The sequence below is a fragment of the Bufo bufo genome, chromosome 3, assembly GCF_905171765.1.
Source record: "Bufo bufo chromosome 3, aBufBuf1.1, whole genome shotgun sequence".
Taxonomy (NCBI): domain Eukaryota; kingdom Metazoa; phylum Chordata; class Amphibia; order Anura; family Bufonidae; genus Bufo; species Bufo bufo.
This window is the reverse complement of record NC_053391.1, coordinates 615,057,700-615,304,551: the sequence shown is the minus strand read 5'-3', so window position 1 is coordinate 615,304,551 and position 246,852 is coordinate 615,057,700. Positions and strand designations below refer to the sequence as shown.

Sequence of the window (246,852 nt, the reverse complement as noted above, 5' to 3'; positions counted from 1 at the left end):
CAACAACCATGTTCTCAATGAACCCAAAAAACTCATTAATATCAAAGCTGAATATTTTTGGAAGTAGTTTTTAGTTTGTTTTTAGTTTTAGCTATTTTAAGGGGATATCTGTGTGTGCAGGTGACTATTACTGTGCATAATTATTAGGCAACTTAACAAAAAACAAATATATACCCATTTCAATTATTTATTTTTACCAGTGAAACCAATATAACATCTCAACATTCACAAATATACATTTCTGACATTCAAAAACAAAACAAAAACAAATCAGTGACCAATATAGCCACCTTTCTTTGCAAGGACACTCAAAAGCCTGCCATCCATGGATTCTGTCAGTGTTTTGATCTGTTCACCATCAACATTGCGTGCAGCAGCAACCACAGCCTCCCAGACACTGTTCAGAGAGGTGTACTGTTTTCCCTCCTTGTAAATCTCACATTTGATGATGGACCACAGGTTCTCAATGGGGTTCAGATCAGGTGAACAAGGAGGCCGTGTCATTAGATTTTCTTCTTTTATACCCTTTCTTGCCAGCCACGCTGTGGAGTACTTGGACGCGTGTGATGGAGCATTGTCCTGCATGAAAATCATGTTTTTCTTGAAGGATGCAGACTTCTTCCTGTACCACTGCTTGAAGAAGGTGTCTTCCAGAAACTGGCAGTAGGACTGGGAGTTGAGCTTGACTCCATCCTCAACCCGAAAAGGCCCCACAAGCTCATCTTTGATGATACCAGCCCAAACCAGTACTCCACCTCCACCTTGCTGGCGTCTGAGTCGGACTGGAGCTCTCTGCCCTTTACCAATCCAGCCACGGGCCCATCCATCTGGCCCATCAAGACTCACTCTCATTTCATCAGTCCATAAAACCTTAGAAAAATCAGTCTTGAGATATTTCTTGGCCTAGTCTTGACGTTTCAGCTTGTGTGTCTTGTTCAGTGGTGGTTGTCTTTTAGCCATTCTTACCTTGGCCATGTCTCTGAGTATTGCACACCTTGTGCTTTTGGGCACTCCAGTGATGTTGGCAAGTGGCATCTTGGCAGCTGCACGCTTGACTTTTCTCAGTTCATGGGCAGTTATTTTGCGCCTTGGTTTTTCCACACGATTGTTTGATGATCACGCTTCAGAAGCTTTTCAATTTTAAGAGTGCTGCATCCCTCTGCAAGATATCTCACTATTTTTGACTTTTCTGAGCCTGTCAAGTCCTTCTTTTGACCCATTTTCCCAAAGGAAAGGAAGTTGCCTAATAATTATGCACACCTAATATAGGGTGTTGATGTCATTAGACCACACCCCTTCTCATTACAGAGATGCACATCACCTAATATGCTTAATTGGTAGTAGGCTTTCGAGCCTATACAGCTTGGAGTAAGACAACATGCATAAAGAGGATGATGTGGTCAAAATACTCATTTGCCTAATAATTCTGCACTCCCTGTATGTCTGATGACAAGGTTGTGGACCATTCAAATGATGATCAGCAGAATTATGAATGCAGCTCTGGGGTTTTATATAGGCTATAATTCAGTATACGATAAGTAATGCAACATACTAGAAATAAATGGCAAACTGTGTTAGTAGATTAAATGCAATATGAGTTGTAAAATGGTTCTCAAGGTGAACACGGCCTTTAACTTGTTTGTGCAAATGGGCTTACATGTATGCCCAGCAGTTCAGTTGGACCTTCATAGGGGACCTATATTCCTAAACCAAGTGGGCTGGACCTCTGAATACTGAAAATATTACATATCCCCTAGCACTTCCTGAGGTTCTGTTATCACCCCTGGTATCACAGTCATTAGGGTCAATCTCCTTTCAGTGGATTACAAGGAGGAAACAATGGCAAAAGGAAACTTGCCCTGTCCTTAGGACACATGCAAATTTACTGAAACCCAAACAGAGAATTTGCCCGTTCCAGATTGAGCGTCTCTGCCTTTTTACACACTTCAAGTATCGGGTCACAAAATATGAGAACATACGATAACAACAACAAAAACAAGGAACTAATATAAAGATGTCATACTGGAATAAAGTTAGTAGTGAACTAGACAGCAAGCTGTGCAGCTGCATAGGGGCCCTCGAAGCTGCTCACTACTACCTTAAAAAAATGAACTGTCTTATAGATATAAGCGGCTAGGACCATTCCCGTCCACCCAAGATTTCATTGAGAATCAGGAGAAAGGGTTCGTTTACAGGAGTTGATAGATCAAGCAAAAACTAAAGCGAACCAATGTTAATTTCCGGTCATTGGCCGCTCGTAAGGGATGCAGTGATTGAGGTTGTATGGGGATGAAGATTGTTACTACAACTTGATTGTCGGCAGCACATTCCTGGTCACACAGAGCAATGTGCTGCGGACAAAGATTTTAGGTGCAGCATGAACAATGCAATCACTCAACAAACAAGCCCTCTGCCATATTGCACAAATTGTTCAGGAATGGTTTAAAGAACATGAAAAGCAGTTTAAGATTTTAAAAAAGCAAGTATGGGGGGGCACACTCAAAAGGGAACCACAAAGCGGCTATGAACTCGTATGACGTAGATATTGAGCGACTCCTACACCCCTTCCTCACTGGCCACTGAGGAAGGGGTGTAGGACCCCGAAACGCGTCTGGCGGTTTAGAGTGAGCGTGGATTCATCTAAAGAAAGAAAAAGAAAGCCGGCAACATAAAAAGTGAAGCGAATAAAGCAGCTCGTACGGATTTGAAATATCTACGTCATACGAGCGCATATCCGGTCCCCTAGGCAACCAGGTCACGTGGGACGCCACGTACAGGCCGAGCACACCACGTGAGACGCTGTTTGGTGTGCAGCCGCCTGGATCTACGCTGCGGAGGAGGCAGTGAAGACGGGTAAGACCGGGCTCAATTTTGAGCACTGCTAATTTTGTGGAGGCAAGTGAGATTTAACCCACCATTGTGGGCGTTACACTATAAGTGTTTTGGACAGAGAACTGGGCCCTTGCTTTACTACACTATATCAGTGCACTGGACAGTGAAGTGGGATATTGGATTATCACATCTAAGCATTACATCATTGCTGGCTTATCTGTCCACTGATAGTCTATCACAGGACTGGTGATAGAATCCTACTATAACAATATTTCCCTGAGTGGGATTTTTACCGCACGCGGTTCCATTGCGATTATTTGACGTTATTTGAGTGTTGGTCATACGCTTATTTGTACATGTGGTATATGTATTTTATATAGATATTTTAGGGGTATGTTCTTAATATTTTAATATAATAAAGTGCACTATCACTGTTACCGCTTTGTGGTTCCCTTTTGAGTGTGCCCCCCCATACTTGCTATTTCACATTTTCCTACCGGTCCTGAGGGTGGGACCTGGGGGTGAGCACCTTTCCCATATAGAGAGAGGGTGAGCCGCTGTAACTCTTTTTTACTTCCAGTTTAAGATTTTGACTTGGCTCCAAATTCTCCAGATCTCAATCCAATTGGGCATCTGTGGAATGTGCTGGAAAAACTGCCAGATCCAGATCCAGGGAGGCCCAACCTCAAGACTAAAAGGGGTTTCCTATTAACACAGGATGAGTGATAACTGCATGATTGTAGAGGCCTCCAACCACTGGGATTCTGACCCACTTATCACCAGAACGGGTCCTCCAGTCCTTTGTGTTAATGAAGTGGCAGAGCACGTGTGTGGCCATCAGTTTATTCACTTCAGTGAAACAGACAGCCAAGTGCTGTACTCAGCAGTCATACGGAATTAAATGGAGTGGTCTTTACACATGCGCCCCACCTCTACATTCACACAAGGAACTCAGGGATCCTCATAATTGGTGGGGTCCAAGCAGTTGTAGACTGTATACATTGCATGTATACATGCATGTTGGATTGCATACATATGCACATACATGAAAAGGCCTCAATATGGTATTGGTGGAGGTCCGACATCGTGCACTCCCACCGATGAGCTGTTCTGCAGTAGTTTTAGTGCCAGAAGCCTCGTCGGTACTGCACAGATCCGCCCGTTGTGTAGTGGATGGAGCTGGTAACTACAGTGCTGCTCCCATTGAAGTGAATGGGAGCAGCACTGCAGCAAGCAATTACTTCCACTGCACAACAGACATAGCAGTGTAGTTATGGAGCCAACTTCCCTGAAACAGCTTATCAGCAGGGGAGAGGGATGTCCGACCTCTGCTAATCGGATACAAACACTGCTTAAACATTCGATGCAATGGATCAGTGAAAAACAAACCACACATGAATGGCATCCATGTGCTGCCTGTGGTTTTCACAGGTCCAATGAATAGAATGGCTGCTTTTTGTCCAAAAACAGACTAAAGGACATACACAAAATACACATTTAGAATTCAAAGAATGCAAATCACTAATGTGTGTGAATAAGCCCTTAGTACCATTCAGTTGTTACAAAGCTCTGTGTCATTATGACCATGCTGCTCTAGTGCCTACAGAAATTACTAGCATCTCTTCTCTGTGCACTTGTGGAGATAATTGATAGATGTGGTCTTTAGAACCACCTAGCTGGCAGCAACCATCCCTGTGTTTAGCACTGTTTCATTTCATACTCACCCTTTGAGCACCTTCTCTTCCTTCTTTTGGCTTTTTTGAGCTGTGCGATTTTGGAGAGTGATTATCTAATTTCTTTAGGTGGCCATAACCCTAGATGTATGGCCAAAAAATGTTGCCCATCACCATGGTTTTCTGTATGGATATTGCCTCTGTGTTTTTTAAAAGGTGAAACACATTAAAACCATACTAAACCTGAAACTGTGAAGTTGAAAATCTGCTTTGGAAAACTGGTGAGTTTACGCAGAAGATTTTGTTCAGTGATGAGGCAAACTTTTATGTGAATGGTGAAGTTAACAAACAAAACCACCGCTATTGGTCTGACACTAACCCACATTGGATAGATCCCTCCAAGACTGTTGGAACAAAAATATTGATGGTATGGTGTGGTATATGGGGTACAAAGATAGTGGGGCCATTCTTCATCAATGGAAACCTCAAGGCCACTGGATATGCAAAATTGCTACATGATGATGTGTTTCCCTCTTTATGTACTGAAGCTGGCACGTTCCCTGAGTTTTTCCAGCAAGATGGTGCACCACCACATTATGGGTGTCAGGTCCGAGCATTCCTAGATGAACAGTTTCCTGGAAAGTGGATTGGTCGTTGTGGGCCAGTTGAATGGCCCCCAAGGTCTCCCGATCTGACCCCCTTAGACTTTTATCTTTGGGGTCATCTGAAGGCAATTGTCTATGCTGTGAAGATACGAGATGTGCAGCACCTGAAACTACGGATACTGGAAGCCTGTGCTAGCATTTCTCCTGCGGTGTTGCTATCAGTGTGTGAAGAGTGGGAGAAGAGGGTTGCATTGACAATCCAACACAATGGGCAGCACATTGAACACATTTTATAAGTGGTCAGAAACTTGTAAATAACTCATGAAAGAATAAAGTTACGTTAAAACTAAGCACACCATTGTTTTTCTCGTGAAATTCCCAATAAGTTTGATGTGTCACATGTGTCACATGACCCTCTTCCTATTGAAAAAACAAAAGTTGGATTCAAAATTGCCGACTTCAAAATGGCCACCATGGTCACCACCCATCTTGAAAAGTTTCCCCCCTCACATATACTAATGTGCCACAAACAGGAAGTTAATATCACCAACCATTCCCATTTTATTAAGGTGTATCCATATAAATGGCCCACCCTGTATATTATTTGTATTTGTCATTACAGACTATTGGACAATATCAGGATACATTCCCAGCAATTCTTTTGTCCTTTATGAATCTACTCAACCAACATCAGGACAATCACAGCTTATTCGGAGGCTGTATGACGCTGTTTATCTGGATGCTGTATACACTATAGATATGAATGCTATAGGAGTAAAACACAGAGATGCTCCTGTAACATCTAACTCCAGCAGAGGGCACCTGATCCTTGGTCAAGATGGCCAGGGAAGGAGATTCAGCCTGGGGCAAGGGGCAAAACTGCTCCTGTGTGTGCACGTGTGTGCAGAGACCAGATATGTAGCTCATTCAGCTTGGGTACCAAAGCATACAGAGCCTCGAGATGACATTAGGGCCTGGTGATCTCTGCAAAGTATCAGCAGCAGAGTGAAAGAACTAGCTGGCAGCAAGCATAGCTTAAAGGGGCCCCAGGACTGTACAAGCCACAGAGCTTCGGGACAACATAGGCAAGTCATATACCTGGGACAGACTTCTCCAGAAAAGGGAACTTGTGCATGCGGTGGCCAAGCAGGATATTGTTGTCATCAGCTCCATCAAGAGTGGTTGCCTAGTTTCAGGGACCATTCAAGCATTATATTATCCTGATTGATGTTGTTATATCTTACTAATATCTTACTAATCACTGTTTAATTATGCATAAAGTGGGTGCATGTCATGTACAATATTTTCTACTGCCTGAATAAAGACGAGGATTTTAGCTACCAAGAAAACGTGAGTGCTGGAACTTTGTTTTACCATTAATCACTGTTTAAATCTGTTTAGCGCATTCTCTTCATTAAAGAGGTGTAAATCACAACCCTCTCTCTCTGTCTACTGCCCATCAGCTTCCACCTTACACATGCGCTATTTATCTGGACAATGGATTATCTGGGCACTGTATGTAGAACTGTAACTTGGATATTGTATGCACTAGGGATCGACCGATATTGATTTTTTAGGGCCGATACCGATACCGATAATTTGTGAACTTTCAGGCCGATAGCCGATAATTTATACCGATATTCTGGGAATTTTCATTTTTGAGAAAATCAAAAAAATTCCTACACAAATCTGCTGAAAATTAATATGTTTATTGTTAATGTGTATTTTTTTTGTTTATTGTTAATGTGTATTTTTTTTTATAAATCTTTTTCATTTATACTTAATATTTTTGTGTTTTTTTTTTTTACTAACTTTTAACCCCCTTAGGGACTAGAACCTTTGTCCTATTCACCCTGATAGATCTCTATCAGGGTGAATAGGATCTCACACTGTCCCTGCTGCTCTGTGCTCTGTGCACACAGCAGCAGGGAGCTGAACACGGCAGCCAGGGCTTCAATAGCGTCCTGGCTGCCATGGTAACCGATCGGAGCCCCAGGCTTACACAGCTGGGGCTCCGATCGGAGGAGCAGGGGAGAGGGGATCCTGTGGCCACTGCCACCAATGATTAATACTGGGTGGGGGGGGGGGCGGGCGCACTGCGCCACCAATGATTAATACTGGGGGGCTTGGGGGGGGCGCACTGCGCCACCAATGAAGATAAGTCTCTCGATCATTCATATACAGGAGGCGGGAGCTGGCTGCAGAATCACATAGCCGGCTCCCGACCTCTATCAGCGGTAGCTGCGATCCGCGGCACCTGAGGAGTTAACTACCGCGGACCGCAGCTATTGCTCATAGAGGTCGGGAGCTGGCTATGTGATTCTGCAGCCAGCTCCCGCCTCCTGTGTATATGAATGAATGAAAGGCTTATCTTCATTGGTGGCGCAGCGACCACAGCCCCTCCCCTCCTCTTATGTTCTATCCCCTCATTGGCGGCAGCGGCAGCAGCAGCACAGGGGGAGGAGACACTGCTTCCTTCTCCCCTGTGCTGCGGAGGGAACACAGAGAGCGCTGTCAGCAGCGCGTTCTGTGTTCCCCATACGTTATCGGTATATCGGCAAAATTGATGCCGATACCGATAACGTTCAAAATCCTCAATATCGGCCGATAATATCGGCCAAACCGATAATCGGTCGATCCCTAGTATGCACTATTTATCTGCATGCTGTATAGCGCTATGTATATCAGTTACAGTATTACCATACATTTCTGGACACTGTATGCACATTTTATCTGAATGACACGTTAGGCTGAGTTCACACTTCAGTTATTTGGTCAGTTATTTCCATCAGTTATTGTGAGCCAAAACTAAGTGCGGGTTAAAAACACAGAACAGGAGCAGATCTTTCCCTTACACCTGATCTCTGAGTAGGCTTCACTATGGGTTTTGGCTCACAATAACTGATGGAAATAACATAAGTGTGAACTCGGCCTTAGGCCTCATGCACACGGCCGTTATTTTGGTCCGCATCCAAGCCGCAGTTTTGGCGGCTCGGATGCGGACCCATTCACTTCAATGGGGCCGCAAAAGATGCGGACAGCACTCCATGTGCTGTCCGCATCCGTTGCTCTGTTCCATGGTACCGCAAAAAAAATATATAACCTGTCCTATTCTTGGCCGCGCTTTGCGGACAAGAATATGCAGTTATATTAAAGGCTGTCCGTGCCGTTCCGCAAATTTTGGAAAGCACACGGACGCCATCCATGTTTTGCGGATCTGCGATTTGCGGACCGCAAAACACACAACGGTCGTGTGCATGTAGCCTTATCTGGCTGTTTTGTGAACTACATAATCCATGGTGACTATTACAGCAATAGTCAAAAGAGAGTGCACCAGCTTGTTAAAGCAAGGATATTGCTGTGTTCACCTATGCGGCACAAACTCCGGTATTCCAGCAGAGGAAAAGAGTACTGGAGTTTACCGTATCCAGCATAGCCAGATACTACTGCTTACTACCATATCCCCATTGACTATAATGGGATCCATCGGCGATCCAGACACTTTCCGGTATAAATGCTGGCTTTCGCCAGACAAAAATACTGCAGTCCGGAAGCCAGCATTTATATCGGATACAGCGCCGGCCTGCTCCTCTGCTGGAACAGCATGGAGTTCATGTCACATTTGTGAACCTAGGCTTATTAGGGTGTCTTCACACTTAGCCGAAAAAATCCTATGGGGTTGCAAAGCGTCAATCCCTGCCCTGTGTTCCACTGTGGAATGACATTCTGCTGTGTATATAAGGATGTGTCATGGCCTTTGTAAAGCAGAATGTCTCTTCAAATGTAATCTGCATAGAAATCCGCTGCAAAATCCATACCTTTGTAAGGCTACTTTCACACCTGCGTTCGGGTGTCCGCTCGTGAGCTCCGTTTGAAGGGGCTCACACGCCGGCCCCGAACGCAACCGTCTAGCCCTAATGCATTCTCAGTGGACGCAGATCCGCTGAGAGTGCATCAGTCTGGGGGCGTTCAGCCTCCGCTCCGCTCAGCGAGCGGACACCTGAACGCTGCTTGCAGCGTTCGGGTGTCCGCCTGGCCGTGTGGAGGCAAACGGATCCGTCCAGACTTACAATGGAAGTCAATGGGGACGGATCCACTTGAAGATGACACCATATGGCTCAATCTTCAAACGGATCCGTCCCCCATTGACTTTCAATGTAAAGTCTGGACGGATCCGTCTGAACAACTTTCAGACTTAGTTTTTTTTTCAAACTATAATGCAGACGGATCCGTTCTGAACGGATACAAACGTCTGCATTATAGGAGCGGATCCGTCTGAGCAGACAGACGGACCCGCTCTGAACGCTAGTGTGAAAGTAGCCTAAAAATCCGCACCTACATATTTTCTGCCAAATTTTTCCACCACGTGTGAACCCACCTTTAGCATTTATTGTACATGATGGAGCAGAGAAGAGTGTCTGAGCATATACACATAGAAGAGCAAATGTAATCCTTAAAGGAGTTGTCTAGGATAGGCCATCAATATCTGTTGGACCCCTACTGATTGGATATTGATGGCCTATATGCAACGTGCCGGTCCGCAGGGGAGAACGCGTGAGGTTCACGGTGGGCCGACAGATGCAACAGTTCATTGGGTACTCACAGTGAGCAGATGCCTCACTGGGCCAGCAGTGCAGTGAAGGGGAGAACAGCACTGGATTCTCCGTGGCATGCTCTATTACAGGGGACACCGGCCAGGTGGTGATCGAGGTGCCCTTGATGGTGATTGGGTTTCTGAGTCCTTGTGTGGCTGGGCCCCTGACTTAAGTAATGTCGTGACGCCAGCACCTTGATGGTGCAAAATGATGAGAGTAGTGGTAGTATGGAGATAGAAGAATGAGGCAGGTTTGAATCCAACTGAGAACTTTACTGTAACCAGGTTCTTGATAACAGTTTACATTCAGCTATAAAACAGTCTCTTATGAAGATGCAGGTTGGATGTGATGAATCCCAGTAACAGGCTGTACATGTAGTTATGTCTCAGGCTATAGTAGGTAGTTATGTACTCACTGATATTCAGCTCTTTGCCTTGCTTCAGTCTCAGCAGAGGTAGTTCAAGTCTTCATCTTTTACACACAAGTGATGCAACAGATATCTTATCTGTCCTGAAAATAACGGTGAGGCTGCCGGTGGCTAATAAATCCTTCACCTTAATACAAAGGAGCCTAGAGCCTAGAATAATGGCTTTGTCCTTCCTTTGTCTTTCGACAATAAACTTAGCAAAATCCACTTGATACTCCAGAAGAGTAGATGGTAGAACACAGACTTCACCTCTGCCTATTTTCCTGGCTTGACACTGAGATATAAATTGGCTCCTCTGGGCCGTGGAGCCCAAGAGAGAGCTGAGAGGAGAAGGGTCCTCTCCTTCCCCCTTGCTCCTCACTCCATCTCCTTCTTCCTCCAAACTCCAACTCCTACATCTTCTCAACTGACTAACTAGGCCTGAACTGTAGTATATATACTGTGGTGCTATCCCCATCTAGTGGTGGAATGTGTGTAGTGCACCTTACAGCCTGGTAACAGGGATTTCACATAAGAATAAAATATAGCATGATACAACATATGACAAAGCAAGCTTTTGCAGTGCCCACGTACACTAGTCGGACGCTGCATATACGGAGGATAGGTCATGAGTAGTAAAATCCTGGAAACACCTTTAATAATCATGACCTTTCCATTTCCATGTTCTGCTGATGTTGGATAGGGCCCCAAACCAGGGTATGCACTGATTCCTTGTTACTTCCTTGATCTTGACCATACAGATACTCACTACAACAGAATGCAATCACTATCTTGTATCATGCATAATGTCCTGCCATGGCAGCAGTAAACCTCTCATTCACAACTATGTGATAAATGATATCAGGAAATGTCATGATGTAATGTATAAAATTCCTTGGAAGACTGTATCTGGAAGGTTTACTCTTCCGGGTCTAGATTCTCTGTAATAGAAAACATGTGGACGCATACTGATGCAATCTGGCTGTTATTACCACACAAATATGTAGCAAGCGTTGCTGTTTTTATACATTTTTGCCATTTCCTATGGGCTGAAGCTCCAGGATCTTACACAAGGTAAGTGCATTAATGGGCTCTTGTTTTATACTGATTTGTTGAACGGTTTTGGGTGAATCCTCTTATTACAGCTTCTTACTTACAGACTTGTAAAAATGCATGAACCAGTCCACAGTTCTCCTCTTTTACGGGGAGTGTAAATCCCTGTGGGAAATCCAGGAATCTGGATTGTCTTCACACAACTTACAAAGTTTCGAACATTTCATCCTATAGTCAGAATTTACCCAATTTCAATGTACTTTCCCCGTGTTGGTCTTGTTTTAGTTTTATCTTTAAAGGATGCAACAATGCGGCACTCACCAAAAAATCAAATCTTTATTCATAAATCCATAAAATACATAGGCTTTAAAGTGCAAGATGCCAAACAGAGGCAACGGCCGTTTCGCACTGACTGCGCTTCCGCAGGCCTCCTGCGCTGTTTGGCATCTTGCACGTCAAGTGCTGCATTGTTTCATCTTTTGAAGATTGGACTGTAAAGTACAGTATTTGATGCAGAGCACCACTTATCCACTGCTTGCCATCCCTGGAGAAGCTCCATAGAGTTCTATGGTATTGCAGTGATTGGAGCAGAGGAGGGTAGTGCCAACATTCACTTTATTGCTTTAGTTTTATGTTCGCTGGTATCAATAGGCTTATAATGGGATCAGTCATGCTCAATATCTCGCAATATCAGAAAATCTCTCCATTGTAGCACAGCAGTTGTCCCCAATGAACAGCATATAAGCATCTTCCTGCTAAGAAAATGAAGGAAGGCTATTTGGGAGCAATGAATCCCCATCTTGGAATCCCAATTACAGTCTATATACAGGATAGCAATAAAACAATTTGCGGATTAACTTTGTAAATGCAATGGGGCAGATTTACTAATCCCGTCTAAATGTAGACAGTGTATACCTATGGGGTAATGTATCAGGATGTGACTTTTTGAACAGACGTATTTTGAAGTCTTTTTAACCCCTTCCTGCCCATTGCATGTAAAAAGACATGTGTGGGTGTGTAGTGGGCTCACAGGCTCAGCCCATTCCAGATACTGCAGGTGCCAGGTGGGTAATCCAGCAATGACTGAGATCAGAGATAATTATTAGGGATGAGTGAATCGACTTCGGATGAAACATCCAAAGTCGATTTGCATAAAACTTTGTTAGAATACGAGCCCTCCGTACAGTATTAGAATGTATTGGCTCCTATGAGCCGAAGTTATTACTTCGCGAAGTCTCGCAAGACTTTGGGTAATAACTTCAGAAATTAATTTCTACTTTTAAAAACCTTTTAGCGAACTCTGGTTCAGTTCGCTCCGTACAGTATTCTAACGAAGTTTTATGCGAATAAAACATTCAAAGTCGATTCGATCATCCCTAATAATTATAATCCCAGTTATTTAAACCCTTAGATGCCACAGTCAAAAATGATCAGTTTCTATATAGAAACTGCCACAGAGTGCAGTAGTATGCTATTGCAGTCTATGATATAAGCAATTGCAGCGTACTCAAGTTGTGTGTAATAGAGTTTCTGGGTGTAGTAGTGCAATGACACTAACCTGAGACGGCTGACTCTCTGCATAGGCAGGTGATGATAGAAATTGTTCGTGACGCCAGTGCCAATTAAACGGTGGCACGCCGTTTGCGGATGCAGGAATAAATTGAAGAACACGTGGTATTAAAACAGAACTCCAACTTTAGTAGTTTTCATGCAGAGACAATATTGGAATCGCAGTTCCTTGGCATACAGTCGATTTTGCAATACGGTTGATGCAGGCAATTACAGATTTGGCAAGGTGATTACAGAGTGTTGAACACAGGACTTGCAGTACAGGAGCTTGCACTCTATTTCTGTCTGATCCTGGAATATAGCAATTCTTCACCAAGGCCCAATAACCTAGTTCTGGCTTTATATCCTTGGCTATAGCTTTAGAAAGTACCTCCTCTGTTATTTTTAGTACCTCTTGCTTCTCTGCAGTTTGCCTCGGTCTCTCTCTGCTTCTTCCCCAGGCTCTTTAGCTAAGATATTCCTGTTTCTGCATATGGGAATTCAGGAGGGAATCTTCTCCTGGACAGCAGGCTTCTGGCCTGGACTTGTCTCTGACATTGTCTAATCTCCAACTGTAGATTACAGACACTAGACTCCGTCTGCCTTCTACTTCCCTGACTGGGCCTTATATAAACTAGGGCTCCCTAGCTCCCTCTAATGACTAGAAGCTGGAATGACACCCCTAGCAGGCCTGTACATGCAAGTGTCACAGCAACAGGGAAACACATAGCATTGCATTACATGACATTCTATAAAACTGACATATACCAACTTCTCCATAACTAAGGAGGGACGACAGCACACCAAGTGACACTTTGGTAGTGACGGGTATTACAGTCCCCGTACACTACATACCCCACTGCTTTAAGCTGAGTACGACCTCGTACTCCATCATGGGTCGCCCAACTGGAATCTCTACCTGAAATAGAAAATAGAGACATGCAGGCATACATACATGTAATTCATCTGCATTTACATTTACATCAGGTCCAATTAGCAAAGGTGAAGGGTAGTGACAAGGGGCGTCGTTCTCTTCTCTCAGGATAATGAATGGAACGGGGGCGCTGACCTGGCACAGCGTAACATTATAACCAGGATAGTCCATGACAATGAATAAGTCCATGATAGAACAGCAAAATAGATAAAACAGTATAAAAGTTCTTGGAGGCTCAAAGAACAAACATGAGTCCGTACCCAGGTTATTTCTTTTTAAATCACAGAGGCTCTCATGCGGTGGAGTCCATCTCTGGGCACAATACTTTTAAAAGAGCAAAAATCTCAGAGGCTCAGGTTCTTTTGAGTCTGTCTCCGGGCACGGTTCCTTAGTATGAAGTTGCACAATAAAAGGACATCAAAGACAAGTGCTGTAATACCCCTGATCAACCTGAAAAGGGGGTGAAGGGTAAAAGGTGCAACTAAAGGAACAGGCACAACTTGGTGTGGGGTACCAAAAGCAGGCAGGAGATCCTGGAAACAAACGTGGCCTTGCTGACTTTGTGATTTCAGTGGTCAACACCTACCACTGAGCCGTGGACAAACTGGCAGCCGCAACAAAGGACCAGAAACGTAGGACTCCTGTCCTGGAAGGGTTAACATCAAACTTCTGCAGTGAAATAAATCAAAGGCCTAGCAGGCTGATTTACAGTGGCATATCATAACCACTCGGCTCCGCTGGCAAGTATCGTCTGTAGTATTCTTCTACAGGCGGGTGTGCCCACATAACAGTGTCAGGGGGAAGCTGTAGAGTAAAGGGGCCCCTAATAGGTATTGCCCCATAGGCCTAGGGGTGAACCCTCTGGTGGACCTTGCCGATCCTGACATGATCACTGCAGGGTGTAACGCGCTTGGCACCGCCGCAGCAAGCGGTCCGGTGCTCTGGGTGCAGCAGTTTACGGCAATCGCGGGTCCGGTCTGGGGCACTGACGGAGCGGTGGCAACAGAAGGTGGTCTACGGGTGGTGACAGGCACCCTTACCTCATCCTTCCTTGGCGGTGTCCGGATCCTGGCGGTGTGTATCTTGCGTAACTCCCGCAACTTCTCCTCCAGCCGGACGATCTGCTCACCGATGCTCTCTGTGTCGGAGTCGCTGTCCTCTGCTGGCGCCGCCGGCGCAGGTACAGTCACCGATGGCGCGGACTCGGCCTCTGCAGGTTCAGGCGATGCGTCTGGTCTCCGACCCATCCGGATGTTCTTAAAGGTAGCACTAAGTCCTTTTAACTGTTCCAGCTCTGATATGGTCCTCTCCCGACGAGGCAGCTCGGGGGAAGGATAGGGGCTCACCCATTTCTCCAACACGGTTGGCTGCCAGAAGACATTAGGCCCAATGAAGGAGCTCCGCTCCTGGAAGGCGTGATGGGCCGGCTCTGGAGAGCGTTCAGGTTCCCGCTCGCAGCCAGAGTAGTCTTCTCCTTCTTCTGCCTCCCAGTCCTCAGGTGCTCGCTTGGGACGGGTCACAGCAGTCGCATAAGGGCCTCGCAGGCTCTCGGCAGGGGTGTACTCCACTTCCTCTCCCTCGCGGAGGCTGTGCTGGTACGAAGGGAGGTAGTCTCTTTTGACAGACCTTCGATTCACATAGAGGTCTCTGCCAGTTAGATAGTCCTGGATAAACCCGTAGCCACGGGATTTGTCAAATGACAGCACCACTCCCTTTCTCCTTTCCAGGCGGGGTTGGGTGTGCGTATGCTTCTCATGTATTGTCTTAGTTAGTTCCTCATAGATGATTTTGGTCTTTGTATTCCGCTTTATAGCGGCCTCTCGGATCTCCGCCATCAGGGAGGACCATTTGAAAGATGGTTGGAAAAAGTCCCTCCACGAGCCATAGCAGGGCTCGGGTTCTTTCTCCCTTGGGCGGCAGGCGGGTTGCTCCGGTCCCGGAGAGTAGGCCGGTGGAGCCTCTTCTGGCTCTACACCGATATCAGTCATCTTTGCAATTTCAGGTGCGGACGCTGCAGTAACACTCTGCTCACTATCCAACATGCTCGATCCTTCTGAGGAGAGCGATAGGGTCGCGTCAATCAGAGTAGCCAGCTCCTCCCACTGCACTGGGAGGCCGCCCCACAGGTATTCCAGTATATGGAAGGCGGTGTCCATGCTGGCAGACATGCAAATGTCCAGATAGGCAGTGGCGCCTGACCTTGAACTCTTTCCCGCTCTTTTCTCGGAAAGGCGCCAATTTTTCCCGCCTTTTCGGGATGAAGATGACGCAGCAGTAAATTCAGCAAGCCCAGCAGCCATCTTTGGGTATAAACGCTGTCTATTCACTGACAGCAAGCAGGAATTTAAAAAGTCCACAAAACCACACTCCAATGTGGCGATTTTCTTCCTCTTGGTAGCGCAACACTGCACAGCGCTTTTTAGAAGTTTTGGGTACACTTTGGGTACGATTTTCAGTCCACAAAGTCCACTTTCAATAAACAGGTAATTTGTCACTTTGGTCACAGGGCAACTGTATAAGGCACAAAGTTCACGCTTCTTGCACTGGAAAGCGTGCGTATCCTGTTCGTGACGCCAAAAGAGAGGTGCAGCGTACTCAAGTTGTGTGTAATAGAGTTTCTGGGTGTAGTAGTGCAATGACACTAACCTGAGACGGCTGACTCTCTGCATAGGCAGGTGATGATAGAAATTGTTCGTGACGCCAGTGCCAATTAAACGGTGGCACGCCGTTTGCGGATAGCAGGAATAAATTGAAGAACACGTGGTATTAAAACAGAACTCCAACTTTAGTAGTTTTCATGCAGAGACAATATTGGAATCGCAGTTCCTTGGCATACAGTCGATTTTGCAATACGGTTGATGCAGGCAATTACAGATTTGGCAAGGTGATTACAGAGTGTTGAACACAGGACTTGCAGTACAGGAGCTTGCACTCTATTTCTGTCTGATCCTGGAATATAGCATATCTTCACCAAGGCCCAATAACCTAGTTCTGGCTTTATATCCTTGGCTATAGCTTTAGAAAGTACCTCCTCTGTTATTTTTAGTACCTCTTGCTTCTCTGCAGTTTGCCTCGGTCTCTCTCTGCTTCTTCCCCAGGCTCTTTAGCTAAGATATTCCTGTTTCTGCATATGGGAATTCAGGAGGGAATCTTCTCCTGGACAGCAGGCTTTTGGCCTGGACTTGTCTCTGACATTGTCTAATCTCCAACTGTAGATTACAGACACTAGACTCCGTCTGCCTTCTACTTCCCTGACTGGGCCTTATATAAACTAGGGCTCCCTAGCTCCCTCTAATGACTAGAAGCTGGAATGACACCCCTAGCAGGCCTGTACATGCAAGTGTCACAGCAACAGGGAAACACATAGCATTGCATTACATGACATTCTATAAAACTGACATATACCAACTTCTCCATAACTAAGGAGGGACGACAGCACACCAAGTGACACTTTGGTAGTGACGGGTATTACAGTCTCCGTACACTACACAATGAAATCATGGCATGTTGAAGTCCCCTAGAAAGACAAAAAAAAACATACATATAACATTACAATGTACAGTACAGACCAAAAGTTTGGACACACCTTCTCATTCAAAGAGTTTTCTTTATTTTCATGACTATGAAGGCATCAAAACAATGAATTAACACATATGGAATTATATACATAACAAACAAGTGTGAAACAACTGAAAATATGTCATATTCTAGGTTCTTCAAAGTAGCCACCTTTTGCTTTGATTACTGCTTTGCACACTCTTGGCATTCTCTTGATGAGCTTCAAGAGGTAGTCCCCTGAAATGGTCTTCCAACAGTCTTGAAGGAGTTCCCAGAGATGCTTAGCACTTGCTGGCCCTTTTGCCTTCACTCTGCGGTCCAGCTCACCCCAAACCATCTCGATTGGGTTCAGGTCCGGTGACTGTGGAGGCCAGGTCATCTGGCGCAGCACCCCATCACTCTCCTTCATGGTCAAATAGCCCTTATTTTCAAAGTTTTCCCAATTTTTCAGCTGACTGACTGACCTTCATTTCTGAAAGTCACTCATTTTTCTTTACTTAGCTGCTTTTTTCTTGCCATAATACAAATTCTAACAGTCTATTCAGTAGGACTATCAGCTGTGTATCCCCCTGACTTCTCCTCAACGAAACTGATGGTCCCAACCCCATTTATAAGGCAAGAAATCCCACTTATTAAACCTGACAGGGCACACCTGTGAAGTGAAAACCATTTCAGGGGACTACCTCTTGAAGCTCATCAAGAGAATGCCAAGAGTGTGCAAAGCAGTAATCAAAGCAAAAGGTGGCTACTTTGAAGAACCTAGAATATGACATATTTTCAGTTGTTTCACACTTGTTTGTTATGTACAGTACAGACCAAAAGTTTGGACACACCTTCTAATTCAAAGAGTTTTCTTTATTTTCATGACTATGAAAATTGTAGATTCACACTGAAGGCATTAAAAACTATGAATTAACACATGTGGAATTATATACATAACAAACAAGTGTGAAACAACTGAAAATATGTCATATTCTAGGTTCTTCAAAGTAGCCACCTTTTGCTTTGATTACTGCTTTGCACACTCTTGGCATTCTCTTGATGAGCTTCAAGAGGTAGTCCCCTGAAATGGTTTTCACTTCACAGGTGTGCCCTGTCAGGTTTAATAAGTGGGATTTCTTGCCTTATAAATGGAGTTGGGACCATCAGTGGCGTTGAGGAGAAGTCAGGTGGATACACAGCTGATAGTCCTACTGAATAGACTGTTAGAATTTGTATTATGGCAAGAAAAAAGCAGCTAAGTAAAGAAAAACGAGTGGCCATCATTACTTTAAGAAATGAAGGTCAGTCAGTCAGCCGAAAAATTGGGAAAACTTTGAAAGTAAGGGCTATTTGACCATGAAGGAGAGTGATGGGGTGCTGCGCCAGATGACCTGGCCTCCACAGTCACCGGACCTGAACCCAATCGAGATGGTTTGGGGTGAGCTGGACCGCAGAGTGAAGGCAAAAGGGCCAACAAGTGCTAAGCATCTCTGGGAACTCCTTCAAGACTGTTGGAAGACCATTTCAGGGGACTACCTCTTGAAGCTCATCAAGGGAATGCCGAGAGTGTGCAAAGCAGTAATCAAAGCAAAAGGTGGCTACTTTGAAGAACCTAGAATATGACATATTTTCATTTGTTTCACACTTGTTTGTTATGTATATAATTCCACATGTGTTAATTCATAGTTTTGATGCCTTCATAGTCATGAAAATAAAGAAAAATCTTTGAATGAGAAGGTGTGTCCAAACTTTTGGTCTGTACTGTATATAATTCCACATGTGTTAATTCATAGTTTTGATGCCTTCAGTGTGAATCTACAATTTTCATAGTCATGAAAATAAAGAAATCTCTTTGAATGAGAAGGTGTGTCCAAACTTTTGGTCTGTACTGTACATATAAAAATAAACAATATAAAATACACATACCGGTAATTGTGTATTTTTGTGGATGCACATCCAAAGATTTTGGAACTATTAAAATATAAAAGTTTTTTATACAGTATGCTGAACACCGTAAGAAGAAAAATTTAAATGCCAGAATCACTGTTAGTCACTTCTTCCCCTGAATAAAAAAATTATGAAAAAGTTGTATGTACCCCAAAATTGTACTAATAATAACTAAAGCTTACCCTGCAAAAAAAGAGCCCTTTAGATAGCTCTGTAGATGGAAATATAAAAAGTTATATGTGTCAGAATAAAATGATGCAAAAAAAATCTTTTCCTTTTTCAATAAAAACTATATAGGTTTGGTATTGCTATAATTGTATTGACCCACAGAGTAAAGTCATCATTAGGGATGAGCAAATAGAAGCTGAAGTTTGCCATATTTTACTGGCGAAATACAAATATATTCGCCTTTCATGGTTGTACTTATCTGTTGAAAAGCCTTTTGTGTAAAAATAGAAATAAATTATGGCCTAATTGCCGTTGAGCAGTGCAGATGTTTTAAAACCCTGTTTGCTGTGTATTAGTGGCGAAATAAAAAATATGTGATCTAACATTTGGTTATTTGATCTAACAGTATGTCAGGCAGAGAAGTGCCATGCCCTGCACAGGGGAGTGGCAGAGGCCTACATGTTTCTGGCGCAGGCAGAGATCGCAGCAGTGTAAGGGGCCGTGGCAGCAGGGGTCACTTCCAGAGGCATGAGCTCCCAGTGTCAGCTAGCGGTTGTGTCGTGACCAGCAACCCAGCGGTTCTTGAATGGTTGACTCGATCTTCGACTTCGTCGCAAGTGACATCAGACACCCCCAGCCAAGAGTCAGTGGGTTTGTTATACACAACCCTTAGTTGGCATGGCCCGGGAGCAGGCCCTGTGCCCTCACCTGTCCTCAACCTGCCTCTGTCCTTTTCTGTTCCCACACCGCGAGAAGTATTATATGCTGTAGGCTCAGTCAGCTCCACTTTTCAGCGAGGAAGAGCTACTAGAGGACAGTCAGCAGCTACTGAACAGCCAAGATGTGGAGGAGACATCCGCGGCTTCCTCCTCTAGGCGGTCAAGTAGTGCTGAGGAGAGTGGCGTGGGAGCTGGTGTTGAGAGCGGTCAGGCTCCTGACCCAGAGACGGTTGAGAAGGACATCAGTGACGTGCAGACACTACTCGATGATGATGATGTAGCTGATCGCACTTGGGAGCCGGGTGACGAAGGGGCTTCATCATCATAGGGAGAAGAGGGTGGCAGCTTGCCCGTGAGCCAGCAAGTCACTAGCGTGGCCAGGAGTCAGTAGGGTGGCAGCAGTGGGAGGTCGGGAGCCAAACGCGCCTGGGGTAGACCCCCCGCTTCGCGGGAGCCTACCTGCCCGGGAAGTAGTGGTGTATGGGCTTCAGGAGGCAGCAGTGGTAGCAGTCAGTGCGTAGTGTTGGGGCTAAAATCACCTACTCGGCGGTGTGGCAGTTTTTTGTTAAGCCGCCGGAGGAGGTAAACATGGCCGTATGTAGAATCTGTAGGCAGAGGGTGAAGAGTGGCCAGGGTGCCAATGTTGGCACTACGGCACTTCGTCAACATATGCAGCGTCGCCATAAAGTGGCCTGGGAGAACCGTGGCTCCGATGTGGTGGTCCAGCCTGCTGCAGCAACCACTGCATCACCCACTGGCACGCACCTGGTTTCAGGCAGTCAAGGCTCCACCACCTCAGCCGAAGGGAGCTGTCTGTCCTTCTCATCATCTGCTGGTCCTGATGCTCCTGCTCCTCCTCCTCCTACTCCTCGTCACGCATTCCGTCAGCAATCGATCACCGAAGCGATTGCCAAGAGACAACAGTATGCTTGCACTCATCCAACGGTGCAGAAGCTGAATGTGCTCCTGTCCAAGTTGCTGGTGCTGAAATCCCACCCTTTCCAAGAGGTGGACTCTGCACCTTTCGGAGAACTGATGGTTTGTGCCGAGCCGAGGTGTAGAGTCCCAAACCATAATTTCTTTGCAAAAAAGGCAATACCATCCCTGCACAGACATGTAGAACAGAAGGTGGGCCTGTCTTTGAGCCTGTCGGTGTCTGCCAAAGTGCACGGCAGCGCCAACGTGTGGAGCTGTAACTACGGTCAGGGACAATACATGTCCTTTACGGCCCACTGGGTGAATGTGGTTCCTGCACAGCCACACCAGCAACTTGTCCAGGTCACGCCGCTTCCGCCTCCACGTTGCCACGCCATTGGTCCTGCGACAATGTCCGCCTCTGCCTCTTCATCCTCCACCGTGTCCTCAGCCTCCACAGGGACAATGCACAGTGCCCCTCCAGAATACCACATGTGCAGGGCACGGTGGTGTCACGCTGTTCTGCACCTCGTTTGCCTGGGTGAACGGAGTCATACATCTCACGGCCACATGAGCCCTGTGGTGGCTGAACTGGAGGAGGATATTGGAGCACAAGCAAGGTCTAGCGAAATGGATGGTTTTTGCTACACAGGTGACATGAGAGGAGGAGCAGGAGCAGCCAGAGGAGCTACAAGCAATGAGGAAGATGAGGCAGAGGACTCAGACACACCGTGGAAGTATGCAGTGGAGATGGAGGCAGGGGTCCCTCCGAGTCACTTGCGCAAATGGCCCACTGCATGCTCACTTGCTTGGGTAGTGACAGTGCAGCGCGCCATGGGTGAGACGTCAGCCGGTGGGTCCCTTTAAGATGTTATCAGTGCTTAAAAGCTTTTGTTGTGACGCCAGTTGCATTTCAGCAACGAGGGACTAAGTAGTTGGCACTGGTGGTACCCAGGTGTAGGAATGCCAGAGTGGTGTAAGGATTGCCTATAGTGTCCCTTTAGGTGTAGCTTTTGCACTTGTCACGGTGCTCCTACCTGGATATCCGGAACCCCAGGCGTAGTCGTCCTCAGCGGTGCAACTGAAATGGTTAGGTGGTACGGATGAGGGTGAAATAACTTGAGTCCAGACTTGCATTAACGTTGAAAACAGCTTTACTTGGCATAAAGTTTCATCAAGGAACAATCTTCTAAACTTTATCTTGGTTACCAGCAGCTTTTGGCATAAGTTTTGGCAGGCAAAGACATTCGGCTCTGCTACATCTGAACTCTTCAGCTCTCCTATGCTGGCTGGATTAAATAGGAACTTTTTCTCTTGCTTTCTGCTGCAACTTCTCTTATTGTAGTCTGACTGTCTTTATCTTTATCTTAGGCTTATCCAGGGAATCTTTCCTCTTGGTTCTGAAGCTCTTTACTCCTCTTTCTTTGGGCCTAGCCGAGCAGAAGGTGCTCTGCTGGCTGGCACACAGCCTTCCCCATTCAGGGGCTGCTCTAAACTCAACATGTCCCCAAGGAGGGGAAGGCTAGAGTCGACCTCTCCCTTAGAAGGGTAGATTAGACTGACCTTCACTGACTAAACTCCTCCCTCTCTAGAGAGGACTGGCCTGGAATAGAAGGCTCCACTCCAGGGTAACTAGCTCTGCCAAGATTGCCGCCATCTGCTGTTAGACCAGGCACATTACACTTTAACAGCTATTTGCAAGGAAATATACATACACATTATGCAGGATATGGTGATAAATATGCAAGATGATATTAGATCACACAAAGGATATAGTGGGGGTGCAAAAAGAGTGGTAATGCCCCTCTGGGGTATTAAATTCCCCAGCACTTAAGAACCAAGCCACCTTCGGCTTGTGCTTAGGGTACACATAACTACCAATGTAAAACAAAACCAAATAAAGTACAAAATTGCATAATAATTGCAAGTGCTATACTTATAAATTAGAGATGCTTGGCAAATCATTTTGTACAAAATTATTTGAGCCCGTCTGCCGCACGTCAAGGCGATCTCTGTAAGACGGGTTCCTAACACTAAATTCTACCTGTTATGTGCCATGACGGCTACCATACAATTCAGGGAGTGTAGGTTCCACATGCATGATGGGCCTGCTTTAATTTCTGTCATTTTTGGTGCCAAATTGGCCTCCTTTAGTGTTAGGAACCCGTCTTACAGAGATCACCTTGACGTGCGGCAGACGGGCTCAAATAATTTTGTACAACATGATTTGCCAAGCATCTCTAATTTTTAAGTATAGCACTAGCAATTATTATGCAATTTTGTACTTTATTTGGTTTGCAGAGAGCTGTTGCATTGCATGTTTAGTTTAACTGTCTTGTTCTCAGCCACAGCAACGTGCTCCTGCGCATTGGGATGTGCTGACTGACCCCCTTTTTCTTTGCAGTTTGTACTGGAGGTGTGGCTGACACCTCAGTCGTGCACTCCTGACCAGCTCGTCTGCCCCATAGGCTGATTTTAATTAGTGTGAGTATATAGCTTGGCCTGCTCACCAGGAGAGATATAGTTGTGGACTCTCATTACAGTCTTTGGTGGCCATTTGGCATCAGGAGTGGTGTGGAGTGGGCGCGGCATGCATGTTGGTACCTGCATTCCTTGGATATAATGGAGGCTAATTTGGCACCAAAAATGACAGAAATTAAAGCAGGCCCAGCATGCATGTGGAACCAGGGCCGTCTTTAATATTGATTGGACCCTGGGCAAGAATTTACTTGGGCCCCCTGGACCCCGCCTTCACACACCCTAGCATGCAATCACGCCCTCCACCACAACACACACAAAAAATAATAATTTAATGGCAGTTACACTTTAAGCTCTTCCAAGCCACGGTCGTCCTGAGGATCGGTGATAAACGCCTGTAGCTGGGAAACATTATAAACCTACCCATTCCCTAGTCTAGATCAATAGGCATGATGGTGGCCAGTATATAGCAAGTGAACACAGTATGGAGACAGTAATATGTGGGTATTACATAGCAGCGTGTACCTACTATGTGGCAGTATTATGTAATGTTGGTGTTATATTATTATTAGGTGAACACTGTATGGGGTTATTGGTTATATGTGCACATTGAGCAGCAGTAGTGTATGGTTGCTAATAGGGATCGGGCGATTATCGGTTTGACCGATATTATCGGCCGATATTCAGGATTTTGAACGTTATCGGTATCGGCATCTATTTTGCCGATATACCGATAACGTATTGGGAACACAGAAGGCACTGCTCTCAGCGCTCTCTGTGTTCCCTCCGCAGCACAGGGGAGAAGGAAGCAGTGTCTCCCTCCCCCTATGCTGATGCTGCTGCCGCTGCCGCCGATGAGGGGAGAGACGATAAGAGGAGGGGAGGGGCTGTGACCACTGCGCCACCAATGAAGATAAGCCTTTCATTAATTCATATACAGGAGGCGGGAGCTGGTTGCAGAATCACATAGCCGGCTCCCGACCTCTATGAGCGGTAGCTGCGGTCCGCGGTAGTTAACCTCTTAGGTGCCGTGGATCGCAGCTACCGCTCATAGAGGTCGGGAGCCGGCTATGTGATTCTGCAGCCAGCTCCCGCCTCCTGTATATGAATGATTGAGAGACTTATCTTCATTGGTGGAGCAGTGCGCCCCCCCCTAAGCCCCCCAGTATTAATCATTGGTGGCGCAGTGCGCCCCCCACCCCCATCCCAATAGTAAAAACATTGGTGGCGCAGTGCACCCCCCCCAAGCCCCCCAGTATTAATCATTGGTGGCGCAGTGCGCCCCCCACCCCCATCCCAATCCCAATAGTAAAAACATTGGTGGCGCAGTGCGCCCCCCCCCCCCCCCAGTATTAATCATTGGTGGCAGTGGCCACAGGATCCCCTCTCCCCTGCTCCTCCGATCGGAGCCCCAGCTGTGTAAGCCTGGGGCTCTGATCAGTTACCATGGCAGCCAGGACGCTATTGAAGCCCTGGCTGCCATGTTCAGCTCCATGCTGCTGTGTGCATAAATCACAGAGCAGCAGGGACAGTGTGAGCTCCTATTCACCCTGATAGAGATCTATCAGGGTGAATGGGACAAGGGTTCTAGTCCCTAAGGGGGCTAAAAGTTAGTAAAAAAAGAAAAAACAACAAAAAAAACAACAAAAATATTAAGTATAAATGAAAAAGATTTACAAAAAAATACACATTAACAATAAACATATTAATTTTCAGCAGATTTGTGTAGGAATTTTTTTTTTTCTCAAAAATGGAAATTCCCAGAATATCGGTATAAATTATCGGCTATCGGCCTGAAAGTTCACAAATTATCGGTATCGGCCCTAAAAAATCAATATCGGTCGATCCCTAGTTGCTAATCACTGCAGTATTATTTATTTAGGGACTGTAAGGCCTCATGCACACGACTGTGCCGTTTTTTGCGGTCCGCAAACCGCAGGTCCGCAAAAAACGGAAGCCGTCCGTGTGCCTTCCGCAATTTGCGGAACGGAACGGGCGGCCCATTCTAGACATTGTCCGCAAAACGGACAAGAATAGGACATGTTTTTTTTGCGGGGCCTCGGAATGGAGCAACGGATGTGGACATCCGAGCCGCTTGGATGCGGACCCAAACAACGGCCGTGTGCTTGAGGCCTAAGCACATGCAGTCTCAGGAGTTGTCCACACCACACCCTGCCTTGCAGCCTCACAGGAGTACAGGACCAGTCTCTGTACACGTAGGTATGGCATAATTGGGATGCACATCACACATGACATGACACAGGTCTTTACCAGGCTGCAGGCCAGCAGACACATTATTATTGCCACATGTGTCACATGCCACTACTAACTGTACAGCCGTTCAGAGTTCAGACAGTTCACAGTTCCACTTCCTTCAGAAGAGCGAGCCTGCCATGCACTCCAGCGACTTACAGATAGAGGCAGTGGCGTTGCTATGGCTGGTGTCAACCTTTGCTCAGGGAGGCCCTCATGGTGTGGTGTGGAGTAGTAATTTTTACTAAGGAATATAGTTTAACCATTTATGTGCAAAAGAGAAAATAAGAAGTCAGCTCCAATCAGATATCTGCACATAGACCAAGAGTCCCACTAATGGGGTTATTTAAATTACTGGTGGATTATTAAAGAGACATAAGGGATTCTCTCTGTCTGCTGCTGAACTGTGGCCTGGATGCTGGGGCCAACACCGGCCACCTTTACTAATCTTTGCTCAGGGGGGCCCTCATGGTGTGGTGTGGACTGGTCATTTTTACAAAGGAATATAGTTTAACCGTTTATGTCCAAAAGAGAAAAAAAGAAGTCACTAAGTCAGCTCCAATCAGATATCTGCACATAGACCAAGCCCCTTGGTCTATGTGCAGATATATGATTGGAGCTGACTTCTGATTTTCTCTTTTGCACATAAATGGTTAAACTATATTCCTTAGTAAAAATGACCAGTCCACACCACACCATGTAGGTCTATATTTATGAGGGCCCTCCTGAGCAAAGATTAGTAAATGTGGCCGGGTGGCCCCAGGCCCCAGTTCAGCAGACAGAGAGAACCCAACCCCTTATGTCTCCCGTCTCTATAATAATCTCCCACTAATGGGGTTATTTAAATTACTGGTGGAGAGAAGAGAGACTGGCCGGGTGGCCCCAGGCCACAGTTCAGCAGCAGACAGAGAGAACCCAACCCCTTATGTCTCCTGGGGCCGTCTCTATAATAATCCCCCACTAATTTATGAATGGGGTTAATTAATAATTCGGTGACCGACTGACCGGTCTAAATTTCTAATATTAAATAAAGTCAATATGCGTGCTCTACCTACCTCCTCCTCCTGGCGCATCAGTGGCAGGTCTGGCTGTGTAAGGTGAGTGAGTCACTGGTGGTCACGTGAGTCCGTGACCACCACCCAATTCCATTAGCTCCGGAGGCGGAGACTTAGTCCCTGCTGGCTGCTCCGCTGCGGCGCCACTCACCAGGCTGCGGTGAGTCACACCCCCTTTACCACGTGACGGCGCCAACTTGCTTGCTTGTAAGTTGTTCTGAAGACTGCATGGGAAAAAGTGACTTTTAAAATTTACCTTTATTAAATATTAAAGTGCTCATCTCCGTGTGACTGTCCGACGCTGCCCCCACGAAAATATAGTTAGTTGCGGGCCAGCACAGGGGGGCCCCTAAGGACTCGGGGGCCTGGGGGCAATTGCCCCTTTTGCCTTAATGGAAGCGCCGACCCTGCACAGGGCCCTTCCAAGGTGTTATAACTCACGCCCCAGGTTAAGAATGCCAGAGTGGTGTAGTGGCCTATAATGTCTCTGTATGGTGGTGATAATGGTGTCAACGGTGTCTCCTACCTGGGTACGTCTGGACTCCTGGCAATAAATTGAGTGTAGTAATAGTAGGAGTAATAGAGGAATTTTGCAGCAGAAATTGATGTCCAGACCTTTAGGTGAACTTCACACTTTCCTTTACTGAAGATAACTTCCATCCAAGCAAAATACAGCTTTGGTCTCTGGTCTCAGCAGGTTGTGGCAATGGTTGGCAGGAATAAATCTTCTGCACTATAAATCAGGAGCTTGCAGTAAAAGACGTCTGCATGTTAGCTCTATAACTGTAGCAGGAATTTAGCTTCTGCGCTTCTCTCTATCTTCTGCTTTGTGGGGACTGACTAGCTGAGGAGGACTATGGCTTCTCCTAGGTCTCTGGACTTTACTCACAGATAGGCTCACTGGGAATGCTTTTGTCCTGGAATTCTGGAAATTGTCTGCAGGGCTCAGACTGGGGATGTGATCAATGTCTCAGCCGAGACAAGATTCTGGCTTTCTTTCCTATACAGGGGAACGGAACTCTATCACACAGCCTTCCCCAACAGGGGTGGCTGGCACACTCACTATAACTTCCTTCTCCACCCAAGTGCAGGATGTGGGAACAGTCCACACCTCCACAGAGGGGGAGCTAAGCTGGAATGAACCATTCCAGCCTAGATAAACTAAACTGAAGCTAATTCCTTACCAATCCATTGCTGCCACCTGCTGGTGAACATGGAAAATTACAAGGAAATTTACATTTAACATAGTTTAAAATGCACATTTGTGAAGACATGAGCAAAATCATATCAGATGACAGTGTGAAGGCTCTTAGAAGATAGTAGCGGGGTAGAGGCGTGTAGTAACACAACTCTGGGGTGTTACACCCCCAACCCCTAATGCCCCCCAAAATGCCCGGGGGAGGGGGGAGTAGGAGGAAAGCACACTGTCCTCTATGAATCCCCCCCCCACAAGTCCTCAATGAGCCCCCAACCCCTAATGCCCCTCAAAATGCCCAGGGGGGGAGGAGTAGAAGGAAAGCACACTGTCCTGAGCATTTTGGGGGGGCATTAGGGTTGGAGGGGCTCATAGAGGACTCGGGGGAAGTGGGGGGAGGCTCATAGAGGACAGTGTGCTTTCCTCCTACCTCCCCTTGGGGATTTAAGAGAGTAAGGGTGACACTCATCCAAAAAGTGCACTATTTACTCCTCACTATATCATCCTGAAGCATTTTTTGTTGTATTTCTAGGGACCGGATAGCACTAGGTTCGGGAACAGGGAACCTCCACCATCAGGGGGTCGCCCTGGGCACAGCAAGACCTCTAGGGCTTCTAGGGGAAGCTGGTTCCTGTCTCTAACCCTGCAATTTATCGGGTTAGAATCGTTACCCCGTACCCATCAATTCGAGTGTTTATCCTGTCACCATGTTTGTTTTTCTTTTTGGGGGTCACTACTCCCCCACTGAGTAATTTCAGTAAGTGTAGTTTGTTTCACTGTTGATATATACATACCTATACCCACTTTAATATTTAATAAAGGTAAATTTTAAAAGTCACTTTTTCCCATATATGCTTTTGACATTCAGAACTATTGTGACAAAACATCTCCTCAGAAAACTTTTAATGCTGATGGTAATGTAGTTCTGAAGACTGCATAGTGAATGGGAGTTGGGAAACGGAGCTCCCTTGGGCCCCCAGGAGCAACTGGGCCTGGGGCAGCTGCCCCTTTTGTTCTGCGGCAAAGACGGCCCTGTGTGGAACCTACACTCCCTGAATTATATGGTAGCTGTCATGGCACATAACAGGTAGAATTTAGTGTTAGGAACCAGTCTTACTGAGATCGCCTTGACGTGCGGCAGACGGGCTCAAATAATTTTGTACAAAATGATTTGCCAAGCATCTCTAACTTATAAGTATAGCACTAGCAATTATTATGCAATTTTGTACTTTATTTGGTTTGCAGAGAGCTGTTGCATTGCATGTTTTGTTTTACAGTCTTGTTCTCAGCCATAGCAACGTGCCCTTGCGCTTTGGGATGTGCTGACTGACCCCCTTTTTCTTAACAAACTACCAATATATGCTCTCAGGGTACCTGAAAATTGTAGATAAAGTGGTGCATGGAAATACATACATTGACTGACATAGAAGACGGCTACCACAAGGTCTCTCTGCCCGTATGAGTAGGGTGTCCATTCACCGTTTTCCCTTTCGGTATAAACCAGAGAACCAAAAGGTGTGCAAAAAGCGCTCATGACTGGCTTTCTTTTGAATATCGTGGCTACTATTACCAAAGAAAGCATGGGGGTCTTCACTCCATACTCCCACCATAATGCAATGAAACTCCCGCAAATAGAAGGGTAGCCTAATCCTGTACTCCCCTTCCAACAACAAGGTCTAATTATGCTTTACGCTTCGTCACCTTGATGAGTAAGGCTACTTTAACACTTGTGTTTGTTGCGGACCCGTCATGGATCTGCACAGACGGATCCGTTTAGATAATACAACCGTCTGCATCCGTTCAGAATGGATCCGTTTGTATTATCTTTAACATAGCCAAGATGGATCCGTCTTGAACACCATTTAAAGTCAATGGAGGACGGATCCGTTTTCTATTTTGCCAGATTGTGTCTTAGAAAACTGATCCGTCCCTATTGACTTACATTGTGTGTCAGGATGGATCCGTTTGGCTCAGTTTCGTCAGACGGACACCAAAATGCTGCAAGCAGCGTTTTGGTGTCCGCCTCCAAAGCGGAATGGAGACTGATCGGAGGCAAACTGATGCATTCTCAGCGGATCCTTTTTCATTCAGAATGCATTAGGGCAAAACTGATCCATTTTGGACCGCTTGTGAGAGCCCTGAACGGATCTCACAAACGGAAAGCCAAAACATCAGTGCAGGGCCGTACATAGAAATCACTGGGCCCCATAGCAAGAATCTGAATTGGGCCCCCTAACCCCGCCCACTACCCACCCCTGGCCATCCCACATCCTGTCCTGGCCCCTCCCCTGCCACACCCCCATTTGCCAATAAAGAAATGTATACATACGTTCGTACGTATTCGTACTGACCCAGAGAATGGAGGGCACAGGTCAGATTTGTGGCAAAGGGAATGCCGTAGGAACAAAGCCCTGTGGTATCTGGATCTATGGACTCCTGTGGATATTCCATAAAAGTTTTAGCTGCAGTCCTATGTAACATTGCAAATAACACAGTGATAACTCTCTGAGTACAGATAATGCAGTAGATGTCACCTGTAGTCTTATGTAACACCACAAATAACACAGTGATAGCTCTCTGATTACCGAAAATGTAGTAGTGTTTCCTGCAGTCCTATGTAAAACCACAGATAACACTAGTGTTGATAATGTGGTAGTGTTACCTGCAGTCCTATGTAAAAACCACAGATAGCACTAGTGCTGATGTGGTAGTGTTACCTGCAGTCCTATGTAAAACCACAGATAACACTAGTGTTGATAATGTGGTAGTGTTACCTGTGTCCTTAGTGTGCCTCCCTGTGCCTCTCCCACGGACTTCATGCTGGCGGTGCTGCCTCCTCTTCCTTTTTCTTTCTCTTGCCCCGCACAGAACGTCCTGATGCAGCTGGTGGGCATGGAACACTGGAACACTGTGGGCATGGTGATGGTGACACAAACACAGACACAGGGACAGACACACATACATACATACATACAATAAATATGATTACATCTCTAATTACTGCTCCTGCCTGTCTGCTTTGGTAAATCCGGGCATAGATGGGCTATGTCAGGTTTTAGCAGAGTGGGCACAGGACAGTGGACACAGGGCGTGATATGTATTCGAACACAGCTGAACGAGTGCAGGGCAGGAGCCCGCATACACATTGCTCCTCCTGCATGTGTCCACTGTGCTAAAGCCAGATGTAGGCCATCCCCCACATCTTAACCTCTTTGCTACCAGCGCCATTTTGTGATCACTTTTCTTACCCCAAACCCCTTTAACTCCTTGCTGCTGATGCTGAGTGTGCACATAGTCACCAATCATACCCCCCCTAAAGGTGACTGATGTGTTGGGGGATGAGTGGCTTGGGGGAATATGATTGGTGGTTATGTGTACAATCAGCATCAGCAGCAAGGAGTTAGAGGGGTTATCCAACCCCTAATGCCCCCAAATGCCCGGGGGGGGGGGGGGGGTAGGAGGAAAGCACACTGTCCTCTATGAGCCTCCCCCCACTTCCCCCGAGTCCTCTATGAGCCTCTATGAGCCCCTCCAACCCTAATGCCCCCCCAAAATGCTCAGGCCAGTGTGCTTTCCTTCTACTCATCCCCCCCTAGGCATTTTGAGGGGCATTAGGGGTTGGGGGCTCATTGAGGACTTGGGGGGGGGGGGGGGATTCATAGAGGACAGTGTGCTTTCCTCCTACTCCCCCCCCCCTGGGCATTTTGGGGGGCATTAGGGGTTGGGGGTGTAACACCCCAGAGTTGTGTTACTACACGCCTCTACCCCGCTACTATCTTCTAAGAGCCTTCACACTGTCATCTGATATGATTTTGCTCATGTCTTCACAAATGTGCATTTTAAACTATGTTAAATGTAAATTTCCTTGTAATTTTCCATGTTCACCAGCAGGTGGCAGCAATGGATTGGTAAGGAATTAGCTTCAGTTTAGTTTATCTAGGCTGGAATGGTTCATTCCAGCTTAGCTCCCCCTCTGTGGAGGTGTGGACTGTTCCCACATCCTGCACTTGGGTGGAGAAGGAAGTTATAGTGAGTGTGCCAGCCACCCCTGTTGGGGAAGGCTGTGTGATAGAGTTCCGTTACCCTGTATAGGAAAGCCAGAATCTTGTATCGGCTGAGACATTGATCACATCCCCAGTCTGAGCCCTGCAGACAATCTCCAGAATTCCAGGACAAAAGCATTCCCAGTGAGCCTATCTGTGAGTAAAGTCCAGAGACCTAGGAGAAGCCATAGTCCTCCTCAGCTAGTCAGTCCCCACAAAGCAGAAGATAGAGAGAAGCGCAGAAGCTAAATTCCTGCTACAGTTATAGAGCTAACATGCAGACGTCTTTTACTGCAAGCTCCTGATTTATAGTGCAGAAGATTTATTCCTGCCAACCATTGCCACAACCTGCTGGGACCAGAGACCAAAGCTGTATTTTGCTTGGATGGAAGTTATCTTCAGTAAAGGCACAAGGCCGGCAGCCTATCAGAGGCTGGTGCAGGAAGCACGATGACGTCATCGCGCCGCCTGAGCCGTACAGCGCGGGACACAGGCCGGAAGAGGCTTGCATCGCTGACATGGAGGTAAGTATAAGTGTTTTTTTTTTGTGAAATTGTGTACAATACTGGTGGCTACTGGCACATGATGGGGGGGCTCTGGCTACTGGCACATGTTCATGGGGGGGCTCAGGCTACTGGCACATGATCGGGTGGGTATGGCTACTGGTACATGATAGGGGGGCCTATGGCTACTGGCACATGATAGGGGGGGCTCTGGCTACTGGCACATGATAGGGGGGGCTCTGGCTACTGGCACATGATAGGGGGTGCTCTGGCTACTGGCACATGATAGGGGGGCTCTGGCTACTGGCACATGATAGGGGGGGCTCTGGCTACTGGCACATGATAGGGGGGCTCTGGCTACTGGCACATGATATGGGGGGCCTCTGGCTACTGGCACATGATAGGGGGGCTCTGGCTACTGGCACATGATATGGATGGGGCCTCTGGCTACTGGCACATGATGGGGGGCTCTGGCTACTGGCACATGATATGGGGGGCCTCTGGCTACTGGCACATGATGGGGGGGCTCTGGCTACTGGCACATGATATGGATGGGGCCTCTGGCTACTGGCGCATAATGGGGGGGCTCTGGCTACTGGCACATGGGGCTCTGGCTACTGGCACATGATGGGGGGTTCTGGCTACTGGCACATGATAGGGGGGCCTCTGGCTACTGGCACATGATATGGGTGGGGCCTCTGGCTACTGGCACATGATGGGGGGGCCCACTGTCTACTGGCACATGGGGCTCTGGCTTGTGGCACATGATGGGGGGGCTCTGGCTACTGGCACATGATAGGGGAGGCCTCTGGCTACTGGCACATGATAGGGGGGGCCTCTGGCTACTGGCACATGATATGGGGGCCTCTGAATACTGGCACATAATAGGGGGGGCTCTGGCTACTGGCACATGATATGGGGGGCCTCTGGCTACTGGCACATGATATGGGGGGCCTCTGGCTACTGGCACATGATATGGGGGGCCTCTGGCTACTGGCACATGATAGGGGGGCTCTGGCTACTGGCACATGATATGGGGGGGCCTCTGGCTACTGGAACATGATATGGGGGGGCCTCTGGCTACTGGAACATGATATGGGGGGCTACTGGCACATGATAGGGGGGCCTCTGGCTACTGGCACATGATGGGGGGGCCCTCTGTCTACTGGCACATGGGGCTCTGGCTACTGGCACATGATGGGGGGGGGGGGGCTCTGGCTACTGGCACATGATAGGGGGGCCTCTGGCTACTGGCACATGATGAGGGGGCCTCTGGCTACTGGCACATGATAGGGGGGGGCTCTGGCTACTGGCACATGATATGGGGGGCCTCTGGCTACTGGCACATGATAGGGGGGCTCTGGCTACTGGCACATGATAGGGGGGGCTCTGGCTACTGGCACATGATATGGGTGGGGCCTCTGGCTACTGGCACATTATGGCATTATGGTCATTATGGTGGGCTTTATTACTCCCCCATGGTATGAGCCCCCTAGTAGCAGCACCAGCCTCTCCCTGCTCTGCTATCCCTCTGCTCCTTCTCCAAATCCTTATTATGAAATCTTTCTCATTAGGATAAAACACATCAGCTCCACCGAGCCCCCGGCCAAAGTGTTGAAGTGGTGTCCGAGATCCCCAAGGGTCAAGCCAAGTAACTGTAAGTTTTCATATGAAATATGTTTATGTTATACACATATAGCATACACTGTGCCCCACAATATACAGTTTCTTCTGTAAAAGTCATCAAGTGTCATGGGGGGGGGCCTTATTGTTTTTCGCCCGAGGGCCCCATTTCACCTAGAACCGGCCCTGGCCCTGTGATAGTACCCTGCGCACGCTGCAATTGGCATCATGAACAAAACTATAAACTATTATCTACCCATATCCTGACCCACTGGATAAGTGGCGTCAGCGTACCACGTTCCTGGTCACTGCAGGGGGAACTCATAGAGGCTCATAGAGGACTCAGGATGGGGGAGGCAGATAGAGGACAGAATAGGAGGAAAGCACACTGTCCTCTATGAGGAACTCCATAATAACTAAGCAATACATAAGGTGCCAACTATCTAGTGAACTGAAATAAGTGCAAACATCATAATCCATACAAATAGTGCATATGAAATATCACATTGTTGTGCCTGAAAGAGAATACACACAATTGGCATAATACTTGAACGTTGCAGAAAATTCAAAAAGTTGCAAATTTTAATGCGAATACATAAGGCAAATATATAAGGCACATTTTTAATGCAATCAAGTAGTGCAATAAGAAAATCACTTGAGTCTCTTTAGAGTCCATTCCTCAATTCTTGAGGGTAAAGTGCACCAAACTGGAACTTTAAATGCAATAAAAGTCCTTTGTAATCCATGGGAATAGCAATGTCATTATTTTTAATCCAAATGAGGTAATATAGTCATTTGTAATCCACACGGGTAGGAAAGTAATTTGTAATCCAAATGGGTAATAGTAACATGGCAGCATAGGTCATGAGAACCGTTAGCAAAGGGCTCCGAAATAACCTGAAAAAGGGGAAAAAAGAAAGGAAAATTGGCGCAATCCCTGCACAGCTGGGATATGGATGCAAATGATGGGGGGAGTCCTTACTAAACATGACCATCTGGGTGAGGGCAGAACGGAGGGGCAACCTGAAACATAAAAACATGTTAAAATGCCCAACATGCCAACAGGCCTTCACCCTTCATGAGTAGTCCACACCGTGGCTCCCAGAGTAATTGTTCTTGTTTAAGTAAAGATAGTCCAGCTCCTTAGAGGAGGGACTGGGCATCCTCTTCACTACCGGAGCTGCTGAACTGGATAAGAGGTTTGTCCTCCCTCTGGAAATCCATCTGAGCACAGGTAGTAGAACGCCACTGCTCTCCTGTAGTGAAAGCCGGGAGTGGCTGGGTGGTCACACTTTTCATCTGCGCAGCCATCTTCTGTTTGTTTGGGGCAGCTGCTCCTGTCATTTCAAAGGGATTCAGGACCTCTGGCTGGAGGGGTGCTGGTAGATAAACCTTCACTTGGGTCGGTCGGATCGATAACTCCAGATGCTCCCTTCTGCCTAACTGCAGCTGGGATTTCCAAGGTAACTGGTAGGGCACAATAGTTGGACTGTACACCAAGGTTGTCTGGTCGATACGTCCCATCTGCCGTCCCATGATTGGAGGTGTAAGCAGTCCTGTTAGACCAGGCACATTACACTTTAACAGCTATTTGCCAGGAAACATACATACACATTATGCAGGATATGGCGATAAATATGCAAGATAATATTAGATCACACGAAGGAAATAGTGGGAGTCACTGGCGTACCTATAGGGGTTGCAGCGGTCGCAGTTGCGACCGGGCTTTAAGCCAGTGGTGGTGATGTATATTTCCCTTTATAAGATGCACTGCATCTTATAAAGGGAATACTAGTGAGCGCTTCCATAACCAAAGCTCTCACTAGTCTGCAGGAGGAGGGGGAGAGAAGCGCTGTGAGCGCTGTACAGTACTTACCCCTCCTCCTGCTCGCTCTTCCCAGGGCCGGTGCTGCTGTGTCCTGGCTGCCTGCATCATCAGGACGTACATAGCGCACACTGACCTGACGCTGCAGGAAGGTGACTGCAACGCGAGACCTGAGAAAAGATGAGAGCCCAGGAGACAGCCTGACCCGAAGAGGAGCGGCACAGCAGGAGAGGTAAGTTTGTTCATTTATTTTATAGTCTGATCTGAGGTCTGATATGGGGGTCTGAAGTCTGATTGGGGGTCTGATTAGGGGTCTGAAGGGTCTGATTGGGGGTCTGAATGATCTGATTGGGGGTCTAAAGGGTCTGATTGGGGGTCTGATTAGGGGTCTGAAGGGTCTGATTAGGAGCCTAAAGGGTCTAATTGGGGGTCTGAAGGGTCTGATTGGGGGTCTAAAGGGTCTGATTGGGGGTCTGAAGAGTCTGATTGGGGGTCTAGAGAAGTCTAATGGGGGTCTGGAGGTCTAATGGGGGTCTGATTGGGGGTCTAGAGGTCTAATGGGGTCCTATTGGGGGGTCTGGTGGTCTAATGGGGGTCTGAAAGGTTGTCTGGAAGTCTAATGGGGGTCTGATTGGGGTTCTAGAGGTCTAATAGGGGTCAGATATCGGAGTTTGGAGGTCAAATGGGAATCTGGAGGTCTAATAGGGGTCTGATTGTGGGTCTGGAGGTCTAATGGGGGTCCGATTGGGGGTCTGAAGGTCTAATGGGGGTCTGATTGGGGGTCTAGAGGTCTAATAGGGGTCAGATATGGGAGTTTGGAGGTGAAATGGGGTTCTGGAGGTCTGTTCTGATGTCTAATGGGGGTCTGGAGGTCTAATGAGGGTCTTATATGGGGGTCTGGAGGTCTAATGGGGGTCTTATCTTAGTTCTAATATTGGGGCGGGGTCTGACATTGAGGTCAAATGGGGGTCTGATATGGGGTCTGATAAAGGTCTAAAGGGGGTCTGGTCTGAGATAGGGGGGTCTCATCTGGGGTTTGATATGGGGGTCTTATCTGAAAGGTAAGGGGGTATTTCTTTGTATTGGTAAACTATCTGTGTGGTACCAGTATTTTCAGGGGGACTGTTTCTACAGTATAGTATAGGGGATTGGGGGGGGGGGCAGAATGGGGTGTTGAAAAGGTGAGGAGGAGGATGGAAAAGTAGGAAAGTAAGATTTCTGTTTATTAAACTCTGTAGAGATGAGACGCAGCTGAAAAAAGTCACCATGGCAGTCTGGTCTGAAGGAGAAGATGAGGAAAGAGAATATCTATATCAGAGGAGACATCACTGGATGGAAGAGGTACATATGTGGGGCTGTATTACCCTGTATGTTCTGTAGCGCTGTACAGTATGTAATGTTTTCCAAGTATGTCTTTAAAGGGGTTGTCCACTTTATTTTTCATACGAGCGCTGCCTTCTCTGCTCTGTTTACCTGCTCACCACTGCAATTGCTGCGGTGAGCAGGTGAACAGAGCTGATAAAGCAGCTCTCATATCAGCACTGCCCTCTCTTCAAACAGCTTATCTCCTGGCACCCCTGCCAGTCTGATATTAATGACCTATCTTTAGGATAGGTCGTCAGTAGTAAAAAGAGGACAACCCCTTTAACAGTAGGACTGGAGGGAATGGGTTAGGGTGAGAATTTTGCATGAGGGGAATCGTTAAAATTTTTGCCTCAGGCACCAGAAAGGCTAGGTGCACCCCTGCTCCTTGCCATAAAGCACCGAGGGAAGGTGGGGGTGGGGGCCTAAGCTGAACTCCAGCACCAGGGCCCATGAGCAAAAAGAGTGGTAATGCCCCTCTGGGGTATTACAACAGCCGAATTGTCACAATTCGGCAGAGGGATGACTTCTGGCTCTCCACCTTGTTGGACCCTCCCTACCGGTCCAAAATGGGGGCCTTTTTTACACCCGCTGAGAGGAAGGAAAAACTGAACTACTATAGAGACATCCTATGTAATCAGTTGGCCACTGCCTATCTGCGCCATCGTCCATCCTATCACAGGTCTGAACTGGGGGGGTGGGACCTCTGCGCTCACGTTCCACTGCCATGGCTGCTGGGGAGGGGTGGGGTGGCAGGAGCAGTACCAGCACCGTCGACAGTCGCTGATGAGCAGCTTTCTTCACCCGCATAGTAAAGAAACTACTCACCAGCAGCTAGACGTAGAGCAAAACCTGAATCAGCAGGTGGTGGCAAACTTGGAGTGCACCCTGCCAGCCGACCTTGAAGATCCGCTGGACTACTGGGCAGCCAAACTGGATTTGTGGCCGCAATTGGCCGAGTTTGCCCTGGAAAAGCTGTCCTGCCAGGCCAGTAGTGTGGCATCAGAGCGGGTGTTTAGAGCGGCGGGGACCATAGTTACCCCAAGAAGAACTCGCCTGTCCACCCAAAATGTGGAGAGACTGACCTTTGTCAGACTAGATCATCCATGGTGCCACACCAACACTTTGACAAAAGTTTCTTCTGGCTACCTGCCTCAGCTACTATTCTGATGCTGCCACCCGCCTGATGCCACACATCTGATGCCAAGTGCTCCTTCTTTCACCCACCATCTTCAGCGGGTACTGGTATTGCCACCCACCTCCACACTATGTCACCTTGCCACTCTGTGGCCTCCTGATGCTGGTGCCACCTCCACACTATGTCACCTTGCCACTCTGTGGTCTCCTCATGCTGCTGCCACCTTCACACTATGTCACCTAGCCACTCTGTGGCCTCCTGATGCTGCCGTGACCTCCAAACGATGTCACCTTGCCACTCTGTGGCATCCTGATGCTGCCAACACCTCCACACTATGTTACCTTGCCACTCTGTGGCCTTCTGATGCTGCCGCCACCTCCACGCTATGTCATTGTGCCACTTTGTGGCCTCCTGAGGCTGCCACCACCAACAGACTCTGTGATTGGGCCACTCTGTGGTCTCCTCATGCTGCTTCCACCTCACCACTATGTTACCTTGCCACTCTGTGGTCTCCTCATGCTGCTGCCACCTCCACATTATGTCACCTTGCCACTCTATGGCCTCCTGATGCTGCCGCAACCTGAAGACTCTGTGATTGGGCCACTCTGTGGTCTCCTCGTGCTGCTTTTACCTCACCACTATGTCACCTTGCCATTCTGTGGTCTCCTTATGCTGCTTCCACCTCCACATAATTTCACCTTGCCACTCTGTGGCCTCCTGATGCTGCCGCCACCTCCACACTATGTCAACTTGCCCCTCTATGGTCTCCTCATGCTGCTTTCACCTCACCACTATGTAATAAGGCCACTCTGTGGACTTCTCTTGCTGTTCCCACCCTCTCTACTTCATGACTGGGCCACTATTTAGCCTTTTTGGCTTGGCTGACATAATCATTTATTTGACCCTTCCTCTGATCTGTCAGAAGGAAGGTAAAATGAGACGCACAACTGATCCGGTCTGTGTAGCAGCTGTAAGGCCTGTATGTCCCATCAGAATTGGCTTGTGATTTGGTAGCCAAAAGCAGGAGTGGGTACAAAATACAGAAGACTTGCAAATATTCCGTTCACGTGTCATCTCTGTTTTGGATCCACTCCTGTTTTTTTTGGGCATTAGCAATACTGATGGATTACTGACCAAATGCTGACCGAGTGAAGGCGGATGCTCCACAGACAGGATCCGTTTTTTGTGGGTTATTGTTATGATGGATCAGAGGAAGGGCAAAATAATATATGACGTCCACACAAACTTACTGCTGACACCCTCTCCGCTAGTCGGGGCGCTCTACTTGTATAAGCTTTTAATAGAACAGGTTCTGTAGACATCTATGTGGAATCAGCTGACGACGGTGTAAAAGGAGTGCGCTTCTTCTTGGCTCTAACATCGACCTGTAAGACTGAGTTCATACTTGAGTTATTTGTTCAGTTTTGGCCCCGTAACTGCCCAAATAAGTGAAGTGTGCAGTGATCCTAAGTGCGACGCCTGTCATCTGCATGTCATACGGACTCTCAGTATTATTTCACTACCAAAGCAGACTCCCTATGCGTGTTACTGCAAGACACAGTGTTCTACACCACTATAAAGGCTCTCTGCACCCAGGAAATAGCAGTTTTTCAACGTAATTCGCAGCAAATTTATTTGGATCGAACCAAATTTTTCCCCAAAAAAAGTTGGCGAATCGGCAAATCGAATTTTTGAAAAATTCGCTCATCTCTAGTTGTCATATAATTTTTAAACATTGGCCATTTTTTAACACACAATATGGTAAATTGAATTGTGTTATCAAAAGACACAACTTGGTGGTCTATGCCGGCCTTTGATATCCCCGGCGCCACCAGAGGATCTGCCTAATTTTTGACGAGGTGCAGGCCTCATCATAAATTATGTGCATGAGCCATTTTTGTGACAAATTTACAAAATGTCACGCCATTTGCTAAATTTGTTGCATGAATTACTTAGTGACTTTCACAGTCTAAAGTCTAATTGTATTTATTATAAAGGTTTGTACAGCACAAGGGAACTGGAGTACACTTGACTTTTTGGGGACTTTTTTTTTAAAGTTGCAAATGATAATTCCTGATACAACTGTGGCTCCACTCAACCCTGTTAATAACTACAAACTGCTGGGCGCAGTCCACATAAAAAATGGTGCAAACACTTCATGAATTTTTCTCAGTGCCTACTCCACTGACAAAACAGCCACTCCACTTTTCTCGTTCAACAGATTAAAAAAATTACCCTCTTAGATAATCTAAAGATGCACCACATTTATCACAGTGGCTGATGCTGGATGATAAGTTAACATGGCTAGACACTTTTCTCTAACTCTATATTCCTGATTAGCTGGCTTACTTTGCATCAAAATTTTGTGTCAGATTATCTCATAGATTTGCCTGCAGTGGGATGCCTTATTGTCAAGGACCCTTCAAACAAAAAGGGATTGTCCAAAGCCAAGAACCCTTTAAAAGGGATTTTCCAGTTTGGATCAACCTCCTTTAAATTAATCAGCTGTAATTTTTAATGTATTTCTTTTCCTTTTATTGCTCCTGTCTAACATTTTGGGCTGTGGTCACATGACCATGTCCATGCAGATCTTTCTTATTTTCTGTGATATCATGTCCATGGGTGTGTCAGTGATAGGGCAGTGTCTATGTAACCAGCTGGGTGGAAGGAGCAATAAACTAGCAACAGGAAGTTCTACATACAAGATGTAAACCAGAGTGATTTGTTTGCATGGTGAAAACGGGTCAGAAAAGTCCAGATATAAAAAGAAAAAGCATGCATAAGATGTACTGTACATGAGGTAAGTAACTACATGAGCATATCTGTTAATAATTATAGTAATTCCAGAAAAACGCTTTAAAGGCTATGTAGATCTTAAGAGTCAATTTTTGTTTATAATTGCATTTCACTCATTTTTGGCTAAAAATCATATTTAAATTGGCCTTTATTAACAATACTGAGCCGATCTGTCACAAAGGTTTAACTGTTTTTCTAACTATATGACTGGTACTTTCACTTTCAGTGTGCCAGTCATTTAATAACCCTTAACTGTAATTTACTAAGAGGTCATAAACACTTATTTAAGCCACATTCTTATTAGTAAGATAAGAACTGAGCTATAATGAGCGTTTATAATGTCAGAGAGCTGAGATAAGGAGCCTGTCAGCTCCCAAAATGACGGAAAAGACAGAAAATCCACAGGCAGCTAGTAGAGCATGTCAGCTCTGTACAGAAAAAAGGAATCCATATTTTTAATAAAGACTAATTAATAAAATTATTTTTAGCTCAAAATAAGTACAATGCACAGTACAAAGTACAAAGTAAAAAAAATTGCCCCCAAAGGTGTACATAGCCTTTAAGCTTTTCAAGAATGGTGGTCGCAGGATCAACCATTAACCTATACCTAACTCTACATGCAGTTCTCCTCAACTGAATAATAAATAAAAAATAACAAAAAATAATGCACTAATACAATAGATGCAAACACTATATATGGACTAAGCCTTTACTATGACAAAATCCAAAACCTCAGCCAATATATCTCGATCAAAACACATCTGTGCCCGCCTACCAGCGCCAAGGTGGTCTCAGTCAGGCAGGTCCTACTCTAAACCTTTTTTCAGTGATTTTTGAATAATAAATTACTCTAACATTGTCCTTTAACAGTAACCACACAAAACCTACAGTTTTTTCTTGATAGGAATGACGTCGACAATGTGGATGATTTTGGCTTTCCTTCTCCCACGCTATGGCCTGTCTGCACCAAGGCTCAGTGTAAGTGGAATTTACAATTCTTCATTGTTTGCTGCACCTACAATTCATCCTCTAAAACACACCCTTGTTTGTTGTTGTTCTCTTTTTTGATAATCTATCAATCTGATCCTTCAGTAAACCATGGCGCAAGCTCCCTTTCCTGATGGACATAGGTTAATACTGTGTTAATCAATGGTTACATTATTGCACACTATAATAAGACATGCCTCGGCAAACAACAAGAGGCCTCTTACATTTTATTGGCTTGTTCACCTATGACCATGTTTGCCAAGAGGAGAGGAATTAATCTAGCAAAATCCAGACAATGACCTTGATTCTTAAGCAATACGTGCGGTGGACAAACATTTGAAGATCAGAAGTGACAAACAGAAGCCGTAATGAAATATATAATAATGCGTTTTTCTTCATCTTTGGACTAGAGGTGCTGAAATCGTTGAGTATATACAGTGGATATAAAAAGTCTACACACCCCTGTTAAAATGTCAGGTTTCTATGCTGTAAAAAAATGAGACAAAGATAAATCATTTCAGAAATTTTTCCACCTTTAATGTGACCTATAAACTGTACCACTCAATTCAAAAACAAACTGAAATCTTTTAGGTAGAGGGAAGAAAAATAAAAAATAAAATAATGTGGCTGCATAAGTGTGCACACCCTCTTATAACTGGGGATGTAGCTGTGTTCAGAATTAAGCAATCACATTCAAAATCATGTTAAATAGGAGTCAGCATACACCTGCCATCATATAAAGTGCCTCAGATTAACCCCAAATAAAGTTCAGCCGCTCTAGTTGGTCTTTCCTGAAATTTTCTTAGTCGCATCCCACAGCAAAAGCCATGGTCCACAGAGAGCTTCCAAAGCATCAGAGGGATCTCATTGTTAAAAGGTATCAGTCAGGAGAAGGGTACAAAAGAATTTTCAAGGCATTAGATATGCCATGGCACACAGTGAAGACCGTCATCATCAAGTGGGGAAAATATGGCACAACAGGGACATTACCAAGAGCTGGACGTCCTTCCAAAATTGATGAAAAGACGAGAAGAAAACTGGTCTGGGAGGCCACCAAGAGGCCTACAGCAACATTAAAGGAGCTGCAGGAACATCTGGCAAGTACTGGCTGTGTGGTACATGTGACAACAATCTCCTGTATTCTTCATATGTCTGGGCTATGGGGTAGAGTGGCAAGACGAAAGCCTTTTCTCATGAAGAAAAACATCCAAGCCAGGCTACATTTTTCAAAAACACATCTGAAGTCTCCCAAAAGCATGTGGGAAAAGGTGTTATGGTCTGATGAAACCAAGGTTGAACTTTTTGGCTATAATTCCAAAAGATATGTTTGGCACAAAAACAACACTGCACATCACCAAAAGAACACCATACCCACAGTGAAGCATGGTGGTGGCAGCATCATGCCAAGGGGCTGTTTTTCTTCAGCTGGAACTGGGGCCTTAGTTAAGCAAGAGGGAATTATGAACAGTTCCAAATACCAGTCAATATTGGCACAAAACCTTCAGGTTTCTGCTAGAAAGCTGAACATGAAGAGGAACTTCATCTTTCAGCAGGACAACGACCCAAAGCATACATCCAAATCAACAAAGGAATGGCTTCACCAGAAGAAGATTAAAGTCCAGACCTGAATCCGATTGAGAATCTGTGGGGTGATCTAAAGAGGGCTGTGCACAGGAGATGCCCTCACAATCTGACAGATTTGGAGTGTTTTTGCAAAGAAGAGTGGGCAAATCTTGGCAAGTCAAAATGTGCCATGCTGATAGACTCATACCCAAAAAGACTGAGTGCTGTAATAAAATCAAAAGGTTCTTCAACAAAGTATTAGTTTAACCCCTTAAGGACTTAGGACGTACCGGTACGCCATGTTTGCCAAGTCCTTAAGGACCCATGACGTACCGGTATGTCCTAACTTTAAAACTACATTGCGGCGCGGCAGGGGGTTAATCGGAACAGGATGTCCGTTGAAATCATTCAGCGGGCATCCTGTCACAACGCCGGGGGGGTCATGTGACCCCCCGCATCGGCGATCGCAGCAAACCGCAGGACAATTCAGACCTGCAGTTTGCGGCTTTACCTGAGGTTTACGGCGGCGATCGGCGGTGCCATTGGGTCCCCATGCGGCTGTAGGGGGGACCCGATGACATGGAAGGCAGCGCAATGCCTTCCTTAGGCATCAGCGCTGCCTTCCGGTGACGAGCCTGTGAGATCCAGCCCCCTGGATCTCACAGGCCGGAAGCTGTATGAGTAATACACACACAGTATTACGCATACAGCCAATGCATTCCAATACAGAAGTATTGGAATGCATTGTAAAGGGGAGTAGACCCGCAAAAGTTCAAGTCCCAAAGTGGGACAAAAAATAAAGTGAAAAAAAAGTTGAAAAAATTAAGTTTTCCCCCCAAAAAATTAAAAGTTTCAAGTAAAAATAAACAAAAAACGCAATTTTCCCCAAATAAAGTAAAAAAAAAATTGGTAAAAAATAGGGGAAAAAGTATACATATTAGGTATCGTCGTGTCCGTATCGACCTGCTCTATAAACATATCACATGACCTAACCCCTCAGATAAACACCGTAAAAAATAAAAACTGTGCTAAATAAAGCATTTTTTGTCACCTTACATCACAAAAAGTACAATTGCAAGCGATCAAAAAGGCGCTTGCCCACCAAAATAGTACCAATCTAACCGTCACCTCATCCCGCAAAAAATTAGCCCCTACCTGAGACAATCATCCAAAAAATAAAAAAACTATGGCTCAGAATATGGAGACACTAAAACATAATTTTTTTTGTTTCAAAAATGATATTATTGTGTAAAACTTACATAAATAAAAAAAAGTATACATATTAGGTATCGCCGCGTCCGTATCGACCAGCTCTATAAAAATATCACATGACATAACCCCTCAGATGAACACCGTAAAAAATAAAAAAATAAAAACTGTGCTAAATAAACCATTTTTTGTCACCTTACATCTCAGACTATGGAAACACTAAAACGTTTTTTTTGCTTCAAAAATGAAATCATTGTGTAAAACTTGCATAAATAAAAAGAAAGTATACATATTAGGTATCGCAGCGTCCGTAATAACTTGCTCTATAAAAATATCACATGACTAACCCCTCAGATGAACACCGTAAAAAATAAAAAAATAAAAACTGTGCTAAATAAACAATTTTTTGTCACCTTACATCACAAAAAGTGTAATAGCAAGCGATCAAAAAGTCACACGCACCCCAAAATAGTGTCAATAAAACTGTCATCTCATCCCGCAAAAATCTTACCCTACCCAAGGTAATCGCCCAAAAACTGAAAAAATGATGGCTCTCAGACTATGGAAACACTAAAACATTATTTTTTTTGCTTCAAAAATGAAATCATTGTGTAAAACTTACATAAATAAAAACAAAAGCATACATATTAGGTATCGCAGCATCTGTGACAACCTGGTCTATAAAAATATCACTATGTGATGTGTAACGGAACGCCTAGCACCCCGACCGGGTACCTCCGTCGATAGATGCTCCTAGTGCTTCCACAGGACTCCAAGCACTCCAATTGACACCGTCAGCACTGCAGACCCCACGAACCGCCGAAGCTTGGTGGAGGTCTCGCCGTCTCCTACCCACCCTGGAACTACGACAAGGCTCCAGGCTCCAGTGGGTGAACCTCTCCTAAATCCAGAGACAGGAACCAGGAGCAAGCTCTTACAAGAGCTTATACTCAGGGGAGTATTGTGATATAGCAATCCCCAAGAGTGTAGTTATTCCATCCCCCAAACATGAGCCAAGACTTCATGAAGGTATAAAACAGGAACTCTCTTTATTTTAACACACAAGCATTTTATACACATCTTCCAACAAGGTTACCACCCACAGGGTTTTGTAAAAACAGCCAATAACCACGTACAATACACTCAGACACTCCCACACAAAATCCTCCCCTCTGCCCGCGATAGAATTACCTCACACTGGGTTGATGCAATCATCACAGGCAGGCGAATACACAATATCCTCTGTCCTGGAGACAACCGAGAAGTAATTCAATTATCTCTCAGGACAAAGGACATCGCCAGTACACACAGAGAGACAATGGAACAGACCTCCCTACTCAACGTATACAATGTCCCACCCTTTTCAATACACATAGACATTTAACATCCCAAAATGGCATGAATTAGACCAGGGTTCAAGTTAGTCCAAGTCCTTTGTGAACAAATGAGGCCTGGCTGGTGAGAGGGCCCATAATCCTGGGGCAAGAGGCTAGTAGTGTCACTACCAGAGCTTTGAGACGTTCTCACAGCTCTGTTTCTCCACCCCTGTGATGATGTCACTACTAGAGCTTGGAGGAGTTCTCACTGCTCTGTTTCTCCGCCCCTGTGATGAGGTTTTTACTTTCTGTTTCCTTCCTCCCAGCTGTTCCTCCTGCGTTTGATTTCCCTGCCTTTAAATCACCCCTCCTCCTCTTGTAGGGTGTGGATTATATTTATCATTTGAGTTGTAGCTCTTGCTTGAGTATCTTCACTTGTAAGCTATCATTTCACTGGACCTGTGTTCTGCTGCAGCAAGTACTCCGGATATTGCCTGCTGTCTTTGGATCCGTCTTCTCTGCTGCTGCAGCTCCTTCAGCTAAGTGTGCAGACATTGTAGTGTATCTGTTTATTTTCTGACTGGATCTGAGGCGACCACGGTTCCCTCCATATACTGAGCAGGGCACCGGTGGCCGTGCCCCTTCCACTATTGTAGGGGTTACAGTGGTCATCAGTCTTAGGTACGCGGGCATGCCTCGTTCCACCATTTGTATTCGGGCATGTGCTTTAACAGCATAGGGAGAGCTTTGAGGGTCTGACAGGGGTCACCCTTTATCCTCCCTAGTTTGGGTCCGGTCAGTAGCTCTATTTACTGTGTATGCTCTTGTTGCTCACATACAGCCGTGACAAGTAGCCAGGCCCCTCCAAAACCCAGTGGCGAGGTTGGTTTCGCCACACATCTCCCCTTCCCAGGGAAGACTAACCAGATACCTGACCTCAAGGTCAGTACCTGAGTTAGTCTGGCAGTCCAACCACAACCCCATACTGGACCTGTTGAATTTTGGGGCCTGGCTCTGTTCTGTATGTCCCCAGCTGTTGAGTGGGCATCTGCGACTCCTTGCTTCCTTGTGGTTCTCTAGCTTGGAGCTGTAGGTACTTGGTGGGCAGAGGCCGACTGCGCTCTGCCCAGATGCCAGCTCTTCCGCTGGGGTAGCCTGTGGGAAGTCTGACTCTGAAGAAGGGGATAGGGGAGGGCAGAGGCCAGCGGCGCTCTGCACTGATGCCAGCACTTCAGCTGGGGTGCATGGTGCCAACTCCTGCTGGGAAGTAAATGCACGGTTAGGGCAGAGGCCAGTGGCGCTCTGCTCTGATGCCAGCTCTTCTGCTGGAGAGGGGTCAGTGGGGTTTAAAGCCTTACCCACTACCCTCAGTATTGGGCTGGGAGAGAGCTGTGGAGGGGGGCTATCACTTACCCCCTCCTCTGGATACCCCATCTGCCGCTGGGGAGAGAGACCAACTGTCTCCTCTCCCTGTAGAGTATACTGCCGCTGGGTAGTGAGACCGGCTGTCTCCACTACCAGTGATTATGGTTGTTGCAGAGATGAGGGACTGACAATCTCCTCTCCCTGTACTCCCAGTGGCAGTTGGGGATCTGGGCCGCCTGCCCAGCCACCCTGTTGGGACGGTGGAGTGACTACGGTCCCATCTCCACCTGCCGACTGGGGTTCCTCCCAGTACCAGTCTATGAAGTCCCCTACCGCCACAGTTGGTGAGGAAGTAGGGGATACCTCAGCTGTGACTTGCCAGGGGTAGGGCTGCAGGTCTGGGCCTGGTATCCAACTGTCTTGTATCTTGCGCTGGGCTTGAATGGAGCGAAACAACTGTTGATAATCTTGCTCCAGTTTCCACTCCCTTTGGACCAGAAAGGTCAGATCTGCCCTCACCCCACTATTTGTAGGCCAATTGTGCAAGTCCCACCTGTAGTCAGTAATGTCCCAAAATCTAGACTCTTCTGTGCTCCCAAAGTCAATGTCTTCAAAAGACTCCCACAATAAACCAGGGCAATTATATTCCTCACCTTCGGGCTTGGCGTACTCCTCCATCCATGAAGACTGTCGTACTGTATCCCACCATAGTGCTTGGTAAGCGTCATCCAGCCAGGTTTCCTGCCATACCAGTGTCTCAAGCTCTGACACCCACTCCATCAATGGTTGCTCTCCCAGTAGAGGTAGTCGCAGCACCAATCGCATTCGCAATCTCTGCTCCTCACTGGGAAGACTCTCACCCCTCCGACGCTGCACGTCCTCCAGGGCCTGGTGCCATACGCCTTTCCGCTCGGCATCCCTGTAATCCGGGTGATCTTCCTCATGGAATGCTGTGCAGGAACCAATGGCATCCATATTGCTGTAGCCAGGGGCGCTGTACGGATACTATCGTTGCCCTCAATATACTCCAAGAACGGTGTCTCCGAGCTGCTTCTCCTCACACTAGGACGCCATCCCACTGATTGCCACCAATGTAACGGAACGCCTAGCACCCCGACCGGGTACCTCCGTCGATAGATGCTCCTAGTGCTTCCAGAGGACTCCAAGCACTCCACTTGACACCGTCAGCACTGCAGACCCCACGAACCGCCGAAGCTTGGTGGAGGTCTCGCCGTCTCCTACCCACCCTGGACCTACGACAAGGCTCCAGGCTCCAGTGGGTGAACCTCTCCTAAATCCAGAGACAGGAACCAGGAGCAAGCTCTTACAAGAGCTTATACTCAGGGGAGTATTGTGATATAGCAATCCCCAAGAGTGTAGTTATTCCATCCCCCAAACATGAGCCAAGACTTCATGAAGGTATAAAACAGGAACTCTCTTTATTTTAACACACAAGCATTCTATACACATCTTCCAACAAGGTTACCACCCACAGGGTTTTGTAAAAACAGCCAATAACCACGTACAATACACTCAGACACTCCCACACAAAATCCTCCCCTCTGCCCGCGATAGAATTACCTCACACTGGGTTGATGCAATCATCACAGGCAGGCGAATACACAATATCCTCTGTCCTGGAGACAACCGAGAAGTAATTCAATTATCTCTCAGGACAAAGGACATCGCCAGTACACACAGAGAGACAATGGAACAGACCTCCCTACTCAACGTAAACAATGTCCCACCCTTTTCAATACACATAGACATTTAACATCCCAAAATGGCACGAATTAGACCAGGGTTCAAGTTAGTCCAAGTCCTTTGTGAACAAATGAGGCCTGGCTGATGAGAGGGCCCATAATCCTGGGGCAAGAGGCTAGTAGCCAGGCCCCTCCAAAACCCAGTGGCGAGGTTGGTTTCGCCACACATGATGGGTCTAACCTGTCAGACGAATTTTGTAAATAACAAAAAATAAAAACGGTGCCAAAACAGCAATTTCTTGTTGCCTTGCCTCACAAAAAGTGTAATATAGAGCAACCAAAAATCATATGTACCCTAAACTAGTACCAACAATACTGCCACCCTATCCCGTAGTTTCTAAAATGGGGTCACTTATTTGGAGTTTCTACTCTAGGGGTGCATCAGGGGGGCTTCAAATGGGACATGGTGTGAAAAAAACCAGTCCAGCAAAACCTGCCTTCCAAAAACCATATGGCATTCCTTTCCTTCTGCGCCCTGCCGTGTGCCCGTACAGCGGTTTACGACTACATATGGGGTGTTTCTGTAAACTACAGAATCAGGGCCATAAATATTGAATTTGGTTTGGCTGTTAACCCTTGCTTTGCAACTGGAAAAAAATTATTAAAATGGGAAATCTGCCAAAAAAGTGAAATTTTGAAATTGTATCTCTATTTTCCATTAATTCTTGTGGAACACCTAAAGGGTTAACAACGTTTGTAAAATCCGTTTTGAATACCTTGAGGGGTGTACTTTCTTAGATCGGGTCACTTTTATGGAGTTTCTACTCTAGGGGTGCATCAGGGGGGCTTCAAATGGGACATGGTGTAAAAAAAAACCAGTCCAGCAAAACCTGCCTTCCAAAAACCGTATGGCATTCCTTTCCTTCTGCACCCTGCCGTGTGCCTGTACAGCCGTTTACGACCACATATGGGGTGTTTCTGTAAACTACAGAATCAGGGCCATAAATATTGAGTTTGGTTTGGCTGTTAACCCTTGCTTTGTAACTGGAAAAAAATTATTAAAATGGAAAATCTGCCCAAAAAGTGAAATTTTTAAATTGTATCTCTATTTTCCATTAATTCTTGTGGAACACCTAAAGGGTTAACAAAGTTTGTAAAAATCAGTTTTGAATACCTTGAGGGGTGTAGTTTATAGAATGGGGTCATTTTTGGGTGGTTTCTATTATGTAAGCCTCGCAAAGTGACTTCAAACCTGAACTGGTCCCTAAAAATTGGGTTTCTAAAAATTTCTGAAAAATTTCAAGATTTGCTTCTAAACTTCTAAGCCTTGTAACATCCCCAAAAAATAAAATATCATTCCCAAAATGATCCAAACATGAAGTAGACATATGGGGAATGTAAAGTAATAACTATTTTTGGAGGTATTACTATGTATTATAGAAGTAGAGAAATTGAAACTTGGAAATTTGCAATATTTTTTAAATTTTTGGTAAATTTGGTATTTTTTTATAAATAATTTTTTTTTGTTTTTTACTTTATCTTACCAGTGTCATAAAGTACAATATGTGATGAAAAAACTGTCTCAGAATGGCCTGGATAAGTCAAAGCGTTTTAAAGTTATCAGCACTTAAAGTGACACTGGTCAGATTTGCAAAAAATGGCCAAGTCCTTAAAGGGGTTGTCCAGGATTGGGGACTTTGGTTTAATTGTTTAACAAGGACATACATATCTCCTACATGACTGTCCTACCTTTCCCATACTTTTCTGATGCCCCGTATTCATTGCACAAATTCTCAGCCGGAATTAAGACTTTTCTCACATTCAATGACGTACCGGGTCTCTTCTGCAGAGCGAAGCCGCTTCTTCCGCTTCCGAGGGAGCCCGGTGACGTCACCATCAGCCACAGACATTATGCAGAGCGCTCGGAGTCGGCAACAGATTGCGCTAAGCCACGCCCCTCCAGTCCGGTGACGTCACCAGGCAGGGCGTGTTGTTCATAATGAAGGAGGCAAGGGAACTATGCTAATTAGCATAGTAAACGCCTCCAATGCAGGCAAATGGGGCAGCAGGCTGGAGATAGAAGCAATACTCTGAGGACTGAGCCAGGAGGAGTTTATGGGCGTTACTAAGGAGGGGAAAAATGTGCGGCAGGAGGCTGAATATGATTCAAGGTAGGCGGATGCGATGTGCGGCAGGAGACTGAATAGCAATGAGGGGACGGAGTCAGGGCGGAGAGGAGAGTCGTCTGAAAGCACGTGATGCTGCGCTGCGCTGGGACCCACAGTGCAGAGCGGCAGGAAGTTAGACAAAAATAAACAGAGATGTAAACAGTGCGTGGGGGACCGTCGGAGCCGTGTAGAAATGGCGAAAATACCTTAAAACATATGGGGGGACCTAGAATCACCGGTTAACAGTGAGTACACTTAAAAAAAAAAAAAACTTTGATCCTGGACAACCCCTTTAAGGTGAAATTGGGCGGAGTCCTTATTTTTTCTTCCCTCTACCTAAAAGATTTCAGTTTGTTTTTCAATTGAGTGGTACAATTTATAGGTCACATTAAAGATGGAAAAGGTTTTTACATCACAGAAACCTGACACAAGTGTGTGTAGACTTTTTATATCCACTATATGTTCAGTATATCTGTTCAGTTACATTAATGTACAGTTTTACATGGAATGTATTAAAGGAAAGGTGTCATCATAAAATTACGTCTTGTTTAAAGGATAACTGTCATATTTTTATATTTTTTTGCTAAAGTGTAGGGCAAGTGATAGGTAACAATTTTGCAATAGACATTATTTAGCCAAAACTTTTATTTTTGGTAGAAAACTGGGGCTGAAATGGCCCTTAGCAGCACTCTTCAAAAGAGTGCTGCTAAGGGCCATCCGTCCATTAGAAAAGATGGGCTGTGCAGACGCTGTGCTGCTGACTCGTGCTTCCCTGGGAGACAGAAGGCTGGGCACAGGAGTCTTAGGGGTTAAAATTACATTTATATTCCCCTTTTCTATGCAATCTAATGCTTCGTTACATTGACTGACCTGCGATCCCTTTGATAATAATTCATGAATTATTATCACAGGGATCGCAGATCAGTGAATGTTACGGAGCATTAGATTGCATAGAAAGGGGGAATATAAATGTAATTTTAACTCCTAAGACTCCTGTGCCCAGCCTTCTGTCTCCCAGGGAAGCACGAGTCAGCAGCAAAGCGTCTGCAGGGCCCGTCTTTTCTAATGGACGGATGGCCCTTAGCAACACTCTTTTGAAGAGTGCTGCTAAGGGCAATTTCAGCCCCAGTTTTCTACCAAAAATAAAGGTTTTGGCTAAATAAAGATCGCAAAACCGGATCCGTTTTTCCAGAACACTTGGGGCCCGATCCGGCACTAATGCATTTCAATGGAAATTAATGCACGATCCGGCATTCCGGCAAGTGTTCAGGATTTTTGGCCGGAGAGAAAACTGCAGCATGCTGCAGTATTTTCTCCGGCCAAAAAATGTAGGAGGGACTGAACTGATGTATCCTGAACGGAATGCTCTCCATTCAGAACGCATTAGGATAAAGCTCAGTTTTTTTCCGGTATTGAGCCCCTAGGACGGAACTCAATACCAGAAAAGAAAAATGCTAATGTGAAAGTACCCTAACATGTTTTTGCTCTGTGAAATATGAACCTAGGGGGCAACAAGAACATAATGACACAAGAACCTGAGATCCATGATTAATTGCTAATGGTCACTGTGGTTACAGCGTCAGCTACTGAGTACAGATTTTTTCCATTACATATAGATGAGGTTATCAAAACTCCATCCACATGTACTGTAAATTTTCAGCAAGCCCACCACGTCTGAACACGGCTTATCATTGTACTTCTATTGCTTTGCGTTCTAAGATGGAACAATTCAACTACAGCAACGAGTAAAAAACTGGAGGCAAAGTGACATCTAGTGGACAGTGCTCTAATTGCGTTTTAGATGAAAAAAATATATATGTTATATTCATAGACCCCACTGAAAATTTGTTTTTATAACATATCAAAATTTGATTGTAAATTCCATACCTTTACTGTACAGGTTCTTGAGCTGACCACACACCATCTACAGTGAAGGAGGAATATTACAGCTGACAGTCTGCAGTAATATCGGGGATCGGAGATATCTGTGGTCCTGGCCATTTAACCCCTTAGATACTGCAGCATCTAAATTGTTAGACAGAAGAAAGGGTCTCCCCCTGTCACCCCAATGACTCCCATGATGTGATAACAGGATGGCAATGGGTTGTCATGGGAGCCAGATGCCTAATGTAGGCCCACAGGTCTGTACGTCTATTAGGCCCTGCCTCTGGATGCCTGTCAGCGTTATCTAGTGTATAATGAAGTATTGTAGTGTATTATATAAGGGGTCAGAGGATCACATGTTCAAGTTCCCTACTTGGACTAGAACAGGTATGCTCAACCTGCAGCCCTCCAGCTGTTGTAAAACTACAACTCCCACAATGCCCTGCTGTAGGCTGATAGCTGTAGGCTGTTCGGGCATGCTGGGAGTTGCAGTTTTGCAACAGCTGGAGGGCCGCAGGTTGAGCATGCCTGGACTAGAAGAAAAGCTAATTAAAGCTTTAGAAAACTAAAAAAACAAAACTTCCCGTTTTTTCTTTTATCTTATCAAGTCCTTTACTAATGAGAAAAATTGCTTTACCCATAATAGTATTATGGTGTCATATTATTTATCCAGCACAGTGAACGTTGTAAAGAAAAAGAAAAAAAAAAAAAATGATTAGCTGTATTTTGTTGGCTTCTCCTCCAACAAAAAAAAAAAGGAATAAAAAAGTGATCAAAAACTCATATGTACCCCAACCTTGTACCACAAAATGCAAACCCTCCAAATTATGGCTCTCAGAATATGACAACACAAAGACAAATTATGTTATTGCGCAAAAGTAGTAATAGATAAAACATTGTAAAACATGAAAAAGTAAAAAAACGAAATGACAAAAATCGCAGAATTTCAGTTTTTTCATACACCTCCAAAAATTTATAGAAGCATATCAATTTAATATATGTACTAGGAAAACCAATGGCTATGTCAATGGAAAGTTGAAAAATTATAGCAACTGGTATGCAGTGATGCAAAAGCAAAAACTGTTGACACCTCAAAGTATAAAGGGTTTAAAGAGGAGCTGTCATCTCTTCTGACGTGTCTGTTTTAGTAACTACTTGCATTTTCCATGTCATAAAAATTCTGGATCATCTATTCTTATGACTAACGGCATATTCCTTTATTAGTCCTGCTAGAAGTTATGAATGAATTGCTAGCAGTTTGAAATGAAGGTCTTTCTGGGTGTTAACAGTTGAGGGTGTGTCCCTGCACAGTCTGACACTGGCAGCACTGATTGGATAGCGCCAGACTGTGCAGGGACACACCCTTAAGGCCTCTTTCACACGAGCGTGTCCGGATAAGGTCTGGATACGTTGCGGCAAACCCGCGCGAGTAGGTACCCAATTGCATTCAGTTTTGACTGCGATTGCATTCCGTTGTTCAGTTTTTATCGCGCAGGTGCAATGTGTTTTGCATACGCGTGATAAAAAACTGACTGTGGTACCCAGACCCGAACTTCTTCACAGAAGTTCAGGTTTGGGTTCAAGGTTGTGTAGATTGTATTATTTTCCCTTATAACATGGGTATAAGGGAAAATAATAGCATTCTGACTACAGAATGCATAGTAAAATAGGGCTGGAGGGGTTAAAAATAAATAAATAAATAAATAAACTCGCCTTAATCCACTTGTTCGCGCAGCCGGCATCTCTTCTGTCTTCATCTGTGAGGAATAGGACCTTTGATATCGTCACTGCGTTCATCACATGATCCATCAGATCCTCTTTAAACAGAAACAAAAATCACAGATATGCCATTTATCAGAGGGAAAGTCCCAGAAAATTGTCTCACCTTCACTCCACTCCTGACCTACCATAGCTTTGGCGGGTGAAAATAAGTCAGAATGTGAAAGTTTGGCCTGTTCTGAATTTGTTGTGTGTGCCACTTTCAGTAATTTGGCGCACAGACCATTTCCTTTACAAAAACAGACAAATGTGAAGATGATCTTCAATTTGTCCCCTGTTGATAAATGAGGGCCTTTATCTCCAGTGTGTCCCTGACTGTTTTGAAGCTGGAGGAGCTACTGTTGGTTCTGGTGATTGTAATGGTTATTAGCTATTAGGCTCATGTGTTGGTACCATGTATATCATCGTTCTCTTTCTCTGGAAAGGACATAGACATCTGCCGTATGGACAATGCAAAACTTCTCCACCGGATACAAGTCTTGGAAAACAAGTTGGAGCTGGGGAAACTGCAGCTGAAAGACCTTGGAGAAAACAACTATCACTCCGTCAAAAGCAAATATTATAAAAGCAACTTGGCTAAAAGTAGAATTGAAAATGTGCAAATTCCTCCAACTAGTGGGAACCTCATTGTTCATGATGGAGGTGTGTACTGTCAACAGCTGTACGATTGTCCAATATTTATGACCCAGACCTGGAGATGCAGTTACATTCTCTGGGGAAGAATATAACTTTACATGCTTCTTGTCAACTATCTGCATAGATTAGTAGAAAATCATATTAATATGGGTTCTCTGGGATTTACATATTGATGGTCTATCCTCAGGAAAGGTCATAAATATGAAATCGGCAGGGGCCCAAACCCTGGCACCCCCAGCCATCAGCTGTATGAAGAGGCTGCTGCAATCTGTAAGAGTTTAGGCCTCTTCCTAGGCCATAAGAAGTCACGTTCATTGGTCACATGGCCTAGGCCCAGCTCAGCCTCTTTCACTTGAATAGGGCTGACCACTATACAATGTATGGCGCTGTACTTAGTAAGCTGTGAGGAGGCCGCAGCGCTCACAGGAAAGCTGCGATCTCCTTAAACGGCTGATCAGGGCAGTGCAGTAACTTGGACCACCACGAATCTCATATTGATTACCTATCCTGATGATAAATTATCACTAAGGTAAATACCAGAGAACCCCTTTAAAGGGACATTAAACCTAAATCAATATGCACTAAATGCTAACTGACCAAATAACTCAAGTATGAACTCAGCCTTACAGGTCGATGTTAGCGCCAAGAAGAAGCGCACTCCTTTTACACCATTGTCAGCTGATTCCACATAGATGTCTACAGAACCTGTTCTATTAAACGCTTATACAAGTAGAGCCCCCCGACAGAGTGGAGAGGGTGTCAGCAGTAAGTTTGTGTTGACGTCACTGATTATTTTTCCCTTCCTCTGATCCGTCAGAACAAAGACCGCCAAAAAAACGCTGAACGGCAAATATATTTTACTTTTGCCACTAATACACGACAAAAAGGGCTTTAGAACATATAACTGCACCGCTGAACGGCAAATAGGCCCTTATTTTTTCCACTTATACATGCCACAAAAAGGCTTTAGATCATATAACTGCACCGCTGAACAGCAAATATATTTTTTATTTTTCCACTAATACACGGCAAAAAGGCTTTAGAACATATAACTGCACCGTTGAACGGCAAATATATTTTTCTTTTGCCACTAATACACGATAAAAAGGGCTGTAATTTTCACATTTTACCACACAACAGCTAATAAGCCTTTTTTTCCCACTAATACAAGCCAAAAAATGCTTTAGAACATATTACTGCACAGCACAAGGGCAAATAAGACGTAGAAATATTTCCTTGTAATAAACCCTGTTAATGCCTGTATCAGACAGCACTTGTACCCTAATAAGAACGGTTTGCTGGAATTACAGAGCTGTATAATGGCAAATTGGATACCCAGTCAGTGCAGCAAGGTGTAATAGGATTGTTCTTATTACCCAGGCTGTAACCTCCCCGACTGAACCCTGTTCAACATAAAAGCTGTGGAATTATTTCTCCCTATCCTTTCCCTACACATTGAATAATCTTTTTTTTTTTCACAATTAAGTCTTTCCTAGCACTGTCCCTAGCGCCTGATAACTTCTCTCCCTGCACTAAATACACTGGAAAATGGCACAATCCAAGATGGCTGAGGCTATTTATAGGGCTGTCTGGCTGATGATTGGCTGCATGCATGACATTATGGGTGATTCCGCCTTCCCAGAGTTCCTTGCTCCATGTTCTCACACGTGCAGCAGCCATTTTAGGAAAAAATGTGATTCATTACCACGAAGCATGAGGAAATTCGGCTTCGGTGCGAATCTAATTTTTCCTGAAATTCGGATCGAATTCCACTTCGTCAGCTTTGATTCGCTCATCTCTATTAACGAACATATGATTAACATTTCTCACAGATTGTTCAGCAGTTTTTGAAAGGGGGAAGAAGCAAAGTGGCTACTACCGTGTACAGCCGGCCCCTCAGACGGAGCCATTCACAGTGTATTGTGACATGTCCGATGGAGGAGGGTGGACTGTTATTCAGCGTCGCAGCAATGGAAAAGTTAGTTTTAACAGGTAAAAAGTAAAATCTCTATGGATAGGTTGGCTTATTACAGTTGTGTCTTTTATTTAATCCTTATATGTGTATGTATTACGGGGGTCATGTATGATCAGAAATTCGCCTATATTAGGCGTATTTCTGGTGCAGATAGTGGAGCATTTATTAAGGCAATGTCCTCCACTGCAACCATTTTTTAAAGAGGTTTTCCAGGAGTTTTACACTGGTGACCTATCCTCCAATCGGTGGAGGTCCAACACCCAGGACCCCCGCCGATCAACTGTTTGAGAAGGCAGTGGTGCTCGCAGTAGTCTGCAGCCTTCTCACTGCTTTCCCTAGGCCATGTTCATTGGTCACATGGCCTTGGCACAGCTCAGTCCCATTCTAGTGAATGGGGCTGGGCTGCGATACCAAGCACAGTCACTATACAATGTGTGGCACTGTGCTTGGTTTGCTGAGAGAAGGCCAAAGCACTATGGCGAGCAACAGTGCCTTCTCAAACAGCTGATCAACGGGGGTCCTGGGTGTTGGACCCCCACAGATCAGATACCGATGACCTATAGGTCATCAGTGTAAAACTCCTGAAAAAAACCTTTTAATTGCTTTAGTGGATCTAAAATGAAATATTAAGCAACTTTGCAAACAGTCGAAATTAAAAGTACCCTATTGTTTTGTGTCTACAGCTTGTATGCAGACCCGTGTGTAACCATGGTTACAGACTGCAAACAAACCCTGTGTAGTCTGATCCTTTGTATGACTATATAACTTTTATAAACTTATAATTACACTCCCTTTCACATAACAACCTTTATTTTACAAATCTCCTAAATGTATTTTAGTAGGAATTAGACAGATGGAAGGGAATGTGACTGCAGGATCAGAGTATACAGATGTCTGAAGTCTGCTACCATAGAAATGCTTAGAGCTGTAGACATAGGCGTGCGCACGGGGTGTGTCGGGTGTGCCTGGGCACACCCTAATCAAGCCTGCTGGCCAGCGAATACATATGAAGCACTTCCATTTTGGAAGCGCTCATTAGTACCGGAGGACCAGGAAGCGGTGAACACTATGTACTTACCGCTTCCTGGTCCTCAGCTGTCTGCTGTGCAGGGCTGCGCACAGCATGAGGCGCTTTGTGATGTCACGTTGTGTGCGCCAGTTTAGAGCACAGCCGACAGGTAGAGGATCGAGGGCGGCGAGAAGCAGAGAGGTAAGTGGTTTTTTATTTTATAAAAATTGAGGCTGCTGGGGCCATAACGTAGGCTAATGAGAGGCATAATGGGGACTAATGAGAGGCATAATGGTTATGCAGAGATTCTTAAAAGTGTCAGACCACTATCCGGCGCTGCAGGCATAGAGATCAGTCCTTGGAGTGGGGGTGTCCCTTTAATGATCCCCAGAACAGTTCACGTGTCCGCGACCCTGGGAGTTATACTCATGGAAGACCAGGATTGCAGGTCAGAGATACACTCCACATAATCTGACAGTATATACGACTCAGCCCGAGATCTCCCCTCACTGACAGTCAACTGCAGAGTATAACTCCCAGGGTCGCGGACACGTGAACTGTTCTGGGGATCATTAAAGGGACACCCCCACTCCAAGGACTGATCTCTATGCCTGCAGCGCCGGATAGTGGTCTGACACTTTTAAGAATCTCTGCATATCTATTTCCCTGGAACCATTTGGAAAGGAAAAGACCCAGGCAGCAGCACGGCATCCCCTAAGGCTGGTGGGGAAATATACCAGCTAAGGCACATCTAGCTGTTGTGACTATTCACAACAGAATCCGGTAAGCGAATTACGCACCATAACTGTATATTCCTTATAAGGCGTTACCACACATGAGGCGCTGTGTTTTTTTGTCTTTTCTCCTTTCCGAGAGGCATAATGGGGGCTAATGAGGCATAAGGGCTGATAATGGGGGTTAATGAGGCATAAGGGCTGATGATGGGGGCTAATGAGGCATAATGGGGGCTAATGAGGCATAATGGGGGCTAATGAGAGGCATAAGGGGGGCTAATGAGGCGTAAGGGCTGATAATGGGGGCTAATGGCATAAAGGCTATATACAGTTGCAAGAAAAAGTATGTGAACCCTTTGGAATGATATGGATTTCTGCACAAATTGGTCATAAAATGTGATCTGATCTTCATCTAAGTCACAACAATAGACAATTACAGTCTGCTTAAACTAATAACACCCAAAGAATTAAATGTTACCATGTTTTTATTGAACACACCATTTAAACATTCACAGTGCAGGTGGAAAAAGTATGTGAACCCCTAGACTAATGACATCTCCAAGAGCTAATTGGAGTGAGGTGTCAGCCAACTGGAGTCCAATCAATGAGATGAGATTGGAGGTGTTGGTTACAGCTGCCCTATAAAAAACACACACCAGTTCTGGGTTTGCTTTTCACAAGAAGCATTGCCTGATGTGAATGATGCCTCGCACTAAAGAGCTCTCAGAAGACCTACGATTAAGAATTGTTGACTTGCATAAAGCTGGAAAGGGTTATAAAAGTATATCCATTACTGTTCATCAGTCCACTGTAAGACAAATTGTCTATAAATGGAGAAAGTTCAGCACTGTTCAGATGACTGCAAGAGCACAGCGCAGACTGCTCAATGAGGTAAAGAAGAATCCTAGAGTGTCAGCTAAAGACTTACAAAAGTCTCTGGCATATGCTAACATCCCTGTTAGGGAATCTACGTAACGTATAACACTAAACAAGAATGGATTTCATGGGAGGATACCACAGAGGATGCCACAAAGGAGGTTCAACCAGTTATTAAATCCAAGGGTTCACATACTTTTTCCACCTGCACTGTGAATGTTTACATGGTGTGTTCAATAAAAACATGGTAACATTAAATTCTTTGTGTGTTATTAGTTTAAGCAGACTGTGATTGTCTATTGTTGTGACTTAGATGAAGATCAGATCACATTTTATGACCAAGGGTTCACATACTTTGCAACTGTATATATATATATATATATATATATATATACACATACATACACACATGCGCGCACGCGGTGTGTGTGTGTGTGTGTGTTTGTGCTTTAGGGTGCACACCCTAATGCAAAAGGCTGCGCACGCCTATGGCTTAATAAAGATTTTAAATATATTTTGCGGGACTAAGATATTGATGACATCCATAGGATTAGATATCAATATCAGATCGGTGGGGGTCTCACACCTGGCAGAAGCTGCAGTTCCAGGAAGTAACCAGTGTATGGAGCCAGAACATCACAGCTCTGTACACCGTGTAGTGGCCGTCCTAGGGTACTGCAGCTCAACTTCCATTAGCTTGAATGAATGGCTCTGTCCACTGTATAGTTTCTGCTGAAAACAGCTGATTGGTGGGGTGCCAGATGTCAGACCCCATATAATCTGATATTAATCACCTATCCTATCAATAGGTCATCCATACCTTAGTCCTGGAAAACTGCTTTAATTAATCTTAGAACACTTTCACAATTCTGTAATTCTGAAAACTTAATTACAGAGTTATCCAGTATTATATGTAGAGATGAGCGAATGTAATATTTTGAAATTTGTTTGCGATTCGTTTACTGGTAAAAGCAGAATTGCGTTATGGATTCCATTGCCACGGACCATAACGCAATTCTATGACAGGATGTATAACGGAATGCCTTTAGAGGCATTCCGTTATTCATTCCGTCATAATAGAAGTCTATGGGCTACATAATGGATCCGTCCCGTTTCCGTTATGCAGGAGAGGACTCCCATATGATGATGTTATATGCTATGATAGCCTTTGTCTGGAGCACGCTTATAACCATTGTTTATACTATATTTGCCTCCCACTGATACTTAGGAATTGGAAGGAGTATAAAGAAGGCTTTGGTCTCTTTAAGAACAGAAACGATGAACACTGGTTGGGGAACGATCACATTTATCACCTGTTGAACGGTCGTAAGTGTAATTTTTATTGCATCTTGCCATCATGAATTTTTAGACGTTAGCACAAATATAAGATTACACAATAGCAAAGGGACCGTTATGACATCCATATTCCAAACTAGAGAAAGTGGTGTATAGTGTAAAACCTTCTTCATGCGGGCGTCACGGGTGATGGCCGGATGCGTTCAGGGTGCATTGCGGGAAACCCGCGCGAGTAGGCACGCAATTGCAGTCAATTTTGACTGTGATTGCGTTCCGTTGGTCAGGTTTTTCCACGCGAGTGCAATGCGTTTTGTACGCGCGTGAGAAAAAACTGAATGTGGTACCCAGACCCAAACCCGGACTTCTTAATTGAAGTTCGGGTTTGGGTTTGCTGTTCTGTAGATTTTATTATTTTCCATTATAAAAAAAATAATAAAAACATAACTCACCTCATCCACTTGATCGCGCAGCCGGCATCGTCTTCTTTCAGGACCTGCAAAAGGACCTTTGATGACGAAATCTTCTATCTTCATCCAGAAGGACCTGCGCTGACGTCACCGCGCTCACCACGTGGTGAGCGCGATTACGTCATCAAAGGTACTTTTGCAGTTCCTGAAAGAAGACTATTCCGGCTGCGCTATCAAGTGGATGAGGCGAGTTAATTTTTTTTTTTTTTTTAACCCCTCAAGGCACATTTTACTTAGCATTCTGTATTAAGAATGCTATTATTTTTCCTTATAACAATGTTATAAGGGAAAATAAAACAGTGAGTAGACTTTAATGGGGTCCGGGGTTGCTCATCCCTATTATCTCCTAGCAACGATGCGGGAAAATCGCATTGCATCCGCACTTGCTTGCGGATGCTTGCGATTTTCATGCAGCCCCATTCATTTCTATGGGGCCTGCGTTGCGTGGAAAACGCAGAATATAGAACATGCTGCGATTTTCACGCAACGCACAAGTGATGCGTGAAAATCACCACTCATGTACACAGCCCCATTGAAGTGAATGGGTCTGGATTCAGTGCGGGTGCAATGCGTTCACCTGACGCATTGCACCCGCGCGGAAAACTCGCCCGTGTGAAAGGGGCCTAAGTGGTGTGAAGTCTGATTATGTAATTTTTATCTTCATACTCACTTGCATTCCATCTCTGTGCTCCAACAAACCAGCAGTAAAATGCATTGAGAGGACTCCTGAGCTCACTCACATAATGGAGAGGACTCAAATAGGAGTCCTGTCAATGCATTTTACTGCTGGTTTGTGGGAGCACAGCGTGGAAATGCAGGTGAGTATGAAAAAAAAAATTACATAATTGGACACAGCACGCTATACACCACGTACTCTAGTTTAGAGAGTGTTTCAGAGCTGACAGATTATTAAGCAGACACAGCCATACACATTTGAATTTCAGACTTTTTCTCATCGGTTGACTAAAACAATCATTTGTTAATATATTTCAACCATAGAACGATCGGGTGGTTAAATGGGTCCATTTAGACTAATGTGTATGGCCACCTTAACTGCACTACCTATGCTAAGAATAATTACAATCAAGCGTTCCTATCATCCACAGCCTTTGACATTATTGTAAAATTTTAGCTCGTTATCTCATTAGAACTGATCTCCTCTTTAAGGGCAGATATAAGATCTTGGGACTAATTGTTCTGCTGTTTCTATCACTGTGCAGGAGAAATATCTCTAAAGATCGATCTCATGGATTGGCATGGGAATACAAGATATGCAATCTATGACAGCTTCCGAATTACCAACGAAGAGGTAAGACGTGACAAGACATTTGCGTTAGGACAGCTGGGCAGCTCCATTGCTACGGTCTAATCAGTGACCGGTCATGGAGCTGCCCTGCATTACCATTATTAATCTTAGTATACTGGATATAATTGACTTGATTATTCCTGATTAACTGAAATTATCATTATTAAGTTGCATTTTCAGCTAATCACAAAAAGTGTGCATATACTATTCTAAATTAATTAATTATGTCCTTAAAGGGTATGTACACATTTCTTGCTTTTTTTTTTCGAGACTCCACCCTTCCCCAGTGGCCAGACCTGCGATGGTTAGCATACTTATCTGGACTCAGTTCCTGGTTCCAGTTCCATCGCTCCCACTCCTGTGCCACTGGTCCCATAACTACCCACATGAACATCCTGTTTGACGTGGCTGCCACAGCAAATTACAACTAACATCGGTGACGTGTCATCCAAGTGTCACATGACCCAGTGAAGTGACGGAACCAGAAATTTTTTGGAGGGGTTCTAGCCACACACTTTTTTGCTAAGCCTTGTGATGCCATGGAAACCACCCCCATCCTCTGTATTTGTCATTAGATGCCACACAGCTAGGGGCTAATAGGAGGGCTGAAAGTTTTTTCAACTCTTCTGTAAGTCTCCCAGAAGTTTCGGGAGAGTTGACAAGTATGACTTATAGTCAGACTTATTATTACACGCAGTAGGTCTATGCCTAAGCCCTGTCCTGAATGTCAAGCTGCTTTACAGAATTACATAGAATAGCAATGTCCACATAATTATAAGGTGCCATGTTGTACAGCAGCCACTGTGTTTGGCATGAATGACCTATTACTTCACGTTTAATACATGCTCCGCACTTTTCTGCAGGACAAGTACAAGCTCTGGTTGGGTTATTACTCTGGCAATGCTGGAGATGCGCTGGATGGAGGAAGTAACTTTGCAGAACAGTGGTCCGCGTCACTCAAAGGGATGCCTTTCAGCGCTGCGGACAATGACAATGATAGATACATCAAGGGAAACTGCGCAAAAGAAAATAAATGTGGCTGGTGGTTTAACAGGTAATTGTAACACATATTGTGGCGGAAATGACCTCGCCACTGGGTTTTGGAGGGGCTTGTTTGCCAGCCTTTTGCCTCAGGATTAACGCCCATGTACTAAAACTTTGAAGGAGAATGTAGACCGGGTGCACAGCCTAAATTTGTGGAACTGTTTTGGGCAGGAAAGCCATGCTTGTGGTCGGTCATATGTAACTTCCATGGAAATCGGGAACCCCTGCTCGGATCTGGGTGATTTCTGGATATGTTGTTCGCCCAGATCAGATCTATCCAGGGATGTATAAATTATGGGGATATGTTGGGCTTTGGGGTGTTTTCTGTGTTTTGGGGAAAAATGTGTGTTTTCTTCTTGTGAGTGATTAAGTTAGCCCATTGTGTTTGGTAATTGTATCACAGTCCGAGCCCATTGTGTTTGTTAATTGCATCACAGGCAGAGCCCATTGTGTTTGTTAATTGTATCACAGGCAGAGGGGGGGGTGTACAATTGCTGGGAGTGTTTCAATACTGTAAATGCATGTGATTGGCTAATGTAAAAACTGTCTCAGTCTTCCACAAGGTCCCCAGGAGAGTGTCCCTTGCTGGAAGACCTGCATAAAAGGCTGACATGTAGCCCTATTAAAAAGTTCCTGTTTTAACCTCAACATAGAGCCTCATCTCATGTCTGTGGGGAAAAGGCTGCATCTACACTGGGGAATGCTATACTCTGTATACTCCTCTGGTTATAATCCCTGAGCTCTTTTAAGAGCTTGTTTCTGTATTGCTCTCTGAAGGAAGAGAGGTTCACCCGCTGGAACCTGGAAGCCTTGTCGTAGGTCCAGGGTGGGTAGAAGACGGCGAGATCCCAACCAAGCTGCGGCGGTTCGTGGGATCGGCAATGCTTACGGTGTCAAGTAGAGTGCTTGGCGCCCTCCTGAAGCACTAGGAGCATCCATCAATGGAGGATTGTAATGGGGATTCCAGGAATAATCAGTTATCACCTGAGGCTCTTCACCAATCACCAGAACAGGGTACCCGGTCACAGCCACATAGCCACTGTCAGGAGGAATTGGATAGAGCAGCGCTCACGTGTAAGACCGTGAACCTGGGAGGGACCCCCAGGATACAGCAAAATCACAGACGAGGAAAGTAACAACACACAGCTTTGCGCAAAAACAGAAACTTTACTAAAACAGTAATATAAACACAACAATGTAAAGGTGCACCAAAGATCTTATACCTCGGGCCCACAGTCACTGTCCCTGTCCAGTTGGACAGACCTATCGTGATGGCGTGCACAGCAGAGCCTGCAAGTCAATACTGTGCCGCAGAACAATTCTGTAAAGCCTGCCAAGCATGCAAGTCCTAACTAACTAAATAACTAATTGCAGGCCTAGACTTAGTCTTTGATGCTTCAGACGCCACTAATATTCTGTGATGAATAAACATTTTTACTGACCTGCGTCCATTCTGTGTCAGAGAATGCCTCTTAACTGAGATGGCTACCAGTCCCTTATCGTACACGCGGCCTTGCTCGGTAGATAGACTTCTGTTCAAACACTGTAGCAGTCCTCCTGAAACGATCCCTCTTCCTAAGGGCCGGATCTAGGTGAGGGACAACGACTAGTCCCCCTCCACTGCGTCCCCAATCACTCCAGGGCACTCGGCAACCAAGATGGAACCGGATTCAGTCTCACACAAAAAATCCTTCCAGCATGTCAGCTCTCTCTCTTTCACACTTCCTGGTTCTTCTTCTAGCAGCAGCAGCATGAGTCATCCTCTACTTTAGCTGTAACAGAGAATCAGCGGCTTCCTGTGGCCGAAATGCAAAATGACAATCTCAAAGTTTAACTATGCACCAGCATTATACAGGAAGAGCTGTTCCACAATCTCACATGCCACCCCATATGTCATCCACGGCAACCACCCCCATACAAACTGCTCCTGTGCATGTCACTGGGAAGGCACACCAGCATTGGGCCTCGCTGACCTTCTCAGAGTGAGGGGCTCAGAAGTACTGGGGACATCAGGCATATCTGTCAGCACTCTCTCTGGGTCTCCACGCACATTGGTTCATCAAAATTACAACATCTCAGCATATTACGGTGAAAGTTTTGTGAGGGTCCCCCAGTCCCTACTAGCTCTACCTCATAAACTGGAATGGCAGGGTCTACCCTCCTTTTCACCGTGTATGGGACCGCCTCTTTCCAGACGGCCGTTTGGCTTTGACCATCACCCGATCACCTGGGGCGTACCGATCCCTCTGCACTGGTCTCGGGTTGGGGTGTACCAGTTGCCCCAGGCGTTCTCCCACAACCTTGTGGATAGTTCTCAGCCGGCAGCAGTGCTCTTGCACCCAGATGGTGGTACTTCTCGGTGGAGGCTCCATCGGGTCGGGCATGTGGAGGTCTTCAGTCTCCTGTCCGGCTCTCCCAAACAAGAGCATATGTGGAGAGTATCCGGTGGTACTGTGTACCCTGTTGTTATAGGCCCACATTAGTTCAGGTAGGTATTCGGGCCACCGAGCCATTTGGCTATCCTCCAGAGTCCGCAGCATCTGGAACAAGGTGCGGTTAAAGCATTCGCATGCCCCGTTTCCTTGGGGGTGATACGAGGTGGTGCGAGAGTGTTCATTCCCATACAGCTGGTACAGTTCGTTCATTAGAATACCCTGGAAACATGCCCCCTGGTCCGAATGTATTCTCTGTGGACACCCGAACACCTGTATAAAGTGTTTGCAGACCGCTTCACCGGCCGAGTCTGCTGTCCCGGTTTCTGGTGGGTACAGCCACTGCATACTTTGTGAAGTGATCTGTCATGACTAGACAGTACAAGTGTCCCGAGGTAGAGTATCCAATCTGCACATAATCAATCATCAGAAGCTCCAGGGGCACTGAGGTCCGGGTGGCCTGGGCAGGAGCCCGCTGTTCAGTACTCTTACTCAGCCCGCAGGTTCGACACTTAAGACATGCCTCGGCCACATGTCGTCCAGATCTGGACAGTATACCAGCGTTGGAGCCACTTGAACGTTTTGTCGCTCTCAAAATGGGCTCCCGTTTCATGGGCTTCCCTGGCGGCTTCAGGTCCTAATGACATGGGGATGACAATCTGTTGTCGGCACAGCAGCTCCGACTAAGTATATGGTCCGCCACAGGAGGCCCTGGGTAATGGTTAACTTATCCCACTGCCTCAACAACTTTTGGCCCTCTGGGGTCAGTCGGGCTCGCTCTTCTGGTCGTGGCCAGATCTTAGCCCGAACCCATTCCTTTACTTTCCACAAGTCTGAGCCGCCATTCTGGGTTCTCTCACAATCAGCCAATGTCTTTCCCAGCACTAGGGACATCCTGGACGCCACCCCACGTGAATGTGCCACATTCTGGAACACAGGTAATCGACCAAGGTCAGGTGTTTCAGTATCCTCCAGCTCCTCGTCGGTACTCTGAACCGACAACCCTACAGGGACTCGGGAGAGTGTGTCGGCGTTGCTGTTTTCCCTACCTGACCGAAACTTGATGCAGTATTGGTACTTAGAAAGGCGAGCCAACCATCTCTGCTCAAGCGCACCTGTCAGGTACTCAGTGAACCTTTCGGTCATGACCCACACCAGCACCAGTAGTTCAAATTTAAAGGAGCTGTAGTTGTCAGGGTTGTGTTCTGATTCCCTCAGAGACCGGCTGCCATAGGCAATGACTCTCTCACGTCCATTCTGGACTCGGGATAACACGGCCCCCAGACCATGTAGACTTCCGTCAGTGTACAGTCGTGGCCAAAAGTTTTGAGAATTAGATAAATATTGGAAATTGGAAAAGTTGCTGCTTAAGTTTTTATAATAGCAATTTGCATATACTCCAGAATGTTATGAAGAGTGATCAGATGAATTGCATAGTCCTTCTTTGCCATGAAAATTAACTTAATCCCAAAAAACCTTTCCACTGCATTTCATTGCTGTCATTAAAGGACCTGCTGAGATCATTTCAGTAATCGTCTTGTTAAATCAGGTGAGAATGTTGACGAGCACAAGGCTGGAGATCATTATGTCAGGCTGATTGGGTTAAAATGGCAGACTTGACATGTTAAAAGGAGGGTGATGCTTGAAATCATTGTTCTTCCATTGTTAACCATGGTGACCTGCAAAGAAACGCGTGCTCGGCTTCACAGGCAAGGATATTGTGGCTACTAAGATTGCACCTCAATCAACAATTTATAGGATCATCAAGAACTTCAAGGAAAGAGGTTCAATTCTTGTTAAGAAGGCTTCAGGGCGTCCAGGAAAGTCCAGCAAGCGCCAGGATCGTCTCCTAAAGAGGATTCAGCTGCGGGATCGGAGTGCCACTAGTGCAGAGCTTGCTCAGGAATGGCAGCAGGCAGGTGTGAGTGCATCTGCACGCACAGTGAGGCGAAGACTTTTGGAAGATGGCCTGGTGTCAAGAAGGGCAGCAAAGAAGCCACTTCTCTCCAAAAAAAACATCAGGGACAGATTGATCTTCTGCAGAAAGTATGGTGAATGGACTGCTGAGGACTGGGGCAAAGTCATATTCTCTGATCAAGCCTCATTCCAATTGTTTGGGGCATCTGGAAAAAGGCTTGTCCAGAGAAGAAAAGGTGAGCGCTACCATCAGTCCTGTGTCATGCCAACAGTAAAGCATCCTGAGACCATTCATGTGTGGGGTTGCTTCTCATCCAAGGGAGTGGGCTCACTCACAATTTTGCCCAAAAACACAGCCATGAATAAAGAATGGTACCAAAACACCCTCCAACAGCAACTTCTTCCAACAATCCAACAACAGTTTGGTGAAGAACAATGCATTTTCTAGCACGATGGAGCACCGTGCCATAAGGCAAAAGTGATAACTAAGTGGCTCGGGGACCAAAACGTTGACATTTTGGGTCCATGGCCTGGAAACTCCCCAGATCTTAATCCCATTGAGAACTTGTGGTCAATCCTCAAGAGGCGGGTGGACAAACAAAAACCCACTAATTCTGACAAACTCCAAGAAGTGCAGTCATTGAGCATGGACTCCCATATTGTTGAGTGGATTAGGCAGTGGCTGAGTGACAGACAAGAGAGGGTTGTAGTCAATGGAGAACATTCAAAACAAGGTAATGTTACCAGTGGGGTTCCACAGGGATCTGTACTGGGACCGATTTTGTTTAATATCTTCATAAGTGATATTGCAAAAGGCCTCGCTGGTAAGGTTTGTCTTTTTGCTGATGACACAAAGATATGTAACAGGGTTGATGTTCCTGGAGGGAAACGCCAAATGGAAAAGGATTTAGGAAAACTAGAAGAATGGTCAGAACTCTGGAAACTGAAATTTAATGTGGATAAGTGCAAGATAATGCACCTGGGGCGTAAAAACCCAAGGGCAGAATATAGAATATTTGACACAGTCCTGACCTCAGTATCTGAGGAAAGGGATTTAGGAGTAATTATTTCAGAAGACTTAAAGGTGGGAAGACAATGTAATAGAGCAGCACGAAATGCCAGCAGAATGCTTGGATGTATAGGGAGAGGTATAAGCAGTAGAAAGAGTGAAGTGCTTATGCCGCTGTACAGAACACTGGTGAGACCTCACTTGGAGTATTGTGCGCAGTACTGGAGGCCATATCTCCAGAAGGCTATAGATACTCTAGAGAGAGTTCAGAGAAGAGCTACTAAACTAGTACATGGATTGCAGGATAAAACTTACCAGGAAAGGTTAAAGGACCTTAATATGTATAGCTTGGAAGAAAGAAGAGACAGAGGGGATATGATAGAAACTTTTAAATACATAAAGGGAATCAACTCGGTAAAGGAAGAGAGCATATTTAAAAGAAGAAAAACTACCACAAGAGGACACAGTTTTAAATTAGAGGGGCAAAGGTTTAAAAGTAATATAAGGAAGTATTACTTTACTGAGAGAGTAGTGGATGCATGGAATAGCCTTCCTGCAGAAGTGGTAGCTGCAAATACAGTGAAGGGGTTTAAGCATGCATGGGATAGGCATAAGGCCATCCTTCATATAAGATAGGGCCGGGGGCTATCCATAGTATTCAGTATATTGGGCAGACTAGATGGGCCAAATGGTTCTTATCTGCCGACACATTCTATGTTTCTATGTAAGTGATTATGAAAGAATGGGTTTCTATCAGTCAGGTATTGGCCCAGAAGTTGATTGAGAGCATGCCCAGTCGAATTGCAGAGGTCCTGAAAAAAAGGGCCAACACTGCAAATACTGACTCTTTGCATAAATGTCATGTAATTGTCGATAAAAGCCTTTGAAACGTATGAAGTGCGTGTAATTATATTTCACTACGTCACAGAAACAACTGAAACAAAGATCTAAAAACAGTTTATCAGCAAACTGTGAAAACTAATATTTGTGTCATTTTCAAAACTTTTGGCCACGACTGTACAACAGGAATGGGGTGTCGAACCGTGCATAAGCTAGAATCGAGACACTGATCAGCACCTCCTTCACTGCTTCAAAGGCCTCTTGTTGTCTGGATCCCCACTTGATTGGGTGATTCTTTGGGCCCCCCGCAGTGCCACTTAATAATTCGTTTAACGGGCCCACCAAATTAGCAAATTTGGGTATGAACCTCCGGTAGTAGCCGGCCAGTCCCACGAATGCCCGCACCTCTCTCAGTGTACGCGGTTTGGGACACTTCTGGACAGCCTCCACCTTGCAGGAAATGCCCGCTCAACAGAAGGCATTCATTGTCAAGGGCATAGAGTTCATCGTCACACATAACGTATTCACATTCCAGAAGGAAGTCTTTAAACAGATACGGCAGACCGCAATGGGGATACACTTCGCGCCAAGTTTTGCCAATTTGTTCATGGGGGCTTTTGAAGAGGATTTTATTTATCAAACAAGCTTCTGGTCCAATAATAATATTATTTTTTTCCAAAGATATATTGATGACATAATTTTTATCTGGAACGGTGATCAATCCTCTATAGATAATTTTTTTTCTCATCTTAATACTAATGATTGGGGGATCTCTTTCACAGGAACATATAACACTAACAAAATAGAATTTTTAGATCTTGAGATTTTTATTCAGGACAATGAAATCAACACACGTACCTTATTCAAAAAAGTTGACAGCAACAGTTATTTGGACTTCAACAGCACACACTACAGAAAATAGAAATCCAACATCTCTTTTAGTCAATTCACGACTTAGATGAAATTGCACTCTGGACGATGACTTCACCCAACAATGTGACATCCTTGCTTCCAGGTTTAGTCAAAAGGGATATCCTGAGAATAATATTTTGGTTGCTAGAACAAAAGCTGCCAACTGTTGCTGTCAACCCAATCTGAATGCTTTTTTCCAGCACAGAAACAAGAAAGGAGCACCAATAGCAACACGTATAGCTGTAATTTCATCACAACCTACAATCAGAACCATAATACCATCAAAGGCTCGATCAGGACCTCCAGTCCATTCAGTCGTCATCCAGCCCCCACCGGCAGCATCAATATTCGTTCTTGTCGAGGTGGGATCTTCACCGGGGTCCTCCGTGGCACCTTCACGCCTCCAATGGGCCGACCGGACATGTTACTCTTTTGCAGACTACAGCTCCTCACCATCTGTTGTAAAACCTTCTGGGTCGGCTGGTGTGTGGTGGCCCGTTGCCAATACTTCGGCCCTTCTTTGGCATAGACCTGTCGGTCTAGGTCCCTCAGTACATTCACACCTAGGGTCACACGTCCATTACTTTCCGGGACAGATGGTCCAGCAGCACGACCCCCTTCCTGCCGACTACTCCAAGTTGTAAGACCGCGAACCAGGGAGGAACCCCCAGGATGCAGGGAAGTCACAGACAAGGAAAGCGACAACACACAGCTTTGTGCAAAAACTGAAACTTTACTAAAACAGTAATATAAACACAACAATGTGAAGGTGCACCAAAGATCTTATACCCCGGGCCCACAGACATTGTCCCTGTCCGGTTGGACAGACCTATCGCAATGGCGTGCACAACAGAGCCTGCAAGTCGATTCTGTGCCGCAAAAGAGAACATACCTAGCCGATGGCGCACATAGCAGAGCCTGCAAGTCAATACTGTGCCGCAGAACAATTCTGTAAAGCCTGCCAAGGATGCAAGTCCTAACTAACTAAATAACTAATTGCAGGCCTAGACTCTGATTTTTCAGACGCCACTAATATACTGCGATAATTAAACAGATTTACTGACCTGCGTCCGTTCTGTGTCAGAGAATGCCTCTTAACCAAGATGGCTACCAGTCCCTTATCGCACACGCGGCCTTGCTTGGTAGATAGACTTCTGTCCAAACACTGTAGCAGTCCTCCTGAATCGATTCCTTTTCCTAAGGGCCGGATCTAGGTGTGGGACAACGACTAGTCCCCCTCAACTGCGTCCCCAATCACTCCAGGACACTCGGCAACCAAGATGGAACCAGATTCAGTCTCATACAAAAAATTCTTCCAGCATGTCAGCTCTCTCTCTCTCACACACTTCCTGGTTCTTCTTCTAGCAGCAGCAGCAGGAGTCATCCTCTACTTTGCATATTTAAATCCAGCAGTCACTTAGCTGTAACAGAGAACCAGCAGCCTCCTGTGGCCGAAATGCAAAATGACAATCTCAAAGTTTAACTATGCACCAGCATTATACAGGAAGAGCTGTTCCGCAATCTCACACACGCATGCACGTTGCCAATTCATTCAATTTGTATGGCATTGATGAAGACAGTTGAGGACAGCAACTGTGAATACAACACTGAACATGTGTGATCAGGCTCCATTCAACTCCTCCTGGTTATGTTCTAGCAGCTGGTGTTCAGTACAATGCCCAGTGGTTAGAGCCTACCAAGTTATCAGTCCCTTTTAAAGGGTTTCTGTGGTTTAGAAAATCCCCAAATCTCTATGAGAGATTTCTTAGCTAATAGAGTGGGGTTTCCCCACTCAGGACTCTTTCCAGAGCTCCAGCTGATGCATAGCTACAGCATCAGTTTCTCTGGAGCCCATTCATTTCAACATAAGACTGATACATTTGCCATGTGGTAGCGCTGTAGGGGAACTGAATACTTGTTGCCAGGTTGCCACACGGAATATAGCTGATCCATGGGACGAGCAGCAACATTCCAGATGTCAAGTTTTCATACTGAAGACCATGTCAGAATTTTTATACAAAAGAACAGTATTGTACAGACTTTTCTGTTGCTGGTACAGTAAAGCCATACTAATTGAAACCAAAGAGGTCATAAATGTGAATTCCTACTCCAAGTGGAGAAAAAGTAGTCTGACAATGCCTTTCCTGAGGGTTCTTACTGGTACAAAAAGTTACCTAAAAATACTGGGGACCAGTAACTATATTCCTGATTTACGGTAGTTTCTGGGTGTGGAAATAAAAGCCAACAGCGAGTAACACCTGTGCTCTATAGAGGCATGAAGGTCCACCCAGCATTTATTGCTCACCTAAAGATAACAGCCCCATAATCAGCAAAAGGAACAGACAAAGAAAATTGTAAGCAAAATGGGTTCCCTAATGAATATTTTTTTTTTAATCACGAAGTTTTTATTGATTATCTCCAAAAAGTAAAGTTACAATATCACATACAGGGTGTAATATCGTCTAAACAATAGTTATACAGTAGCCAAATTATTATCAGCTATCGTTCAAGTAACAATACAGGCGTCAATTACACCGCAGAAGAGCATATCACCCCAGCTAGGGGGTCATTGAAGGAGTGAGATTCCAAAGAAAATAAAGTAAAGTAAAAGAGACACAACTAATGAATATTTTTAATGGGAAACTCTGAATCTTCCTTTAGCAACTTGCTTCAATTTATTTTTTAAATATTATTTTTGAAGTACATCAATTTACATTGCACTTAGAGGTTTTCCGAGATTTTTTAACTGATGACTAGAGTTGAGCGGACACCTGGATGTTCGGGTTCGGCAGGTTCGGCCGAACTTGAAAAAAAAGTCAATGGGGACCCGAACTTTTGGCCACTAAAATGGCTCTAAAATAGCCCTGGAAAGAGCTAGAGGGCTGCAAAAGGCAGCAAAATGTGCTTAAGAGCATGGCAAATGCTCTGCAAACAAATGTGGATAGGGAAATGAATAAAAAAAACATAAACGACCTTAAAAAAAAAAAAATTAGGAATGATGTAGGAGGAAGAGGTTGAGGAGGCGGTGAATGGGTGGATGTGGCGGTGTAGGCTCAAGTGGCGGTCTAGGTGGAAGCGGCGGCGAAGGAGGAATAGGTAGCCAACACAGATGTGTGTTATTTAGCATTTTTACATAGGGGTATCCCCCAAAATATTGGGACATATAAAAAATAAAAAAAGGAATAAGTGCACTTGAGTACAAGGATGTATGTTTGATGGTGGTATAAATGTCTATTCTGCACAAAGTACAGACAAGTCTTGTGGGATCCAAGCCTGGTTAATTTTAATGAACGTGAGCTTGTCCACGTTGGCTGTGGACAGGCGTCTTCATCTGTCTGTAATGACGCCCCCTGCCGTGCTAAATACAAGTTTAGAGAGTACACTGGCTGCGGGGCAGGCCAGCACCTCCAAGGCATACAGGGCAAGCTCTGGCCATGTGGACAATTTGGAGACCCAGAAGTTGAATGGGGCAGAACCATCAGTCAGTACGTGTAGGCGTGTGCACAGGTACTGTTCCACCATGTTGTTCAAATGCTGCCTCCTGCTAACACGCTCCATATCATCAGTTGGGGCCGGTTGTTGCGGCGAGGTGACAAAGCTTTTCCACATGTCGGCCATGCTAACCCTGCCTTCTGAGGTGCTGGCGCTGAAACAGCTGCGTTGGCGACCTCTTCCTCCTCCCCTACCTTTGCCTTGTGCTTCCACTTGTCCCCCGGCGTTAGTCGAGAATGCTTTCAGGAGCGCGTCTACCAGCGTGCGCCTGTAGTCGCGCATCTTCCGATCACGCTCCAGTGAGGGAATTAAGGACGTCACATTGTCTTTGTAACGGGGATCCAGCAGGGTGGCCACCCAGTAGTCAGCACACATTAAAATGTGGGCTACTCTGCTGTCGTTGTGCAGGCACTGCAGCATGTAGTCGCTCATGTGTGCCAGGCTGCCCAGAGGTAAGGACAAGCTGTCCTCTGTGGGAGGCGTATCATCTGCGTCCTCCGTATCCCCCCAGCCACGCACCAGTGATGGGCCCGAGCTGCGTTGGGTGCCACCCTGCTGTGAACATGCTTCATCCTCATCCTCCTCATCCTCCTCCTCCTCAAGTAGTGGGCCCTGGCTGGCCAAATTTGTACTTTGCCTCTGCTGTTGCTAAAAAACTCCCTCTGAGCCACTTCTAAAAGACTGGCCTGAAAGTGTTAGAGATGACCCCTCTTCCTCCTCCTCCTCATCCTGGGCCACATTCTCTTCTATCATCGCCCTAAGTGTTTTCTCAAGGAAACATAGAAGTGGTGTTGTAACGCTGATAACGGCGTCATCGCCACTGGCCATGTTGGTGGAGTACTCGAAACAGCGCAACAGGGCACACAGGTCTCGCATGGAGGCCCAGTCATTGGTGGTGAAGTGGTGCTGTTCCGCAGTGCGACTCACCCGTGCGTTCTGCAGCTGAAACTCCACTATGTCCTGCTGCTGCTCGCACAGTCTCTCCAGCATGTGCAAGGTGGAGTTCCACCTGGTGGGCACGTCGCATATGAGGCGGTGAGCGGGAAGGCCGAAGTTACGCTGTAGAACAGACAGCCGAGCGGCGGCAGGATGAGAACGCCCGAAGCGTTCACAGACGGCCCGCACTTTATGCAGCAGCTCTGACATGTCGGGGTAGTTGTGAATGAATTTCTGCACCACCAAATTCAGCACATGCTCCAAACAAGGGATGTGCGTCAAACCGGCTAGTCCCAGAGCTGCAACGAGATTTAGCCCATTATCGCACACCACCAGGCCGGACTTGAGGCTCACTGGCAGCGTCGGTCTGTTGTTCTACTGTATACCCCGCCACAACTCCTGCGCGTGTGGGGCCTGTCCCCCAAACACATCAGTTTCAGAACGGCATGCTGACGTTTACCCCTGGCTGTGCTGAAGTTGGTGGTGAAGGTCTGTCGCTGACTGGATGAGGATGTGGTAGAAGAGGAGGAGGAAGCCGAGTAGGAAGAGGAGGCAACAGGAGGCAAAGAATGATGCCCTGCGATCCTTGGCGGCGGAAGGACATGCGCCAAAAGGCTCTCTGCCTGGGGCCCAGCCACCACTACATTTACCCAGTGTGCAGTTAGGGAGATATAGCGTCCCTGGCCGTGCTTACTGGTCCACGTATCTGTGGTTAGGTGGACCTTGCCACAGATGGCGTTGCACAGTGCACACTTGATTTTATCCGATACTTGGTTGTGCAGGGAGGGCACGGCTCTCCTGGAGAAGTAGTGGCGGCTGGGAATGACGTACTGTGGGACAGCAAGCGACATGAGCTGTTTGAAGCTGTCCGTCGGAGGTGGTGGTGTTGGTGACACATCCTCTGTTTGCTGGGCGACAGGTGCCAACGTTCCTCCAGAGGAGGAGGAAGAGGCCGAGGCAGCAGCAGAAGAGGGAGCAGGAGGGACCTGAGCCATTTCTTGGTTTTGAAGGTGCTTACTCCACTGCAGCCAGTGTCTCGCATGTAGATGCCTGGTCATGCAGGTTGTGCTAAGGTTCAGAACGTTAATGCCTCGCTTCAGGCTCTGATGGCACAGCGTGCAAACCACTCGGGTCTTGTCGTCAGCACATTGTGTGAAGAAGTGCCATGCCAGGGAACTCCTTGAAGCTGCCTTTGGTGTGCTCGGTCTCTGGTGACGGTGGCCAGTAGCAGGCAAACTGTTTTGGCGACGGCTGCTCTGCTTTTGCACCCTGCTCCCTCTTTTGCTACGCTGTTGGCTCGGTCTCATCACTGCCTCTTCCTCCGAACTCTGAAAGTCAGTGGCACGACCTTCATTCCATGTGGGGTCTAGGACCTCATCGTCCCCTGCATCGTCTTCCACCCAGTCTTCCTCCCTGACCTCCTTTTCGGTCTGCACACTGCAGAAAGACGCAGCAGTTGGCACCTGTGTTTCGTCATCATCAGAGACGTGCTGAGGTGGTATTCCCATGTCCTCATCAGGAAACAGAAGTGGTTGTGCGTCAGTGCATTCTATGTCTTCCACCCCTGGGGAAGGGCTAGGTGGATGCCCTTGGGAAACCCTGCCAGCAGAGTCTTCAAATAGCATAAGAGACTGCTGCATGACTTGAGGCTCAGACAGGTTCCCCGATATGCACGGGGTGATGTGATAGACTGATGCGCATGAGTTTCAGGCGCCACCTGTGCGCTTTCTGCAGAAGACTGGGTGGGAGATAATGTGAACGTGCTGGATCCACTGTTGGCCACCTAATCGACTATCACCTGTACTTGCACAGGCCTTACCATTCTTAGAACGGCATTAGGCCCGACCAAATATCGCTGTCGATTCTGGTGGCTACTGGGACCTGAGGTAGTAGGTTCAGTAGGACGTGTAGCTGTGGCAGAACGACCACGTCCTCTCCCTGCACCAGAGGCTCCACCAACACCACCACCACGACCATGACCGCGTCCTTTATTAGATGTTTGCCTCATAGTTAGCGTTCACCAAGCAAAGTAAAAAGTGGTTGAGAAGTAGGTAGATAAATAGCGGCTCAACCTTCCTGCTTATACAGATAGGTGCTCTCACTGGTACGTGATTCACTCTAATCGCAGATTGGTTTAAAGAGAATTATAGATATAGTGGGCACTCAATATCTGGACATATATAGTGGATACAACATATTTATTCAAATAACTTCATCTTGTATAGGTGCACAATGAAAAATCTGTATAAATATACATAAAAGAAACAATTAAAATACACAATATTATGTATAAAAAAGATGATAAAAAGTTTGAACAATAAATGATATATCTTGTAAAAAAGTTTAACACTCAATGATGTCTTGTGATATTGCTTGATAAGGTGCGCTTGATAAGATCCAGTTATTGAATTCCAATACACTGGCAGTACTTTCTGTTTATTACCAGTAGTTCATTCAGTGATGAGTAGTTTGTTAGTCTTGGTTATAGACTGTCAATGTTTAGTATATGTTATCTGACATTATAGGGTCACAATCACCAATGTGGGATACCAATTCTGATCGCTATGGGTGTTAGTCCTTATAGGGGGTTATTGTATATACATGCAGTTTATTATGGATACTCACTGCTAACTGCTCAGTTCTTGTATAATCTGGCAGTGGTGGCGTCCCACCATAGGTCAGTGCACTCACCCCTCTTCCTTCACCTAATAGCGTGCATCTGCTAGTTGTATCCGTCAGTGCTGTGGCTTAGATGCCCGTAACTTTCTTCCGGTTTGAATTGGGCGTCCCACGTGTTCGGAGCGTCTCACGTGATCGGGCGTCCCACGTGACCTGGAAGCTGTTCAATTCACTAGGCTCCTTACGTATTCAGGAGGCGTTACCAACCTCCATTCATATATTGTTGTGCGTCTTGTTATTTGTCTTTTTTGCGATAGCCAGCTAAATGTTGCTCCTATAGGATTTCTTCCAATATGGGGATGTCATCAACTCCTGCTAAACGTGTTTTGAGGTTGCCCACCTCTTCCTCAGTAGCTCATTTATGAAATCCCATACTGCCTCCTTATATACCCATGTGGGTTACATCATCTCACTAATTAGAGTTTCTTGCAAAATCTGGTGTGGATCTAGTGGATAGTTATCATCTAAATACAATATATGAGGCCCTTAATTTGCATTATGTTATTCATTGTTCTACACATCGTATTATGATCAATATTTATCTTTAGACATAAGATATGTGACAATTATACACTTACAGTATATAAAATATGTAACAATTATACACTCATAAAATATGGACCATCATCTACAATCGACCATTACATATCCCATTAAATTGGTGTTCCCTGGACTCACAGATATCTCCTTACTCCTGGAGACTTTTTCCAATACCCAATATTTTTTCTTCACATAGAGATGTGTATGATAATCATGCGATTTTCATGCGTTTTAGTTTTTTAGTTTTTATCTTTTTTCTCAATGTGACATGATGGTATTAGGACTTGTTTATTCTCCCTTTTATATAATTAATATTTTATGATTGTGACCCTATGATGTCAGATAACATATATTAAACATTGACAGTCTATAACCAAGACTAACAAACTACTCATCACTGAATGAACTACTGGTAATAAACAGAAAGTACTGCCAGTGTATTGGAATTCAATAACTGGATCTTATCAAGCGCACCTTATCAAGCAATATCAATTCACAAGACATCATTGAGTGTTAAACTTTTTTACAGGATATATCATTTATTGTTTAAACTTTTTATCATCTTTTTTATACATAATATTGTGTATTTTAATTGTTTCTTTTATGTATATTTATACAGATTTTTCATTGTGCACCTATACAAGATGAAGTTATTTGAATAAATATGTTGTATCCACTATATATGTCCAGATATTAAGTGCCAACTAAAAAGTGGTTGAGTCTGTTAAAAATAATTATCCGCCAATAAAAACCCCGATGTAGGGTATTGTACTCAATTTTTTTTTTTAACTCTATACGACAGCGGTATTTGTGGCCTAAATTTCACAGTAACTTATGCACCTCTAATCCCAGATGTGCAGTATATAAAACACAGTGTTTTTTCCACCCCGGTATGCGAAAGCCGTATTTGTGGCCTAAAATTAACAATCCCTTATGCACCTATAATCCTAGATGTGCACTATATGAAACAGAGGGGTTTGTTTCACCTAGTATGCCAAAGCCGTATTTCTGGCCTAAATGTGACACTCACTTATGCACCTATAATCCTAGATGTGCACTATATGAAACAGATGTTTTTTTTTCACCCCAGTATGCCCCAGTATGAGAAAGCCGTATTTCTGGCCTAAATGTAACACTTACTTATGCACCTCTAATCCCAGATGTGCAGTATATCAGAGTTTTTTTTTAACCCCAGTAAGCAAAAGCCGTATTTGTGGCCTAAATTTCACAGTAACTTATGCACCTATAATCACAGATGTGCAGTATATAAAACACAGTGTTTTTCCACCCCGGTATGCGAAAGCCGTATTTCTGGCCTAAAATGAACAGTCCCTTATGCACCTATAATCCTAGATGTGCACTATATGAAACAGAGGGTTTTTTTTCGCCCCAGTATGAGAAAGCCGTATTTCTGTTCTAAATTGAACAGTCACTTATGCAGCGATAATCCTAGATGTGCACTATATGAAACAGAGGATTTATTTAACCCCAGTGTCTCAAAGCAGTATTTCTGGACATGCAGATATGCAGATATCCTGTGCTGGTGCACTATCGTTGCATAAAATGGCTGCCGATTATGTATTGACTAACTGAAGTAGTAGTTGGCTCAGGGAAGGCTTAAAACAATTGTGCACTGCACCCACAAAACACATTTGCTGTAGATCGCTGAGTAAAGAAGCAGTTCTTTATAAGATTCCTCCCTGATCTCTCCCTCACAGCAGCTGCAGCCTTTCCCTACACTAATCCGAGCAGAGTTACGGGCGGCGCTACGTGACTCCAGCTTAAATAGGGTCACATGCTGCACTGGCCAATCACAGCCATGCCAATAGTAGGCATGGCTGTGATGGCCTCTTGGGGCAAGTAGTATGACGCTTTTTGATTGGCTGCTTTGCAGCCTTTCAAAAAGCGCCCTAAAAATCGCCGAACACCGAACCCGAACCTTTACGTAAATGTTCGGGTTCGGGTCCGGGTGCTGAAAAACCTAAAGTTCTAAACCTAAACTTTACAGTTCGGGTTCGCTCAACTCTACTGATGACCTATCCTCTGGATGGGTCATCAGTGTCTGATTGGTGGGGGTCCGACATGCAGGACCCCCGCCTATATGCTGTTTGAGAAGGCAGTGGTGCTCAGCTCACCAAGCACAGCACCGTGCATTGTATAGTGGCTGTGCTTGCTCTTCCTCTCAGTCCCATTCACTTCAATGGGGCTGAGCTGCACTTAGGCCATGAGCCCGATGAACGTCACATCACATTGCCTAGGCAAAACTGAGAGAAGATGCGGTATTGAATTCATATCCTGTATATTTGTCCATATGCTGCAAACGACACAATCATATCTCTAGGCCAGAGCCAAACAGGCCTCCAAAACTGATGTGACAAGATTGCTATATTAAATAGATATCTACCTAAAGCAAAAGTCACATGTATACTATATCTTGTTATAGGATGCTTTTTTTTACCATGCAGGGAATTTATTATGACTGTTGTGTCATACGGAAGTCTTAAACTGAATTTCGTCGGAGTAAAATGCGCCAAATTTATTAAGAGGGCATGCCTCTTAGTGAGCTTGGAGTAAATTTGCATTCGAATTTGCACCATTTTCATTAAAAATGATAATTCTGTCAGAAACTCCCTTCCTGATTAACCCGCCCACTTAGTAGGAGAGAAATTCTGCAAAGTTTCACGCAAATATGGCATGCATCAAAACTGGAGACCTTGTTTTACACAGAAATACTGAGGCCATTCCCTTGATAATTTCCTCCATTGTTTTATCAATGATAGATATTATAAACATATTATCACATTGTTGAAAATTAACTATACATTTCTTACTTTTTCTTGTCTTTACAGGTGTCATGCAGCAAATTTAAATGGCTTGTATTATAAAAATGGCAATTATACAGGACAATACGACAATGGCATTGTATGGTCCACCTGGCACGGGCTATGGTACTCCCTAAAATTCACTACAATGAAGATCAGGCGTCAGTCATTTCTCAATGTTGGGAGCGGGGACGGAATGAATGTGTAAATTTCTCCATGACATTTAACAGAATGTATGAAAAGGAGCTGGGCAAGACTTTGCAAGTGCCTCCATGATATATTTTATATATAATTCAATATAAAATAAATCAAAGTAATCAAAGTTTAAAAATGGCATTAGCCGATATAGCCAACTTCCTAGCAGTGAGATGTCTGTAGTGCTTAAAAGTGTTGTATGAGATTAGGACTGCTTCTCCCAGAAATGGTGCCACGTATGATGGGTTGTATCTAGTATGGCAGTGGGGCTGAGCTGCAATACCAGGCACAACCTGTGGACAAGAGTGGTGCGGTTTCTGAAAAAACAAACAAAAAAAAACAGGCCTTTTGTCTTAATCACATACAACCTCTTTGAAAGATGACTGCTAGTTTCCAATCTCAGGGACTACTTCCACTCATATCATGAGATGCTCCTAGATGATCCAGCAGCCTCCATATTACTCCTTGACGTCTGAGATATACAAGAGCCACTACTATCATAACCCATGTACTCACGTCTAGTAAGACATTGGACAAGATCTACATCGACATCATGGTCATTGATTATATTTTTAGTTGTCACCTGTTATGGAATACTAGAAGCTCAAAATGGAGGAATTTATTAAGTGAGGCCTTTCGTATACCAGTCCTAATAAACATGTGCTGGAGTAAGAAGCAGCAAATTTATTAAAAGGTGCAGACCACTTGAAGTGTAACTATCATGTTTTTTATTTTATTTGGTAGTTTATTAGAGCTAGGCATGTATACCTGAGTTAGTCTGTCAACGATTGTCAAAAGATCTGCAATTACCTTATAATAACAGCTTTCATCAATGTCCCCTGTCCATTTCCGCTGGTCCCTTAAAAGACTTCCTTTTAGTATAAACAGAAGACGTGGGAGCAGTGCATTAGGCTTCAGAGTGAGGAGGCGTGTCTCTCTGCAATCCAATCTGATTGGCTGGCAGGAAGCTGCTGCCTACAGCAAGTGTGTATATGAAGTGAGGGAAGGCAGTTTTGGCCTCAGAGAACTGGCAGAGGAGCCATCTTGAGAAGATCCTCATATTGTAGAGGTTACAACAGCTGTAACTAAGGGAAAAACTCAAGGGAAATAGTGTTATGTGAAGAAACTAAAGACTGCTTTATGCATAATGTTGCAGCAGCAGTAACATATACTAAAATTGATTGAAACATGACAGTTACACCTTAAAGAAATTGACTCATCTTCTGGCAGTCTGTGCATTAGAAAGTTAAATTCATAACAGCTATGAGCTGGACTATAATTGCACCCCATCATTTACAACTGGTATAAATTCTACAAGACTACAGAGAACTAACAGCCCAGCCACCCAACCACATGTCTTTCCCGCCTAACCAAATAACGACAGAGGCAACAGTTTTTTTTGTTGGAGTGAGGGTCGGTCACAGCTTTATTTATCTTTAACTTGTTCTTCACAAAAACCACCCAACTTTATCAAATGCCAACAACCACTTCCAGTAGTGTGAGAAGCGATATGCCCCACTGAAACCACAGTGGGCAAGTCCACCTTCTCCTCCGCTCTTAGTATTTTATTTCAACCGACCTCCAGCTGTGACTTAAACAACGGCAACTGTAAAAGAAAGATATGTGAGCCAACATATAATGGATAAACAACCAAGCAAAGGGAGGGAGGGTGGGAACATTCCTGGTAAAGGTGCCAGTGAAAACGGGACCAAAAAGGGGTAAGCCATCCTATTTATTAACTCTAGGGGAGCGACAGGAGGGAACCATCTAAATTGCAAAGAAGGAAGGGTGGGAAAAGAGGGATAAGGGAAGGGGAGACCAGCAACACAAAACAGGCAGAGCTGTGCTTGGAGGAGAAAAACACCTCTGCGGGCCAAACCACCATGCCTCGGCAGGAAGACATGGTGACTTAACCCCCGGGCTACCAATCCAATCTCTGCAGTCAAAAGCGCCCTCGCTATGTGCTGTGGCGCTTACTAGACTGCAGAGAACTAACAGCCCAGCCACCCACCAACCACATGTCTTCCCTGTCTAACCAAATAACGACAGAGGCAACAGTTTTTTTTGTTGGAGTGAGGGTCGGTCACAGCTTTATTTATCTTTAACTTGTTCTTCACAAAAACCACCCAACTTTATCAAATGCCAACAACCACTTCCAGTAGTGTGAGAAGCGATATGCCCCATTGAAACCACAGTGGGCAAGTCCGCCTTCTCCTCCGCTCTTAGTATTTTATTTCCACCGACCTCCATGGAGGAGCCCGTGTACCTCAACATGGTGCTCCGACACCCACCCAACAGAAACAAGGCCTGTTCTACAGCGTCTTGAAGGCCAGAAAGAAAAATATCTAGGCCAATCTCATTCAGGTGCACCCCATCAGGTCACATAAGGCGCTGGTTGTCCCCTTCAAGCTGGTGATGACGGACCACCACACCCCCATGGGAACGAACAAAACGAGAGGTCCTAGCATTAACAGTACGTCTGCCTCTCTTAATAGCCCCCGCGTCCCTGGTGCCCTGCCAAGTAACTCTGAAGACCATCTCTGACCAAACCAAAATAATTTCCGGAAAAAAGGTAGGAATGCTCTCCAAATCAGCTCTAATGAGGGTGATGAGCTCGGCAACTTTGAGCATGCAGAGGTCATTCTCCCCAGCATGAATAACTAAGATGACTAGGGATTGCACCACCTTACTGAGGTTAACAGCCTCCGGAAGTACTTGTGACCACCGAAGGCCGCGAATGCCACGCCACATGACCTCCACATCCAGGAAAACCCAGGCTTCGGCCACCCGGCCTGAACTAAGCTCTTTGCCCGGCCCAGAGAATGTAAGAATGCCCCAGAAAATAACTATAATAGCTCAGGACGAACATAAGACGCAAAGCATGCTGATTTCCACCTACCAATGCGCTGTACTTCCAAATCCGGTAAACCAGCCCTAGCAGCCTCAGTGGCCGGAAGACCCAGGAGCACAAGGGAACGGTGGAAAACGGAGCAAAGCTGAAAACGAGTGAGAGGCAAGCCAGAGGCATGGCATAAAAAAAGGCACCGTCTCCCCGAGAGGCATTGAAGTCCATTACAGCACAAAAACAGCAAACCGGGCCTTTGATACGGTACAAAGGAACCCAGGATCCACAAGAAAAAAACTGTCAGTTTTCAAGCGTCAGACACAAATGCGAATAGACGAGTCGGAAACAGAAACAGAGACGTCAGCAGGAACAAGGCCGCCGGGGCAAAACTTGGACTGAGGAAGAAGCTCGCCAGTTCTAAAGGCGCCGAAAAAAGCGAGGCAAAGGACAGCACGGAAGAGTAAAACTTTGGCGGCAGAGGAGCAGATCTGTTCCAACACCTGAGCTAGTTGAGTGAGAACCTGCTATGAAATAGGGCGCCTGCGTTCCTTCCGAACATACTCTTTTCGCCACCCTTTAAGGGCTTGGCAAACTATGAAAAACTTGGTGACGTCCAACCACCTCTTCAGTCGAAAGTAAAAACGAATTCCCGACAACCGACGCAGGGCAACCACCGCCGAAACCCCCGCAGCATGTAAGAGTAGCAAATAATCAACGGTAACCCGAAGTCGAGAGGAAACATAGGTGTGAACCGGCAGGTCACATGCTAACGCTATCCAGTCCGCCCATGCCTTACCATAACCAGCCCAGGACTCGGGCGCCACTGAAGCTCGAAACAAGGGGAATCAGATGTTTATCAGTATTTCCCATAGCTGAATAGGGCACGGAAGACTCTCTGGTGCAGTATCTGGCACAAGCTCCTGGAATTCCTGACAACAAAAACGTGAGAGAGCGTCAGCGGCAACATTGACAACTCCCAGAACATGGGAAGCCCAAAAATAAATGTTTAATTGGGAGGAAGAGGTCAATTTGTTAATACAGTGCACAACCGCCATATCATCCGACCAAAAGCAGACACGCCTGTTTCACATTCTGAAACACCACAAATCAATAGCGACGATAATGGGAAATAATTCTAACAAAGTAATGTTGGAGCAAAGACCGGACGTGTGCCACTGAGACGGCCAGGAGGCCGCGCACCAGTCTGTTCCCAAAACAGCGCCGAAACCAGTGGATCCCGCAGCATCAAAAAAGAGGGACAGATCAGGGCTGGAAATTTCGGGAAGCTGCAAGTAAGTGTGGCTATTATAACAATGGAGGAATTCACGCCACACATGGAGGTCACGCTTCAAATGCAGGGTTAACCGGACGTGATGGTGGGGATTTGAAACGCCTCGCGTAGCCAGGGATAAACGTCTTGAGAACAACCTGCCCATGGGCATAACCCGACAAGCGAAAGCCAGGAGCCCAAGGAGAGACTGGAGCTGCTTGAGGGTGACAGATTTTACCGAGCAAAAACCTTCAATAAGGGCGAGGAGTTTTGACAACTTATCCTGGGGACGGCGATAAACCATTGAAGATGAGTCAATCTCGATCCCTAAAAAGGTGATAGAGGTGGAAGGGCCAGAGGTCTTATCAGCAAAAAGGGGGACGCCAAAACTGGACATGAAAAAACAAAACGAGTTCAAAAGGAATTGACACTGGGAGGAATCTCCTGGGGATACAAAAAGAAAATCGTCCAGGTAATGAATGATTGAGCGGGAACCATTCTCATAGCAAATGACCCATTTCAGGAAGGAACTAAATAATTCAAAAAAGTGGCAGGAAATGGAGCAACCCATGGGAAGAGAGGTGTCAAAATAATAACACCCATCTACCATGCAACCCAGCAGATGGTAACAATCCGGGTGCACCGGAAGCAGCCGGAAGGCCGCTTCTATATCTGATTTTGCCTGCCTCCCTGCCAATATGACCACTCTGTCAAATGAAACGTAGGAAACCGAGGCGTCGTCCTTTGAAATACCGTTGTTAACCGAGGATCCCTTGGGGAAGGAGAGGTGGTGAATCAGGCAAAACTTCCAGGTTTCCCGCTTAGGGAAAAGTCCCAAAGTGGAAACCCGGATGTTAGAAAAAGGGGGTGAAGTAAATTGGTCAACTATTCACCCCAATTCAACTGCCTTGTGAATTTTTTCCAGCAAAACGGCTGGGTAGCGTTTGGCGGAGGACAAATTATCGGCATGAGTGGGAGAACTGGAAAAATGGAAATGGATGAAAAAACCAAAGCGCACTTGGACGGTGGCACGTTTATTGGGGTACTGGACGAGCCACGGGGACTTCATGACCACGCTCACCGGAGTCTTCCCCACTAGTGGGCCCTGAGAGTCTGAGGGCTGCATGTCGTTAACATCGAATGGCCGGGTGGGAGCCGTCGCATACCGAGCATTCGTGTTTGTACTTACACAGTGCAAAGAACTTGCAGTGACCCTCATTATAGAGCCAGCAAGCTCCCGGTCTGCCAACAACTACAGGCCCTTGACCGCTGGAGGAGGAGACGGGGCCGTGGCTGGAAAGGGATGGACTCTCTGAGACATCATCAGACGTAGCCAAAGATCCGTGTCTTTTACTCCTCAACCAATTTCCGGGTGAAGTGCCAAACGTCTACGGAATTCCTCGTCATACGCCACCAAGCGGTCCCGCCATGGGACTTATGGGCACTGTATATAGAATCCATGTACACAAATAATTCTGAACAACGTTCTGAATGTTGCTGCCCTATAACATATCCTAATACTGAGAACGCTTGTAACCAATTACCCATGGTGTGAGCCACCTTGTTCCTGCGATCAATAAAATCTATCGGAGTTGGGCCTACGCTCTTTATCAACAGTGTGCTGGTCGACGGTAACCAAGGACCAAATGGTTGTTCCAATTTTTATTTTTGGTCTCCATGTCCAAATGGGCTCCCAGGGGAAAGAGACAACAAAATAGGGATTCTTTGTGATCGCTGGCCCTAGGCGACTGGAGACCTGGGGCAGTGGGCTTGGGGGGCACATGAGAACCCCCCGGGTCCATCTGAGATAGCAAAGCCTTAAAGACAGAAACTAACTGCTGACCCATAGAAGCCGAACTCCAGGCCCCAGTGAAATTAAACTCGCCACCAGATGAAGTTGACGGAGGCTCCACAGGAACAACCGGAGGATCTGGCTCCTGGACAGCGCGGACCCAACTGGCCCCGCGGGATGACCTTCTGGCTGAGTGCATAGTTACCCGCCTCTGGCGTGAATGGGACCTGCCAGAGCTAGCGCTGCAGGAACTGACATCCGAAGAAGAAGGCGACCGCCAACGCGAGGACCTGGAGCGGACATCTCTGCGGTTCCGCCGAGAGGATCGTGAGCGGTGACGGGAACAGCTATAATGATGACTTCCCGACCTGCGCCTGGCGTGGCGGTCAGAGCAACACCCAGGGGAGGTGGAGGGAGAGCGTCTGCGTGGGGTGGCAGAAAGGCCTGGATGTACAGGAAGAATGGGAACAGCAGGGGTGTCAAGCTGCTGAGACACTGGAACCCTGAGAAGGGTTACATCATTGGCTTGCACTGGGGCAGAAGTGGGGGCTAAAGGGGGGCTGTCACTGACACATTGGTAGGCAGTGTCAAATCCCCAGCAGCCTGCTCAACAGCAGCTTAGGTGGCCAGAAGCTCCTCAGCAGAGGAGGAGGCTATGGGATTATTTCCCATAGTTTGTGAGGGGGCAGTGGTATACAGAGAGGCTGCGCTGGGGACTGTAGAGCACGCTAGAGCGGGAGCGCACGAGGCAGGAGCGGGGGTTGAGGCCACAGAACACGCTGCCGGAAGGACAGCAGAGGTCCCGGCAAGTGCGCTGGATACTGCACACCCCCGCTTACCCGAACGGGAAAAGTTATTGAGGGAGAGGGGGGCAGGGGGGTAAACAATGGGCAAGCTGTTTCCTGCCGAGTGCGCTGAAGCGGGAGCGCACGAGGCAGGACCGGGGGGCTGGGCCACAGCAGGTGAAAAAGGGACCAAGAAGGGGTAAGCCCTCCTATTTATTAACTCTAGGGGAGGGACAGGAGGGAACCATCTAAACTGCACCAGAAGGAAGGGGGGAGGAGAGGGAAAAGGGGATGTAACGGGGTTCCGAAGGTGCACTCGGTCCCCCATTGCCCGCAGAACTGTTGCTTAGCTTTGGGAATGAGGATCTGTGTTTGACCTCATTCCCAGGGCGGCTTTACTAGCTGGGTGGCTCTCTGCTCCTAAGTCTGCCTTGAGCGCAACTGGTTGGGCTGTCGGTCATGTGACGCTGGCCACGTCACATGACCCTCACTCCCCACTATAAATACAGGCAGCCTGCTAGCCACAGGTTGCCTGTTAATTTCTAGGTTCCTGGCTATTTGTTGGACTACTGAATACTCACCTGATTCCGTTCCCTGACGATCCTTTGCCTGCTCCTCCTGTACTGCGCATCCGTCCTGTTATTGTGACCTCGGCTCCCACCTGACTACTCTCTTAGGACTCCTCTTGTACTTCTCTACTCTCCAGGTATTTTACCCCGGCTTCTCCTGACCATTCTTTGCTTAACCCTTTGTACTGCGTAGCTCTCTTGGTTCTGACCCGGTCTGTTCATGTTCCGTATTTTGTCTTGTCTGTCTTCCCTGCACGTATCCTAAGTTAGGGACTGTTGTCCAGTTGTCCCCTGTCATCAGGACTCGTGAGGCAAGTAGGCAGGGCCAGGGGTGAGGGTGGAGCGCAGTGGTCACTATCCTTCCCCCTGTGTGTGTGTGTGGACGTGACCGTTACAGGGGAGGGGAGACCAGCAACACAAAACAGGCAGAGCTGTGCCTGGAGGAGAAAAACACCTCTGCGGGCCAAACCACCATGCCTCGGCAGGAAGACATGGTGACTTAGCCCCCGGGCTACCAATCCAGTCTCTGCAGTCAAAAGCACCCTCGCTATGTGCTGTGGCGCTTACTATAACTTGTACAAAATAACTGGAGGAAAAAAGATTAACATAAAATACAATAAAACAACTGTCCTAATAACTATATTCTTGGATAAATATTCAAAACTAAATAAAAGAAGCTGTAAAACATTGTCTGGTTTAATAATTAGTTAATAGAGAAAAGTCCTCTATTTGAGATCATCTATTAACCAGTGTGAAGTGAGGATACAAACAGTGTCCCCTGCCCTGGAAAACCCAACATGTCCATATAGATAATTGATTATGTAAATTACGGTAGCTCTCTTTCCAGAAGAAACGTAAGCTGAGCCCCAAATATAATATCATCACACAGAGCATCACTAGCACCTTCTGAAAATGGCAGCACTTACTGGATAGATTGAGTCTGTGCAGGTAAACACCCCCAACTTATTACCTCCCCTCTGTACCCTTACTGCAGACTGCTAGCAATTAATTCATAACTTCTAGTAGAAATAATAAAGGAATGGCACAACATAGACTCATAAGAACAGATTCTCCAGAACTGGTATTACATCTGGAATGCATGAAGCTATTAAAACAGGCATGTCAGGAGTGGTGACAGGTCCTCTTTAAAGGGGTTGTCTCATCATGGACAATGGGGTCATATCGCTAGGATATGCCCCCATAGTCTTATAGGTGCGGGTCCCAGTACCGCAAATGAAGAAGGGCGCACTGCGCATGCGCAGCCGCCCTCCATTCATTTTCTATGTGGCCGGCGAAAATAGCTGAGCCAGCGCTCGGCTATTTCTGTCGGCCCCATAGAAATTAATGGGAGAGGGGGCTGCGCATGTGCGGTACGCTCCCATTTACTTCTATGGGGAGCCGATTTGGTGCTGGCCAGACCGGAGTCCTCCAGCCACCACCTTGCAGTGCTCTTATAGGTGGGACCCGCACCTATTAGACAATGGGGGCAAATCCTAGCAATATGCACCCATTGTCCATGATGAGACAACCCCTTTAAGCTATGCAGTTTCTTCCCAGATATATCCATCTTTTCACCTTACATTACACAATTAAAACCCCCAACTAAGGGCTCATGCACATGACCGTTATGCATTTTGTGGTCCGCAAAACACGAATCTGCAATAAAAACGGACAAGAATAGGGCATCTATCTTTTCTGTGCAATGGACATGCGGACACGGAATACCCACAGAGTTATTTCCGTTTATTTCCAAGGTCCATTGAAGTGAATGGTTCCACATATGGACATGTAAAAAGCAGAACTTTAAAGTCCCCTTGACCCCTCCCAGCTCTTCTGGGCTCACTACCTCTTAATTCCAGTAAAGAACAAGGGTTCCAGGTATCCCGTCTAATGGATGATGAAGTTCCTGCTCCAAAGGGGTTATTTCAATCTAAGCCCCTTCTCACTGACATATACCTCATCAGAGCATGGAGCTTCCACAGAAACATCTGATCCAGCAGGGAACTCTGGATCCTCAGTCCCCTTATCCCTGAATGACTCTGCATAGGACCTTTTCCTCAGAGAACAGTTCTTTAAGGCATGCCCTGTCCCCTCACATAAATTACATACAGGAGAAACTCGAAAAATTAGAATATCGTGCAAAGTTCATTTATTTCAGTAATGCAACTTAAAAGGTGAAACTAACATATGAGAGAGAGTCATTACATGCAAAGTGAGATATTTCAACCCTTTATTGGTTATAATTTGGATGATTATGGCTTATAGCTTATGAAAACCCCAAAGTCACAATTTTGAGGTCCCCTTACGCTCAGGGGGTATGGATTAATTAGCTGACTAGAGTGTGACACTTTGAGCCTAGAATATTGAACCTTTTCACAAAATTCTAATTTTAAGCTGCAATAATGCAATTCCTTTTCATTTGCATTACTGAAATAAATGAACTTTTGCACGATATTCTAATTTTTCGAGTTTCACCTGTACAATTTCATTTTTTCAGTCCTTTTACTTTGTGCCCATTTTGGTTACACTTTGGGTATTTACCAACCATATTACTATCCTGAGTATATCCAAAGACTCTGCAATTCCTATAGAATTTGGGCTTTTCAGGAAAAAACTGGTATCCTCTATTTTTGCCAATGGGGAAATTTGAAGAAGGATAATGGAAACTTCCAGGTTTATTGACATCTGGATGAAACCTTACACTAAATTTATATTTTCCAGTCTATAGACTTTCATAGTTCAGTCTTGTTCTCAAATCTTGCATATAAACAGTGTTTTGAAGGGAAAGCCAAATTTTCTTACGAAGGTACAGTACAGACCAAAAGTTTGGACACACCTTCTCATTCAAAGAGTTTTCTTTATTTTCATGACTATGAAAATTGTAGATTCACACTGAAGGCATCAAAACTATGAATTAACACATGTGGAATTATATACATAACAAGCAAGTGTGAAACAACAGAAAATATGTCATATTCTAGGTTCTTCAAAGTAGCCACCTTTTGCTTTGATTACTGCTTTGCACACTCTTGGCATTCTCTTGATGAGCTTCAAGAGGAGTCCCCTGAAATCGTTTTCACTTCACAGGTGTGCCCTGTCAAGTTTAATAAGTAGGATTTCTTGCCTTATAAATGGGGTTGGGACCATCATTTGCGTTGAGGAGAAGTCAGGTGGATACACAGCTGATAGTCCTACTGAATAGACTGTTAGAATTTGTATTATGGCAAGAAAAAAGCAGCTAAGTAAAGAAAAACGAGTGGCCATCATTACTTTAAGAAATGAAGGTCAGTCAGTCAGCCGAAAAATTGGGAAAACTTTGAAAGTAAGGGCTATTTGACCATGAAGGCGAGTGATGGGGTGCTGCGCCAGATGACCTGGCCTCCACAGTCACCGGACCTGAACCCAATTGAGATGGTTTGGGATGAGCTGGACCGCAGAGTAAAGGCAAAAGGGCCAACAAGTGCTAAGCATCTCTGGGAACTCCTTCAAGACTGTTGGAAGACCATTTCAGGGGACTACCTCTTGAAGCTCATCAAGAGAATGCCAAGAGAAGAACCTAGAATATTACATATTTTCAGTTGTTTCACACTTGCTTGTTATGTATATAATTCCACATGTGTTAATTCATAGTTTTGATGCCTTCATAGTCATGAAAATAAAGAAAACTCTTTGAATGAGAAGGTGTGTCAAAACTTTTGGTCTGTACTGTATGTGAGGATGGTACATAAAGAGGACCATGAAAACATACCCCCATCATAAAGCAAAGTGAAGATTAGTGCACAAAGCCCAGAATGATTGACATTTTCCATCAAATTGTAGTGCAAAGAATGGCAAGCAGAAATCAGTCAAAACAAGAGTGCAAGGAATGGCCTTCCTGGCAAAGGAAGTTCCTTTGTTCTACTTTCAGGATTCCAAAGATATTATTGTGCACAGGGTAGGTCAAGGTAATGATCTTCTCCAATCCAGAATCAACATAGATCTGGATTACAAAACAGGCCCAGTTATCGCTGGCTGAAGCTTGATGCACCCTGATGCCTAAAATGCTCACACCAATCACTGCAAAAACAAGAGGAAATCTCATGGGATGAAGCCTCTCCCCAATAGCAGCAGGTGGAGAAGCCTGAGCAATATACCCAAACAATTCCCCTTGGCTCAGGGATAGGATACCCAGCACACATTCTGGCAAGACCCCTGAACAAAATCACTTGGTACAAAACAAAGGGTGAGCAGCAAAAGCTACTGCAGCTGTTTTGGGGTGATTGCCCCTCATCAGTGAGAGCTTTGAGAGGCCTTTGTCAGTATTCAGTGGGTACTATTTATCTTTATGGAGAGCACCTAGTATACATTAGAAGTCTTTTAGGGCAGGCAATGCACCTCTAGGAAAAAGGTATGCAACTGTAACACCCCAGAGTAGGGTTACCACTTCTTCACCCTGCTACTATCTCTAATGGGCTAACCTGAATGTCATCTGTGTATTTCTATCCAGGTCCTTTATATGGTGCAATAATAATATTTCTATGCAACTTCTTTATTAAATTAAATTTACCTGGTTCACCAGCAGGTGACAGCAAACACGGCAGAGCTGTACTTAGATAGAATGGAACTTTCCATTCCATTCTAACCCCCCTCTGGAGAGAAGTGGGCAAGTCCTACTTCCTGCAGGAAGGGTGGGGACCAGTTAGCTTCAGTCTAGCTTACCTCCTGCTAAGGGAAGGGTGTGCAGGGGCACGTCTCTGCTGGACGTGCCCACATGAGCCAGAACACATTAAGCTCTGCTGGCCATGAAGGTCAAAGCTTGAAGCCTCAGAAGCCAGAAGGAAAGTTCCCTGGCATAACAATAAGACAGACTACAGAGAGAAAGTGCAGCACCAAGAAGAAAGCAAAGACACTATTTAAGCTTGTCAGTACATCAGAGTGAGAGAAAGAGAGCAGAGTTGAGTTTGCCTGCCAGTTTCATGCTAAAGCCTGCTGAAACCAAGATAAAGCCTGAAATCTGCTTTGGAAAAACGTTTATTCAAGTAAAGCTGCCATTGAAATTCATCTCAAGGTCTGGACTCAAGTTATTCTTTTATTCCTCAATTATTCCCCCTATTTATTGCTTCGGAGACAAAGCTTGGGGTCCAGCCGTATCCAGGTAGGAGCAACGTGACACACATAAAGAAGCAGATAGGCTGCACTATACTACTTGGCATTTCCTACACCTGGGATGCGCATTATATAGAGGGGGAGGCACCCGTTGCACAACTAACTCTATTTCCAAAAGAAATTAAGCAAACGGTGGCATTAGAAGCTCAGCTTTCTTTTCATTTGGAAAGAGTACTAAGTTGCTTACCTTTTTCCCAGAGGAGCATTGCCTGGCCTATAAAACTCCTAACGCCTACTAGGTGCCCTCCATAAGTAAAAATAGAACACCCTCCCTCAAAGTGTGAACTGTGTAATGCTACATTTCTCCAGTGGTGGTGCTAAAGGGAAACTAAACAATTGTTGCTCAGTTTCCCTATGAATAGATGTGATAGTTGTGGGTTTCAGCAGAGGAACACCTTGTGATCAGTTTATCATCAGTGGACACTTTTAACTAATAGGGATTGTTCAAAATAGATGAGTTCTTTAAAGGGGACCTGTCATATTGAACATGGTGTCTGAGCTGAAGGCAACATGTTGATGAGCATGTGGTGGTGAGCAGATTGATAGTTTTGTGGGAAAAGATTCAGAAAAACTTAAATTTTATTCATTTAAATTCCTGCTCATTCTGGGCTTTGAAGTCAAGGAGGCGATCATATCAGTGATTAACAGCCTTCCCTCTATGATTGTGCATACAGAGATATCTGTCAATTACTGATAGGACCGCCTCCTTGACTTCAAAGACCTAAATGAATAGAATACAAGTTTTACTGAATATTTTCCCACAAAACTATATACCAGTATTAATCTGCTCAGCCTCTCATGCTCTATAACATGCCCGAAGATTATTTTGCATTTTAAGAGCTTGTTTAGATAACTTGTTAGCCAGATTTGTTTTTGATTAGGCAGCATGGTGGCTCAGTGGTAGCCCTGGTGACTTATAGCGCTGGATCCTGGGTTTGAATCTAACCAGGGAAAACTTTTGCTTGGAGTTTGTATTTTCTCCCGCTGTTTCTGACTGTAAGACAACTGGTTGCAGCATGAGCCCTTCCCCATTGCTTTGTCTGCTATAGTAGACTGTGCATGCTAAGCCCTGTATGGCTGTCCCCTTATCTAAGCACCAACCATTCATTTCATGAAAATGGAAGGGGACAGGAGGAAATGATGTGAAATATTTCTACAATACTTTTTTCCCAGGGGCCTGCAGAAAATCCTATAGACCGACAAACGTGGGCAAGTGTTCTTCTATTTACTTTTACCATTCACTGCTAGGTTCCTTTAAGACAATGAGGTATAGCATGTGGTCTGCATTTGCTTTTCCTTTGTAGAGAAATACTTTTTTTAATGAGTGCATACACCATTGTTATGTTTGAATGTGTTGTATTCGTATTCTTGTTGTGGTCACCACAGTACAATGTGACATATAACAACCCTGTCTGTCAATGTGCAAAATATACAAAGAAATAAACTGTCTAGCCCATGATTGCATAATCAGAGGACCAGTCTTTCAATACTTAGAGTACTTGTCTCATCCTCTTCATTAGAGGCAAAATACCCAGGTAAGTCAAGCATCTGTTGCTCAGCATCTGTGAGTCTAAAGGTGGAATTATCATAGAAGGAATATTCAGCACCCCATGGGAAACTCTGACATTTCTCTCTCCGGTAATGTGATGGACTGTGAGCACTCTTCCGTTGGTAGTTATCTTTAGGGGAATGTGAGCATTCCTGAGCCTGGTTCCAAGACTTCTCCAATGGTGAAGGACCTTTTCGCATTCGGTTTTGTTCTGTTCTCTCTGATTTCAATTTACCAGCTATATACCTGCTACTTATTAAATCAGGTTTACTCTCCCCTTGCTGTAGATAATGACTTTTTGGTGAATGCCTGATGGCATCAAGAGGGAAGGAGACGCCTCTTGTAAGATTTTCTGGGCTTTTCTCTAGTCTTATAGGTTTATTTTTAGGTCTCTCTACTGTGGAATATTCCCACATCTTGGTCCTTGAGTTATAAACCATTGTATGTCTTGGAGATATTGATGTCAAACTTCTTTCTCTGTAGGGTTTAATATGTTTAGTTTCATGGAAACTAGAGGTTCTTCTAAAGTTACTTTTTTGATAGCCTCTGTCATACCTTCCTTTAGCATCACTGGTCCTAACAGGGGATATTTTAGGTAGTGTTTGACCATGTGTTGGTGGAAACCTTGAACTAGGCCTCTCACTGGCATTTTGGATATGGCTGTTCTTTGTTTCTAAGAATGGAGACTGTATCCTAAACTTATTTGCAGCAGATTCTTCTAAGTTTTCCGGCACCAAAGGAGGGGCCAGTGAAATATCTACTGCAGTATCTGCCAATGGGTTCTGAGAGACATGATACACTTTAGTGGTCTCTGTGAGACCTTTTTGTTTCATCTCTTTTAGCTGTTGTTGAGCAAGACGATAACTGAAGATGGGTGGTATTAACTTCTGACTATTTGCTTGTGCACAGTCATTCTCTGCCGTAGTTTGTTCCTCAGTCACACGTGTGCTTTGCCTGTAGTTTAAAGGTATATGAACTTCTTCTTCCATGCTTTCCTGTTGACCATCTCCTGCATCTGAGAAGCTCTCCCTCACTTGATAGATGTTCTCCTCATCAGAGTTTTTACGACAGCTGACTGAATGAGAAGAGTTGTGTCTGGTCACCATACTGCACTTGCCCGCCTTAGAGAACCTCCTCCAGACGGTAATTACAATGGTGATGAAAATGATAAAAAGACATAGCGAAATACCAGTGAAAGTAACTGTATTGCTAGTTTTGGAGTCGTCTTTTGTATTTGTGGTAGATTTACTTGAAGGTTTCACAGCTGAACCAAAAAGAAGAAAAAAAGACATCAGTCTGCAGAATGTGTGTGGTCACAACATTGCACATTTTATTTACAAACAAGCCATACACATAGAAGTAAAGTATGCCTATATGAATTGATGTAAATGCACCAAAAATTATTTCTTGAAGAATTGAAGATTTCCCTCACACAAACTGTCAGTGCACAATAGAAGCTGCCCATACACATTATTGACATTTGTATGATCCGCTGACAATCTGTGTTTATGGGGGGCCTCCTGACTGTCCCCTGAAGGTACTTGTTGGTGGTACAGTGTTTATGTTCATAGAGATGTCGAGGAATAGCTATTGGCCAAAACGTGTCCGTCCAAGAACTATCATGTGTATGGCTAACTGTAGTCTATACTTATTTGGTACAAAATTAATTAAATATTAAGCCTGACCCTTCTAGAATGTCCTCCATGGGTGAAATACAGTATTGTGGAAAATTACTCCTATTTGGAATAGTATATAAACATTTGGAACACTGTAAGTGGCAACAGTGACAGTAATTTGGTTCTCAATTGAGTTTTCCTAAAATGGATTATATTAATCAATGCACAGTAATCAAGGCGCAAGAAAAACATATTTAAAGAGGTTGTCCAACTCTTTAAAAGTCATGGCCTACACACAGGATAAGCCATCACTTGTAAAGCGCTAGGCAACCACATTGTGGGTCACTATTCAAAATCATATGCAGGGTAGCCTTATGTTAGATGGCGCCCTATGCAGTATATTCTACAGATACCCCTTTCGCTCCCATAATGTGTACTGTCAGAACGTGTACAAATAACTACACCACAGTGCCCAATTATCAATGGCATTAAGTATGGCACACAGTAAATAACAATGTTATACAGCGCTACCAGTATAAATTATACAGTACTTTAGTGCCATTGTCACATAAGTAAAAATCACGTAGCGGTGACATGTCTCAGCCAGAGATTGGCTGAGCAGGCATTTCTTTCCATTTCCTGTGGGTTGAACCTGGACCAGGAAGTGCAGACCCTGTAAGTGTTGGCAGCAGTGTACCTAGAGTTCTATGGGCCCCAGGGCGACCTTTGGATTTGGAGCCGCCCATGCTGGGCCCGGTAGCACCCTCTATGACCACAATTATAACACCCCTGGTCTCTGGTAATAATAATATCCCCCCACTAATGTACCTATAAGTGCCCACAGAAATATACCTATAGTTCCCCCAGTAGTGCCCTTCCATTGCCCCCAGTAATGTTGCTCCACTGCCCCCAAAAATGTCCTTCCACTGTCTCCACAAATAAACATCATTAACATCAGTCAGGCTCCGCCCACCCACTTCATTTGTGAATAATACTAGTAGAACAGTGCCGGGCCCCATTACATTTGAGTGCAGCGGGCCCCCTTCCCCCGGCAGGCCCAGTCACGGTCGCACTCTCTGCGACCGCAATTGTTATTCCCCTGAGTGTCGGAATGGCAGCAGTGGGATATTCTCCTTTACTAAATTTTTTTTATCCTGACAGATAACTGACAGGAAATGGAGACAATAATACAATGGGGTAACTGGGGACCAAGCCCGCCCCCACCAGAAAGCAGAAGATTCTAGGTGCATCCTTGTTCCACATACTACATATGAGAAATCAAAATGAAATATAAAGTAGCTGACATACTCAGGCAGTCCTCCAGAGAGCAGAGGGATGTCTCCTTCATGTTCCCATTGCATTGAGCATTTACGGGTGATGATGAAAGGCAACTTCTGTACCGTTCTCTGTGGCCATCACCACAAGTGACGCTGCAGGAGCTCCATGGCTGCCACAGGCTCCACGTTTCTGATAAAAAAGAGAAAAACAGAATATTGATTTTAATTTTCACAGGCGTGTAAAGTCAAAGTAAATCAGGATATTAATCCTAATGAATACAATAGTTACATAGCTTGTGCAGATAAAAAAGGCATAAGTCGATCTAATTCAACCAAGATATGGGTGGAGGTGTGAATTTTAGTAAAGGGGAGTGAGAACTAGACTTCTACACATTAACATAAGCATTCATCTTATTTAGTTCTAAGAAATTATCCTTTTTTTAAAAAAAAAACAGTCAACTCTTCCTCCCATTACCGTGTCATGAGTTAGACCATTCCTCCAGTCGGAGGCAGTGGCCCCTTGTCTTTTGAGGATATTTTACATGGAACAGTTTTTCAACGTATTTTTTGTAGGGCCCATTTATATATTTGTATAGGTTAATCATGTCCCCCCCTTAGACGTCTCTTCTCAAGACTAAATAAATTTAATTATTTTAATCTTTCTTCATAACTAAGACCCTCCATGCCCCTTATCAGTTCAGTCGCTCTCCTCTGTACTTTTTCCAGCTGCAGAGCATCCTTTGTATGGACTGGTGCCCAGAACTGAATTGCATATTCCAGATGAGGCCGCACCAACACTTTGTAAAGTGGTAATATTACAACCCTGCCTCGCGAGTCCATGCCTCGTTTAATACATGACAATATCCTGCTAGCTGTAGAAGCAACTGCTTGACATTATATGTTGTTATTTAACCCCTTCGCTACCAGCGCCGTATATGTAAGGCGCTGGAACGATGGCCAAACAGGCCATGGCCGACGGGTACCTACGCGGTTTCAAACAGGTGAGACCAGCTACTAATGACAGCGACCGGCAATAATAAAGTGTGATCATGGCATCTAAAGGGTGAAAAACCCAGAAACTCACGCTTCCGGGCTTCTTGCCAGCATCCTCTGCGGCCAGTGAGGATGTTGGTAATTGATTTCAGGCCAACATAAGAAGTGAGCAATTCTGTACCAATATGGATATATAATAAAAATATTGGTACAGAATAAATAAAAAATACAGCATTTTGTAGCCTCAAACGCAAGCTACAAAACTATATATATATATATATATATATATATATATATATATATATATATATATATATATAATATATAAAATTTTAAAAAATATAAAAGTTTAAATCACCCAACCGTCACTGGAAAATAAAAAACAAATACATAAATAACGAAAAAATTGCTGTGTCTGAAAACGCCCGTACAATAAAAATATAAAAATATTTTTCCAATATGGCGAATGGAGTAATGGAAAAAAGGGTCTAGGCTACTTTCACACTTTTATTTCACTTTTCCGGTATTGAGATCCGACAGAGGATCTCAATACTGGAGAAAAATGCTTCCGTTTTGTCCCAATTCATTGTCAATGAGGACAAAACTGAACTGAACAGAACGGAATGCTCCAAAAAGCAAGCTGCGGTTTTCTTTCCGTCATGGGATACGGAGAAAAACAGATCAGGCATGACCCACAATGCAAGTCAACGGTGCCGGATCTGTTTTCTCTGACACAAAAGAAAAACGGATTCGTCCCCCATTGATTTTCAATGGTGTTCATGCCGGATCCGTCATTGCTATTTCAAAGATAATACAACTGGATCCATTCATAATGGAGGCAGACGGTTGTATTATCACTAACAGAAGCTTTTTTGCTGAACCCTGCCGGATCAGGCAAAACGCAAGTGTGAAAGAAGCCTTATACAGCTGAACTTCTATCTCCTTAGTGATGTTAGGGGGTCTATAGATTACACCAAGTATTATTTTTCCGTGTTTATTTCCCTTTGTGATTCTATGCGTTTCAGGGGGGTGTTACCTCATACCCCCTTCCTCAGGAGAAATCACAATTGATAAAATAATAGAATCATGGAGTCCATGATTCTATTATTATATCAATTGTGACTGCTCCTGAGGAAGGGGGTATGAGGTAACACCCCCAAAATGCGTTGAGCCGACCTGTGATACCAATAAAGGTATTTACCAGAAGTACCATCTGTGGGACTGACGCTCTTCCTAAGACCCTACAAGTGATCCAGACGAGGGAGGTTGTGTTTGTGGGGGCCTTAAACTTTATCCCACAGCCCAGCTCCCTGGTGAAGTGAGTTATTTATTCACAATTGCAGTTTTTACAATTTATACCACTGGTTTTATCGTGGATAGTATTATCATTATTATTTTAGGTAGGCACTTATTCATATACATTTTTTACATATTCTACATTTCTATTATATGAATATATATACATTTACATATGCCTTTATCTGCTCTTTTACATTGAATTTTACTTACTAAGGCCTCTTTCACACTTGCGTTGTCCGGATCCGTCGTGTACTCCATTTGCCGGAGGTGCCCGCCGGATCCGTAACACCGCAAGTGAACTGAAAGCATTTGAAGACGGATCCGTCTTCAAAATGCGTTCAGTGTTACTATGGCACCCAGGACGCTATTAAAGTCCTGGCTGCCGTAGTAGTAGTGGGGAGCGGGGGAGCAGTATACTTACCGTCCGTGCGGCTCCCGGGGCGCTCCAGAATGACGTCAGAGCGCCCCATGCGCATGGATGACGTGATCCATGCGACACGTCATCCATGCGCGTGGGGCGCCCTGACACGTCACTCTGAAGCGCCCCGGGAGCCGCACTGACGGTAAGTATACTGCTCCCCCGCTCCCCACTACACTTTACCATGGCAAACAGGACTTAAGCGTCCTTGCAGCCATGGTAACCATTCAGAAAAAGCTAAACGTCGGATCCGGTAATGCGCCGAAACGACGTTTAGCTTAAGGCCGGATCCGGATCAATGCCTTTCAATGGGCATTAATTCCGGATCCGGCCTTGTGGCAAGTGTTCAGGATTTTTGGCCGGAGCAAAAAGCGCAGCATGCTGCGGTATTTTCTCCGGCCAAAAAACGTTCCGTTCCGGAACTGAAGACATCCTGATGCATCCTGAACGGATTTCTCTCTATTCAGAATGCATTAGGATAATCCTGATCAGGATTCTTCCAGCATAGAGCCCCGACAACAGAACTCTATGCCGGAACAGAACAACGCAAGTGTGAAAGAGCCCTAACAGTAGATGGCGGCCCTCCATGTGGTTGTGACCTTTTTTTTCCCCTTTCACTATTTATACCTATGTAGCATTGTTTTGTACAGTCACCACTGGCAGCCTCCTACTACCTTTCCCTCCTTTTAGCGACCATCTCTCCTTCCTATTGGCGCCCTGCAGTTACTCTAAGATCTTTTGGACTTGCATCCAAACAGTTCTTTGATTAACACTCTTTTTCCTTTAGCTCTGTGTTACAATGGGCCACTATGCTACAGGGATAATGGATAGAACACTGCACATGTGACAATGGGCCAGCATTCTGCAGGGACAATGGCCGTAGAAACACTACGAGTATCACAATGGTGCAGCATCCTTCTGTGACAATGGATGAATCACTGCACATGTCAGAATGGGCCAGCATCCTCCAGGGATAATGGATGGGAAACTGTGCATGTCACAATGTGCCAGCATCCTCCTGTGACAATGGATGGAACACTGCATATGCCACAATAGGCCAACATCCTCCAAGGAACAATGGTCGGAACTCCACAATGAACCAGCATCCTCCTGTGACGATGAACTGAACACTGCGTTGGTCACAATAGGCCAGCAGAACGTCATTCTATGCTATGTATGTTGTAGGAAGGAACAAGGGACCATCATTGATGGTCGGACTCAGTACGTGTCACCGAGGTTCCTGGCCTCGGTGAGATAAGAGCAGTTTTTTTTTCCTGAAGTGTCAGTATTGCAGATTGGAGTCTGACACTTCAGCTGTTCAGCATGGCTGTAAAGCGGATACGGGACGGCTTTTACTTGGAGTAGCCAAAGTGCTGAGTGGGTGGCTTCTCCCCACGTTCCAGGCCGGGTCTTGGCAGGTTTAAAGCAGTCAGCACTGTCAGGTGGTGTGGATTACCTCCCTGTGACAGTGGAGCTGTGGAGATCTCTGCGCTGAGGTCTGAAGACCGTGTGTCAGGTGAGCAGGCCGCATTACAGCCTGCAAGTGGACTTTCTGAGGCTGAGCATTCAGCTGGGTGTGAACTAACACCCAGGATACCAGGTGAACGTTATTTTGTTTTTTCTGGTTGTGAACAAGCACCAAGCCTGAAAAGGGACTGTTGTGTTATGTTATGAGTGTGAATAAACACCGAAGATTGATTTAAAACCTGGTCCGTTGCCTCTATACTGCGTCCGCTAACCTACCTACCAGAGCGAATCCCCACAATGTATATTGCTGTAATCCCTTCTAACAGGCTGGTAAACCACCACTTCACATCAGTCACCACTAGGTGGTGCTGTTACTAAATATATACTGTATGTATCAGGACATAGGAAGTATGAGGCAGATGATGAAAGCCAGTTAAAACCAGATGAAGTTATGAAGTAATGTGCAGCAAGGGCTGAAATTGAGCTACCCCTCCCCTGTTGCAAGTGCCCAGGCCCCTCAGCTATGTACCCAGATAACCGCTCCCCTTGCGGTCCTCTGGCCCACCCTCCTCTCCTATTTCATCTTCCTCCTCCTCTGGCTTGGAGATCTCTCACGAGCGCCGGCCACTGCCGGGCCCGCGTATGCACACTGCTCTGCCCACTATGAGCAGAGGCACTGATCTTAACAGTGTGTATGCGCAGGCCCGGCAGTAACCAGCGCTTGCGCAAGATCTCCAAGCCAGAGGAGGAGGACGAAGTAGGAAAGGAAGGCGGGCCAGAGGACTGCAAGGGGAGTGGTTATCTGGACACATTGCTGAGGGGCCTGGGCACTTGCAGCAGTAACTCTACCCCTGGACACTTGCGCAACTTGCATAACTTTAAAAAGTACTTTTTTCAGGATCTCTACATGGGACATACACACGAGGTACTATTTTAATAGGGGGCAAATGTTCTATAACGTGATCTGAGCGGTCTAAAACGCTCAGAGTAGGTGACAGACTCCCTTTAAAGAGTCAATTTACTGTCAAACAATTAAATTTAATTTAATAGAGAACGTTGTTATTAGCACATTTCTTTTCTTCATTAACAAAATCTGCCTGCATCCTGAAAAAAAGCTGTAAAGTCATGGCCACTAGAGTTGTCAATTCCATTTAACTTGCAGTCCATTGCCTGTTGTCAGGCAAGATCCATCAATGGTAACAGAGAAACAGAAGATGGCTGAAGTGGGGGAATGTAAGAGCTAGCTGAGAGCCTGAGCCTGCTAAAAGAACTGCTTCTACACAGCTTCTGAACATCACAGGAGCCTCCTGCCTTTCTGTAAGTGTGATTTATCCCTCCTTATTGGTTCTGTAAGCTCTAGAACCGAAAATATAGTGGAAGGATGTCACTGTAGTACAGTGCTGGCAGAAGGGAGATGTCCCCTGCTTCTGAGTGAAATGCATCTAGCTATACAGCTGAAGATTACAATTATTTACCGGTATTTGGTTTTTCCTCTAGCCTCCATAGCGGCACAGATTCACAGGAGGTTACCCCACCTTCCCCAGGGACAGGAAATAACGTGGAGATCTTTAAATAGCCCCCTCCCCTTACTTGTTCAAGTAAATAACCGAGAAACTGAAATGGATGCAACATAAAGTTATTTATTTATTTTTTCAGTAACAAACCAAAAAATCTGATTACGGCATCAGATTAATACATAAATATGGGGGGGGGGGGGGGGTTTCCTGTGCCGCTGTGGAGGCTAGAGGAAAAAACAATTACCGGTAAGTAATTGTAATGTTTTCAAACGTCTCCACAGCGGCATGGATTCACAGGAGGAATAACAGAGAAAATCAATCAACTAGGGTGGGACTACTGCAGATAACACTTTGCGAGAAAACGATAAGTCCTTATTTTTTAACACATCTAATTGATAATGTCGGGGAAAAAAAGTAGGAGGCAAAGACCAGGTGGCTGCCTGGCATATTTGTTCCAGAGACGTCCACTGACTCTGCCCATGAAGCCGTGACTGATCGAGTTGATTGAGCTTTTAGTCCCTTAGGAGGAATTACATCTTTTATGTTGTAGCAAAACAGGATTGCCGATCTGATCCATCTTCCAATGGTTGTCTTGCTTGCCGCTTGTCCTCTATTTGGTCCAGCAAACTGAATGAAGAGTCTGTCTGTCTTCCTAAAGGTTTCTGTTGCTTTCAGGTAAGCTAACACACATCTGCGAACATCCAGATTATGAAAACCCCTCTCCTCCGGACAACCTGCTGGAGAACCGAATGATGGCAACGAAACTTCTTGCAGACAGTGAAAATTTGAGACCACCGCCTCCGAAAGCCCTTTTTTTCTTAATAATTCCCGTTCAGGTTCCAGGTTGCCAGACGTAGTTGTGCCGACCTGGGGTGCAAGACTGGACCCTGATGAAGAAGGTCTGGGAGAGGCGGCAGATTCCAGTAATCCCCTGCTGACATGTTCAATAATAGGGGAAACCAAGATCTTCTTGGCCAGTATGGAGCCACTAGAATTAGTTTGGACCTTTCTTGTAATACTTTTGACAGAATCCTGGGTATTAGAGCAAACCGGGGAAATGCGTACAGGATCTCGTTCGGCCAAGGATGGGAGAGTGCATCCAGGAACAAAGGGCGGTCTTCGTAGAATAGTGAGCAAAATTTCTCCGTCTGTCTGTTCTGCCGAGTCGCAAACATGTCTAGGTGTGGTATCGACCGCTTCTTTGTTATCTGAAGAAATATTTGTCGATTTAAACACCATTCTCCTTCTTTCAAAGTGTCTCTGATTAGAAAATCTGCGATCCTATTGTTTTTTCTCTTTATATGGACCGTCGTAATTGAGTGTATATTTTTTTTTGCCCATTGAAAGATTTTTCTTGATACCTTTGCCAAGGATGCACTTTTGTACCTCCCTGTTTGTTCAGGTAGGTGACCATAGTGATGTTGTCTGATAGGATTTTTATGTCTTTTCCTTTTATTTCTAACTGAAGAGCTTTTAGGGCTTCCCACACTGCTGATAACTCCCTTAGAATTGAGGAGGATAGGCTTAGATTTTGATATTATGTCCCATGTACTACAGAGATGTCTAAATGAGCCCCCCAACCAGATCTGCTGGCGTCTGTTGTTATTGTTACAGGGAGTATTTGTCGCCATGACCCTCCTTAGGATAGGTTTCTTCTGTCTAGCCACCATATTAACCACTTCACATCCGCCCATAGGATATAAACGTCCTATGGGTGGATGTTTATCTCTGAATGGACGTTCTGGAACGTCCAATCAGAGATGGCAGCTGCACGCTAATCGCGCAGCTGCCGAGCTGGGGGCCCACTGTCAGCGACATCAGGCCACCCCAGAGAGAAGGCAGGGACAGTTCTCAACAAGCGCTGTGTGTACAGATCAGAAAGCGCTATGCATGTGACTGCCAGGGCCGGGAGAGTGCAGGAGCCGTCAGGTCTTTCACAGACCACGATCAGCTCTGCACTGAGGCTGTACAGCGTTGTGTTCTGCTGTACAGCCTCTCTGGGGGCTGTATTTCCACTGTAACTAGGGCTACTATGTCAGCCCCAGTTACAGGAGAAATCAAGAGTGAAAAAAAAACTTAAATGTCCCCCAGAGGTCTAGTATGACCTTATGGTGGACGCAAAGTGTAAAAAATAAATAAATCCCCAATTAAGTAATTTAAAAAAATGTTAAAAATAGAAAGAAAATTAATAAAATAGACATATTTGGTATTGACTGGCTATATAAATATATCACATGATCCAACCCGTCTAATAAACACCATTGAAAAAAAAAAAATGATAAAAAAAAAAAGCAATTTTTGTCACCTTACATCACAAAAACTGCAACTCCAAGTGATCAAAAATGGCGTATATCACACAAAATGGTATCAATAAAACTGTCACTTCATCCTGCAAAAAATGAGCCCCTACATAAGAAAATCGCTAAAAAAAAATATATATATTGCTCTCAGAACATGGAGACACTAAAACATCATTTTTTTGTTTCAAAAATGCTATTATTGTGTTAAAGTGAAATAAATAAATAAAAAATATACATATTAGGTATCGCCACATCCGTAACAACCAGCTCTATAAAACTATCACATGACCTAATCCCTCAGGTGAACACTGTAAAAAAATAAAAATAAAAACTGTACAAAAAAAGAAATTTTTTGTCATCTAACATCACATAGAGTGCAACACCAAGCGATCAAAAAGGCGTATGCCCCCCAAAATAGTACCAATCAAACCGTCACCTCATCCTGCAAAAAATGAGATCCTAACTAAGACAATGGGTCAAAAAATGGGTCAGACTATGGAGACACTAAAACATAATTTTTTTGGTTTCGAAAATGCTATTATTGTAAAACTTAAATAAATAAGGTATGCATATTAGGTATTGCCACGTCCATAACCATCTGAACTATAAAAGTGTAACATGACCTAACCCCTCAGGTGAACGCTGTAAAATGAAATAAATAAAAACGCTGCTAAAATAACCAATTTTTTGGTTACCTTGCCCCATAAAGTGTAATAATGAATGATCAAAAAATCATATGTACCCAAAAATGGTACCAATAAAAACGTCAACTCTTCCCGCAAAAAACGAGCCCCTGCACAAGACGATCGGCAGAAAAAATAAAAATAAATGGTGTTCAGAAAATGGAGACACAAAAACAATTTGTTTTTCAAAAACTGAAACAAACAAAGTAGACATATTTGATATCATATTTGATATCTACAAAAATTACACATGATCTACCCTGTCAGATGAATGTTGTAGCTTTTTTATTTTTTGACCGATTGTCTTAGTTAGGGTCTCATTTAAAATAAAAACAGGGCCAAAACAGCCATTTTTTAGTTACCTTGGCCAAAAAACGTAATATAGAGCAATTAAAAATCATATGTACCCCAAAATAGTACCAATAAAACTGGCCCCTTATCCCCTAGTTTCCAAAATGGGGTCACTTTTTGGAGTTTTTACTGTAAGGGTTCATCAGGGGGGCTTCAAATGGGACATGGCATCTAAAAACCAGTTCAGCAAAATCTGCCTTCCAAAAACCATATGGCGCTCCTTTTCTTCTGCTTCCTGCTATGTGCCCTTACATCAGTTTACGACCACATGTGGGGTGTTTATGTAAACCGTAGAATCAGGGTAATAAATATTAAGTTTTGTCTTGCTGTTAACCCTCGATGTGTTAAAGAATTGGAACAAAATTGTTTAAGAATGTCTGTTAACCCTCAATGTGTTAAAGAATGGATTAAAATGGAAAATCTGCCAAAAAAGTGAAATTCTTTTCAGTAACTTGAGGGATGTAGTTTCTACAATGGGGTCATTTATGGGGGGTTTCCACTATGTAAGCCTCACAAAGTGACTTCAGACCTGAACTGGTCCTTAAAAAGTGAGTTTTGGAAATTTTCTTAAAAATTTTAAGAATTGCTTCTAAAATTCTAAGCCTTTTAACGTCCTAAAAAAATAAAATGACATTTACAAAATGATGCCAACATACAATAGACATGTGGGGAATGTTAAGTAATAAATATTTTATGAGGTATCACTTTCTGTTTAAAAGCAGAGAAATAGAAATTTTCGAAAAATTCAAATTTTAAAAAATTTTGGGTAAATTTGGGATTATTTTATAAATAAAGGTGAAATATATCGACTCAAATTTACCGCTGTCATAAAGTACAATTTGTCACGAGAAAACAATAAGTAAAAGCGCTCCAAAGTTATCAACACATAAAATGACACATGTAGATTTGCTAAATTAAGCGTGGTCAGGAAGGGGGTAAATGGCCCGGATGTGAAGTGGTTAAAGAGTCTTTTACCTGCTGAGGGACTCTCACTTTCTTTTCTAATGAGAACCTGGTCTTGTCCGAAGAGAAATTTCCTGATTTATTTTTGATAGTTTTTCTACAGGGTGGAAAGTCTTCATAAGATGTGAGTCCAACAACATTCCAAGAAAAATCTTCCTTTTTTCGGGACAAAGATGTGATTTTTCTAGATTTACCATCCAGCCTAGGTCTTTCAGATCCTGCTGTACTATGTTTAAGTGATTCTCCAATTTTTCTTTTGACTCTGTGGCAATGAGAAAATCGTCCAGATAAGGGATAACAAGTATCCCTTTCTGATGTAGACTTGCTACCACCTCTGACATTACCTTTGAGAAGACTCTGGGGGCTGACGTTAGGCCAAAGGGAAGGACCTGGAATCGAAAGTGGAAAACTTTTTCCCCCGATTGAACCGCAAACCTCAGATATTTGTGATGACCGCTGCATATAGGGATATGATAATATGCGTCGGCCAGATCCAAGGTTGCCATGTAAATGTCTTTTCCGAGAAGATTTATTGTAGATTTTATTGTTTCCATTTTGAAATGTTTGTGCTGGACCTGGCGATTTAGGCCCTTTAAATTTATAATTGCTCTGTGAGAGCCATTACTAAGAAAATTGGGGAATAAAAGCCTGTCTTTTCTTCTTCAGGTGGAACAGGAACAATGGCTTTCTCCTGAAGTAGAATCATCAGTTGATTTATGAGCACTGACTGATCATTTTTTAGTTCTTTGGTAATGCAAAAAACATCCTGAGGAGGGGAGGAAAATTCTATCTTTAGACCTGCTAAAATTACGTCTAATACCCAGGGGGATCTGCAGATTTTTTCCCAGGAGGGACATTTTTTTTTTTTTAGCCTTCCTCCCACTGCGCCTCTGACGTCATTGACTGCTAGGCTTTTGAGAGGAATTTGTTTGGTTAAAGAGAAAACCTCTACCCCTACCTCTACCTGAAAAAAACTTTTTTTCTGGTCCTGCCCGCCCTTTGTGGAGGAGCCAAAATTCCATCTCTGAAGAAAATATTTGGGTTCTGTCGGAAAACCTTTTTTCCTATTTGTAACTTTTTCAAGGATATCATCGAGTACGGCCCCGATTACTCTGTCTCCCTCACAGGGGATACCGCACAACTTATTTTTTGAGGCTGAATCCCCCTGACCATGACCTCAGCCACACCGCTCTTCTAGTGGCATTAGAGAGGGCTGCAGATGTGGCCGCCAGTTTTATCGTAACTACAGAGGCATCCGCCAGAAAATTCGCTGCCTGTTTAAACATGGGTAAGTAGGCAATAATGCCCTCCCTTGGAGTTCCTGCCGCTAAATGCTTTTCCATCTGGTTAATCCAAATGGTCATGGACCTGGCAGTATAAGTGGCCGCTACACTTGGTCTTAGAATGGCCATAGAAGCTTCCCAGGATCTTTTTAAAAGAGCTTTACTTTTTTTGTCCATGGGGTCTTTTAAAAGACCTACATCCTCAAAAGGGAGAGCAGATTGTTTTGTTACTTTTGCTACCGGAGCATCTACTTTAGGGCATTTATCCCAAAGGGTGGTATCCTCCACGGAAAACTGATACTTTCTTTTAAAAATCCTAGAGACCCCAGGCTTTTTTTTCTAGGTCTGACCATTCTTTATTAATAAGTTGGCTAATGTTAGAATGCAGGGGAAAAACCCTTTTCCTTTTTTCCCCCCAAGCCTCTAAACATAAGGTCCTGTACGGATTTTGGTTGTTTAGAGACTTCCAGATTTAAAGTCGCCCTTATGGTTTTCAAGAGAGAATCTGTCTCTTCAATGGAACGAAGGGGACGACCGGACTCGTCTTCAGAGGAATCAGAGTCAGACCCGGAAAGTAACTCCCCTTCATCAAAATCTTCCTCCTGCAGATTAATTTCAGAAGAGGCGGACACTGCTGACATGGAAGTGGAAGGTTTTTGAGCTGTGGACAGCAATTTACAGTCCACACCGCTGCTCACTTCCTCTTTGATAATGTTTCTGATATTATCCAGAAGGGAAGGAGATTCTTCGGATACAATCTTTTCCAAACACTTCACACAGAGGGTTTTTTTATGACCGGAAGGCAGTCCCTTTTTGCAAATTGAACACTTTTTTATACGCTGAGAGGATTCAGCCGATTTTTGTGTATTCCTGACCTAGGGGAATATATTAAAAGAATATGTTCAGAAGGAAGCAGCCTTTGGTCATAAACACAAATAGGTATCCCCTCACCATGGTGAAAAACAGAAATTTCCTTGTTACCACAAGTGAAACATATCTGTTACACCCCCCAGGGGAGGAGAGCTTACCGGGATGAGGGCTTTGGTCGGGTCTACACGGTCTGAATCCCCTGGAGTAGACATGATCCAATGCTTCTTCCTCCCAGGAAGACGCTGGAAAACGCTTCTTCCCTCTCTTTTTTAAAGTGCTCGTTGCCTAGGGGAAGTATGTCAGCTACAGCGCTCCTGAGATCTCGTTTGCGATCAAGTGACCCGCCAGTCCTATCACGATAATGCGCACGGACGCTGCCCGGGGGGCTGCCTCAACCGGAGGACTTATGCCAGAGAACCAGGAAGGGTCGCACCGCGAGCCCCACGACCCTGTTCTCCACCCAGCACACTAATAAGTGCTCCTTTGATCTTCAGCTGAGCGCCAAGAACCGAACTCCTGCCAGTGCGTGGCCTTTGCAGGAGGATCTCCACACATCCCAGAGGGACAGGAAACAACTGGAGCAGGTAAGGGGAGGGGGCTATTTAAAGATCTCCACGTTGTTTCCTGTCCCTGGGGGAGGCGGGGTAACCTCCTGTGAATCTGTGCCGCTGTGGAGGCGTTTGGAAAACAGGGAATAATATGGCTGAAGAAAACACATTAGGGAAGCCCAAACATAACTGTTCCTTCACAGTAATGATTGAAAAAAGAAGCACAGCACTTATCCTAATGGTTTTTGCAAACTCAGGTACACTTTAAAGATATATTATGAAGCTAATAAGCATTGAACGTACTCAGCTAAGAAAAGGGTACACTAATTCTGTCCTGCTACTAACAACAGTGACTCCCCCAACAAGACTAGACTTTAATAGCTTTTTTTTCCATTCCATTGTGCAGTTGAAGTTGTAAGTTAACATACATCGTTGCCACATTCATTAAAACTCAGTTTTTAACAATTCCTGACATCTAATCCTAGTACACAGTCACTCTCTTAGGTCAGTTCAGATCACGCAAGAATGTGAAATGTCGGAATAATACTAGAGACAATAGAGATATTTATCATCTTCGTACACCAGTCTTCTGGTGAAAATAAAATTGCTAACTCTTTGTTTGGGACTTTTTAAATGCCACTGCGTCTAAATTTAGGTGCTATATGGCGTTTCACTGCAGCCCTCGCCATTTTCCGAAAAGGAGGTTTGGTGAGAGGGGAAGGCCAGCTGGCCAGGCAGATTTATCTTCTTTTACACCAGTTATCTGGCATAAATGAAAACTGAAACTGCACCTCAACATAAATTAAAGGGGTTATCCAAATTCTAAAAGATTCCACTAAATGCCTGGGACCCTTGTATACATTATACTTACCTGCTCCCCGACACCCGCGTCGCTCCGGATTCCTGCACAGCCGCCGCTGCATCTCCCTGTCGCGCTGATCAAAACATCTGGCGATGGGAGGAGCAGCCAATAGCAGGACGCAACTGTGACCAGCCACAAGGGGGCTCATCACCGTTGCGCCCTGCTATGTTTTTATCTGTGCGATGGGGAGATGCAGTGGTGGCCGTGCAGGGATCCCGAGCGACATGGGAGCCGGGGAGCAGGTAAGCATAATGTATACGAGAGGCCCGGGCATTGGAGGGCATCTTTTAGAATTCAGATAACCTCTTTAACCCCTTAAGGACTGCTTTATTGCGGATGTGTAATATTAGATGTACTAAATCAATATTATCACGATTCAGTAAAGATGCATATTACTGAATAAAAGATCTAATATTGATATCAGAGAGAATCTCCGATTGGAATATTCATTCCATAGTCATATCAGGCTTGATAATTTATAACTTATGTAGCAATACTAGGGTTGTTGTGGGTATCGAAATATCGGATTTGACATTTATCGATACTAGGCTGCCCTACTGCGCAGCCTAGTGTCAGAGAACATGGAGCGTGTTGCTGTCAGCGCTCATGTTCCCTCGGCAGCACAGGGGAGAAGGACTCACTCTCTCCCTCCCCCCTGTGCCGCTGCTGCCAATAAGAAGACAGAGGGGCGGAGGAGGGGAGGGCGCACTGATAGTTAACCTTTAATACAGGAGGCAGGTGCTGGCAGCAGAATCACCTAGCCAGCACCCTGCCTCTGACATGGAGCTGCGATCAGCGGCAGTTAACCCATCAGGTGCGGCACCTGAGGGGTTAACTGCCGCTGATCTGCTGCCGGCACCCGCCTTCTGTATTAAAGGTTAATTATCATTGGTGGCGCAGTGCACCGCCCCCCCCCCCCCCCGTATTAACCCCTTAAGGACTCAACCCTATTTCACCTTAAGGACTTGACCATTTTTTGCAAATCTGACCAGTGTCACTTTAAGTGCTGATAACTTTAAAACGCTTTGACTTATCCAGGCCATTCTGAGATTGTTTTTTCGTCAGATATTGTACTTCATGACACTGGTAAAATAAAGTCAAAAAAATTTATTTTAATTTATAAAAAAATACCTTATTTACCAAAAATTTGTAAAAAAATTGCAAATTTGCAAGTTTCAATTTCTCTACTTATATAATACATAGTAATACCTCCAAAAATAGTTATTACTTTACATTCCCCATATGTCTACTTCATGTTTGGATCATTTTGGGAATGATATTTTATTTTTTGGGGATGTTACAAGGCTTAGAAGTTTAGAAGCAAATCTTGAAATTTTTTAGAAATTTTCAAAAACCAAATTTTTAGGGACCAGTTAAGGTCTGAAGTCACTTTGCGAGGCTTACATAATAGAAACCACCCAAAAATGACCCCATTCTATAAACTACACCCCTCAAGGTATTCAAAACAGATTTTACAAACTTTGTTAACCCTTTAGGTGTTCCACAAGAATTAATGGAAAATAGAGATACAATTTCAAAATTTCACTTTTTTGGCAGATTTCCCATTTTAATATTTTTTTACAAAGCAAGGGTTAACAGCCAAACAAAACTCAATATTTATGGCCCCGATTCTGTAGTTTACAGAAACACCCCATATGTGGTCGTAAACCGCTGTACGGGCACACGGCAGGGCGCAGAAGGAAAGGAATGCCATATGGTTTTTGGAAGGCAGGTTTTGCTGGACTGTTTTTTTTGACACCATGTCCCATTTGAAGCCCCCCTGATGCACCCCTAGAGTAGAAACTCCATAAAAGTGACCCCATCTAAGAAACTACACCCCTCAAGGTATTCAAAACTGATTTTACAAATATCGTTAACCCGTTAGGTGTTCCACAAGAATTAATGGAAAATAGAGATACAATTTCGAAATTTCACTTTTTTGGCAGATTTTCCATTTTAATAATTTTTTTCCACTTACAAAGCAAGGGTTAACAGCCAAACCAAACTCAATATTTATGGCCCCGATTCTGTAGTTTACAGAAACACCCCATATGTGGTCGTAAACCGCTGTACGGGCACACGGCAGGGCGCAGAAGGAAAGGAATGCCATATGGTTTTTGGAAGGCAGGTTTTGCTGGACAGTTTTTTTTGACACCATGTCCCATTTGAAGCCCCCCTGATGCAACCCTAGAGTAGAAACTCCATAAAAGTGACCCCATCTAGGAAACTACACCCCTCAAGGTATTCAAAACAGATTTCACAAGCGTCGTTAACGCTTTAGGTGTTCCACAATAGTTATTAGTAAATGGAGATGAAATTTCAGAATTAAAATTTTTGGGCAAATTTTCCATTTTAATCAATTTTTCCCAGTAACAAAGCAAGGGTTAACAGCCAAACAAAACTCAATATTTATGTCCCTGATTCTGTAGTTTACAGAAACACCCCATATGTGGTCGTAAACAGCTGTACGGGCACACGGCAGGGCGCAGAAGGAAAGGAATGCCATACGGTTTTTGGAGGCAGATTTTGCTGGACTGGTTTTTTTGACACCATGTCCCATTTGAAGCCCCCCTGATGCACCCCTAGTGTAGAAACTCCAAAAAAGTGGCCCCATTTTAGAAACTACGGGATAGGATGGCAGTATTGTTGGTACTAGTTTAGGGTACATATGATTTTTGGATGCTCTATATTACACTTTTTGTGAGGCAAGAAAACAAGAAATAGCTGTTTTGGCACCGTTTTTATTTTTTGTTATTTACAACATTCATCTGACAGGTTAGATCATGTGATATTTTTATAGAGCCAGTCGATACAGACGCGGCGATACCTAATATGTATACTGTATAATAATGTATTTATGTAAGTTTTACACAATGATTTCATTTTTGAAGCAAAAAAAATCATGTTTTAGTGTTTCCATAGTTTTTCATACTTTTTGATCGCTTGCTATTACACTTTTTGTGATGTAAGGTGACAAAAAATGGTTTATTTAGCACAGTTTTTATTAAAAAAAAATTTACGGTGTTCATCTGAGGGGTGTGATATTTTTATAGAGTTGGTCGATACAAACGCGGCGATACCTAATATGTATACTTTTTTTTCCCCTATTTACCAATTTTTTTTTTACTTTATTTGGGGAAAATTACGTTTTTGTTTACTTTTACTTGAAACTTTTAATTTTTTGGGGGGAAAACTTAATTTTTTCACTTTATTTTTTGTCCCACTTTGGGACTTGAACTTTTGGGGGTCTAATCCTTTACAATGCATTCTAATACTTCTGTACTGCACCGCCGCACAGCCGCCGCAACCGCAGGTAAAAGCCGCAAACCGCAGGTCTGAATTGACCCCCCCGGAGTGTTGTGACAGGATGCCCGATGAATGATTTCAGCGGGCATCCTGTTCCTATTAACCCCTGCCGCGCCGCAATGTCTGTTTAAAGTTAGGATGTACCGGTACGCCCCGAGTCCTTAAGAACTCGGGAAACAGGGCGTACCGGTACGCCCTAAGTCCCTAAGGGGTTAAGCGTCTCCTCCAGCATCACAGGGGATATCAAGATCGTCGTAACATTTCCTGGTCTTGATGAATCTCCCCCAATGATTTATTTCAGCTTTTATTCACTCAGAAGTTACATACAGTACAGACCAAAAGTTTGGACACACCTTCTTATTCAAAGAGTTTTCTTTATTTTCATGACTATGAAGGCATCAAAACTATGAATTAACACATGTGGAATTATATACATAACAAACAAGTGTGAAACAACTGACTATATGTCATATTCTAGGTTCTTCAAAGTAGCCACATTTTGCTTTGATTACTGCTTTGCACACTCTTGGCATTCTCTTGATGAGCTTCAAGAGGTAGTCCCCTGAAATGGTCTTCACTTCACAGGTGTGCCCTGTCAGGTTTAATAAGTGGGATTTCTTGCCTTATAAATGGGGTTGGGACCATCAGTTGCGTTGAGGAGAAGTCAGGTGGATACACAGCTGATAGTCCTACTGAATAGACTGTTAGAATTTGTATTATGGCAAGAAAAAAGCAGCTAACAGTCTATTCAGTAGGACTATCAGCTGTGTATCCACCTGACTTCTCCTCAACGCAACTGATGGTCCCAACCCCATTTATAAGGCAAGAAATCCCACTTATTAAACCTGACAGGGCACACCTGTGAAGTGAAGACCATTTCAGGGGACTACCTCTTGAAGCTCATCAAGAGAATGCCAAGAGTGTGCAAAGCAGTAATCAAAGCAAAAGGTGGCTACTTTGAAGAACCTAGAATATGACATATTTTCAGTTGTTTCACACTTGTTTGTTATGTATATAATTCCACATGTGTTAATTCATAGTTTTGATGCCTTCAGTGTGAATCTACAATTTTCATAGTCATGAAAATAAAGAAAACTCTTTGAATGAGAAGGTGTGTCTAAACTTTTGGTCTGTACTGTATACCAAGTTGACTGTGCCTTTAAATAGCTTGGAAAGTTCCAGAAAATAATGCCATGCCTTTAGGCAGTGTCGGACTGGGGTACCTAGGGCCCACCAGTAAAATGAATTTTGGGGGCCCACCGTACAGATACGTTCAAATATAATAAATATGTTTTTTTATATGAACATAGGCTGGTTGAGGTGCTGTACATTGAATACATGTATGTAGTGCAGTAAGTCTACTGTGTTATGTGCCACTTGTGCAGGAGGTGGGAGACTAGGGGCCCATCTTGCTCAGGGGCCCACCGGGGGATTCCCCTGTACCCCTGTGGGCTAGTCTGAGCCTGCCTTTAGGAGCTTCTGTTCATTAATTGGAGGTGTACCTGTGGCAGTATTTAAAGGCTTATGTGCGTCTTTGCTTGACATCATGGGAAAAATCTAAAGAAATCTGCCAAGACATCAGAAAAAAGAATTGTGCACCCCCACTAGTCTGGTACCTCCTTGGAAGCAATTTCCAAATTCCTGTAGGTATCAAGTTCTGCTCAAATGATAATATGCATGTTTAAATGCCATGAAACCACACACACCGCCATCATACTGTTCAGGAAAGAGATGTGTGTCTCCTAGAGATGAACAAACTTTGGTGCGAAAAATCCAAATTTATTCAACAACAACAGCAAACAAACCTGTGAAGATGTTGGAGGAAACTGGTACAAAAGTATCTACAGGTATACCAACAGTAAAACATCTCCTATAGCGGCATCACCTGACAGGCCGCTCGGCAAGGAAGGAGCCACTGCTCCAAAACCACCCAAAACAAAGTCAGGGTCACAGTTTACAACTGCACACGGAGACACATCTTACTTTATGGAGAAATGCCCTCCAGTCTGATGAAAGAAAAATGGAACTAATTGGCCATTTTCATGCATGGAACAAAAAAGGAAAGACTTTCCAGCCAAAGAACACCATGGTGGCAGCATTATGTTTTAGGAGTGCTTTGCTGCAGGAGGGACCACTACACGTCACAAATGGAAGGTATTACAAGGAAGAAAAATGATGACCCCTATTCAGCCTACGTTGTCCATGCACGTTAGTGAGACTTAAAAGGGTTGTGTCACTTCAGCAAATGGCATTTATTATGTAGAGAAAGTTAATACAAGGCACTTACTAATGTATTGTTATTGTCCATATTGCTTCATTCATTTTTCCATCACATTATACACTGCTCATTTCCATGGTTACAGACCACCCTGCAATCCATCCATGGTGGTCGTGCTTGCACAATATAGGAAAAAGTGCCAGCCTCTCTGGTGGCCGGGACTGCGGGAGTGCACATAGGCTGGTGCTTTTTCCTATAGTGTACAAGCACGGCCACTGCTGCTGGATTGCAGGGTGGTCGTAACCATAAAAACGAGCAGCGTATAATGTGATGGAAAAATGAATCAAGCCAGCGAAGGAGGTAATATGAACAATCCAAATACATTAGTAAGTGCCTTGTATTAACTTCCTCTACATGATAAATGCTATTTGCTGAAGTGAGACAACCCCTTTAAGGACAACAAAGTGAAGACAATGGAGCCCTGACCTCAATCACATCGAAAATTTATGGGCACAACAGAAAAATCATGTGCAAGGAGCCTTACAAGCCTGACTCCATTTTGCCAATGTATTGTGAGAAGCTTGTAAAAGGCTACCCTATTATAATAATAATAATAATAATCATAATAATAATAATATTCTTTTTTTATATAGCGCCACCATATTCCTCAGCGTTTACAATTCAGAGGGTTCATGTCCAAACCAAAACAGACATCACAGAATTACAGACTAATATACAAGTAGAACACCAGGAGTGAGGACCCTGCTCGCATGAGCTGGTGCATTGAGTGTGAAGGTTACCGTTGGATGATGGTGTTCAGTTCTGAAGAATGAGGGTGGGTGAGGGGTTAAAAAGGGATGAGTCAGTTTATGGAATGTGATAAGCCTGCCTAAAAACATGCGTTTTAAAGGCACATTTAAAGTTATGGAATTTGGGAATTAACCTGATTGCCCGGGGCAGTGCATGTCAAAGAGTTGGTGCAGCTTGAGAAAAGTCTTGGAGACGCGAGTGAGAGGTTCTAATTATGGATATAAGGGTCCATTCACACATCCGTGTGTGTTTTGCGGATCGCAAAACACGGACAGCGGCAATGTGCGTTCCGCATTTTGCTGACCGCACATCGCCGGCACTTAATAGAAAATGCCTATTCTTGTTCGCAATTGCGGACAAGAATAGGACATGTTCTATTTTTTTCTGGATCGGAATTGCGGACCCGGAAGTGCGGGTCCGCATTTTCGGATCCGGGCGGCACATTGTGTGGCCCCATAGAAATGAATGGGCCTGCAATTCCGTTCCGCAAAATGCGTAACGGAATTGCGGACGTGTGAATGGAGCCTTAGTCTTAGATCATTAACAGAATGGAGAGCACGAGTAGGATGGTAGATGGAAATGAGGGAGGAGATGTATGGAGGAGCAGCACTCTGGAGAGCTTTGTGGGTGAGAAGTTTGAACTGTATTTGGTGGTGGATGGGCAACCAGTGAAATGACTGGCACAGTATAGAAACATCAGTATAGCGGGTGGACAGATAGATAAAGCCTCACTGCAGTATTTAGGACAGACTGAAGGGGGGAGAGTTTAGAGCGGGGAAGACCGAACAGTAATGATTTACAGTAGGCCAGATGAGTATCAAAATATGTGACCCAAATTAGACATTTAAAGGCTATGTACACCTTCGGAGGCTATTTGTGTTTATAATTGCATTTTACTCATTTTTGGCTAAAAATCATATTTTCGATTGTCCTTTATTACAAATATTGAGCCGTTCTGTCACAAAGGGTTAACTGTTTTTCTAACTGTGTGGCTGGTACTTTGACTTTTGTGCCGGTCATCTAATAAGCCTTATCTCTAAACTACTAAGAGGACAAAAACACTTATTTAAGCCACATTCTGATCAGTAAGACAAGAACGGAGCTATAATGAGGTCAGAGAGCAGAGATAAGGAGTCCGTCTGCTCCTGGTCTGACGGAAAAGACAAAAAATCCATAGGCTGCTACTAGAGTATCTCAGCTCTGTACAGAAAAAAGGATTCCGTATTTTTAATAAAGATCAATTGAAGAAATGATTTTTAGCTCAAAATGAGTACAATTCAATAATTAAAAAAATTGTTCCCAAAGGTGTTCATAGCATTTAAGGATAATGCTGCCAAATACTAACCACATGTATGTAAACCTCTAGGCCACTGGGAATATGATAAAAGAAACAAAATCTGAAATAAACCATTGTCTCTAGTATTTTTCTGACATTTCACATTCCTGAAATATAGTAGTGATCCAAACTGACCTGAGGGAGGGAACGTGTACACGGATGAGATGTTAGGAAAAACTAAGTTTTAATGAATATGGCTTAGGGGATGTTCAGTTTCCATTTTGTGGTATGTTTAACGTATAGGTTAAGACCTACATGAAAAGAACGTATACAAACGTATGCTATTTAATGGATATCTTTCTTTTTTTTAACCTAAACATTTGACGGATCTGCATACGTTTCAGTAAGTTTGTGTCCATTTTTCTAAAAGTATACATTTTTGGGAAAACTTTCTTCTTGAAATAAAGTTTGAAACGATATGTATAAAAGATGAAAACGTAATCGGTCTCTGCAAAGTAAAAAAAAAGTGTACATTTTTATAATTATTTTTTTTGGTATACCACTCTATTCTGTCAAGGACAGAAACAGTGAAAAACTATGCACTTTTGAACCATGGTTGCCCAGTTACAGTCTATGGATATATCGCGAAATATGTTTCAATACGTTTTTATGTTTTTAAAACTTCAATTGTACATTATGGGGGAGATTTATCAAACTGGTGTAAAGTAGAACTGACATAGTTGCCCATAGCAACCAATCAGATTCCACCTTTCATTTTCCAAAAGAGCTGTCAAAAATGAAAGGTGGAATCTGATTGGTTGCTATGGGCAAATAAACAAGTTCTACTTTTACACCAGTTTGATAAATCTCCCCCTATGTGCAGGGGTGCACCTAGCCTTTCTGCTGCCTGAGGCGAAAACTGAAATGGCGCGCCCCACCCCCCATGCCAATTTCTTAACCTAACCCCTTTGCCACAATGAAAGTGCTCATTGCCCATGGCCCCTCTGCTGCCCTCCTCTTGCCCCTTCCTGGGTGCTGCCTGAGGCAATCGCCTCACCTGGCCTCATTGGTGGTGCACCCCTGCCTATGTGCCTCAAAATCAGGGATCCATTTTTTATTGCAGAAACATGTTATATTGCGGAGGGGAAACAATACATTTACTCACCTATTTCTCTCCGAATCTCCACACACTGCTTGGCACGTGGCAAGGAGTTGCTCAAAGTGCCACTTGAAGACTTAAAAAACTCAAAGCAATACTTATTTTTCCCAATCTCAAATAACGTGCAGTTGAAGTGACAGCTCTTCTCCCCTTTCTGTAGAGCAATTTCTGCTAGCGTAGTGACATCTTCACCCGGGCTCCTGGGCGACTCTTTGTACACAGTTATTTTCCCTTCAGCATAATTACATGGAGGCGCTATAATGGAAATAGCCATTGAGGTATCACATTTTTTTCCCATCACGGTGACTAGCTTATACTTGAAGGTCTTGACAAGGTCAACAGGCCCCATATGAGCGATGACCGATTCGGAAAGCGTGGGTTTAAGGGACACTGTAATGAAAGCTTCAGGTCGCACAGACGCACATTCAAACTCTACCCACTGAGAAGAGGACAGCGGCACCTCCTTGTACGTCTTATACAGCATAAATCTATCACTTGGCTCCTCCACCTCCTGAAAGCTATGTGTGTGCTCCACCTCCAGTAGAAGTTTGGGTTCGCGATCAGGAAATCCAGAACATAACCGTTCATTGGTGAAGACCCCAACGTGGAAAGATCTCAGCGTATCTTTTGTTGTCCTGTTCAGGTCAATGTGAAAAATTGGCCAGGTGACATTGAGGAGGCTGCTCATAAAGGAAATGGAGCTATCATTTTCTGTCTCAAGGCTGAGTTGAAACCGATAGAGTCCGGCTGATATGAAATAGATACACTCAAATTCCAGTTCACCCTGCGAATGGTTGGCTGGGAGCTCTTTCCTGGTAATTATTTGGTTGCTCTTTACTTCCAGAAGATTTACTGAAGCATTTTTTGACAAGCTGTAATTGTCTTGTACGCTGAAGTCCACATAGACGGAAGATTTGCTTAAAGCTATGTGGTGAGATTGTTTCAGGAGGAGATGGCCGGGCTCACTGAAAACTGAAGAGAAAAGCGGTTAACAAAAGCCTACAGACAAAAACATATCCTGTGGCAGTGACCTACAGAAGTGGGGATTATAGGACACAAATTATCCTCTCGATGACGGGACAAAAGCTGTAGCCACCAGAGTTGCCTTCGTGACTGATGTTTGCTTAAGGGGCAGTACGAAGACTGATGGGGAGATATATTAAAACAGTTGTAAAGGAAAACTGGCTTGGTTCTCCATAGCAACCAATCAGATTCCACCTTTCATTTTCCAAAGGAGCTCTGAAAAATAAAAAGGTGGAATCTGATTGGTTGATATGGACAACTAAGAGTACTTTCACACTAGTGTTTTTCTTTTCCGGTATTGAGTTCCGTCAGAGGGGCTCAATACCGGAAAAAAACTGATCAGTTTTATCCTAATGCATTGTGAATGGAGAGCATTCCATTCAGGATGCATCAATTCAGTCCCTCTTACGTTTTTTCTCCGGCCAAAAATCCTGAACACTTGCCGGAATGCCGGATCCGGCATTAATTTCCATTCAAATGTATTAGTGCCGGATCCGGCATTAAAATTGCCGCATTGACGGATCCGTTCCGCGCATGCGCAGACCTTAAATTCTGTGAAAAAAAATACCGGATCCATTTTTCTGGATGACACCGGAGAGATGGATCCGGTATTTCAATGCATTTGTCAGACGGATCCGCATCCGGATCCGTCTGACAAATGCCATCCACTGCCTGCCGGAATCCTCTGCCGCAAGTATGAAAGTACCCTAAGCCAGTACTACTTTACACCAGTTTTGATAAATCTCAGCCTGTGCGTCTTATAAGTAGTGTTTTTTTTATGGCGTTTTCCCTTTTACAGAAGGTGATGTGAAAAGGCCTGAAAAAAAAAAAGCTCCAGCATGCTGCATTTTTGAAAAGAAGCCAGAAAGACACAAACCGCCTAATGAACAAAAACGCCACGAGCAAAAAACGCTTGTGTGTCCTGCATTTCATGTTTGCTGAAGGCCTAGTCAACACAGACACAGAAGGAAAAAGGGAAAAGGACTTATCTTGAGATGTGTTGGAGCAGACGATTCACCAAACTACCAGAGCTCACACAAGCTCATCTCCTACTGCCCGCCGCTAACACCTGAAGCTGGTGGTTCTACTGCAACAAAAAAAAGGGGGCACAAAAATGGCGCTAAAGACAATAGTGCAGAAAAATGGCAGCAAAAACCTACATGTAAACCCACTCTTAGGGTCCAATCACCGATCCGCAAAACACAGACACCGGCAATGTGAGTTCCGCATGCCTTTTCTTGTCTGCAATTGCGGAACGGAAGTGCGGATCCGGAAGTACGGATACGCAAATGCGGATAGCACATTCCGGCCCCATTAAAAATTAATGGGTCCGCACCTGTTCAGCAAAATTGCGGAACGATGCGGACCCATTTTGTGGACATGTGAATGGACCCTTAAAGGGGTTCTACAAGAGTTTTTTACTGATGACCTATCTTCTGGTTAGGTCATGAGTATCTGATTAGTGTGGGTCTGACACCTGGGACCCCTGCCGTTCAGATGTTTGTGAAGGCATGGTGCTCACAGTAGCCTTGCAGCTTTCTCCGTGCTCACCAAGCACAGTGCCGCACATTGTATAGCGGCTGTGCTTAGTATCACAGCTCAGCCCCATTCACTTCAATGCGGCCAGGGGCGGACTGGCCATAGACCCAGGCCGAAAATGGGTGGGAGCTAACTACAATCCTGTCCATAAGTTGAGTGTTTTGGGTGGAGTCTGGGCGTTCCCGGGGGCAGGGTTTGGGATGGCCCAATTTTACCAACCTAAATGTGGTATGTGAATACTGCAGCGGGGCTCCATACCTTAATTAGGGACATTTGGAGGATGACAGAACATGCAGCTGTTGATGGCCACCACAAAGGGACAACTTCTAGGGTGGTATCTAGGACAGCACTGTGGTACTTGGTTCTGCTAGGGCGGTATTTTGTGCTGCACTATGGTACTGCTGATCTTGCCTACTTGTCCCTGCCTGCTATCAATTTGGACCCGTCTACAACACGCGGGCCACATTGAGTTTTTTTTTTTCCAGGGCCACTTTAATTTCCCAGTCCACCTCCAAGAAGCTGATTGCATGCCACCACACAAAAAAAATATATGTTTGGACCACCCTGGTATACACTCAGGGGCGGGCTGGGACGGGGGGCAGGGAGGCAATTGCCCCCCAGGCTGCCCTAAAAAAAAACAGGCGCTGGGCTGTCTTTAACAAATAATTTTTTATTTATTTTTTATTCCTGGATGTAATTGCGGTTGCGGTGGCGGGCAGTAGGAGATGAGCGTGTGTGAGCTCTGGTAGTTTGGTGAATCGTCTGCTCCAACACATCTCAAGATAAGTCCTTTTCCCTTTTTCCTTCTGTGTCTGTTTTGACTAGGCCTCTAGGGTGACGCTAGCTTCTTTGGTTGTAGAAGGAGCTGGGTGTCTATTTCTCTCTTCCCTACAGCTGAGGGTTTGGTTCAGTGTGTTATAGTCCTAGGTACGTGGGCATGTGCATATCTACCATCCAGATATGCACATGGGCATAGCAGCTTAGGGAAAGTGTTTTAGGGATTGCTAGAAGGTGACCCCTTTGTTCCCTAGCATTTGGGGCCTAGTCATAGTCAGTTGTTTTTGTTTGCTTTGCCTTGTTCTGTTTCCTTCCCTTATCTTACCTACTGTGACAGCTGCACTATCGGGCATCTGTTGGCACTATAGGGGCATTATTTGGGGGCACTATGGGGAAGTGGGGGCTCTAAAGGGCACATCATGGGGGGCACTATGGCATCTGGTGGCACTAAGGGGGCATTTTTTACTGGCACATTATGGGAGGCATTATAGGGGAGAGTGGCACTATGGGGCATTATTTGGGGGCACTATGGGGGAGTGGAGCATTATTGGGGCATCTGGTGGCACTAACAAGGTGCATTTTTTACTGGCACATTATGGGGGAGAGGAGCACTATAGGGACATCTACTTGGGGCACTAAGAAAGGACTTTTTTTACTGGCATATTATGGGGGACACTATGGGGAAGGGGGAGAAGAGCACTATGAGGGCATTTACTGGGGCACTATATAGGGGTATTTGAAACTGGCATACATTATGGGGACATTAGATCAACCGCGGGCACTAAGCGGGGGTATTTCATGTACTGTCATGTTATAGGAAAAATTATTACTACTAGGAGGTATTATGGGGAGATTTACTACTACTGGGGGGCTATGAGGAACATGATTACTAGTATGGGCACTATAGGGGCATTATTACTACTAAGTGTGCTCTGGCAGAGAATTATTTCTATTGGTGGCATTTTGGGGAGCATTGTTACTTTGGGGGGCACCCTGGCACAGTATCAGCTTAGCACAATTATTTTTGGGGGACATTATCTTTATACTATTAGTGTCTGGGCGCAGTTATTCTTTAGAGCACTGTGTGCCAATAATTGTTGAAGGGGGCACTATCTGTGTGGTAGTAGTAGTATTTCAGGGGGACTGTTTCTGCGGTATAGTATTGGGGGTGGCAGGAAAGGGTGTTCAGAAGATGTGAAGATGATGGAAATGTGGGAAACTAATGTCTGTTTGTTAATCTCTGCAGAGACGGGAGATGGCTGAAAAATCATCATGGCGGTCTGGTCTGAATGGAGAAGATGAGGAAAGAGAACGTCTACAACAAAGGTGACATCACTGGATGTAAGAGGTATGAGGTGCTATGTAGGAGAGGAGATGCTCCAGCTCCTCCCCCTGCCATTTGCAGAAGGAAGATTCAGAGCTGGGTGAGGACGGCCAAAGGGGGCAGCAGGCCACGGGCGGGTGACAGATGGTTGGGGGGAGCCACAAGCCCTGAGCAGGATCTGGAGAGGGAGGAGAGCGGAGGAGCTTCCTGGCTGTAGCTTGTTGTATAAGCAGGCAGTGCAGCCAGGACAGGTCCCCCCTCTCCGTATGATGTGTAGAGACAGGCCTCAACAATAGAATGTCAGCTGTACAGTGTTTGTTGGGAGTGGCCTATTATATGTAGGAGGGGCTTTTAATAATGGGTGGGGCTAAAAATGGGCCACTTGATTGGATTTGCCCCCCAGGACTAAGGCTGCCGGCCCCCCCCCTGTATACACTGTATCTCAACACATGGCACAACTTACCCCAGCCCCAGAGAACAAGCAGAGATAGACAAGAGAAGCTGCTCAGTCTCATTCTGCTACCAGCTGTGTATCTCACTCCATGACCAGATACCTGCAAAAGACAAATGTGAATCATACACCTAACATTCACTTCAGACCGAGGCCATGGGGTATATGGTGACCACACAGTTCCAGCGTAAATCAATATAAGCTTCCTTTACGTGACTTTATGGGTCACATACCATATTTCAGGAGTAGCCACTAGAATGCAAATTGTGAATTAAACATGACACCCTTCCAGACATATCACATTTTGCAGAAACTGGATTGAGTTTTATGATTGTGTCTGGAATTCTGTGTACTGGATACCTGAAATACTCTAAGAATATCATTACTCGCCGTAGGGTACTTGTGCGTAGATGGCACTTAATACCTGGAGGTGTTCTGACCTAGAGGAGCAGTAGCCAAAGTACATAACCTCTTCTGTCCTGGATATGTTCTGCTCTGGTTTGTCCACCCCAAATACAAAGAAAGCGGAGGTGTTGCCTATAGCAGTCTTTTTGCGCCACAGATTAGTAAATAAGTAATCTTATGGGTTGGTATGACTGCCCGACTTTTTAATACAAAAAGAAGACTCCCGAATCCGAATACCTCTCAGTGTTGCATGTATTCATGTGAGCACTTCATTCCATACTCAAGGACACAGGGTGCATCACCTTTAGATTTCTTTATCTATTTGATATGTGGATTCAGGAGTCTGCTTTTTGTATTAGGGCTCATGAACATGAACACATTTTTTGAGGCTCGGCTGCGGACCCATTCATCAGTTGCTCCGTTCTGTGGCCCCGCAAAAAAAATAGAACATGTCCTTTTCTTGTCCATTTGGGTTGGCTCGTTCCGTTTTGCAAAATGCGGAACACGCACAGGCAATTTGCAGACCGCAAAACACAGCGTAACCTCCGGCACTCCAGCTGTGGTAAAACTACGACTCCCAGCATGCACTCTCGCTTGGCTGTTTTTGGAACTCCATAGAAATGAATGAAGCATGCTGGGAGTCGTAGTTTCACCACAGTTTGAATGCTGGAGGTTAGCCATCACTGCCTTAGACTGTGATTTTTGGAAACTGCCCCACTAGTTTCTCTAAAGGTGGTCTCCTCAATAAAATCTGGGTTTCAGTGAGTTTATTAATTTTAATGGAAATTATAGACTTAAAATGATCCTCCTGTTCAAGAAAAAAATAAAAATAAATCACGTTAACTGGAGAACAGACAGAACACTTACCTGGTGCCCAGCTTTTCACCGTTTCAGCTGCAGATCCGCCAGTTCTCTGGCTCCTCTTCTGCCATCAAAGATGACCACACCACCTCTCAGACTACCTGATATATACCATGAATTTAGAAGCACAATACACTCCCTGCTGCCTTTGGATTGGACAAAACTGCTCACATGACCAGTGCTGGCCAATCCAAGGGCAGAGCTGTGTCCTGCTCTAGTGTGGGAGGGAACATAGGAGGGAAAGGAAGGATGAATGGGAGTCTCCCTAAGGCCTAATACAAAACAGCAAAGAAATGCAGACAGACAGAAAACCAAAATACAAAGGGAAAGGTAACACTTCACTTCCAAGAAGCTATGGCAGCACCAGGAACTCAGCCGAGATCCAAACACCAGCTATCCACAGGTCCAACTGAAGCTATAAACCGCACAGCATTGTGGGAGAGACAACTATATAATGAACACAATAGCAACACCTTGAGGTTAAGGCTGTGGCCGGCACCAGAAACAACCCAGACGCCTATTGATCCACAAGGTAAACCTGTCAAACCAAACCAAGTGTTGCCAGTCTCAAAGATCTCCTGCCACTCAGTCGCGGGGACGTCCGTATGTCTCGGTACATCCGTGACAGGCAGGACAAGTAGGAAGTGTCTTGGTCTACCAATGGACAGTGTGCATCGGATAGCCTGAGAAGCGGTGCAGCCATCTTGCATGGCAGTAGAGGAGCCTGGAAATTGTAGGATCTGCAACTGAAAAGATGAAAAGAACAGATGTTCTGTTTGTTTCCCAGTTAACGTGAATTATTTTTCTTGATCATCGCTTTAAATGGAGAGATTTATCATCAAGGGGATTTCTTAAATCTGCTTTGCCCGAGTCTGAGTTGCCTTCATTTATCAAACATGGCATGTCTCTGGATACATTTGGAGCATCTTTAAATACGTCTAGAGATGTTACTCCAGTTTTTGCGACAACCCCCTAATAGAGTGAAACTGCTTGCGATTTTTTTTAAACAGGTTGCATTTCTTAAATCTGCCATAAACCTACTCACCACAAATGAAAGCACAACACTTTCACATACCCAAAAGTGGCTTAAAATCACCAGTCACCTATTTTCGAGTAAAAATAGAATGCGCCAGAAGTGGAAGCTTTTTACGCCAGAAAACTGTTTTTATCCACTTAACACAAGAAACAAAGATCCTGTCGCTCAATATATTATTACAGAATATGGTACATCACCCCCATCCTCTGCTCTGTAGGAATATAAACCGTAAATACTGAATTACAAATATTCTAATTATATAGTAACCTACCTGCACATGTTGTCACGCGCCTCAATGTCACGTATATGCCCAGTAACTACGCTGCTGAAATCATACGACATGTACGAAAGGAAGCAATATCGCAATACACAGATACCTTAGATTGTGAGCCCCATTGGGGACAGTTTGATGCTAATGTCTGTAAAGCGCAGCGGAATATAGTAGCACTATATAAATGCGTAAAATAAATAAATACTGTATGATACTGTAAACATTGTATTTATTTATTGTACTCACCTATATAGCGCTACTATATTCCACAGCACTTTACAGACATTAGCATCCAACTGTCCCCAATGGGGCTCACAATCTAAGGTCCCTATCAGTATGACTTTGGAGAGTGGGAGGAAACCGGAGAACCTGGAGGAAACCCACACAGACACGGGGAGAACATACAAACTCCATGTAGATGTGGTCCCAGGACCCCAGCGCTGCAAGGCACCAGTGCTAATCACATCTACTTGTGCATTTAATTCTCATGGATTGTTAGCTCTATGGGCAGGGATTTAACTTACTAAAGATTGTAAGGTCCTACACAGAAGGCTGTGACGCATCCCTTCACGTTTATTATTAACCCTTATATTTCTATATTCACCCATTGACACATCCCGGATTTCATTGCAGATTCTGCAACCATCCACGTCCTGTGCATCTGAATGGGGTTTCTGCTATGGAATATCCCCGCTGTATAAAGTAATAAGTAACCTGCTACTTACTTCTGTGCATTCGCCACAGATAAGCCAAGAATCAGCCCCGCCGAATGGCAATGGGGCTAATCTAATGGGCAGTTCTCCGGACTAACATTTCTGCTGTAGGATCCAATAGAAAATATCGAACTCAATCCGCATGTGTGAACATCCCCTTACATATATGTACAGTATAGGGAGGACTATTACTCATTTCCTTATCCCATGTATCTGCTCCTTATTCCTTATGGAGTGCAAGCTCCTATGTCAGAGTTCTTGATTGTTTTATCACCTTAAGGTATTGTCAGCTCCTATACAGCAAACTCATTCCCTCAGCTTTTGTATCTTTCCATTGTGCCTTATCGATTATAAGTTCCTATGCGGAGGGCTCTTACTCTCCCCCCCCCAACGTTTACATCTCCCTCTTTATCCTTTTAGATTGTAAGCTCCTATGGGCAGCGTTCACTTTTCTCCAGAATCTAGGTGACTGTGATTGCTATTAAACCACTAGCAAAAGGATTCCTTTTGTAATCATTTTATATTCTCCATATTCTTGAACCCACCTTCTGAGGAATACGATGCACGGACCAATGGGAGTTGGCGCAGTTTTAAAACATCCTGTAAGTCCAATGCATACAAGTGACATTATTACTACATTAATGATATTTTTCATTAAAGCATTTATATGGTCGTTTTGAAGCTGGATCTCCTTTTTTACTTATATTAATGATAGGTTCAAAGATGAAAAAAGTAACAAAAAACACCCAACACCACCTAAAATAAATGAGTAAAAAGCAAATAAAGTATTGTATTACAGCGTATTTCCATGGTCAAGAAACCATCCAGTACACAGGAAAATGGGGAGAAATCTCCGTCGCTGGCTCCGACATGCCAGCAAGCCTTTGCTTGTTCACATGTACTAAATAAAAAGTGAGTCTTACCTCCAATGTGCGGACGGTCAGCCAATGAGGAAGGCTTGCTGCATCCCACTGCGGTCACATCTAACCGGGAGCTGGAACCACTATGCCTCTCCAGCCATGCTACTGCACTATGCCAGGGGCACCCCTCAGCTACAGGCATCTCCCTGGCACCGACTGAGCTGCAGCTTTGCTCCAGTTGATAGATTTTGTTCGTTAGTTTCCCCAGACAAGTCGCAGCTAATACAATCTCCTCCCTGAAGGAAGGGTGGAGAGGGAAAAGGATGGACTACTCCCCTCGCTGCCTCGATCATAAACTAAGTCAAAGGGGAAGCCAAAAAAGAGAGAGATTTCAGTCTAGGGACGTTCTCCTGGGAGAAGGTCTTATCTGAGCAGTGCAATCCCACCAGGAAGGGTAGGAAGCAAACTAATGGGCATAGCAAACAGTCCTGCAGCATAGGCATGTTAGTAAATGAAAGCTAACTAGGGCTGTGAACATGCATCCATAGAATGGGGACACATAGGGCAATAAGAGGCGCAGAGGCAGCAGACGTACTACCCGCCCTGGCGTCACATAAGAGGACTGCAGTATTATATATAGAACGTGGTAGTGTGAGGTCCTGTTAGATCATCTTCAATCTATGCATAAGGTTTAAGGGGTATTTCGGATTTCTATAGAAATGAATAGAGTGACTGCATGCAGGCCTGACCGGCCGCTCCATTCACTTTGGGATGCTTCAGGCGTTCTGGGGTTTCCCTTCTCGTCATGAGTAGGGGTCCCAGCTGTAGAATCTAATAGTTCTCTTAGGCCTCTTTCACACGACCCTTTTTTTTTTTTTTTTTTTTCATTCCGTATACGATCCTTATATGGAACTATTCATTTTAATGGTTCCGCAAAAAAACAAAACGGTATGTACTCCGTATGCATTCCGTTTCCGCATTTCCGTTCCGTTGAAAGATAGAACATGTTCTATTATTGCCTGCAAATCACGTTCCGTGGCTCCATTCAAGTCAATAGGTCCGCAAAAAAAAAACGGAACACATACAGAAATGCATCCATATGTCTTCCGTATCCGTTCCGTTTTTGCGGAACCATCTATTGAAAATGTTATGCCCAGTCCAATTTTTTCTATGTAATTACTGTATATGCCATACGGCAAAACAGAACAGAAACGGAAACAAAAAACGTCACAACGGGTCCGTGAAAAACGGACCGCAAAACACTGAAAAAGCCATACGGTCGTGTGAAAGAGGCCTTATCCTGTGGAATACCCTTTAAGGCCAAAAGTGAGCGGATGTAAATGTTTCAAATATAAAGCAGCCCAAATTTAGTGTCAGCACTGCCATCACTTCATGATGACCGGTAACTGCAGTGCCTGAAACGCAGACAATTTTGAACGCGGACGTCTGAATCACGGCAATCACTGAGCAAAACATGGGAATGACGGACGACAAGTGAACTTCAGGCTGGGTTCACGTTGCAGTAGCGTGTCGTGCGGTCAGTTATAGCATGGAAAACCAACATGCCTTTGCTGCGATTTTGCAATTGTGGTTTTTACAGGTGATTTTTTTTTATTTATTTTTTATGTTTTATCTACGAACACGCAGCTAAAACCTGCATCGCAAAACTACTGCAAACGCATGCGGTTTTTCCAGCAAGCACACTACTGCCACATGTAAGTTCTTTCATCGGCTGCATCACCTTTCACTACTTTCTCAATAAGGACAGATTTGCTCGTGTCAGATTACGTTCAGAACTGCTCCATGTAAATGAGGTTGCAGCATGTGCGTAGGTTGTGTGTGAACCTATCCCAACCGGCTGAGCAGTCATTTCCTGCGTGTCAAGAGGTACCAGGAAGTAGAGACCAGCCGGGACTGGCTGGGGATTGGTGAGGTCAGCATCATTAGATCTGCTTTTTATGCAGTTGACCCCTAAAAAATAATAAGTATATAAGCAATATAAGGCTACTTTCACACTTGCGGCAGAAGAATCCGGCAGGCAGTTTCGTCGCCGGAACTGCCTGCCGGATCCAGCAAAACGTATGCCAACTGATGGCATTTTAAGACTGGTCAGGATCCGGAAAAATCGGATCCGACATTTTTTTTTTTCACTTTTTTTTTTGGTCTGCGCAGGAAGGACGGATCCGGCATTCCGGTATTTTGAATGCCGGATCCGGCACTAATACATTCCTATAGAAAAATGCTAATGCCACAGCTCGTCTCCACAGTCATTGTTTAGACACCACGATCTGCTGGCAAATGATGATTTAGGTGACCGCACCAATGATCCTATTACCCGATAAACAAACGTTTTGCTCGTTCACTGGGTAATCAGTGGAACGTTTACACCGGCAGATCATCGGGCAATGTAAAGGAGCCTTTACTAATGAGCCATGAAATCTGCCTCTTTCACAAGTCAGTGAATCGTTGTCCACAAACCGCTCACGTAGCCTTTGACTTTAATGTCTGTATTCACACGTGCCCTATTTTTGTCCACGATTACGGGTCCGTCACACATATTATAGTCTATGGGCCTGTAAAAACCACAGCCATAACACAGAGGACATCACTTTAGTCTGTGGTTTTTACAAACCATTGGTTGGAGATATTCCTAGAAATTCATTTTTTAGCCCAGCAGTGCCAATTGAATACGGGGAAAAAAGAGGGGATCCTTCATGGACAACTTGTCACAGATGTCATCATAGGCATGGATGTGTGAGTCTTCAAGGTAAAAAAAAAAAAAAAAAAAAAAAAAAAGAATTATGCACATGTGAACCATGTCCACCAATTATCTTGAAAATCAAGTTCTCCCACCTGGGGAATGGTCCTCCAGGCTTGAACTGGTTCTCCCTGTGGTACCACATGATTTGAACATTTTTGGACGGTTGTGCAAATTCTTGTTGAAGCTTTTCCTATCTAGAATGCGGCCACCAACCTCCCTCGCCGTGAATACCGCATCCTGCTCACTACGTACAGCACCAAACAGAAAAAAGACCAATATAGATTTCTTAAATATTGCTTTATTACACAGCATTAAGAAAATATGTTTTACAGACATAGATAGCAAGAGATCGTAAAGCAACCAAGATAAAACAGATAAACGCTCTCAGACATGGATGTAACGGACTGAGCCATGACGGCTGTGATAAAATGTACAATATACAAAATGTGGAAAATACAAATCATCATCCTATGCTTCCCTTCCCATATAGATCTATTGCTCATCATCTTCTTCACCCGGGTAAGAAACAGCTTAAATACAGATTACATGTAGATTCCTCCCCAGCTTTATATTCTAAATGTCTGCTGTTGCAATACCAGACACAACCCATGGACAAAGGAGGCGCTGTTTGTATGGATAAAAAAACGAAACGCTTTACAAAGTCTGGACAACTCCTTTAAATTACACAGCGGGTACAGACTGCTGCAGTGATTTAAGGGGAAAAGGGAATTGTCTAAGCTTTGGATAGCACCTGCTCCATTGATAATACATCAGGAAATTACTGTTCATGGTGCAGTTGCCTGATATTTTATAAAAAGTGCCTCCAAAAAAATATAGAGTGCACAATGTTCAGAGGAAAAGCACTGAAAAAGACCGGATGTTTTGGAGAGACACCTGTTCTGCCCGTCTGTCGAGTCCTCTCAACAATGTGAATGAAAGAGAGCGCCAGTCAATAAATGAGTAACTACCCGAGCCTAAGGCTTGTTAGCAACACAGGGGCCGAGAAGAGAAACTGTCAAATATGTCTTTCATGGTCTCAAGATGAGTGGGAGTACTGGCTCTCATTGAAGAGTGCCGTCCGGTGTATGGAGAATAATTTTCTGAATATGTCCCATGTAGAGAAAGTATGCAAATTAGCTCATGTCAACCAAACCAGAGACTCCTCCAAAAGGAAGAGAAACCCATTTGTTGACAACCGTTTTGGGGTTATTGCCCCACTTAAGTACAAAGCAGGGAACTGGATGGTTGGTTGAGATGCCCAAGAAGAAATGCAAAAGCGTTCCACTGCTGATATTCAGGGAATAGAGAGTACAAAAGTGTACATTAAACCAGGTGCTTACACCATGGGTTAACCAAACTTGCCCTATAAAAGCTGCAACTAATTTTATTTACTCCCCATTCAGGTCTAAAGTTACTGACTAAATTCTATTAGTGCATTGTGGGAGTTCTACTGCATATTGTTTATACATTGAATACAATAATAAAACAGTAAGCAGTGAGCTCCCTCTAGTGGTGGCTGCAAGCAAACGGAATTTTATCATTTAAGAGAAACATGTCAGCATGATATCGGCCTCCAAACCACCCAGAGAACCTTTCCAGTTGGCTCACAATGTTTTTACATGTTTTTTTTCCTCTCTTCTTAATGCAATGAAAATCCCCTTTATTCACTGCTCCACTGTAGCTAATGAGCGGTTTGAAGTCAAGGTTGCTGCACCCCAATACTGCCCCTTCTCGCTTGATTGACATTCCATAGCATAGGCAAGGAGAGGCCAGAGGATGACACTGCCTGTGCTAAGAAACATCATTAAAAGGGGAAAGGGCAGTATTTGCGGGGGCAACCTCGATTTCAGACAAGGTGCCAGCCTCCTTGACTTTAAAGGGCTTCTGTCACCCCCAAAACACATTTTTTTGGGCTTGTTAAAATCCTTATTTAACTACTATTCCCTATATAGGGCTCTTACCTTTGTCTGTGACTTCTTTTCCTTAAAAAACGATCTTTTAAAATATGCAAATCACTTCACTACCAGCAAGTAGGGAGTCTACTTGCTGGTAGCCGCCGAAAAAAACCGCCCCTACTCCTGTTGATTGACAGGGCCAGCGAGCGCTCTCCTCCTCCGGCTGGCCCTGTCAGCATTTCAAATCCCGCGCCTGTCTCCATTCGGCGCAGGCGCTCTGAGAGAAGGAGGCTTGCCTGCTCAGCACTCCCTCAGTGCGCCTGCGCCGATGACGTCTTCTCTTTCGGTGACGTCGTCGGCGCAGGTGCACTGAGGGAGTGCTGAGGAGGCGAGCCTCCTTCTCTCAGAGCGCCTGCGCCGAATGAAGACAGGCGTGGGATTTGAAATGATGACAGGGCCAGCCGGAGGAGGAGAGCGCTCGCTGGCCCTGTCAATCAACAGGAGGAGGGGGCGGTTTTTTGCGGCGGCTAGCAGCAAGTAGACGCCCTACTTGCTGGTAGTCAAGTGATTTGCATATTTTAAAAGATCGTTTTTTAAGGAAAAGAAGCCACAGACAAAAGGTAAGATCCCTATATAGGGAATAGTAGTTAAATAAGGATTTTAACAAGCCCAAAAAAAAAAAATGTGTTTTGGGGGTGACAGAAGCCCTTTAAGCCGCAGATTAGCATACAGTGGCAGCAGTGAATAAAGATGATTTGTGCTACATTAGGAAGACAGAAGAACCATATAAAAGACAACCATTGAGGAAACCATGACTGTTAAGGTGTTCTTGGTGGTTTTGAAGCAGATTTTGTGCTGACAGGTCCCCTTAAAGCTCAGCCTGATTGAAGTGAATGGGGCTAGGTTTGATACCAAGCACAGCCGCTATACAATGTACGCCACTGTGCTTGGTGAGCTGGGAGTGCCGATGCCTTCTCAAACAGGTGATCAGCGGGGGTCCTGGGTGTCAGACCCCCACTAATGTGATACTGATGACCTATCCAGAGTATAGGCCATCAGTAAAGAAGTCTCAGAAAACACTTTTAAAAGGTGGACATTCACTTTAAAGCATACCTAAACGTTCAACAAACTTTGCATTAATCAGTAATAGTGTGTGTGTGTGTGTGTACATGAGGAATAACATTATTTCTGGCCATTATATGACTTGTATCTGGCAGTTGTCCCCTCTGCATGTTGTGTCTCTAGTTTGTAATTTTCCCAGACCTGGTAAGTGAAGACTAGCTCCCATCTACTGGATGGTAGACTAAAATCTTAGGAGCAGCATCAGGATCATGGGGGACATTGCAGAGAAGTGCTGAAATGTATGGATCTGAACATAGCACTTGGCCTGCGATATAAGTTATCTATTTAGCTGTGCAGTCTTCTTTTGTTGTGCCGGTCTCCTGTATTCCCTAGTTACTGCTCAATCCCCCTGTCCCCTCTCCATAGACTTCTACAGGATGATGTAATCAGATTTTTCAGTGAGCAGCAGACTCCAGACGGATTTCATCATTTTCAGAGTCAAAGATATGTTAGAAAGCAGAGGGGAGAGAGGAAGAAACAGCTGATAACTCTAAAACAAGGCAATTTTCTTTGATAAGATATATTACAAAGCTTCGTATGGTTGCTTGTACTATTGATTTATGCAACATTTATCAAAACTAGTGCAAGGGAGCGATAAAGAAGCCCCTTCGAAATTAAATGGTTGTTGTGGATATTGAATCCATTTTCTGTGCACTATTTTCAATAACTCTCTCTTACAGATTGGTTATGCTTTATCATATGAGGTATGTGTATACTGCTGTACAGATAGATGGGGAGGACTTTTCCACTTTGTTTATGGCCTACATCATACTTTAATTGTGTCCGGTCCTCTTTGAATCATTATTCCGCAGCTCCTGTGCAGGAACCGCTCCCTGCTGAGTGGGTCACTGCTGTACATGTAATTCTAGCACATGCCTATGTCTGAGTCAAGAACAGGTTTGGATAGAAGCGCAACCCCTCGACTGAATCATCCCGGCAGAGGTGCCCCATGTTTTCCGCAAGAAGCAATCTGTCACAAGAGAAGAATGCAGTTAGAGTATGCCCCAACAGCATGGACAGGGGAGCAACATTAAACCAAAGGGAAATACCTTTCTTTGGCCAACAAAACGGACATGCCGACAATCTTGGCGAACTCCTCAGACGTCAGCGAGCCCCTTTCAGATACCTGGTCAAACAAAGCAAACAGATCTTTGATTGTTATATCAATGTTTAAAAGATTAGTAATGAAGGAAAGCGTAAAAGGGGCTGCTCCGCACTAGAGACGTATCTGATTGGTGGGGGTCCGATCACTGAGATGGAGGTCTGCTGACGCCATCAGTTCCATAGAGAATGAATGGAGCAGTGGCGAATACGTGCAATCTGCCGCTCCAATCATATGGGATCTAGTGATTGTGAGGATTTTTTTTTATAAATTCCCAGTAGAGGGGATAGGAGCAATTCTACAGCATTCTTCTGGAGCGTTTCCTTGTTCCCTCAACCTTTACAGTTTTTGGTTCCAATATGGAAAGGAAAACAGACCCATACAATTCTTACAAATGTACATTTCACGAACGTAGAGATGGGTGAATACAGCACTCCCAAACGGGTGGTCAACTTTTTCTAATCCCCATTTTTTTTTACGATGGCCCCCAAAAAGGTGCATCACTGTGTTTTCTGTTGCAGCAATCAGCTGCTCTTTGCCAGCAAATGTCAAATTCCCCTGCAGCGCCACCACAGGGGAAATTACGTATTACACAGTGCTTACTGTAATCAGAGAAATGGCACATCCTCTGGCTTCAGCCAATTATGATTGAGAGACTCTTTACTAAAAATTAGGATGCCCTTAAAGTGTATTTGAAAATAGGTTTTCTAAGCTAAACATCATTAAATGCGGTTTACATTTGTTATGATTCCATACTACAAGTTATTTGAATTGCATACAATACATTATAGGGCATCTATCAGCAGATTTGTACCTATGACACTGGCTGACCTGTTACATGTGCGCTTGGCAGCTGAAGGCATCTGTGTTGGTTCCATGTTCATATGTGCCCGCAATGATGTTTTATTATATGCAAGTGAGCCTCTAGGAGTAACTAGGGGGTCGCCATTACACCTAGAGGCTCTGCTCTCTCTGCAACTGACACCCACTCTTGACAGGGTCAGGCAGAGTAAATGTGATCATGCCTTGCTGCCCCTGTCAATCAAAGTGCAGGGGGTGCTGCAGTTGCAGAGAGAGAAGAGCCTCTAGGTGTAACGGCAACACCCTCGTTGCACCTAGAGGCTCATTTGCATATAATAGATCATCATTATTCTCAGCAATGCGAGCACATATGAACATGGGACCAACACAGATGTCTTCAGCTGCCAAGCGCACATGTAACAGGTCAGCCGGTGTCATAGGTACAAATCTGCTGACAGATGCCTTTTAAGCACTGCCTGCCAGAGAATTAGTAATATAAAAGAGTGCTCTGCTCCCAGTGACTTCAGATGTCATGGTTTAATTTTTTTTTGCTTTGTATATTGGATGTGATTACGGATTCATTTCACCAGATAAGAGTCACAACTAAGGCTACTTCACACCAGCGTTTTCAATTCCGCAATTGAGATCCGTCATAGGATCTCAATAGCGGAAGAAAACGCTTCCGTTTTGTCCCCATTCATTGTCAATGGGGACAAAACTGAACTGAACTGAACGGAGTCACTAGAATGATTTCCATTCCGTTGCGTCCCCATCGCAGACAGAATAACACTGCAAGAAGCGTTTTTCTGTCCGTGATGTGGTGCGGAGCAAGACGGATCCCGTCCTGACACACAATGTAGGTCAATGGGGACGGATTAGTTTTCTCTGACACAATAGAAAACGGATCCGTCCCCCATTGACTTTCAATGGTGTTAATAACGGATCCGTCACGGCTATAGAAGACATAACAGAACCGGATCCGTTCATGACGGATGCATGCAGTTGTATTATTGTAACGGAAGTGTTTTTGCAGATCCATGACGGATCCGCAAAAAACGCTAGTGTGAAAGTAGCCTTAGAAACATAACATATGATGAATTCAGGTAGAATATACCGTTTCTAAAGCAGCAGCAACCATTTCCTCTTCGTTATGAGACTGATGTTCAATTACCATGACCCCACTATCAAAAATACGAAGCCTGCAAACAAGAGAAGATGAAGAAGATCAGACCAGAGTGTGTACTGGTTCCTGCGGCCGTGCATAGCCCCCCGCTGAGCCAAATTATCACTCTGCCCGTATTACAAGGGGTTACAGAAATTCACATAGGCCTTTTCATTTAAAGGGAACCTGTCAGAATGTTAGAGACGGAGGAGCTGAGCAGATTGATACATAGTTTTGTGGGAAAAGGTGACAGTTATCTGTATACACTGCTATACAGAGATAGCTGTCAATCACTTATAGGACCGTCCACATGGCTACTGAGCTCAGAAACAGCAGAGATTTCAACAAATAAGTTACTAATTTTGCAGAATCTTTTCCCATAAAATGACATATCAATCTGCTCAGCTCTATCTGCTCTATAATATTCTGTCGCAGATCTTCATGGTGACAGCTTCCCTTTAAGAAGGCTGTACTGTATAGAGCACATTGTTTTCTATCCTGGAAAGCAGAGAGAAAACATTGTTACATGCCGGAGAAATAGCTGCCACCATTGTCTCATTGTTTGGTGCAGGTCAAACAGTCCTGAATGGGAAGCTAGACAGGAAGTTTACCCTAAGCCATCGCTCACCATTTCATACAGGAGTCTGCCAAATGCTCATTTGTGAGCGGGGAAGGAAAGCGCTGGGAGTGAGAGGAACTGAAAGAAAGCAGTAAATTAATGCCTGGGGGACATCTTACCGCAGCGGAAGCTTCAGGGATTCAAACATTTTGCAGGCGTTCACCAGATCCTCCGGAGAAAGCAACTGAGAAAAGAGCGATTCCGTCAGATACGCCAAATCTACCACCTGTCCAGAATCAGATGATGTTTGTCTATTGGGGACAGTATTAAAGGGGTTATCCCATCTCAGACAATGGGGGCATATCGCTAGGATATGCTCCCATTGTCTGATAGGTGCGGGTCCCATCTCTAGGACCCGCACCTATCTCGTAAACGCAGCCGGCAGAGTGGTGGACGGCAGTGCCGGGTCCAGCCACCACCGAGCTTTCCAATTGGCCTGCCGAAAATAGACCAGCGGCGCGCTCGGCTATTTTCAGAATCCCTATAGAAATTAATGGGAGTGCACCGCACTTGCGTGCCCACCACTTCTATTCACTTCTATGGGACTGACAGACATAGCCAAGCCAGAGCTCGGCTATTTTCGACAGCCCCACAGAAATGAATGGAGGACAGCCGCGCAAGCGCTGTGCGCCCTTCACTTCGCTGGCTGCGTTTATGAGATAGACAATGGGCTCACCTCTGGGACCCGCACCTGAGATGGGAAAACTGTGTACATGCGGTGCTAGATGGCCACTAGCACGTCCACAATATACATTTCCCATAGCTCTGAATGCTTTTATTGAATGAACAAACTATTTTATATATATGCAAATAAGGCTAGTAAGGAGCCCAAGGGGAATGTATTAGGAGCCCAGCCACGCTCACTGTGAAGGAGCCCAGCACCGCCCCGCATCCTCCGAATCTCCTCCTTGCTCCCCCGACGTCACAGTGTTGAAGTACCGTAATCTCCTGCGTGTGCGAGTACGCTGCATGTCAGTGCCGGCATGGTGTTCCTTCCCTGTGCTGGCATAAGCCTCAGAGAACAAACTGTGCTTGCGCTAGCTGGCACGGGTGAGATTACAGCGCTATAAATGTGTGACGTTGTTGGGGGAGCAAGGAGGAGATTCGAAGGATGAGGGAGGTGCTGGGACCCTTCACAGTTGCAGTGGCTAGGCTACTGAAACGTTGGTAACAGCCCTTTGGGCTCCTTACTAGCTATATATATATATATATATATATATATATATATATATATATATATATATATTTTTTTTTTTTACTGAATAAAAGCACACAGAAAATGTATATTGTGGACGTGCTAGTGGCGATCTAGCAGCGCATGTACACAGCTCTATAGGCTAAAACTAGCTGACAAAATCCCTTTAAGGACATTTTCCTCAGTGTATGGATGAGATCTGGTAAAATCTATAGTGTATCTGCCCCATGTGAACAAACCAAAAAAGATAGTAAAACTTTCTATCTGGTAAAATTAATCCTGGACAATCCTTTTAATGTCTGTTTTAAAGATTAGCATAGTTCCCATGCTGGAGTATCTTTGCCTCCCCATGCTTGTGTGGGGTACTCTCACAATACTCCGGTTTTCTCACAAATTCCAAAAACATACTGAGGGGCTCATTTGGAATTGAGATCATGAGTAGAGATGAGCGAATTTCATATTTCGTTTACACTTCGTTTGGTGGTAAAAGGTGAATTGCAATATGGATTCCGTTACCACGGACCATAACGCAATTCTGTGACGGAATGTCTTTAGAGGCATTGCGTTATTCATTCCATCATAATAGAAGTCTATGGGCTGCAAAACGAGTCCTCTCCTGCATAACAGAAACGGGATGGATCCGTTATGTAGCCCATAGACTTCTATTATGATGGAATGAATAACGGAATGCCTCTAAAGGCATTCCGTTATGCATTCCGTCACAGAATTGCGTTATGATCCATAACGCAATTCACCTTTTACCACGAAACGAAGTGTAAACTAATTTTGAAATATAAAATTCGCTCAACTCTAATCGTGAGCATCAAAGGGGACAGGAACCAATGCTACGGAATATGTTGGCGCTATATAATGTATAAAATAATAATAAAAAAGAAAATAACGTTTTAAACCAGAAAGAATAATTTGGCTAAGATGCTAAGTTGCATTGACAAAAAAATGCAGACCAATTTCTCTGTGTCTGACCTACCTCCATGCCCCTGGCTCGATTTACTAGGCAGTATACTTCTGTAAGTGACATTATGCCCCCTCTTTCCTAAAAAAAAAAAAAAAAAAAAAGCCAAGATGAAGGAGTCATATACCGGTTACAGGACCATATAGTCAGACATGTACAGTGTAACAGTGTCAGTGATTCTTCTACATCAAAAGGGTGAACTGCTGCCAATAACGTGCCGATTGTGGGGGCACAGCTATTGGAACCCCAATGATCGGATGTGATCACCTAGGGCAGTGATGGAGAACCTTTTAGAGACCGAGTGCCCAAACTGCAACGCAAAACCAACTTATTTCTTGCAAAGTCCCAACACAGCAATTTAACCTGAATCCTACAGTCCAGTATATCTTCCATGTACTTTATCACTCCGCTATAACAGCCTGCCTACATTCAGTGCGCTGCATGTGCTGTTCATAGCGCTGATGAATGGCGGGAAAAGTCTGAGGCATATTGGTACACCATAGACTTTTTCCAGGGGGCAGGTGCCCACCTGTGCCATAGGTTCTCCACCACTGACCTAGGGAAACTGCTGGTATCTGCATATTTTTCCTGCACCATTTCCAGGAGAAATGCAGAATTAGGCTACATTCACATGACTGTATCAGTTCTGTGGTCCTCTAATCACGGATCCGCAAAATACGGATGCGGTCCGTGTGCATCCCCATTATAAAAATGCCTATTCTTGACCGCAAAACTGATAAGAACAGGACATCTTCTATAATTTGCGGCATGGCTGCAGAGATGCGGGCAGCACATGGATCACATCTGTGTGCTGTCCGCATTTTTTGCGGCTCCATAAAAACAAGTGGGTCCACGTGCGATGCGCAGAAAAATGTGGATTGGAAACAGACTGAAAATACGGTCCTATGAATGAACCCTTATACAGTGACTATTTGCCACATAAGCTTGCCAAGACTTTAGAGAGGTGCCCTCCTTTATAGCGGTTCGGCACAGCTCAACTAGCTTTGCTACTGGGCAGGGGGGGTTCCTAATTGGGATAAGTCCTTTAACGACCAATACAGTGGCGTAGGGATCGCCATAGCAACCATAGCAGGGGCCCTACGCCACTGGGGGCCCGTCCGTGCCGACTTCTGTTGATTTATTTATTTTTTTAATTTCCACACACACACACACACACACACACACACACACACACACACACACACACTACACACAGGCAGCCAGGCCCGAGACTAGTGTAGTGGGCGGGACGCGGGCGGTCCGAGGCTCGGGCCTGGCTGGGGAGGAGTCAGGACTGGAGCAGGGCGCACGCAGGGCCGGGTCGACACAGTGGCTGGGGAGGCTCCAACCAGGCCACTGAGTAACTCAGAAGATCCGATAGTATATTCTAACCCCTAGGCGTTCCCATGGTGACGGGGACGCTTGCCTGGGGGTTAGAATATACCATCGGATCTGAGTTTTCACGAGCTCAGTGAGATTGTAAAAACTCAAATCCGATGGTATATTCTAACCCCAGGCGTTCCCATGGTGACAGGGACGCTTGCCTGGGGGTTAGAATATACAGGGCCACGCCGCTCACAGCAGTATATTTATAAACTAATCAGTAACTACTTTAACTTTAATCATTGCTCATTGCTGAGCTCTTTACTTGGATTTTTTGGATATCTTACTCTGTCTTAGCTCCTCCGGTAACAGCAGGCAGTGCGGGGCGGCGCTCACTCACTGACGTTGCGCGCCTGCTCCTCCTACTAGGCGGCGCAGGCGCGTGACGTCAGTGAGTGAGCGCCGCCCCCCGCACTGCCTGCTGTTACCGGAGGAGCTAAGACAGAGTAAGATATCCAAAAAATCCAAGTAAAGTGCTCAGCAATGAGCAATTATTAAAGTTAAAGTAGTTACTGATTAGTTTATAAATATACTGCTGTGAGCGGCGTGGAGGGGGGGTCTGTGGATGGCACTGTTTAGGGGGGGGATCTGTGGATGGCACTGTTTAGGGGGGGGGGATCTGTGGATGGCACTGTTTAGGGGGGGGGGGGGATCTGTGGATGGCACTGTTTAGGGGGGGGGGATCTGTGGATGGCACTGTTTAGGGGGGGGGGGGGGGATCTGTGGATGGCACTGTTTAGGGGGGGGGATCTGTGGATGGCACTGTTTAGGGGGGGATCTGTGGATGGCACTGTTTAGGGGGGGGGATCTGTGGATGGCACTGTTTAGGGGGGGGGATCTGTGGATGGCACTGTTTAGGGGGGGGATCTGTGGATGGCACTGTTTGGGGGGGGGGATCTGTGGATGGCACTGTTTAGGGGGGGGGATCTGTAGATGGCACTGTTTAGGGGGGGGGATCTGTGGATGGCACTGTTATGAGGGGGGGGGGATCTGTGGATGGCACTGTTATGAGGGGGGGGATCTGTGGATGGCACTGTTTAGGGGGGGGGGATCTGTGGATGGCACTGTTTGGGGGGGGGGGATCTGTGGATGGCACTGTTTAGGGGGGGGGGATCTGTGGATGGCACTGTTTAGGGGGGGGGATCTGTGGATGGCACTGTTATGAGGGGGGGGGGATCTGTGGATGGCACTGTTATGAGGGGGGGGATCTGTGGATGGCACTGTTTAGGGGGGGGGGATCTGTGGATGGCACTGTTTGGGGGGGGGGGGGATTTGTGGATGGCACTGTTTAGGGGGGGGGGGGTCTGTGGATGGCACTGTTTAGGGGGGGGGGATCTGTGGATGGCACTGTTTAGGGGAGGGGGATCTGTGGATGGCACTGTTTTGGGGGGGATCTGTGGATGGCACTGTTTTGGGGAGGGGGGGATCTGTGGATGGCACTGTTTTGGGGAGGGGGGATCTGTGGATGGCACTGTTTAGGGGAGGGGGGATCTGTGGATGGCACTGTTTAGGGGAGGGGGGGGGGATCTGTGGATGGCACTGTTTAGAAGAGGGGGGGGATCTGTGGATGGCACTGTTTAGGGGAGGGGGGGATCTGTGGATGGCACGGGGGGGGGGTCATGCATTTCTAGCTACGCCCCTGGACCAATAGGATATGAAAAGCTTCGTACATTGCCAATATGCAAGAATTAAAAATCAGACACTTCCACTCACCTCCAATGGGGCCTGTAAAATTGTGGCGAGCTGTTTCGCCAGCTGCATGTGGTAGTGGGTGCCAGATCCATGGGTTTCTCTTGTGACTGGATTGGCAATGCCCATGCTCAGCAGGTAGGATTTAAACTTTATTGTCTGCAAAAAGAATGCGGAAATTCCATATAAAGCGGCCGTATTACAAGCACACAATAAAAAGGGACATAGAGATAATGCACCGAAGTGCATTATCAGTCTGCAGTTTAAAAGCTTTATCTAAATTTATATGTATGTATAATGAAAACTTTCTTATATAGTTGTACTTCACTGTCTGCTTGCTGTCACTGAATAGAAGTAAACGATACGTTTATTGGGGAAAACTGCTCTAGTACCATGTTGGCCCGCCTCTAGCCTGGATACAAGATGAGATACCGCATGGAGACTTACAGGTTCTGTATGGTATCCTGCAGCACATTTGCCCACAGATGTTACAGCCTGGTCTGTAGGTCCGGCACACTCTCAGATTGCTGTAGCTGGCGTCCCAGCTGGTCCCATGAATGGTCAATTTGCAATAAATTTGGTGACCGGGCAGCCAAAGAAGTGTTGTAACCTGGTGGAGTCATTCCTGGGAAACCTTACCGTATGTGGGCGAGCATTATCCAGCTGAAATATGCCAGTTGGAAGCCCTGCCATGAGAGGAACAGATGTGGGCACAGGATGTCCTGCACATATCAGTACTAGGGGTGACAGACTGTAGTATGTGATGGCTCCGCAGATCACCACACCAGCAGGTGGGCAGTGTGTCACTCCACAGCAAAGGCAGGATTGAGACGCTCACCACGAGGCCTCCATGCTCAAACCCAACCAGTCAGATCCCAAACACAACCTGGATTTGTCGCTTAAGATATGGTTCCAATCCATAGCAGTCCTGTGACACCACATTTTCTTCTAAGCACCTATAAATAGTCTGGGCAAAGACGGGTGTGAGTAATGAAGGTGACACTCGTGTCTGGATGTGGCCAACAAAACTGTGAGAACTGCCCACGCTTGTCAGCAGATCAAATGATCATCTCTACAGGTGATCCGTCCAGTGCCTGTTCACCGCATGTGTATACCCTCACGTAACCACTGCTCCCAACAGGTAGGTGAGAATGACCTAGATGGCATCCATTGATGCGGCCCCCCTGTCAACTGAGCCTTTCAGTGCGTGGTGGAGGCATGTCGCAGTCACCAAGAGGTACACTACCCAAAAGTAGCCTCTAAAAGCCTCTTTTGGCAAGACCCGATGTCGAATCACAGCACACCTGTAGTCATTTACATATCTGCATGTCAAGTTTTACAGCAATTCAACAATTCTACCCGGGTGCGGTATTCTTTATGTCAGTGAGTGTATATACAGGTTTTCAGCTTCTGACGGTACGGGCAGACATTGCGGTGTCTGAATGTGGCCAATGAGTGCATGATCTTGAATACATCAGTTCTACATTTTTTCAGGTGTAAAAATACTCCTCTTAGTATTTTTGAACAGTATTTACAGCTAAGAAGGAGCACCAAATAAGATGCTCAGATGTTTTTTTGGGGTGGTAATGGGAAAAACCAAATTTTGCCATTGCTTTTTGCACTTTAAATTTACAACATTTACCGTGTGGCATAATTAGCATATTACCGTAAGGCTAGTTACACGATAGTGTTACAGAGATCCGGCAGGGTCAGTCTGCCACAGCTTCTGGATCGGCGGCGGTATTTGTCCGGTTGAATCTTGGCACATTTGCCAGGTTGCAGCCGAATCTCCGACAGGCCTCATTATAGTTAATGGGGCTGGTGGGCATTTACAGGTGAAACTCAAAAAATTTGAATATCGTGCAAAAGTCCATTTATTTCTGCAATGCAACTTAAAATTTGAATTTTGTGAAAAGGTTCAATATTCTAGGCTCAAAGTGTCACACTCTAGTCAGCTAATTAACCCATACCCCCTGAGCAAAGGGGACCTGAGATAGTGACTTTGGGGTTTCATAAGCTGGAAGCCGTAATCATCCAAATTATAGCAAATAAAGGCTTGAAATATCTCGCTTTGCATGTAATGAGTCTCATTTGTTAGTTTCACCTTTTAAGTTGCATTACTGAAATAAATGAACTTTGCACGATATTCTAATTTTTCGAGTTTCAACTGTAGGTAGCGTCCGGCAATGCTGGATTTTTTGTAGCGCTAGTGTGAGACTAGCCTTATTCTGTAAGTCAGTACAGTTATGGCAGTACCATATACATATAGTTCTATATGCTTTTTACTACTCATTATGTCACCACATCCCAAAACTCATTTTTAAAGGGGTATTCCCATCTTAGACAATGGGAGCATAATCGCTAGGATATAGCATTCAGAATGCAGCAGTGTACCTTGTATACCAATGTGTTATAGCCTAGCATCGTAATAGTGACAGGCGGCCTCCTGCGCTGCGTCTATGGTACAGTCTAATAGACATACAGCCTTTGTCAGGCCTTCAGCTGCCATAGCAACACATCACAACTCTCCAACTGTATTCGCAGGGAGTTTATGGTGACAGGGAGCCCTGTCTCTCTAACTGCTTAGATGCCATGGTTGCCATTGACCGCGGCATCTAGGGAGTTCAGCAGCCGGTATCAGAGATCTCTCCAATGCTGGTCGTTACAGTGGGAGCCCAGCGTCAGACTACACAGGCTGCACGAATACAGCGCTCCAGACCAAAGAAAGTCTCATGCCTAGAAATACACAGGAGACTTTTTTTTCGTAGGCTCATGCACACAAACGTATTTTCTTTCCGTGTCCATTCCTTTTTTTGGACCTTATGCGGAAACGTTCATTTCAATGGGTCCGCAAAATTAAAAAACGGAAGTTACTCCGTGTGCATTCCATTTCCGTATGTCCGTTTCGCAAAAAAATAGAACATGTCCTATTATTGTCCGCAATACGGACAAGGATAGGAGTGTTCTATAAGAGGCCAGCTGTTCCGTTCTGCAAAATACGGAATGCACACGGATGTCATCCGTATGTTTTTGCGGATGCGTGTTTTTCGGTCCGCAAAATACATATGGTCGTGTGCATGAGCCCTAGAACTGCCTGTACATGCCTCTATGACGCTTGTACAGGTGTTATGGTGACATCTGCCAGGGACAATAACACCAGTATCAAGGGAAGGTCCGTCCAGGGGGTTTCCTCGAATATTCCTAATGCGTATAGGGTCAAAGCCACAAAAACTGTTCAACTTGAAATAAACCAAGGTATACAGAGCTAATGGCTGATTGTATCCTCTGACAGAATCAATAACAGGGGCATTTCAGGTCTCCTCACTATTGTTGAGCGAATTGAGCTTCGGATCCAAGGTCCGAAGTTGCTTCGGTCAAAACTTTGTTTGACTGCTGTATAGAGATCAGTCTCCATACAGCATTCAAATGTATGGGCTCTGGCGAGGTGAAATTAGTTATCACTGAAGTCTCCCGGGACTTCGGTGAATAATTTTGGACTTCGATTTTTAAACTTGAAAACCAGTTTAAAACGTAATTCTGAAGGCTTTGATTCCGAGCTACAAGTCAGTACCAATTTTTAAAACAGTTTTTAAGTTTAGAAATCGATGGCCGAAGTGAATCACCAAAGTCCCGCGAGACTTCGGCGATCATGAATTTCACCTCGCCAGAGCGCCTACATTTTAATGCTGTACAGAGACGGATCTCCATAAAGCATTAAAACAAAGTTTTGAACGAATCAACTTCGGATCTTGCTCGCCAAGACAGAAACACCTGCTCAGTTCCATCCTTCAACTGCCACCAGCTGAGGCAGAAAGGGCACGCCCCTTAAGTGGACAGCTTGAAATAAGTCTACCAGAACAATTGAACCAATGAATGGAGAGAGCTCTAGATCCATGTGAGGTACAGGGCTGGGGCTAGCCTTGTTAGGGCTCATGCACTCGACTGTATGCCCTCCAAGACATACGGTCTGTGAGCGGGCCATATGCCCCAGAGTGGCATACATGGTGCGCACAGCATCATAGGTTACAATGATACTGTGCGCATTTGGCCGTCCGCGGGGCTATTGTCCTGCACTCAAAAGATCATATGAGTGCAGGACAATAGCCCCGCGGGCGGCCCGATGCGCACAGTATCATAGTAACCTATGATGCTGTGCGCACGATGTATGCCACTCCGGGACATATGGCCCGCTCACAGACCGTATGTCTCGGAGGGCATACGGTCGTGTGCATGAGCCCTTAGACCTCATGCACACGACCGTTGTGTTTTACGGTCCGCAAATTGCGGATCTTCAAAACACGGATGGCGTCCCTGTGCGTTCCGCAATTTGCGGAACGGCACAGACAGCCATTGATATAACTGCCTATTCTTGTCCGCAAAACGGACAAGAATAGGACAGGTTATATTTTTTTTGCGGACCACGGAACGGAGAAACAGATGTGGACATCTTTTGCAGCCCCATTAAAGTGAAAGGGTCTGCATCTGATGCGGACCCAAACAACGGTCGTGTACATGAGGCCTTTGTCTGATTTTTCTTTTTCTTTACATTATTCAGGGGATGACCCCTTTAAGATTATTTAACACATTTTTAGAAGTTAATTAGTAAATATCCATTCACCGCATTACTAAAGTTCTACAGATAATCTTTACCCAGAACACTGGCGGCAGGGCTCTCTGTATGCACAGGATTTTCCATATTAGTTTCAGAACAAATCAAACAGCATGCCGAATATGTAGGAAAACATCATGAAGTTTACACACGATAGCGGAAATTTACAATGGACAGGACGGGGCAGAGGTTTCTATCCCAGACACAATTTTTCATCATGTTATTCCTGGAGCAAGGGCTCGTACAAATATTGCGGTGCGATTGTTCCCGTTTACCCTGGCAGCCCGCTCCCGGCCGTGTTTTCATACCTCGTCTTCTGTGATGTCTCCTTGTTTGTCTTTGATTTTGTTCGCTATCGATCTGGACAGTTCCACCATTTCCTTGGCCTGTAAAAATAATGGAGACAGCAGTCTTTCATTGCTCCGCTGACAGGAAACGGTCGCGCTGAACCTGGGCTCATACAGATATCGCGCCGTACCTTTTCCATCAGCTTGCTGAGGTCTTCAAAGGCCTGGAAAACAGAATGTGAAAGCAGCATGTAGTCACAGGGATAAAACCAAACGTCCTAGGAACGATTCTCCGGTAAGAAGTGGTGTCCCTCCTGAGGATATGGATCATTAAAGATCCTGGAGGCAATGCCACTACTTATGGAAGCCAATTGGGTCCATTAGTCATATAGCTGCTACACAAACCCCTCCAGAGGAGGACTAAAGGTGGGGTGCATGGGTTTACTGCTTGTACATTAAAGGGTCAGTTGAGTTTTCCATACACCCCTTTAAAGGGGTTGTGCAAGAATGGAGGGGGTTTTGGCAAACCAACCCCCACTTTACCGAACCTGTAAGGCCTCTTTCACACTGGCGTGTGGGCCCCATGGTCGTGCTGCGGGCCGCAATGCGCGAGCACAGTCCGTGGGGCAGGCGCAGCGGATCGCGGACCCATTCACTTTAATGGGTTCTGCGATCCGGCCATTCCGCAAAAAGATAGGACGAAACCCCACGGAAGCATTCCGTTCGACATCTTCAGATTTGCGGACCCATTGAAATGAATGGGTCCGCATCCGTGAAGTGGAATGCCCACGGAACGGCACCCGTGTATTGCGGATCCGCAAATGGGTTCCGCAATACGGCAACGGGGCGCACACGTTCGTGTGCAAGAGGCCTAAAGGAAAGCTTACTTACCAGCTTCCCAGCGATGGATCCTCGCACCTTCCCCTCCAGGTCTGCGATGCTCCACTCTGTCAATGTCAACCTCCGGTTTGACATCGCCACAGCCAATCACTGACCACAGCAGAGACCGGATCCCCTTGTGTCATCCGACCATTTGTCACGACTTAGGGCTCATGCACATGAACGTATTTTCTTTCCGTGTCGTTCCATTTTTTATTTTTTTTGCGGACTGTATGCTGAACCATTCATTTTAATGGATCCACAAAAAAAAAAAAAAAAAAGTTACTGCGTGTGCATTCCGTTTCCGCATGTCCTATTATTGTCCGTGTAACGGATAGGACGGTTCTATTAGGGGCTAGTCGTTCCGCAAAATACAGAATGCACAAGGACGTCATCCGTATTTTTTGCGGATCCGTGTTTTCCAGACCGCAAAATACATATGGTCATGTGCATGAGCCCTTAAGAAGAGCCAGTCACCGCTGCAGCCAGTCACATCAAACTGGATGTTGACATCGAGGGAGCCCAGCGGGGCATCACAGGCCTGGCGGAGAAGGTGCAACGAACCAGTGCCGGAAAGCAGGTAAAAAAAAGCTTCCCTTTTCAGATTCGGTAAAGTGGGGGGGTTTGCCAAACCACCCACCCCATTCTTGCACAACCCCTTTAAGGCCAATCACATACATGTATACGTTAAGGGGTTAAGGAGGACCTGTTATCTCCCCCGACAGGTCTAGTTTAGCAAATAATTGTATTCCCCATAATATAACTATTCATAGAAATCTGTAGTGTGTCGTTCCTCTGTTATTCCTCATAGAAATGTATGAATAAAAGGATAACTGGGTGGTACCAGCTGTGGGTGCTTCCGACACTGTGCAATCAGTTGTTTCACAAGGGGAAGAATAACAACCAGCGTTTTTTTTTCTGAAATTTCTAGGAGGATTAACTGAGGAATTGCACAAGGCAAAAAAAATTAAAGATACTTCATGTTATTTGAACTGCAATAAAAGGTTCTGACTACAACAGGCTCTTCAGGAGAGGTGACAGGACCTCCTTTGACAAGTTTGGTTCATTTTTGTCATCAAGTTTTCAGCCTTTAGGCTTCACAGAGCTTGTCAACATGTCACGGGCTTCCCAAACCTAATGAATAACATGCTCCAACTCATCGCTCCCAGAGAGGACAAAGGGGAATGGGCACACACCTAACAGGAACTTCCTCAAATAAACACACCGTCACTGCGGCCTTATCAGCGGGCGGCAGCAGCCGCAGGAAGCACCACCGCTCTGTACATTCTCCCAGTAATCCCCCTATAACGTCCCGCTATTAATCCACAAACAGGCCTCTCATTTTTATGGTTCAATAAGATTTTATTATTATTATTATCAATTACAATCATAAGAGAACATCCCAAATTGCAGTATACATACCGCATACAAAGATACATTGCGACATGCAATCATGAACAGCAGTACAGCATAAAGGACAAGGTATAAGCATGTATCTGTATCTGTATAACAAACAGTCAGCGGAAACAAAGGCCCTAAAGGGCTTAATAAGGCCTCAAACAAATGATGTATAGGCCAATAATTCTAGACAAACTTGACATAAAGGAGGGGAGGGGGGGGGGGAGAAATCATAGGTCATATCTAGAGAATAGCTAGGTACTATTAAGGAGGAGAATCAGGGAGAACCCCAGATGCCAACCAAACCGAAAACGACATAGATGATCTAAACCTGGACCATGGCTCCCAACTCCTAAGAAACGCCGGAATCTTGTTGTGATCAGAGGCATACATCTCTTCCCTGTGTAACAGCTCATCCAGTGCAGAGGCCCAAGTGATCCTTTTCAAACTCTCGGTTGACTTCCAATTGCGTGGGATAATTTGCCTCATGTCCAGCATAAAGAGCCGCAATGAACCTTTCTTAACATGTGAGATCCGCCCCGGGAAAATAGAAAGCAGAGCGATGGAAGGGGAAAATGCAATGGAGGCCCGGAATAGAAAATTATAAAGCTTGAAGACATCTTTCCATAATGGGTTAAGCCTCGGACAATCCCACCAGGCCTCTCATTTTTACTTCAGTTCGTCCTTTAGAAGTAAACGGTGGGCGAGAAATCAGGTCAGCGAAAAAAACAACCCAGGACGCCGGGCCCGGATACAGAATTCAGATTTTATTGATGCATTCAGGGCCAGTACATGACAGAAGTCCCCTTAGCTCCTACAGCGAGCAACCCTCTGGTTCAGCAAAAAGAATTCACATTGACTGGGGAATAAACTGCACGCTTACCTGGTGGCCGGCTTTTCACCTTTTCAGTCATCCAAGATGGCCGCTCTGCTTCTCAGGTTACATGACGTACCCAACGCTAGACACTCAAACTGTCCAAGACTGCTCCAAGAGCAGAGCCGGACAAGCAAGATGCGTCCTGGCCATCTTGGATGGCAGAAGAGAAGCCCAGGGATTGGCGGATGAAAAGGAGGGCATCAAGTTAGGTGCTCTGCCCCTCGTTAATTATTATTTTTTTTAACCGCTTTAAGGCTGGGATTTACCCAGAGTTTTATGGTGTTTGTGCTATATATATATATATATATATATATATATATATATATATATATATATATATATATATAGAGAGAGAGATTAGTTTTTTTTCCCCCAATTGCGGTGGTTTTTTTGTGCCTATTGCATGGTGTTTTGTTTTTTTTTAAATCTCAGTATGTTGTAGCAATGGAATTTTGGATGCCCTTCTCTACAGGGAAAAGAATTGATATAAAAAAAAAAAAAAGTTTGGAAAAAAAGAAAAAGTCAAGAAAAAAAAAACCAAAAAAGAGTTTTATTTCGTTTATTTTAGTGGCAAAAAAGGGACAAAACAAATTCCATTGCTATTTGTCTATCCAAGTCCTAAGAAAAATTAAAAGGGATTTTCCAGGCTCATGATCCTCAGAATAGGTCATGAATATCAGAACCATCACCCCTCATCCCCTCCGATCAGCTGCTCCCTGCAGCCTCCGGAGCTGGAGCTAGCACTGCGAGTGGACCACAGCTCCGTTCTAACTGTAATGGCCGTGCTGGGTTACTGCAACTTAGCTCCCATTCACATCACTCCTGTGCTTCCTGCTCCACTGAAGGGCAAGTTCTGGTGCCAGAGGCTGTAAGGAAGAGCTGATCGTATATTAATGACCTATTGTGAACAAACCTCATTAATTATAGTCTGAAAAACCCCTTTAAGTTGTAAGCTATACAATAAGAGCCTCCAAGGTTACCCATTTGGCAGGTAGAGTACTCCCTCGACCCTTAAATCTTTTACATTTCAGAAAGTCGCAACAGAGGAGACTTATGGGGGTATAATGGCCGTTGTTCACGAGATCAAAATTGCTGCCATTTTTGGGTAGAGGCAGAAACATAAAGGGGGTCTGGATGGCACTTCTGGGGCTTTCTCCTTTATGAAGGAGCACTGTTAGGGCTCTCAACATTGAATATGAACAATCTTATATAAATGTATACACAGCCATATTTCACACTGGCGCAGCCATATCGTAACAGATCATCTAGGTGACGACCCTTCGTTGTAAAGCAGTTTATGTCAATCCCACAAAAATCTGTAGTGGTGGAAGCGTTTTGGGAAAAAGGAGTCAACTGACATCTGCAACTCTGAAAACAATGAAGATTGCAAAACCTCTGATCTCAGTCCTGAGGCGTCCAGACAGGAAAAACATAGAAGCTGAAAGGAAAAGTGAAAAAACCTACCCACGCAGTCTGTGCACGTGGGACCATTTTAGTCACAGCAGTCCTGACACACAGCACCAATTATTATTTCACCCAAAACAGTACCTGGCTGCTGCTCCCGAAACCTTGCCGATTTTGAGACCTTTTTTTCCTCAGCAAGCAAAAGAATAGGCTTAGCAATGACAGTGACTGGACCCCCTTGCGTGTTGGGACCAAGGGTGTCAGGTCACTGCTGCAGCCAGTCATAGGCGGCAGCGGTGTCAAAGCGGATGAGTGAAGCAGCCAAGGCCAGGGAATGAAGGAGCAAGATGTCCAGCAGTGGGGAGCAGGTAAGTACGCTTCCCTTTTCAAGGTCTGAGTTGTCGTGGTCCCCCCCCCCCACATGTAAAAGGTTGACAACCCCATAAAGGGGTTTTCTCATCCGAGATAATGAGGGTATATCACTAGTACCAGCACCTCTCTCTTAAACGGAGCCCCAAAAGTGGTGGAGGGCGCACTGCGCATGCGCAGCCACCCTGCATTCATTTCTATGGGGCCACCAAAAAAAGATGAGACCTGGCTCGGCTATTTCCTTCAGGCCCATAGAAGTGAATGGGAGAGGTGGCTTTGCATGCGCGGTGCGCTCCCATTCACTTCACCAGAGTCCTCCAGCCACCACTTTGCCCGCCCCGTTCTTTATATAGGTGCAGGTTCCACTGTGGGCCCTAGTAATATGCCCCCATTGTCTCCAATTAGAATATCTCTTTAATGGTGTACTCCAGTAACAAGAAGTCAGATCGTGGGGCATCACCGCTGGGACTCCACTGATCACAAGGGATCCATGTCCCCCTCTGAACGGAGTGACAGTAGAGCATGCCCACACCACCACTCCAATCAGCTGCAGATAACAAAGCGATGTACTGTGCCATCTTCAGTAGTCCCATAGAGATGAACTGAATGGTAGTGGGCATGCTCGACTGTCACACCATTCAAATGGGGGACATAGGACCTTTTCTCATGATCGGTGGGAATAGAGGACCACAACACCCCTGTAATGTAACCAGAGAAGATTAAAGAAAGATACTCATTTTGCTGAGGTAAATTGACACTGGCGGTGATCACTGCAGGCAAAATGTCGAAATATATGACGGCTTTCAGACTAGTCCTCAAGTGAAGGAGCCACTGGTTACTAGCGGCTATCTGCTCTAGCGTGCAGAGGGGGTCGTGGGAAGGAGAACCCCCCATGATCTGTACATGTAAAAGGGAAATAGACAAGGTTCTCCTGACGCGACATCCCCTTTAAGTCATGAGTGTAGTCTGTCCTATGGTCTTCCATTAGATACTATGGAACCAGGTAATTCCACACCTTGTACATCACAAACAAGCAAGTCACGTCAGGCTCCGACAATGCATAATCTAGGTATTGTTACTCGCGCCGTTTATTGTCTGCGCTTGGTTTAATAAAAATAACACCTGAATAAGAAAATCCCCAGGAATGATAGAAATCTTAAGTAAAGGAGGAACTGGGAAGGTGACCTCACCACACAGCAGACTCCACGCAGGGACGGGCCGCTCCTCTTTATAGTCCGCTGTATTCATGGGGCAAGCGCCATAACCGAGCGGAGCACAGAGTATAGGACAGCCCGGCACCAGTCATTCAGTATCGTAAAGGCACACTAAGAAATGAATGAGAGGGCCCCCCAGAGCGTTTCGCTTGGGGGACACATGGAGGCAATGGTACCTTACATTTCTGTATGGTACATTATTGTTATGGCTGCCTTACTCTCTCCCCCCCTTTTTGTTGTGTTTCTTGTCTCTTTCCCGCTTTTTCTTGCAGGTTACCTCAGGCTGAGTGTTTTGGGTTACCTGTGTACCTTAGTGACAGCTGGGGCCTCGGCTGGTTGGCCCGCTGCTGTTGCTGAGGGGATTCGGGGACCCTGGTTGGTGGCGATTACTGTGGCGGGAAGTACTCTGTCTTTATATTGCAGGTGCAGCGGCGCTTCTGGGCCAGTTGTCAAGACCGGATCGTCGCCCCGCCCGCCCGCCCTGTGTTCATGGGTTTTGTCGCTTTGCTTTGTTAGAGGGGCTGTGTCGCTCCGCTATTGCCGAGTGGACTTTGGTGATTAGTACAATTTCGTATTGCTTGATTTAATGATCTGTTGGTTTTAATTGTGGTTCAGTTATTTACTGAAGTATGTATTCTGAGGTTACCCTTAATAAAGCATTGCGGACATTTTTAGTCCACAAATTTTGTTTGTCTTTATTTATTGTTAAGAAAGTGTCATGTATTGAATGGTGCCATTTGCATCCATGACAAATGCAACGCAGAATATTAGGACATTTCCCACATTGTTCTGCATGTTCCCAAACCAACAATATGTGGAGCTTAGTCAAGGAGGGGAGAGGACCCTGCTGCAGCCAGTTGTCTTACAGCCACCTACAGGATTGCGAGCTCCTGCCACACAAAGAAGGACAACCTATGTATTCCTCAACATGCATTTTTTTAAAAGGTATGTTCACAGGTTTTTATTTATTTTTTTGCAGTGGGTTTTAGTTTTCCGCATAGTAGACGCACGGAAATCTGCAGCAAAAAAGCCAGACGCAACTGTTCATCGATTAGAATGGGAAGCTGAACTGTAGGTCATACGGTGGGGAGGAGTATGGGCCTTCTGCTAGGAGCCGCTGCTCGCAGATTAGCCCCACTGGGTGGATTGGTAGCATATATAACTATATCTGCTGCATACTGTACAGAAAATGTTTGTCTTTGCAAGATGTATTTTCTGTGTGTGAACATACCCTAAGGAAACAATGGTTGTGGTCAGGGGGGGACGTTTTAGAAAACAACACTATATTCACAGGGAGCAGAAAAAAGAAAGACGTTTAAGGTTAAAGGGGTTTTCCAATTGTGATGAACTATCCTCTGAATAGGTCATCGGTATCTGAGCAGTTTGAGGTCAGACACCAGGGACCTTGTAGATCAGCTGTTTAAGAAGGTACCAACACTCCTGTGGTAAGTAATAGGTCCCAGATCACCACACCAGCAGTTGGGGCAGTGCCTCGCTCCACAGCACAGGCAGGATTAAAGCGCTTGCCACGACACCACCATACTTAAACCCGACCACCACTGGGTCTTAAACCGAACCTAGGTCACTGAAGACAACATTCTTCCAGTCTGTAGTAGTCCAGATTTCTCATTCAAGACCACTGCAAATGAAGGGGACAGTGGCTGACTGTCAATGACAGGACATGTAATGGGCATTGTGACATCAGATTTCCTTCTGGTAAGTGCCTGGGAATGGTCCAGTCATAGATAGTGTTGTGTAATGAAGGTGCCACCTGTGTCTGGGGTGAGGACGATGAAACTGTAGGAGCCGCTTGTGCTCGTCAGTGGATCAAACAATCCTCTCTACTGGTGGTCTGTCTGGGCCGTCTGGAGCCCTCGAGCAACAACTGCTCCCAACATCTGCTAACAGCTAGGTCAGAACAGCCTAGATGGTGTGTAAATTGCCAAAACAACCATCCTGCTTCTCTCAGTTCAACGATGCTCCCTCTCCCAAAGTCTGTCCATTGGCCAAAATGTCTTAGAATGTGTCAAGGCATGTCTAGCATTTAAAAATCTCTCACCAAGAGGTACGCTACCCAAAAGTGGCCTCTGAGAAACTTTATAGGGCAGCAGGAGAAGAACTTTTACTCCCTCTTGTGGCAAGACCCAGTGTCTAATCAGACCACGCCTGTAATCATTTACATATCGGCAGGCAAAGTTCTGCAGCAATCCGACATTTCTATCTGGGTGAATTATTATTTTTTGTCAAAGGGTGTGCATGACTGGGATTGCCACTAAGCCAATAAGTGGCTGTGGTAGGGCATCACTGCAAACACTGATTGGCTGGGCAGCATTCATGGTTAAAGGGGTTGTCTCACTTCAGTAAGTGGCATTTATCATGTAATAGAGAAAGTGAATACTGGCCACTTACTAATGTATTGTGATGTCCATATTGTCTCCTTTGCTGGCTGGATTCCTTTTTCCATCACATTATACAATGCTCGTTTCCATGGTTACAGACCACCCTGTAATCCATCAGTGGTGGTCGTGCTTGCACACTATAGGAAAAAGCACTAGCCTATGTGCGCTCCCATGGTCCCAGCCACCAGAGAGGCTGACGCTTTTTCCTATAGTGTGCAAGCATGACCACCACCGATGGATTACAGGGTGGTAACCATGGTAACCATGGAAACGAGCAGTGTACAATGTGATGGAAAAATGAATCCATTGCATACAATTTAATCCCAACCTATAAAATTGTGCCAGGTGTTGGCCTGTATATATGTGTGTGTATATATATATATATATATATATATATATATACACACACACACACACACACACACACACACACACACACACTGCTCAAAAAAATAAAGGGAACACTTAAACAACACAATGTAACTCCAAGTCAATCACACTTCTGTGAAATCAAACTGTCCACTTAGGAAGCAACACTGAGTGACAATCAATTTCACATGCTGTTGTGCAAATGGGATAGACAACAGGTGGAAATTATAGGCAATTAGCAAGACACCCCCAATAAAGGAGTGGTTCTGCAGGTGGTGACCACAGACCACTTCTCAGTTCCTATGCGTCCTGGCTGATGTTTTGGTCACTTTTGAATGCTGGCGGTGCTTTCACTCTAGTGGTGTCTACAACCCACACAAGTGGCTCAGGTAGTGCAGCTTATCCAGGATGGCACATCAATGCGAGCTGTGGCTAGGTGGTTTGCTGTGTCTGTCAGCGTAGTGTCCAGAGCATGGAGGCGCTACCAGGAGACAGGCCAGTACATCAGGAAACGTGGAGGAGGCCGTAGGAGGGCAACAACCCATCAGCAGGACCGCTACCTCCGCCTTTGTGCAAGGAGGAACAGGAGGAGCACTGCCAGAGCCCTGCAAAATGACCTCCAGCAGGCCACAAATGTGCATGTGTCTGCTCAAACAGTCAGAAACAGACTCCATGAGGGTGATATGAGGGCCCGACGTCCACAGGTGGGGGTTGTGCTTACAGCCCAACACCGTGCAGGACGTTTGGAATTTGCCAGAGAACACCAAGATTGGCAAATTCGCCACTGGCGCCCTGTGCTCTTCACAGATGAAAGCAGGTTCACACTGAGCACATGTGACAGACGTGAGAGTCTGGAGATGCAGTGGAGAACGTTCTGCTGCCTGCAACATCCTCCAGCATGACCGTTGTGGCATTGGGTCAGTAATGGTGTGGGGTGGCATTTCTTTGGAGGGCCGAACAGCCCTCCATGTGCTCGCCAGAGGTAGCCTGACTGCCATTAGGTCAGGGCTCGACAAATCCCAGGCGCCAGGTCGCCATGGCGAACAGGAATTTAGTCCTGGCGCTTGGGTATTTGTCAGCCCGTTTTCAAAGGTGCCAGGGCGATGGGTGCGGAGCTGCCGTTCTGTCCGGAGGCAGCACCGTGTGAAGCAGCTCCGTCACAGCACACAATAGCAGAGACGCTGGCAGCAGGGAGGGGAGGGGCTCGGGAGGAGTGTAATCTAATCCTAGAGTGGAAGCTGCTTCTGCCAGCCCCTCCCCTCCCCGCCCACCAACCAATCAGAGCTGAGGCAAGGCAAGCACTAGCAGCTCTGAGTCACTGACACAAGTACAGGGAGTCTAAGTAAGAAAGAATCGAATGAGTCTCAGGTTAAAAGAATCTAAAGATCCTACAGTTAGAGACTCATTTGATTCTTTGAGTTAAAAAGAACCGTCAGTCAGACTGTAGAACAGGTTACACTGAGACTGTCGCTGATGCTTTTGCAGTAGTGATAAGATTAGGGACAGGAGCAGAGAGATGAGAGAAGTGACAGGACACAGTTTAGATTACAGTTTGAATTAACCCTTTAGGATCAAATTGGCTTCTCAAGGAGATCTATATGTTAAAGGCATCCCTTCTTCTGTCTCATTCAGTAGCTATAGAACTAAGGGTACTTTCACACTTGCGGCAGGATGGATCCGGCAGGCTGTTCACCCTGTCGGATCCGTCCTTCCGCTGTTTCGCCGGACCGCAGCTCTGTCCCCATTGACTATAATAGGGGCAGAGCTCTGGCGCAGCACAGCAGTGCATTGTGAAAGGCCGCCGGACTAAAAGTCCAGCATGTCCAACTTTTTAGTCCGGCGGCCTCTCACCGCGAACTGCCATGCTGCGCCGGAGCTCCACCCCCGTCCCCATTATAGTCAATAGGGTCCGGGGATGGAGCGGCGGTATATGTAACATGGTATACAGCATTATTGGGGGGGCTCTATGGAGAAGTGGGGGGGGGGGGCACCTACTAGGGGCTTTATGATGCGGCTCCGCCTGACTCCTAACTTTTTTAGCTGGCTCCTAGATTCCAAGGAAATTTGTCAAGCCCTGCATTAGGTACGGAGATGAGATCCTCAGACCCCTTGTGAGACCATATGCTGGTGCGGTTGGCCCTGGGTTCCTCCTAATGCAAGGCAATGCTAGACCTCATGTGGCTGGAGTGTGTCAGCAGTTCCTGCAAGACGAAGGCATTGATGCTATGGGCAGGCCTGCCCGTTCCCCAGACCTGAATCCAATTGAGCACATCTGGGACATCATGTCTCGCTTTATCCACCAACGTCACATTGCACCACAGACTGTCCAGGAGTTGGCAGATGCTTTAGTCCAGGTCTGGGAGGAGATCCCTCAGGAGACCGTCTGCCACCTCATCAGGAGCATGCACAGGAGTTGTAGGGAGGTCATACAGGCATGTGGAGGCCACACACACTACTGAGCCTCATTTTGACTTGTTTTAAGGACATTACATCAAAGTTGGATCAGCCTGTAGTGTGTTTTTCCACTTTAATTTTGAGTGTGACTCCAAATCCAGACCTCCATGGGTCGAAAAATTTGATTTCAATTTTTTTTATTTTTGTGTGATTTTGTTGTCAGCACATTCAACTATGTAAAGAACAAAGTATTTCAGAAGAATATTTTATTAATTCAGATCTAGGATGTGTTATTTTTGTGTTCCCTTTATTTTTTTGAGATAGAGAGAGATATATTATATAGATATATATATATATATATATATATAATTGGCCAACACCTGGCACAATTATATAGGTTGGGATTAAATTGTATGCAATTAACTTCTTGTGAGCTGGCCATTTCTTTGGATATCTATTGTTTAGCTATTGGGTGGTAGCAGGCCATGCTCTATTTTGGTGAGCTTCCCATAACTAATTTTTTGTACACGTTAAAAAACTGTTCCTGGGACGTACTACTCGTTCTGCAACAAACTAAATGTAGGGCAAAACTGTTAGTGTACCTGAAATACCACACATTATCCTAGGAGTATGACTAGGCATTCAGCAATCTGCTGAAGTGATAGACCAAGGTCTCTCAGTTCAAGGATTCTGTTCCTCTCAGTTTGTGACAAGTGAAGATAACGGGCACCTTGACCAACAGGAGGCATCGCACAATCATCCCACACCTTAATCAGATTTTTCAGGTTTAATGTAACTAAAAAAATAATTTGATTTCAATATAGGTTGTATGCCCCTACCACGTGTCACAGATTGGAGCTAGGTGCTTGAAAATTTTATCATTTGCAGATCTTAGCGACACCTGCAACTTCCTAGATTTGCATAAGCTTACGGCTGGTCCTTCGTGGCACTGCAATTTAAAGGGAGTTTGTCATCAGCATTTCACTTTAACCCTTCCCATAGCTCCCTAGCATGCTTACAGTTAATAAAAACTTTACCTTTAGCATCAATCCTGGACTTATAAAACCATCAAAAACGATCTTTATAACATATGCAAATGAGGGCTCGCAAGTGCCCAGGGGCGGCATTACCCTCGTAGGTGCCCTGCTAGCTCAGCCTTTTCATTGCTTCCCCCCGCCACTTCCTTCCCTCCGTCCGCCCATCCTTTCCCTCTGACCGCCTATCTACCAACTTGTTATTCCGCCGAGATCCCGGGCCTGCGCACTTATTCCTTGTACGGCATCACTACGATGCCCATTCCTTGTACGGCATCACAGTAATTAATGCGCATGCGCCGATGGACCGCCTCCTTTGTTGTGTTTTCGCATCGTCAACCGGCGCATGCGCAATAGTTACTGTGATGCCATACAATGTATGGGCATCGCAGTGCGCATGCGCCGGCCAAAGGAATGAGTGCGCAGACGCGGGATCTCGGCGGAATAACAAGTTGGTAGATAGGCGGTCAGAGGGAAAGGATGGGCGGGCGGAGGGTAGGAAGGGGCGGGGGGGAAGCAATGAAAAGGCTGAGCTAGCAGGGCACCTACGAGGGTAAAGACGCCCCTGGGCACTTGCGAGCCCTCATTTGCATATGTTATAAAGATCGTTTTTGATGGTTTTATAAGTCCAGGATTGATGCTAAAGGTAAAGTTTTTATTAACTGTAAGCATGCTAGAGAGCTATGGGAAGGGTTAAAAGAGTGAAATGCTGATGACAGACTCCCTTTAAATACTGAGTAGCGTATAATTTTATGATGCTCAACAGCTAGAATTTACTATGTGACTGACCATCTCGTATTTATGTAAAAGAATTTTGACCCATGTATGAAATACAAAAAGAAGGCTCGTACAGGATCCAGATCTTTGGAGTTTGTCCCAAAGGCTGTATTACACCTGCCGATGATCGTTAGCGACCATCTGGCAGTGTAATACTGCCGCCGATTGTCCAGTGAATGAGCAAACGTTTGTTCATCGGGCAATTGTGATTTTTAAGCACGTTTGCCAGCGGCAGATCATGCTGCCAACTTACGATCTGCCACTAGTAAACCACTATACAGCACGGGGACAAGCGATGGCATAGTGATCGCTCCTCCCCATGCTGCGGAGGAGATTGCTGCCTGTAATAGCAGCGGTCTCCTCCACTAGCGAGCAGGCGATTACTGGGAAGGAACACTTCCCTCCCGACAATCGCTTGCCGTGTCGGCCTGTGTAAGTCAGAACAGTAACGTACCAGCACACATTTACACTAACCTCGGATATGTTCTTGTCGGTCTCTTTTCGTTTCTCTTCCAGCTTCCGCTCAATGCCCACAATCCCGACAGCTTTTATTCTCCCTGTCTTTGTAAGGAAAAACAAAAAGGAAAGAGGAAGGAAGCAGAAAATAGTTCTCACCAGGATTTTTATGAAAGAAATCTTCATAGACTGCAGGATGCAAACTGTATATGTGTATTAATCAGAGGCTGGAGCATTGTAAAAACGTAACCTCCGCTTCCAGCATTCAGGCACTACTCACCCCCATCAGAATTATACCAGAAACTCACACCGGACTGTAAGGGGCTGGTTTCAAGTGGGTTTCTGGTTTTTGTATAGATAAAGCTTAAATCATTGCATAATGAGAAGTTATGCAGCTTGTGCTGCAATTGCCAACCATTTTCAAGATCTCCAATTGCTGACTTGCTATAGAGACAGGCCGCTGGTCTGCCGTGTCTGTTCACTGACTGTTACAGGGACTTATTGCACACACATTTAGCAGCTCCCATTAGTTTCAATGCAAACTGCATAAACCCATTTGCAGTCAGCGCCCTCTAGTGGCGCCCTCTTTGTACTCACCGTAAAATCCTTTTCTCGTAGTAGGCATTGGGGGACACAGCACCATGGGTATATGTCCAACTACCACTAGGAGGCGACACTAGACATAAAAAGTGTTGGCTCCTCCCCGTTGGGCTATACCCTCTCCACAGACACTAGGCAGCTCAGTTTGTACCAAAAGCAGTAGGAGAGAAGAAGAAAGGCAAGGAACCAACAACTCCCGTACCGGGAAAGATCAAGAGACCAGCCCGGAGAAGCTGAAGTAAAACAACATAGGGAGGGATCTGTGTCCCCCAATGCCTACTACGAGAAAAGGATTTTACGGTGAGTACAAAAAATCCAATTTTCTCGTGCATGGCATTGGGGGACACAGCACCATGGGACGTCCCAAAGCAGTCCCCGAGGGTGGGAAGAACAACCATGCCACCTCTGGGCATACAGGTGCGGGGAGAACCATGTGACCCAACAGGAGAAAAGCACGGAATAGGCAGGAAGCCTCATAACAAGGGAGAAACTCCAAGGAGGCCACAGTGACGACTGTCAGCACCCCAGGACAAATGCCTGGGAGAAGGTCCCAAATGCAAGAAGAAGGCAAAGGAACACCCAGCTCAGCCGAAGGCTGGAGGGAAAGTAGGACAGCGACGCGTATCGGATGTACCCAACATCCCAAATGCCTCAGGCGAAAGCACAGACACCCTGAGGAGAACCCCTGAAGGGCCAGGGGAGCAAGGGAAATTGGAATCACTGAAGGCCAAACGAGAGAGTGAAGCTATAGCAAGGCTCACATGTGAGTGGAGCGGGTCTCCTCTCACCTCAAAGCAGGTGAAAAAATTAAATCGCCCTATTGAAAGGAAAAAATCCTAAATGCGCTAAGGGAAACCGCCAACCCCTGGAAGGGGAGGGGGTTGTAAGTAAAAATCAGGAAAAGAGAAAAGACAAGACCTGCATCCCCAACCAGGAGACGAGGAACGAGCCTCTGAAACCAAAATATCGCTGAGAAGCGCAAGACCGGAGAAACTCTGGCGAAACTAATTTTCAGGGAAGAAGGGAACCAGATGCAAGCCCAGGAATCTCAGCAGGAGCACACTGGAGTGAGGGAAGCCATAGCAAGGCTCACATATGAAGGGAGCAGGACTCCCCCCACTGCAAAGCAGGTGATGAAGTTAAACGTCCTATTGGAAAGTGAAAACCCCCAAAGGCGCTAAGGGAAACCGCCAACCCTTGGAAAGGGAGGAGGTAGGAAGTAAGGGCCAGGTAAAAAGAAAAAAACGAGATTTTTGTATAACTTACCAGTAAAATCTCTTTCTCGCTCTTTCCTTGGGGGACACAGAAGACCTTGGGTATAGCTCATCTCCCTAGGAGGCGTGACACTAAGTGAAGACTGTTAAGCCCCTCCTCCACAGCTATACCCTCAGCCTGGAGAGAGAGAGACTGCCAGTTGCGTGTCCAAGTAGTGAGAAAAGGCAAAGTCCAAAAAGTGGAACCAACAAGCCAACTACCCAAAGGGTAAAACAAACTCGGAAACAGTCAGAGAAGAACAAAGAATGGGTGGGTGCTGTGTCCCCCAAGGAAAGAGCGAGAAAGAGATTTTACTGGTAAGTTATACAAAAATCTCGTTTTCTCGCCCAGTTTCCTTGGGGGACACAGAAGACCTTGGGACGTTCAAAAGCAGTCCAAAGGGGGAGGGACCACAGCACCAAGGCGAAGCACCCGAAGGCAACAAAAAACCGCCGCCTGCAGGCCAGGCGGCCCAAGGCAGCATACGCGAAGGCCGAGTATGCACCCTGTAGAACTCGGTAAGGTGTGCAAGGAAGACCAGTGACCACCTTACAAATGCATGGCCGAAGCCTAATGCCTCCAGCCCAGGAAAAACCGACAGCTCTGGCAAAATGAATGGTGACACCAAAAGCAGAACCCTGCCCTTGGTGCGACAACCACGGCAAGAGCCACACTGAGAAAGCGGAGGAAAGCCACCCTGGAGGCCCTCAACCCTTTGCGCGGACCTCCTGGGAACACAAGAGACCGAACGTCGACAAGAGTCGGAGATCTCCAAGTAAAAAAACTGCAAGACCCAAACAACGTCCAAATCGGTGAAGTGTCCGTTCCCGGGGGTGGGAAGGGGAGGACGACTGCCTCAATGAAATGAAGGACAAACACCACCTTCAGAAGGAAGGAAGAGACGGAATGGAGAACAGCCCTGTCCTGGGGGAAGACAGAAGGCTCGGAACAAGAAGGGCCGCCACTCAGGCACCAGTCAGAGACACGATGGCTACAGAAACCCAACCGTACAGGACAGAAGGAGTAGAGAGGACTTCTGTACCGGCTCCAAGGAAAAATTGGAGCGCCAAGAGCCCAGTATGTAGTTCCCAGGACGGTAACGGAGGGCAGTACAAAGGAACCGAAGAGCCGCTCCATGGAAGAAGTTCCTGACAGGCCCAGAGGGTCGGGGAACGCTGAAAGAGGAAGGACAGGAACGACACTTGATACCTCAAGCAACGGAGTCCCAGCCCCAGGTCCAGGCCGAGCTGGAGAAAGACAGAACCATGGAGAGAGAAAGGCAGAGTGGGGGAACGCCCAGCTTCCCACAGAACCCCAGGTAAAGTCCTAAGTCCTACCACAGATCCTGGACGAAAACTCGGCTAGAAGCGAACACTAGCGAGCTCACTAGAGTCGCCTGGGCAAGCGGGCGAAAACCCAATGATCAGTAACACGGGCAGAACAGTCGGTAGAACTGGTCCCGTCGGCCCCGAACAATGTTGTCCCGTATCCACCCGGAGTGGGGGAGCAGACGGACAGGAACCGAAGGGTCCGCCCAGCAACCGCCCGATGCCAGACAAGACAGGCTAAAGCCCAAGCCGATGTAGCCACCACAGGAAAGACGGACTAAATGGTAGTCCTCCCAAGTTACCGAGAAGGTAAATCCATAGCAGAAACATTGCCTAGAATGGAAAAAACGCAATCTGCACCCAGCGGGAGGACAGAACGCGGTAGACCCGTTAGATAGGTACACAGCTAGTACAGTCAGTGTGGACAAGACACCAGAACCATCCACCTGAACAACCATGCTCTTCCCAGAGGGGAGGGCAGAGAAGGAACATCCTCTGAAGCGTGGCCGGAACAGAAGCCACATCGGAGAGATCCGTACCGAGTGGGAGCCAAACAGAACCGGCGAGAAAAGGCAGTCGAGACAGAGGCCGGGATAACACCCTCCAAAAGAAAGGAGGAGTGGGCATAGAGAAGCCATAGGACAGCTCAAAAGCAGAACCCCGCTACACTGAGACGCCCGGTTCACCGCTTCGCAGAAGGCGAATATCCTGAAGAACTCAAGGTGGATGTCCTCCGGACCTGGGTAAGCGAGCACCCAAGAGAAGTTGGGTGACCTTTCCCAAGAAGAGCGGCCCGAACCTGGTAGAAGGAAATAGTAGTAGGCGAGGGGACCGTAGTCCCGCCAGAGCCAACATAGAATGCGAAGGGCGCTGCAGACAGCACTCTCGACCATGTGACCACTAGCGCAGGGAAACAATGCTGCGGGAAGACGAATGGGTACGTGTCTAGGAACCACGAACACTCCCCGGCGGAAGGGCCAACGAAATGAATGAGCACCGCCCAGCTCGGAGCAGTAGCGAGCAGGTAGAGGCCGTCTACTTATATATAAGGCATTCATTTATTGTTTGTTGGACAACACCTTTAGGCTTACACAGGTGGACAGAATGATCTCTTTAGAGAATAGTGCAAGGCTTGCTGCAAACACCATCTCCCAAAAAAATATGTCGCAGGAGGAAAGGAGGGATACGTACGAGTAGCCCGTAAGCAGTGAGAAGGCCAACCCACCTACGGGACGAGAAGGTATACACGGCCCAAACAACGCACAAAAACGTCCACTCACTGCAAAAATATCACTCAGCGAAGGCCAGCCAGAGTGCCACAGTATCTACGGAAGTGCAAAGTGCAAACTGAAAAGGAGTTATGCACAAGGCTAGTATGGTATGCGATGGAACGCAAAACTGACCGCCCCGAAAGGGGGGAAATGTACCTGGCAAATTGCAGTCGGCAAGGGTGCAAAAGCCCGCCCCAAAAAAAGGGGGGAATGCCCAAAGCCGTACCTACGTCAGAGAAGTAGGGCATACCATACTTCGCCCCGAAGGGCGCCATGCACATAGCCACACAGTATCCAGCAGGAATGCAGGAGGTCCACCTAGTGAAAGGGGGACATGCACAGGGCTATCCTAGCATTAAGTGAGTGTGCAACAACTCACCCAACACCGAAACTTCGTGAGAGTGTAACTACTCCCAATGAAGGGGAACATGTGCAAGTCCAATACGGCACATACAAGGACAGCCTTGGATCTCGTGAGCGTGCAAAATTCCGCCCAAGGAATGAGGGGTGGTCACGCACAAGGCCAGCACGGTATCCAATGGGAGCGCAAGCGTTCCACCCATGTTAGAGGGCCATGCTCAAGGCCAGCAACGTATCCGGTGAGAGTGTAGTATGCCGCCCAGAAAAGAGGGGGGGGGGTCATGCACACGGTCAGCATCGCATCCAGGGAGAGTGCGATCAGCCGGTGAGAATGTGTGCATGTCACCTGAAGGAGGCGTGCCCATGGCCGGCAGCGAATCCAGTGAGAGTGCGTACACCGCCCACGGAAGAGGGGTCATGCATATGGCCGGCAGCGGATCCAGTGAGAGTGCAAGCACCCCGCCATGTATGGGGTTCATGCACATGGCCAACAACGTACCGGCGAGAGAACATCACCGACCGAGGGAGTGTATGTATACCGCCACAGGGAAAATCCAATGAGAGTGCATCATACCACCTATGGAAAGTGGTCATGCACATGGCTGGCAGTGAATCCAGTGAGAGTGCCAATGCCGTCCACGGAAGGGAGTCATGCCTATGGGCGTCAGCGAAATCAGAGAGTGCAGCATTCCGCCTATGGAAGGGGGTCACGCACATGATCGGCAACGAATCCAGTGAGAGTGCAGCGTTCCACCAATGGAAAGGGATCGTGCACATGGCCAGCACCGTATCTGGTGAGAGTGCAGTATTCCGCCTAAGAAAAAAGGGGTCATGCACAGATCGCAACGAATCTAGTGAGAGTGTAGCGTTCGCCTATGGAAGGAGGTCGTGCACATGGCCAGCACCGTATCCGGTGAAACTGCAGTAGTCCGCCAATGAAAGGGGGATCATGCACAAGGCCAAACCGTAGCCAGGGAGAGTACAGTATCCCGCCCAGGAGGGGGGTCCCGCACATGGCAGTACCATAACTGAAGAGGGTGACGAATGCTGCCTACAGAAAGGGCCGCATGCACTTGACCAGCGCCGTATCGTGAGAGAGGGCTAGGAGGGTAAAATGACCCTGGCAGCGCCGCAGCCGGGGAGTGCGACATGCCGCCTAGGGAAGGGGGGCATGTACTGACATGAGGCTGCAGCGTCCTGTGCAGCCCACAAGTTATATATATAAAAAAAAATATTTTTTTTTTTTTTTTTTTCTATATATATATATATATAATATATAAATATATATATATATATATATAACAGAAAGGGGAGCCACCTACAGGAGCACTGGGGGGTTCCATACAGGCCCATCTGAAGTCGGCCTGTACCCAAAGGGTTAAACAGGGATCCGGCCAGGAGGGCGGCGCTGCGATCCCCTGGGGGCAGCCATACAGGCCCATCTGAAGCCGGCCTGTACCGCGGCGCTGCGATCCCCTGGGGGCACCCATACAGGCCATCTGAAGCCGGCCTGTACCCAAAGGGTTAACAGGGATCCGGCCTGGAGGGCGGCGCTGCGATCCCCTGGGGGCGGGGGGAACCTCCCGGCGGGAAGAATTCCCGCCTGGAGAAGTTCCAGCCCCCTCCAACAGAGGCCGGAATTTTGCGGCCTAGTAATTGTAGGCCGTGAAGCCGGGGCCTAAATTATTAGCGGCGCCCGGCTGACCGGGGCCGCACAGTATTCAAGTACCGGCCGGGGAACGAAGCGGCGCATGCACATGCCGGCCGCGGGTGCCCACCCCCGCGGGCCGGAAGAGCCGGGGACCCGGATAGAGCGCCGGGATCGCGGCCGTAAAGCCTGCGGTGCCCGGCCGACCGGAATGTTCCGACGGTCGGCCTGGGGCTGTTGAAGCATAGCGCTCATATTGCAGGCCGCGGGTGCCCACCCCGCTGCCCAGAAGCGAGGACCCTGCGCTCGGCAGCCATTTTACCCATGGAGCGGGCCCTGGCTTATAACAGCGCACCCTGTGGCCAACAGCCACAACCACCTTGCCCTTGGGCCGGTGCCCGTGAGGGCAGAGGAGGGTCAGGAGCAGCAAGGCTCTGGCCCTGAAGCAGTAGCCGGTAAGAGGGAGGGGGACCCTGAGACCGGGTGCCTGTGAGGGTGGGACGCCTGCATAACCCCTCAGTCAGGGGCAGCTAGTTGCGGACCACTGCAGCTCCCCAGGCATTCTTCTTGTAGGGAGAAGGGTGCCAATGACCTATGGAGGCCAGGAGAGAGGGAGCAGAATGTCGCCCTGCGGCAGCCCAGGGGCCAGCCTAGGTCTAGCAGGGACAGAAGGGTCCATAGGCCCAGTATAGGGTCAGGCACGCAGGAGACCGGGGGGGACATTGGGCTGGAGCAGCCAATCTCTCACCATAGACGTCTTCACCCTCGGTCCGTTCCAGCAGGGTCGCCCCTTCAGCTACTGCACCGTAGTGGCAGGACGCTGGAAGGGGGACTTGGCGTGCGGGCGACCCTTGCGCTGGCGGGATGTAGGGGAGCTGGGCTGCCCTGATCCACCTTGCCTTCTGTGGGGGAGGCAGCCGTGCGGGTGACCGGCACTGGCGCAGCTCAACCCCGGGAGAAACAGAGAGGTCTAGTGCGTCTCTGTTGTCCCTGATGATCTGGAACAAAAAGAAAAGAAAAAAGTAAAAATCTAAAATTTAAACAAGGAGAAACCAGCCCTGCAGAGCAGGGAGTGTCTTGCCTCCTTGGACACTAAGCAAAAAACTGGCAGTCTCTCTCTCCAGGCTGAGGGTATAGCTGTGGAGGAGGGGCTTAACAGCTTTCACTTAGTGTCACGCCTCCTATGGAGATGAGCTATACCCAAGGTCTTCTGTGTCCCCCAAGGAAACTGGGCGAGAAAATAAAATAAAAAAAGTAACAGGATGACCTGCACAAAAAAGCAGGTCAGGTCTGCCTCCTAAGGACACTAGAACAAAACTGAGCTGCCTAGTGTCTGTGGAGAGGGTATAGCCCAACGGGGAGGAGCCAACACTTTTTATGTCTAGTGTCGCCTCCTAGTGGTAGTTGGACATATACCCATGGTGCTGTGTCCCCCAATGCCATGCACGAGAAATACACACTCAAAACCGAGGTAAAGTGGCTGCATGTTGCACACTAAGGAGGGTGGAAACAAAGCCACAGCATCCAGGAATGCGACCGCATTTGGAGGGTACAGGTCCTCAACCTGTAAGGTAGAAAAAAGGCTGTGTAGTGCAGAGATACGACCAGAGAGGTGCAATGGGTACAGAATCTGGAGATGGCAGAGGTACTAGGTCTAAGATTAGAGCGATGAGGCCACATGGAGCACCCTAGGACCAGAGAAGTGCAACGGCTGCCACGTTAGCTATGGCACCTATATTTCGCTCTGGAAAAATAGGGCCGCACGGTACCACAAGGAACGACAGGTGCACACCACAACTAGGTAAGTGCAATGGCAACTGAAGAATGCCCTCTATTTCACCTAAAAGAGGGAAACAGGGCCGCATGTCACACCATAGAGCCCGACAGGTGTAACGGCCTGCAGCATCAGAGGCGGTGCAGGAACTCACCTAAGAAGGGAGTAAGATGGCTGTTTGGTGCACAGTAGATGAGGTTGCAGTGCAACGGCACTACAAAGTGGCCTCAATATCTCGTCCAGTAAGGGAGAAAATAGTGCCGCAAGGTACACTATAAGCCCAGACAGGAGCAACGGCAACAGCTCCTGGAGATAGAGAAGTTAAATAAAAATGAAGGGCACAAGGTGGCAGACTGGTGCCCACTAGAACCAAACAGAGGCAATTGCACAGCAATTGAGAGTGGCCTCTAAATCTCGCCGAGAAGGGAGAAATAGTGCCGCACGGAACACAATAGAGCCCGCCAGGGATATTGGATACAGCATCAGGAGATGGTGTAGGGACTCTACCCATGAAGGGAGCAAGGTGGCTGGAAACAGACAGGTGCAATTGCTACGGCAATTGAAGGCGGCCTGTGTATTTCGCCCGGTAGGGGGAAATAGTGCCGCATGGAACATCTAACCAGTCAGCAGGAACTCTACCTGCGAAAGTAACAAGGCAGCTGGAAACAGACAGATGTAATCGCCACGGCATAGAAGCCGGCCTGTATACTCTGGTACAGGCACTACAAAAGAACCTTTAGAGGCAGAGAAGGGGAGCCAACCCTACAAGTGGCGTTTGCCTGAAAGATCAGCATGCCTAGAACATAGCCCCTGGATAGGGGAACCAGGAAGGTCTGTCGTGCACAGCCTACGAGGGCGTACATACCAGAGACACCGCGTAGGTGTCCCAGATGCTAAGGACGGTGACGGCTGCCTTACCTGTGCGATAATTACCTGTGCAGGCAGGAGAGCGCCATCCGAAAGTCCACTAGAGGGGCACCAAACCTGGGTAGGGTAGGTACCACCATGCACGTTTGACTTGACCACGCAGAGGGATTCTGCACAGTGGAAGACCGCCTGATGCTCTGTTCCGAGGGAATCGGTGCAGAGGTGTCCCCGGAGGCAACTGACAGAGAAGGCTTCGTCACCAGCCTCCGGCCTGTCCTGGGGGACCCGAGGAGGGGTGGAAGCTAGTTGAAACCACACGAGGTTGGTCCATGGGCTACTCCTTGCGTGACCCAGTATCTGAGCGTGAGCGTGGCTCGGGGGGGAAAGGAGACCGCAATTTGTAGGTAGCGCTACAGTGACTCCGCCAGGGATTGGGCGAGTCAGGCAAGGTTCCCATGGAACGACATGGGAGGAAGCCCACTCAGGGGGGACCTACACACAAAAGGGTGGGAGGGGGGACAAGGCGACCACGTGGAAACCTCTGAAGACAACGGACGCACGTAAATACGTGGCGATCCGATAGGGAGGCTGGGAGAGGAGGCCCCATAGAGCAGCAGGGCTGTCCTATCTGACCCCGGATGTCACGTCCCCCAAGAGGTGCTGCAGCAGCTATAGAGCAGTGGAAGGGCTGCAGGAGAATGCAGCAATAGAGAGGGGAGGGAAGGAAAAGAGCCTGTGGAGAAATTCAGCCAGAGGCTGCCTACCAGACCCCAGTAACTGTGCAGCGCACCCCAAGCTGGAGACCAGAAGATGGCGTCCGGAGAGTGCAGGAGCCGACAGCCGGATGAAGAAACGCCCCTCAGAGAGAGAGAAGGAACCTGGGGCTGGACTGGCAGGCAGGAGAGGCCCCTCCCAGGCTCCCCCCACGGAGGGGAGGAGACAGAGTAAGCCCGGGAAGGTCAGAAAGTGGGCGGTGTTTGCGGCCTAGTAGGCCCGAAAAGCCGGGGACTAAATTAGTGAAGCGCGGCCCGAAAAAACGGCCGCGATCGCGATAGTGCCCCGGAGAAGCCGCGACGAACGGGGGCCAGGTGGGGGGGGAGAACAGAAGAAGCGACCCCCAGAGAGAGAAAAACGGAAGGCCAGGGGGCTTCTGGGGCCAGGACTACAGCAGAGAGTAAAAGTGACTGTTGGGGCCTGAACCTACAACCTGCTGTATCAGAGGCAAGGCTTATCAGAGGCAAAGGCACTTATCAGAGGCAAGGCTCCCACACAGCAATGGAGCTGTATCAAATATGGGGGAAGGGGGGAGAGGAGGGAACGCACCCAGGCCCGGGAGGGAGGGAGACCCTAAACTAAAATACTCACCCTCAGACGTCTTCAGGCGCAGCAGTAACCACCCCCTCGGCGGACTCAACACGGGAACCGTGGGACTACGGAATTCCACTGCGGAAGCAGATTTGGGGACTGGGTGGCTGCCAGGTACCTGAGTACGCGCCCGCAGGGGGGCAACTAAAGTGGAACACGATGGAGCCACCCCTGCCGCAGGCCGAAACCTGCAGAGAAAGAAAAAATGATTAAAGAAAAATAAAATAAAAAAGTAGCAGGATGACCTGCACAAAAAAGCAGGTCAGGTCTGCCTCCTACGGACACTAGAACAAAACTGAGCTGCCTAGTGTCTGTGGAGAGGGTATCGCCCAACGGGGAGGAGCCAACACTTTTTATGTCTAGTGTCGCCTCCTAGTGGTAGTTGGACATATACCCATGGTGCTGTGTCCCCCAATGCCATGCACGAGAATATTGTATTGTATATTTTTGGGAAATTCTTTATTTTTTGTATTTTTCAATGGCACAAAAGGGACAAGAAAGAAGGAAAAAAAAACTGAGTATGATAGAAATTAGGCATGAATTATCACCTTCCCAACAGATGTATGTATTATGTGATAGATAAGGAAAGGGGCAAGGGGAAATATAAAGGGTATTAAGGCTAAAAAAATAATTTACTTTAAAGAGGACCTGTCACCACTCCTGACATGCCTGTTAATAGCTTAATGCTTTCCCCATGTAATAACAATTCTGGACCATCTATTCTTATGGTTCTATGTTGTGCCATTCCTTTATTATTCCTGCTAGAAGTCTGCAGTAAAGGTGTGAACCAGTCTCCCTGTATCCAATCAGTGCTGCCATGGTCAAACTGTGCAGGGACCTAGTCATGGAGCCCCTTAGAATCCAAGGATGGGATGTGGTGGTATTACAGAGAAGTTGAATCCCTAGGCGTGCGGTAGAAGAGTATGGTCGGTTTTTGAGTCTACGAGTTAATTGGGGTAAGTCAAGTTTATATTTAATAGAGGAGGTAGATCCGGTGTATATTCTGCCACGATCTACACTACAAGTGGTGGAGTACTGTAGATACTTAGGGACTGTGATTCACAGGGGTGTTTCTAAATTCTATCGTCTAAACGTGGTCCCAACTATGGAAAACATCACAGGTAAAACTGAGACATGGGAAAATCTACCATTACCTTTAGTGGGTCGTATTAGTATCTTCAAAATGGTACTGCTTCCAAGTTACTTTACTTCTATAGGGCGACACCTTCGAAGCTGCCCAAGGCTCACTTTACTGCGATTGATAAAATATTGTCACTAATGTCATTTGTATTAGCCGACATGGATCCACAGACTATAGCCTTGTGCTGGCCGTGCTGTGAACCGCAAATTGCGGTTCACAATGCACGGGCAAAGACATTCACTTAATGGGGTCCGCGATCCGTCCGTCCCGCAAAAAGATAGGACAAAGTTCTATCTTTTTGGGGAATGGAACCCATTCAAGTAAACGGGGTCCGCATCCGTGTATTGTAGCCCCGCCATATGCGGACCACAATACGGCCATGGGCAGCACATGGTCGTGTGCAAGAGGCCTATATCTTACTCCTGGAGGTCTGTCCACAATGTTTAAACTGCCAGACCCTAGCTGCACCAGGTGTGCTGCGGACACCAGCTCCTTTGATTCACATGATTTGGCACTGCCCAGTTAGACAGGTGTATTGGTCGGAGATCCTTGCTTTTCATGTTTCTGAACTGGGTTTCCCGGGAGAGCGGTCCCCCATGGCTTGTCTATTAGGGTTAGTTTCTCATCTCATACCTACTAAATACGGTAGAATATTGTAACCGTCTCATGTTTATGCCAGGAAAACTATACTACTGAATTGGATACCTACCCTTCAGCAATGGGTGCGATTGATCAATATTGTATAAATTGGTGAATGTAAAGAGACGGATTCCTGATCGTTTCTTTAAGATCTGGGACCCATGGATTCAAGCCCAAACTGTGCTACCTTGCAGCTTATAAGGGAGTCTTGCAAGAAGAGAGTGTGAATGTTACGTAGTGCTTGGTATTATTTTCTATAAATGTCAGGACTGGCTATATAGAAATTTGGATTGTGAACCCATTTCTTTCTTATGTTTCTGTATACGCAATGATATCTGATGGGTGCTATTTGTTTTTGACTTGAGGCCAAAAAAAAAAAAAAAAAAAAAATATATCGCCATTTCACGTGGATATAATTATATACAAAAACTAACTTTTTGATAACTTCTTAGCACCCATGTAAAGAACATTTAGACCAAAATAAAAATTATTTTGAAATGCCCTTGAAGCATGAACATTTAGGGGCAGCACTGATTGGATAGTGTCAGACTGTCAATCTGGGATACAGGCCAGGGCATCTTACTGATGACCTAAAGTACAGGGTGTTATCCAAGCGTCCATTCATTCTTCTTCACATAAATGTGAAATGCACCAGGCTGAAGACAATCCATACATTATACGGCATTAGCTCTTACATAGCAGAACACATCTGCCTGAGAGGAATATGCTACATCAAAGCAATGGTAGCTCATTAAAGGGGTTGTCTCATCTGAGACAATGGGGCACATCGCTAGGATATGCCCCCATCGTCTTATAAGTGCAGGTCCCACTGCTGGGACTTGCACCTATATCGAGAACGGAACGGGCCAAAGAGGTGGCTGGAGGACTCCGGTCCGGCCACCACCATGCGCTCTCCCCATAGAAGTGAATGGGAGCACACAGCGCATGACCGGCCACCGCTACCATTCACTTCTATGGGCCCGATGGAAACAGCCAAGCCAGTGCTCCATATAAATTAATGGAGGGCAGCTGCGCATTTAGAAGATCGGTGTGGGTCCCAGTGGTGGGGACAATGGGGATATATCCTAGTGAAATGCCCCCATTGTCTCAGATGAGACAACCCTTTAAAGGGGTATTCCAATATAAAAAGTTATCCTTTCTTAGCCTTCTATAACCGGAATACTCCTTTAAGCTTCCCTTATTTCCTGAGGTCTAATGAGGAAGATGAATCACAGATAAATAAGGCAAGCCAACTATATGCAGCTTCAGGCAGAAGATGAACTTGTTGCAGAAGCCTGTATAGGCAAAGGAAGCTCGCTATTCTACATTTATTCTGCCTAAAACAGTGATGTAGCATCACTGCATAACTAATCACATCAAGGAAAATTGGATATCAGCATCTGGACCTCCACTGATAGTAATCTCTCAGATGTTTCAATGACATGTCAGAAGTTTTTAAAGGGGTTTGTGATCAGAATTAACCCTATTAAACTAGCTGACATTAGCGATGTGCTAATGTCAAGCTAAACCTAACTAGCCTATTCCTACTTTTATCTATGCCCCAGTTACTCCAGAAATATAACTTTTATAGTATGCCAATCAGCCTCTAGGTGCCCTGCTACACTAGATTAACAGGGCCAGGCAACGTTGGTCTCCTACTGCCGGCCCCCGTCTGCGCCATCCCGTTCAGTAATTATGCCTACGGTTTAATGTCTATTTATGAAGCAGAAAATCTGTGATGTATTGTATAATGAACATTAAGTTTTAGTATAAGATAATCAATTAGACACATGTATTGTACTATGTTAAATATTATGAAGGACGTCAATGCATCTATTATCTTATATATTTCTCACTAGTAATGCATACACTCCAAAAGAATGATGAGAAGAATTTTAAGTGTAAACTTTGTTAGTAAGATAGTGTTATTTTAACTAACAATCAATCAACCGTTGGAGTAACAGATAACAGAGGAGACACACATGTCTGAGAGTACAAGGTCCTTTATATTCTTATCGGTACATAAATTTGAGTGTATGGGAAAAGTCTAAATGGTACCACAAAGTCTATGCCTTAATTGGTTTATGTGACAAAGATAATCCCTCATCTCTGATTTAGGATTCCATATATTGTGTATAGAATGTAAGAGAAATCAGACCTGGACAGTTAACCCTCAATAGTGATGATGCTAGTAGCTTATGCAATAGTGCCACCTAGGTATGAATAGGTAACATTGCCACAACAGTTGAAATGCATTCTGGGTTATATAGTGACATCACAGTCATTATATGTACACACCTAACTGACAATGATTGGAAACTCCAAGTTATGAAGGTGTGTCTAACTGATAAGTTTGTGATCATAAACCACACACACAGGAAGGGGGAAAAAAAACAAGAAAAAAAAAAAAAAAAAAAAAAAAACAACAGGGAGCAACAGAGACACAGAGAAACAAAGAAAGAAAGGAGAGACCCCAAAAGAAAAAAATAAATGATCAGAACGGACTTTAGAGCTGACTTCCCTTAGACTGCATATAAACTGCATTCTCGGGTAACGTATAACTATTATGTGTAGTATTGATTGAAATAATTGGCCTGATATTTAGAAACTTCCTGCTTTATTGCGGATGTGTAATGTTAGATGTACTAAATCAATATTATCACGATTCAGTAAAGATTTATATTACTGAATAAAAGATCTAATATTGATATCAGAGAGAATTTCCGATTGGAATATTCATTCTATAGTCATATCAGGCTTGATAATTTGTAACTTATGTAGCAATACTAGGGTTATTGCGGGTATCGAAATATCGATACGATACCATGATTTGACATTAATCGATACTAGGCTGCCCTACGGCGCAGCCTAGCATCAGAGAACATGGAGCGCGTTTGCTGTCAGCGCTCATGTTCCCTCGGCAGCACAGGGGAGAAGAACTCACTCTCTCCCTCCCCCTGTGCCGCCACTGCCAATAAGAAGACAGAGGGGTGGAGGAGGGGAGGGCGCACTGCGCCACCAATGATAGTTAACCTTTAATACAGGAGGCAGGTGCCGGCAGCAGAATCACCTAGCCGGCACCCTGCCTCTGACATGGAGCTGCGATCAGCGGCAGTTAACCCCTCAGGTGCAGCACCTGAGGGGTTAACTGCCGCTGATCTGCTGCCGGCACCCGCCCTTCTGTAAAGGTTAATTATCATTGATGGCGCAGTGTGCCCCCTCCAGTATTAAAATCATTGGTGTCAGTGGCCACAGGGTCCCCTCCCCTTCTCATTGGTGGCAGTGGCAGCTTCTGATCGGAGCCCCAGCAGTGTAATCCTGGGGCTCCGATCGGTTACCATGGCCAGCCAGGACATTACTAAAGCCCTGGCTGCCATGCTAATCTCTCTGCTGCTCCGTGTGTACTATACACAACCCTAAGCAATACTACCCGATATCCGACATTGGTCATAGTTTGAGCAGAGCAAGGGTTCGTATCTGTCCTTATCACTATTGTGTTGATTTCATAATTGTTGTCGGGATGCTTGTATTACATTTTTATGTTTGAGGAGGCGATATGGAATGCTGGTAGTCGAGTTAGAGCCATCTTGTGGCGAATTTTGGGTACTGCATATCACTGTGTTATTGCATATTATTGAGTTTTTCTATTTTTGTACTTTCTTTTATATAAAAGCACTTGCTTTATATCCCCGACAGTACGTTCGTTTATAGGGTTAATTCTGGTGACAGAAACCCTTTAAAAAAGATTTTTGCCTTTTAAAGAGGACCTGTCACCTCTCCTGACATGTCTGCTTGAAGCAACTAGTTGCATTCTCCCATGTAATAATTCTAGAGCATTATTATTATTTATTATTAAAGCGCCAATTTATTCCATGGTGATGTACATATGAAAAGGGGGCATACATACATACATAATACAGACAATTGCACTAAGCAGGAACAAGACGAGTTACAAACTGGTACAGAAGGAGAGAGGGCCCTGCCCGTGAGGGATTACAATCTACATGGTATGGGAGAAGGACACTTTAGGAGAGGGTAAAGTAGGGGTCATGGCAGTATAGAGGCAGCAGGGTCACTGGTTGTAGGCTTGTCTGAAGAGGTGGGTTTTTTAGGTTTCTTTTGAAGGATTCCACTGTAGGTGAGAGTCTGATATGTTGGGGGGTAGCGAGTTCCAGAGTATGGGGGATGCACGGGAGAAATCTTGGAGGCTGTTGTGAGAAGAGGTGATAAGAGGAGAGGAGAGAAGGAGGTCTTGTGAGGATTGGAGAGTGCGTGTGGGGATGTATCCGGAAATTAGCTCAAAGATGTAGGGGGGGGACAGGTTGTGGACAGCCTTGTATGTATTTTTTTGTATTTTGAACTAAACTCGCTGGGCAAAGGGGAGCTAGTGAAGGAATTGGCAGAAGGGAGAGGCAGAGAAGTAACAGGGTGAGAGGTGGATTAGTCAGGCAGCAGAGTTGAGAATAGATTGTAGGGGGTGCGAGAGTGCTAGATGGAAGGCCAAAGAGGAAGATGTTCTAGTAGTCTATGCGGGAGATAATGGGGCATGTACAAGCATTTTCGCAGACTCAAAGTTGAGGAAAGCGCGGGATGCGGGAGATTTTTTTGAGTTGGAGGCGGCAGGTGGTGGAAAGGGCTTGGATGTGCGGTCGGAAAGGAGAGGGCAGAACAGACTGCAGAATCCAAGGTCACTCCAAGGCAGCGGACTTTGTTGACTGGGAGAGTGTGCAGCCATGATCGTGATAGATAGGTCTGTTGGGGGGATTGAGCAAGATGGGAGGAAAGATGAATTCTGTTTTATCATGTTAAGTTTTAGAAAGCGAGAGGAGAAGAAGGAGGACATGGAAGATAGGCATTATGGGATTTCTGGATAGTAAGGTGGTGATCTTTGGACCAGAGAGGTAGATTTGTGTGTGTCAGCATAAAAGTGATACTGAAAGCCATGGGACTCTATGAGATGTCCAGGCCGAAAGTGTAGATAGAGAAGAGCAGGGGGTCCCTAGGACAGAGCTTGCGGGACACAACAGAGAGGGGATGAGACGAGGAGGTGGTGCGAGAGTGGGAGACGCAAAACGTCCAGTCTGTCGAGGTCTGATGTAATCCAGGAGAGGGCCAGGTCAGTGATGCCAAGAGATGAGAGAGTTTGTAACAGAAGGAGTGGTCGACGTGGCCAAAGGCAGAGGACAGGTCAAGGAAAAGGATGCCAGAGTAATGTTTTTGGTTTTGGCTGTTAGTAGGTCATTGTTGACTTTGGTGAGGGCAAGTCTCAGCTGAGTGGTGGGGTCGGAAGTCAGATTGTAGCCGTGTCAAAGAGGGAGCAGGAGGAGAAATGAGAGGACAGTCAGAATGGACATGTTGCTCAAGTAGCTTTGAGTCATACGGGAGAAGTGATATGGGGTGATAACTGGACAAAGAAGATGGGTCAAATTGGAAGGCTTTTTGAGGATGGGTGTAATGGTAGCAGGTTTTAAAACCAGAGGGGAAGAGACCAGAGGTTAGTGATAGGTTGAAGAGATGAGTTAGGGCTGGGATAAACACTGTGGTGAGGTTAGGGATGAGGTGGCATGGGATTGGGTCAAGTGCACAGGTGGCGAGATGTGATCTGGAGAGTAGAGTGGAGAGTTTTTCTTCTGCAATGGTGGCTATCATGTACCATTCCTTTTATAATCCTTTTAGAAGTTATGAATTAATTACTACAGTTTGCATTAAGGTCCAGATGGTTGTTGCCAGTTGGGGGTGTGTCCCTGCACAGTCCGACAATGACCCCCACTCCCCAAATGGTAACACCAGATGGACTTTAATTGCAAACTGCTAGCAATTCATTCATAACATCTAGCAGGAATAATAGAGGAACGACACAGAGTCATAAGAATAGATACTCCAGAATTATTACAAGGGGGGTGCAAGAAGTAGGTATTAAAACAGACCTGTCAGGAGAGGGGACAGCTCCTCTTTAACGTGGACAACCCAAGGACATATGCTTGATGTGATTTTTTTATATATATATTATGGTTATAATGCTTTTATTTAAGTGTAATGCTTTACCTGAGGACCTCTGCTCATCTGAATAGAGGGTGATGCCCTCTGCCACCTCTTCTGCGTCAGCTCCTCTGATAGTCGGCGATTGAACTGCACCCAAGCACAAGGACAAGTTAAGGGTCTGCAAGTAAGTACTAATTTATAAGACATTTCTAACCAAAGGCAATCTATGAGTGGTGGTGTCAAGGGCCATGGTATGCGATACAGAAACATTTTGGGTGGAGTTCTCATTATACTAAACCATATATGTAAAAAAACACCCCCCCCCCCCCCAACTAGGGCTGTACCGGGTACTCAGGTAAATCGAGTAACTCGACACAGGAAAATCCTTGATCCAAATTTTTGTCATGAGACCATGGAGTGCGAGTGAAGCGCTTGCAATTACTCACGCTCCATGCTCACCAGCTGGCCCGCACCGCGCCGCACTGGATCCTGAGAAATTATCAGGACATAGTGCACGTAATGTGCGCACTATGACCTGACGCTGTGCCGACATCAGGAGGACAGTGCCAGGCGCGAAAGAAAATGATGGAAGATATGGTGAAGTGTCTGCAGTGCCCCTACAGGAAAGGTAAGCATTTCACTGGGACGGAATGCTAGGAGCGGAGATTGTGGCACTGGGTAGCTGAGGAATGGAGGACTGGTGGCCATTGGGAGCTGATGTAACAGAAGTAGTCCCGATTGTCCTGGGGGGGGGGGGGGGGGGGGCTGATGGCACAGAGGACTGATAGCGTGGGGGGGCTGATGGCACAGAGATCTGATGGCACTGCGGGGAACTGATGGCACACAGAGGACTGATGGAATGGGGGGAGCTGATGGAATGGGGGAACGGCATCTTGTGTGGGTATGCCATAAAAGTCTAAGATGGAAATACCCTACAACACTGTTTATTCCACCCACAGGGGAAAAATCTACCATAAAAAGGGTTGTACCAGGCTTTAAAAAAAAGTTAGAATATATCCACAAGATAGGGGACAATGGGTTGTGGGGATACAACCGCTGGGACCCCCACCGATCCCGATGCACACTATAGGAAAAAGGGTCAGCCTCTCTGGTGGTTGGGACCATGGGGGCGCACATAGGCCGGTGCTTTTTCCTATATTGTGCAAGCACGACCACCACTGATGGATTGCAGGGTGGTATGTTACCACGAGCAGCGTATAATGTGACAGAAAAATAAATCCAGGCAGCAAAGGAAGCAATATGGATAATAACAATACATTAGTAAGTGGCTTGAATAACTTTCTCTACATGATAAATGCCACTCACTGAAGGGAGACAAGCCCTTTAATGCCGCGACAGTCCTGGACAAAATACATAAGTGATCAAAAAGTAACAGTGGTACCCATCTGTGGATAGAACATTACCCCTATAACAGCCTGCTGCCCACTTACCTCAATCTGACCGTGCTCTCTGAAGGATAACTTGACATAGGAGTAGCGGCTGGTTTGGTATGGTCCAGGTTCTTTGTTTGGAGATGGAGGGTGGAGATGCACTACAATTTTGGCACTGTGAAAACAATGGTTACACTTTATTAATACTGCAGTAAAGGGGTCATTTACTATTCCGAAATACACATAAATTAGGAGTATTTAAGGCGCAGATGCGGCCAAACAGTTAGTTATGCTGCTATCTGCCACTTCTCTCCGCTCACGCCAGGTCTAAAATTGTGGGCATGGCATGGGTGGGGAAGGGGACAGGCCGACAGGCCCATCTCATTCATCATTTTCTACTCCTGTTTTAGGTGTAGAAAATGGTCTAAATGGTATAACAGCAAGAAAGCGGTCTTACATTCAGAACTGGCGCTGGAGGCCTCAAAGTCATGGGGAGTCCGGCACTTCTCTAGAACTTCGGTGGATCTTCTGCCAGTTTAGGGCTTTATTAACACCGATGTCTAAAATGCCAGTCTTAATAAATGTGCCTCTAAGTGTACAGGAGCCATTGTTTTATACAGTTCTATTTTACCTCTATTACCATGTCCATCCACATCACTGTCCTCACATCCAGAAATACTTGCTAATATTTAATATGAACAGGATGATCTGGTTAACATCAGCAGTCTGTGATAAGATAACCCAACAGAAATGAGAAGGACATCTTCAGAATTTCAGTACTGTCACCATAAACCCTGTGACTGCATTTCAGCACAGGGTTAAAGGGAGCCCGTCACCTATTGACACCCTATGTAACCAATGCTAATGCGCTGTTCCCTTAGGCTAGTTTCACACCAGCATTCACAGCCTGCCAGACCCGGCATAGCCGAATGCTGCCTGAATCCAGCAGCAACCTGGCAAACATGCTGACAAACAGCTTGCCGGAAGGCTGTACCCACGTGTACCAGTAGGGTGAAATGAGCCCAAAGGTCCCTTTACACCAAGCATGTCAAACTCAAAGGCTAACATGGGCCAAAAAAACAAAATTTAAGTTTATGTGGGCCGCATCAAAAAAAATAAAAAAATAAATCGTACATTTTCATAGAACAACATTGTTGTTTCATGACTGCTGACCCCCAACATCCCCGTTGCCAATAACACAAGTGAGACCTATATATATATACAAATATTAAAACTTCACTATAAGACGCACCTAGGTTTTTGAGGAGGAAAATAAGAAAAAAAATATTTTTAACCAAAAGTTGTGCTTTTTGGTGGGCTTTGAATTAATGGTGGTCTGTGCATGACACTATTATGGGGGATCTGTGGATGACGCACTGTCATGTGGGGGATCTGTGGATGGCACTGTTATGGGGGACCTGTGGATGGCGCTGTTATGGGGGATCTGTGGATGGCACTGTTATGGGGGATCTGTGGATGGCACTGTTATGGGGGATCTGTGGATGGCGCTGTTATGGGGGGATCTGTGGATGGCGCTGTTATGGGGGATCTGTGGATGGCGCTGTTATGGGGGATCTGTGGATGGCGCTGTTATGGGGGATTGTGGATGGCGCTGTTATGGGGGATCTGTGGATGGCGCTGTTATGGGGGATCTGTGGATGGCGCTGTTATGGGGGATCTGTGGATGACGCACTGTCATGTGGGGGATCTGTGGATGACGCACTGTCATGTGGGGGATCTGTGGATGACGCACTGTCATGTGGGGGATCTGTGGATGGCGCTGTTATGGGGGACCTGTGGATGGTGCTGTTATGGGGGATCTGTGGATGGTGCTGTTATGGGGGGATCTGTGGATGGCGCTGTTATGGGGGATCTGTGGATGGCGCTGTTATGGGGGATCTGTGGATGGCACTGTTATGGGGGATCTGTGGATGGCACTGCTATGGGGGATCTGTGGATGGCACTGCTATGGGGGATCTGTGGATGGCACTGCTATGGGGGATCTGTGGATGGTACTGCTATGGGGTGGGATATCTGTGGATGGCATTGTTATGGGGGTGGGGGATCTGTGGATGGTGCTGTTATCGGGGATCTGTGGATGGCATTGTTATGAGGTGGGGGATCTGTGGATGGAACTGTTATGGGGTGGGATATCTGTGGATGGTACTGCTATGGGGTGGGATATCTGTGGATGGTACTGCTATGGGGTGGGATATCTGTGGATGGCATTGTTATGAGGTGGGGGGATCTGTGGATGGAACTGTTATGGGGGGGGGGATCTGTGGATGACACTGCTATATGTCATCCACAGATCCCCCTCATAACAGTGTCCCCCAATACACCGGCCCTCTGCTCACCGAAGTATTTATAAACGTGAATCCTTATCCTGTTATTAAGTTGAACTAACGCTGCGCTCTCCCATGTTCCCCTGTATCCCCACAGCACTTACGAACACGCTTCCATAGCAGGCAGAGCGGACGGCACCAGTAACGTCACTCACTGACGTCGAGCGCCTGCTCCGCCTGCTTCATTCATAAAGTGGGCGGAGCAGGCGCTCGACGTCAGTGAGTGACGTTACTGGTGCCGTCCGCTCTGCCTGCTATTGAAGCTTAAGTAAGTGCTATGGGGATACAGGGGAACATGGGAACAGGGGAGAGGGCAGCGTTAGTTCAACTTAACAACAGGATAAGGATTCACGTTTATAAATACTTCGGTGAGCGGCGGGGCCCGGTGTAAGAGTACAGTGACTGCACCGGGCCCCGCCCCTAGTTACGGACTCCAGCCCCTCCTCTCTCCCGACTCATACATAGCAGTCTGCGATGCTGCATCTTTGCCGGGCCGCAAAGATATTCATTGCGGGCCGCATGCGGCCCGCGGGCCGCATGTTTGACACCCATGCTTTACACTGTACAATAATTTTGCAGGTGACAGAGGAGGCAGGTTGGGCCCTTGCAAAGATTGATAATGCCCTGCTGGGCACTTGGAGCCTTAGGCCTCTTGCACACGACCGTATGGCTTCTTCAGTATTTTGCAATCCGCAAAAAACGGATCCGCAGAAAATACGTCCGTGTGCATTCCGTTTTTTGCGGAACAGAACAGCTGGCCCCTAATAGAACAGTCCTATCCTTGTCCGTTATGCGGACAATAATAGGACATGTTCTATCTTTGAACGGAAAAACAGAAATGGAAGGCATACGGAGTACCTTCCTTTTTTTTGCGGATCCATTGAAATGAATGGTTCTGTATACGGAACGCAAAAAAACGGAACGGAAAAAAAAAATATATATAAAGGTTCGTGTGCAAGAGGCCTTATTTGCAGGCAGATTTCCAGTCTGCAGGTGTAGAGGACAGGTGATTTCACAGGAGGAGGGGGAAGGCCCTAGTAAAATTTACAGCCCAAAAGGAGCTTGAAACGCATAAGCGGGTAGGTCTTGTATCTGTGGTTTCGAACCATCATGTTTTTAATGTAATTCGGAATAAAGCAGGATTTTAATTTTGTTGTGGCGCTGAAACCATTCCTACTGTCATGCGGTAAAGATGCTTGGTCCAGCCTGCTTTTCAGTCTAAGATATACACATTGGGGGGGGCATTTATCATGTCCTGTGTGGCAGGAAACTGGCGCCAAAAAGTTGCCGTTCGCCCAGGTTGGACAAAATTTGGTAACTTGTTTGAGGTTTTGAGCCCCAGTTTCCAAGATGCTGGCGTAGAGGGGCAGGGAATGGGCGCCTATAGCTTGGAGACTGGCCTATATTATAGCATAAACCCCTTGCTAGTGTAGATATCAGTTTTGGCGCAGACACACCGGAACAGATGCGCCACAATTAAGAGGCAGAGCAGCAGAGGCTTTGGAGTACAAGACAAAAAAAAAAAACTTAAGAAAAAGAACCAAGGAGAGTAAGAATTTGGACTCCCGAGTCTGATGTTAACGTCGGCTTCCCTTGGGAGCTCTGTTCTTTCGCAAATCAAAAAGTTACTAATATTATATTTGGTTCCTTATGAAACGTACCCTAGCGTGTGAGCGACACGGGGACACTTCCAAGCTTTACTGGGGGCAGGGGCAGTACTTTTATTTGTTAGGGTACATTCAAGTAAACCACAGCAGAGAATACGGCTCAGATTCTGACGCGGAGCCGCAGCAAAATCCACATGAATCACTTGCGGGTTTTGCTGCGGATTTCACTTCTGCATCACAAAGGGAGAAGCGGTGGAGAATCACAACATATAGACATCTGCGGATCGCAAATGCGCACCGCAGGTGAATTTATTCTGCGTTTTGCTTTTTTTGCAGGGTTTGGATGCGTTTTCTTAATGTTTCATCACTTCACTGGTACAGCACAGCAATGCGAATTTGCCACATGAAAATCCCCAGCCTATCCTCCATGTGTGAACATGCCCTAAGGGTATTTTTCGTTGCCACTTTTGAGCATCTTTTTGGATCGCTACACGATACTCGCCTTTTTCCAATCCCTCCCGCTTGTTCTTCTGAGAACACAATCTGAGAAAGTGGAACAGCAACGCAGAAATCCTGCAGAAAAACGGTAAGAAAAGAAGTGAAATGCAGAGGAAAGTTGGAAGTGCCCAAGTTCACCTCCTCATATTAACAGGTTGTCTCACTTCAGCAAATGGCATTTATCATGTAGAGAAAGTTAATACAAGGCTCTTACTAATGTATTGTGATTGTCCATATTGCTTCCTTTGCTGGCTGGACTCATTTTTTTCATCACATTATACACTGCTCGTTTCCATGGTTACGACCACCCTGCAATCAATCAGTGGTGGTCATGCTTGCACACTATAGAAAAAAGCGCCAGCATCTCTGGCGGTCGGGATCCGTACATAGTGTAGTGCTTTTTCCTATAGTGTGCAAGCACGACCAATACTGATGGATTGCAGGGTGGTCGTAACCATGGAAACGAGCAGCGTATAATGTGATGGAAAAATGAATCCAGCCACCGTTTAACAAACGGGTATACAGAGCAAAGAGCTATTATTATTATTATTATTATTATTAAAAGATATTAGCTCAGTTGTATATTTTGTCACAGGATATGTCATAAATGACAGATGGGGGGTGCCACCTCCGAGACCAGTACGAGGGTCCCCTGAGGAGCCTAGGCACTTGACCGACGACTTACCACCTTCAGGGGCTCAGCTAAGGGTAAAAAACCATGGCGGGTGAGAGAAACCATACATGAGTCAGTCAGAAGGGGTAGGCGGAAATGTTTTCACCGAAAATGTATTTTTTTTTTATTCATACCCTGATATTTTATGCATTTCACCTCCCATACACCTATTCATAGACAGGGAAAGATTGGGGATGTGACAGATTTGACAGAGTATTGTAACTTCAGGCTATACAACTCCACTCGCTTCACTCCCTTTCACACGACGTTACTTAAGAAAAGGGACTGTGCTGAAAGGACCCCTTTAAAGAGATTGTCCAGGATTTAAAGGGAACCTGTCACCAGGATTTTGTGTATAGAGCTGAGGACATGGGTTGCTAGATGTCCGCTAGCACATCTGCAATACCCAGTCCCCATAGCTCTGTGTGCTTTTATTCTGTAAAAAAACGATTTGATACATATGCAAATTAACCTGAGATGAGTCCTGTATGTGAGATGAGTCAGGGACAGGACATCTCAGGTTAATTTTCATATGTATCAAATCGTTTTTTTACAGAATAAAAGCACACAGAGCTATGGGGACTGGATATTGCGGATGTGCTAGCGGCCATCTAGCAATCTATGTCCTCAGCTCTATACCCAAAATCCTGGTGACAGGTTCCCTTTAAAAAAACAAAACAAACACAATGCAGGGAACGTGGTGAAACATAAAAAAAAAGGGTCTAAAAAAAAATGCACATTATATGACATGCCCCATGTTTAGACAAAAAAAATATATATATATATTTCATTAATTTCATATTTCAAAGTGTGTGGGGGGGGAAGGGGGGGCTTAAAGGGCTCACTCAGCCAAGCACTGGCTTCTATAGGGGTAGGAAGGAAGACCCAGACAGGTAGACGCAGGCCGGGCTCCCCCCTGTAAGCCACAGCACTGGCAGTGTACGGCTTGGGGTGTCCACCATGGTTACTATCCAGGGAGAGGACTGGGCGACTTGTCTGAAGTCCCAGGTTAGGGGTAAGCATGAAGAGGTCACATACAGGCAAGGTGGAGGGAGACTGCAAACTGGGCCAGTGATGGGCTCTGCTCTGGATATTAGTAGGGCCACAGCTTACAGACAAAGCAGCAGCTGGCCCACCGAGGCAGCACGAGGAGGACGTGACCAGGGGGTCCTGCACGAGGTGGAGACAACGTGCTGATTTTTTATTTATTCGCTGCGCTCGTTTGCTTCCCCTCTGACTAGGGACTACAAGGTACAGGAATCTTTTTAGCAAGATTTTTTTTTTTCCTTGCTAAAAAATTGTTTTTATAGTCTGAAAAATCTGCAACTTTACTCCCCTAGGTAAGTGCGCTGCCGCTCCAGCTTCAAAGCTCTGGGGGTCCTCCTGGTTTCTGCGGTGATGATGTACAGCCACGTGACCCCAGCAGCAGCCGTGTGCCGTACATGCAGGCATCGCCACTGAGGCAAGTGAACGTACAGCATGGCTAATAATGAGGGGACCACAGAAGCCATGGCACTGGCACAGCAGGGCATTTACCAATGAGTAGTTATTTATTTTTTACCATGTTGCCTCTTTTTAGTACTGTAAAAAAAATGTTTTCTGTAAAACTCCTTAAAGGGGACCTGTCATCTGTTCTAGTAAATAATTGTATTCCACATGAAATAGCATTTCTAGAGCATCTATTCTTATAACTTGACGTTATACCACTCTATTATTCCTGCTAGCAGTTTATGGGTGTCATCAGTGGGGGTCAGTGCCGTCAGTGTCAGACTATGAAGGGACACGCCCCAGCTGGGAACTTGCAGAAATAATAAAGGAACGGCACAACATAGAGTCACAAGTATAGATGCCCCAGACTTGTTATTACATGGGGGATACAAGTAGTTACTAAAAATCACGTCACAAGAGGCCGTCTTCTTTAAAACAAAATATACCAAAAATGATAAATGGTGGAACTTACATGATTTTTCTGGTCTCTCCAAATTAGCCTGTGAGTGGTCAAGAGAAGCGTGCCGCTGTCAAACTTACTCTGATGGAAAAGAAAGTGAAAACATAAAATCAATAGGGACGTAAAATCTACCTAGACAGAAAACAGTCACAAAGTAACAACCGTGAACTATGCTCCATGTGTAAGGCTTCGGTCACATTTTTTGGGCTCCTCTAGAAGTATACATCAGGAGTAGTGTTGAGCGAACGTGTGTTTTAAATTCGGCGTCTAAAGTTCGGGTTATCGAAAAATCGCGTAATAGATTCCGCTACCACGGACCATAACTTGGCCCGTGGCAGCGGAATCCATAACGCGATTCTTCGATAAGCCGAACCCGAACTTTAGACGCCGAACTTAAAACAAGTTTGCTCAACACGAAATCAGGAAAAATCCTTAGCAGAATCCTCCAACCTATGTCACCATGGTGATGGATCGTGTGAGGACCATGTGATGAGCGCAGTGACGTCATCACAGGTCCTATTCCTCAAAAGATGAAGACAGAAGAGATGCCGGCTGCGCGATCAAGTGGATTAAGGCGAGTTAAATTTTTATTTTATTTTTTTTAACCCCTCCAGCCCTATTGTACTATGCATTCTGTATTAAGAATGCTATTATTTTCCCTTATACCCATGTTATAAGGGGAAATAATACAATCTACAGAACACCTAACCCAAACCCGAACTTCTGTGAAGAAGTTCGGGTTTGGGTACCAAACATGCCGATTTTTTTCTCACGCGCGTGCAAAACGCATTACAATGTTTTGCACTCGCGCGGAAAAATCGTGCATGCACCTGCATCTTATCCGGGCAAAAAACACGACGCCCGTGTGAAAGAGGCCTTACAGTTCTGAAATGTATTGGATAACACTGGCAGCATTAGGTTAGGGTTATCCAATATATTACAGACCTCTAAGAGTTTACATAGCATCATAAATCAATAGAATGCAATGCGACCCCGGCAGTGCTGGGAGGTCAGGACGGGAGCTGTCCGATACTCACGCTGCCAGTCCGGAGCGTGACGCTCGCTCGTATGTAACTAGCCTAAAAAAAAACAACACTATGGAGGGTGCATGGGGGTCTATGAATATTGTTGGAACATATAGTGAAGGTTTTTATTTAAAGTGGCTCTATCACCAGAATGAACCCTATACAACTAGACCTATAGGGTTGATGAAGCCGATTTAAAGGATACCTTTCTTTTCTCTGTAGGAACCTGCGTTCTTTTATTATATGCAATGAGCTATTGGAGCATCCAGGAGGCAGACACATGCATACCCCAAACATATGCCACTGCCAAGTCATCCCATGGCATCTGCCACCTGTAGGGTCTCATGGTACAACAACAAATAGCAGATGGCACACAGTAAGAAAAATAGATAGACCAACAAATACTAGTCCCACGGAGGCTAAAATGACAAGGGGTCCTCTACAACAATCAGCATTTCACACCGGTCTTTTATTCCCCTGTGAGGATGAGGCGCATGTCTGGCAGTCCGTGCCTTCGGAGTGAAAATCTACTTCACTTAGTGGAGATTGTCAACAACTTTGACACCTATATCTGGCGCAAGTGAATATACCAAGGCCACTGGCGCAGCCACAGCCACTCAAACGGCAAAGACAGTAAAAAAAAAAAAAAAAAAAAAAAAAAAAAAGACGCCCAAGACAAAATATTGTCGCACGGGCATTAAAAAGTCACAAAAAGGGGGTTTGAGGCTTTTTTTTATTTACATTAGTAAATGACCCCCATTGTCTTGGCCTTTGTCAGGTAAATGGGGGGCCTACAGATGCATTTATCATATATTCCAGGAGCTTTCCAGGTGTATGTGTTATAGGGGTTGTCTAGTTTTAGCAAGAAAACTAAAGCCTCATTCACAGTCAGTGATTTCCATCAGCGATTGTGAGCGTCCACAGACATGAGGTAAAAGGGAGAGATCTGATCCTGTTCTGTGTTTAGAGTCGCACCTGGTTTTGGCTCAAAATCACTGATGGAAACCACTGACTGACTGTGTGAATAAGGCCTCATGCACACGACCAATCAGTTTTTTTTGCGGTCCGCAAACCGCGGATCCGCAAAAAACGGAAGCCGTCTGTGTGCTTTCCGCAATTTGCGGAAAGGAACGGGCGGCACATTGTAGAAATGCCTATTCTTGTCCATTTTGCGGACAAGAATAGGACATGTTCTATTTTTTTGCGGGGCCACGGAAGGGAGCAACGGATGCGGACAGCACACGGAGTGCTGTCTGCATCTTTTGTGGCCCCATTGAAAACTGCGGCTTGGATGCGGACCCGAAAAAATGGTTGTTTGCATGAGGCCTAAGGCCGAATGCACACGGCCCTGGTATCCCGGCCTGGAATCCAGCTGAGAGCAGGAGCGCACGGCGCCATTGGTTGCTATGACGCCGTGTGCTTCATGCAGCCGCTGCACTACAGTAATACACTGGTATGATCTATACGAGTGTATCACTGTACAGCAGCGGCGGCATGAAGCGCACAGCGTCATAGCAACCAATGGCGCCGTGCGCTCCTGCTCTCAGCTGGATTCCAGGCCGGGATACCACGGACCGCTCTCGGCTGTGTGCATTCGGCCTAAGGCTATGTACACCTCTGGGGGCAGGTTTTTTTTGCATTGTACTCATTTTGAGCTAAAAATCATGTTTTCTATTGGTCTTTATTAAAAAAAAATATGGAGCCTTTTTATCTGTACAGAGCTGAGATGTTCTAGAAGCAACCTCTGGACTTTCTTTTCCGTCAGACCATGAGCTGACGGGCTCCTTATCTCTGCTCTCTGACATTATAAACACTCACTATAGCTCAGTTCTTATCTTAATGATAAGAATGTGGCTTATATAACGGTTTATGACCTCTTAGTAACTTAGAGATACGGTTTATTAGATGACGGCAGAAAGTGAAAGTACCAGTCACACAGAACCTACGGTCACAACTGCTTTTTCCTTTCCAGGTTTAAGATCCGTCATAGAATCTCAAAACCGGAGGAAAACGCTTCAGTTTTTGCCCCAGTCATTGTCAATGGGGACAAAACTGAACTAAAAGGGAACACAGTGCACCAGAATGCATTCAGCTCGGTTTTGTTGCATTCCCATGACGGACAGAAAACTGCTGCAAGCAGCGTTGAGCGCGTCATGGGAAACTGATCAAGACAATGTAAGTCAATGGTGTGGGATCCATTTTTTCGGACCAAAAAAAAACAGTCCAGCACCCATTAACTTACAATGGTCTAAGTGCGGGATCCGTCTTGTTCATTTTAGAGATAATACAACCGGATCCGTTCTGAACGGATGCAGCCGATTGTATTATTAACTGGATGGGTTTTTGCTGATCCATGACGGATGCAAAAAAAAAAAATGCAGATTTGAAAGTAGCCTTAGATAAACTGTTGACTCTTGTGACAGAACAGCTCAATATTTTTAATAAAGAACAATTGAAAATATTATTTTCAGCCAAAAATGAGTAAAACGCGATCCTGAACAAACATTGCCTCTGAAGGTGTACATAGCCTTTAAAGAAGAAAAAATAAAATCTCCAGCGCCGGGTGTTGCTCCGGTTCTCCATGCCGGGCTTGGTTTATTCGGCTGCAGCAATAACATGAGACTGGTGCTGCCAAACACTGGCATTAACAGTGCCCCTCTGAGGTCAGCGATTGGCTGCATGAGTGACAGCAGTGCAATTTCAGCTGCTGGTTACGGGTCATTCCAAAGCCGGTGGTGGGGAGACACATAGCGGGGCTGACGGATCTTTAGTTGAGCTCACTCCCCAGTGATGTCTGCCATCTTGTAGAAAATCCCTTTAATCCCACCAAGAAAACACAGCTCGGGAAAGCTTTAGCAGAGAGCAGCGGTTACTCCGGCCTCTGAGATCTCCTGCACAGACAGAGGAGGAGATGAAGATGAATGTGTCGGCGCCCTCCACCGCCACCTTTTTTGGAAAGTGGAAAGGGCAGCATTAAAAATGCCACTTAAAAAACTTCACCCAATGGATGCCAAAATAGCGCCCTCCGCTAGGCTGGTATATGTCATGAAATAGCACAGTCTACCGCACTGGTCCATACCAGGCGCCCAGTAAAGCCCTATGTGCGCGCTATATGTTCCTCTATAGAGCACAGATGCTATGGGGTCTGGCTATACAGTGACACACAGAGTGAACGCAGCTTTGTCTTCTGTAGTAGACCGTGGTTTCCATTCACTGAACGCAAGCAGAGATCTTCCAGGTGAAGAACTGATACAGAACCTATATCATTGCCTCTGGAGTTTCTAGTAAATACACGACTCCCCAGCACGGAGGCTGCCCCCTGCCGCTCAGTCTGCGGTGACTTCCCCCACCTTGTCCTCCCCATCTGACAGGCGCACTCCGCGCTGCTGGATCACCAGGGTCTCGTCTATCTCCAGCAGGCCGGAGCACCAGGAGAAGCGGTCCATGTCCCCGCACAGCGCCGCAACCAGGAACAGCCAGGTGTCAAAAAGCCCAGGAAACTACAGGACCTTAGATGATGACGTCGGGATCATGTGATCAGTCACATGTGTGCCAGGAGCCGGACTTAATTACTGCGCATGCCCATCTTGGCTCCAATAATCCACGCCCACCAGTGCGGAGTTGTTGCTGCTGTTGCAGCTGCTCAGACGTTATACTGTCACGTGACGTCAACTTTAAACTGATTCGCTGACTGTCAACGACAACACAGGCTGAGAGGCTTGCAGCAGCCTATCAGCGTGTCCGGTGTTCTCAGGGGTGTGCTGTGATTGGTCAGTGCGGAAGACGCTGACCAATCCGGTAGGCGGTCGCTGAGGCTGTTCTGTGGTGCGCTTTTCAATTCAAAAGAGAACTTCAGGCGGATGAAGGCAGACATGAGTGTGACTACCGGAGCCGTGCAACGGACCGCCCGCCGAGGTGAGGGGCTTTGTATTGTGTCCTATGTAGAGCTGTATTTACTGGTGCTGCTGTCACAGACGCCGCGTCTGAATACAGCCCAGTAGAGCTCCGTCTGTACTCCTCATGGATGTGTTGTAGGCCGGGCTCACGTCTGGTTTGCTTTATCTCTAGCGTATATGTTTGAGTACAGTAAAACGTATTGCTTGCCGCACCCATGGGCTATAACGGGGCTAGGTCATCAATATCAGATCGGCGGGGATCGCTCCTATAGAAGTGTATAGGAAGCGGCCGGGATAGCTTGGGAGTAATTCCAGCTGCTCACCGCTGGGGGTCCGACCCCCGCCGATCCTTAGGATGGGTCATCAATAAAAATACCTTGGACAACCCCCTTAAAGGGAACCTGTCACCAGCATTAACCCTCCTTAAACTGGCTGACTTTAGCAATGTACAATGTCAGCAGAATCCAACTCTGCTATTTTTGTAATATGCTAATTAGCCTGTAGGAGTGGGCGGGGCGTTGCTCATAGAGGCTCCGCCCTGTGTTCTGTCATTCTGCTGGACCTTATCGAGATGTGAGTCCCTGCAAATCCTCCAATCACAATCCTGTGGGTGCAAATGTAGGCGGGTCCTGGGCGTCTCCTCTGCTCTTCCACAGGCAGATCACTGTGCCCAGCATATGCCGATGAGCTTGACCATGGAGCGGGCGCTGCCCCAAGACGAGGTGCTGTGGGCACAGGCGCCGAGCCTCTTGGACATGGCGATATCTATGGCCATGAGAGAGTTCCAGGCGATGCCTTTAAAGGGAACCTGTCACCGGGATTTTGGGTATAGAGCTGAGGACATGGGTTGCTAGATGGACGCTAGCACATCCGCAATATCCAGTCCCCATAGCTCTGTGTGCTTTTATTGTGTAAAAAAAAGATTTTATACATGTGCAAATTAACCTCAGATGAGTCAGAGCTTGAAAATATGACTCTTCTCTGGTCACACAAGTAAGATATGACTCTTATGTTAATTTGCATATGTATCAAATCGTTTTTTTTACACAATAAAAGCACACAGAGCTATGGGGACTGGGTATTGCGGATGTGCTAGCGGCCATCTAGCAACCCATGTCCCCAGCTCTATACCCAAAATCCTGGTGACAGGTTCCCTTTAAAGGACGGGTTGAGCTGCATGCAGTCCTCCTCCGCCAGGACCCGCCTACATTTGCACCCGCAGGATACGGATTGGAGGATTTGCAGGGGTGTGTGAATGTGTGTGAGGCTGCTGATTGGTGGTTTTCCGGAGACTCACATCTCGATAAGGTCCACCCGAATGACAGAACACCCTGCCGTCTTTGATTGACAGGCCGGCGTTCTGTCAGAAAACCTTACCTCGTCAGATTCCCTTACCCCACGTGACTACCGGGGGTGTTCGCCTGTACCAGGGCATGGGTGAGGTAAAATTACAGTGAGTGTTGACTCATGGACCCGCTAATTCATCAATGGTGGACGTGCTGCTCTTTAACCACTTAAAGGGTTTCTATCACTTCGTATGCCATAATTAGCTCTCAGACACTAGCGATCCGCTAGTGTCTGCTCTGGCCAACCATCCTAATATAACAGCTTTTTGGGCAGCCGTTTTGCAAAAAAAATAACTTTTATAAATATGCTAATGAGCCTCTAGGTGCTATGTGGGCGTCATTAGCACCTAGAGGCTCCGTCTACCTTCATACACAGCCACCGCCCAGCGCGTCCCTCCAGCCCGCCCATCTCCTGATGAATGCGATCCTCCGTGTGACGCAACGGACGAATTCTCGCGCATGCGCCGTGCACGGCTGTATTCAGCGCATGCGCAGAGAATGTCTGACCGCTTCCCTGCTCAGACATCTCCACTGCGCCTGCGCCGATGACGTCATAGTGCTCCAAGGAACAGGCGCAGTGGAGATGTCTGAGCAGGGAAGCGGTCAGACATTCTCTGCGCATGCGCCGAATACAGCCGCGCACGGCGCATGCGCGAGAATTCGTCCGTTGCGTCACACGGAGGATCGCATTCATCAGGAGATGGGCGGGCTGGAGGGACGCGCTGGGCGGTGGCTGTGTATGAAGGTAGACGGAGCCTCTAGGTGCTAATGACGCCCACATAGCACCTAGAGGCTCATTAGCATATTTATAAAAGTTATTTTTTTAGCAAAACGGCTGCCCCAAAAGCTCTTATATTAGGATGGTTGGCCAGAGCAGACACTAGCGGATCGCTAGTGTCTGAGAGCTAATTATGGCATACGAAGTGATAGAAACCCTTTAAGGACCAGAGGTTTATACCCCCCTAGTGACCAGGCCCTTTTTTACAAATCGGCACTCCACAACTTTAGCGGTTTATTGCTCGGTCATGCAACTTGGCACCCAAATGAATTTTACCTCCTTTTCTTCTCACAAATACAGCTTTCTTTTGGTGGTATTTGATTGCTGCTGAAATTTTTCTGATATTAATCAAAATAGACCGCAATTTTCTAAAAAAAAAAAGTGTATTTTTAACTTTTTCTGGTAAAATTTGTTCAAATAGAATTACATTTCTATACAAGTTTGTGTCAGAATTTATTGTGCTACATTTTTTTGATAAAAAAAAATCCAATAAGTGTATATTTATTGGTTTGCGCAAAAGTTATAGCGTTCACAAACTATGGTACAAAAATGTGAATTTCCGCATTTTGAAGCAGCTCTGACTTCCTGAGCACCTGTCATGTTTCTTGAGGTGCTAGAAGGCCAGGATCGTATAAATACCCCCCAAATGACCCCATTTTAGAAAGAAGACACCCCAAAGTATTCGCGGAGGGGCATGGTGAGTTCATGTATGATTTAATTTTTTTTCACAAGTTAGCGGAAAATGACACTTTCTGAGGAAATAAAATAAAGTTTCCATTTCTGCTAACTTCTGGCAAAAAAAAAATAAAAAAAATCTCCCACGGACTCACTATGCCCCTCAGTGAATACCTTGGGGTGTCTACTTTCCGAAATGGGATCATTTGTGGGGTGTGTTTACTGTTCTGGCATTTTGGGGGGGGCTAAACTGTGAGCAACCCTGTAAAGCCTAAAGGTACTCGTTGGACTTTCGGCCCCTTTACTCACCTAGGCTGCAAAAAAGTGTCACACATGTGGTATCGCCGTACTCAGGAGAAGTTGGGCAATGTGTTTTGGGGTGTATTTTTACATATATCCATGCTGGGTGAGAGAAATATCTCTGTAAATGACAACTTTTTACATTTTTTTTTTTTTTATACAAAGTTGTCAATTTAGGCTACTTTCACACCTGCGTTTAGGTCGGATCCGTCTGGTATGTGCCCAGACGGATCCGCACCTATAATGCAAACGCTTAGATCCGTTCAGAACGGATCCGTTTGCATTACCATGAACAAAAAAAAAAATATTTTTATTTTTTATTTTTTTTTGTTCATGATAATGCAAACGGATCCGTTTTGACTTTACATTGAAAGTCAATGGGAGACGGATCCGTTAGAAAATTTGAGCCATACTGTGTCAACTTCAAACGGATCCGTCCCCATTGACTTACATTGTAAGTCTGGACGGATCCGTTTGCCTCCGCACGGCCAGGCGGACACCTGAACGCTGCAAGCTGCGTTCAGGTGTCCGCCTGCTGAGCGGAGCGGAGGACAAACGGAGCCAGACTGATGCATTCTGAGCAGATCCGCATCCATTCAGAATGCATTAGGGCTGGACGGATCCGTTCGGGGCCGCTTGTGAGCCCCTTCAAACGGAACTCACAAGCGGAACCCCGAACGCTAGTGTGAAAGTAGCCTTACAGAGATATTTCTCTCACCCAGCATGGGTATATGTAAAAATACACCCCAAAACACATTGCCCTACTTCTCCTGAGTACGGCGATACCACATGTGTGACACTTTTTTTACAGCCAAGATGCGCAAAGGGGCCCAAATTCCAATGAGTACCTTTAGGATTTCACAGGGCATTTTTACACATTTGGATTCCGTGAGGGGTATGGCGAGTTCATGTAAGATTTTATTTTTTGTCACAAGTTAGTGGAATATGAGACTTTGTAAGAAAAAAAATATATATATAAATTTCCGCTAACTTGTGCCAAAAAAAATATATCTTCTATGAACTCGCCATGCCCCTCAAAAGTGATCTTTATAGCGCCACAGCAATTTTACGGTGTTTTTGCAGTGATCAGAAGAAAAAAATTCTGTCACTGCGGTGGGGCGGACTGAACGCAAGTGTGGGCACAAGATCAGGCCTGATCGGGCGAACACTGCGTTTTTTGTAGAGCCTATAGAACATGACCTATTCTTGTCTGCAATTGCGGACAAGAAAAGGCATTTTCTATATAGTTCTGGCAATGTGCGGATCCGCAAAATGCGGAAAGCACATTGCCAGTGTCCGTGTTTCGCGGATCCGCAAAACGCATACGGACGTCTGAATGGAGCCTTACAGGTGGGTGATCAGGGAGTCTATATGGGGTGATCAGGGGTTAATAAGTGACGGGGGGGGGGGTGTAGTGTAGTGGTGTTTGGTGCTACTTACTGAGCTGCCTGTGTCCTCTGGTGGTCGATCCAAGCAAAAGGGACCACCAGAGGACCAGGTAGCTGGTATATTAGATGCTGTTACCAAAACAGCGTCTAATATAACCTTTTGGGGTTAAAAAAAATCGCATCTACAGCCTGCCAGCGAATGATCGCTGCTGGCATGCTGTAGATCAACTTCTCAGCTGCGCGTCGCTGTGAACGCGCGCGCGTTCACGCGAAATCTCGGCTCTCGTGAGATGACGCGTGTATGCGTCCAGGAGGAATAACCCGGCCGCCCCTCAGGACGCATCCCTGCGTTAGGCGGTCGGGAGGTGGTTAAAGGGCACTGTCTGATAGGTACGGGACCCACACCTCTCTTTGGAACGGAGCCCACAAAGTGAAGAAGGGTCCATGTGCAGCCGCCCTCCATTTACTTCCATGGGACTGCTGAAAATAGCAGAGCGTGCTTCTCGGCTATTTTTGGCACTGCCATAGGAATGAATGGAGGGCTTGATGCACCCTCCTTCACTTTGCGGGCTCTGTCCTAAGGATAGGTGTGGGTCCCACCTCTGGGACCCGCACTCATCAGACCTATCCTAGCGATATGCCCCCAATGTCTGAGATAATCCAACCCCTTTAATAATCAATATTCCCCATAACAGGTTATATTCCGGGTAAGTGCACAGGCACCATTGACTTACATTGTTTTTCATGCCGGATCCATCTTGATCCCATTCCATGCTGCACACAAAAACGTATGCCAACATGGGAATGCGATAAAACGGAACGCATTCTGGTGCTCTCCGTTCCGGTTTGTTCAGTTTTGTCCCCATTGACAATGAATAGGGACAAAACGGAAGCGTTTTCCTCCAGTTTTGGGACCCTATGCCAGATCTCACAACCGGAAAGGAAAATGCAGATGTGAAAGTAGCCTTAAATTTTTTTTCACGGAATCTGCAATGGAGGCCTCTAATGTGAATGAAGCTTAACTTTCCAGTATCCTGACATTTGGATGTTGGATTCCGTGTAAAGTCTCTCCCTAAGTTCATCTATTCCTCCTACAAGTAAGGCCCCTTTCACACGAGCAAGTTTTCCACGTGGGCGCAATGCGGGACGTGAACGCATAGCACCCGCACTGAATCCTGACCCATTCATTTCTATGGGTCTGTGCACATGAGCGTTATTTTTCACACATCAGTTCTGCGTTGCTTGAGAATTGCAGCATGTTCTATATTCTGGACCCATATAAGTAAATGAGGCTTCAGTGAAAAACGCATTGCATCCGGAAACAAGTGCGGGTGCGATGCGTTTTTCACTGATGGTTGCTAGAAGATGTTGTTTGTAAATCTTCAGGGTTTTTTTTTTTTTTATCACACGTGTGAGAAACGCATCAAAACACATTGCACCCGCGCGGAAACAACTGAACGCAATCGCAGACAAAACTGACAGAACTTGCTTGCAAAATGGTGCAAGTTTCACTGAACGCATCCAGACCTAATCCGTCACGCTCGTGTGAAAGGGGCCCAAGACCCTCACTTATTTTCATCCAGACCCACAATGTGTTTACTGGGTTCCCTACTCCAAAGGCAAAATGTTGTGCAAGGTGAATACAAGTGATGACCTGCTCAGCGTTAGTCATTGCATGCTGAGGATGGGGGCGCAAGCAATGTGGGCAGCTCCCCTAGACGTCCAGGAAGTCGGGGGCCCACCTCTTAGACATTGATGGCATAGACTTTGGTATGGGGAAACCCTTTAAAGGGTTTCTGTCACCCCGCAAAACTCATTTTTTTTTTTTTGGATAGTTAGATTCCTCATAGTGCGATATAGCAGAATATAATGCTCTTACTTACTTTCATGCGGCCGATTCTTTATAAAACGAACTTTTATAATATGTAAATGAGGGCTCTACCAGCAAGTAGGGCGTCTACTTGCTGGTAGCTGCTGCAGAAATCCGCCCCCTCGCCGTGTTGATTGACAGGGCCAGCCGTGATCTCCTCCTCCGGCCGGCCCTGTCAGTAATTCAAAAATCGCGTGCCTCGCGTCATTCGGCGCAGGCGCTCTGAGATGAGGAGGCTCGTATCCTCAGCACTCCCTCAGTGCGCCTGCGCCGATGACATCACCGAAAGAGAAGACGTCATCGGCGCAGGCGCACTGAGGGAGTGCTGAGGAGACGAGCCTCCTCATCTCAGAGCGCCTGCGCCGAATGACACGAGGCGCGCGATTTTTGAATTACTGACAGGGCCGGCCGGAGGAGGAGATCACGGCTGGCCCTGTCAATCAACACGGCGAGGGGGCGGATTTCTGCAGCAGCTACCAGCAAGTAGACGCCCTACTTGCTGGTAGAGCCCTCATTAACATATTATAAAAGTTCGTTTTATAAAGAATCGGCCGCATGAAAGTAAGTAAGAGCATTATATTCTCCTATATCGCACTATCAAGAATCTAACTATCCAAAAAAAAAATAATATGAGTTTTGCGGGGTGACAGAAACCCTTTAAAGGGAATCTGTCACCTGCTTTTACCATTTTAAGCTGGCACCATCTCTATGTTGACTAAAGTAGCTTATTTCCAGCAGTCTTCTTTTTACTTGATTTAGTTTTGTAGTTTTGATATAAAGCGCTTTTTCTGTTATGCTAATTAGGGTCCAAAGTGCCCAGAGGGGCGTTTTTTTCACTCTCTGGTGCCCAGTGACGCCCCCCTGCAGTGCCCAAGAACGCTTCCTGATCATCAAAACACCTCCCACAGCCCGGCAAACGGTTCCGCCCCCTCCCCACGTCATAGTCTACCTTATAGAAATGCCCCGTCCTTCTTCCTGTCTGCGGCCAGAAAACTCACGCAGGCGCAGTACTACCTGCGGCCTGCGCGATCATCAACGTCCTGAGGGCAACAGCGCTCAGGTCACATCACTGGGCTCGGCGCATGCCCAGTGAGACTTTTGAGGCTGTTGCCCTCAGGAGGTTGATGATCGCGCAGGCCGCTGGCAGTACTGCGCCTGCGCGGGTTTTCTGGCCGCAGACAGGAAGAAGGACGGGGCATTTCTATAAGGTAGACTATGACGTGGGGAGGGGGCGGAACCGTTTGCCGGGCTGTGGGAGGTGTTTTGATTATCAGGAAGCGTTCTTGGGCACTGCAGGGGGGCGTCACTGGGCACCGGAGAGGGAAAAAAGCGCCCCTCTGGGCACCTTGGACCCTAATTAGCATAACAGAAAAAGCGCTTTTATATCAAAAGGACAAAACGAAATCAAGTAAAAAGAAGACTGCTGGAAATAAGCTACTTTAGTCAACATAGCGATGGTGCCAGCTTAACCACCTCCGGACCGCTGTACGCAGATTCGCGTTCCGGAGGTGGCAGCCCTGCGCTCAGCGACGCATATACGCGTCATCTCGCGTGAGCCGGGATTTCCTGTGAACGCGCGCACAGGAACGGAAGGTAAGAGAGTTGATCTCCAGCCTGCCAGCGGCGATCGTTCGCTGGCAGGCTGGAGATGTGTTTTTTTTTTTAACCCCTAACAGGTATATTAGACGCTGTTTTGATAACAGCGTCTAATATACCTGCTACCTGGTCCTCTGGTGGTCCCCTTTGTTTGGATCGACCACCAGAGGACACAGGTAGCTCAGTAAAGTCCCACCAAGCACCACTACACTACACTACACCCCCCCCCCCGTCACTTATTAGCCCCTGATCATCCCATATAGACTCCCTGATCACCCCCCTGTCATTAATTACACCCCTGTCATTGATCAACCCCCTGTAAAGCTCCATTCAGATGTCCGCATGATTTTTACGGATGCACTGATAGATGGATCGGATCCGCAAAACGCATCCGGACGTCTGAATGAAGCCTTACAGGGGCGTGATCAATGACTGTGGTTATCACCCCATATAGACTCCCTGATTACCCCCCTGTCATTGATCACCCCCCTGTCATTGATCACCCCCCTGTCATTGATCACCCCCCTGTAAGGCTCCATTCAGACATTTTTTTGGCCCAAGTTAGCGGAATTTTTATTTTTTTTTCTTACAAAGTCTCATATTCCACTAACTTGTGTCAAAAAATAAAATCTCACATGAACTCACCATACCCCTCACGGAATCCAAATGCGTAAAAAATTTTAGACATTTATATTCCAGACTTCTTCTCACGCTTTAGGGCCCCTAGAATGCCAGGGCAGTATAAATACCCCACATGTGACCCCATTTCGGAAAGAAGACACCCCCAGGTATTCCGTGAGGGGCATATTGAGTCCATGAAAGATTGAAATTTTTGTCCCAAGTTAGCGGAACGGGAGACTTTTTGAGAAAAAAATAAAAAATATCAATTTCCGCTAACTTTTCCAAAAAAAAAAAAATTTCTATGAACTCGCCATGCCCCTCATTGAATACCTTGGGGTGTCTTCTTTCCAAAATGGGGTCACATGTGGGGTATTTATACTGCCCTGGCATTCTAGGGGCCCAAATGTGTGGTAAGGAGTTTGAAATCAAATTCTGTAAAAAATGACGAGTGAAATCCGAAAGGTGCTCTTTGGAATATGGGCCCCTTTGCCCACCTAGGCTGCAAAAAAGTGTCACACATCTGATATCTCCGTACTCAGGAGAAGGTGGGGAATGTGTTTTGGGGTGTCTTTTTACATATACCCATGCTGGGTGAGATAAATATCTTGGTCAAATGCCAACTTTGTATAAAAAAATGGGAAAAGTTGTCTTTTGCCAAGATATTTCTCTCACCCAGCATGGGTATATGTAAAATGATATCCCAAAACACATTCCCCACCTTCTCCTGAGTACGGAGATACCAGATGTGTGACACTTTTTTGCAGCCTAGGTGGGCAAAGGGGCCCATATTCCAAAGAGCACCTTTCGGATTTCACAGGTCATTTTTTTACAGAATTTGATTTCAAACTCCTTACCACACATTTGGGCCCCTAGAATGCCAGGGCAGTATAAATACCCCACAAGTGACCCCATTTTGGAAAGAAGAGACCCCAAGGTATTTCGTGATGGGCATAGTGAGTTCATAGAACTTTTTATTTTTTGTCACAAGTTAGTGGAATATGAGACTTTGTAAGAAAAAAAAAAAAAAATCATCATTTTCCGCTAACTTGTGACAAAAAATAAAAAGTTCTATGAACTCACTATGCCCATCAGCAAATACCTTAGGGTGTGTACTTTCCGAAATGGGGTCATTTGTGGGGTGTTTGTACTGTCTGGCCATTGTAGAACCTCAGGAAACATGACAGGTGCTCAGAAAGTCAGAGCGGCTTCAAAAAGCGGAAATCACATTTTTGTACCATAGTTTGTAAACGCTATAACTTTTACCCAAACCATTTTTTTTTTTACCCAAACATTTTTTTTTTTTATCAAAGACGTGTAGAACAATAAATTTAGAGCAAAATTTATATATGGATGTCGTTTTTTTTGCAAAATTTTACAACTGAAAGTGAAAAATGTCATTTTTTTGCAAAAAAATCGTTAAATTTCGATTAATAACAAAAAAAGTAAAAATGTCAGCAGCAATGAAATACCACCAAATGAAAGCTCTATTAGTGAGAAGAAAAGGAGGTAAAATTCATTTGGGTGGTAAGTTGCATGACCGAGCAATAAATGGTGAAAGTAGTGTAGGTCAGAAGTGTAAAAAGTGGCCTGGTCTTTCAGGGTGTTTAAGCACTGGGGGCTGAAGTGGTTAAATGGTAAAAGCAGGTGACAGATTCCCTTTAAAGCAAGTCTGTCCCATTAATGTAACTATTCTTTTGGTTTTCATTTCAGAAGAAAAAAAGAAACTGGAGGTTTTTGTAGCCAGAAGAGCGGCTTCTCAGAAGCAGAGTGCGCCAGACAAGCGGCCGGAAATCAGGTTGGTCATCTCTACCTAGCCATTTATCCGTTCCCTGCAGTGCGCACAGTGGCCTAGACTTACTAATGTGCCAGCGCTAATAGCCGGTCTAGAACGGTTGCACAATTTGGTGCATCTTGGGTTTCTATACTTTTTCCGGATGTCCTCAGCAAGGGGACAGGACCAGAGATGTGCCATTGTGTCACCATTCTGGCATAAAAGTCTGACAGTAAGCCGACCAATATACATGCATCAAACTTCTCATCCAGCCTGAGATAAACCTGGTGCAGGTCTACACAGCCTGTCTGAAGCTGGATTTCCACGCTTCTTCCTGACAGTCGGCTGCTCGTTCAGTGAAGGAGACCGCTGTATTTACATGTAGTGATCACCTCCACAGTATGAGGACCAGGGAACGCTATTGTGATCCCTCGACCTCATACAGATTTATGGTTTCTGAGCAGCAGATCGCCGTTTAGACCGCACAATCTGCTGCCCGCAAGCCATGATCAGTGGTGCCCACATGAATGTCAGTCAGAAATGACATCGGATATTGATTGAAGATGTTTGCGTGGTTTTCTTGGCAGTGCAGCCACTTCAGGTTGGGAAACAGTTAGGATTTCAGCTCATTGACCCTGCCAGTGACATGCCAGACGTGTGTGGTGGATTTCTCCTTTAGCTTGTGCTAAATTTTTGCAACTTGCACACCTTTGAAATTTGGTCAGGTGGATTCATACAGCTTATTCTATGGATGTGTTGTACCTGGAACGCCTAAAGGCCATTTAGACAAGAGACTAGCATTTTTTGCGGATCCGTCATGGATCTGCAAAAACGATTCCATTACAGTAATACAAGCGCATGCATCTGTCATGAACGGATCCGGTTGTATTAGTCTTCTGTAGCCATGACGAATCTGTCATAAACGCCACTGAAAGTTAATGGGGGACGGATCTGTTTTCTATTGTCTGAGAAAACTGATCCGTCTTGCTCCGCACCACGTGGTGGACAGAAAAGCTCTGCAAGCAGCGTATTGGTGTCCGCCTTCTGAGCGGAATGGAGACTGATCGGAGGAAAACTGATGCATTCTGAGCGGATCCTTTTCTCTTCAGAATGCATTAGGGCAAAACTGATCTGTTCTGGACCACTTTTGAGAGCCCTGAACGGATCTCCCAAACGGAAAGCCAAAACGCAAGTGTTCTTCTTTTTTTTTTTTTTTTTTTTTTTTCTTAAGACCTTATTTTGGGTCTGCGTCCGATCCACATATTTTTTATTTTATTTCTATGGTTCTGGGAAAAAATGCATACAGGACACATGTACTGTGCCCTCCCCCACCCTGCCGGCCAGACCTGCAAAAAGGGAAGCATACTTACCCGCTCGCTGGCATCTGCTTCATCACTCTCAACATCCGCTTTGACTCTGCTGCAGGGGTCACCTGCTCCCTTTGTGTCAAGTCAATTGGTGATGCAAGGGGGGTAACCCTGCAGAGGCTGGGCAGCAGTTAAGGCTCCTTTCACACCTGCGTTCAGGTGTCCGCTCGTGAGCTCCGTTTGAAGGAGCTCACGAGCGGTCCTGAACGCAGCCGTCTGGCCGCAATGCATTCTCAATGGAGGCGGATCCACTGCGAATGCATCCGCCTGCCAGCGCTCAGCCTCCGCTCCGCTCAGTGAGCGGACACCTGACCGCTGCTTGCAGTGTTCGGGTGTCCGCCTGGCCGTGCGGAGGCGAGCGGATCCGTCCAGACTTACAATGTAAGTCAATGGGGACGGATCCGCTTGAAGATGACATCATATGGCTCAATCTTCAAGCGGATCCGTTCCCCATTGACTTTCAATGTGAAGTCTGAACGGATCCGCTCAGGCTACTTTCACACTTAGAAAATTTTCTAAGTTATAATGCAGACGGATCCGTTCTGAACGGATGCGAACGTCTGCATTATAGGAGCGGATCCGTCTGATGAAACATCAGACGGATCCGCTCCGAACGCTAGTGTGAAAGTAGCATAAGTATGTTTCCTTTTCAGCAGTTCTGGCCAGGAGGGAGATTTCTAAAAAATAAAAAAAGTGGCCAAACCCTTAAAAGTTGCCAAAAGCAAATCTCAGTCCTGTCAAATTGATTTCTCCCTTCCAGTTAAAGGGGTTGTCCGAGTTATGAAAAAAAAGATATAGCACTGAAAATCTGATGGGCAGCGATATATAACTAAGCTAAGCAAGTTTTATGCAAAAAAATCTATTTCCTCATTTTCCTGGTTCTCTTCTGGCCCTTTGTTTACATGCAATAAAAACACTCTCTGCCCCTCCCCCTGCTCTGCAAAGGGAGTGGAAACGAGAGCTGCCCTGAGTGCTGGGAGAATCAACAGCAACTTGTATGTGTTAGAACTACAAATCCCACTGCTAATACACACAGGATCTTCCCCCTACCTTCTTGTGCAATGCTCTCGCTAGTTTGTCAGCTCCTGTGCCCACAATTGTCACTGCCTGCAGCTAGCCAGTCTGTGCAGCTGAAGGGGTTAAGAATCCTAGGAGAGAGCAGACAGCCCGCAGTGAAGGGGGGCGTGGCCAGCACAGTGATGTCTTGTTTACAGGCTTGTAAACTACCTTTATCAGAGCAGGGAGAGAAGCTGACATCACAGGTCATGTGACCCTCAGTCAAATCTGATAAACCAGGCACTGCAGATAAAGTGAGTTAATTGGAAAGCTGTTACATTTGCCTAGTTAGGAACGTAGAGCAACAAAATAACTCTGACAACCCCTATAACTGACAAGTAAGGGCACTGCACGCCAGTAAGGGCACTGCACGCCAGTAAGGGCACTGCACGCCAGTGCAGATTTCAAAACAGAAAATCTGTGCACTTTTTTTTGCAGATTTGATGCGGTTTTGCCACAGATCTTCCCCTTCCATTAAGAAGGGTGATATCCACACCAAAAATTACACCAATAGTTGACATATTGGGGATGTCTAAAGCCACACGTCAGGTCCGGTTTCACATGGAGGAAAGAAGCAAAGTGAACTTGAGATTTGTCTGATCCCATACACTTTGCTGGTACTGTATTACACTGCAGGTTTTCTGTGCGAGAAATAAACATGCGTAATCTGCGTCTTGTTCAGGGGAAATCATTCACTTTCCTCTTCCTGGCGATTACATGTCGGTTTGTGTGTCGGTATATGCAGCCTGAGTTTTATTTGTTAACTCACAGGTCCCCATTAATGGAAAGGTCCAACAGGGATCTTCAAAAGAAGTCTGAGCAGGTCAAGCCCTTAAAGAAGAAAATGGTAAGATGTCTGTATAGAACTATTTTGCAACCAAAAGCATAATAATTACAGTGTTGAAAGATTATCCTGAGTACATGCTACGTTTCTATTACATTCTGAGTGTGTATAGCATTGTAAGGCTAAGTTCACATGGCAAAATCAGTAGCAGATCAGCAGCTGAAAACGCGTTGTTTTTAGTGGCACATTTCTAAATTAGTAGCGAATTTAGGGGAGAATTTACAAGCATTTTAGAAGAGTTTTTGATTGAGAATTTAGAAGAATCTTTGGCAGTGTTTTTCACATCCAGCCCTTGGGCGGGAGAAATCAGAAGCGTTTTTGATGGCGGAAATGCTGCTAAAAACACTTAAAACTGTTAACTTATTTTCTTTTTTTCTTTCTGCTCCCTTGACTTTAATATAATCCGCTTCTAAGAAGTAACATGCCACTTCAGAAGTGGATCTCAATTTAGTGGTGGAAAAATATGCCACAATGTGCTCATGTTGGCATTCTTACATTGGAGTCAGTGGAATTCTATTGTTGGAGTTCGCAGCCGAAAACAGACTTTTTTGCTGTCATAAAAAAAAAATAGTATAATGAAAAAAACAGAGGGATTGATACAGAAAGTATTGGAAAATTTTATTTTATTCAAGTCTAACTTTATTTGCATAAAACGGGTTGAGGTTTAGGCCTCCTGCACACGAATATGTGCTGCCCTTTGCTGTATTGCGGACCGCATTTGCGGATCCACAATACACGGGCGCCGTTCCGTGGGCATTCCGCATCACTGATGTGGACCCATTCACTTAATTGGTCCACAAATCCAGAGATGCAGAATGGTGTTGAACGGAAACACTACAGAAGCACTACGGAGTGCTTCCTTGGGGGTTTTGTCCCGTACTTCCATTCTGCAAAAAGATAGGATATCTTTTTGCGGATCGCGGACCCATTAAAATGAATGGGTCCGTGATCCGCTGCGGCTGCCCCGCGGTCGGTGTTCGTGCATTGCGGGCCGCAGCACAGCCACGGGGCTCACACATTCGTGTGCAGGAGGCCTTACTCAGCAGTTTTCATTGTATAACCTAGAATGACAAGAGCTTATGATAAATTACTATAAACTATTTATTGGGTATATGATTTCCTTTCTTCCAGGCTGAACCGGTAAATAAAGAGAACATTAGGCCAGCTGTGAACAAAGATGGTAAAAGTGTGACTTTTACCCAGTCCTTCCTAAAAACAAAAAATATTAAAGAAAAGCAAATGAATGAGAAGGTAAAACCTGAGTCTACAAAAGACGAAGCCAAACTGCCAACTAAACCTGTTCTTGGTACTTATCGGGGGAAAATCGTCCAATCTAAAATTAATTCTTTCCGTAAAAACCATGAAAATAATATTCCTGAGCCGAAGAAGACTGTGGCTGAAAGTCAAGAAAAGAGACCACAACCCTCTGCATCTGCCCCTGCTAAGGCCATGGTGAGACCAGCTGCCAATAGCACTAAACCAAAGCGGCCTGTCATCCCACCAGTCTCCTCACAGATAAGACCGTCCACAACTCTGACCAAGAGCAAGGCAGAGCTGGTGACTGTACGGAGAACCACACAAGTTCTGGTCCAACAGAAGCCAGTACAACAGAAGGTGCAGACTGTTAAACCTACATTGAAAAATGAGGCTGTGAAGAAAAACCCAATGACTCAAAGCAAAAAAAGTTCATCTGGACCTGCAAAAACCCTGCTAGAACCGCAGAAAAACAAGCCAGCCCCTCAGCTGCCAACAGCTAGCAAATTCTCCAGACCCAAAGAGTCAGCTGAAGAACGGAAGTACGTAACTGATATGTATGTGTGCAGTGTGGGTGGGAATGATGACATGGCGGGCGGGCTACACAACCTAACACTGTAAGGAGGGGTTCAGACATGCATGGTTTTGTAGGCTTTTTTTCCAAAGTGGTTATTAATAAATAAAAAAAAATTAAAAATCCTCCAATATAATATTTAGAATAGCTGTGAACTGGATTTTCTCGTTAATATCATTGGGACACAGCACCATGGGTATACACCCAGCTACCACTAGGAGGCGACACTAGATATCAAAAAGGTTGGCTATAACCTCTCCACAGACACTAGGCCAATCCGTTTTAGTCGTGTCCGTAGGAGGCAGACATGACTTGCTGTTTAGTTTTTTTTTTCCAGGTCTTGCTGCTCTTTTTTATTTTTATTCTTTTATTTTATTCCTTTTTTTTCTTTTCTTCTGCAGGTCTGCCTGCTGCAGGGTGGGGCTCCATCATGGATATCCACTTTGGTTGCACCCCCTGCAGGGGCGTACTTTGAGTACCTCGCCGGTCACCCAGTCCTCCATTACTGCATCCGCAGTGGCATGCCGGTAATCCCACGTAAGTGTGAGTTTTCCAAACTGGGGTGACCCTGCGGCACCTGAAGACGCCGGACGGTAAGTATTACCCCCTGCGTCCCTGTCCTGTGAGGTCTCGGATTAGTTCCCCTCCTTTGGCCAGGAGTGGGTTTCACTTTATTCGGGGGGCCTGGGAAACCCTTCTCCTGGCCACCCATGCCCCTCCCCTGGCCTTCCCTTCTACCTTAGTCCCCGGCTTCTGCCGGGACTAGGCCGCATCTTTGGCCTGTCCTCGAGTCTCAGGTGTGCATTTTGCCCCATTTTTCCCCTCCCTGAGCGTCGCTCCTCCTCAGGAGCCCCCCACATCGATTTAATCTGGCTATTATCATCCTCATGTGTTCCAGTTCTGTGGACCCTACTTGAGCCTCTGACTGGGTAATCCTGCTTGGAGTCCCTGCCCCAATGGTTCTTAGACCATCTAGCTACCCTGGTCTCCACTGGCCCGTTCCCTCTGGGGAAGCTACTCATGGCATCTCTGACCGCACATGCTCTGTATGACAGCTGCTTCTTTAGGCCCGGTTTGGTTCTTTTCCCTTCTTGGTTCACCATAGGCTTGTTTCCCTTTTGAGATTCTAATCTCTCTTCCTGTCTCCCCAGGTTTAAAGAGGACCTTTCACTAGAATAAAACATCTAAACTAACTATACAGACATGTAGAGCGGCGCCCAGGGATCCCCCTGCACTTAATGTTATACCTGGGCGCCGCTCCGTTCGCCCGGTATCTTCATAGTTAGGCTCCACCCAGGGGAACCTGCCGCGGTCTCCTTCTCCCATGCTGTAGCGCTGGCCAATCGCAGCGCGCAGCTCATAGCCTGAGAGAAAAAAAAGCCTCTCAGGCTATGAGCTGAGCGCTGCGATTGGCCAGCGCTACAGCCTGGGAGAAGGAGACGCTGGCAAGTTCCCCTGGGTGGAGCCTAACTATGAAGATACCGGAGGCTATACCGGGCGAACGGAGCGGCGCCCAGGTATAACAGTAAGTGCAGAGAGATCCCTGGGCGCCGATCTACATGTCTATAGTTAGTTTAGATGTTTTATTCTAGTGAAAGGTCCTCTTTAAGTCCTGGTATTTCAGAGTTGTTGCTCCGGTTTGCAATTTACATTCGTTTTGGCCACTACTGGGATGGAGCTTTGCCTCGATTGAGAACTGTACTTCAATATCTTTCAGACGAGTGTGTCCCCACTTGTATCACCAGGGCCTGTGACTGGTTCTTTTTTTTTTTCTGAGGCTTCATGTGGCCACGGATTCTCTGGTCGAACATTTGACAGTGAAGTTTTGTTCCAGTTTTTCTGAGGCTCGATTCTTGCCTCCTTTCTACGGGACGCATGCTTTACGTTCCCTTCTCCTGGCCATTACCGAGGACCCCCTCCTCCCCCAGAGGTTGGCTGCTTTCTCTGGCAGGATGGGGTTTCCACCTTTTCATAGGGTGTTTTCTCTTTTCCCACCTGCCTTGCAGTGGAAGGAGGCTTGCTCCCTTCCTATGGTGAGTCTTTGATTTTCTTTCTCTCAACCGTTCAGCGTCCAGTGCTTCCCCTGGCCTTCACATGGTGTTTGCCATGGACAGGCCATGTTTTTGGTCTGAGACAATTTTGGAGTTTTTTTTGTTCCTTGCTGGATCCTTTTACTGGTCGGGTTCCCTTGCTTCCAAGCTTTATGGTGTCGCCTTCCTTTTGCCGAGGGGTGGTCCACTGGGTCTTCCTTTAGCTTGTCTCCAGGTAGTTTTTCCCAGTTCAGGACTGCTCCTGTCCTTTTTCCCAGGCATTTTCTCTCCTGCCTCTCCCCTCATAGTCTAATTTTCTTGTTGGGTCTGTCCTCTTATAGATCCTCCTCCTCCTGGAGCATCCTTCTATATGCAGAGCGCTAGGTCATTAGCAACAGACTCCTTCCGGTTGTGCTGCTCTCCTGTTTCTTCATGGGGAGCCATGGCTCTTCAGATCCTTCCTCAGGCTCTCTAGTGCGCACTTGTTTAACTCTTGGTTCTTGTGCAGGACATCTAGCCCTGCTCCCTATTCTCTAGCTTCTTATTTTTCCACCTTGGGTGGAGCTGAGTGTTTCCCCTTGTTCCCTTCTTGCATATGGCCTTTGTTCCCATGAACTTGCTTTTGGGATCCTGGTGGTCTTCCATAATTTTTTTTCTTTGGACTCTTCCTGGTCCTGGAGCCTCTCGGCTCACTTCCTTAGTTTTCCGTCTACCATTTCATGCTATGGCCTCTCCTGGTCCTATTGGGTCACATGGTTATCCTGCACCTGTGCGCCCAATTTTTTGCATGAGATTTCCTTCCCACTCTCGGGGACTGCTTTGGGACGTCCCATGGTGCTGTGTCCCCCAATGATAATAACGAGAAAATTAGATTTTTGTACTCTCCATTAAAATCCGTTTCTCGTTCAATTCATTTGGGGATACACATCCCACCCTTTGTTTTCATTCTCTTTTTATCACCGGGCTGCTGCTCTTCTCCCCCCGATCCAGGACATGTTGGTTTTTTGCTTTTGTTTCTCTTTCCTACTGCTATTGGTACAAACTAATGAGCCTAGTGTCTGTGGAGAGGGTATAGCCCACCTGGGCGGAGCCAACCTTTTTGATGTCTAGTGTCTCCTCCTAGTGGTAGCTGAGCATATACCCATGGTGCTGTGTCCCTTAATGAATTGAATGAGAAACAGATTTTACAGGGAGTACAAAAATCCCATTTTTTTTAAGTCTCATTCACAATTTGATATTTGAAAACCACAGAGTTTATATATGTATATTAGATATAGATACACACCCCTGTTAAAATGTCAGGTTTCTGTGCTGTAAAAAAATGAGACCAAGATAAATCCTTTCAGAACTTTTTCCACCTTTTTAATGTGACCTATGCAACCACATTGCACAGTTGTGCAGTTTATAAGTGTGCGCACCCTCTTATAACTGGGGATGTAGCTGTGTTCAGAATTAAGCAGTCACATTCAAAATCATGATAAATAGGAGTCAGCATACACCTTCCATCATTTAAAGTGCCTCTGATTAACCCCAAATAAAGATCAGCTGCTCTAGTTGGTCTTTCCTGAAAAAGCCATGGTCCACAGAGAGCTTCCAAAACATCAGAGGGATCTCATTGTTAAAAGGTATCAGTCAGGAGAAGGGTACAAAAGAATTTCCAAGGCATTAGATCTACCATGATTGCAACATTGGTCTATTGAGACCTGAAATCCCTGTAGGGGTTCCTAACTAATGTTAACATTTTTGTCTTTATTAATTATTTGACAAAACACACTGAAAAGAAAAAACAAATCACTTTAAAATTATCAGTGTCCAGTGTATTGTGGGATTATACTGGAGTGGTGTGATGACATTCGCAAGGTGTGATTACATTCACAGTAGTTTGATGGAGTCCCTTAAATAGGGTATACCTCATCCCACCAATAGGTATGGGATGGTATAAACACTGGCAGTTATTGTGCGGATTGCTGACAGTGGATCACATGCGGAGTACTGGTGAAGGTGTCTCTCCTGCCGAGATTCTCTGCTACCTGGCCCCTGTTTTCAAGGTTACCATGCAGCTAAACATTGTTGCTGTTCTTCTGTTTGTTGTAGCTGTTTGTCTCAACCGCAGGGCTACCAATAAGTCACCAGTCTCCCTTGCCACTGTCTCCCTCCTCTTTCACAATAGCTCAGACTGCACTCCGTCCTCTATTACTGTCTCATAGAGGCATCAGTTACCGCTGAAATCATATTCCTATGTTCTCACACTCTCCTTATCTACTCGGCTGCTAACTGCAGCGTGCTAGTAACAATTTCCCTTTCACTGGGCACTGTATTAAAAGATATTCCGCTCTATACCACCCCTCCTGACATGTTTCGCCACAGGCTGTGGCTTCGTCAGGGGATACGGGGTATATGAGCTCAGTAGATAAGGAGAGTGTGAGAACATAGGAATATGATTTCAGCGGTAACTGATGCCTCTATGAGACAGTAATAGAGGACGGAGTGCAGTCTGAGCTTTGTGAAAGAGGAGGGAGACAGTGGCAAGGGAGACTGGTGACTTATTGGTAGCCCTGCGGTTGAGACAAACAGCTACAACAAACAGAAGAACAGCAACAATGTTTAGCTGCATGGTAACCTTGAAAACAGGGGCCAGGTAGCAGAGAATCTCGGCAGGAGAGACACCTTCACCAGTACTCCGCATGTGATCCACTGTCAGCAATCCGCACAATAACTGCCAGTGTTTATACCATCCCATACCTATTGGTGGGATGAGGTATACCCTATTTAAGGGACTCCATCAAACTACTGTGAATGTAATCACACCTTGCGAATGTCATCACACCACTCCATTATAATCCCACAATACACTGGACACTGGTAATTTTAAAGTGATTTGTTTTTTCTTTTCAGTGTGTTTTGTCAAATAATTAATAAAGACAAAAATTTTAACATTAGTTAGGGACCCCTACAGGGATTTCAGGTCTCAATAGACCAATGTTGCAATTATATTAATAGCCCGAGGGTCTCTAAAAGGGACTTTGACTGAATAGATAGATAAACACAGTGAAGACAGTCATCATCAAGTGGAGAAAATATGGCACAACAGTGACAATACCAAGAACTGGACGTCCCTCCAAAATTGATGAAAAGATGAGAAGAAAACTGGTCTGGGAGGCTACCAAGAGGCCTACAGCAACATTAAAGGAGCTGCAGGAATATCTGGCAAGTACTGGCTGTGTGGTACATGTGACAACAATCTCCCGTATTCTTCATATGTCTGGGGTATAGGGTAGAGTGGCAAGACGAAAGCCTTTTCTCACGAAGAAAAACATCCAAGCCAGGCTACATTTTGCAAAAACACACCTGAAGTCTCCCAAAAGCATGTGGGAAAAGGTGTTATGGTCTGATGAAACCAAGGTTGAACTTTTTGGCCATAATTCCAAAAGATATGTTTGGCGCAAAAACAACACTGCATATCACCAAAAGAACACCATCCCCACAGTGAAGCATGGTGGTGGCAGCATCATGCCAAGGGGCTGTTTTTCTTCAGCTGGAACTGGGGCCTTAGTTAAGCTAGAGGGAATTGAGAACGGTTCCAAATACCAGTCAATATTGGCACAAAACCTTCAGGTTTCTGCTAGAAAGCTGAACATGAAGAGGAATGTCATCTTTCAGCATGACAACAACCCAAAGCATACATCCAAATCAACAAAGGAATGGCTTCACCTGAAGAAGATTAAAGTTTTGGAATGGCCTAGCCAGAGCCCAGACCTGAATCCGATTGAAAATCTGTGGGGTGATCTGAAGAGGGCTGTGCACAGGAGACGCCCTCGCAATCTGACAGATTTGGAGTGTTTTTGCAAAGAGTGGGCAAATCTTGCCAAGTCAAAATGTGCCATGCTGATAGACTCATACCCAGAAAGACTGAGTGCTGTAATAAAATCAAAAGGTGCTTCAACAAAGTATTAGTTTAAGGGTGTGCACACTTATGCAACCATATTATTCTTATTATTATTATTTTATTTTTTTCTTCCCTCTACCTAAAAGATTCGTTTTTCCACCTTTTTAATGTGACCTATAAACTGTACCACTCAATTGAAAAAGTTTTGAAATGATTTATCTTATGTTTTTACATCACAGAAACCTGACAATTTTAACAGGGGTGTGTACACTTTATATTTTGTAGTTCATATGTAAATATACAGTCGACATGCTTACTGCATTAAAAATGAGATGTCTGCCAGACTTGTGGTAATCTTTCATTGTTTGTTGCTTTAGGGCACGTCTGGCAGAATGGAGACAGTCCAAAGGGAAACTGATAAAAAGACCCCCTATGGCCATTGTCATACCTTCTAAATGCAGCAAGGAGCCAGAAATTAAAACAGAATTGGAGGAACCAAAGGAGGAAACTCGCCAGCTTTACTGGGCCACCATGGCAGAAGAGGATGAGCGGGTGCTGTTTACTCTGAAAGTTCAGCAGATCTTTGGAGACTGCCAGAAGCTCATAGATAAGGTAACTGTAATTGATGAAAGTCATCTCCACCAAAGACTGAAAGCAGTAAAATGATGGTGCTGTCACACAGATGGAGATATAGAAGTATTTTATCAAAGTAAATATATAACTGTGCATACATTTTTGCACAAATACAACATATGCCTGACATATTTATGCTTAACCTTAGGGTTGTCCAAGGGAAGAAGTCCTGTCAATACTTGACAAACAGTTTGAAAATATTCCAGAAGCCAAGACGTTTTCAGGATACTGGGAATGTCTTGCACGTCTTGAGAAACGGGATGGGCAGCTCTCTAAAGTGATTGCAATCTGTGAGGAGGCTGTGTCTTTTGGTGCACAGGTAAGTGAAACCACAACCCCAATGAATGGTAGGTCATTAATATCAGACCTACCGAGTAAGATACTTGGTTTGACTCCTAGGACCCCCGTCTATCAGCTGTTAGAAGAGGATGGGTGCTCTGTAAGCGTTTGGGCCTCTTCCTAGGCCAGTGACATCACGGTACATCGGTCACATGGCCTAGGCACAGCTCAGTCCCATTCAAGTGAATGGGGCTGAGCTGCAGTACCAAGCACAGCCACAATACAATGTACAGTGGTGTGCAGGGACTGCAGCTTTAACCAGAGCTCCATTGAGCGCAGCCGCCTCTTTAAACAGCTGATTGGCAGGGGTGGAGGGAGTAAGACACCCTCCAATCTGATATTGATGGCGTACCCAATTCGAGTTATGACATCCCAAGCAAACAGCAAATTTTACTGGGGGAAACATTGTTTGGGCGGACAGGCACTGCAGGAAATATGTGGAGTTATGTTGTGGCCATACAGATGAATGTTCATTTAAATAAGGCACAGACAGCTCAAGTCCACCAAAGGCATATGTATCGAAATTCTCTTCATGTGGTAGCCCCCATAAAGTGTTTACCTCTGGTAAACAAGTTTGGACAAATCGGTAGTGCAAGTAAAAATCAGCAAAGTTGCAATCTATCAGAAAAATGCCTCTCTACTTACAATAAGCACATAAATGGGGAAAAGAATAGGAAGCCAGTGTTAGTTCTGACTTCATTAACTCAATCCACTACAAGAAACAATGGAGAGTGTGCCCCCATCTCTCTAGCACTTCTGACCTGGAAGGGGTACCTGAGTTGCCCACAATCCAACCCTCACTCCCAATCCTTGATCGCCTTGTAAGGATCGGTAATAGTTCACAGCATTTGCATTCAGAATCACGCAGAGTGTATTTGGCTACAAGAATCCTACATAAACAAAAAAATCACAGAAAAAAACTAAGATAAAAACATCCTGCACGGTATGATATATAAATCTGCGGATGTCACTGGCCATGTTGTTGAAGAAAATCACAGAAATAAGATAATAATGCACTTAGTAAAGTAGATGCAAGCATCATATATGGACAAAGTCCTCACTCTGATATGATAATATCTGAGACACTTAGCCAATATATTTTGATCAAAACACATCTGAGCCCGCCTACCAAGCGCCAAGGTGGTCTTAGGTCAGGTGGGTCCTACGCTAAACCTACCTAAGCCATTGGGCTTCTATGTTCAGGAGCGCAGACCCCTTACATATGGTGTGCTGCTCCTAGTCACCTCCATGTGCGTCAAGCAACCAATGGGAGGAGGAGCAAGCACACCTATATGTACCACCTAATCAAGGCGCTCTATGAGATGGGAAGGTCTGCGCTCCTGAACATAGAAGCCCAATGGCTTAGGTAGGTTTAGCGTAGGACCCGCCTGACCTGAGACCACTTGGCGCTTGGTAGGCGGGCACAGATGTGTTTTGATCAAAATATATTGGCTAAGTGTCTCCGAGAGTGAGGACTTTGTCCATATATAATGCTTGCATCTACTTTATTAAGTGCATTATTATCTTATTTCTGTGATTTTCTACAAGAATCCTACACCAAAAAAAGGAAAGTGTGCACAGTAAAAAATGACCATAGTATTTAAAGGGTGACGTCACCTGTGATGCAAGGGGGCTGGTCACCGTTGCTGCCTGCTATCGGCTGCATCCCCTGTTTTGATCTGTGCGACTGGGAGATGCAGCGGCGGCTGTGTAGGGATCCAGAGTGATGCGAGTGCTGGTGAGCGGAGAAAGTATGATCTATAGGAGGGGCCTGGGCATTGTGGGTGGCATTTTTAGAATTGGATAACCCAGTGGTGGGCAACCTTTTTTGTCAACTGAGCCAAATATCGCCAAAACCACGATTGGAATTTCTTTCGAGAGCCACATTTTTAAAACCTAAAATATTGCATCAACAGTACCAGTGAGGACTATTAGGCTCATGCACACGACCGTGTGCCCGCAAAAAAGTAGCGCATGCTGAAGTGAATGGGTCCATGATGCGTGCTGCACACGGCCGTGTGCAGCCCGCATCAAGGACCCATTCACTTCAATGGGTCCAGGATCCGGGCGCATGCACTACTTTTTTGCGGTGCGTAGGCACAGCCAGAAGCACCACGGAAGCACACTGTAGCACTCATATCCCCGATCCTGGACCCATTGGAGTGAATGGGTCCATGATGCGGGCTGCACACGGCCGTGTGCAGCCCGCATCATGGACCTATTCACTTCAGCATGTGCTACTTTTTTGCGGTGCGGGCAGTCGGATGCGGATCGCGAACCCCATTCAAGTGAATGGGTCCGCGATCCTCATGCAGCTGCCCCATGGTCTGTGTCCATGCATTGCGGACCGCTATTTGCGGTCCGCAGCACAGGCACGGCGCCCTTACATTCGTGGGCATGAGCCCAGAGTGTGTTTTTGAATACTTTTATATGTACTTTCTTTTATTTGGATCTTGATTATTATTTCATTTTATCTTTATCATTTTTTACTTTTCTTAAACTTGTCTGCAGATGTGGATGTAATGTGGATGACGCACTTATGGGGGAGATCTGTGGATGACGCACTTATGGGGGAGATCTGTGGATGACGCACTTATGGGGGAGATCTGTGGATGACGCACTTATGGGGGAGATCTGTGGATGACGCACTTATGGGGGAGATCTGTGGATGACACACTTATGGGGGAGATCTGTGGATGACACATATATAGCATAAGATGCTATATATGTGTCATCCACAGATATCCCCCATAAGTGCCCTCCACAGATATCCCCCATAAGTGCCTTCCAGTAAGTAATGTATTAGTGGGGGGAAGGAAGGTGGCAGGGACACTTGCGGTGGGGCCGGTGCAGTGCACACACCGGGGGCTGCTCCTACCTTTCTGCTGCAGGCCATTTCGCTCCTCCTGAGCGGCGGCCTCTTCACCACTCCACCCCTCCTCACAGTGGGCAGCCGAACTAGAGCCGCGCTGCCCGCCCTTCTGCTGCTGTGCGCAGCGTGACATCTCTCCCTCCGTCATGCGCCTCCTGCCCCGCCTGCCTGCTTCATTCATAAAGTGGAAGGAGCAGACAGACGGGGCAGCAGGCGCATGACGGACAATTTACAAGCAGCTTGAGCGGCGCGATATGGCTGCGCGGCCGCCCACCCGCCAGCCCAGTGGCGTAGCGTAGGTTGCCAGCACCCGGGGCAAGCCAAGTATTGCGCCCCCAACCTGTGACCACGCCCCTTTTTACAAATAATGCAGTAGATGTCATCTGCAGTCCTATGTAACACCACAGGTAACACAGGGATAACTCTGAGTACAGATAATGTAGTAGATGGGTGTGAGCCCCAGAATTCAGGACACGCACAGTGTGACCTGAAGTCTGGGGCCAGGCGTCGGCAGTGTGGCCCAAATTCTATATCCACCCCCCCACCCAAACAGATATTTGTATGGACATAACATACATTGCTATGAAAAATACAGGAGAAGACCGCACCATACCTGTTACATCCAGTGACCTCTCCTGTGATGTAGACTTTCCTCAGCATCTTCATTCGGAGATAGGACCGCCATGACACCTTCTGTCAGCCGCGTCTCGTCTCTGTAGAGTTTCACAGAAAATGTTTGGGATTTCTCACTTTACTATCATCCTCAGATAACAGATCTCCCCCGTAGTTCCCATAACTATAATGCCCTCTGTATAATTATAATATAAACTGGCCCCTCTATATTATTATTATTATTTCCTCCTCCGTATTAATATTATTAATATTAAAATGGCCCCCTCTGTAGTATTATAGTAATAATTATGCCCCCCTTCAGCATACAGTCCCATGTAAGATACAACTTTCCCCCTGCCTTCAGCCCCTCCAGCATACAGTCCCATGTAAAATACATCACTCCCCGCCTTCAGCCCCTCCAACATACAGTCCTATGTAAATAATATCACACTCCCTCTCTTTGCCATCTGCCTTTAGTCCCTCCAGCATACAGTCCCATGTAAAATATCACCCCCCCTGCCTGCAGCCTCTCCAGCATACAGTCCCATGTAAATAATATCCCCCCCCCCCCACGATTCCTTCTCCCTTCAGCCCCTGCAAAAAGCCCCCCCAAGTAAAAATAACAGACAGTCACTATTCTCCTCCACATACTTACCTTCACACTCTGCTCCTGCTATGTAGAATCTCCCGCACATCGTTAGGCCACGCCCCCTGGATGACGAGACTCCGCCTCCTCTTACACTACGCTCGCTCTACTGCCTCATAGGCTTCAGGCTGAAACCTATGAGGAAGAACGGAGGGGACGGGAGCCATAGGCTCCCATGACCCTCATTGAAGTGTTTGCCGCCTGGCGCCCCCTGCAATTTTGCGCCCGGGGCAACGGCCCCACCCCCACGCTACGCCCCTGCGCCAGCCCGAACCAAAGAGCCGCAGTGAAGGATCAAAAGAGCCGCATGTGGCTCGCGAGCCGCGGCTTGCCGACCACTGGGATAACCCATTCTACTCTTCTCTTGGGGCAGCTTCTAGCTGCACCCTATGTCCAGAACTACCTTGTGTTTGGATTCCAAAACGGAGTGGACCTCCAGAGTCGGCAACAACAGTTCCAGCACAGATAGGGCTAACTGTTTAAGGGGTATTCCGGTAAAGTAACTTAATTTTTTAAAAACTGCAAGCTGTGACCCAACCCATAACCAGAGCCTCTATTTACCTTGCAGTCCATTTTTCTAGCTCCTGTGTGAGCCGGCAACACACAGTGTCATGGCGCCTGATCTTCCCTCACATAACTACAATCCCCACCTTTCCTGCTGGGAGTGTTGCTGTTTACTGATTGGCTGCCTGATATCACAGTCCGGTCACGCCCCCTCTACCCAGTAATCTCCAGCACACTGACACGCCCTTTGTTTCACAAGACATTTATTGATAGCCACACACTGAGCATGCTCGACCTAACAAAGGCTCCGAACTACAGGTCGATGCCATGGTAATCTATGGGAAGCAGAGGAAGAAAACTACTTTTATAACTACTGAACAGTAAATATGTGACATTTACATTATATTAGGAAATTGATGAATTAGATTAAACACAAGTTATATTTATGGTAACTGGAATACCCGTTTAATTTGAGTGCCACCTCAGTGTTTCAGAGGTGCCCCTTCCCTTTCTTCAGGACCATTACACACAATTTTACCACATATGTAAAATCCCAGCGACTCCAGGTTGCTATTTTATAAAATTTTCCAACTATCACCCCCTCCTTCATTCCCCGCTCAAAGCTGTGCTTGTCAAGACCGTTGTGCGGTCCTCCATCATGTTAGCACTGTACATCAGCCTGGACTCTGTATTTCATAGCAATGTTGAGCGGGGGTTTGGGCAGTAAGGAAATACATTTTATAAATATTATATCTTAAATATAAATTAAAGGTTTAACCTGTAAGTTCTGAAACAAAATTATGTATAAATATATAACATACAAGTTGTGCTGATAAGTTTACATACCCTTGGAGAATTTATGATTTCTTAACCATTGTTCAGAGAATATGAATGATAACACAACTTTTCTGTCACTCATGGTTCGTGGTTGGCTGATGGCATTTATTGTAAAACAACTGTGTTTTTTACACTTTTATTTTTATATATATATTTTTTTTTAAATCCTAATCGCAACATAAACTACCCAAATGACCTTGATCAAAAGTTTACATACCCTGGTGATTTTGCCTGATAACATGCACACAACCTTACACAAAAGGGTAACAATGGCTATTAACACCTTAAGGACCCAGGTCGAGAATGCTCATCCTAAATGGCCGGTACTTTGCGCCCCTGGACGAGCATTCTCGTCCTGCTGTCCTTCCTATAAACACCCCCCCCCCACCCCCCATAAGCGGTCCGGCAATCAGCAGCACAGATCTGGCTGTTACTGTCAGCCGGATCTCTGCTGCATCCACCAGCATCGGTGATTAACCGCGGCATATGGGAGGTTGGAGGGGACCTTATGGTTGATTAAAAAATGGCTGCACACCATTATACATACAAACAATAGAGCTAAGAAATGGGGATCATTCTAAATAAGTGGTATCATACCTACTATAAATGAGACGATGGAAGCTCTTAGCGCACATATTTGATCAAACGTGTGTCAGGCCCATCTACCAGGCGTCAAGGTGGCTTCCACAGATGACTGGGTCACCTAGGCAAACTATCAGTGTATTACACTGATAGTCAATGCAGTACAATACAGATGTATTGTGCTGCATTGAAACAGGGATCAGACCCTGTAATGTTGAAGTCCCATAGTGGGACAAAAATAAAAAAATATTTAAAAGTGAAATAAGTGTTTTTAACAATAGAAAAGAAAAAGCCACTTTCCCATGAAAAGAGAAATATAAAATTGTAAAAAATAGAAATAAAAAAACAGAGATTGGGTATCATCGCGTGTGTAACAACCTGCTCTATAAAAATACCACATATGAAATCCATAAAAATAAATAAATAATGGAAACTGTGTAAAAAAAAAAAAAAAAAGCTGCTTCTTTTTTTCCCACCTTACATCTCAAAAAGTGTAATACCAAGCGCTCAAAGTCATACACAACCCAAAATTGTACCAAATAGTCATCTCATTCCGCCACAAATGAGCTCCTACATAAGACAGTTGCCCTAAAAAAAAAACTGTGGCTTTCAGAATATGGAGACATAAAAAAAAAAAAATATACTTTATTATGTAAAACTGAAGCAAACAACCAAAAAAAATCATATTTGGTATTGTCGCGTACGTAACAATTTGTCAGATGAACATTGTAAATAACAAGAAATAAAAACTGTGCCAAAACTGCTATTTTGTTTGTTTTGTTACTGTGCCTCACATAAAGTGTAATATAGAGCAACCAAAAATCATATGTACGCTAAAATAGTACCAACAAAACTGCCACCTTATCCCGTAGTTTCCAAAATGGGGTCCTTTTTTTTTTTTTTTTTTTTTTTACTCTCTAGGGGTGTTTCTGTAAACTACAGAATCAGGGTAATAAATATAGAGTTTTGTTTGGCTATTAACCCTTGCTTTGTTAGGCTACTTTCACACTAGCGTTGTTTTAATCCGGCGTTCAATTCCGACACCGGAACTGCCCGCCGGATCCGGAAAAACGTGTGAAAACGGATTACATTTGAATCCTGATCAGGATTTTGATCACAATGAAAAAATGCATTGGAAAAAACGGATCCGCCATTTAGGGACTTTAACTTTTTTTTCACATTTTTCGGGTTTAACATGCAAAAGCCGGATCCGTTTTGACTGAACACACAGTGCCAGATCCGGCGTTAATGCAAGTCAATGGGAAAAAGGCCTGATCCGGCGTTCAGTCAAAGTGTTCAGGCTTTTTGGCCGGAGGTAAAAATACTGCATGCTACGTTTTTCTGAAAAGCCTGATCAGTCAAAAAGACTGAACTGAAGACATCCTGATGCATCCTGAAGGACTGACTCTCCATTCAGAATGCATGGGGATAAAACTGATCAGTTCTTTTCCGGATTTGAGTCCCTAGGACGGAACTCAGCGCCGGAAAAGAAAAACGCTAGTGTGAAAGTACCCTTACTGGAAAAAATTTATTAAAATGGAAAATCTGCTAAAAAAGTGAAATTCGGAAATAATTCTTGTGTAACACATTAAGGGTTAACAAAGTTTGTAAAATCAGTTTTGAATACCTTGAGGGGTGTAGTTTCTAAAATGGGGCCATTTTTGGGTGGTTTCTATTATGTAAGCCTCACAAAGTGACTTCAGACCTGAACTAGTCCCTAAAAATTTGCTTCTAAGCCTTCTAACTTCCCCAAAAAATAAAATGGCATTCCCAAAATGATCCAAACATGAAGTAGACCTATGGGGAATGTAAAGTAATTATTTTACTATCTGTTTTAAAAGCAGAGAAATAGAAATTTAGAAAATTGTGAATTTTTTGTAAACTTGGTATTTTTATTTTATTTTTATAAATAAGAATGAAATATTTGGACTCAAATTTACCACTGTCCTGAAGTACAATATGTGACAAGAAAACAGTCTCAGAATGGCCTAGATAAGTTGGGCTACTTTCACACTCGTATTTGGTGTGAATCCATCATGGATCTGCACAGACGAATCCGCACCAATAATACAACAGCATGCATCCGTTCAGAACGGATCAGTTTGTATTATCTATAACATAGCCAAGACGGATCCGTTTTCTATTGTGCCAGTGAAAACGGATTCATTTGGTGTCCGCCTCCATAGCGGAATGGAGGTAAACTGATGCATTCTGAGCGGATCCATTTCCATTCAGAATGCATTAGGGCTAAACTGATCTGTTTTGGACGATTGTGAGAGCCCTGAACGGATCTCACAAACTGAAACCAAAACGCCAGTGTGAAAGTAGCCTAAAAGCGTTTAAAGTTACCACCACATAAAGTGACACTGGTCAGATTTGCAAAGAATGGCCTCGTCCTTAAGGTGAAAAATGGCAGGGTCCTTAAGGGGTTAAAGGTAACCATCTTCACCTGTGATCTGTTTGCTTGTAATTAGTTGGTGTGTATAAAGGTCACAGACCCTTGCATCTTTCATCCACTGCTGCACTGATGTTGTTTGGATTCTAAGTCATGGGGAAAAGCAAAAGAATTGTCATAGGATCTGCGGGAAAAGGTAGTTGAGCTCTATAAAACAGGAAAGAGATATAAGGAAATATCAAAGGACTTGAGAATGCCAATCAGCGGTGTTCAAACTCTAAGGCCTCTTTCACACGGGCGTTGCGGAAAAATGTGCGGGTGCGTTCCGGGAACACCCGCGATTTTTCAGCGCGAGTGCAAAACATTGTAATGCGTTTTGCACTCGCGTGAGAAAAATCGCGCATATTTGGTACCCAAACCCGAACTTCTTCACAGAAGTTCGGGCTTGGGTTAGGTGTTATTATTTTCCCTTATAACATGGTTATAAGGGAAAATAATAGCATTCTGAATACAGAATGCTTAGTAGGTGATCAATTAAGGGTTAAAAAATAAATAAAAAATTAACTCACCTTCTCCTCTTGTTCGCGTAGTTCCCGGTCTCTTCTTTACTTCTTTAATGATGAGCTGTGGGCTAAAGGACCTTTTGGTGACGTCAGATCACATGGTACATCACCATGATGGACCATGTGATTGGAGCATGTGATCTGACGTCACCACAGGTCCTAGCCAATAGTTCATCTTTTGAGAAGTAAAGAGACCGGGAACTACGCGAACAAGAGGAGAAGGTAAGTTAATTTTTTTTTTTTTAACCCTCAATTGATCACCTACTAAGCATTCTGTATTCAGAATGCTATTATTTTCCCTTATAACCATGTTATAAGGGAAAATAATACAGTGAATAGACTGTCACCTAGCAACCATGCGTGAAAATCGCACCGCATCCACACTTGCTTGCAATTTTCACGCAACCCCATTCACTTCTATGGGGCCTGCGTTGCGTGAAAAACGCAGAATATAGAGCATGCTGCAATTTTCACGCAACGCACAAGTGATGCGTGAAAATCACCGCTCATGTGAACAGCCCCATAGAAATGAATGGGTCGGTATTCAGTGCGGGTGCAATGCGTTCACCTCACGCATCGCATCCGTGCGGAATACTCGCCCGTGTGAAAGGGGCCTAAGAAGTGGAAAAGTAGGGCTTCTGTTGAAACCAAACCACAGTCAGGTAGACCAACTAAACTTTCAGCCACAACTGGCAGAAAAAATGTTCGGGATGCAAGGAAAAACTCACAAATAACGTAAAAACGCAGTGGCAGTATTGCTGTTTTTCCCCATCTCTCTCCCAGAAAGAGTTAATAAAAGTTAATCAGAAGGTTGTGTGTAACCCAAAATGGCGCCATTAAAAAAACTACAACTTGTCCCACAAAAAAACAGGCCCTCATAAAGCTATGTAGATGGGAAAATAAAAGTTACAGCTCTTGGAACACGACGAAAAAAGGAAGGAAAACGCTTAGTCAGTAAGGCCCAAAACAGGCTGGTCACTATGGGGTTAATGATGACCTTAGTTTTTGTCCTATATTGGATTATCCATAACCCTGTTTTTTCTTGTCTTGTAACTTGTTCCCGTTTTCAGCCCCTTGAAGAACTTGGAGCCATTCTTGCTGATGCTTTGGAGCAGCTGAAGCCCGACCCAGGTTTGTTTGTGGCCTTAGAGTATCGTTTGTTGCCCAGATTTACACTGACACAGTGGGGGGGGTTCATAAATCAAAATTTAGCAAGTGTCGTTGGCTCGTGCTCACTCAGTCTTGGGTGCTGTGTCTGTCACTTTCTGAATTAATTAATTTATTATTTTTTTTATTTATTTCAATTATATAAGAACATGTACAAAATCTGAAAAATCCGAAGATCCATATTACACCAATCAATATTATAATAACATTTTACCCCAACTACCCACCCCCCACCATTTGGAGAGAGAGAAAGAAAAAAAGCACACACAAACATCTGGCCCTTGTTTAACCATTTTTCCATATTTTATCAATTTTTTTTCTGTTCTCTCACTATATCTCTGACACCTGTTCCACTTTAATCAAATTAGCAACTGCTTCTCGCCACTGTCCCACTGTAGGGGGATCTCCGTTTACCCATTTCATAAGAAGTCTAGCCTGAAATGGTACTTTACCTAAAACCAATCGTATCTCTTTATTTAGCTTAAGATGTTCTGTAGCCCCTAATCTACAAACCACTGGGTCTTCAAAGACTTGAACACCCAGAAATACTAATACAATCTCTGCAATTTCTTTCCAATACCTAAAAAGTTTGGGGCATCTCCAAAAACAATGTATAAGATCCGCCTTCTCTCCCCTACATTTTGGGCACTTATCAGAAGTTCTCACACCCATTCTCTTTAACCCCCAAGGAGATCGATGTAGCCTACGCACTATAACAAACTGAGAGCTCCTATGTGAGCCCCTTTCCGACACCGTAGTATAACTTCTAAGAGCATCATTCCATTTTTCTTCCGTAAAAGACAGAAGCTTTTTCCCATTTTCCTCTGGCAAGTATTGTAATCCGTTTATTTTTTATTTTTTTTCCTTCCATCAAAATCCCGTATCTTTTTGCCGTTATTCCTCTTTTTTCTCCTCCATTAATAAATTTATCTATTCTATCTGATTTGTTCCTTTCTATATTTATCTGAATGCACCGATGCCTTCATAGCATTTTTGAGCTGAAAATATTTATAGATATCCTTTTGGCGGATCCCAAACTCCCTGACCAAGGTGTGAAAATCCTTCAGTTTATCTTCCTCAAATACTTGACCTAGATATTTCACCCCCTTTTTATCCCAGTATATATAAGACCTAATTGTTTGCAATTCCTTTAAATTAATATTTTTCCAAATCGGTGTATACTGCAAATAAGTATATTGCTATTCGGAATAAGTGACTTTTAAAAATACCTTTAATGGTGATAAAGTGGGTATAGGCATGTATATACCAACAGTGAGTACTACAATTTCAAAAGGATTATATATAAATTTATTTTGACAGGGGAGTAGCGACCCCTAGTTAGGGGTCACTACTCCCCTGTCAAAAGAAATTTATATATAATCCTTTTGAAATTGTAGTACTCACTGTTGGTATATACATACCTATACCCACTTTATCACCATTAAAGGTATTTTTAAAAGTCACTTATTCCGAATAGCAATATACTTAAAAACCCACGTGATAATATAATCTAATAATAATCAAATTACTAGGCAATTTATACTGCAAATAACCTTTAATCTCTAATATTTTATTAACTTCCACCCATATATACTCCATTGAATTCAATATTCTATTTCCTGTGGTATTTTTCCCCAGTGTTCCTGACTCCAACACCTCTAAGTGATTCATTTCCCCTCTCCACCCCATTTTAGTTAATTCCTTCCTTCCCACTAAGCCATACAAACGTCCCTTTATCTGGCTATATTGTGTTATTAAATAATAATAAAAAAAACAACAGCTAATCCACCCTTTCTTACTGGGAGCTGAAGGACTTCTCTCTTTAACCTAGGAATGGCCCCTTTCCAAATAAAATCCCCCATTAGACTGTCTAATATCCTAAAAATTTTCTTCGGCAACCTCATTGGGGCATTTTGTAAAACATACAGTATTTTTGGAAGAAAAATAATTTTTATTAGATTTACCCAACTCTGGCGGATGACTTTCTAAATTCACAAGTGCAACCCACAAACACCATTTTGAACCAGGGCTAGAATCGCGTGCCCAATGTGAGGTGCGTAATCCTGGATGTGCCCGCTACAGATTTACACGGTGAGTGCAGCACTCGCCCAATAAGAGCCTACACTTGTAATACTTGCCACTGTGGGCAGGATGACATGAGAAAATTATTACCAGATTACCCCCATTTAAAGGGGTTTTCCAGGGTTCAAATATTGATGACCTTTTAAGGATAGGTCATCAATTGCTGATCTGCGAGGTCGGCCTCTTCCTAGCCCAGGGACATCATGGAGCTTAGTTGTAGTTCAGTCCCATTTAAGTGGGTGGGTCTGAGCAGCTGTACAATGCATGGCACTGTGAGGAGTGCCGCCGCTTGTTCAAACAGCTGATTGGCAGGAGTGTCGAGTGCCCACTGATCAGACGTTGGTAACCTAGTAGTTCATTATTGTAGGAGTCCCAGAACACCGTTTTCTGTATATGTCAGATGTGCAGCATCTCCAGAAGATTGTCGAATGAAAACCCTTTGATAGAGCTGTGGCCCCCAGGATACCAGAAGTCACTTCTGCACTCGTTCCTTTACTGTAACAAAATGATTGGTCAGGGGTCAGCAACCTTTGGCACTCCAGCTGCCGTTAAACTACAATTCCCAGCATTGCACAGTTACTTACATTAAAAAATTGTTAAATGCATTTAATTTTTTCTGTGGTTACAGAGGAAAGTGTAAGAAAAGAAAATGAGGAAGATCTAAAAAGTGAAGATCTTAAGACTGAAGTAAAAGAAGAGCCTGTAGAAACCGCTGTAAAGGAGAAGAGAAGGAGAGGTAGGGGCAGAGCTGTGAAAAATGAGCCAAAGAGCCCGTCCACACCTGACAAGCCGTCCAAGTCCGAGTCTATACCAGGAAATGGAGCTGTGGTATCATCGGTCATAAGATTCAATGTTTGCTCAACGCCACATTTGGAAAAGTAAGTTCCGTGTTGTTTTTAAATACGAACGGCCTCCACCTCCCCTGAATTAGCTGATAACCAGGTTCTCGGGAGCTGGGTAGCAGGAGATGTGCAGAAACAATAATAAAGCAACCCCTTTAAGATGGAAAAATGTTATATATACATATAGATAGAGTATTAAATTCAGTGTAATAGTGGATCTAAGTACTGCTACAAGCAGCAACGGTCTTAAAAAAATGTTTCACGTAAAAAGTTGATTTAAACAACTTCCCCTTTAAGTTTCTAAGGAGGGCTCCTTTAATGGCATAGTCATAGGATATCCCATAAGTGTCTGTCTGGATGTGGGTCCCAGCAGTAACTGAATCCTAAACTTGTGCTCTTATGTAATCAGATCTGACTTGGATTGCTTCTTTCGGGTGGGTACATATAACTGATGTCTGTAGGAATAGCTGTAATGGACAGGGAAAACTGGGTCAGCCTGTCACAGTAAGGGATCGTGCACATGACAGTGTGCTGGCCTGGCCCGTACTGCGGACCACAAATTGCAGTCCGTGGGGCCGCTGCATGCGGAACGTTGATCTATTCACTTGAATGGGGTCCGCGATCCGCATCTGGCGGTCCACACCGCAAAAACGGAGTGCTTCTGATCCGTGCCTCCGTTCCACACCGCATCTCCCCGCTTGTGGACCCATTCAAGTGAATGGGTCTTCATCCGTGATGCGGGGTGCACATGGCCGGTGCCTGTGTATTGCGGGCTGCAATAAAGCCATGGCCGGGCAACGGTCGTGTGCATGATCCCTAGGACAGAACATGGAGGCTTGGGTGGAAGTGAAATCACTATACCTCATCTACTTGTCTGCTGTGACATGGGCTGAGAAACCATTTTTAAACATGTTGATGTCTCCAATTTCTGTTACTATATATATATATATATATATATATAGTATCTTTTTTTTAATTATAATAATCCAGCAGTTTTCGCACTGGCTGCTGAGCCTTCTAATAGGCTGATAATTCCTGTTCTGTACAGATCACTTCTCATCTTATTATCTTCACAGGCAGGGTTACACTGAAAGGTAATGCCTACTCCCCTTCCCTGCACAATGACCTGTGCACAGGGCTCAAAGCTTGTCTAGATGTCAGTGAGGCTGCTCCTCCAAGAAAATACAATAAAAAAATAAAAAAAATCTATAAACATATTGGGGAAAACATGTTTCACTATATGGTTCTATATTTTAAAAAAAATGCTTTATTTTAGGCAACAAAACCGTTTCTCAAAATGATTGGGCATGTTGGGGATCCAGCCTGTTGGATACCATTTCCACAGATATCTGCTGTTGGGACAAATGGGAGGATCCCAAACATTAGTCATCAAAGTGTGGGGGCAGCATTAGCAATCTAATACACGACTACCTTGTTTTTTTCAGAATGGAGAAACTACAGATGAATGAAGGAGAATCCAGCGTCAATTATAAATATCTCACCCCTGTCAGACGCTCAAGCCGCCTGGAACGTAAATCGCACAGATTACCAGACATGTTGAAGGACCATGATCCCTGCGTTTCTGGTATTGATCAGCTGGGAGAACTGGAAGAGACAGAGACCTGTTCCAATGCCTACATCTTCAGAAAAAACAGCGCACTTCATGAAGTTACTGCAAAAAGTGCAACAAAAAAAGACTAACGCCTTTATAACCCATCTGCCTCTTTAGCCGAGATCATAGTCCGCACTATACACTAAACTTTTTTTTTTTTTTACATAGTCTGCACTAAGTTGTCATGTGGTGATATTTATGTATATCAATTTTCTAATAACAGTGGAGAAACGCTTGTGATCAGTGGGTCAGGAATGGTGTGGTGTCCCAGTGACATGGCATGTTTTGCCAGGCATTCATAAATGTAAAATTCCTCACATAGTACAGATTGTTAGGGTCCATTCACACGTCCGTAGTGTATTGCGGATCCGCAATACACCCGGCTGGCACCCCCATAAAACTGCCTATTCTTGTCCACAATTGCGGACAAGAATAGAACATGTTCCATTTTATCGGGAGCCGCGCTCCAGAAAAAAGGATGCGGACAGCACACTGTGTGCTGTCCGCATCTCTTCCGGCCCCATAGAGAATGAATGGATCTGGACCCATTCTACGGACTTGTGAATGGACCCTTAGAATGATTGCATATATTTTGGATGCTTACAAAGGTGGCAGCCATCTTCAGCATTTTCTTTGCTTTCTACCCAGGGGTAATACTAGATCTTTAGGCTAGGTTCACACCTGAGCGTTTTACAGCGCGTCCCTACGCGCTGTAAAACGCTCAACAGGCAAAAACCAATGTTTCCCTATGGGCATGGTTCTCACCTGAGTGTTTTACAGCGCGTACGAACACGCTGTAAAATGCCCTAAACCCCAAGAAGTACAGGAGCTTCTTTGGGGCATATTGTCGCGTGTATTGTGGCAGTTTTTCATTGGATGCCTCTGTGGTTAATCACACAAACGCGCGTACTACGTGCGTTTCCAAAATACGCCTCAAACACCTGTAAAAAGCGCTTATCAAATACGCTCAGGTGTGAACCCAGCCTTAGTAATTAACAGATTGAACATTAGGATGAAATGCATTTGAATTATTTATACTTTTTAAGGGGTTCTCCACATTTAAGTGGAAGGTCAATGGGGGGCAGCACTGCAGTGAAGAGCTCAGTCCACAACATAGCTGACTGCTTCTGGTGCCGGAGATACTGCCCAACAGCTGATTGGCAGGGGTGCTGGGTGCCAGACCCCTGCAAATTAGCTAGTAATCACCTATGTCAGCTTTGTCGTGGACTGAGCTCTTCACTGCAGTGCTGCCCCCCATTGACTTTGCAAAGTTGACAGAGCTGTCTGCTTCTGGTGCCGGAGCAGCGGTGCTGGGTATCGAACACCTGCCGCTCAGCTAGTGATGGCCTATCCTGATAAGTCATCGCTTAAAAGGTAGACCAAGCACCGCTAAAAGCATCACTGATAGGGTGTTATGGCACTAACTGAATCCCTGAATGATGTTCTGCTCCTCAGGCCTTGCTGTACCCATAGGTGAACTGGGGCATGATTGTGTACCTTTAAGAACATGCTTGTAAAGTACAGCTGGGCAGCAGCTTTGTTTTATACTTTTAATTTATTAAATCTTAATTTTAAAATAAAAAATCCTGTAAAACCTATCACCTGGGGCCTGTGCACATTCAAAGGCTGGTTTCAAATGACCGTGCCTGGTCCTGGAAAAACTGTGGCTTATCTGACCTGAAATCACTGTCTGTAGTGTTTTGATGCTGCGAGTCCTAGCCCGACCATGGATCTGCTGTCCCTTTCGCAAATGATGCAGTGAGTTCTGGTCAGCCAAACAATGGTTGGTCCTGGAAATGTGGCCATCACACGGACATCTCCGAAACTGGCCTGATGCCTTGAAAATTGATGAAAGAGTACAACGAAACGAGTAACACTCCAGCACGAACGTTTAATTGCCATAAGTCTGGTTCAGTAAATTTGTAAGAGTGTTGCAGCTGTCTAAAAGCAGCCTAAGGGTACCAGCACACGGGTGCAGGTAAATGTGGAGAAGATCTGCAAGAATCTGTGCGTTTCTACTCCAAAAACCACAATATGTAGCTGTGTTTCTTCCACAGATTTTGCCCTCTGCTCAGTTGGTCATGCTGTGGATTTCTTTATCCGCATGGCAGGTCATTTTTCTGAACAGAAAAAAAACTGTACATGAGATTTGATGGTACTGTATTGTGCAGTAGTTTGTCCACGTGGGAAAAAATACATGCAATCCACGTTGTGTGCAGGTAGCCGAAGGCTGCTTTCAGACGAGCGGGTAGTACACTCCGGACTCGCAGCGTGAGTATCTGACAGCTCCTGTCCTGACCTCCCAGCACTGCCGGGGTCGCATAGCATTATATTGATTTAGGATGCTATGTAGCCCTTGCAGTCCTGGAATGTATTGGATGACACTGACATAATGCATTCCAGAACTGTAAGGGTTACATAGCATCCTAAATCAATATAATGCTATGCGACCCCGGCAGTGCTGGTAGTTCAGGACGGGAGCTGTCTTATACTCGTGCTCCGAGGGTGGTATATCACACAGCTGTTGGAAGGGAATGAGATGTAAAGGAAGGTCTTCTCCTTCCTGCTGGATCCACGTCTGGCTTTGGCTCACACTGCCACAAAAAGCAGTGTGAGACACCACCCTAAGGCGTCGTCGTTCTCATTGTGGATATACTGAGCAATTGTTGAATCCAATTTTGGTTTAGTTGGGGGGGGGGGGGGCCCTTTTGAGAAATGTGACATTGCCATCTGAGTGATTACAGCCAATGAAGTGGTTTTATATTGTGGTTTTCAGGACTAACACACATTTTAGTGACATGAAACTGGTCCACAAAGGGACTCCCTTGATATTGCTTATAACCCTATTGATAGGCCTTGCATTGCAAATACTAGTCTAATAAAGTTCTCTGCTGTTTTATCTCTTGTATCAGAACGAAGCTGTTTATATATAAAAAGACATTTCTTATACTATTCTGTCCTGTGTGTCTTACATTTATTGGAGACCTGATCCTTTTGACTGCTTCATGGGTATCGGTTATCCATTTAGACATTTCTCCCATGGCATCCTGCTGGGCACTGGTTTCTGCCGCTTGGACCTCCCCTTCCCAAGTCATATTTTGCTAAAATCTTCTCAGATTGCCAAGGTCTTCACTTTTGAAGCAAAATTAAAACGACTGAGGACAGCTTGCTGGGGCCTGAGGCTGGAACTCTACATAGTTTTCTCGCTCGTATCATCGGGGGACACAGAAGACCATGGGTATAGCTGCTGCTACTAGGAGGTGACACTAAGCAAAAGAAGTGTTGGCTCCTCCTCATAGCTATACCCCTCCTGCAGACACTGAGCTAATCCGTTTTAGCTTAGCCTCCATAGGAGGCAGACTTTTTTATTATTTTTTTCTGCAGGTCTGCCAATGTCTTTTTATTTTTCAGGTTCAGGCTGCAGGTGGGCTCCCACCACGTGTTTTTCCCACACTGGAGGGGGGAGACCAGCGGGTCCTCAAGCCTGCTGCTCATTCCCCACATCTGGATGACAAGGAGGAACAGTGTATCTCAAATCCGCTGTTACCCGCCAGCTACAGTGTCACCTTGGCTACTACTTCTGGAAGTCCCTTCTGTTACTGGTGTAGCCGCCCTCCCCAAGGGGCAGCACACTGAGGAAGGTGACACTGCTGGAATTGGGGTGGTCAGAAACTGTCTGGGTAAGTATATTACCTACCTCCCCTACACTGTGCCTGAGCCCCCTTCTCTTATGTTCTCTAAGTGAACACAGGAATATATGTTTGTCCTAGACCTTGGCCCCTGTATCTGGTGACTCAACGCCTCGGTCCCACCTCCGGCCCCATCCATGCCCTAGTCCCGGCGGTCGCATGTCTCCATGGGCAGCTGCCGCTCTTCTACTCTGGGCATCGGTACACCCGCTCCCAGCCTCCTTGTTTCCCAGTGCACTCCGCTCCCTCCCTACATCGCCGCCCCATCTGTACTCGAGGCCCTGGCTCTGCGGCCTACTAGGCCACATCTCCCAGCGTGTTTCGGGGGAGGGATCTGTATTTTCAGAGCACAAAAATTTTGCGCCCCTGCCTGCTACTTAACCTCTTCATTGCCTCAGTACTACAGCTACAGGGCTGAGGAAAGTGCTTACTGGGCTCTCTGCTGAGGCTTACAGTGCTGGTCATTAGTACAGACGGATGTAGGTTCAGTTCCCCTAGCTCTGTTTTGTTACAATTGAGCTGTATGTGTAAAAACAAAACTATATATTTATATTATTAACTTTTGGAGCTATCTGGACCTAGTTCTCACGCCATTCTGTTGGCAGAATTTCTTTACCCTACCGCTGGATACATACAATTGTGTTCAAAATAATAGCAGTGTGTTTGAAAAAGTGAATAAAGCTCAAAATCCTTCTAATAACTTTTATTTCCATACACACAAATGCATTGGGAACACTACACCTTCTATTCCAAATCAAAACATGAAGAAAAATATATCAAATTTGTGTTGTTCCTCTAAAAAAAAAAAATTTAAGTGATTTAGGCTACTTTCACACTAGCGTTCTGCTGTCCGCTCGTGCGCTCCGTTTGAAGGGGCTCACGAGCGGAGCAGAACGCTTCCGTCCAGCCCTGATGCATTCTGAATGGATGCGGATCCGCTCAGACTGCATCAGTCTGGCGGCGTTCAGCCTCCGCTCCGCTCGCCTCCGCACGGCCAGGCGGACAGCTGAACGCTGCTTGCAGCGTTCGGGTGTCCGCCTGGCCGTGCGGATCCGTCCAGACTTACAATGTAAGTCAATGGGAACGGATCCGCTTGAAGATGACACCATATGGCTCAATCTTCAAGCGGATCCGTCCCCCATTGACTTTACATTGAAAGTCTGAACGGATCCGCTCAGGCTACTTTCGCACTTAGAAATTTTTCTAAGTTATTAATGCAGACGGATCCGTACTGAACGGAGCCTCCGTCTGCATTAATATGATCGGATCCGTTCAGAACGGATCCGATCAAGCGCAAGTGTGAAAGTAGCCTTAGACTGTTCAAAAAAATAGCAGTGTTTTGTATTCTTTACAAAATTAAACATTCACTATTTAAACAGAAAAATGTTTAAAGATTTTGCTTTCCTTTTGAATTGCTTAACTAATATTTAGTTGTATAACCGCTGTTTTTGAGAACTGCTGGACATCTGTGTTGCATGAAGTCAACCAACTTCTGGCCCCTGTGGACAGGTACTCCAGCCCAGAATGATTGGACTACATTCCACAGTTCTTCTCTGGAGTGTCACTCCATGTCTACACAGCAACACTGAGAGTCACCTATATTGATTATAGTGGATCCTTATAAGTAAAAATATTATCTTTTACATTATATGCTGCTTGATCCGATTTTATGTGCATTACAATTATTATTACTTGTTTTTATAATATAGCATGTTTTTATTTAATTTTTATCAAATTTGTAACATTGTATTACTTTTTATGAGTTCCTATGACATATGGAGATTGATCGCAATCAATAGAACAAAAAACAAACAAAAACGCATCAATAAGAAAAAAAATGCAATAAAAACGCAACATAATCGCATCATGGCGGAAAATTGGTAATAACATTCCAATTCTGGATTATATAACCGGGACTTATAGAGGACTTGGTCAACGTTTAAAAAGGAGGAGCTTAGGAGTGCCGGATATGACCACTGAGGAAGGGATTGGAATCATCCCGAAACGCGTCTGGACAATCAGACACTCTGCTAAAACCTCCATTGAAGGAACTTTTGCATGGCCATGCTACAAAGAGAAACTATTAAACCAAAGAAGGCAATTGAATCGCCCCAAACATCTGAGTGAGTACAGAGACCGGACGGAAGTCCCACTCGTAACATCGCGAGATCGGGCTAGATTGTCCGAGCCTGCAAGCTGTGACGACGGAGCGGCGTCTCCAGCACATGTCCTGCAGCGTACTAAGGAAGAGATCTCCTAATAGAATATCATAGGAGGTAAGACCACTTATTTCTTCAGCAAAGATTATGCTCTATTTAGAGGTAAGAGCTGAGCCGATATCATAGACGGTTTATACGAACTAATCATCTAACAGCTGAATAACGGCTAAAGTGTTTGATGCGGTTTAGTATATGAACGAATACATTGATCCGGACGTTTAGATCTGCCATAGGAAGGATTACAAGCATACTAGCGTACACGATTGTGCAGGGCTCCAACAGGTGTCCCTTTCTTCTTTTTTCTGAACTATTTTTGTAGGCTTACACACCTTGATTCACTTATTTTTTCACTTTATGGACATTATTAGTTCACTATCCTGATTTCAGGAAGAATCAACTTTTTATCACTAATCTTCTGCTACCACTAGGAATTTCTCCACCACTTATTTGTTTCATCACTATATTTTTTCACCAGGCCACCATTGGAGAACTATCTATGCATAGTAATCAATTCTTCCATGAATTATATTGAATGATATTTGCGACAATCCCAATAGTGTCATATATATGGTCGACCATTTAATCCTATATGATATTGTTTTTTATAAATATTGTTTTTGATAAATATTGAATTGTAATATTTTAACTTATTTTTAACCATTAAATCTGAGTAATTGCCATAGAGTGAGTGCTCGCTTCCATCATTTCCTTACGTGTTGTGACGCCGCTTGCCCGCTGTTGAGTAGGGAACCCGTTGTTAAAAATTTGAATCCCACCCCTGAAGACAAAGATAGGCATTATTACAATGGATCCGCAAAGAAAAAATAGATGCAGCAAGGAAGTCATCCGTATTTGATTCATACGGTCATGTGAATGCACCTTAATAATTAACAAATTAATTAATTAGTGGAATGAGTCAATAAGCCAATTTATGACCAAATCAAAGTTCGTCTGTGGACCCAATGATCTGTCTCAACAGACTGCCGGAGGTAATATTACTTTGGGGGTAGAACTCTTACTGTCTGAGGGGTAGCAGCAGGATGGGGCGATTGTGTTCAAGATAAGTTGTGATCAGGAGCAGTCATGATGGTGGTCTGGGTGATTTAAAGGGAAAGTAAAAAGAGTCCAACCAATAAAGACATAGGGGGTCTTTTTTAGACCTCCGTCTTAATAACCCTGTGTTGGCGCGCATCCACAGACAGTCTAAATCTGCGCCAGCTTCCTTGCCGTGTAGATTTAGAACATTTTCTACACCTAAAATAGACGTAGAAAATGATAAATGAGACTGGCCTGGCGACCCTTCCTCGCCCACGTCACGTTTTTATTTAATTTATTTTTTTAGGCCTGGCGTGAGTGCGGAGAAGTCGCAGATTGCGGCACAAATAGTCTTTCCATCAGTGAGCCAAACCCAGGATTGGAGCCTCCACAGACATAAGGTATAAGGGAGAGATCTGCACCCGGTTTTGGCTCATGGCGGTGATCACTGACCAAAACACTGATGTGTGAATGAGGCATTATACTGTACATATGCTGTCTCCATTTTTTTTTATTGTGGGGGAGGGGACCTGTATTGAAGGCTTGTGCAGTCTATCTTGGATACCTCTGGGTTTAACAATTGGGGAATTCAGAACAGAGGATCTGAAAAGTATGGCTACACAGGGGTGGGTTTGTCAAAGATTTTACCCTATGCATTACAGATGGGGGAATCCACAGCATAAGGCTCCATTCACACGTCCGCAAATGGGTCCGCATTTGTTCCGCAATTTTGCGGAACGGGTGGGGACCCATTCATTTTCTATGGGGACGGAATGGATGCGGACAGCACACAGTGTCAGCATCCGCATTTGCGGAGCACAGCCCCGATCTTCAGGACAAGAATAGGCATTTCTATAGGGGTGCCGGGCGGGTGTGTTGCGGATCCGCAACACACCACGGACGTGTGAATGGAGCCTGCTATAGATTTAAAATCTGCACCGCAAGTCGATTTCCACAGCAGATTTTTTCCGCACCATGTTGGATGACATTTATATTGTATTTGCTACCAGCATCAGCACCCTCCAGGACTTCAGCTGCCGTGAAACTACAACTCCCAGCATGCACACTTAAACAGTTGTTATTGTAACTTCCATAGAAGGTATAAGGAGGATTCTGGGAGTCGTAGTTTTACCACAGCTGGAGTGCCGGAGGGTAGCGATCACAGCCCTAGCATATGAACTTCCATCTGTAGAGATAAGGAGTCCGGCCCGCATTGTGTGAAAACAAACTGAGGGCGCATTCACATCACCGTTTTGTTTTCCGTTCTTCTGATCCGTCAGAGAAACATAAACTTTTTTAAATGGATCCATTATTTTGAGCATCCGTTTTTTGTAAATTCTGTCAGAGATCTGACTTTTTCTCCCGTCTAAAATAACTGATGTCTGACAGAACGGATGCAAGCTGATAATAACTGGTGCTCAAAAAGACGGATCAGTTATTTTTAGTGCAAACTAATGCTAACTGAGCACAACTGACGCTAAAAATAATGGATCCATAGTTTTTTTTTTTAATGACAGATCAGAAGAATGGCAAAAACCAAACAGTGATGTGAATGAGCCCTGAAACGGGTCATCCCATGACAACAACTTATCCCCTACCCACAGGATAGGGCAGGGATCAGCAACCTCCGGCACTCCAGCTGTTCTGAAACTGCGACTCCCAGAATCCTCCTCTCACTTCTATGGCTAAAACTGTTTAGCTTAGTGTCTGTAGAGGCAGACCTCCCTGCGTTGCAGATCTGCTGGTTTTTGTTTTTCCTTTTTTTCTAGCGGGAGTTTCAGGCAGTCCTTAAAACTGCCTGCACTCCCACCCAGGAGGCGGGAAACCAGGGGTCTCCCAAACCCCCTGCTCCTTCCCGTTCTCCAGAACCAAAGGAGGACCAAAATTCCAGTCAAAACCTCTGTTTTCACCACAGCCGTCCACCGCAGTCCCCTCTGTTCCGGTGTAGCGTCCCTCCCAAGGGCTGCACACCGAAGGTGGTGACCCGGCTAAAGCCCGGGGGCAGAAGACACCTTTGATTCCACTGACGCATCTCTGGGGCGTAGAGTTTTGCAGACGGCGGTTCTCTGATTGACGGTAGGGTTGCTTGTTATGCCCACCCTTGGGTACTGCTCAGTAACGTCCCATGGTCAAGTGTTTGTCCCCCAATGATATGGATGAGAAAACTAGATTTTGTACTTACCGTAAAATCTGTTTCTCTTCTGTTCATTGGGGGACACAGCTCCACCCATTTCTTTGTTTAGGGGCCTTTTCGGCCTGTGTGGTTCTGGGTTTGTACATAGTATGATTTTCTTTTTGTCTTGCTTCTCCTACTGCTTTTGCACTAACTGATTTAGCTTAGTCCCTGTAGGAAGGTATAGATGAGGGGGAGGAGCTTAGACTGTGCGCTTAGTGTCCGCCTCCTAGCGGCAACAGCTAAACCATGGTAAGGTCTGTGTCCCCCAATGAACGGAAGAGAAACTGATTTTACGGTAAGTACAAAAATCTAGTAGTCCAGCTCACTGAGGTTGACATACATGTTCAGTTCCATCCTTCAACTGACACCAGCTGCAACAGAAAGGGCACGCCTCCTAAGAAAGTGCATGCCCGGGCCTCAGAGCTGCCAGCTGGAAATTCATCTAGCAGAGCCAGTGCAGCAATGAATGAGCAGATCTCTGGATCCATGTGAGGTGCAGGGCTGGTTCTGCATTTGTTAGAAAACGAATAAGGGGGGAACTAACTCTCCTTAGGGAGGGAGCACCTTAATCAGTGTGAGGAGACTTATAGGCCATACATGCTCCTCTGGAATTCGGGAGGGAAGGGATGCAAATGAGCTCTTAACAAGCTCTGCCTCTAATGCCACCAGATGTAAGCAGCTATCCTATAAGTCAATGTTCAGCTCTTAAAATAAGCCTTGAGACATGACTTGGATATTAAATAAGCCAGCACCTCATCTCTGCAGACAGCTGTTTCGGGGTGATTGTCCCTCATCAATACAGAGCAGAGTATTGGCTTAACTGGGTAGGAGGCCTGTAGAAAACGAATGTCATGTACTACCGTATATGATGTCTGATTTTCATTTTTTACATTACTCAAGGGACAACCCTTTTAAAGTTGTCTCACTTCAGTAAGTGGCATTTATCATGTAGAGAAAGTTAATACAAGCCACTTACTAATGTATTGTTATCCATATTGCCTCCTTTGCTGGCTGGATTTATTTTTCCATCACGTTATACAATGCTCGTTTCCATGGTTACAGACCACCCTGCAATCCATCAGTGGTGGTCGTGCTTGTACACTATAGGAAAAAGCACCTGCCTATGTGCGCTCCCATGGTCCCAACCACCAGAGAGGCCGGCACTTTTTCCTGTAGTGTGCAAGCGCGACCACCGCTGATGGATTGCAGGGTGGTCTGTAACCATGGAAACGAGCAGTCCATAATCTGCTAGAAAAATGAATCCAGCCAGCAAAGGAGACAATATGGATAACAATACATTAGTAAGTGGCTTGTATTAACTTTCTCTACATGATAAATGCCACTTACTGAAGGGAGACAAGTTACCCCTTTAAGAAACACCCAAAACAGGGTTGTAACATTGCCATGGGAGATTATTCATAACATCTGGAGTGCTGTGATGCTTTCCTAGAGTAACTATGAAGGTCAGCATGGGAGCTGTATACACAAAACGGTGGGAACGTTCTTTAGATTTTTGTTTTTTGTTTTTTTCCGATGTCTTCAGGCAAAATACAGTTGGTTTCACAGGTGGACGTACTGGCTGAAGAGGACCTGTCAGTTCTCTTGATGTGTCTTTTAGCAAATAACTGTATCCCCCATAATTTAACAATTCTGGAGCATTTTGCCATAATTCTGGACTGTGCTGGAGTACTTTTTTTTCTCCTGAAACATTATAAATTAATTCATTAAATTCTTCTTTTTTTTTTTTTAAATGGGCGTTACCATTGTCTTTGTCAAAGGGCAGAGGAAATGATGCTCCACAATTGTTATTTGATAAGGAATATGATTATATACTAGAGAACTGATGGGTTCTCATTTAGGATATTTAGGATACTGATAAACTGTACAAGGAGCCTACATGATCCACTTACTTGTTCATCATCCTTGCTATACCAAAGTCTCCCAGCTTGGCAATGTTCCATTATTAGCCAGAAAGATGTTCTGCAAGGTAGAGTGAAACGAGCAAGAAATGGCTGCATCAGGAAGATAAGCGCTCACACTTACCGCTACTGTATAATCATATGGCTTATACCTGTGCTTTAATGTCACGATGGAGGACTTTGCGGTCATGGATGTGTTTCAGACCCAGAGAAATCTGCACAAACCAGTTAAGGATCTGTAAGACAGAAGTTAAGTATATACATATGAACAATATACATTTATACATGTTACCTTTTGACGGCATTTCACTCATTTTGCAATTGGTCTTCATTAAGAATTTTCAGCCATTTTTGGGATACAGGAGTTAAAAATCAGTCTGCAGAATATCACTTCTCAATCCCGTCAGCTGACGGCTCATGTGAAGCTTTATCTCTGGTCTCCTGACCTTATAAACACTTGTTTAAGCCATATTCTTATCAGTGTGATAAGAGTTTAGCTATAATGAGTATTTAGGAGTTCAGGTTAGTAAAGGCTTGAATAAACAGATGAGATTTTTTGGAAAGATCACTTGTGATACAGTATTTCACAGCTATACCATAGGTCCGGCGTTGCATTATATTTACTGTATGACTCAGGAGGAGCTGCACGGTTTGGGGTTAAACTGCAGTATTTGTGCAGTCATGGACTATCAATATGAAAATCTGCTGTGTGTGTGTCACTAAACATGTCATACGAGAGCATGGCATACTGAAACTTGGCAAGTGCCTAACGACAAGCCATTTGGCCATGCAGGGTGCGGATGTCACCAACACTTAGGCCTCTTTCACACGGGCACGGATTTTGTCCAGATGAATTGCGGGTGCATTGCGGCAAACCCGTGCGAGTAGGCACACAATTTCAGTCAGTTTTGTCTGCGATTGCGTTTTGTTCAGTTTTTCCACGTGAGTGCAAAGCGTTTTAATGTGTTTTGCATGCGCGTGATAAACTGAATGTTCCCAGTTGGGTTCAGTGTTCTGTTGATTTTAATATTTTCCCTTCTAACATGGTTATAAAGGAAAATAATAGCATTCTTAATACAGAATACTTACTAAAATGTCCATTAAGGGTTAAAAAAAATTAAAAAAAATAAACTCACCTCATCCACTTGATCGCGTAGCTGGCATCTTCTTCTTTCTTCTTCCTGCAGGACCTGCAAAAGGACCTTCGATGACTTCACTGCGCTCACCACGTGGTGAGCACGATGATGTCAGCGCAGGTCCTTTTGTAGTTCCTGTCAGAAGAAAGAAGACGATAACGGCTGCACGATCAAGTGGATGAGGTGAGTTTATGTTTTTTTATTTTTTAACCCTTAATGGACATTTTAGTAAGTATTCTGTATTAAGAATGCTATTATTTTCCCTTATAACCATGTTATAATAGAAAATAAAATCTACAGAACACTGAACCCAAACCCGAACTTCAGTGAAGAAGTCCGGGTTCAGGTCTGGGTCCACATTCAGTTGTTTATCACGAGTGTGCAAAACACATTAAAACGCTTCGCAGACAAAACTGTCTGAAATTGCGTGCACACTCGCGTGGGTTTCCCGCAAGACACCCGCAACGCATCTGGACCTCTTCCGCGACGCCCGTCTGAAAGGGCCTTAGGCCTCTTTACAGAGCGTGACCGATTAGGTCCGGATGCGTTCAGTGAAAATCGCACCATTTTGCAAGCAAGTTCAGTCAGTTTTGTCTGCGATTGCGTTCAGTTTTTTTTCCACACGGGTGCAATGCGCGTGATAAAAAAAACGAAGATTTACAAACAACATCTCTAGCAACCATCAGTGAGAAACGCATCGCATCCGCACTTGCTTCCGGACCCATGTACACAGACCCATTGAAATGCATGGGTCAGGATTCAGTGCGGGTGCTATGCGTTAACGTCCTGCATTGCACCTGCGCGGAAAACTAGCTTGTGTGAAAGGGGCCTTAGTGAACAGTAGATCTTTTATCATATGGCTGCTTCTATATGTCCAGGCAAGCTGTGGATAACATAAGCTTATTACTGCTAATTGCTGGGCTGCACTTCCACTTGCCATTGTTTCAAGGACCAAGTAAGGCCCCCTTCACAAGAGCGAGTTTTCCGCGCGGGCGCAATGCGTGACGTGAACGCATAGCACCCGCACTGAATCCTGACCCATTCATTTCAATGGATCTGTGCACATCTTTTTCACGCATCAGTTTTGCAGCATGTTCTATATTCTGCATTTTTGACGCAGCCCTGGCCCCATAGCAGTGAATGGGGCTTCAGTGAAAAACGCATTGTATCCGGATATAATCCAGATGCAGTCTGGAAATGCGTTTTTCACTGATGGTTGCTAGAAGATGTTGTTTGTAAACCTTCAGTCTTTTATCACGCACGTGAAAAACGCATCAAAACGCATTGCACCCGTGCGGAAAAAAACTGAACCCAATCGCAGACAAAACTGACTGAACTTGCTTGCAAAATGGTCTGAGTTTCACTGAACGCATCCTGGCCTAATGGTGTAGGGCAATAATTAGCAGTAAACCAGGCGGTGCCTCTGGCTCAACCACAAACGAGCAGTTGTATCTTACCAAATACCATCTACAATGATTGGGGGTCATTATCTGAAACACACTGGGGGTCATTATTAAATGACAGTCTTTTATTAACCCTGCGCCAAATTTATAGTGAGGTGCAACCTCCACTGGTCTGTGCACCTGGAGTGAAATCTACTCCAGCCCCCAACTGGAGTAGATGTCCGACATCATTTATGAGTAAAAGGCATAAATGTTAGTGAATTTGCTGGGGATGGTATAAAAATGGCCACGACAAAATATTGTTACACAGGCAGTGTCGTTAGTAAATGACCCCCAATGAATGTGTGCCGATTGTCTACCTGGTCTTCATTAAACAGAACACCCCTCTGCTGGTCAATCCTCTTCATCAGGTCTCCTCCATCACAGTACTCCATCACAATGTACAGATTATTATTCTCTGAAATTAAAATTACATGTAGGGTTACGCAACAGAGAATTACAGCACAGATAAGGAACCAGTCGATATATGTTAATCCGTCTAGGACCAGGCCAGTCTTGACCCACATTTTCCTTTATTTATTTATTTTAGCACTTCGCTTTTTTCCTTTTGGTTATACAGTATATGGGCCTTCCTAACATGGGCTCTTCTTTAACTTTTTTTGTTTATATGTATTATATTTATATATTCTATTACTAGCACAAAGCACAAGTACAAAACTTTTAAA

The 246,852-nt window shown here is 45.4% G+C and overlaps 5 protein-coding genes and 1 long non-coding RNA gene across 7 annotated transcripts in view; 2 read left to right on the top strand and 4 right to left on the bottom strand.

The window, feature by feature from the left end:
• Positions 1–11,077: 11,077 nt before the first annotated feature.
• On the top strand, positions 11,078–82,686 carry LOC120996265 (fibrinogen-like protein 1). 2 transcript variants are annotated; one of them, XM_040426073.1, is made up of 9 exons: positions 11,144–11,185; positions 40,783–40,875; positions 42,111–42,184; positions 55,606–55,822; positions 57,649–57,808; positions 61,639–61,736; positions 63,394–63,482; positions 64,343–64,533; positions 82,130–82,686. In XM_040426073.1, exons 3-9 carry the CDS (start codon positions 42,113–42,115, stop codon positions 82,308–82,310), a joined length of 1,008 nt encoding a protein of 335 aa, XP_040282007.1. In that variant the 5' UTR covers positions 11,144–11,185; positions 40,783–40,875; positions 42,111–42,112; the 3' UTR covers positions 82,311–82,686. The 2 variants fall into 2 exon arrangements, with proteins under 2 accessions (XP_040282006.1, XP_040282007.1); XM_040426072.1 differs by lacking the exon at positions 40,783–40,875 and having other exon boundaries at positions 11,078–11,185.
• A 1,021-nt stretch (positions 82,687–83,707) lies between these two features.
• LOC120993908 lies at positions 83,708–86,314 on the bottom strand. The gene is made up of 2 exons (XR_005777327.1): positions 84,542–86,314; positions 83,708–83,876 (listed from the first exon to the last, which is right to left on the bottom strand). It is a non-coding gene; the product is annotated as an uncharacterized LOC120993908 (long non-coding RNA).
• A 9,172-nt stretch (positions 86,315–95,486) lies between these two features.
• On the bottom strand, positions 95,487–131,057 carry THSD1 (thrombospondin type 1 domain containing 1). Its single transcript, XM_040426070.1, has 5 exons — positions 130,792–131,057; positions 126,595–126,685; positions 121,475–122,440; positions 99,177–99,335; positions 95,487–97,516 (listed from the first exon to the last, which is right to left on the bottom strand). Exons 2-5 carry the CDS (start codon positions 126,644–126,646, stop codon positions 96,171–96,173), a joined length of 2,523 nt encoding a protein of 840 aa, XP_040282004.1. The 5' UTR covers positions 126,647–126,685; positions 130,792–131,057; the 3' UTR covers positions 95,487–96,170.
• A 5,040-nt stretch (positions 131,058–136,097) lies between these two features.
• Positions 136,098–195,145, bottom strand: VPS36 (vacuolar protein sorting 36 homolog). Its single transcript, XM_040426071.1, has 14 exons — positions 194,963–195,145; positions 190,600–190,668; positions 187,971–188,041; positions 183,577–183,691; positions 182,189–182,272; positions 163,915–164,001; positions 150,518–150,550; positions 150,348–150,425; positions 145,455–145,589; positions 142,374–142,439; positions 140,310–140,374; positions 139,524–139,608; positions 137,556–137,632; positions 136,098–137,476 (listed from the first exon to the last, which is right to left on the bottom strand). The coding sequence occupies exons 1-14, from the start codon at positions 195,056–195,058 to the stop codon at positions 137,383–137,385; spliced, it is 1,155 nt and encodes a 384-aa protein (XP_040282005.1). The 5' UTR covers positions 195,059–195,145; the 3' UTR covers positions 136,098–137,382.
• A 328-nt stretch (positions 195,146–195,473) lies between these two features.
• CKAP2 (cytoskeleton associated protein 2) lies at positions 195,474–233,212 on the top strand. Its single transcript, XM_040426069.1, has 9 exons — positions 195,474–195,527; positions 205,793–205,877; positions 209,048–209,123; positions 210,252–210,916; positions 217,242–217,476; positions 217,646–217,816; positions 227,918–227,978; positions 230,725–230,974; positions 232,384–233,212. Exons 1-9 carry the CDS (start codon positions 195,485–195,487, stop codon positions 232,637–232,639), a joined length of 1,842 nt encoding a protein of 613 aa, XP_040282003.1. The 5' UTR covers positions 195,474–195,484; the 3' UTR covers positions 232,640–233,212.
• A 10,383-nt stretch (positions 233,213–243,595) lies between these two features.
• LOC120993974 (serine/threonine-protein kinase Nek5-like) overlaps positions 243,596–246,852 on the bottom strand; it is a 15,830-nt gene continuing 12,573 nt past the window's right edge. Inside the window, exons 3-5 of the mRNA XM_040422434.1 lie at positions 246,487–246,584; positions 243,741–243,824; positions 243,596–243,649 (exon numbers count right to left, since the gene is read on the bottom strand). Coding sequence (XP_040278368.1) covers positions 243,596–243,649; positions 243,741–243,824; positions 246,487–246,584 — 236 coding nt within the window. The remainder of the gene's footprint in view (positions 243,650–243,740; positions 243,825–246,486; positions 246,585–246,852) is intronic.

Coding starts and splice junctions, on each gene's coding strand:
- LOC120996265 (XM_040426072.1), top strand. CDS start 42,113: ATGACGTCGACAATGTGGATGATTTTGGCTTTCCTTCTCCCACGCTAT. Junction 42,185..55,605: donor TGTCTGCACCAAGGCTCAGT/GTAAGTGGAATT, acceptor TTCTCTGGAAAG/GACATAGACATCTGCCGTAT. Junction 64,534..82,129: donor TGTGGCTGGTGGTTTAACAG/GTAATTGTAACA, acceptor TTGTCTTTACAG/GTGTCATGCAGCAAATTTAA.
- THSD1 (XM_040426070.1), bottom strand. CDS start 126,646: ATGAGACTGAGCAGCTTCTCTTGTCTATCTCTGCTTGTTCTCTGGGGC. Junction 99,336..121,474: donor GGAGATTCGGAGAGAAATAG/GTGAGTAAATGT, acceptor CTTTTTTATCAG/AAACGTGGAGCCTGTGGCAG. Junction 97,517..99,176: donor CTCTCTGGAGGACTGCCTGA/GTATGTCAGCTA, acceptor TTTTTGGTTCAG/CTGTGAAACCTTCAAGTAAA.
- VPS36 (XM_040426071.1), bottom strand. CDS start 195,058: ATGGACCGCTTCTCCTGGTGCTCCGGCCTGCTGGAGATAGACGAGACC. Junction 142,440..145,454: donor TTTTACAGGCCCCATTGGAG/GTGAGTGGAAGT, acceptor TTTTTTTTTTAG/GAAAGAGGGGGCATAATGTC. Junction 140,375..142,373: donor ATCGAGCCAGGGGCATGGAG/GTAGGTCAGACA, acceptor CTCTTTTCTCAG/TTGCTTTCTCCGGAGGATCT.
- CKAP2 (XM_040426069.1), top strand. CDS start 195,485: ATGAGTGTGACTACCGGAGCCGTGCAACGGACCGCCCGCCGAG. Junction 195,528..205,792: donor GCAACGGACCGCCCGCCGAG/GTGAGGGGCTTT, acceptor TTTTCATTTCAG/AAGAAAAAAAGAAACTGGAG. Junction 209,124..210,251: donor AGCCCTTAAAGAAGAAAATG/GTAAGATGTCTG, acceptor CCTTTCTTCCAG/GCTGAACCGGTAAATAAAGA.